This window comes from Rhinoraja longicauda, chromosome 18, assembly GCF_053455715.1.
Source record: "Rhinoraja longicauda isolate Sanriku21f chromosome 18, sRhiLon1.1, whole genome shotgun sequence".
Taxonomy (NCBI): Eukaryota; Metazoa; Chordata; class Chondrichthyes; order Rajiformes; family Arhynchobatidae; genus Rhinoraja; species Rhinoraja longicauda.
This window is the reverse complement of record NC_135970.1, coordinates 8,811,417-9,099,774: the sequence shown is the minus strand read 5'-3', so window position 1 is coordinate 9,099,774 and position 288,358 is coordinate 8,811,417. Positions and strand designations below refer to the sequence as shown.

Here is a 288,358-nt window from a genome sequence, read left to right as displayed (position 1 = left end):
GTCCCGGTCCCCCCCGGCTCGTCCCAGTCCCAGTCCCCCCCTCCTCCACCCCCCGCTCCGGGCGCAGGGACACGGCGAGCAGAGTTCGGAAAGTTTTGGTTCTGTGTGGGGCCGGCGGGGAGCCGGGGTGAGCCGCGGGCTCAGAGTTATAGCTCAGCCTCAGCCAACCCAGCAACGACAGCAGAGCCAGGCCGGGCAGCAGCTGCTTCATCCCTCCCGGCTCTGTGGCTCTCCGGCTCTCTCTCTCTCTCCGTCCCTCGCCTCGCCTCGCCTCGCCTCGCCGGCCGCCTCACGGCTCCAACATCATTGCCGCCCCTCTCTGGTCTCTGGCTCTGGTCTCGTTGCGCCTCCACTCCCGCTCAGAGACGGCTGTCCCACGGCTACACGCTCCACAGGACGGGGCAGTCTCTGCTGCCGCTCCCCATTCCCCAGCCTGGCAGGCAGGCAGGCAGGCAGTCCGTCGTTCACAGCTGCCCTCTCGGCATCCAAACCCCCTGTACTCGGGCTCTCGCCGCTTTAAGCCGCCAGCATGTGATCAAGGAGGTGGGACTTCCCCGGCGCTCCTTCAAAAGAGCAGAGGCGGCGGCGAAAGGAGCCTATGTTCTTGGTCGTCGGAGAGGATGACTGGTAACAACAGGCTCAGCGTCCCCCTCCCCTCTCCCCTCCCCCTCCCCCTTCCCCTTCCCCTCCCCCTCCCCTCTCCCTCCCCCTCCCCCTTCCCCTTCCCCTCCCCTCTCCCTCCCCCTTCCCCTCCCCCTCCAATCTTACAAGTGGTTTGACTGCCTTGATACAGCGCGTTGCCCACTCCCCCTTCCTGAGATTAACCCTCTCCCATCCTCCCTAACTACTTTTTTAAACGTCCGCTCCATTTAATTCTGCACCACTTCATGCAGCGTGCAAACAGGCCCTTCTGCCCACCGCCCATTTTTACTCGAATCCCATCCGAACACATTTTATTCTCCCCAAAACCTCCATCGACTCGCGTCACATGAAGATACACTCACCTCCTTCCCAGCGAAGAAGGGTCTCGACCCGAAAGGTCACCCATTCCTTCTCTCCCGAGATGCTGCCTGACCTGCTGAGTTACTCCAGCATTTTGTGAATAAATACCTTCGATTTGTACCAGCATCTGCAGTTATTTTCTTATATATATCCTTCCCAGCGGCGAACGTCAGCGGCTAATGAACCCACACACGTTGTGGGTGTGGGGAGAAACCTACGTACGAGCTAACAGGAAGAACGTGCAAACTCCACACACACAGATAGCACACAAGTGCACCCCCCCCCCCCCCCCCCACATCATCGTCCGCTGTCTGTGTCAATTGTTACAAGGGACCAACACAACTATTAACATAGAAAAATAGGGGCAGGAGTAGGCCATTCGGCCCTTCGAGCCAGCACCGCCATTCAATATGATCATGGCTGATCATCTAAAATCAGTACTCCGTTCCTGCTTTGTCTCCATATCCCTTGATTCCTTTAGCCTTAAGAGCTAAATCTAACCTCTCTCTTGCACATAAACCCAATGCATGCATTCAAAGGACAGATGGGGGATTCGATGTCAGTATCGCTCAGATCCCACGGGGGGTTGGGAAATCAATCTACAATCAATAGTGAGGCACCGAGGTTGTCCTCGTCCTCTTGCTCCAGTCTGGGACAGAGAAGTTATTGTGTCTAACAGCATGGGAAGAGGCCATTCCAGTGCGTGCCCGTTCGTGAGTAACCCCATCTCCCAACACTTATTTGCCGAGCAAGGCATCCATGGTAACACTCTTCCAGGTGAAAATGCGAAATCCTAAACCCATGCCTTCGAGTTTTATCTACATCTGATATGCAGCATACTTTTCCTGCGACCTTCTCTATCTGTACCCCTTAACATTTTATATGCCTCCGTTATTTCCCCCGTCTTAATCTCCTCCGTTCCCGAAATAAACTCCTTCTCTCCAGTTGCTCAAAGCAGGTGGCGAGACTCCAAGCCGAGGCACAAATACACATGACCTTCAAGTTTAGAACTCGTGCGATATGAACTACCACCGTATATTCAAACTACACGAGAACAAAACCACATATTGAATAGGTTATTGAAAATAAGAGGTGTATTGCGAAAGAAAACAGCTCTACTAGACGTACCACTGTGCCATCTTAACCCTGTTCTATGCTGGCGATGAGAGGTGAAGGGGACGGTGTTGTGTTGGATGTTATGGATTTCAGCAATGCGCTTGACACGTCCCCACACGACTGGTTCGTTGAGAGGCTGGGAAAAAGGCCAACTGGGTGGAAAACTGGCAGAGAGTCATTGAAGGGTGTGGATGGGGCATTGTAACCGGCGGATGCTATCAGGCTCAACACTGTCCCTTGCATCCTGTAGTATGGAATAACGATTTGCAACCAAATGTAGGAGAGGTGATGAGAAGGTTTGTGGATGACAACAAAACCCGGCCATGCAGGAGGGAAAGCCTGGCGCTGCTGCCCGACCCGCTGAGTGGTTCCAACATTCCCTGAAGGTAGAGATGGTCTGGTCCGTCGGGTAGAAAGATGACAAAAAATAATAGAATCCGGAGAAGCGTGAGGGGATGAGTTTGGCGGTTCAGTAAGAGGAGATATATAACAAATGGGAACACGGTGGCAATCTGGGCGAGCAGCAGAACCTTGCAATATACATCCGCAGGTATTTATTCACAAAATGCTGGAGTAACTCAGCAGGTCTGGCAGCATCTCGGGAGAGAAGGAATGGGTGACGTTTCGGGTCGAGACCCTTCTTCAGACCAATTCTTCAGTCTGAAGAAGGGTATCGACCCGAATTGTCACCCCCTCCTCTTCTCCGGAGATGCTGCCTGACCTGCTGAGTTACTCTAGCTTTCTGTGTTTGGCTTGAGTGTAAAATATCCAAATTCTGGAACAGCACAGAGAGAGACAGAGAGAGAGAGAGAGAGAATCGCCAGGTTCTGGCGCAATCTTGCAATTTCCAAGTGTCTGCAAAGTCATGGGTGCCTTTCTGCATCAGCTGAGACAGTAACCAGAGTCGGGAGGCTTTGCTGGAACTGTATACAGCGCTGGGAAGGTCACGGCGGGAGTACCGTGTCTGCTCCTGGCCGCCACACCTTGCAGGGAGGTGTGATTGTACTAGAGAGGGGGGCAGCTCAGAGGAAAGATCGGTCGGAAGGAAGGTCTCGACCCGATAGGTCACCCACTCCTTCTCTCCTGAGATGCTGCCTGACCCGCTGAGTTGCTCCAGCATTTTGTGTCTACCTTCGGCTCGGCTGGAAGGCGGGATCAGACCCGGGGGCTGCTACTCGTATTTGGACGAGGATGGGGGTCATTTTAGACAATAGGTGCAGGAGGAGGCCATTCGACCCTTCGAGCCAGCACCGCCATTCAATGTGATCATGGCTGATCATTCTCAATCAGTACCCCGTTCCTGCCTTCTCCCCATACCCCCTGACTCCACTATCCTTAAGAGCTCTATCGAGCTCTCTCTTGAATGCATTCAGAGAGATTTTATCTTGCTGGTTCTCTGATTCCACCACCTCCCCCAACTCCACAGAGTACCCACAGAGTCGCATTAACCTTCCCGGAGCGGCGTCACCCTCCACCCCATCCATGCTGAAGGAAGTCCTCCCATCTGTAACCTCACCGCTTTCCCTCTCCACCCTGATTCCTGCTCTCTCCCCCCTTCCCTTCCTCCTGACCGCTCCCTCCCTCCCTCTCTCTCTCTCGTGTCCCACGCCGAGCGGACTGGAAGCGCTGCTTTCAGAGATCAGTGCGCGGCCGAACAGGAATTTATCTGGGAATCCGCGCCAGGACTGGAGCCGGGCGGGTTCCCGTCTTTGTCTGAAATCCAGATGTCATCTCCGACGACTTTATTTTGAAATGGAGCCGCGGGCACATTCCACAGCAGAGGCTACACGAGACCACACACACACACACACACACACACGTACCCAACCGCAGCCCGCACCCAGACAGACACACAGACAGACAGACACACACACACACACACACACACACACAGACAGACACAGACACACACACACACAGACAGACACACACACACACACACACAGACACAGACAGACGCACAGACAGACAGACACACACACACAGAGACACACACACACACAGACAGACACAGACAGACGCACAGACAGACACACACACACACAGACACACACACACACACAGACAGACAGACACACACACACAGAGACAAACACACGCACACACATCAGACATGCCCGTTCAAAGCTACAGGATGTCACAGCCTGATACAGATTACTGTATTTATATGGATTGTATCGTTAGCGTTTTTAAATCGCGCAGAGAAACAGCAAACATCACAACCTCTCTTTAATTAACGGAGGATGGAAATAATACCGAGTCCTGCATTGTTCCAATAGACGAAGACTGAAACGAAAAGCTCTAGTAACTCAGCGGGTCGGGCAGCATCTCTGGAGGGAAGGAATGGGTAACGTTTTGGGTTGGGACCCTTCTTCAGACTCTGACGAAGGGTCGAAACGACCCGAAACGCCACCTATTCATTTTCTCAGGAGTTGCTGCCTGTCCCGCTGAGTTGCTCCAGCTTTTCGTGTCTGTCTTCGGTTGAAACCTGCATTTGCAGTTCCATCCTACACATTGTTCCAAGAGACGCCTTGTCTCCCCACTGCAGGAAGAGTGGGGGCTTGTCCTTCTGATGAGAGTGGGTGGTAAGTGCAAGGCGACCCGCTGGGGGTGGGGGGGGTGCAAGCGGAGGGCAGATCTCCCCAGATACCCCCCCTTTAACCCGTTGAGTGCCCGCTTCTGCTGGCCCCGCAGCAGTCTTCAATCGGTGTGGGTGTGGGGGCAGTGAGGGCTTCGTCGCGGCGTCAGGCAGTCTGCTGCTTCTCAACATCCACTGCGCGCTTTAACCCCAATAAGTGCAACTTGTGCCATGCACAAGTCTCAGAGGATTCTTGACAAAAACAGGAACAGTGCCCCCTGCTGTAGGGGGACCCTCCTGCAGACGGAGAGTCAGCGGAGAGGGAAACTAGAGGTATGAAAAGGTATACAAATACAAACCGGAGCCGGCACCGATGGCCAAAGAAGGGTGGGGCCCCACAATGGTCCACTGTTGGCCGTGCAAGAGTTGACTACGAAGGGATGCAAACAATGAAATTAGCAGGACATCGAGGGTGGGGGAGGGATGGAGAGAGAGAGGAATGCAAGGGTTAGATAGTTGGTCTTGGCTCATGCTGGGAGAGATTGAGGGACACAGATCTACACGTCATGAAAACAGGCCCTTCAGCCCAACTTGACCGTCTCAATCCAAAACGTTACCCATTCCTTCCCTCCATAGATGCTGCCTGACCTGTTGAGTTACTAGAGCTTTTTATAAGAAAATAACTGCAGATGCTGGTACAAATCGAAGGTATTTATTCACAAAGTGCTGGAGTAACTCAGCAGGTCGGGCAGCATCTCGGGAGAGAAGGAATGGGTGACGTTTCGGGTCGAGAAGGGTCTCGACCCGAAACGTCACCCATTCCTTCTCTCCCGAGATGCTGCCCAACCTGCTGAGTTACTCCAGCACTCTGTGAATAAATACTAGAGCTTTTTGTTGGGATACCTGGGAGTCCACGACATCCTTTCACCAATGCTTCAGAATCGGGGCTGTTAGAATCCAGGGAACAGCTAGACTCACCAGAGCAGGTCATCTATTTTATGAGGCTGTCGGTGCTACGATAGTGTGAAGGAAGTTAATTTTTGATCTAAAAATAGAATCTACTATCGAGACACACCAGGCCAGGCAGCACCTGCGGAGAGAATAAAGGGAGTTGGTGTAAGCATAAGCAAGTTGCCATGGACACAAGAAGCTGGAGTAACTCAGCGGGACAGGCAGCATCTCTGGAGAGGAGCGGGTGACGTTTCGGGTCAAGACCGGACTGGTTAGGGATAAGGGAAACGAGAGATATAAACGGTGATGTGGAGAGATAAAGAACAATGAATGAAAGTGCACAGGTCACCCCTGCCCCAAAAGAGATTCCAGTGATCTAGAAATCTAAATCCCTGCCCCTGCACCATCTCCTCAGCCACACATTCAGATCCCCTATCTCCCTGTTCCTGCCCTCACTAGCACGAGGTACTGGAAGCAACCCAGAGATAACCACCCTAGGAGTCCTGCTTTTCATCCTCCTGCCTAGTTCTCTACTCACGTTGCAGAACCGCCTTCCTCTTCTTCCCCACGTCATTTGTGCCAACGTGCACAACTACCTCCGGCTGCTCACCTTCCCTCTCGTGGATGTTCTGAAGTCGGTCTGAGACGTCTTGGACCCTGGCAGCAGGGAGGCAACACACCATCCTTGAGTCTCACCTGTCGCCACAGAATCTCCTGTCCGCACCTCGGACAATGGAGTCCCCCATCACTATGGCTCTGCCTGATGTTGGTCGAGCCGGTCGTACCTCAGCGCCAGGATTCGAGTCACAGACCTGTCCGCCGCTCGGGCTGGAAGCGCCGTCTGCCCCGACCGCTCCCGAGAGGGCGTACCTGTTTTCAAAAGGTACTTCCACTGAGGTCTCCCGCACTTGCTTCATCCCCTTCCTTTCCATGATGGCGCAGCGGTAGAGTTGCTGCCTTACAGCGAATGCAGCGCCGGAGACTCGGGTTCGATCCTGACTACGGGCGCCGTCTGTACGGAGTTTGTACGTTCTCCCCGTGACCTGTGTGGGTTTTCTCCGAGATCTTCGGTTTCCTCCCACACTCCAAAGACGTACAGGTTTGTAGGTTAATTGACTGGGTAATATGTAAAAATTGTCCCTAGTGTGTGTAGGATAGTGTTAATGTGTGGGGATCGCTGGGCGGCACGGACTCGGTGGGCCGAAGGGCCTGATTCCGCACTGTATCTCTAAAAATATATATATATTTTTTAACCGTCGCATCTGTACTCTTGGAGGTCCTGTCTTTTGTCTTCCCCTGATGCAGGTCATCCAGCTGCTGCTCCAGTTCTCTATCCCTGTCCCAAAGGAGCTGCATCTGGACACAGTTCCCACAGGTGTAGTGGTCAGTGACACCAGCAGTGCCCCTGACCTCCCACATCCTGCAAGAAACACATCGCAATAACATTCCTGCCATCACAAGTTTAAATATTTAAATTATACACAGCCGATTAAATGTAGCCTCCTAGGTAAAGATAAAAGACGTGGTATCAGCTGCCTATGGTTAAGAGTTCCAGATGGAATAAATCCCAAGTTGCGGTGGAGAGTGGGAACGGAGGGTGCAGAAGGGTTTTCTGCCTCTTCCATTCCAATCAGGTGCAGGGTTGGTGCCAAGGATCTGGAAAACAGCAACAGTAACACCCTTGTTTAAACAGGGGTGAAAGTGTGTGCCAGGCTGTCATTTTCAACACTGGCAGCAAGGAAACCTTTTGAAAAAATTACCAGGGAATAAGCACATAATGGCCACTTGGTGGAAGTTTTAGTTTACAAAGGATGTTTCTATGTTTCTATGTTATGAGATCCAGCACAGATTTGTTAAAGACGTGCCATGTTTTGATGAGGTATCAGCGTAGGCCAATAAAGCCAATGTCATCTACACGGATTTTTAGTAGGCATTTATTGAAAACCCACACAAAAGCTCACAGGTTTGTGAACCAAGTAATTAAAGGATTAGTTGAAGCATGGATAAAAAGAAATTGGCTCAAGGACAGAAGGCAATGTTGTAGTGAACAGCTGGTTTTCGCATGGTAGGCAGTGATTTTATCCACTGGTTAGGACTGGGAAGACTGCATTGGTGTTTATTGGGTAAGGGTGTACAGGGTACAATGTTAAAATCTTCAGCTGACATTGGGCTTGGAGGTGTGCTATACAAAGAGAAAGATGGTAATGGACTATAAGAAAACTGAGAGATGGACACAAAGTGCTGGAGTAACTCAGCGGGACAGGCTGCATCTTCACAGGTACACACGTTATAGGAATAGAATTAGACCATTCGGTCCATCGAGCCTACTCCGCCATTCAATCATGGCTGATCTCTGCCTCCTAAATACATCTTTGGATAGAAGGAATGGGTGACGTTTCGGGTCGAGACCCTTCTTCAGGCTGTCTGGGGAGAGGGAGATACAGAGATAAGAAAGTGTAAGGTGTGACAATGAGACAAAGGGGATGGAGAGCAAGGAAAATGTAGAATAGATCATACTGATTGAGAATGATCAGCCATGATCACATTGAATGGCGGTGCTGGCTCGAAGGGCTGAATGGCCTCCTCCTGCACCTATTGTCTATTGTCTATTGTCTATCATTGTTAGCTAGAAGAAGATAACAACAAAGCAAACAGAGATAGAATGTAAACGAGGACCAATGTCCCTTTTGTCTTGTTTTCACACCTTACACTTCCTTATCTCTGTACCTCCCTCTCCCCAGACACAGTATGAAGAAGGGTCTTGACCGAAAACGTCACCTATTCCTTCTATCCAGAGATGCTGTCTGTTCCGCTGAGTTACTCCAACATTTTGTGTCTATCTTCGTTTTAAACCAGCATCTGCAGTTCAGTTCCTACACAAGAAAACTGAGGTTAGCTGAATGGGTAGATGAGTGGCAGATGAACTTTAATACAGAGAAATGCGAAGTAATACATTTTGGTGGAATGATTAGAAGAGATAATGCAAGCTAAATCAGTTTGAAAAGACATTCAGGAACAGGGAGTTGCATGGTGTCAGGTGTATAAATTCTTGAAATGTGGTTACGAAAACATGAGGGATAATTGACTTCATAAATAAGAGCCAAGAGTTACACAAGAGGAGAGTTATGGTGAATATTTACAAAGCACGGAATCAGCCATTACTGGGGCCATGTGTATAATTCTGACCATCACATGAGGATACAGTAAAAATTTACTGGTCATTCCAGGGATCAGAGGTTACAGCTACAAGGTCAGATTGGAAAAGATGGGGACGTTCTCGTGAAACAAAGCAAGTTGGGGGTAGGGGGATGCAAGGATAGTTTAGTTTAGTTTGGTTTAGAGATACAGCACGGAAGCAGGCCTTTCGGCCCACCGAGTCCATTCTGACCATCGCTGATGATGGCCGACCCGCTCACACTAGTTCTATGTTATCCCACTTACTCATCCACTCCATGCACACTAGGGACCATTTACAGAGGGCCAATTAACCTACAAACCCGCACATCTTTGGGATGTGGGAGGAAACCCGGAGCACCCAGAGGAAACCCATGAGGTCACAGGGAGAACATGGAAACTCCTCGCAGACAGCAACTGAGGTCAGGAGCGAACCTGGGTCTCTGGCGCTGTGAGGCAGTGACTCTCGCAGCTGCGCCACAGTGCCGTCCTTCGTAGAGAGTTAGTAGGGCAGCATGATGACACGTCAGTTACTGCTGCTGTCTTACAGCACCAATGACCCAGATTTGATCCTGACATCCAGGGTGGTGTTTGCCCGTTCTCCCTGTGACTAGTGGGTTTCGATGGGGTGGTCTAAAAGGGATTACAGGCTAAAGCCAAGACTCTGGAGGCATGGCTGTCAAAGGTCGGAAATCAGAGATACACAAAGGGCAAGAATTAGAAGTGCGCCAGAACACGCAATCCTCCATACTTTCCAATCAACTTCCCTGTGAACTGGCAGTGTTAAATGTGGATCTCAGCTCCCTCCACACTGAGCCAACAAAGCATCTGTCCCAAACACTGCTTTGTCGGTGTGAATTTTCTATTTCCCGTATTGGTCCAGCAACTAAAGGGTGTAACCGGACGCATGTTGCTGGAAGCTGGGTTCAGATAACTATTTCAAAGGATGTTTATGATCAAGAGAGTGCGGGGATCGCTGGTCAGTGTGGACCCGGTGGGCCGAAGGGCCTGTTTCCGTGCTGTATCTCTAAACTAAACTAAACAAAAAAGCTATTTTTAGTTTAGCGATCCCTGGGTCACACCACTCATTATAGGTCTTTGTAAAATCAGGTAAAGAGAGACAAGTTAGTTTCAAGTTGCATGGACGGTGGAGTAAATAGATTACTCTTAAAAAACTAAGTACAAGTATTAATGTGTTGAAGGTGTTCAGAAAGGACTGTGTATGATTGTACATAACACACAGATGGTTTGTGTACAGGCATAGGAAACAAATAAGAAGGCACATATTGATTTGGAAGAAGTAATGAATACTTGCACTAGAGTAGTGTGTACAATTTGATCTAGAAAGATACACTTGACTTGGAGGCATTGCAACCTAGTTTTATAAGATTGATTTCCCAGGATGAGATAAGAAATATTGATTAGAATGAGGCCATTTTATCTGAAGACTAAACAGAATCAATCTGATTGAAGATAAATGGCGCACTGGAGTGGTTTGACATCATGGATTCTGGGAGACACAAGAGACAACAGATGCTGGAATCTAGTGCAAAATACAAAGTGCTGGAGGAACTCCAGCGGGTCAGGCAGCATCAATGGAAGAAATGGACAGATGACGTTTTGGGTTGGGACCCTTCTTCAGACGGATCTGTTTGGATTCTGGGAGGTTGTTTCCCTTGGCCAGGGATTCTGGAACTGGATGGCATAATCTCAGTAGATGTGGTTGGATGTTGAGACCGAGGAAGAGAGGCGTTGTTCTTTCTTTCAGAGGACTGGGAATCTTTGGTGGAATATTTTGTCGTGGAAGTCTGTTGGTGCTCATGGTTGAGCACATTTGGGGCTGAGATTGAGAGACGAGAACCAAAACGACTGCAGATGTTGGTGATCTGAAATGTAAACAGAAAATACTGCAAACACTCAGCAGGTCAGGCAGCATCTGGGGAGGGGGAATGTTTTAGGTTGGAGGGTTTGTGAGAATGATAATGGCTTTGCAGCAAGCCATGTGGGGACTGGCCAGGAAGTAGCGTAGAGGCGAGGATTAGACCTGACTGGATGAGGACACTGGGTGATCTCTTTCCATCCCCTATCACATCAGAAAATACCAACAATATTCAGCAGGTCAGGCAGCATCTGTGAAGAGAAAAACAGTTAACATTTCAGGTTTGGGAATCAGAATGAGGAAAGAGAGAAAACATATATTTTAGGTAGCAGAGAATGTGGGGTATGGGGATGGGTAGAACAACGACAATACCTCTGATAGGGTGAGGCTGCACCTACCTTGATTCTACCACCTCCTATCCTGCCTCTTGTAAGGATTCCGTTCTATTTTTTCAGTCCCTCGTTATCTTTACTCTAATGATGCACAGATGCCTGGGGCAGCACGGTGGCGCAGCGAAATAGTTGCTGCCTTACAGCACCAAAGACGCAGGTTCGATTCCGACTCCGGGTGCTGCCTGTACGGAGTTTGTTCCTTCTCTCCGTGACCTGCGTGGGTTTTCTTCGAGACCTTCGGTTTCCTCCCACACTCCAAAGACGTACAGGTTTGTAGGTTAATTGGCTTGGTATAAATTGTCCCTAGTGCGTGTAGGATGATGTTAATGTGCAGGGATCGTTGGTCGTTACGCACTCGGTGGGCCGAAGGGCCTGTTTCCGCACTGTATCTCTAAACTAAACTAAACAAAACTGAATGCCTTCCTTCTTTCTGAGGTGTGGCTTCACCTCCAACACAGTCAACAGCGCCTTTGGCCAGATCTCATCTATTTCCCACACCTCTGTTCTTCTTCTCGTATCTGAAGAAGGGTCTTGAACCGAAACGTCACCCATTCCCTCTCTCCAGATAAACTGCCTTTCCGGTTAATTACTCCAGCATTTTGTGTCTATCTTCAGTGCATAACCAGCATCTGCAGTTCCTTCCTGCACGTTTGTTCCTCTGGCCAAGATCAGAGTTGCCTGGTCCTTACCTTCCATCCATGCCTCCACATTCATTCATCACAACTTCTACCAGCTTCAATGAGGTTCCACCACCAGAGATGGAAGGGGGCCTGGTGGGGTGGGGTGGGGTGGGAGGGGCGCACGTTGCCTCGTGTGGTGGGAGGCCTGGATTGCCGCTGCAAGGAAATATAGACTGTTTGATGAACATTTTGTAACTTTGTCAGCACTAGAAACATGGCGAGTCCTTGTCTGCTTCCCAGGTGAGGTCTGCTGTGTTGAAAGGCTGGAGCGATTGGGCTTGTATACACTGGAATTTAGAAGGATGAGGGGGGATCTTATTGAAACATATAAGATAATTAGGGGATTGGACACATTAGAGGCAGGAAACATGTTCCCAATGTTGGGGGAGTCCAGAACAAGGGGCCACAGTTTAAGAATAAGGGGTAGGCCATTTAGAACGGAGATGAGGAAGAAATTTTTCAGTCAGAGAGTGGTGAAGGTGTGGAATTCTCTGCCTCAGAAGGCAGTGGAGGCCAGTTCGTTGGATGCTTTCAAGAGAGAGCTGGATGGAGCTCTTAAGGATAGCGGAGTGAGGGGGTATGGGGAGAAGGCAGGAACGGGGTACTGATTGAGAGTGATCAGCCATGATCGCATTGAATGGCGGTGCTGGCTCGAAGGGCTGAATGGCCTACTCCTGCACCTATTGTCTATTGTCTATTGTCTATTGTATGATTTTTACCAGATTGTATGCAAAAACAAAAGGTTTCTCTGTGCCTGGGTCCATGTGACAAGTCTCATTGAACCATTGAATGGAATCAGACATGTTCACCACCCGGACCCTTTCAGAATTCCAGATAATCACTCCTTTCATGATACCTGGAGTTGATTTCTGTCCCCACCTAGTGCGCCGCTCTCCGATGTAACCACGGGAGGTGCAAGATCTGACCTTCTAGGTGAAGCAGTGATCCCAATCTCGCCTGCTGTAGTTCAGTGTTCACAATGTGGCCTTCTCTGCACTGGACAAACCAGACGCAAGTTGGTGCAAGTTGGGTGATCGCTCGGTGGAGTGACGGTGCTCAGTTTGCAGGAGTGATCCTGAGCTGACACTTTAATTCATCAACCCTCTCCCACCCCCACCTCCCTGTCTCTGGCCTCCAGCAAGGCCAATGGCAAGCCTGAGGAACAACAAGTCATCTTCTGTCTGGGCACCCTGCTGGACTCAACGTTGAGTTTTTAAAAAGAGGTCCTTCTGCAGTTGTACAGGGCCCTAGTGAGACCGCACCTGGAGTGCAGTTTTGGTCTCCAAATTTGAGGAAGGATATTCTTGCTATTGAGGGCGGGACTGTCATATGTTGAAAGACTGGAGCGACTAGACTTGTAAACACTGGAATTTAGAAGGATGAGAGGGGATCTTATCGAAACATATAAGATTATTAAGGGGTTGGACACGTTAGAGGCAGGAGACAAGTTCCCAATGTTGGGGGAGTCCAGAACCAGGGGCCACAGTTTAAGAATAAGGGGTAGGTCATTTAGAACGGAGATGAGGTGGTAGGCCATTTAGAACGGAGATGAGGAAAAACTTTTTCAGTCAGAGAGTTGTAAATCTGTGGAATTCTCTGCCTCAGAAGACAATGGAGGCCAATTCTCTGAATGCATTCAAGAGAGAGCTAGATAGAGCGCTTAAAGATAATGGAGTCAGGGGGTATGGGGAGAAGGCAGGAACAGGGTACTGATTGAGAATGATCAGCCATGATCGCATTGAATGGCGGTGCTGGCTCGAAGGGCTGAATGGCCTACTCCTGCACCTATTGTCTATTGTCTATTGTCTATTGATCAGCCATTATCACATTGAATGGCGGTGCTGGCTCGAAGGGCCGAATAGCCTACTCCTGCACCTATTGTCTATTGTCTATTGTCTATAACTTACTTTTTCAACTTACTTTTGCTGAGAAAATGTGCAGTCTCGCTCGGCACCATACACTTCTGTTTGGGTCAGTTTTCCCACTTCTTGTATTGTTCGACTTTTGTTCCACTCAATACCCTCCCCCAACTACTCCGCTCCCTAAACTAGTTGTTTTTCTCAATTTCCCAGTCCTGATGACAGGTCTCGAATCGGAAACATCAACTGTTTCTCCCTCCGCATACGCTGCCTGACCTGCTGAGTTTTTCCAACATTTTCTGGATTTAGACAAAAAATGCTGGAGTAACTTAGCAGGACAGGCAGCATCTCTGAAGAGAAGGGTCTCCACCCGGAACGTCACCCATTCCTTCTCTCTAGAGATGCTGCCTGTCCCGCTGAATTACTCCAGCATTTTATGTCTATCTTTAATGTAAACCAGCATCTGCAGTTCCTTCCTATATTTTATGGTTTTACTTCAGATTTTGAGCATCTGCAGTATTTTTTGCTTCTGCTTCTACTTCTTGTGCTCCTTCTCATTGTCTTCATACTTCATTGTGCTCATGCCAGATGTTGAAGGACAACATTCGATTCAATGCACACTGTCCTACTGAGGATCACATTTACTTTAAGAAAATAACTGCGGATGCTGGTACAAATCGAAGGTATTTATTCACAAAATGCTGGAGTAACTCAGCAGGTCAGGCAGCATCTCGGGAGAGAAAGAATGGGTGACGTTTCGGGTCGAGAATCAGTCTGAAGAAGGAAGTTACTCCAGTATTTTGTGAATAATCACATTTACTTTGCTCATTCCATCATTAGTGATGGTGCCCATCTACAGATCTATCACTGATGAAAAGATGCAAACTTTTGCAATGTCACTGGAACCATCTGCAGCAAAACAGATTGCCCAGTGCCATCTTGTGCGCTTCCTATTTATTCTGTTTGATACCACTTCCATTAAGCTTTTCTAAAGTACCTTGAAACTCTCTTTTTATTAGAGTGTAAATCATGGAACTGCTTTTTATTTACACTTGCATTCCAGTATTTATTGCCGCAGGTTGCATAGTAATCATTGCTATGTACGTTGCTAAGCAGCCATTCTGTAAAGGCGACCTGGTTTTTTTCTGGATCTTACCCAATGTTAGCTGTCCTGTATCTGATTCAAGCTTCCCAGAGTGAGAGAGCTAGCTGCATGCACAGTGAGCTAACACCCACAGATAATATCAGAGAATTCTTCGCAGCCACAATAACTATGGGCTGAACGCTTTGTCAGTAAGTTACTCTACAAGGCTGATCTTGTCACGCTTTACGAGGCAGAGATTATTCCTGCAGTCAGATGTTTGCCTAAACACGCATTAAAGATAATGACTGGAATGAATCTGTTATGTGGAATCTTAACTGTAATTAAGTAACCACACTCCATTTGGAAGGAATACATGGCACGGCATTGCCAAAGTTCCCTTAAGGTGTTATGTTTCAGACAATGACTGAGAAGATGTAGAGGAAGCCATATTGCAAGCACTGAATGCCATAGACCAGGTGGAGATGGTGCACATGAATCTCGGCTTCACTTGGAAGAACAATACCTCATATTCTGCTTGGGCAGCCCATAACTTAATGTAATGAACATTGAATTCTCCAATTTCTGGTAACCCACACTCCTTTGCTCCTTTCCCACTCGCATCAGGTTCTCTGCCCCTTTGTTCACTTTTTCCATCCTCCACCGCTTATTACCAAGGCTTGTTCCTCTCTCCGATCTGGCTCCCTCGTGCTGTTTGTCCACCCCCACACACATATCCACCTGGGTTTCTTCTCTCTTTGTTCATCTTTCCTATCCTCGCCCTTTCCACTGCCTGCTTCTATCTGCTCATCATCCCTCCTCCGTCAGGTTCCACCTATCACTGGCCAGCCAGTCTCTGTCTCCCCCACCCTTCTCTGCCACCTTGCTCCATCTACCCACCATCCCCCACCTCACCTGCCAGCCTCTCACCCACCCCTCCCTCTCACCTCACTCTACCAGTTATCTTCCTTCTACTCCCTCAGTCGTGATGCTGGGACTCGACCCAAAACATCAACTATCCTTTTGACCACACTGATGCTGCATGACCAACTTCTAGCAGTTCTTCTAGCAGCTAATGATGGGAAATGGATCCATCATAAGAAGACCAGACAGGACAAGCGACAAGTGAAACATAAAATGTACTATCGAAAGTAACAGGGGGTGAGACAGCTTTCGAAACTGGTAGTTAGCAGATTAACTCAAAGCGATGTGTGTGAAGTATGAGGTTAGAAGGAGAATGTGCACTTACAAAACATAGTGGGGGCAATGGGCCACAACACTCACTCAGTGAGCCTCTGAGCTATCGAGGAACAAATTATAAGTTGGATTGTTTTCTCTGGAACATCGATGCTGAGGGGAGACCTGATGGAAGTGTACAAAATTATGAGGGGAATAGAATAGGGCAGACCCCAGGGTGGAAATGTCAAATACTAGAGGGCATAAATTTAAGAGGAAAAGGGGCAAAGGAAATGTGCAAGGCAGGTTTTTTACACAGAGAGTGGTGGATGTATGGGACACGTTGCCAAGGATGGTGGTGGAGGCATGTACGCATTTAGGAGCCTTTTGGATATGCATGTGGATAAGCAGGGAACGGAGGAATATGGATCATGTGTATGTCGAGAAGTTTAGTTTAACTTGGAAACTTGTTTGGTGTGGACATTGTGGGCCGAAGGGCCTGTTCCTATGCTGTACTGTTCTCTACGTTCTGTTGTCTATTGTTAGGTTTCACTTTTTTTACAGTGGGTGCAATGTAATAAGTCTGCTGTGCTTGGAACCATAAACCAGTATCCACACTGTTCTTTGTGGTCATAAACATTGAAGATAGGTTAAATTAAATAAGAATTGGCAAATCTTACACGAGCAATTGCCTGCAGTTAGTTTTCTATCCACTAGGGTTTCAAGGTTTTAAGGTCAGTTTATTGTCACATGTACCAATTAAAATTTGTGTTACCATACAGCCATACTCGGTGAAAAGCAACAAGACACACAACCACATAAAAGTTAACATAAACATCCATGACAGTGGATTCCACGTTCCTCACTGCGATGGAAGGCAATAAAGTTCAATCTGCTTCCTCTTAGTTCTCCCGCGGTCGGGGCCATCAAAGCCCCCGCAGCCGACGATCAAAGTCCCCGCCGTGGTGATCGAAACTCCCGCGTCGGGGCAGTTGAAACGCTCTCCCCAGCATGGAGCTCCCGAGGTAGCCTCTTCTTACCAGAGACCGCGGGCTTCATGATGTTAAAGTCCACAGGCCCCGCGGTTGGAACTTCGATCCCCGGCAAAGGGATCACAAGTACCGCAGACTCCCACGGCTTGGAGCGCCGGGCCGGTCTCCAGGAAAGGCCGCCAACTCCTCGATGTTAGGCCGCAGTGGGGACGGAGATACGATACGGAAAAAAATCCCATCTCCATTCGACTTCAGTTGCCTGGGGACTGAGTGGTCTGTGACGGGTTGTGCAAAGCAATTGGCCTGCAGCCGGCTGATGAATATTGACCGCAGGCCGCTGCGAGGACGTTTTGTGGCACACAAGTTCTTTGGCCTCGTTTGCCATTGTACAGACCTGGCCCAAGAACGTTCCTGTCTTTGCCTCGGTAAGAAATCAAATCAAGCCCAGCATTGGGTTTCTGCAGGTAAGGAGTCCAAGGGATTTGTAGTTGGGGTTAATCAGTCGCAGGTTAAGCTGATGTGGAATGTAGGTCAGGTAAAGGTCATGAGGTTAGTGGGGCGAGACTCCGGTGCAGTGGGTAAAGCTGCTGCCGCACAGCGCCAGAGACCCGCAATCAATACTGACCTCGGTTGCTGTCTGTGTGGAGTTTGCACGTTCTAAATGTAACTGCATTGGTTTCCTCCGGGTGCTCCGGTTTCCTCCCGCATCCCAAAGATGTGTGGGTTCGTAGGTTAATTGGCTTTTGTAAATTATCCCTGGTGTGCAGGGAGTGGATGGGAAAGTGGGATAACATAGAACTAGTGTGAGCGAGTGACCGATGGTCGACGTGGATTCGGTCGGTCGAAGGGCTTGTTTCCATGCTGTATCTCTAAAATTAAAAACAATAGTTTGGAGGTTTTTTTCATTGCAGTGGGAGAGAGAATTCCAAGAAAGACGTAGGCACGAATATCACTAATGAGATGGAGGAACTGAGGGAAATCCAGGTTAGTCGGGAAGTGGTGTTAGGTAAATTAAATGGATTAAAGGCAGATAAATCCCCAGGGCCAGATAGGCTGCATCCCAGAGTGCTTAAGGAAGTAGCCTCAGAAATAGTGGATGCATTAGCGAGAATTTTTCAAAACTCTTTAGATTCTGGAGTAGTTCCTGAGGACTGGAGGGTAGCTAATGTAACCCCACTTTTTAAAAAGGGAGGGAGAGAGAAAACGGGGAATTATAGACCAGTTAGCCTAACATCGGTAGTGGGGAAAATGCTAGAGTCAGTTATTAAAGATATGATAGCATCACATTTGGAAAGTAGTGAAATCATCGGACAAAGTCAGCATGGATTTACAAAAGGCAAATCATGTCTGACGAATCTTATAGAATTTTTCGAGGATGTAACTAGTAGAGTGGATAAGGGAGAACCAGTCGATGTGTTGTATCTTGACTTTCAGAAGGCCTTCGACAAGGTCCCACATAGGAGATTGGTGTACAAACTTAAAGCACACGGTATTGAGGGTTCAGTGTTGAGGTGGATAGAAAATTGGTTGGCGGACAGGAAGCAAAGAGTAGGAATAAACGGGTCCTTTTCGGAATGGCAGGCAGTGACTAGTGGGGTACCGCAAGGCTCAGTGCTGGGACCCCAGTTATTTACAGTGTATATTAATGATTTGGACGAGCGAATTGAATGCAACATCTCTATGTTTGCGGACGACACGAAGCTGGGTGGCAGTGTTAGCTGCGAGGAGGATGCTAGGAGGCTGCAGAGTGACTTGGATAGATTAGGCGAGTGGGCAAATGCATGGCAGATGCAATATAATGTGGATAAATGTGAGGTTATCCATTTTGGCGGCAAGAACAGGAAAGCAGAGTATTACCTGAATGGTGACCGATTAGGAGAAGGGGAGATGCAACGTGACCTGGGTGTCATGGTGCACCAGTCATAGAAAGCAAGCATACAGGTGCAGTAGGCAGTGAAGAAAGCGAATGGTATGTTGGCATTCATAGCAAGAGGATTTGAGTTTAGGAGCAGGGAGGTTCTACTCCAGTTGTATAGGGCATTGGTGAGACCGCACCTGGAGTATTGTGTGCAGTTTTGGTCTCCTAATCTGAGGAAATACGTTCTTGCCTTAGAGGGAGTACAGAGAAGGTTCACCAGATTGACCCCTGGGATGGCGGGACTTTCATATGAAGAAAGACTGGATAGACTAGGCTTGTACTCGCTGGAATTTAGAAGACTGAGGGGGGATCTTATAGAAACATATAAAATTCTTAAGGGGTTGGAGAGGCTAGATGCGGGAAGATTGTTCCCGATGTTGGGGGAGTCCAGAACCAGGGGTCACAGCTTAAGGATAAGGGGGAAGTCTTTTAGGACCGAGATGAGAAAACATTTCTTCACACAGAGAGTGGTGAGTCTGTGGAATTCTCTGCCACAGAAGGTAGTTGAGGCCAGTTCATTGGCTATATTTAAGAGGGAGTTAGATGTGGCCCTTGTGGCTAAAGGGATCAGGGGGTATGGAGAGAAGGCAGGTACAGGTTACTGAGCTGGATGATCAGCCATGATCATATTGAATGGCGGTGCAGGCTCGAAGGGCCGAATGGCCTACTCCTGCACCTATTTTCTATGTTTCTATGTTTCTATGTTTAAAGAACCGACTGAAATACGTTCTCCACTTTGGAGTGGACTCGACTAGCCAAGTTTCCTTTGAGTAACCAGATCCATAATTACTGTGAAAGCCTGCCTCTGGGTAGATGGCCAATGGACAGAGTAAGTCATGCAGGCAAGTGGTGCCATACGGTGGCGCAGCGGTAGAGCTGCTGCCTTACAGCACCATAGACCCGGGTTTGATCCCGACTGCGGATGCCGCCTGTACGGATTTTGTACGTTCTCCCTGTGACCGTGTGGGATTTCTCCGGGTGCTCTGGGTTCCTCCCACACCCCAAAGAGGCACAGGTTTGTCGGTTCATTGGCTTTGGTAAAGATTGTAAATTGTCCCTGGTGCGTAGGATAGTGCTAGTGTACGGGGATTGCGGGTCGGCGCAGACTCGATGGGCCGAAGGGTCTTTTTCCATGCTGTACCTCTAAAACTAAACTAAACTAAAAAGTGTTGAGTCGGCATCTGGCACGTGACTGGATCTGTGCACCAACAGAGTGCGTGCCTGCACCCCACTGTGTCTTGACGCTCAGATGGACGGTAAGCCCATTGAATGCATTTTTCGTTGGGTTAAATGTTAAAGGTTGTGTCGGCGAAGGTAAGTTTCATTATGCCTGTATTCCTTGAGAAGCCCTCACAAGAAATGTTGCACTGCACTGCGGTGTACGGTATAGAGCCCAGAGCCAAACATATCCTGCTGGGTGCTTTTCTTTGTTAGAGACTTTAAACATATCCATGACCCTGGCTGAGAAATCAATCCATTAACAGGTCCGGACTGAAATTTCATCAGCCGCAAAGCACACCCAGCAACCTGCCATCGTTCCAGTTACAACTTGCAAAATACAATGGGAAAAGAGTGGTGTAGAGTGACAGTGGCGTTGATGTTCAATAACTTTAATTCAAAATATTAATCTAGTTTCAGATCAAGTGTTGGGCTTCACTTCCGACCTCAATTCTTGCTATGGAGGGCGTGCAGCGTAGGTTCACTAGGTTAATTCCCGGAATGGCGGGACTGTCATATGTTGAAAGACTGGAGCGACTAGGCTTGTATACACTGGAATTTAGAAGGATGAGAGGAGATCTTATCGAAACGTATAAGATTATTAAGGGGTTGGACACGTTAGAGGCAGGAAACATGTTCCCAATGTTGGGGGAGTCCAGAACAAGGGGCCACAGTTTAAGAATAAGGGGTAGGCCATTTAGAACTGAGATGAGGAAAAACCTTTTTCAGTCAGAGAGTTGTGAATCTGTGGAATTCTCTGCCTCAGAAGGCAGTGGAGGCCAATTCTCTGAATGCATTCAAGAGAGAGCTAGATAGAGCTCTTAAGGATAGCGGAGTGAGGGGGTATGAGGAGAAGGCAGGAACGGGGTACTGATTGAGAATGATCAGCCATGATCACATTGAATGGCGGTGCTGGGGAGAAGGGCCGAATGGCCTCCTCCTGCACCTATTGTCTATTGTCAGTGCTAATTATTTAAGTGGTATCAGCAGAGCAAAGGTAATACAAAGAAGTGGGAGATTTGCACGACAATTGCGAACAGCGCTTTGGAAATGGACACCTTGTTTTCAACACGATCTCTCATCTCCCGACGCACTTCGTTAGTTGAGGCATACTTCCTGTAAACATTCGTAAGGTATCCCTTTCAGCTCCCCGACTGCCACCAGTTTTATGAGGAAACAACATTTGACACACTGCCAGAAGGATGAATGTTATTTCGAGATTAAAACATAACGCGAATGACAAATCCAAGCCAATGTATTAATCAAACCAGACATGAGGGTGGTGACTGCAATGGAGTGTCTGACTAGCGGCCCCTTTGTTGTAAAGTAAAAATATTTAAGGTCCAAATCTCAAATCATAATTTAGGATTGTTGCCCTGGATGTGGTTTTCATCCCCAGTGCTGGTTCTACTGAGGGACTGACTGAACTCCATGCTTTCTGTAAGTTTATTACTGATGCAAATCCTGCAGGGGGAAGCCATCGAGTCGGTCCCCCATGGCCGATCGCTAGACCCGGTGAACCGCGGCCTGCAGGGGGCGGCTGCCAAGACGGTCCCCTGCTCGTGTGGCCCGGCCTCCTGTAGCCTGGACGGGGGGAGCCTGTCGAGCCGGCCCTTGCTCGTCCCCCGAGGACCAGAGGACAGAGCCGGTGGCAATGGCGACTGCGTCTGGTGAGGGGCGGGGGTGGTAGGAGGGGAGAGGGAACCAGAGTCAGGCCTACTGCACCCTTGAGGTTGGCTGCGGGAGGCTCCACCGGAAACATAGGTGGGCGGGCGAGGAGAGGGACGCCGTGTCCAGGGAAGATGACGGCTGGAGAGCCACCGCAGCCTGGGGCCCGCCTGGATCTGGCACCGCTCAAAACAACCAGAGCGCAAACTGGTCTTTGAAAATGGCGCCACAACATGGCGCCTCTTACATGCGGGATCAGTGGACTACTTCTGTGCACTTTGCTAATTGGGATGTGCTTGGATATGGCGGCACGGTGGCGTAGCGGTAGAGTTGCTGCCTTACAGCGAATGCAACGCCGGAGACTCAGGTTCGATCCTGACTACGGGCACCATCTGTACGGAGTTTGTACGTGCTCCCCGTGACCTGCGTGGGTTTTCTCCGAGATCTTCGGTCTCCTACCACACTCCATGTAGGTTAATTGACTGGATAATATGCAAAAATTGTCCCTAATGTGTGTAGGATAGTGTTAATGTGCGGGGATCGCTGGGTGGAGTGGACTCGGTGGGCCGAAGGGCCTGTTTCCGCGATGTATCTCTAAATCTAAAAAAAAAAAAAATCTACTCTACTGAACTGTTTGTAAGAAATTAATTTCACTGTGCGTTTGCACATGTGACGATATAAGCACCATTGACCTTTGACGTTGCCGGCTGATTGCCAGAGGCTCAGGCAGGGGTTAGAGCTGCTGATGGGGAGATGGCATCCAGATGCCCTGGTGGGTGGTGGGATCGAACCCTTCCCTCGGCACACCGCCTGGAGCTGAAACTTCCCATCCAAAAGGCTCTTAAATGCGTACATGCCTCCACCACCATCCTCACAATGCTGGCACCCTTAGTTTCCCGTGGGGTCTCCCGGAACTTCTGCATTGGCTGACGTCTCAGACTGGGGCCTGTTCGGGCAGCACCATGGCGCAGCAGTAGAGCTGCTGCCGTACTGTGCCAGAGATCCAGGTTCGATCCTGACTGTGGGTGCTATCTGTACGGAGCTTGGACGTTCTCCCCGTGACTGCGTGGGTTTTCTCTGGGTGCTCCAGTTTCCTCTCGCACTCTAAAGAACGCACAGGTTTGTAGGTTATTTGGCTTCGGTGAAAATTGTAAATTGTCCCTAGTGTGTAGGATAGTGCTCGTGTACGGGGATCGCAGGTTGGCATAGACACAGTGGGCCAAAGTGTCTGGTTCCGTGCTGTATCTGTAAAATAAAACTAAACTAAACTAAACTGTATGAGGGCAGAGGGGCTGTTGATAGATGGGAGAGGAACGGTTTGCATGGGGGTAGTAGACACAATTAAATGAGGCAGGTGCCACGTTTTGTAATCATTTTTGATGATTTATTATGCAGTGAATCTACACCCACCAGCGGGCACGTGCTACAACTGCCCGGACTGGCATAAATGTCAATGTTTGTCCCTCCAGTTGTGGAAGTGTTGATACAAACCATCCCACTCACTGCCAACTGATGCAGAACTCTCATTACAAAAATTGCATCAGGTAGCTTTGTTGTAGTTAAATTCCTTCATGTCTTGCAATCCTACTTAATATTGCAATGCCTGTATTTGTCACAATAGCAAATGAACAATGTAAAATAATGTGAGCTGCATCATTTTGCCAATAAAGGTAAGGAGGGTTCGAGCTACGAGGATACATTGCAGAGGCTAGCTTTGTTTTCATAAGATCCTAAAGTCATATCGTAAGTGCTGGGAGCAGAATTAGGCCATTCGACCCATCAAGTCTACTCTGCCATTCAATCATGGCCGATCTATCTCTCCCTCCTAACCCCATTCTCCTGCCTTCTCCCCATAACCTCTGACACCTGTACTAATCAAGAATCTATCTGTCTCTGCCTTAAAAATATCCTCTGACTTGGCCTCCACAGCCTTCTGTGGCAAAGAATTCCGCAGATTCACCACCCTCTGACGAAAGAAATTCCTCCTCATCTCCTTCGTAAAAGAATGTCCTTTCATTCTGAGGATATCATATCATATCATATATCATATATATACAGCCGGAAACAGGCCTTTTCGGCCCTCCAAGTCCGTGCCGCCCAGCGATCCCCGTACATTAACACTATCCTACACCCACTAGGGACAATTTTTTACATTTACCCAGCCAATTAACCCACATACCTGTACGTCTTTGGAGTGTGGGAGGAAACCGAAGATCTCGGAGAAAACCCACGCAGGTCACGAGGAGATCGTACAAACTCCTTACAGTGCAGCACCCGTAGTCAGGATCGAACCTGAGTCTCCGGCGCTGCATTCGCTGTAAAGCAGCAACTCTACCGCTGTGCTACCGTGCCGCCCACTATTCTGTACGTTTCAATGAGGTCCCCCCTCATTCTTCTAAACTCCAGTGAGTACAGGCCCAGTGCCATCAAATGCTCATCATATGTTAACCTACTCATTCCTGGGATCATTCTTGTAAACCTCCTCTCGACCAGAGCCAGCACATCCTTTGTCAGATATGGTGCCCAAAATTGCTCACAATATTCGGCCTGACCAGTGCCTTATAGGTCCTCAGCATTACATCCTTGGCATGTGGGAGGCTGATGGGGACTTTGGGGAGGTGCACAAAATGATGGGGGTTTGGGAATAGCTCCCTTATCATAGGTAGTGTAAGAAAATAACTGCAGATGCTGGTACAAATCAAAGGTATTTATTCACAAAATGCTGGAGTAACTCAGCAGGTCAGGCAGCATCTGAGGAGAGAAGGAATGGGTGACTTTTCGGGTCGAGACCCTTCTTCAGACTAAGAAGGGTCTCGACCTGAAACGTCACCCATTCCTTCTCTCCTGAGAAGAGTGGTTGCTATGTGCACTACCAGAGGAGGTGGTGGGATCGGATCCAATGACTGTTTAGACAGGCACTTCAAATGGCAAGCAGGAAGAGGTGTGGAGCTAATGCTGGGAAATTGGCTTGGTTTAGATGGGCAAATAGGTTGACATGGACAAGTCGGGCTGAAGGAACAATCTCTGTGCTGTACAACTAACTCTACGACACTGAAAGAAAAGAAAAATGAAATTCTAGTTAAATGCATTGTGACAAACGTTTTATTTGTATTTACAATTCTTTTACAAGACACCTTGCTGCTCTGTTCTCCCTGGAGGTCTCTGTGTTGTTCATCTCTGAAGACCTGTTCAGGGAGGGACAAAATATTAGAAGAAAAGCATTTAAAAAAAAATACTGGGATACTGTATTTTGTGCACCACTAGCTTTCATATTCAATCACGGAGAATGGTGCAGATAATATTTCCACAATATGACTCTGCGATCCATTCATTATTTCTTGGCAAGGATTTACAATTATCTTCTTACTGCTACAGATTATTTCAACACTTACATTTTTGGTTGCTTGCCTTTAGTGGCAAATAATTTATAAAGTATATCTGGCACTATGCAGTATGTTCTTCCAAGATGATCAACTAACCTATTAAAATGAGGTCAAATCAGAATGGCCTCCAAAAATTATTCAATTGCTTCTTTCCGTCTCTGCCCACAGGAATGTGCCCACCTCCCCCTGATGCCCTCAACTGTCCAGTAACTCAGCACTTCAGCCTCGACCTTGCCACATGCCCATTTTAGTTTAGTTTAGAGATACAGCATGGAAACAGGCCCTTCGTTCCACCAAGTCCACGCCGACCATTGATCACCCACACACCAGGTCCATGTTATCCCATTCTCTCATCCTACACAATAGGGGCAATTTACAGAAGAAGCCAATTAACCTGCAAACCTGAACGTGGGAGAAAACTGGAGCACCCGGAGAAAACCCACGTGGTCACAGGGAAAATGTGCAGCGTACAAACTACGTACGGAAAACACCCGTAGTCAGGATGGAACCCGGGTCTCTGGTGCTGAACCACCGTGCCACCCACTTTTGTTTTGTGCTGTTTCGAATCATGATCCATCACAATGAATAACATCTGATCTTCCACCGAGGCACTTTGCAACCTCTGGAATGCATGTTGTATTTTCCAGCCCCAGGTAAATTGCGTTCTTCGTAGGGTGTTCCACAAGATAACCCCTGGGTGAACTCTCCACCACATGCCAGTCTCCAGCATGTGGGCTGGGGTATTCGCTCCTTGGGCACGCTGGTAGCGGTGGGGGTGGCGGGGTGGAGCCATGACCCTCTGACCTAAGCCCCGTTTGGCACATCGAAGGGTAGGCCTGATATCTGACTTCCTGTTCAGAGTGGACCATGTAAATAAACATTTCCCAGGATCAATCAACACGCAGGGATTTATTTTAGTAGATTGGTTTCCTGGAAACTAAGCACTAAAATAACGTGAAATAAGCCAAAGCAGCTGGCAAATAAAAACAGATACGCTCACAGCAAAGGAAGTGAATCCAATTTGTGCGTTCAAATAGCACAAGGCTTTTATTCCATTTCACTCACCTTTTAGTTTACTCATCTAGTTATTATGCAGTCTTCCGATATATTCCAAGGGATACTGGGGATTATTTAATTAGATTAGAAAATGTAATGAAAATGCAATGTGGTGTACTGGATGATCTCATGGCTTTACCACTTTAAAACTAGCCAAGCAGTGCAACAAACTTCAAATCCTATTTGTGTTTTTGCATGAATGAGATAAAACCAACCATGTTTAATTAACTACTTTGCCACTTTTCAAACTAACAACAGAGACATTTTTCCCACATGTGATTCCCAAATGCCATCATGACATCATTTGTCATAGATTCATGGAGTCAGAGTCATACAGTGTGGAAGCAGGCCCTTCGGCCCAATTTGTCCACTCCGACCAACATACCCACTCTACACTAGACCCACCTGCCTAGCCTTTGGCCCAGATCCCGCTAAACCTAACCTATCCACGTACCTGTCCAAATGTTTCTTAAACATTGCAGTAGTACCTGTCTCAACTCCACACACCCACCGCCCAATGTGTCAAAACGTTACCCCTCAGGTTCCCATTAAATCTTTTCTCCCTCACCTTAAACCTATGTCCTCTGGTTCTCGATTCTCCTATTCTGGACAAAATACTTTGTGCATTTACCTGTGATCCAAGATGGCGCCCTACCTAGATGACTATTTGTGTGCTAGTCACAGAAGTGGATCTGCAATCACAATTTACATTGCTCCACACTTTTAAATCTCTACTCCAACAGCAGCATTTATCTATAAACTGTGAATGTCTCAATTGGGATCATGTAATGTCTTTCTGCTGACTGGTTAGCATGTAACAAAAGCTTTTGACTGTACCAATAGACAATAGACAATAGACAATAGGTGCAGGAGTAGGCCATTCAGCCCTTCGAGCCAGCACCGCCATTCAATGCGATCATGGCTGATCACTCTCAATCAGTGGTACTCTCAACCTTGGTACACGTGACAATAAACTAAACTACACTAGACTGATCTATCCTCTCATGATTTTATACACCTCTATAAGATCACTCCTCATCATCCTGCGCTCCAAGGAATAAAATTCCTTTATTTATTTGGTTTAGTTTAGAGATACAGCATGGAAACAGGCCCTTTGGCCCACCAAGTCCATGCTGACCAGGATCATCTGTTCACACTATGTTATCCCACTTTCTCCTCCACTCTTTACACATTAGAGGCAATTTACAGAGGCTAACTTAAACCCCTGTTCTATTTAGGCAATTTTTTAAGCGACTACAGGTGACTAGGCTGTCGCCACACGGTCGCCGGGGTATCACGGGCATGGTCGTGAGTCATCTCCAAAGAATCGTAGCGTTTTTCTGGTCGCTGCTGGATTTTGAAATGTTTAAAAAATTTCAGCGACAGTTGGTTTGACGCCAATGATCGTAGCTTGACCTCTCCTGACGTAGGTGCTGTCGTAGGTTGTCACCGGTGCTGACTTTGTTGAATTCCATTGGCGACTACCTACGTCAACCGGCGACAGGTACCGGCGTCAAAGCCGGAGGGCAAAATGACGTGAATTGTCTTGTTGTTGCCGACAGGGTCATAGCTTGTCGTAGCTTGTCGCGGGTGGACATAGGTTGACTTTGGTTGTTGTAGGTTGTCACCTGTGTGGTCGTAGGTTGTCGTAGGTGCGGTCGTAGGTGGACGTCCTATGTCACGTCGATTGGGTTGTCGATAGCTTGCCGTAGCTTGACGTCGACTAGGTGGTAGGTTGTTGTAGCTTGTCGTAGACATTGTCGTAGGGAGGGGTCCAGTCGCCGGTTTTTCGGCGACCTGCTATGACTATGGCAGTCGCCGGCAGTCGCCTAAAAATTCACCTAAGTGGGACAGGCCCTTAACCTACAAACCCGCACATCGTTGAGATGTGGGAGGAAACCAGAGCATCCGGCGGAAAGCCATGAATTCATAGGGAGAATGTGCAAACTCCACACTGACAGCGCACCAGGTCAGGATCGAACCTGGGTCTGTGCACAGCTGCTCCACTGCTCCACTATGCCACTCATGGACACAGGCCCTTCGGCCCACTGAGCCTAGGCTGTTCACCTGTTCACTACTAATTGTGTGTTGTCTCACTTTCGCATCCACTTCCTACATACTAGGGACCATTTAGAGAGGCCTACAAAGCCAGCACGTCTTTGGGATGTGGGAGGAGCACAAGCACCTGGAGGAAGCCCGCGCGCGCGGTCACAGGGAGAATGTGCAAACTCCACGCAGACAGCACCCCAGGTCAGGGCCAAACCTGGATCTGTGGCGCCGTGAGGCATCAGCTCCACCTGCTGCCCACTATTTCTTCAGGATCCCTGCTGCATTGGCAAGGCCAGCATTTTGTGCCCATCCCTAATTGCCTGAGTTTGAGTGTCTTCGTAGACCACGCAGAGGTTATTTAATACTCAGCTGCAGTGGTGGGCCCGGAGTGACACATAAACCAGACCGGGTAAGGATGGCTGACTTCTGCCTGCAGTGTATTCACCTGGTGTGCAAGGACAGTGCTGTGCCAAGGCCACTAAACCACCCCACACCAGGCACAGGAGAGATCGCACCGACAGGCTGGATCAGATGTGGGACAAAGGTACAGGCCGCCCCTTGCAGTGATGAGTTACACTCCTGCAGCCTCAGTCGTTGTCAGAGGAAGACAGTTGAGCCCCTGAGGGCAGGAAGCACAGCTGTGATGGGAGGAACGCTGCAGTGTGGGTGGAATTCACAGGAGCCTGGAGTGTTGGAACTTGTGCTCCTGGATGGGGTGACCTGCAAATCAGAACACGCATTGCACAGCTGTCTAGTTTAGTTTAGTTTAGAGACACAGTGCAGAAACAGGCCCTTCGGCCCACCAAGCCCGTGCCGACCGGCGATCCCCGCACATTAACACTATCCTACACACTCGAGGGATCATTTACAATTTTACCAAAGCCAATTAACCTAAAAGCCTGTACGTCTTTGGAGTGCGGGAGGAAACCGGAGCACCCGGAGAAAACCCACGAAGGTCACAGGGAGAACGTACAAACTCCATACAGAGAGCACCCATGGTCAGGATCGAACTCTGGCACTGTAAGGCAGCAACTCTACCACTGCGCCACCGTGCTGCCCATTTATCCTAGACAGACACAAAGTGTGGGAGTAACTCAGCATCCCTGGAGAACATGTATCGGTGACGTTTCAGCTTGGGATGTTTCTTCAGGAGGGGGGTTTGGTGGAGAAGAAAGCGGAAAGAGGGGAGGGTCAGGACAAAGCCAGGCAAGTGGTAAGTGATTACAGGTGAGGGTGTTTTCTTGATTAGTATATTGCCACAAAGGCTGAAGGCAAGAGATGAAAATAAAAAAAGTGTGAGACAAGGACAAAAGGTGTGATATGTGAAGCCAGAGGGCGGGATGTAGATGGAAGGGAACAAAGGTGGAGGGGAATGGATGAGCATCCATGTGGGATTTATCTTGGTCACGTTACACTGTTGTGCCATTAGAATTGGACATCCCGATGGGAATATGCAACATGGGTTAATCATCGGGTTGCCAACTTTCTCACTCCCAAATAAGGGACAAAATATGACGTCACCGTCTCGCACCCCATGTGACCTCACCCAGCCAGCGGCCACGTGCTCCCGCTCCACCAATGGCGGCCGCCCGGGCCGGGTGGCGGGTTGCTATGCAACCTCCGTTAGGCAGCGCCCGGGCCTCCGGGCCTACACTGTCCGGCCCTACAGTGTCCGGGCTTACAGTGTCCGGGCCTACAGTGTCCGGGCCTACAGTGTCCGGGCCTACAGTGTCCGGGCCTACAGTGTCCGGGCCTACAGTGTCCGGGCCTACAGTGTTCGGGCCTACAGTGTCCGGGCCTACAGCGTCTCCCCAGGCCTAATACGGGACAAGGGCGGTCCCATACAGGACAAACCAATTTAGCCCAATATATGGGATGTCCCGGCTTATACGGGACGGTTGGCAACCCTAGTTAATCACCAAATCCTCCGTGCAAAATAACCCCAGGTGCGGATTAGTTATCAGTAAAGAGTTCGAGCATGTCTTGACTCTCTGTTGACTTTCCTGTTTATTTATTGACTCAGTTATCAGCTCTAGAAGAGTGGGGATACACTGGCCATTGCATTGCACTGAACTACGGTCAGCTGCTGAACTTTGATTTGGCCAGTCTACAAATGTCTACATGATTTCTCGTATTCCAACAACAGGCACAAAGCACCACTCACAGTGTTGCTATCTGTTTAACTGATGGATAACGTTTATAGTGTTTGCATGTAACGGAGTGTTTGCCTGGAGTAAACACACTGTTCTCAGTTCTGTCTGGGAGGAATGGCCAGGCAAAGATTCAAGGAGGTGCTCAAAACCTGCTTCAGGGAGTGTTACATCTGCAACATCCCCACCGACCTCTGGGGATCTTTGATCACACAAAGTGGGGGAGGATTATGTGGGACGGTATTATCCATGCATCAGCAGAGCAGAGCATCTCACAAACTATCCACCATGTCACCCACCTCCTGCCCTGTTTCTTTCTGCCTCTCTCTCTCTCTCCCCTCCTTTGCTCTCTCTCTCTCTCTCTCTCTCTCTCTCTCTCTCTCTCTCTCTCTCTCCTCTCTCTCTCTCTCTCTCTCTCTCTCTCTCTCTCTCTCTCTCTCTCTCTCTCTCTCTCTCTCTCTCTCTCTCTCTCTCTCTCTCTCTCTCTCTCTCTCTCTCTCTCTCTCTCTCTCTCTCTCTCTCTCTCTCTCTCTCTCTCTCTCCTCTCTCTCTCTCTCTCTCTCTCTCTCTCTCTCTCTCTCTCTCTCTCTCTCTCTCCTCTCTCTCTCCCCCTCCCTCTCTCCCCTCTCTCTCTCTCTCTCTCTCTTCTCTCTCTCTCTCTCGCTCTCTCTCTCTCTCTCTCTCTCTTTCTCTCACTCTCTCTCTCTCTCTCTCTCTCTCGCTCTCTCTCTCTCTCTCTCTTTCTCTCACTCTCTCTCTCTCTCCCTCTCTCTGTCCCTCCCTCCCTCTCTCTCCCTCTCCCTCCTCTCTCTCTCCCTCCCTCCCTCCCTCTCTCCCCGTCCCTCCCCCCTTCTCTCTCTCTCCCCTCTCCTCCCTCTCTCTCCCTCTCCCCCTCCCCCTCCCCTCCTCTGTCTCTCTCTCTCCCTCTCCATCCCCCCCTCTGCCTCCCACTCCCCCTCTCCCCCCCCCTCTCTCTCTTTTGGTCTGCAGAGACAATAGTCAAGTCACAGTTATTGTCCCATGTGCAGGCACAATGAAAATATTGATTGTAGCAGCATCGGATGCATTGACTCAGATAACATGGATATAATACATAAACTATGCATTAATTTCACATAAATTGTAAAAGATTGAAAAGCAAAAGACTGCAACCCCACCGCCCCTCCCCCCAAAATAACAACACAGTGTGTGGAAGAACCGCCTTGGATCAGGTACACCTAACTAATTACTAGACTGATTTTCAAGGGCTGGTATCTTGTAAGGAGGGGACATGTTCTCACAATGGTTTCTCTGAATGGCGGGAAGCTCAAAGGAGCTGACGGATCCAGTGTTAACTTGTTCAGAAAGCGATCTGTTGCCCTCTGCTGATGAAACTTAAATGTTTCACAAATAATAGCAAAAGGCGAGGAGCCTTAATTGAGACTTAATATGTACGATATTGCATTTGTTTTAACTTGTGATCAGTGTATTTCTCAGTTGGGAACAATTGCTATGATTTATTTAAAATATCATATGTTTACTTGAGATATCACACACAAAAAACCCCGTTTATGAGCAAAAATGCAAAGGAATGCAGGTGGCTAAATCGTTTAGGAGGTGGTGCATTCCTCCTGTCGTTTGTGCAGAAGCTTCGAGTGCTTCCCACAGGGTGTCTGATCAGGGTGGGATACCACGCCCATACTGACCATGAGGTGCCCCTCTATACTCACCCCATTTACTCACACCTGGTCCATTAACCTTCTTTGCCTTGGTGACTCAAGGAGAAACTTCTTAAAAGTTGTACCTGTCTTCACCATTTTCTCAAGCAATGGGGCAGCACGGTGGCACAGCGGCAGTGTTGCTGCCTTACAGCGAATGCAGCGCCGGGGAGCCGGGTTCGATTCCGACTACGGGTACTGTCTGTATGGAGTTTGTACGTTCTCCCCGTGACCTGTGTGGATTTTCTCTGAGACGTTCGGTTTCCTCCCACACTCCAAAGACGTTCAGGGTTGTAGGTTAATTGGCTTGGTAAATGTAAAAATTGTCCTGAGTGTGTCGTGTGTGTAGGATAGTGTTAATATGTGGGGATCGTTGGACATGGTGGGCCGAAGGGCCTGTTTCAGCGCTGTGTCTCTAAATGAAACTAAACTAAACTAAACAATTGGGTTTCCAGATTCCAGCCACTCTCCGGGAGAGAAATATTCTTCCTCAGATCCCCTTTAAATCTGTACCCCTTATCATAAAACGATGCTGTCTAGTTTTAATACACCTCTGCTTCGGGTAAAGTTTCCTATTATACACCCTATTTATATCCCTCATAATTTTGTGTTCCTCGATCAGTCTCGTCCACTCCAGGAGAAACAAACCCAGCCCATCCAGTCTCTCTTCATCTCCAACCCAAGCTGCACCTTCTCAAACCTTGTCTTTCTGATAATGCCGCGAGCACAAATGCATGCAATACTCCAGCTATGGTGTAAACATAATTCAGTGAAGCCAATCTCAAAATCTTCCTTATCGCAATGCTACACCTCTCTTCCAACAAGCCTGCCATAGGAATGGAACCAATTTACATGAATGGTGGCAAATTGTTCAACCAATTCCACATTCAAGGTCTTTCCAACTTGGTATTGGTTTATTATTGCATTGTGACCCGAGATACAGTGAAAAACCTCTGCCATTGACTTTGGATTCAGTTCTATTTGCTGTTCATTCATAAAAAAGTGGATTGGTTGATCGGGTCAGTCTTTACACTTATCCGTAACTGTCCTCATGAAATTCATCTTCATGAACCCACGGCAGGTGCCAGGTTAGTATGCGAGGAAATTGCCCCAGGTAAGATGAAGGAATGGGGAAACGTTTTTCAAGTCTAGATGATCTGTGACCTACAGGCTAACTTGGACCATGTCCCTGTACTCTGCGTCCTCCAAGACAGCGGTGGTCTGGAAGGTGCTGCTGTCGAGACCTTGATGAGTTGATGCAGGACATTGTGTAAATGCCATCAGTGAGACAGTATTGGCAGGAGTGCGTGCGTCAGGTAGTGTGTGGTGCGTTGATCACATTACGGCCTATAAACTGGAAGATATGGGCAACAGTGTGAGTGGGGTCCCTGTCTCATGTTCTACAGTGGCTGTTTACCGGAGCCACACGGAAAAGATTCTCACTGTTGTTATGGGAGAATGGAGTAGAATCTTGCGTATTAGAGAATGAGCTGGGTGCTTCCGTTTCAGTGAATACCATGAGGTAGAGATTTCAGTTGAGATTAAGGTTGCAAATTAAGAACCTAACTCAGTTTCCTGAGTTTCCTGAGTCATACAAAGAAATGTCACAAAGTCATAGAGAGATCCAGCATGGAAATAGGCCATAAGAAGATAACTGCAGATGCTGGTACAAATCGAAGGTATTTATTCACAAAATGTTGGAGTAACTCAGCAGGTCAGGCAGCATCTCAGGAGAGAAGGAATGGGTGACGTTTCGGGTCGAGACCCTTCTTCAGACTGAATGAAATAGGCCCACTTCAGCCCACAAAGTATGCTCCAACCACCAAGCACCTCTTTACACCATTGCTGCAGTAATCCTACATTTATTTTCCCCTCACACTCATCAATTCCCCCCAGATTCTACCATTCACACACACACACACCGGGGCCATTTTACAGTGACCTGCTAACCCACGTGTCTTTGGGATGTGGGAGATAAAATGAGGCACCCAGCTGAAGCCCACGCCGTCACAAGGAGAACGTACAAACTTCCCACAGACAGCATCCCAAAGTCGGGATCAAACCGGAGTCTCTGGAGGTGAGGGGCAGTGACTCCACCATCTACACCACTGCGCTGCCCATACACCCCAACATACTCCAGCTGTACCCTCTGCCAGGAGGTGATAATGGATGATTATATCACCCACCAATACTTATTGCGAACAATACGCACAGCTCAAGAGCAGAGAATCTTGAATTGACAATGTAAGATGACAACACCCAAAATCCTTTCCTTTATCAACAGAGGCGTGAAACAAAAATCCAAGGAAAGGGTATTAAAAGTTAATAAAACATTGATTACGCATCAGCTTGGATTGCAATCAGTTCTATGAGAGAGTGAATGGGCAATCTTATTGCTGTCGGATAGGCATCAGTCTCCTCAGGGTCTATCGCTGCTGCCCAGCCAATACTGCTGAACTAATTGAAGATTGCTAGGCCAAGTCATATTATTGAGTATTATTCAGTGAGCCATTACTGCACGAACAAACTGTGCCATATCTCTATATAAGGCAGGGCATTCTAGGTCTGCCGGTAAGCCACAGGACCTGTGGGCAAGTGGGCAGAGACCAAGCCACCATCTGAAGGTTGTCAATAGATTCTTACTCCATGCTGCCCTAGTCACTGGGTACTGTCAGCCTGTCTGTGGCGTGGTGGAGTTCCATAGCCAGTGGAGACATCCTACAAGCTTTGTCAACAGTTATCTAAAGTCACATGGCTTTGAACTGTCATTCTGCTGGAGCACCGTGGACAGTGTCAGTTGTAGTTGGAAGAAGGATGGATTTTAATAATTTTAATAATTTTAATGGATTTTAAGTCTGAAGAAGGGTCTCGACCCGAAACGTCACCCAATCCTTCTCTCCCGAGATGCTGCCTGACCTGCTGAGTTACTCCAGTATTTTGTGGATTTTAATAAGAGTTGGTTGATGCTTCCTTGGATGTCAAGTACCTGCAATGTAATTGAATCAATTCCTCTGTTAATCTCTTCCAATGACAAAGCTCAGAGCCGAGTGTCCATCGGTCAGCCGAGAGCTCCTTCATCTCGTGTGCTTCTCAGATGGGCTTTGCACAGCAGTGCCTCCCAAAGCATTGAACGGGGACCACGTCAGATGTCCAATCCTTCAAATTCATTGGAAGGATCAGCAAATCAACATCCTTTATGAAGTCAACATCTCCAATACTGAGACCTTAGTCAGCCACAAACGCCAATGTTGGGCATGCCACAAGCCCAATGTTGTGTAGGAAAATCAGTCAGAAGAAGGGTCTCGACCCGAAACGTCACCCATTCCTTCTCTCCAGAGATGCTGCCTGACCCGCTGAGTTACTCCAGCATTTTGTGATACCTTCGACATGCCCAATGTTACTCTTTTAAAGTACCTGTCACTGGAAAGGTTACCTGGCAGACAGAGGCAAAGATTCAAGGATATCCTTCAAAACTCCTGGATAAAGTGTGCAACATCTTCACTGTATCGTGAGAGTTGCTGGCCCAAGACAACTTGAAGAAGCACCCAGGATGACATTGAGCATCTTGAGTTCAGGTGGCAGATTTACACAGCAGGCTGACGTAAACGGTGGTCTCCCTCAAATATCCATGGATCCAGCATAATCCTGCGTTTTATGGAACTTTGTTGTGTCAAGAAATCATAAGCAGAAAAATGTGAAGATGGACCTGGAGAACAAACTGGCCATGATGTGGTTGAAACCCAGAGCATGCTCCATCTATAATTGCAGAGCTACCCAAGTTGAATATGAGGTGCGGTTCCTCCAGTCTATATGTGGTCTCGCTCTGGCAATGGAGAAGGCCCAGGTCAAAAAGGCCAGTATGGAAATGGGAAGGGGAGTTAAACTAAAACCACTGAGAGATCCAGAAGGCTTTGGTGGACTGATTATGTTGGGCAAAATGGTAGTTGAGTCTATGCTTTGTCTCGCCAACGTAAAGGAGGCCACATTAGGAACATTGAATGCAGCGGATGAGGTTAGAGGAGGTGCATGTGAACCTCTGTCTCGCCTGGAAGACCTGCTGTGGTCCCTGGATGGGTGTGCAGGAGGAGGTATAGCGACCCTACATCCTGCAGATGCAGGAGAAGGTACCTGGGGAGGGGTTGGTTTGGGTGGCAAGGGTTGAGTGAACCAAGGAGTTGCGGAGGGAGCGGAAGGCAGAAAGGGGGGGGGTGGTGGGGGTGGGAAGATACAACTAGTGGTGGGATCACGTGGAAGGTGGCACAAATGTCAGAGAATGATGTGTTGGATGCGGACGCTGTAAGGCAGCAACTCTACTGCTGCGCCACCGTGCCATTCCATGCATCGCAGCCATGCAATGTGATTACATTGGTATCATGGGCAGCACATCCATCATGAGTCTAACATCCTGTGCTATACAGTTCCATGCGGAAGCTGGTGGGGTGAAAGGTGAGGACCAGGGGAACCTTATCCTTGCGCCACCTGGTGGGAGGGGGAGCGAGAGCGGGGCTACGGGACACATAGAAGATGCAGGTGAGGGACCCATCCATGACAGCAGGGGTGGGGGGAAACCAGATTTACTAAAGAAAGAGGACATTTCAGACGTCCTGGAATGAAAAGTCTCATTATTGGAGCAGATGCGACGGAGACGGAGAAATTGGGAGTAAAGGGTAGCGTCTTTGCAAGAGGCAGAATGGGAGAAGGTGTCGTGTCGTAAAGGTGTGCGTGTCAGTGGGGTGAGAGTAGATGTCTGTCTCCAGTGATGAAGAAAGGGGAGGGAGGGATCAGAGATATTCTCGGTGAATTTGGGGCAGGGTGGAAGTTCTGCACGGGCGCAGGAGGCATCCCTGATGCAGTCAGAGAAGTAGCAGAGAAAGAGTTGGCCGGTGATGCCAGTGTACGTCTGGAACAAGGACTGTTTGACGTAACCAACAAAAAGGCAGGCTCAGCTGGGGCTAAAATTTAAACTCACTGGACAGACAAACAAAATTGCTGGACTTCAAAGATGAGTAACGTGTCAAGGACATCAGATTTTGTGGTCGGTAGTCATTGTTACATCTATTGTCAGTTTTCTGGTGGTAGCATTGGATTAAAGTGTCCCCAGTGTCTCACCATTGCAGTTCCACCCCACACCATGGGGCGGCAGTGTGGCAATGCTATTGACTCGGCTCATTATCAATTGGTTCAACTGGGTGATGTGTCCAGTGAAATAAGTACAGGACTTTCCAATGAAGTTTCTGCCACAAGGATTGAGCAATTTCCTATCACGATTATCCAGCTAATGCTCTTTATTTCAATGAACCAAAATGTTTTGCCCACTTTAATCACCGGTATTTGCATTCACTGAAGCATTAACCAGTAAAGCAGTGATCCTGTAACTTATAAGTTAAATAATTACCTGCATGGAGGTACCTTGAATTAACCATTGTGTGTTGTGTCAAGTTAGAGTCATTGGGTCATAGAGTGTGTTGTGTCAAGTTAGAGTCATTGAGTCATAGAGTAACACAGTGTGGAAACAGGCCCAACTTGCTCACAACATGCCCCAGCTACACCCGTCCCACCTGCCTGCGTTTGGTCCATATCCTTCCAAACCTGTCCTATCCATGTATCTGTCTAACTGCTTCTTCTTGACTGTTGGGATAGTCCCACCCTCAACTACCTCCTCTGGCAGTTTGTTCCATACACCCACCACCCTTTGTGTGAAAAAGTTACCCCTCCGATTCCATTAAATCTTTTCCCCTTCACCTTAAACCTATGTCCTCTGGTCCTCGATTCACCTACTCTGGGCAAGAGACTCTGTGCATCTACCCGATCTATTCCTCTCATGCCAGAGGAGGTGGTAACGGTGGATACATTAAAAACATTTTTAAATCATTTGGACAGAAATACCCAGAGGAAAGGTTTCAAGAGATATGGGTCAAACACAAATAAGTGCGTTTAGCTCAGATGGACATCTTGGTTGGGCCGAAGGACCTGTTTCTGTGCAATATGAGCCTATATGGGAGGAGACTGAAGCACCCGGGGAAAATCCACATGGTCACAGGGAGAAGGTGCAAACCCCATCCAGGTCAGGTTTGAACCTGGGTTGCTGGAGTTGTGAGGCAGTGGCAGTCAGTACTGTCCTGATGTGTCATCCTGACCAGTGAGCACTTTGCTTCAGTTGTGAAGGAGATGACAGGCTAAACTGAGGATGCATCATTCAATGCCGTCCGGAGAGGAGCTGGGTTGTTATGGCTTTGCCTAAAAGTGACCAAGCAACTGACTAAATCAATAGACAATAGACAATAGACAATAGGTGCAGGAGGAGGCCATTCGGCCCTTCGAGCCAGCATCGTCATTCAATGTCATCATGGCTGATCATTCTCAATCAGTACCCCGTTCCTGCCTTCTCCCCATACCCCCTGACTCCGCTATCCTTAAGAGCTCTATCCAGCTCTCTCTTGAATGCATTCCGAGAATTGGCCTCCACTGCCTTCTGAGGCAGAGAATTCCACAGATTTACAACTCTCTGACTGAAAACGTTTTTCCTCATCTCAGTTCAAAATGGCCTACCCCTTATTCTTAAACTGTGGCCCCTTGTTCTGGACTCCCCCAACATTGGGAACATGTTTCCTGCCTCTAACGTGTCCAACCCCTTAATAATCTTATACGTTTCGATAAGATCTCCTCTCACCCTTCTAAATTCAAGCTGTCATATATCTATGTGTGGGATCCTGCTGTGTATGATCCAGCTGCTGTGATTCCCACGCTGCCCGGGCCCGCACCCCAAATGTGCTTCAATATCCGCCAGATGTTTTGGGCCACCACATGACGATGGAAGATTGCTCTTTGCTTTTTGACCTGCCTCTGATGGGGGGGGGGGGGGGGGGGAACTAGAGGCATGTCTGATCTCTGCAAACAAGCTGTTGCTGCCCTGCCCTCTGTCCCTGAGGTTCTCCAGAGGAGGAGAATGTTTGAAGGAGCCATTTGAGGAAAGGTGCAGGGAGGATTAAGACGTCAGAGATTAAAGCCGCAGGTTGGTCAACTCTCCTCCTAGTCGAAGAAAGAAATCTTCGACTTAACTCCACTTGGATGGTGCAGTTTATTCCCAGACACAAATTACTTGCTTGGAGAGAGCCACATCGCCTTTTGGCAGCATCTCCACACAGTCCTGTTTTATCAATGGAATGTGTAGTTTCCATCTCTGGGAAAGAGTGCGTAATATATAAACAATGAGGAAAAATAGCAACCAAAACCCTGGCTGCCTGACAAATTGACCCACAGCCATTGAGCAACAGTTGGCTCTGGCTGCTGGGCTTGCACTAAATCTGAACCTAGTTATCCACACTTCAGCATTTGATTTAATAGAAAGCGCTGAAGAATTATTGCTTTCCAACTCTGTTAAATGCCCTCCCCCCGGGTTTTGCGTTGGATCCCTGCCTGGGCCGGTGGAATGGAAGGCATTACCGACCTTCACGTTGTACATGCCAAGCTAGCTGAGCTTGGTCTCAAAGCAGCCACGTGCTGACAGCGCAAAGTGACTAGTAAATTTGGGAATGGAGCAAGGGGAGCTCGTGTGGAGGAAGGAAGCGTCACACAGCAGAAGGTGTATTGTTCGGGTAAGTGCAAGGCCAGGAGACATCGTTAGGAGAACTCTCAATGTCACTTGACTGATGTGGGCACACAGCCAAAGCATCCTGTGTCTAATCCTGTTATCACCCCCAGCCCCCCCCCAGCCCCCCTTGTCAAGAATGGAAGCCTTGCATATCCCAAAGAGACAGGAATGAGATAGCACAAGACTGTGAAGGGTGAGTAATCTTCACCTGCAGAATGAATGTGGCTCCTCACATGGCTGAGTGTTCAGCTTGTGGTGACTGAGCTTCTTCTAGTCTCTGTGCAATGCCAGCAGTGGAGGGAGGGGAGGTGGGGGGTGGGGGGGGGGAGGTGGGGGGGGGGTGAGGAGATGAATTTTGCAGATGAGCAGGAGTTACCTGATGGAAACCATGCCTGTGCCTCTGAGAGGAAAGGTGATCATTGCTTGCGAGGGGTAGTGGAAGTATTTGCACGCACCTTGGTTGCAGCTGAGCACAGTTGAGGGCGGGTGGCCATTGTAGTTTTTGCCCATTGGTCTGGGCAGTGGCAGATGAAGGGGGAAGGGGCATGGGGGGCTCCATCTTGTCAATTCTTCCCTTTCAACTGTGGATGCATCTGCCTTTTGAAAGCTGCCATTGAATCTGCCACCTCCCTTCCCCGGCCTTGGCTGCCAATCCCACAAACTGATCCCTTGCCAAGTCAGATGGTTTTTCCTCGAGTTCCTTTCGGATCTTTTGCCAGTCGCCCTCATCTCTTTGTCCCCTGGTCCTTCATCCGAAAGGAACGTTTTCTTCCCATCTGCTCTGTTTCAACTCTCTTGATTTTTGATCATTCCATTCGGTCCCCTTCCAACCGTGACTCTTCCAAGGAGAAAACCCCAGTTTCCCCAGTACATCCCTGCAAATAAAATCATGTTAATTTCATAAGTGATAGGAGAAAAATTAGGCCATTCGGCCCATCAAGTCTACTCTGCCATTCAGTCATGGCTGATCTATCTCTCCCTCTCAACCCCATTCTCGTGCCTTCTCCCCATAACCCCTGACGCCCGTTACTAATCAAGAATCCCTCTGTCTCTGCCTTAAAAATATCCATTGACTTGGCCTCCACATCCCTCATTGCTCAGATCGCTGGAGCAGATCTTTTCTGCATGTTCTCTATGACCATCTTTCTTTGGCATGCTGCCAGAGCCGGAGGGCTTGAGTTATGAAGAGAGAATGTGTAGACTGGGAATGTTTTGTCTGGAGCGAGGGTGGCTGAGGGGTAACTTTATGAAGGTGTACAAGAGCAAGAGGGTGACAGGTAAGGTGAATGGGTCACCTTCTTTTCCCCAGTGCATGGGAGTCTAAAACTGGAGGGTTGTAAGATGAGAGGGAAAAGATTTAAATGGAACCCGATGGGCTAGTTTTCCCACACAGAGGGTGGTGGGTATGTGGACTGAGCTGGAGGAAGTGGAGCCTGGTACACTTACAACATGTAAAATACATTTGAACAGGTACATGGATAGGAACGGTTCAGAGGAAAATGGGTCAAACGCAGGTACATGCGACAAGCTCAGTTAGGCACTTTGGCCAGTATGGAAGAGGTGGGCCAAAGGGCCTGTTTCTCCATGACTCTGAAGTGTGCTACCCAGACTGGACACAGTACACCAGCTGTGTTTCAACCAGTGTTACATAAACCGTCATGATAACATCATCCTGTGCAATCTATGCCTTTATTTATAATCTGCTTCCTCAGCTCCAATGATTTATGCACCTACATCCCATACAAGGTACTTCCTGACACATTTTAAATTGGGTTCCTTTAATTTATATTGCTTCTCCTTTAACTTACTAACACGAGTACCAGTTTGGATTTCTCTCTGATAAACCTTCTCTAATACCTCATCAATAAACTCTGTCAAATTAGTTAAATGTAATTTGCCATTAAAAAATCTATGCTGTCCTCTCCTAATCAATATACATTTGTCCACTAATGCCTTTTTCTCCACCTTAATTTATTGTAGCTCTTGTTATCATCCATGGAGCTCTGCCTTTGCTTGTGTTATCTTTCTCTCTCCTCACATCTCTATCTGGACTAACAAAACCATTATCCTTTAGACCTTAGACGTTGGAGATACAGCTTGGAAACAGGCCCTTGGGTCCACCAAGTCCGTGCCAACCATCGGTCACCCCATTCAGTAACACCATCCTACACACTAGGGCCAATTTACAATTTCACCGAAACCAATTAACCTGCACATCTGTACGTCTTTGGAATGTGGGCGGAAACTGGAGCACCTGGAGAAAACGCGTATGGTCACAGGGAGAACGTACAAAACACCGCACAGACAGCACTCCTAGTCAGGATCAGACTGGGTCTCTGGTGCTGTAAGGCAGCAGCTCTGCCGCTGCACCACTGTACGGGAAGTGAAGCTTTGGAGAGGACACAGAAGATGGTCAGCAAGATTTTGCCTGGGTTACAGAGTATTGGCTGCAAGGTGAGACTGGATTAACTTGGACAGTTTTTTCAAGCATATCGGATGCTAAGGAGCAGCCTGATAGAAGCATATAAAATCATGAGTGGCATAGAAAGGATAGACTATCAATAGACAATGGGTGCAGGAGGAGGCCATTCGGCCCTTCGAACCTGCACCGCCATTCAATGTGATCATGGCTGATCATTCTCAATCAGTACCCCGTTCCTGCCTTCTCCCCATACCCCCTGACTCCGCTATCCTTAAGAGCTCTATCCAGCTCTCTCTTGAATGCATTCAGAGACTTGGCCTCCACTGCCTTCTGAGGCAGAGAATTCCACAGATTTACAACCCTCTGACTGAAAAAGTTTTTCCTCATCTCCGTTCTAAATGGCCTACCCGTTATTCTTAAACTGCGGCCCCTGGTTCTGGACTCCCCCAACATTGGGAACATGTTTCCTGCCTCTAACGTGTCCAACCCCTTAATAATCTTATACGTTTCGATAAGATCTCCTCTCATCCTTCTAAATTCCAGTGTATACAAGCCTAGTCGCTCCAGTCTTTCAGAAACCTTTTCCCAGGGTAGAAATATCAAATAATAAGGTGGGAGGGGAAAAGTATTAAAGGAGATTTAATACACAGAGAGGGTTGGCTGGCTGGATCTTGCTGTCAGTGGAAGTGGTGGAAGTTTAGTTTAGTTTAGTTAGGTATAGTTTAGATTACTTTAGTTTAGTTTGGAGATACAGCACGGAAATAGGTCCTTTGGCCCACAGAGCCCACGCCGACCGCAATCACCCGTACACTAGTTCTATCCTAGATACTAGGGACAATTTACAGAAGCCAATTAACCTACAAACCTGAAGATAGACACAAAATACTGGAGTAACTGAGCGGGTCAGGCAGCATCTCTGAAGAAAAGGAATAGGTGACGTTTCGGGTCAAGACCCTTCCTCAGACTGAGAGTCAGGGGAGAGGGAAGCTAGACATATGGAAAGGTTTAAAGAACAAATGAATGAAAGGCAGGAAAAGGACAAATCAAAGCCGACAAACCTGCATGTCTTTGGAATGGGGGAGAAGACGGGATCACCCGGAGCAAAACCCACGCGGTCGCAGGTAGATCGTGCCAACTGTGTACCGCCAGCACCCGAGGTCAGGATTGAACCTAGGTCTCTGGTGCTGTGAGGCAGCAACTCTACCACTGTGCCACTGTGCCGTACATGCAATACGAAATATCAGAAGAGGCGTTTAGACACGCGATTAAACCTCCAGGGAATGGAGGGATACCGACCATGTTCGTACAGATGTTTAGTTTAGTTTAATTCATAGAAATGGCGTGGAAACAGGCCCTTCAGCCCACTGAGTCCATGCCGACGCAGTGATCACCCCGTACACCAGCACTATCGCGCACACACACGAAGAACAATTTACAATTTTACCAGGCCAATTAACCTACAAACCTGTATGTCAAACCATGCAGGTCAGGGGAGAAAGTACTAGCTCCGTACAGACAGCACCCGTAGTCGGTATCGAACCCGGGTCTCTGGCGCCGTAAGCCAGCAACTCTACTGCCGCGCCACCGTGCATCGCAACTGTGCGATGTGATTACATTGGTATCATGGGCAGAACATCCATCGTGTTGCGAAGGATGGTGCTTGCGCAGATGCCACGCAATGTGCCAGTCAGCTGGACATTGCCGCACCATCTGTCGCTCGTGGAAAGGTTCTTCCGGACCAACACCTTTGACCACAAGTCCATCGGGCAGTGGTCAGCACGGAACGTCCTGCAGGCACTGCATGGGAATGACCATGGATCCTGTGGCGTGGTTCCCAGAGCAGACTGCCCAGCTTGTCATCGCCAGAACTCACCAACAAGCACCAAGACCTGGCTTGGCTGGCGGTGAGGGGAGCCCTCTCAGTCAGATCCTTCCTGCACCGTCGGAACCTCACTATCGGAGCACGCTGCCCTCGGGACGGCTGCTACGGAGAGGAGACGGTTGCCCACCTCTTCACAGAGTGTGGATTTGCAAAGAGAGTCTGGAGAGGTTTGCAGGGGTCCCTGTCACGATTTATTCTGAGCAGCTCCGTCACAGAGGACTCTGTGTTCTATGGACTGTTCCCAGGGACGCATTCGGAGACTGACATCGAGTGCTGCTGGAAGGTCATCAGCTCGGTGAGAGACACTCTTTGGTCTGCCCGAGCTTTGTTGACCTCCCGGCGGAGCGAGATGTCCATCGGGGAATGTTGCCGACTGGCCTGCTGCAGACTGCAGGAGTACGTGCTGAGCGATGCACTGAAGCTTGGTGCAGCCAACGCCAAGGCTCTGTGGGGGAGGACCACAGTCTAGGGTCCTTCCGCTGCTGGACACGGGGGGCAGGGTGTGGTGGAGAGAGACGCCCCTCCAAATAAGGGATTCTGTGTAAATTTCTGTGTAAATTTGGAAATGAATATCTGCATTGATCGTGTAACCTCCGAAAATGTCGGATGGGGTTGTTGAAAAGAAGATGGCTTGTAAATATTTATTACTTGAATAAAGTATTTTTTGATATAAAAAAAAATCATGAGTCTAACATCCATGTTCCATGTTCTGTGATCTTTTAGAAAGGTACCTGGCATAAACTCTACCCAGAATCAGTCACTAACTGAGATGCTTGCCATTGACGACCCCTTTAAAAACAGTACAGATATGGGAGGTTTCCTCCTATTATTGAGTTCTCGAGTCATGACATCATACAGCTCTGAAACAGGCTCTTTGGTTATCGAGTCTGCACTCAAATCTCCCAGCTGCACTAATTCTACATGCGTCCCAATATATTCTCCTTTCACCTTGCCCACGATGTCACCACTCATCTACACGCCAGGGATGATTTATAGCGACCAATTAACCTACCAACCCTACGGTATCGCAGCAGCAGCAGGGGAAATCCAAAAGGTGACGGGGAGGATGGGCAAACACCGACGCAGAGAGCACTCAAGGTCAGGATTGAACCTGGAGCTGGGAGGCATCGGCTCTACCGGCTGCACTGCTGCTCTGCCCCTGAGAGTATTGGCAGCTCGCCTTCCCTTCCTCGGGCATTGCCACGAAGACTTGCCCCGGGCCACCGAGAGGGTAGACGGGTCCTCGGCTGAATGTGACAAAATCCTCCTGGGATGACTTGCCCTTGTCATTCACCACTGCACTGGGATGCTCTGGAGGGGTGGGCAGTGTTGTGACTCCCAGACTAGAGAGAGGCCGCAACTGAGCCAAGTCTAAGACAGTAAAAATAATGAATGTGCTGCTTGCGGCCGCCTGTCCAGACAGAGAGGCCTAGCTGACAACAGGAGGAAATCGTTTGTAAATCTCATTCTTGCAGCCTTCGTCACTGACAGTCCGCCCATCCCTCCAGGCCAAGGAGCCGGGAGCATTACTGCAGCGGAACCCTCCTCTGTCCCGCAGAGTTTCATTGGGAGCAGAGAAGGGAAGAGTTGACAGAAAACGATTGGAGTTTGAACCTGTACCACATCTGTTCCTGATTGAGTTGATTTAAGGGTGGCCCTGTTGGCCCTTTGATGAATGTGATGGAGACACGTCTCAGGGGAGGCATTGGGAGGGGGGTCAGACTGGCGAGTGCGTCAGCTGATGCAGTGGAAGAGGAGAGTGTGCGTCTGTCGGGAGGAGCTGAAAGACAATCTGGCAACGATTACACTGTCCCAACAGCCAGCCGCCCGCCTGCCCTGTGTGTTGGCCTCCCGTGTCTCCACGGCAACAACAACATTCCTTTTAACCTTGTGGTGGGCTGGGAACGTTAGTGAACTTGAAGTTAGGAACAGGGGATGTACAATGAGATCTGGGTGTCCTAGTGCATCAGTCACTGAAAGGAAGCATGCAGGTACAGCAGGCAGTGAAGAAAGCCAATGGAATGTGGCCTTCATAACAAGAGGAGTTGAGTATAGGAGCAAAGAGGTCCTTTTGCAGTTGTACAGGGCCCTAGTGAGACCGCACCTGGAGTACTGTGTGCAGTTTTGGTCTCCAAATTTGAGGAAGGATATTCTTGCTATTGAGGGCGTGCAGCATAGGTTTACTAGGTTAATTCCCGGAATGGCAGGACTGTCATATGTTGAAAGACTGGAGCGACTAGGCTTGTATACACTGGAATTTAGAAGGATGAGTGGAGATCTTATTGAAACGTATAAGATTATTAAGGGGTTGGACACGTTAGAGGCAGGAAACATGTTCCCAATGTTGGGGGAGTCCAGAACAAGGGGCCACAGTTTAAGTATAAGGGGTAGGCCATTTAGAACTGAGATGAGGAAAAACTTTTTCAGTCAGAGAGTTGTGAATCTGTGGAATTCTGAAGCTGATCTATAATCCTGTTGTATCTTCTGACAGCCTTGCTCACTGCCAGCAACTCCTCCAATTTTTGTGTCGTCAGCAATCTCTCTCACCAAACCATCTACATTTACATCCAGGTCATTTATATATATATCACAAACAGCAGAGGTCCCAGCACCAATCCCTATGGAATTCCACTGGTCACAGAACTCTAGACAAAATATTTTCCTTCCCACCACAACCCTCGTATGGATTAAGGACTGACATTCATAGAAGACTTCCTCCTTCCCTCATCCACCCACCCCCTCCACCACCCTCCTCCTCTCTCCCTCCCTCACCAACCCACCCCCTCCACTACCCCCTCCCACTCTCCACCACCCCCTCCTGCCTCCCTCCCTCCCTCCCTCCCTCCCTCCCTCCCTCCCTCCCTCCCTCCCTCCCTCCCTCCCTCCCTCCCTCCCTCCCTCCCTCCATCACCCACCCACCCCCACCTCTACCCCCTCCATCACCCAACCCCCCTCCACCACCCCCTCCTGCCTCCCTCCCTCGCACACCCACCCCCTCCACTACCCCCTCCCTTTCTCCACCACCCCCTCCTGCCTCCCTCCCTCCCTCACGAATGCACCCCCTCCATCACCCACCCCTTCCTTTCTCCACCATCCCCCTCCTGCCTCCCTCCCTCACTCACACACCCACCCCCTCCTCTACCCTCTCCCTTTCTCCACCACCCCGCTCCTGCCTCCCTCCCTCCCTCACCCACCCACCCCCTCCTCTACCCCCTCCCTCTCTCCACCACCCCCCTCCTGCCTCCCGCCCTCACACAACCACCCCCTCCACTATCCCCTCCCTCTCTCCACCACCCCTTCCTGCCTCCCGCCCTCCCTCACCCACCCACCCCCTCCACTGCCCCCTCCTGCCTCCCTCCCTCCCTCACCCGCCCACCCCCTCCTCTTCCCTCCCTCACCCACCTCACATTGAGGGAGGGAAGAGGTCTTCTATGAATGAATCAGTTCTGAATACATACGACCAAGTCATCATTAATCCCGAACATCTTAATCTTCTGGATCAGCCCACCATGAAGAACCTTATCAAAAGCCTTACTAAAGCCCTTGCACCCAACATCCACCACCTACCTTCATCAATCTCTTTCATCGGGTTTGAAGGGTGAACTCAATGGTTACTAACACACGAACTGCCGCATATAAAACCATGCTCGCTACCCCTCATTAGCTCATTCTCTTCCAAGTGGGAGTAAATCCTATCTTGAAGTATTCTCTCCAATAACTTTCATCCCAGTGACAGGAGGCTCACTGGCCTATAGTTCCCTGGATTCTCTACATCCCATCTTAAACAAAGGATCAACATTGACCATTCTCCAGTCCTCTGCAGTCTAGAGAAGAAACAAAGACCCTTACTAAGGAACAAAGACCCTCACTAAGGAACAAAGACCCTCACTAAGGAACAAAGACCCTCACTAAGGAACAAAGACCCTCACTAAGGAACAAAGACCCTCACTAAGGAACAAAGACCCTCACTAAGGAACAAAGACCCTCACTAAGGAACAAAGACCCTCACTAAGGAACAAAGACCCTCACTAAGGAACAAAGACCCTCACTAAGGAACAAAGACCCTCACTAAGGAACAAAGACCCTCACTAAGGAACAAAGACCCTCACTAAGGAACAAAGACCCTCACTAAGGAACAAAGACCCTCACTAAGGAACAAAGACCCTCACTAAGGAACAAAGACCCTCACTAAGGCCCCCGCAATCTGCTATCTTGTTTCCCTCAGTAACCTGGGATAGATCCCATCAGGCCCTGAGAACATCCACCTTAATGCTCTTCAAGAGCCTCAACACCATCTCCTCCTTGATCTCAAACTGCCTTGGAATATCTGTATTGTCCACACTGATCCTGCTGTACTCCTCCTTCACTATGGTGAATGCAGATGTAAAGCACTCATTTAATGCCTCACCTACATCCCCCGACTCCAAGCAGAGATGCCTTCCTTTATCTTTTAGTGGTGCAGTGTCAGTCCGTGAGGTTTGAGTGATCTGTTTGGTTCCGTGTTCTCTTTCAGCCTCGCTCTCACCAGTGCTGCAGTTAACTCTGTGCTCTTTCATCATGTAAGTAGCCTCTGGATACTCCAGTACAAGATAAGAACCTGGCGGTGGCTAAGATTTATTGTTCCTCCCCTCGTGGTATGTCGGAATGACGGCCGTTGCCGGTGTTCATTGCTTCTCTGAAGACGTGCTAAGAGCTGGCATTCCCACTCGGCGTTTGCCTGCCTGTTTTGGAAGGTAATCAGGAGTGGAATAATTTAGTTGTGATGTTAGAGACTCATGCACACAGACCAGGTTGGCATGGGCCCATGTCTAGAGTGGCACTGTGGCGCAGCAGTAGAGTTGCTGCCTTACAACGCCAAAGACCCGGGTTCAATCCTGACTACGGATCCTGTCTGTACGGAGTTTGTACGTTCTCCCTGTGACCGCGTGGGTTTTCCCAGGGTGCTCCTGTTTCCTCCCACACTCCAAAGACGCATAGATTTGTCGGTTAATTGGCTCCGGTAAAGATTATAATGTACAACTATACTCATCATCTCCCGGATCTATCCCCATACCCTTTATTTTTGTAATTCTCTTTCTTCCTTGCTAATAAAAATAAAAATAAAATATTTTTAAAAAAGATTATAAATTGTCCCTAATGTGTAGGGTAGTGCTATTATACGGGGATTACTGGTCGGCACGGACACAGTGGGCTGAAGGGACTGTTTCTGTGCTGTATCTCCAAACTAAAACGAAACTAAACCGAATGAGATAAGCCTGGTGAGTGATAGGTGGAAACAAAGAACTGCAGATGCTGGTTAATACTCAAAAGGACACAAAGTGCTGGAGTAACTCAGCAGGTCAGGCAGCAACGCTGGAAACCATGGATAGTGGATGTTTCTGGTCCCGAGATGTCACCTATCCATGTTCTCCAAATGTACTCCAGTACTTTATGTCCTTGAGTGATAGGTGAATACAGATGGGGGGGGGGGGTCAATGGCAGATGGTTGGGCAAAGGCCAGAGATTAAAAGACAAGAAATGTGAACTGAGTTACTCCAGCACTTTTGTCTTTTTTTGTAAACCAGCATCTGCAGTTCCTTGTGTTTAACTCTAATCTGGTAGTTTCACGGTGATTTAGGTTTTATGATAAATTCTACTCCAATGCGTAAACTGCCTTTGGGAGACATGCATTCAAATTGACTGGATTAGTGGTCAACACCACTAACGTCACAGAGTAACAGAGTGCGTTGTGCCAATAAGAGGGAACCAGGTTGAAAAGCCATTAAAGCCATTGAAGTGACAGATAAACACAAAATGCTGGAGTAACTCAGTGGGACAGGCATCATCTCTGGAGAGAAGGAATGGATGATGTTTCAGGTCGAGACCCTTCTACAGACTGCCAGTTGTCCAGGCCTTGACACAAAACATCACCCATTTCTTGTGTCCAGAGATGCTGCCTGTCCCGCTGAGTTACTCCAGAATTTTATGTCTATTTTTGACGTAAACCAGCATCTGCAGTTCCTTTCTACACATTAAAGTGACAGTGCACGAAGGTGGCGGTGATGATGTTTGTCCTCAGTGGGTAAGTGGAGACACACGAAACCACAGCTATCCTCTGTGAGTGACTGACTCCACTGGCCAGAAAGTCCCAAGTCCAAGTCTGGTCTTCTCGGCAACCAGCCCGGGCAGCCTAAGGACATGACTCAGTGATAGACACAGAGTGCTGGAGTAACTCAGCCGGTCAGGCAGCATCTCTGGAGAAAAAGAATGGGTGATGTTTTGGATCTGGACCCTTCTTCAGATCCGAAACATCATCCATCTTTTTTTTCTCCAGACTTGCTGCCTGAGTTACTCCAGCACTTTGTGCCTATCTTTGGTATAAACCGGCATCTGCAGTTCCGTGCTTCTACTGACATGACCTGATGGTCTGGTTGAGAGGTGTGGGGAACTTGGCCCTGGGCCCATTCTATACCAGCATTGCTGTGAGGAGTCAATGGGGGTCAGGGTGAGTAATGGCGACGTACATGTCAGACCAAATCACAGCAAACCTTTGGACAGTGGGAGAGCTGGCAATGGAAACGTAAGCACATTTTTTGTGCTTCTGCTACAGACTTTATTACAACGCACAGGGTGCTGTGGTAAATCAGCGTAGCCTTGGGGCAGCACTGAACTCCAGTTGTCTGATCGTAACGTCGGAGGGAGGGGGGGAGCTGTTTAAAAGGGTGAGTGTGAGGGAAGGGATAGAGCAGGGCGACTGTTAAAGGCACACTAAGCCTGAGCAGCACTCTGCGAGCTCTTGGTGTGCTTGCCAAAGGCACGGCGGCTTTAATGGAAAGAACGGAGCTCCCACAGAGGGTGATGTCATGCATTTCTCATCTGAGAGCCGACTGTTTTTTTGGATGGAGACTTTTTTTTCAAATGTTGTGGTAGGAAAGTATCGGAGCATCCACGGCATGAAGTCAGAGGGCGCAGGGGAAGGAAGGGCGTGAGGGGGACTCGCTGGTCACCGGGCGGAGGAGAGGGGAGCTGAGGAAGGGTGCGCAGCAACAGGATGGAGGCTTGGGCAGCGCTGAGCTTGCTTGTCCTCCACATGCCAGCTGTCCTCAGTCTGCCCAAAGGTAAGGCAAGCCCGTCGCATGTTACATCCTCTCCCCACCGCAGTGGGACAGGCACAGAGAACAAGGCAGCAGGTAGCACTGTGGCAATGTACCACCGCGGGCACCGAGGGGCAATGTTCAGAACACAGGGCAGTGGGGTCAGTGATCCTGGGGGGGGGGGGGGAGTGTCAGTGATTCCTGGGGAAGGGGGGTGAGTGTCATTGTGTGAGTATCGGTGATCCTGGGAATGAGGGGTGAGTGTCAGTGATCCCCAGGGGTTGAGACTGACGGCCAGTGATCCCCAGGGTGGGGTGTGTGTGTAAGTGTCAGTGTTCCCGGGAATGGGGTGTGAATGTCAGTGTTCCCCAGGGTGCGGTGTGAGTGAGATTGATCCCGGGGATAGTGTGTGCGTATCAGTCTTCCCCAGGGTGGGGTGTGTGTAAGTGTCAGTGTTCCCGGGAATGGGGTGTGAATGTCAGTGTTCCCCAGGGTGCGGTGTGAGTGAGATTGATCCCGGGGATAGTGTGTGCGTATCTGTCTTCCCCAGGGTGGGGTGTGTGTAAGTGTCAGTGTTCCCGGGGATAGTGTGTGCGTATCAGTCTTCCCCAGGGTGGGGTGTGAGTGTAGCAGTCCCCCTGGGTGGGATGTTTGTGTCAGTGTTGCTGTCTTTGTGCATTCGTGTTCGGTCACTGACGTTTCCAGCCCTGATCCACTCGCATGCATTTCCCCTGTCCTGTCACATCGTCCACTGATCCTTGAAAGCCCATTCCTTGTAACCATTTACTCCTCGACTCATCCCGATGCTCCCTTTCCCATCGCTGGTGATCCATGTTGCTTTCATTGTTCGGATATAACCATTTCCTGCAATCACCTCCAGTCACTCCCTGTTCTGTTATCCAGTCACTCCCTGTTCTGTTATCCAGTCACTCCCTGTTCATTGATCCACTCACTCCTGAACCCCGGCCCTGCCCTTTCTTCCCCCATCCTCTTGTCCATTCCCTGCGCCCCCTGCGCCAGGGTCAGGGCTATGTCACTCACTGCCCTGTCTTGGTCCAGGGAACTCTGCACTAGGTGCCTGGTGACTGCCTGTTCCATGAGCTTTCACCCTCTCCCGTCTTTCACCCTCTCCCGTCTTTGCCTCTCTGCACGCTGTCCTTTCTCCCGGGATCTCTGGTAGTCTTCATCCCTTAGTCAATGATCAAGCCTTTGATCATGCTGGGGTTTTTGCTATCGATCGATAGCCTGTTCAGTTTACCAATGTTGTTTTCCATCTCGAGCTGTCAAAATGGCACCATTGGCAGTGAGGAATGTGGAAAGATCAGTGGTACTAAAATGTTACAGTCACTCTCTTTTAGTTTTTTTTGTTGCTTCTGTTTGTTAAATTCTACAGCTTGTTGATTATAATTTTTATTATTATGTTCTGTGAAATAAAAACCAAATTATTTTGTTCACCGTATTCTGAGTGGTATTCTCCGCATACGCTGAATTATTCCCTACATTTTTAATTCTGTAAGTCATTCACTGTAATCTACACCAAGTGGTGTTCTGCATCTAATATGTATTATATCTGGAGTGCTGGAGTAGTAAATGAGGAGACCAGGCAGGAATGGTTTCCTGCTTTTTCTTTATCTTTCTTCTTCTCCTTTTTCCTCTTTTTTCTAACTGGGGGGTGGGGGGGAGGGGGGTTGTGGGTGGGGAGATAATACAGAACAATACAGGTATAATCGAATTTAAAATGTATAATCAAAATTATAATGTAGGTACCATCGCGTACTATGAGTTCATACATGTATTTGTTTTGTTAAAATTAAAATAAAATTAATTAAAAAAGGAATGGTTTCCTGATTTAAAAAGGGAAGTAAATGTGCTGGAAATAATCTGGAGATGATTTACTAGACTGCTATCTGATGTGGGTGGGTTCTCTTGTGAGATCTAAGGAGGGGTCGTTGGCCTGAAATGTTAACTGGTTCCTCCTTGCACGGAGGCCACTTGTTGGCTGGGTTCTTCCACCATTTCTGTGTTGGTCTTCTGAGGACAGATGGATTGGTTAACCTTTTAATCTGCTGTAGTGTAGAGAAGCGGCGGGGGACTTGATTGAAATGAAACATAACCTGAGGTGTGGACACAAGGAACTGCAGATGCTGGTTTACACAATGCGCTGGAGTATCTCAGTGGGCCAGGCAGCATCTCTGGAGAACACGGATAGGCGGTGTTTCGATCAGCACACTACTTCAGTCTGATCGTGGGGGGGGGGGGGGGAAGAAAGTAGTGAGAGGAGAGGCAGGATAAAGCATGGCAGATTATAAGTAGACACACATTGCGGGGGGGGGGGGGGGGGGGGGGTGGGGGGGGGGGGGGGGTGGGGAGGGGGGGTGATAGGCAGATGGTTGGAACAAAGACCAGGGATTCAAATTGAAGGTGTGAACAAAAGGATTGTAGAGTTGCAAATTGTGAAGCCGGAGGAAGGAATGTGGATGGAGGGGGAGGGGAGAAATAGGTGTGGGCACGTGGGGGAGCAGAAGAAAGGGGAGGTGTGGGGGAACAAGTGGAGAGGGAGGGGAGGAAGTTATGGGGATACCTGTAATTGGAGAATTCAATGTTCACACCATTGGGTTGTAAGCTATCTAAAAATAACGTGAGGTCCTGGTCCTTCAGTTGGCACGTGGCCACACTCTGGCAATGGAGGAATCCCAGGATGGAAAGATCAGTGAGGGAATGGGAAGGGGAGTTAGAATAGTTAGCAACCGGGAGATCCAGCATGCCTTGGAGGACTGAGCGCAAGTATGGACAGAAAGGTCAGTATGGGAAGGGGGGGTAAACCTTCCCTGAGGTAACTTGGCAACAGTGATGTGGAGAAGATATTCCATCTTGCGAGAGAACCTGGAACTGTGTGTCAAACTGCGGGTTTGAAAATCAGAGAGTTCCCATTTGAGGAAACCTTTTTTACTCTCTGAGAGTTGTGGGTATTTGAAACTCACTTTGTCAAATTCTATGGAGCGGGGACCTGACTATGTTTCTGACTATGTTTGAGGCAGAGTTGGTTAGATGCACGATAAGGGTGAAGGTGAAAGCTTGCTGAGAGTTAATGGCAAAATGGACTTGAGGTCAGTCAGATCAGGAATGATCTCGATAAACGGTGACCCGGGTTCCAGAGCTCAAGTCTCCTACTCCTGCTCCTAATTCGTGTGTTCCTATGTTTGTCCTCCTCACAACATTGTTTCCCAGAGGTCCCATGTTATAGGAGAGATGTTGTCAAGTTGGAAAGCGTGCACAGATGATTTACAAGGATGTTGCCAGGACTCTAAGGTCTGAGTTATAGCGCGAGGTGGAGTCGTCTGGAACTATTCCCTGGAGCGCAAGAGGATGAGGGGTGATCTTATAGAGGTGTATGAAATAATAAGACGAATAGATTGGGTAGACGCACAGATTCGGGGAATTGAGAACCAGAGGGCTTAGGTGTAAGGTGAAAGGGGAAAGATTTTATAGGGATCTGAGGGGTAACTTTTTCATACCAAGGGTGGTGGGTTTATTGAGCGCGCTGCCGGAGGAAGTAGTTGAGGCAAGGACTATCACACCATTTAAGAAACATTTGGACATGTACATAGATAAGACAGGTTTAGAGATATAGGCCAAATGCAGGCGTGGGACTAGTGTAGATGGGATATGTTGGATGGTGTGGTTCAGACCCTTACCCATTCATCATCTCAAGCCTATTGTCACTTGCTCCACCAGGGAATTTATTATAAATAACTCTTTTAATTAAGGGTGAATTATATGCTGAAGGTTCTCCAGAAATATCAGCCGCTGTCATGAAGTCCCTGGTGTGAGAGTGAAACAGATCCATTGTAATTAGTAGAAGCTGACAGCCCAGTGACCAGCCAGAATGCAGGGCAGTGCAACAGTAACACCAAATGCCATCCATGCTGGACATCTGGAGGATGTTTCAGAACAACTGGAGAGTGGTACAGAGTTGGGAATATCGAGTAGTCAACATTTATTTCAGCCATGACGCCATATTCTGCTCTGAGGCACAACTATTACATTGATTAAATCAGTAACTGTGCACTATACATTTGAAGGATTGCCATTTCTCCTACTCCAAACATGTTGCTATAACAAGCTGGAGAGAACGCAGAGAAGATGATTGAGGATGGTGCCAGGACTTGAGTGGCTGAGGTAGAGGAAGAGGTTGGGCAGGCTAGGACTTATTCCTTGGAGCACAGGAGGCTGTGGAGCGATTTTATAGAGATGTATAAAATCACGAGGGGAATAGATAGGGTGAATGCACAGAGTCTTTTACCCATGGTAGGGGGATCAAAAATAAGAGGACATATGTTTAAGGTGAGAGGGACAAGATTTAATAGGAACCTGAGGGGCAAGATTTAATAGGAACCTGAGGGGCAAGATTTAATAGGAACCTGAGGCATCTTTTTCACTCAGAAGCTGCTGGGTATATAGAACAAACTTCCAAAGGAGGTAGTTGAGTCAGGGTCTACAACAGCATTTAAACACACTTGTACTCCAAAGACATACAGGTATGTAGGTTAATTGGCTGGGTAAATGTAAAAATTGTCCCTAGTGGGTGTAGGATAGTGTTAATGTACGGGGATCACTGGGCGGCACGGACTTGGAGGGCCGAAAAGGCCTGTTTCCGGCTGTAGATATATGATATGATGATATGATACAGGTACATGTATAGGATAGTCTGGAGGGATATGGGCCAAACATGGACAAAGGGGACTAGCTAAGATGGGGGGTGTAGGAAGGAACAGCATATCCTGGTTTAAATCGAAGATAGACACAAAAAGCTGGAGTAACTCAGCGGGTCAGGCAGCATCTCTGGAGAAAAGGAATAGGTGACTTTTCGGGTCGAGAACCTTCTGCAGCATCTTGGTCGGCATGGTCATGGACAAATTGGGCTGAAGGCCCTGTTTTTGTGCTACATTACTTTATGACTGTATGTGTTTATAAACAGTGAGACTACTGTGACTGTACAGTGACAGAGGTTTATTAGTGGCCACTGGGAGAATGGTCCTATTTTATGACATTAATAAACCTCACATTATCTCCAATTAGCTTATGTAAAGTGGTTGAAACAATCATGGCGGTGATTGTGGCCTCAGGGCTTAACATGCTGCACCTGCTCCAACCATTGCCTCTGCTCCAAGCTGGCTCGATGACCACACACCTTTCCTTCATGTCTCTTAAATTGCCTCTGTTGCTGCTGACGCTCTGGTCCTTTTGCCTTGTTAAAAATAAATTCCAACCCTGACCTCCCACCCATTCAAAAAAACCTGGAAAAGGTATCCAAGTCAGAATGAAAATGGAGAAAGCCCATTGCGATTCATGTAGCAACAACTTGGAACATGTACCCTAGCAGTGACCTTGTAGGGCCATCATGATGTTGCAGTTATGACATCTCCTTCAATTGCGGATCAGATAATTTACTTCTGTGCACAGAAGACAAAAGATTTAGGTGCAAAGTGCCCCCAAATGTAGGGAGCCAAGAGTGCAGGTAACGCTTGCTATCGGAAAAGACTCGGGATGTGGCAACTGTCCACACTCGCAATGCCAGCCCCGACTGCAGGTCCTAGTGGGTGATGCAGGGCCGAGGGGACCAGAAACACACTGGAGGACGCACACTGTGAAGGGGAACCACAGGACTCCTAACAGCAACATCACCTCAAGATGTCATTACTCCAGCATTTTGTGAATACCTCAAGAGCAAAGTTAGCCAAAGCCACCTTTTCCTTGATATCCTCGATGTGGCACAGTTACTTCACTCGTGGACTATATTTTGTGCTGGTGACAGACTTTTGCCATTCTACGTCACCAGCTACTGCTAACTGCACCTTCCTTCATTGCCCCGGTGGAGCATCTGCTGAGTTTACCACAACCCTTCTTCCAAACTCATTGAGTAACAAGAGAGTGAGTCCCTTTCCCCTCGGTACTCTCCCAATCCTCTCTCGTACACAAGGGTGTACTCTTTCAGGCCATGCATTGCTGGTCGCTTGACTGAAGGTTTAAAAGTCAAAGATCTCAAAGATCCCAACAGCTGTCCAGATGGAGAACTAAGTTGCTATGGCAGCTTAGGTCTTGTCTGGACCACCTGTAACTTGCCTTGTACTACTTCAGTAACATTGATGCATTAATATACAAAATAGGATTAGGTATACACGCTTTAAATTAGGGAGGAGGTGGAGAGAAACCTCAAGCTCATTGTGTTATACTATCTCTTCCTTCACTCTAGGTATTCCAGAAAAAAAGGGGCATGGGAAAGCAGGAAGGAGGAGGCGAGGAGGAGGGGGGGGGGGGGGCTGGGTGAGGGGGTGGGGGGGCAACGATAACTTTGGCTGAGTTCTTCCATCATTTCTGTATGAGTCCTATGAGGACAGATGGATTGGTTAGCCTTTTAATCTGCTAGTCGTGCAGAGAAGTGGATGAGGGGCTTGATTGAATCTTTGAACACTGACCCAAGCAGCATGAACATGTTACCCTCCCTACATCATAGTCCAGTGGGTTCCCACAGCTGGGATGGGACAGGCAGGATCTGACACTGGGAGACACACACACACGGTGGAAGCCATTCTCTAATTAAACTATAATGAGGGGTGGGGGTGGGATCAGGGGGAGTGGGGACACTCTTAAATAGAAGTGTCTGCAGTATGTGTGGTGGGCAAAAATCGCCTCAACACTCTCTTGGAGGTCAGCATTGAACCCAACCACTGGTGCTGTGGGGTGGCAGTCTACCAGTTGTGCACAGATTTCACACTGCACAGCTGCTTTGATAATGATGATTATTGATTTTTTTAAACAGATTTAATCTGGTTTGACATTGGGTGAGGTGTAGTGACCGTTGTTCCAATGAGAATCAGATAAGGAGGCAGTGAGTGTAAGTCGAATGGGGATTAGGTGAGGTGCAATAATGACTCCCTTTACGTAATAAAGCAGATGCATTGACTGATAGCATTTACTTACTCCACCCATTTTGGCCTGCATCTATTAAAACGACTCACACATGAGAGCAAATATTTTTTGTCCAACCAATATTGTCCTTCAGAAAATGTGCAGTTCTGGAAGGAAGGACGTGGAGGTTTGAACATAGTACAGAGCTGCTTTGCCAGAATGCTGCTTGGATTAGAGGGTATTGGCGATAAGGAGAACCTGGGCAAACGTGAATTGTTCTCTATGGAGTGCCGGAGGTTGAGAGGAGACCCGATAGAAGTATACAACGTTATGAGAGGCATAGATAGGGTAGACAGTCAGAAAAGCTTTCCTAAAGTTGACATGTCAAAGACGAGAGGGATACATTTTAAAGAAAATGTGTGGAGCACGTTTTCTACACCACTGAGAGTGGTGGGTACCTAGAATGGGGTACTTGGGGTGGCGATGGAGGCGGCTATGATGGAAGCATTTAAGGGGCTTTTAGGTAGGCACATGGATATGCAGGGAATGGAGGGATGTGAATCAAGTGCAGGCAGAGAAAAGTAGCTTAACTTAGTAGATCATGTTCGGCATGAAAACTGTGGGCCGAAGGGCCTGTTCTGTGCTGAACGGTTCTGTTCTGTGTTCTAAAGTGGCGACTGTCTGTCACCTTGATTTACAAACACTGGCAGCTATATAATCGTGGCATGTGTCACCTTTGTAACCGGCCTGCCAAGCTACTTTTAAAAGTGAAAACTAGTGTTTTGTCAGATCGCTTTGGATCTGAGTCATATGTAGGGTGTTAAGTGAACCAGATGTGTTTTTACTGCACATTGTAAGTTTCATGATCACTATTACAAATACTGCCTTTTTTAAATTCCAGAATTTATTTGGATAACTTGTATTAAATTTCCCCGTTGCTGTTCAGGGATTTAACTGGTGTCCAAGTTGGAATAGCTTGAGTACTTCAGTAAATTTATTTCCAATTAGAATCGATGAAGTTTAAAAGGTAATTGAATCTTAATGAGGTGCAAACTACACATGGTGTATATCAGTTACAGGCAGTGCTGAGAGCTGCAAACTAATCAACACTCGTCAGAGCAGAATCGCCACTGGATCATCCAATAATTGGTGGTGTACAAACATTAGTCACATACTTGGTGCCCAGTTGCCAACTTCACAATGTGTTCCGACCACCGACAAAGTAAGGGTGGCATGGTGGCACAGTGGTAGAGTTACTGCCTTACAGTGCCAGCAACCCGGGTTTGATCCTGACTGCAGGTGCTGGCTACATGGAGTTTGTACGTTTTCCTGTGACCACACAGGATTTTAATCTTGGTGCTCTGGTTTCCTCCCACACTCCAAAGACGCGCAGGTTTGTAGGTTGACTGGCAATGGTAAAATTGTTTATTGTCACGAGTGTAGGATACAATTGCTGTATGGGTAATCACTGGTCTGTGTGGACTCAGTGGGCCTTAGGGGCCTGTTTCCATGCCTTATCTCTAAAAAAACTAAAAGTGCACCCTATATAATTGTTCAGAAAGTGAGCGGCAAGCCCGTTTAGGGCATTGTATGTGAATAGGAGGCGTTTGTAGTTGATTCTGTACTGTACTGGGAGCCAGTGGAGAGAGGCCAGAATCGGGGTGATGTGGTCCCTTTCACGGGTACCCGTCAGGAGTCTCGCTGCTGCGTTTTGGACCAATTGCAGGCGGGACAGGGATGATTGGGAGTTGCAGTAGTCTAGGCGGGAGGAAATGAATGCGTGGATGATTTGTTCAATGTCGTCAAATTGGAGGAATGGTTTGATTTTAGCTATGGTACGAAGCTGGAAGAAGCTGGCTTCTACCACAGAGTTGACTTGCTTCTCAAACTTTAAGTCAAATATCACGCCAAGGTTTTTGACATGTGGTTTGACTAGGGAGGATAGGCTTCCAAGGCTGCCTGTTATCGTTTTGATGGAGTCGGGGGCGAATAGGATGACCTCAGACTTGCTCTCGTTTAGTTGAAAGAAGTTCTGTGCCATCCAACATTTTATGTCCTCAAGGCAGTTAAATTTGACCGGTTGTTGGGTTTCAGGGGGAGATAAAGCTGTGTGTCATCCGCAGAGCAGTGGAAAGAAATGCCGTACCTTTGAATGATTTGGCCGAGGGGGAGCATGTACAGAGAGAAGAGAATGGGGCCTAGGATGGAGCCTTGTGGAACCCCGCAGGAGAAGCTAGCAGGGGAAGACCAAGGGTAGCAATGAATTTGAACGTTGGGTGACTCACAGTCTAGTTTATTTTAGTTTAGAGATACAGCGTGGAAACAGGCCCTTCGGCCCACCGAGTCTACGCTGACCAGCGATCACCCATACACTAGTTCTATCCTACACACCTAGGGACATTTACATAAGCTAATTACCTCCAAACCTGCACATCTTTAGGATGTGGGAGGAACCCGGAGCACCCGAAAAAACCCCATGTGTTCACAGGGGGAACTTGCAAACTCCATACAGACGGCACCCGTGGTCAGGATCGAACCTTGATCTCTGGCGCTGTAAGGCCGCTACTCTACTGCTGAGCCACTATGCCGTCATTATTAGATGAATGGGCATTGAGTACTGTCTACGATATACAACCTGTGAGGATACAGAGAGTAATTCATTTGGTTACAGTAAGCTTATTGTGAACTCGCCCCGACTTCAACGACTGATGTCTGGTGCTGTTCAACAGACCATCCTCCTGGTAAACTCATTTGACAGTGTGTGTGTGTGTGTGTGTGTGTGAAGCATCTCCTGGAATACTACCAAGGTGGATCCCAGGGGGATGAGCAAGAAAGAGATTTGCAGAGTCCAGAGTTTTGGATACTGTAATACCTTCACCTCGTAACTCAGCAGACTTTTATTGAGATCTTCTCCGTTCGTGTTTCTGGCAAGTACCTCAGTTACGTCGCTGCATCTGGGGCGAGCGGTGGGATGGGTGGTTTTGAGAAGCAGGGTGCAGGTGTTGGTATCCCCATGGGTCTGTAGTGGGCGCCACCTTCAATTCTGCAATGACCCCTCGGCCTTAGCAAGATGTGTTGTCAGGGGCACTCTCTCTGGGAACAATGGAGGAGCCAGCGGAGGTACTTTGTAACTTTGTCAGCACCGTATGCAGCGACTGTTTGCATATGCATTTGGGTGTGCAAGCAAAGGATTTCACCATGCCTCGTCACATGTGATAATAAAGTCTTCCATTCCATTCCACCATGCGGGAGGAAACCGGAGCACCTGGACGAAAACCACGCGGTCACAGGGAGAATGTGCAAACTCCACACAGGCAGCATGCGAGCTCCGGATCTAACCTGGGTCCATGGTGCTGTGAGGCCTCAGCTCCACCAGCTGCAGTGCTGCGGTAGTGGTGCCAACAGTTAATGGGCAAGTGGGAGGATGTACGTTGCAGGGTTTGAGGGAGATGAGGAGGGGTATGAGGAGGAGTATGGAACTGATGGCATTGATGCTTTGGGTGCTGACATGGAGCCAATCAGTCTGGTAGCCACCTTCATTGTTTTCTTAAGTAAGATACATGGATGGAAGGCAACAGCAACAATGCTGCAATAAAACGTGGTGGTAAGGCTGCATCTTCAGACGCTAACTTGGTCACGATCATTACAAGTGGATTATACTCACAATGGCCATTCTGATGTTGGAAGTTAGATGGCAGAGAAGGAGATAGCATATTCATGTGAAGAGCATTGTTTCTCTGCAGCGAACTGCTCAATGTATGGCATCCACTTTTTACAATATAGTTAAATATCGCCTTATATATCGCCTATAGATATAATTTGCCTTAGAAGTAAAGTTGGATGTAATGCACCTTGGAAGGAGTTGTGATCACGCTTTCCTGATACATTTTGTTTTTCTTCCAAGAATATTTAACTTCCAAGAATAGTTTCTTCCCAACAACCACCAGGATCTTGAACACGACACAACTCTAACTAAACCATAAACGATGGACTGTCTTTGGTTGCACAAAGGATTTTGGGCTTCTTTACACTAGTATTGGGGTTATTAATTTGTAGAATGTTTAGCTTGAGTATTATGTTTATAATCCAATCTTGCTGCTGCAAGTAAGAATTTCTTTGTACCGTTGTTGGTGCATTATGACAAGTAAACACTCTTGGCTCATGACTCTTGACTAATAGACACCTCAGCTTCATATATGCACCTTTACTGCCCATCCAACTAAACCCCCCCCCAATCCCAGCATCAGCGGTTTTAACTCCACTTTAAATCCACTTCTGTGGCTTTCTATCAGTTAAGTTCAAGTTAAAGTGTATTGTCTTATGTACACGTGCAGTGAGGTGCAGGTACAATGACCAACCTTGCTTATGGCAGCATCACAGGGACATAGACAATACTCAAAAACATAAATTATACATCGGTGTGTGAAAAACAACACAATATCTAAATATCACCATTAAACGCCTGGCTTCAATGGTAAGATGATGTTTTTGTAGGAAGGAACTGCAGATGCTAGTTTAAACAGAAGATAGACGCAAAAAGCTGGAGTAACTCAGCGTGTCGGACAGCATCTCTGGAGAGAAGGATGGGGGAGGGATGGAAAGAGGGGGTTGCAAGGTTACCTTCACCCGAATCATTGTACTAGTTTCAAAGTTGTCTTTTTGAGTCTCATTGTATGTAACTCGTTTTCACCTAGGGCACAGCTAGCAATGGCATGCCTCCTTTATCATCATTACTTTTTAGCATATCTTTCATTCATTTGTTCTATATCTCTCTATATATCACGGTCTATAGCTCTTGTTTCCCTTTCCCTTGACTCTCAGTCTGAAGAAGGGTCTCGAGATGCTGTCTGTCTCGCTGAGTTACTCCAGCATTTTGTATCTGTTTGGGATGATGCTTCCTGGGTCTGAATGTCACACCAGTTTCTCTCCTCACACTCCTGTTCATCTCCAGAAGGCACCCATTTACAACAAACCATCTTTCACTTCTCTGTTGCCACAATATAAACGACCTCTCAATTTGCCAGGAGTGTGAACAGCCATTGCCTTTTCCATTTTGCTTGCAGGTTATACTCTCATCAACGAGGACTGTCCAGGAGCGGAGTGGAACATCATGTGTCGGGAATGCTGTGAGACAGATCAGATTGAATGCACCTGCCCTGGAAAACAGGAAGTTGTGGGCTATTCTGTCCCATGCTGCCGGAATGAGGACAATGAATGCGACTCTTGTCTGATCCACCCAGGTAAGGTGAAGCTTCCTGGTGCCTTGAGAGTGCGTGGCCAGCCATTATACCCCTTGTAACCACTGAAGTTTGGCAGGGATAGAAGTTATCTCCCTGATATTGCCAGCAAACAGCCACGACGGGTAAAGAGGCAAGCTGAGAAGGGTCTACTGGAAGCGGGCCCTGCCTGTGGGTTAGGGCCTGTGTCGGTGGCTTGCTTTGCTTGCTTCCTTGAACCACACCGCACAACCCCAATCGCAACCCTACCTCAGCACTGAACTACTATGGACTTTATATGAGATTGCGCTGTGTATTTTGTCTCTCACTATTACAGCCTGGTTACCTAATATAACTGACAATTTATTGTGTTCTTCATTATTGTTTGTTTATTTATTTGTTTGTCATGTTGCTCCATTTAATGAGCCTGTAAAAGCTGCAACAAGTAGAATTCCATTGTTCTGGTCCATGTTGACACCTCCCCTTTGCACAATGCTCAATTGTCGCAGAAGTTGTCAAAGTAGAAAAAGCATGAATGTATCCCACTGTCTGAGTAAATCAAACAATACTATTCACCCCACTGCCCCAGAGTATTAAACCCTCCTCCCTCTGTCCGAGTAAATCAAACAATACTATTCACCCCACTGCCCCAGAGTATTAAACCCTCCTCCCTCTGTCCGATTAAATCAAACAATACTATTCACCCCACTGCCCCAGAGTATTAAACCCTCCGCCCTCTGTCCGAGTAAATCAAACAATACTATTCACCCCACTGCCCCAGAGTATTAAACCCTCCTCCCTCTGTCCGAGTAAATCAAACAATACTATTCACCCCACTGCCCCAGAGTATTAAACCCTCCTCCCTCTGTCCGAGTAAATCAAACAATACTATTCACCCCACTGCCCCAGAGTATTAAACCCTCCTCCCTCTGTCCGAGTAAATCAAACAATACTATTCACCCCACTGCCCCAGAGTATTAAACCCTCCTCCCTCTGTCCGAGTAAATCAAACAATACTATTCACCCCACTGCCCCAGAGTATTAAACCCTCCTCCCTCTGTCCGAGTAAATCAAACAATACTATTCACCCCACTGCCCCAGAGTATTAAACCCTCCTCCCTCTGTCCGAGTAAATCAAACAATACTATTCACCCCACTGCCCCAGAGTATTAAACCCTCCTCCCTCCACCAACCTGCATGTATTCTTTTAAATAAACGTTTTGTCATGAAGTTTCGGGTGATCCACTTGACCTCATTGCCCTCGGATACAGGGCACCAACACTGGGTCAGGGTCACTTTCCCGTTGGCACTTTGTATACTTTTGCCAGAGAGTGCCGGATGGATGTGAGATGGGATTGTGCTTTGGGATGCTTTGTATGGTCATGTAGTTTCAGACACATGGTGTTAGGTTTGCAAGTGTTGAATGGCCAGTTGCAGCAGGTTGTGGAAAGAGCAGTATAAAGAATGGTCACCATAGAAACAGGCCATTCAGCTCAAGTGGTCGTACTGTCCCTTATCTATCACGTGCTCCATAAATTGTTGCCTCCTCTTAATCCCCCCCCACCCTCCCACCCACCCTTACCATCTCTGATTCAAGGACCTTTCCCACCACTGTCATTCCTTCTTACATAGGAACATAGAAAATAGGTGCAGGAGTATGCCATTTGGCCCTTCGAGCTTGCACCGCCATTCAATATGATCATGGCTGATCATCCAACTCAGTATCCCGTACCTGCCTTCTCTCCATACCCTTTAGCCACAAGGGCCACATCTAACTCCCTCTTAAATATAGCCAATGAACTGGCCTCAACTATCTTCTGTGGCAGAGAATTCCACAGATTCACCACTCTCTGTGTGGAATCGCAGTAGCTTCATCAGGGAAAGAGAACTACTTCTGGTCGGTGTGGGTTAGGGTTAGGGTTAGGGTCCTGTCATGCAGAAGGTACAGAAACTTGAATGCACACACCTCCAGACTCAGGAACAGCTTGTTCCACGCTGTTATCAGATTTCTGAATGGTCCTTCCACAAGCTAGGGAACAGCCCCTATTATCCAACCAACCTCATTGTGGACATGGAACTTTTTCTTCTGGAACTTTAGACTTTAGAGATACAGCACAGAAACAGGCCATTCGGCCTACCAAGTCTGTGCTGACATTAACACTATACCACTATACTATGCCAACACTGTACACTAACACCACAAGGGGCAATTTTACAACTTACTGAAGCCAATTAACTGACAAACCTGTACGTCTTTGGAGTGTGGGAGGCAACCAGCGCACCCAGAGAAATCCCATGCAATCAAGGGGAGAACATACAAACTTCATACAGACAGCACTCATTGTCAGGATGGAACATGGGTCTCTGGCGCTGTAAGGCAGCAACTCTACCGCTGTGACACTGCGCTGCCTCCAAGTACTGGTGTGCTACAATGCTGAGAAACGATATTCTGCACTCTGGTAGTTTTCTCGTTGCTCTACCTGTTGTACTTGTGCATGGCTTGATTGTACTCATGTATAGTATTGTTTGATTTACTCGGATAACATGTAAACAAAAGCTTTTCGGTGTATCTCAATACCCCTTGACATAATTAACCAAATCAAACTAACCCAAACCTTCTGAGGCAAACGATTCCTATTTCATACATAACCCTCTCTGTAAACATAAATTTCCCTGTTCCCACTCCTAAAACCCTTCCTTTTAATCTTATATGAATGCTTTTTTCCCCCCCAAGATCTATAATTGTGCTCAGCCACAATTCTTCATAAATGCCTCTGTCAAATCATCATGTGACTTAGGTTCCAATAAGTGTTGCCCACATTTTGTGATCTTTGTGTTAAATTACAATTAAAACACAAAGTACTTGTGCTGTAACACCAGGATAAGTGTTCAATCAAGAAAACCAAGTGCAAAGCCAAAGTAGCATCTAAACTGATTATACTAAATTATACTAAGGGCAATAACTAACTCCATATGCAATAATCAGCTATCTACATAAGCACCAAAAAATTATAATCGTGTAGATGCAAGTATATCATTGTGGTTATCAGTGGGCACCTCCCTTCGCTGGTTGTCAAGTCAAGTCAAGTCAATTTTATTTATATAGCACATTTAAAAACAACCCAGGTTGACCAAAGTGCTGTACATCTGATTAGGTACTAAGGAAAAAATGAAACATACAGTGGCACACAAACATAACAGCACATACAAAACAGTTCACAGCGCCTCCTCAATGGGCCTCAAACGCTAGGGAGTAGAAATAGGTTTTGAGCCTGGACTTAAAGGAGTCGATGGAGGGGGCAGTTCTGATGGGGAGAGGGATGCTGTTCCACAGTCTAGGAGCTGCAACCGCAAAAGCGCGGTCACCCCTGAGCTTAAGCCTAGACCATGGGATAGTGAGTAGCCCCAAGTCGGCCGACCTGAGGGACCTGGAGTTAGAGAGGTGGGTTAGAAGATTTTTGATGTAGGAGGGGGAATGTCCGTTTAGGGCTTTGTGAGGCCCACAACACCTCAAGGAGGCTCAACAGTTAGTTCTGGCAATAGACAATAGGTGCAGGAGGAGGCCATTCGGCCCTTCGAGCCAGCACCGCCATTCAATGTGATCATGGCTGATCATTGTCAATCAGTACCCCGTTCCTGCCTTCTCCCCATACCCCCTGACTCCGCTATCCTTAAGAGCTCTATCTAGCTCTCTCTTGAATGCATTCAGAGAATTGGCCTACACTGCCTTCTGAGGCAGAGAATTCCACAGATTTACAACTCTCTGACTGAAAAAGTTTTTCCTCATCTCAGTTCTAAATGGCCTACCCCTTATTCTTAAACTGTGGCCCCTTGTTCTGGACTCCCCCAACATTGGGAACATGTTTCCTGCCTCTAACGTGTCCAACCCCTTAATAATCTTATACGTTTCGATAAGATCTCCTCTCATCCTTCTAAATTCCAGTGTCCCTTCCCCCACTTCCCCAATACCTGCTTTCACCACCCATGCTACCAGTATCTACTAAATAAAGGAAACTACTATATTTGTTTGTATCAGAAAGCACTTGCACTGTGACCTCTTTATTGGCATAAACACCTCCCCTTCTCCCCACCCCACGCCTTTCATCCAAAGGCCAATATTGTACAATTGCCGATTTTATTCTCTTTAGATTCCTCGCTCAACCTTTAGATGCAGCAGGTATTGAATGTTGGCGTTCTTTGTTCCAGGCTGTGTCATCTTTGACAGCTGCAAGAGATGTAACAATGGCTCGTGGGGGACATTGGATGACTTCTACATCAAAGGGCTTTACTGCTCTGAATGCCACACTGGCTGGTCAGGAGGAGACTGCTTGAGTAAGTAACGGCGAGGACATATCTGTCAACCTTTCCGAGTGAAAAGGGCTGTGTTCATAACTGACTGAAAGGCTGCTGTGGGAGTGAACACAAAAGGCATATCAGACGTTTCATCATTGCTACTAGAAGCTCCACAAGGCCGCGTACAAAGTTCCTTGCAATTCTATCTCTGAGGGAGAGGCATATTTACCTCCAAATACAAGAAATAAAAGCCAATATTAAGAGGGTGAAATTTTAAAAACTCAGAATGCTGGGAATGTTCAGTAGGTCAGGCAGAGAGAGAGAGAGAGAGGGAAATAAGTTAATGTTTCATTTAGTTTAGTTTAGAGATACAGTGTGAAAACAGGCCTTTCGGCCCACTGAGTCCTCGCTGACCAGTGATCACGCGTGCACTCGTTCTATCCTGCATACTAGGGACAATTTACTGAGGCCAATTAACCGACAAACCCGCAGGTTTTTGGAATGTGGGAGGAAACCGGAGCACCCGGAGAAAACCCATGTGGTCACTGGAGAATATACAAGCTCTGTACATACTGCACTCGTAGTCAGGATCGAACCCGGGTCCCTGGCACTGTGAGGCACCAACTCTACCGTTTTGCCACTGTGCCGCCGTTGTGCCACAGTGCTGCCCTCTTCTTTCTGATGTAGCTGTGAAAGGTCAAATATGTAAAGAGCTTTAAACAAGTTCAGAGAATGATCAGCCATGATCACATTGAATGGTGGTGCTGGCTCGAACGGGCCGAATGGCCTACTCCTGCACCTATTGTCTATTGTCAGTCAAAGGGGGAAGATCAGTGATAAGCTGGAGATAGGAAGAATTAAATCATGCAAAGGGTGATGATGCAAGACAGAAGGGTCGATAATGTATGGAAGAGTAAGTTGCTGGGAATCTCAAGCAACTGATCCCTCTATCCCTTTGTCGCAAGGGACCAGGCAGGATTCCTCCTCACTCACATCACTATCAAAAGGACACGAAGTGCTGGAGTAATTCAGCGCGGTAGGCAGCCTCTCTGGAGAATTTGGATAGGTGACGTTTCAGGTCGAGAGCCTTCTTCAGAGTCTGAAGAAGGCTCTTGACCCAAAACGTCACCTATTCATGTTCGCCTGAGATGCTGACTGACCTGCTGAGTTACTCCAGCACTTTGTGTCGCAAAGGATCAGGCAGGTTATTGATTCTGAGGGGCTATGTATTGATCCCATGCAATCTCAAATATCTGAGGTCCCAACACTAACCTTCAATGGGGTTTCGACATCCTGAAGTCTCACCATCTATTTCCATGGTGCAATATCTGTAGAAGTCACTAAGTCGGTGCCTTCTCTTGGGATCCCAGTGCCCAGTCCCTCTTGATGCTGGCGATTGTCCCTGTCTCTGACTCTGCATTGTCTTTGTCTTTACGATCTCTTGACTCTTGAGCTTCAAATGACATATGAGGTGTTCCTCCAGTCCGCCATTCACTACAGAATACATTGTCTTAGACATAGACATAGACATAGCTCTAGTTATGGAGCACATATCAGGTTTCTTAAATCGAGCAAGCTCTGAATCAGACACTTGGGGACGATCATTGATCATCGTTTACATTGATCCATCGTTTTCACACCTTACCCTTCCATTTCTCATTTCCCTCTCTCCTGGCTCTCAGTCTGAGGAAGGGTCTCGACCTGAAATGTCGCCCATTCCTTTTCTCCAACGATGTTGACTGTCCTGCTGAGTTGTTCCAGCATTTTGTGTCTACTTGGGGGACTGACGTTGTGTCCACTTCACAGAGCCGATGCTTAAAGTACTGACCTCAGGATTCCTCCTCACTCACATCACTATCAAAAGGACATGAAGTGCTGGAGTAATTCAGCGCGTAGGCAGTCTCTCTGGAGAATTTGCTTAGGTGACGTTTCAGGTCGAGAGCCTTCTTCAGAGTCTGAAGAAGGGTCTTGACCCGAAACGTCACCTATTCATGTTCGCCTGAGATGCTGACTGACCTGCTGAGTTTCTCCAGTACTTTATGTCCTTTTGTGTAAACCAGCACCTGCAGTTTCTTGTTTTATCATTTTAATATCACTATCTAATAACTTCGTCTTTCTGCCTGATCAGTAAATCTACAGCAAAATATACAGAATTTCCCCCTATACCAAATTAGACAATAACTCTTCTCCCCTTGTACTTATTTCAGTGAAGGTTAATCCGACACTGTATTGTAATTCCCATTGATTCAACTAGACTACAACTTGCTATTCCCATAGTTAAGGTATTTTGGAGCTTCTTCCCACTCTTGTTACTGTGTGACTGAGCAGTTGTTACCCTATAACTAACAAGCTTCTCCCCTTTCTCTACCAACAATGAAACCGTCTTCCCACTTTCATGCTGATCCCACATTCTTTGCTAGTTAAACCACTAACTTTTATCTACTCCCACTAGATATGTTGGTCGTAAGAAACAAGGATGTGCTGATTTAAAGGCAAGCGATAGATATTTCTCTCTGCTGGTCCAGTTAAAATTGGTACATCACACCCACGATCTCAGGTTAAAGTAACCATCCATATCCATTCCCCTTGGTTAACCTGTTGCTCCTATCTCCTTTGATAAAGCTGCACTCTACACACATTGTCACTCGGGACTCTGGCAATCACATACATCTTTTCACACAAAGGGTGGTGGGTGTATGGAATACGCTGCCAGAGGAGGTAGTTGAGGCTGGGACTATCCCAACGTTTCAGAAACAGTTAGACAGGTACATGGATAGGACAAGTTATAGGATATGGTCCAAACGCAGGCAGGTGGGACTAGTGTAGCTGGGACATGTTGGCTGGTGTGGGCAAGATGGGCCGAGGGGCCTGTTTCCACACTGTATCACACTATGACTCTCTGATTCTATGACTATCTGTCTATAGGTGACACTTTGCCTCCACGCCAGGGTTAGTCTGGTATTTTATGTGCCACTCGCTTTGGTTAAGTTGTACCCTAGGAATTCTCTAACCCAGACGGCCACATGCCCTAGAGAAGCTGGTACTCTGTGCCCCTACCATTAGAGATGAGGAGTTAAAACATTAGGAACACAGTTCGGCCGTCTGAAACTACACTCACATCCAGCAAAGCCAGCTCATCCACTTTCCTGCACAGTCCCCATTTCCCTTGAATTCCAGAGAGTCAAAAAACGATCAAACTCAGGGTTAAAATTACTCAGTGACTGCACCTCTGTGGGTTAGAGAATTCCACAGATTTACAACCTTCCGAGTGAGGAAATTTTGCTTCTCCATAATGTTTCCCACTCTAACTTCGACTTATTTATCCTAGCAACAGTTCTTGAGCTTACTTATCCCCAGTAACCATAGGGTTATTTATTTGGTCTCCCTTAGATTTGGCAATTGATTGCTGTTATTCCAGTAATCAATCACTTGTCTCCATTCAGTGGAGCTCTCCAGGATAAATACTGATGAAAAGTAATTGCGCGCAGCAGTGGACTAATGGGGTCTTGACATTGATTTTTTTTTTGGAAAAAGTAGAAACAGCTGGCAAAGTACTCAAGAAAACTAGAAAAGTGTCATAAATATTGAAAGAAGCAAATGGGATTTGGGAAACTTGGAGATACGTGGAGAGAAATGTTTACGGGACTGAAGGACGGGGTGAATGAAAGAAGAGAAGGGCATGACTAGTCAGAGAATGGGATCAAATATCGTGAAGGGCGGAGGGTGAAAGAGTGAGGAGGGAAGGTTAATGGACAATGGACCATGGTCGATGGAGGACCTGATGTGGGGGGACTGCCATGGGGGAGGGGGAAGAATGATGGACAATGGAAGACCTGGTGTGGGGGGACTGCCATGGGGGAGGGGGAAGAACAATGGAGGACCCGGCATGGGGGGACCGCCATGGAGGAGCGGGAAGAACGATGGACAATGGAGGACCCGGCATGGGGGGACCGCCGTGAGAGAGGGGGAAGAACAATGGACAATGGAAGACCTGGCATGGGGGGACTGCCATGGGGGGGGGGGGGGGGGGGAGAGAACAGAGGGGGAACTGGCGCTGGGGGTGGGGGGTGGAATTTGTGACTTTGTAAGCGCCCTGTATGGACGACTATTTGCATATCTTGCCAAGGTATGCGAGCAAAGAATTTCACTGCGACTTCTCACATGTGACGTTAAAGTATTCAATTCAATTCAATGGGTGCAGCGTGTGGTGTGGTAGCAGGATTTGCAGATCCTTGTAGAATCTGACAGGGACCGTGATGAGAACGCTCCTGCTATGCTGGCCAACGACGTGGCACTAAAATCTGCTCGTGATTGGCATACAGTTGTGTGATAACACGAATAAATAAATCAATTCAAATCAATTAAATTCAAAGGCGAGATATGTATGGTGGAAGAGTGAGGCAGTTGCTGGGCAATGTGAATGGCTCGATTGTAATCATGTAGTGTCTTTCCGCTGACTGGTTAGCACGCAACAAAAGCTTTTCACTGTACCTCAGTACACGTGACAATAAACTAAATTGAACTGGAAACTATAAGAAAATAACTGCAGATGCTGGTACAAATCGAAGGTATTTATTCACAAAGTGCTAGAGTAACTCAGCAGGTCGGGCAGCATCTCGGGAGAGAAGGAATGGGTGAAGAAGGGTCTGAAGAAGGGTCTCGACCCGAAACGTCACCCATTCCTTCTCTCCCGAGATGCTGCCCGACCTGCTGAGTTATTCCAGCACTTTGTGAACTGGAAACTAAACTGAACTACAAGTATTTTAGGAGGGATATGTATGGATTAAGCTGTACGTTACACGGAACCACTCAACAGACTTGATGAGCATTTTTTCTGTTTCCAGAGTGTGGGGCTGTTATAAATGCTTCAAGAGGACATATTGTGCTGGAAGGATACCCCAGCAACTCCCACTGTGAGTGGTCCATATCAGTGAATCCAAATTTCACTGTTGAATTAAGGTAGGATGGGTTTATCATGTGTAGGTTTGGACACCTCTTTATATGCTAAGTCATGGTACTGAGGTTGGCCTTGAATAAGCATTTCTATGTCAAGGCCAACATTTATTGTCCAAGCAAAGCTCCCCCGTGAGAAGGTAATGGTGGTGGTGGTGAACCATCTTCTTGGACCACCCCAGTCCCTCTGATAAAGGTGCTCCAACAATGCAGTTGTGGATGTAGCCCCTGTGGTGATGAAGGACTGCTGATATATTTCCAAGTCAGGCTGGCGTGGGATCCGAAGAGAAGCCTGCAGATCATGTTCCCCATGCACCTGGTGCCCTTGGCATTCTTGGAGGTGGAGGTTGGGGATTTAGGAAGTGTTATTGAAATAGCCTCTGTGAATGGCTGCAGTGTATTTTGTAGAAGGAGGGAGTGAATGTTTCGGATGGTAGAAGAGGTATCAGTCAAACAGACTGCTTTGGTTTGGTTTGGTTTGGTTTGGTTTGGTTTGGTTTGGTTTGGTTTGGTTTGGTTTGGTTTGGTTTGGTTTGGTTTGGTTTGGTTTGGTTTGGTTTGGTTTGGTTTGGTTTGGTTTGGTTTGGTTTGGTTTGGTTTGGTTTGGTTTGGTTTGGTTTGGTTTGGTTTGGTTTGGTTTGGTTTGGTTTGGTTTGGTTTGGTTTGGTTTGGTTTGGTTTGGTTTGGTTTGGTTTGGTTTGGTTTGGTTTGGTTTGGTTTGGTTTGGTTTGGTTTGGTTTGGTTTGGTTTGGTTTGGTTTGGTTTGGTTTGGTTTGGTTTGGTTTGGTTTGGTTTGGTTTGGTTTGGTTTGGTTTGGTTTGGTTTGGTTTGGTTTGGTTTGGTTTGGTTTGGTTTGGTTTGGTTTGGTTTGGTTTGGTTTGGTTTGGTTTGGTTTGGTTTGGTTTGGTTTGGTTTGGTTTGGTTTGGTTTGGTTTGGTTTGGTTTGGTTTGGTTTGGTTTGGTTTGGTTTGGTTTGGTTTGGTTTGGTTTGGTTTGGTTTGGTTTGGTTTGGTTTGGTTTGGTTTGGTTTGGTTTGGTTTGGTTTGGTTTGGTTTGGTTTGGTTTGGTTTGGTTTGGTTTGGTTTGGTTTGGTTTGGTTTGGTTTGGTTTGGTTTGGTTTGGTTTGGTTTGGTTTGGTTTGGTTTGGTTTGGTTTGGTTTGGTTTGGTTTGGTTTGGTTTGGTTTGGTTTGGTTTGGTTTGGTTTGGTTTGGTTTGGTTTGGTTTGGTTTGGTTTGGTTTGGTTTGGTTTGGTTTGGTTTGGTTTGGTTTGGTTTGGTTTGGTTTGGTTTGGTTTGGTTTGGTTTGGTTTGGTTTGGTTTGGTTTGGTTTGGTTTGGTTTGGTTTGGTTTGGTTTGGTTTGGTGATAAGGTGTGGTGATAAGGTGTGGAAACAGGGCCCTTCGATCCACTGAGTCTGCTCTGACCAGCAATCACCCACACACTAGTTCTATCCTACACACTAGAGACAATTTACAGAAGCCTATTAACCCACAAATTGTATGTCCTTGGAATGTGGGAGGAAAGCGGAGCACCCAGAGAAAACCCACGCAGTCACAGGGAGAACATACAAACTCCATACAGACTGCACCTGTAGTCAGGATTGAACCCGGGCCTCTGGTGCTGTGAGGCAGCAACTCTGCCGCTGCACTGCTGAGCCACTTTATCGGGCTTCTTGTGTGTTATTATGGCTGCATTGATCTCACCCTCACACTCCTGACATGGGCTTGTAGATGTTAGAAGGGCTTGTAGATGTTAGAAAGGCTTTGAGGTGTCAGTAGGTGAGTCACTTACCACTGGATACCCAGCCATGAAGCTGCTCTGGGAGTTGCAGTGTTTACGTTCCTATTTCACTTTGTTGTTAGATTTTTAGATTTAGAGATACAGCGCAGAAACAGGCCCTTCGGCCCACCGGGTCCGCGCCGCCCAGCGATCCCCGCACACTAACACTATCCTACACCCACCAGGGACAATTTTTACATTTGCCCAGCCAATTAACCTACAAACCTGTATGTCTTTGGAGTGTGGGAGGAAACCGAAGATGTCGGAGAAAACCCACGCAGGTCACGGGGAGAACGTACGCACTCCGTACAGACGGCGCCCGCAGTCAGGATCGAACCTGAGTCTCCGACGCTGCATTCGTTGTAAGGCAGCAACTCTACCGCTGCGCCACCGTGCCGCATGGTCATGGTCAACCCTGGATGTTGATGGTGGGGGACTTCATGATGGCCAGTGCTTCTGAAAGGGAAGGATACATGGTCAAAATCAATCCTGTTAGATATATTTTCTGCCTCCCGCTCTTGTGAATGTTACATCCCACACATAAGCTGTGCATGACCATAGCCTGGGTCTTGCTGCATGCAGACCAGTGTTGAGGAGCCGCAAATGGAATTGACTTGTTTAGTTAGTTTAGTTTAGAGATACGGTGTAGAAACAGGCGCTTCGCCCCACCGAGTCTGCGCCGACCAGCAATCACACATACACTAGTTCTATCATCGAACATGCCCCTTTAATGGAAGGAAGATGGTTGGCACTGGGACACTACCCTGCAGATGCTGCCATGAAGTCTGGGACCATCACAATCCCTCCACCTCTGGAATTCCAGCTTTTGAGACCTGGGCTGTGATGAGGTCTGGAGACGAGTGATTGTGACAGAGACAGTTGAACATAGAACAACAGAGTACAGGGGCAGGTCCTCCGGCTCGCAATGTCCGGGCTGTATATGATGCCGAGATACACTATCTTCATCTGCCTACACATGATCCATATCGCTCCAATCCCAAACAGTGACAAATCCCAAAGAGGGCATCAGGGAGAGCATTACTGGAGAGTACGCGCCCCTTGACTGCACTTTGGTTCCCCTGGAGAGTAGACTGGCTGTGTGGTAAGTAGGCTGGATGTGTCCTCCATTTTGTGCACAGAACATCTACATAACAATGATCTACCTTGTCAGGATGCCAGAATTGTGAATGAGGTCAGAGATACAGCCAGAGTGGGCTGCAGGATTTCAGCACCACAGTCACGATATTGCTTGTTGCCCAGGGGGGTTTTCAAGGTCCTTTTGTGATTCCATCTGGAGAGAATCGGAACAGTGACTGTTAATGCCGACCAAGATGTCCCATCCAAGCCAGTCCCATTTGCCCGTACCTGGCTCCGATCTCCCTAAATGTTGTTATTGCTATGACAACACTCGTTGGAACAGAACTACCCCTACTGTCCCTCCTCGGTCTCCTCCACTCTCGGGATAACAAACACAGTGTATCTAGTCTGTCCTCATAACAGAAGTGTTCCATTGAAGGCAGCATCCGTCCTTCACCCTCTCCAGTGCAACCACATCCTTAATGTGATGATAGAGCGAGAGACATGGTGGTCCATGAGGTTTCGTTTTTAGTTTAATTTAATGTAGAGAAACAGCGCGGAAATAGGCCGTTCGGCCCACCGCACCAACCAGCAATCACCATACACTAACACTACCCTACACACACTAGGGACACACTCTGGGGTGTGGGATGAAACCGGAGCTCCCGGAGAAAACCCACGCAGGTCATGGGGAAAATGTACAAACCCCGTATCGACTATCCTCCGCACACTAGGGCCAATTTACAATTTTACCAAGCCAATTAAACTATAGACCTGTACTTCTTTGGAGTGTGGGTGGAAACCGGAGATCCCAGAGAAAACCCATGCAGGTCACAGGGAGAATGTACAAACTCCGTACAGACACTACCCTTGGTCAGGATTGAATCTGGGTCTCTGGCGCTGTAAGGCAGCAGCTCTACCGTGCCGTTGTATACGGTAGTGTTGCTGAGGCTCCATAGTGCCTCATGGATGCCCAACTTTGTGCTGAAGCTGGCCTCCTGCAATCCCAGGGCTACACCCCAGAGTGGAGGGTGATCTTGGAATAAAGACGTGCACTGTTGCGACTTTCACCCAACACATTTGCATTTTGGAATGACAGTGAAGTTGTGCTTCTGGCACCAATTGCCCTGTTGGCTTTTTAATCTGTCCGCATTGAGTAGACAATATTCTGAATCCACTTGGCAATATAGTGTTGATAAAGAACGTCCCAAGGTTGGAGCTTTGGTGCCACCTCCTGTTTGAAATTAATGTTGTCTGTTTTAAGGAAGTGCCTTAACATCTAAGATTGACATAAAAAGCTGGAGTAACTCAGCGGGTCAGACTGAAGAAGGATCTCGACCTGAAACGTCACCTAGTCCTTTTCTCCAGAGATGCTGCCTGACCCGCTGAGTTACTCCAGCTTTTTGTGTCTATTTTCGGTTTAAACCAGCATCTGCAATTCCTTCCTACAGGTTTTAATATCTGTCTATTTAACTGCTTGGGTCTAATATTCTCACCCCAGTTCTCTACCTCTCCATTCCCTGCTCTCTCTGCCTCTGTAACCTCATCCAACCTTAATCTTGGGCCACTTGATCACCCTCCTCAGTGGCGGCTGATGGCTTCAGTTCTCTGGGTCCGAGTTCTGGAACGACAGTGGAGCTCTGATAATCCAGCGAACAATTGTTCGGAAGTCCTGATGGTCTGGCATGTGGCTCACTCGTTAGTTTGGGCTGTGGAGTGGGAGCAGTATGAAAGGATGAGAACTGAACGTATGTGGCCAGTGTCCAGAACGCCAGGGATTTGCAGGCATAACCAGGGTCTGGAGTGCTTGTATATACCCCCCTCCCATTAAACTGACTCTTTGATTGATTGATTGATTGATATTTTGATCGATTGATGCTTTATTGTGACATGTACTTGGTACAGTGAAATTCTTTGCTTTGCATACGATACTCAAGTATGCAAAGAGTTGCCACGTAGAGGGCGCTGACAAAGTTACAGAAGTATTCAATATGGTCCCGATGGTCCCTCTTCCTCTTGCCCCCCGCCCAACCCCCACCCCCAACCCCCATTCCACCAGGTCCCTCTTTGTTGTCGGTGCTGTGTCCTCGACCGACTGCCAGCACATTGGCCCTCCTCGCTCACCGACAGCGCCCTTCACTCACCGACGGCACCCCTCACTTACCGACTGCTCCCCTCGCTCACCGACTGCGCCCCTCGCTCACCGACGGTGCCCCTCACTCACCGACTGCGCCCCTCGCTCACCGACGGCGCCCCTCGCTCACCGACGGCGCCCCTCGCTCACCGACGGTGCCCCTCACTCACCGACGGTGCCCCTCACTCACCGACGGCGCCCCTCACTCACCGACAGCACCCCTCGCTCACGGACGGCGCCCCTCACTCAACGACGGCGCCCCTCGCTCACCGACGGCGCCCCTCGCTCACCAAAGGCACCCCTCGCTCACCGACGGCGCCCCTCGCTCACCGACGGCGCCCCTCGCTCACCGACGGCGCCCCTCGCTCACCGATGGCGCCCCTCGCTCACCGATGGCGCTCCTCGCTCATCGACTGCGCGCCTTACTCACCGACGGCGCCCCTCGTTCACCGACGGCCCTCCTCACTTGTCCCTGGCGGTCACGTCAGTCGGCGGGGTCGTCCTTGTTTGCGCCGCCGCCAACTGAGTTTGCACCACCAATTATTGGAATTTTTCTGTGGTTCTTCAAATGTTCTTGCCCCCTGCCCTCTCCTCTGATGTTTTCCCCAAGAATCTATCAACATGATCAAGTTATTGTTTCATTTACTCCTAATGCTTCCTTGCGAGCCTTGGAGCTCAATGTCTGCCAATGCTGGTGCTGTTGTTTGTCGTGACCAAACAAGTTGGGAGATTTTGATTCAATCACCGTTACTCTGCAGTCTTGAGGTGGTGTTAATTGAATAAGTGAACTTGCTGGGGGAACAAGTGTCACAGGCAGCACAGTGACATATTCGTCAGAATGACCTCTTGTATTCTCACAGATGACATGTCCATCAGAATCACCCTCCCCCGTCTCAGAAACTGTACCCATTGTCTGTGGATGGGGACTGCATTGAGCAGATGCGGAGAGGATGTTTCCATTAGCAGAGAGTCTAGGACCAGAGGGCACAGCCTCAGAATAAAAAGATGTACCTTTAGAAAGGAGACGAGGAGGAATATCTTTAGTCAGAGGGTGATGAATCTGTGGAATTCATGGCCACATATATGGCTGTGGAGGCCAAGTCTTTGGGTATTTTCAAATGACCAAGTAGAGTGAACGACCAAATTCTATTCCAATGACTTGGAAACGTATGAACTGATGACTTGAGCTGTAGGCCCTAGTGCATGGAGATGGAAGCACTGCAGGGAAGTATTGAGGGAACTGCTGCCTGTGGAGAGAGTCACTGGGACCTCCTGCCCCAGTCGGGGGAGGCAATGAGGGTTCTCCTTCCTGTAGAGGGTGCTACTGAGAGATCTGCCGCTGTGGGGGGAGGCACTGAGCGATCTCTTGGCCATGGTGGGAGGCAGTGAGGGAGATACTGAGGGATCTCTTGGCCATGGTGGGAGGCAGTGAGGGAGATACTGAGGGATCTCGGCCATGGTGGGAGACAGTGAGGGAGATACTGAGGGATCTCTTGGCCATGGTGGGAGGCAGTGAGGAAGATACTGAGGGATCTCGGCCATGGTGGGAGGCAGTGAGGGAGATACTGAGGGATCTCGGCCATGGTGGGAGGCAGTGAGGGAGATACTGAGGGATCTCTTGGCCATGGTGGAAGGAGGCACTGAGGGAGGCACTAAGGGATCTCCTGCCACTGTGGAGGGAAGCACTGTGGGATCTCTTGGCCATGGTGGGAGGTAGTGAGTGAGATGCTGAGGGATTTCTACTGAGGATGGAGCAAGGGTGCCCCTGCAAGTGGACGGAGGGGTGCAATGCGCCGGGTTCAGCCGCTCAGACTGCACCCCCCTCTGTTCCAGGTTCTCCATGCTGAGCCTGGAGTTTGACTACATGTGCCAGTATGACTACATGGAGGTCCGTGACGGCGACAACATCGACACCAGGGTCATCGGCAGGTTCTGCGGAAACGAACGCCCGCCACCAGTCCGCAGCTCCAGCAACCTGTTACACCTTCTGTTCGTGTCCGATGGGTACAAACGCTTTGACGGATTCTATGCCACGTTTGAGGAAGTTGATGGTACGTCACCTGGTCCTGGGTCACAATCCACCGATCCTCACTCATTGCTTCCAGGCTCATTCACTGTTCAGGTGACTTCTTCAACTCTCTGCAACCTCCTCACCTTCTCCAGACCCCTCCTTTCAATGTTTTCTATCTCAGCGACCTTCTTTGCCCCTCTCTGCCTCACCTCCCCTGTCTTTCTCATTGGCTGGCCCTCCTCCCTCACTACACCCACTCTGTCTCTCTCAGTCGCCTCCATCTCCCTTCCATTGACCACCTTACTGCAGTGATGTCTCCCACTTCGTCCTTGGGCCTTCTCTGACCCCTGTTGCTTGCAGACGGGTGGCGAGTGGGCTCCCTCAAGCTCACTGCAGGAGCCAAACATCTCGCCCTCAGGACAGACATTAGGTCTGGTCCTTGGGATCTTCCCTTTGGTTCCAGGCAGAGATATTGGTCAGGACAATATCTTGTTGCATCTGCACAGACCATTGATTAGATTGCTCGTGGAGTATTGGGTGCAATTCTGGTCACCACGCTACAGGAAGGATGTGGTAGCAACAGTGAGAATGCAGAAGACCTTCACCAGGATGTTGTCTACAATGGAGGGCCGTAGTTTTGTACGGAGAGGTTGGATAGTCAGGGTTAATTCTCACTGGATATTAGGAGTGAGATAAGAGATGTATAATCTTGTGAGGGGCGTAGATAGGTTAGTCAATCTGTTTCTCAGGACAGGGGAGTCTGGAACTCGAGGGCATAGGTTTAAGCAGAGAGGAGAGAAATGTAAGGAGGCAAGTCTGAAGCAGGAGGTACAAGTCCAAGTTAAGCGTTAAACCACTGCTGCGTCATGCTGTTTATTTTCAGCTCCTGTTGTCGGCCCGACACTCAATCTTAAAATTCTTGAGTAGGAGCCAGCAAAAAGATTATCCAGAAGAGGCCAATAGCCCAATCCATGTCCCTGCCTCCACTTCCTCCTCTGGCAGCTCATTCCATACACCCACCACCCTTTGTTACCCCTCAGATTCCTATAAAATCTTTCCCCCTTCACCTTCATCCTATGTCCTCCTGTTATCATCCTGTTATCGATTCCCCTCCTCTGGGCAAGAGACTCTGTGCGTCCACCCGATCTATTCCTCCCATGATTTTATATACCTCTATTAGATTCATGAAAGATCAAGGGGATGGTGGAGAAGGCATTTGGCTTTCTTGTCTTCATAGGTTGGGGCATTGGGTATAAGAGATAGGATGTCATGTTGTGGCAGTGTAAGATAGTGGTCAGGTTGCACTTAAAGTATTGTGTACAGTTCGAGTCACCACAGAGCAGGAAAGACATGGTTGAATTAGAAAGCGTGCAGAAGAGGCTATAACCTGGAATGGAGGACTTCACTGACCAAGAGAGATTGTGTAGGTTGGGTTGGCTCTCACTGGAATGCAGGTGGGTGAGTGGTGAGCATGTCTTGCAAAACCTTGCCTCACATTGATCTCAGACCTACCTTTGAAACTGTGACTCCTTGCCATTGTTGAACATGCACTGGCCTTCCTGATTTACTTCTTCCATTCCCTCCGCTGTTTTCGATACCTCAAGATAAGAAGGTGAGAAGACCAAGGCTGCTTTGCCCTTTCATTGTAATTCAAGGCGGTGGTATCATGGGCTAGGATTTTTGTGGGGGTCGTCCAGTGTATGAAAATGTCCCTTGTGCCTGGAGAATGGAGCTGGATGGAGTGTGGGTGCAATCTGATCAGAGCATTGTGCCCCTCAGATATAATGAAGTAAAATGGGATATGATAGAGTAACATATCATAGCATAGAAATGTGGTCACTATTGGAGACAGGAAGCCTGATTGTCAATTTATACACGTCAAAGTCCCTAAATAAGAAACAACAGTTGATATATTTTAAAAATGTTGATTGAGGCTGGGTTGCTTGGGGAAAAAAAGTCCTTTGCTTTCCCCTAAAGTGATGCCAAAGGACCACTTGTTCTTGGCCCAACCCTTCTGTAACTTACTGCAGAGTCAGCTTAGGGTTTGTGCTGGTTTCTGGGCAGGCCTTGAATCCACAGCCTTTCCACTCAGACCTGAGAGAGCTGTCCACTGCACCAGAACCGACCGTTCAGGTCAGGTTGAGAAACAGATTAAAAAACTGCTGATACTGGATGTCTGCGAAAATGGAAGCAGGAAATTCTGGAAACCGTCAGCAGATGAGGCAACATCTGTGGACAGAGAAACATAGTTAATGTTAACTCAAGACGATGGCCTTTCATCAGAACTGGGAAAGTTAGAAATCAAATATGTTTTAAGTTTCACAAAATGGATGTGTGTGTGTGTGTATATGAATGTGTATGTAGGAAATATGTGTGTATATGTATTAGTACATATGTGTGAATGCATGCGTGTGTGCCCATATGTGAGCACACATGTATGCACTGCATGCATGAGTGCGCATGACTGTGAATCTGTGCACATGAGTGTATGTGTCTGTGAGCATGTGCGTTCGTCTGCATGGGTATCAGGTGTCTTTGTATCTGTGTATCTCCATATGTATGTGTGGGCATGTTTGTGCTTGAGCTTGTGCATGCAGATGTGTGTATCTGTATGTGTTCATATGTGCACCTGTATGTGCGTGTGCATGTGTAGATGTGCATGTACATGTGCGTGCATTCATACATGTGTATACCTATGTGTATCTGTATGTTGTGTTTGTGCTTAAGCAGTTGCCTGCAGGTGAGTGTATATGCATGTGTGTATGTGTGCCTGTGTGTGTATCTGTGTATATGTGTGTACACCTATGTATGTATGTGTATCTATGTATGTGTGTGTATCTATGTGTGTATGTGTATCTATGTATCTATGTGTGTATGTGTTTCTGCTTGAGCATATGCGTGCGTGTCTGTTTTTGCATGTATGTGTGTGTATCCGTACATGTGCGTATCTGTGTGTGCATACGTGCATGCATGTGTGTATATGTTGAGTTTAGTTTATTGTCAGGTGTACCGAGGTGCACTGAAATGCTTTTATTAAATGCTAACATGTGTGAACATGCATGTGCGTGTGTGGATGCGTTCATGCATGTGTGTGTACGTGCTTGGATTCGGGTATGTGTGCACGTGTGTGATTAGTGAGGGGGAGATGATAGAAGTTCCAGCGTTCCATTATTTCAGATTTCCAGTATCTGCTGTGTTTTGTATCTCACGGTTCCAATATTGCTTTTTCTGTATCTCTCTCCTCGATTCTCATTAATCTCTTATTTATATCTTGCACAGACAGACTGCTGTGATGTATATATTCATCACAAGCTAGCTTTTCACAGGCTAGCTCCGGGCATTGCAAGCTAGCTGTAAGCACCATTTTTAAGCATTTCATCATCCTCTCTCAGCCAGTGCCAAATCCTCCTGTGTTGTTCAGTCCCTCTTGCATTCACCTTATCACAGGCACTGCCTTTGTTCTCTTTACCCCTCTCCTTTCCCTCCAACCTAATACATATTTGATTTCTGACTTTTGTTGCTTCTGATGAAAGATCATCGACTGAAATGTTAACTCTTCCACAGATGCTGTCTGACCTGCTCTGCATATCCAACGTTTTCTGTTTCATACTTTGTTTGTATTATGTAGTTCAACATCATTTGGTCTTGTTGGTCCCCAATCTGCTCTGGCTGCATCATCCATGGATACAGTGGACAATCAGTGGAGTCTGTGCATTGAACATCTCTCCCTTGTGCTCTGCCATAATTTATTTTGATCCCACATGGGTTTTTTTCCCCATCAGGTTATGCATATTGACAATTTTATAACTCCTGAGGTTTCTCTTCAGAATCGGCAGACTGTGAGTGGAGAAATATGTATCTAATTTTCCATAAGTTTCTGAATTCAAACCACTGATGGAAGCTGAGACAGTCATGATCCACTGTGGGGTGAAGATGGGCAGCCCCTTTGCTCACCATTGATGCATAGCTTCATGTCAGGCTGTTGTACGATGGCAAGAGAGGAAAATGGGGCAATAGAAATGTGGTAGACCCTTCATTATTGCCTTTTTTAAAGAAAGCATGCCTTCTTCACGCGGCCTCTTCCAAATGTTTATATGTAGTGTACAAGACGTAAGTAAGGTTGCACTCGGGGTATTGTGTTCAATTTTGATCGGCTTGCTATAGGAAAGGTGCCATTAAGCTGGAAAGGTATAGAGAAGATTCACGATGTTGCCAGGACTCGTGTGCCTGAGCTGTGGGGAGATGTTGGGCAGGCTGGGACGCAGGGATGTTGAATGATGATCTTACAGAGGTGTATAAAATCATGAAGGGCAGAGAGAGGGTGAATGCACAAAGTCCTTTTCCCAGTATAGGAGAATCAAAAACTAGAGGGCATAGGAAGTAGTTGAGGCAGGTACAATAACAACATTTAAAAGACATTTGGTCAGGTACATGGATAGAGAAAGGTTTAGCAGTTTCAGGACTGAATGCGGCTAAGTAGTTATGATGGTACATCATATGATGGTACATCTTGGTCAGCAAGGCCAAGTTCAGACGAAGGGTCTATTTCTGTGCTGTTTGACTATATGGCTGATGCCACCTGCACACCCTCCCCATCCCAACCCTGCCTTGCTTCACCTCTGTCCTTACACCCTGCTCCCACTTGCCTCACAACCACAGAGGATTGGATGGAAACACTGCTGAATCTGAGCTGACTGGCTGGGCGTGTATCTCCCAGCTTCCATCCACTGCTGCACTGCGGGAGATTGGGGAGTGGAGGCTGCTCTTGCCAGCGGGTGACAGGCAATGCCTGGTTCCGGCAGGCCCTGCCCAGCAGAGCCTCCTAGTTCTACCTTGCACTGAGATTCTTGCATCTACTTTTATCAAATTATAACACAGACGGGGTGCAAAGTCCAGGATTGATCTATGAAACAGGCCTATTTTACAGGGTTAGTTTAACGTTCGGCATTTCCACCCACTGCCGCTGCCACAAGGCCAAAAGTAGAAAATGGGCGCCAAACATAGCTCACTAGAACCACTTCCAATTAGCCTGTGATACTTAAAGCTGGCCAGTGATGCCTGAAGCTAGCCTGCGATACTTAAAGCTAATGAATGAAGTTTACAGTTGGCCTGCAAGACTTACAGCAAGCCCGTGATGTCTAAACTTGGTCTGTAATACTCACAGCTAACCGGTAGTGCTTAAAATTAGCATGTAATACTCACAGCTAGCCTGTAATGCTTAAATATGGCCTATCATGCTTACAGCTAACTGGTAATGCTTCAAGCTAGCATGTAATACTTGCAGCCAGCCTGTAATGCTTAAAGGTAACCTGTAATACTTAAAGCCAGCTTGTAACACTTAAAGCTAGACTGTAACGCCTAAAGTTAGCCTGCAATGCCCAAAGTTAGTTTATAATAAAGTTAGACTGTGAAGCTTAAAGGTAGGCTAAACCACCGTACAGTTGACTGAGGAAGCAGCTCTACTAGCTGAGCCACTGTGGTAAGAATATCAGAGCAGAGGGTTGGAGGTCATGGAAATGAGAGGCAGCTTTGAGGGTGTGCAAGGCTGCAGCACAGCAGATGTGGCATGGGTTTCTAGAGGCAGTCGATATTATGGGGGTAGGAGGAGGTGAAGGGTTTGGAACTTACGACAATGGTTAGAAGGAACGCTGGGGTCCGGAATTCTGACGAAATATAATAGAGCTGAGCAAGATAGACCACTCCGACGAAATCACTAATACTGAAGTGTAGTACGCAAAGGAGCCATTTTAGTAGGCAAAACCCACCGTCCATTATGCCTCTCGCAGTGTAATCAGTGTTTTGGGGGAACAGTTTGTGTGATGATACCATTAAAATGCAGAATACATCTCATCTATCAATTCACAGATTTTTGTTCTTTTTATTTTAAAATGTTTCTGCAAGTGTCTGCCGACTAAAATGGCACCGTGACATACTACGGTTTTTAGTATCGAGTGGTCTATCTTGCTCCTCTAGTCTCTTTGATTCTGACTGAATCGCATCGAGGCCACCTCATCTAAAGCGAGCAGCCTTGTCTGAGAGGGTGTTGGAATGGGAGAGCCATGCCTGTCTGTCTCTTGTTGCCTTTCAGTGTGCTCTCCATCGCCATGCTTACACGACGGGATGTGCCTGCTGCTCGGACCAGTCAGCTATGAATGTGCCTGTCTGGCTGGGTATACAGGCAAACACTGTGAAAACAGTAAGTATTAAAGTTGGTGCCAACTTTAGCCTGTAGGCACATCATGCTCAGAACCTTCATGCATTATTGCAGCTGGAATGTGTGGAAGCATTTGGAGAGAGTGGGCGGGCCATAATCCTTAGTTTGGATTGAATGCACAATTCTCTGCAGTTGTTCTCTTGAGTTTGTTCAGTGACGCACTGGGGCTTAACTGGTGTAAAGGCTCAATACTCTCAGCAGGTCAAGCAACAACCATTGACCGTAAACATAATGTTTCAGTTTAATGACCTTTCAGTTTCTCTCTCTCCACAGATGCTGCCTGGCCGGCTGAGTATTTCCAACATTTGCTGTTTTATTTCGGATTTTTGGCATCTGCGGTATTTTATTTATGGAGCTACCTGCTACATTTTGTTCTGACTCCGATAAAGCTCCCAATAGCTGAAGAAGGGTCTCGACCTGAAACGTCACCCATTCCTTCTCTCCAGAGATGCTGCCTGTCCCGCGTTACTCCAGCATTTTGTGCCTATCTTCGATTTAGTCCAGCGCCTGCAGTTCTTTCCTACACAAGCTCTAATAGCTGTCGGGTTGTCAATCCTTGCTCCCGCCAGACGCCAGAATTTCATCAGCAAAGCTGGGTGGTTTAGGTGGAGAAGGTTGAACTGGTGAAGGAAAGCCCAAGCCTCAGGGAGGATGGTAAACGTTAAACTAGCAAGGACTTCAGGCAACTGAGGATTTGAAACAAAAGGTCAGACTCAGTGTTATTCAATTAAAATGGAAGATAGCAGCTGAGTTGCCTGGTCCCACGCACCATGATGGAATCATTGAGTCAGACTGCATGTACCAGGCCCCTCGGCCCACTGAGTCCGTGACAACCAGCAAGCTCCTATTTACACGAACCTGACATTCATCCAATTTTATTTTCCGCATATTCCCACCAACTCTCCCCAGATTCTATCAATCATCTATAGACTAGGAAGTATTTATAGTGGCCAATTAATCAATACAGTCAGAGGAATGAGGGAGGTAACCGGAGCACCCGGTTGAAACCCAAGTGGTCACAGGAAGAATGTGCAAACCATACAAAGACGGGCAGTCAGAATGGAATCCAGTAAACTAGCGCTGCTCCGTGAGGGGCGAGTTTGGGGCGTGAATTTAGTTTGTTTTAATTCTGAAGAAAGAGTAGGGATTCTTTGTATTTATAGAAATCATAGACTTCTATAGAATCAATGATCCCAGAATTAATGATCCCCACTTCTTAACTTTCTTTGGGCCAAGGATATAATGTAATTCTAAACACTGTCCAATAGACGTCATTTTGTAACTTTCTAAATCCAAATAAACCGCAGCCTAAAACTCAATCTTTGGAAACGTCATTGATAAATGGTTCTATTGGTATGAATGAAGAGACTTCAATAGGTCGTTCCATTTACTTGCCACTCTCTGTGGGAAAAGGTTGCCTCTCAAGTTCACAGTAAATCTTGCACCTCTCACTTTATTCATTGTAAAGCAGAAAAAAGGCCATTCTGTCCTTCGGATCACTGCCAGTCTCCAATTCTTTCACATATTCCCACCAACTACTCTTTGCTACTTTGACACTTACCCACAGAAAGGAGTAATTTACTGTGGTAAATGAACGTAAATGTGATAAATACCTTTGCGATGTGGAAAGAACAGAGAGGTTGTGCAGACTCCACACAGACAGCACCCGAGGTCAGGATCAAACCCAAGTGTTCATAGGTTTATAATTTAATAAGTGATAGGAGCAGAATTAGGCCATTCGGCTCATCAAGTCTACTCTGCCATTCAATCCAGGCTGAGCTATTGTTCCCTCTTAACCCCATTCTACTGCCTTCTCCCCATAACTTTTGCCTTAAAAATATCCATTGACTTGGCCTCCACAACCTTCTGTGGCAATGAATTCCACAGATTCACCACCCAAGTGTAAGTGGATGGAGCTGTGAGGCAGCATCACCTATTGCTGCCACCCCGTGCCACCTCTGTCATATTCATTGGTACTGGGGAAGCTTCTCTACTGCGAGCTGAGAGAAAACATTGATGCTGCCTTTGCTTTGATTCTCTGACTCTCTTTATATATCATTAGAAGGTTTAATAATCAGAAAAAGTCAGGATCCTGATGCAATAACCGAGGTTTGTTTTCATTGTCTCACGGATGACAGATCTGAGAGATAGTTTAGAAAACCGTCAAATAACTCACGATCTTGTCTGAATTTGATGGACGGTTCCTTTTAATTCATGCTGAAATCTAGTAATACTCTTAAATGAAATATCTAAATAATCTCTTCCTGTCTGAAAGATTGGTTGATAGTTGCAAATGTCATGAGTGGGAGAGATTTAAACACCTCAGAAAAAACCCAACAGTTTTAAATTATTGTGCAGGAAGGAATTGTAGATGCTGGTTTAAACCAAAGATAGACACAAAATGCTGGAGTAACTCAGCGGGACAGGCAGCATCTTTGGATAGAAGGAATGGGTGACGTTTCGGGTCTGAGTGCATCGGATCCTAGTGCATCAGTCACTGAAAGGAAGCATGCAGGTACAGTAGGCAGTGAAGAAAGCCAATGGAATGTTGGCCTTCATAACAAGAGGAGTTGAGTATTGGAGCAAAGAGGTCCTTCTGCAGTTATATAGTCAAGTCAAGTCAAGTCAATTTTATTTGTATAGCACATTTAAAAACAACCCACGTTGACCAAAGTGCTGTACATCTGATTAGGTACTAAGGAAAAAAAAAAAGAAGAAATATACAGTAGCACGCAAACAGTTCACAGTGCCTCCTCAATGAGCCTCAAACGCTAGGGAGTAGAAATAGGTTTTGAGCCTGGACTTAAAGGAGTCGATGGAGGGGGCAGTTCTGATGGGGAGAGGGATGCTGTTCCACAGTCTAGGAGCTGCAACCGCAAAAGGACCCTAGTGAGACCGCACCTGGAGTACTGTGTGCAGTTTTGGTCTCCAAATTTGAGGAAGGATATTCTTGCTATTGAGGCTATTCTTGCTGTTTACTAGGTTAATTCCCGGAATGGCGGGACTGTCGTATGTTGAAAGACTGGAGCGGCTAGGCTTGTAGACACTGGAATTTAGAAGGATGAGAGGGGATCTTATCGAAACATATAAGATTATTAAGGGGTTGGACACGTTAGAGGCAGGAAACATGTTCCCAATGTTGGGGGAATCCAGAACCAGGGGCCACAGTTTAAGAATAAGGGTAGGCCATTTAGAACAGAGATGAGGAAAAACTTTTTCAGTCAGAGAGTTGTAAATCTGTGGAATTCACTGCCTCAGAAGGCAGTGGAGGCCAAGTCTCTGAATGCATTCAAGAGAGAGCTAGGTAGAGCTCTTAAGGATAGCGGAGTCAGGGGGTTTGGGGAGAAGGGGTACTGATTGAGAATGATCAGCCATGATCACATTGAATGGTGGTGCTGGCTCGAAGGGCCGAATGGCCTACTTCTGCACCTATTGTCTATTGTCTATTGGAAGGGTCTCAGCCTGAAACGTCATCCATTCCTTCTCTCCAGAGATGTTGCCTGTTCCGCTGTGTTACTCTAGCATTTTGTGTCCATCTACAGTTTTAAATTATTTTTAGGTTGGAATTCCTGGAAGACCAAAATACCATATAGATTAAAAAGTTCGCTACAAAGGTTGCGTTACTAATAAGAATAAGGACATTTTATTATTTTACGGTTGAAGTTACTGTAGTTATTGTCCCCATATTCCCATCGACCTCCTCCAGATTCTACTACTCATTTACACACATTGGGCAAGTTACCGTGAGTCACGGGGAGAACAGGCAAATTCCACATAGAAGGTCAGGATTGAACCCAGGATTAAGAAAATCATTGCGTGCTTGGATGGCAAGAAGATCTCAGTTGTAAAATGGCCGTGCTCTTGCTTTCCGAATGCTAATCTTGAGCTTGACAGGGAGAGCTGAGGTAATTAGTCAAACTCTGTCCCTTGCTGGGGATTTGTGACTGAGTTTTTCCGCAGTCTTTCAGCGCACAGGGGACCTACAATTCACCGCAAACGAGGAGAGTCTGCATTTGCTGGCTGGTCTAACGACACCTGTGTGCATCGTGCGGGAGGAGATTCACCGTGATGTTGCCTGGAAAGGAGAAGGTTAGTTATGGTTGAGATTAGATAGGCTGGGTTTATTTTTCCTGGAATGAAGGAGGCTGAGAGGTAACCTGATAGAGGCGATGAAAATTATAGGAAACATAGAAAGGGTAGATGTGCAAAATTCTTTGTTTTCCACGACAGGGGTATTAAAAATAAAAGAGCATAGCATTAAGGTGATAGCTTAAAGGGGATCTGAGGGCCAGGTTTTCAGCACAGAGAGATAGACACAAAAGGCTGGAGTAACTCAGCGAGTCAGGTAGCACCTCTGGAGAAAAGGAACAGGTGATGTTTCAGGTTGAGACCCTTCCACACAGAGTGGTTAATTTCTGGTGATTGCTGCCAGAGAATGTGGTGGAATCAGATACATTCACTCTCTTAAGAGGATTTAGACAAACACTTAATTAACCAAGGCACAGAGAATATGGTCCAAATGCAGGCAAATTGGATTAATGCAGATGGGGAAAGAAAATGGTGTGTCTTTGATGGGCTGAAGGGCCCGTTTCTGTGCTGTACTTCTCTATGACTCTGTGACTTTATCTTGGCAGCCAGAAGGGCAAGAGAAACTCAGTACCGATATAATGAGGATCAAATGGCATTAATTGTGCACCAAATGTGGAGCAATGTTAAACTCACATTTTATCAAAAGGTTTGTGATTTCACAATGGGAGTAAAATACGGCAGTTGCTGGAAATCTGAAATGAAAACAGAAAATGCTGTAATTATTAGCAGGACATGCAGCATCTGAGGAGATTCCTGTTTCTTCATGTTCCACCCGTTCCCTTTTGGATTTATGACTAGCCATTATGTATTTATATGGTTCCTAAAAATCAAAACGTTCTTTACATGTCTCCCTTGCCCACTTTGTCACACATTTAAAAACCATCAGAAAGTCTCGACACCTTTCTAGGCATAAACAGTCGTGACCTGTTTGATCTTTCCTGACAGATGTTTCAGCACAATCCTTGTGAGCTTTTCTGAGTTTTCTCCAGTACTTCCATGCCCATCTTTCTGGTGTGCCAGCAGACCAGAGTGTTGTAAGGAAGGCTTGACCAAGACCTTCGAGATGATTAACACAACTTCATTGCCTCACTAGACTGATGCTACTTCTAATAATTACAGTATGTCATAATCTTTCTAGATCCCTTTTAGTTTTCTACACTTCTCATTTATGAAGCTGTAGATTGACTCCCAAGCCTCAACAACTAACATTTACAGAGATACTTTCATTTGCCACTTAGTGAATAAGTCTGCCTCTTTCCTAATGCCTTCTGGATGCTGCATTGTAAGATCAAGGACCCCGTTCTGATACCAAGTTCCTTGTTTCTGTCTGAATAGCAGTGGTCCCAGCATTCAGCATTGTCCTTGTCTGTCTGTCTCCAATCTCAATGACTACCCTTTCCTCTTTTATTTGGTTAGTTTGTTCTGCAGTCAGAGACTTCCTCATGGGCTAATTATGGGTCGACAAAGGGGAGCCTTTACAACACAGAATGGAGACTTCATATCTAAATATCATATCCACATCATAAATTTACCACCTGTGTCCCAGTAGCTCACACAGTCAGTGGACCTTAACAACAGGTGTGGGAGACTCCCTCTGTGAGAATTGTTTCCCAGCAACATTCAGGAAATATTCAACCAGTGCGAATTGGGGAAGGCTTTTGTTCTCCTTGCGAAGGCTCCGGAGATCTCGCATCTGGGATCTTCCCACTGTGGTCTCCAGGAATTGTTCGAAGCTTGTTGTGAGGGCGAGGGTCGTCTTTCCGTAAATTGTTAAATGTTCTTGAATTTGCATGCTTGCAGGATTTGTTAAATGTCAGCAGCAAAGTGAGTTGATCAACTATGTGACCTGTCAGTGGTGATATGTAGGAATACGGTGGCCCCGGTCAATGGGACGGTGGAAGGGGACGACTTCAGATTTGGCTCCCGGCTCTACTTCGGCTGCCATGAGGATTTCCACTTGGTGGGAAGTAACATTGCCACTTGCCAACTGGATGGGAAGTGGAGCTCAAGTGCGCCACACTGTGGTAAGGCTCTTCAATACACCAAAGACCACATTTCCATCATGTCAGGCTGGGGTTGGGAGGGGTAACATAGAAACATAGAAATTGGTGCAGGAGGAGGCCATTTGACCCTTCGAACCAGCACCGCCATTCATTGTGATCATGGCTGATCATCCACAATCAGTAACCCGTGCCAGTCTTCTCCCCATACCCCTTAATTCCGCTAGCCCCAAGAGCTCCATCTAACTCTCTTTTAAATTCATCCAGAGAATTGGTCTCCACTGCCTTCTGTGACAGAAAATTCCACAAATTCACAACTCTCTGGGTGAAAAAGTTTTTTCTCTCATCTCAGTCTTAAATGGCCTCCCCTTTATTCTTAGACTGTGGCCCCTGGTTCTGGACTCCCCCAACATTGGGAATATTTTTCCTGCATCTAACTTGTCCAGTCCTTTTATAATTTTAAATGTTTCCGTAAGATCCCCTCTCATCCTTCTAAGCTCCAGTGAATACAAGCCCAGTCTTTCCAATCTTTCCTCATATGACAGTCCCTCCATCCCAGGGATTAACCTCGTGAATCTACGCTGCACTGCCTCAATAGCAAGGATGTCCTTCCACAAATTAGGAGACCAAAACTGCACACAATACTCCAGATGTGGTCTCACCAGGGCCCTATACAACTGCAGAAGGACCTCTTTATTCCTATACTTAAATCCTTTGGTTATGAAGGCCAACATGCCATTAGCTTTCTTCACTGCCTGCTGTACCTGCATGTTTACTTTCAGTGACTGGTGTACAAGGATACCCAGGTCTCGTTACACTTCCCTTTTTCCCAATCTGACACTATTGAGATAATAATCTGCCTCCTTGTTCTTGCTGCCAAAGTGGATAACCTCACATTTATCTACATTATTATACTGCATCTGCCATGCATCTGCCCACTCACTCAACCTGTCCAAGTCACCCTGCAACCTCTCAGCATCCTCTAAACAGTTCACACTGCCACCCAGCTTTGTGTCATCTGCAAATTTGCTAGTGTTACTTTTAATTCCATCATCTAAATCATTAATATATATTGTAAATAGTTGCAGCCCCAGCGCCGAGCCTTGTGGCACTCCACTCGCCACTGCCTGCCATTTTGACAAGGACCCGTTTATTTCTACTCTTTGTTTCCTGTCTGCCAACCAATTATCTATCCATGTCATTATCCTACCCCCAATACCATGTGTTCTAATTTTGCCCACTAATCTCCTGTGTGGGACCTTATCAAAGGCTTTCTGAAAGTCCAGATACACTACATCCACTGGCTCTCCTTCATCCATTTTACTTGTCACATCCTCAAAAGGTTTTAGATGATAAGTCAAGCAGGATTTCCCCTTCATAAATTCATGCTGACTTGGACCATTCCTTTTACTGCTATCCAAATGCACCATTATTACTTTAATAATTGACTCAATAGTAAATGTTTAGTTGCAATGGCATGCAGCCCATTATAAGTCTCAACACTAAACTTGTAGAGAAACCAAAAAAATTCTTAAGACATCGAGCAACAAATATTTAAGTCAACATTTGAAATAGTTCTCAACAGCACTTAAGTTTGAAAATATTGCTAAAATCTAATTTGAATAAAATACAAAAAAAGTTTACAATTACCTGATAATACTGCCAATATTGGGATAAAACTTTGCTACTAGAACCCCACTACACACAATCACGATGTTTAGAACGAACACGTGAACAAAGCTGGAAAAGAAACATTTAGTAAAGTAACTGGAAACACGATTATTAATAAAACAAGTCGATGAAACATTGTGTTGGGGAATACATCTACGATTTAGTCTCCACAAGGAATCGCACGCTCAGATGGTAAGTCCATCCCCCACGGGGGCTCAAAGTCAGTCCCAGGCAAGGCCTCCAGCTCCACGATGTTAGGCCGCAGAGCGACTGGAGATATGATCCGGAAAATAATCGCATCTCCGGCAAGATATGAGATTGAAAAAAAGTTTCCCCCGACCCTCTCCCCACCCCCCACATAAAACAAACCAGAGAACATTAACATGGACTTTAAAAACTCACCAAAAATAACAAAAAAAGAACGAAAAAGAAAGACAGACTGTAGGCGAGGCTGCCATCGCGGCGCCACCCAGTGGAATTTAAGGAAGGATGTAAAGGTATTGGGAGCCGTACTGAAAAGGCTTACTAAAGTAATATTTGGAATGGGCAGGTGGTTTGATAAGGAAAAGTTGGGACAGGTTAGCCTTGTTTCGGCGGTAGTTCAGAAGAATGAGAGAGACTATCTGGGAAACTGAAAGGCCTTCAGAAAGTTGATGAATGGGAAAATCTGGAATTAGGGGTCACTGTTTAACAAAATGACATAGAAGAGCTGTAAATGTATCTCTCAGAGGTTCTTTGATCTATGGAACTCTTGTCCTTAAAGTCGAGTCCTTGAATATTTTTGATGAGTAAAGAGGTTAAAACGTTATTGGGGACAGCTGGAAATGCAGAGATGAGGGTACAGAAGAGACTCGAGAAACTGCAATTGCTGGAACTTTGAGCAATAGGCAAAGTGCTGGAGGAACTCAATGGGTCAGGCAGCATCTGTGGAGGGAATCGACAGGTGATGTTCCAGGTCAGGAGTCGTGCGGGAGAAAGCTGGAAAAAAGAAGTAGGAGAGGGGAAACGGCAGAGCCTGGTGAGTGATAGGTGGATACAGGTGAGGGTGTTTTGATTTTCAGACGGGTACTGTAAGTGACAAAGGCTAGAGGTGAAAAGGAGACAAAAAGGTGTCAGATTAGGAGAGGAGGAGTGAAATACATGGAAGGGGATGGGGCAAGGTAAGAGGGGAGGATAAAAGGGAAATGGGGGACTTGGAGATGGGAGATGAGTGTAGAAAGGAGGGGAAACGATGAGGTTGTCTAGGAGGGATGGAAGATGGTCTGGATCGAACCTGGGTCACAGGAGCTATGAGGCAAACACTCTGCTAGCTGTGCCACTGTGCCGCCCAGAATGACATCACTGATAAATTCTGTCACACAATTTGATTTGAACAAAAGTCTTGAAGTCAACAAAATTCCTTTAATGTCCTGCCACAGCACTGTGGATGGAAGAGAATTTAAAGAGCAGCGTGTTCATATAACAAATCTCAGCCACCCAGTGACAATCCTCGCTGCTGACGTTTCGGGAAGTCTGTCGAAACGTCACCCATTCCTTCTCTCCCGAGATGCTGCCTGTCCTGCTGAGTTACTCCAGCATTTTGTGCCTGTCTTCGGTTTAAACCAGTACCTGAGTTTCTTTCCTGCATGCTTTATTGTCAAATTTTACTAGGCTGTATGCAAAACACAGCATTTCCCTTAAGTGCAGTGAAATGCTGTGCTTTGCATACAACCCAGTAAAATCATATTGCAGGCCTCACCAAGGCAGTACACGTGCGTCGCCACGTTTCTGGCTCTGACAATGTCACAAAATCTTTGCGAACAGTCCTATCTTCTGGCTGCTGCTGCACGTGGCAGTAGGTCCACCCCCCCCGCCTGGCCCCCCCTTCATTCTCGGCGTGCCCCCCCCCCCGACTTTTCGGTAGACATATAAATAAGTAGGGGATGGAGAGACATGGATCATGTTCAGGCAGAAGGGATTAGTTGAATTTGGCATCATGTTTGCACTGTCATTGTGGGGTTAGCGGTTCTGTTCATCAGCGGTTCTGTTCCAAGTTCTAGTACAAGTGTCCGTTCTTTGCTACACAAAGGGGTCCACTAATGTTTAGGATGGAATCTAGGCCCGCCTCTCCCCCGGTCTAGCCTGAGTCTTCCGTGCACTTCTGCCATTGTTTTCACTGCGTTGTTTGACTTGTAGCTCCAGAGATCAAGTCCTGTGCCGACCCTGGTGCACCAGTCAACGGACGTCGGAGAGTTCTGCCCGGAAGCGGGTACCTTCACCTGGGCAATGCCACCTTGGGCACCGTCGTGCAGTTCACCTGCAACTCTTTGTTTGTGCTGAGCGGCAGCTCTCAGGCAAGGTGCCAACAGGACGGGATGTGGTCAGAGAAGCAGCCAACCTGTACGAAAGGTAATGTCACAAAACCCTTCCTTAGCCAAAGGTAATGTCACCGGGTACATAAGTTCATAAGTTCATGTAGCATGGAATCCAGTCCGGAATATTCTTGACACTATGCACTGTATTACGTGACTATTTGGCATGGTGGCGCAGCGGTAGAGCTACTGCTTTACAGCGCCAGAGACCCCGGTTCGATCCTGACCACGGGTGCTGTCTGTACAGAGTTTGTACGTTTTCCCCGTGACCTGCGTGGGTTTTCTCCGAGATCTTCGGTTTTCTCCCATGCTCCAAAGACGTACTGGTTTGTAGGTTAATTGGCTTGTTATAAATGCAAAATTGTCCCGAGTGTGTGTAGGATAGTGTCAATGTGTGGGGATAGCTGGTCGGTGCGGATTTGGTGGTCCCAAGGGCCTGTTTCTGCGTTATACCTCTAAACAAAACTAAACTTAATTATCCAGGTAAACTAGAAATATCTCTAACAATCGGCAAGCCTGGGGCAGCAACTCTGCAGATGTCAGAGTCAGGATGGCCACTAGTTGTCAGAAAGGTTCTGCATTCTAAGCATTAGATTTGAAAGAAGTTGCAGATTACCCCGAGGATTAAGTAATAAATAGTTTAGGGAGGCCGGTTCGTGCTAGGCCTGCCATGAATCCACAATCCCTGCAGCCACACTAACCCTGCGGAGCCTCACAGAGCAAATTGACTTTCAGGCTGAACTACACAACTGTCCTAGGAGGCAGAGGGGCCTACGAGCAGGCCTCAGGCGACAGGACCTGAGGCCCTGCTCTGGGACCACATGATGGATGGCCTTTTCACAGCTCACTCAATGGCCCGTCAATGGCCCTCTCAAGTGCTTCTCAATCTCTATCATATTTTCAAGAATAGTTGAAGTAAATAAATCAATCAAACCACGAACCAGTAATAAAACATAAATTCATAACAATGGCACATTTACTTAAATCTACATTTAATTGACATTGATTGATTGACATCATTAATTGTAATCAAAATTTTAAATTTTACTTGTCCGCACATTTTCCATCAAGTCGGGCATGTTTCTGGGTTCAATCCCTACCTCCGGTGCTGTCTGTGTGGAGTTTGCATGTTCTCCCTTTGACCCTGTGGGTTTTCTCTGGAAGCTCCCGTTTCTTCCCACTGACATACGCAGCATGCTACAGATGTGCGGGCCAGTGCGTTAGTAGGCCGCTGGGAATTGTTCCGAGTGTGGGTGAGTGGTAGAACCTGGCGGACTTTGGAGAATAAAATGGGATCAGAGTAGGATGAGGGTAAATGGGTGCTTGAGGGTTGGCTGAAGGACCTGTTTCTGTGATCAGTGTGACTCTCTGTCTCCAAAAGGCAAAGTTTTGCCCCATTTTCATTGCTTTTATAAGGAGTTATGGTCTTTGGTTGCAGAGAAGAAGCTCTGTGTCATTCTGGACGCACCACTCCATGGGCATCGGAGGATTCTCCCGGGAAGCGGGCACCTACGCCAAGGCAAAGCCACCGTGGGCACCATCGTGCAGTTCACCTGCAATCATTCCTTTGTTCTGAGCGGCAGCCCACAGGCGAGGTGCCAACAGGATGGGACGTGGTCAGAGAAGCAGCCTGCTTGCAAGAAAGGCAATGAAGCCACAACTACATTTAGCCACACTCACAGCTTTAACAGGAGGGCAATGACTTTACATTTATTGTTGTCAGCATTTCTATTGTAGACATGTGGTGGCCTATGTTTTACACCACAAATAAAGACGTGATAGCATTAGATGCAGTTCAAACGAGATCCACTAGGCAATTTTTGGGGGGATGGGGAGAAGGTTGGCCGATTATGGGCAATCAATTTCCATGTGTTTAGTGATATACGGCTGTTCCCTTCAATGGATAGATTGTAGACCACGAGGCACAGATTTACCATTTTGCAGAATGTGAAGAACTTTCTTTTTCATCGAGTAATGCTCTAAAATTCACTACCTGGAGTGGAGTGGAACTAGAATCAAGGTGCATTCAAAAAGTGGTGCACCCAGGAGAAAATAATTTGCAGGGAGACAGGGAAGGAGCAGGGAAAGTGAGAATTACCTGCTTGGAGCCGGCACAGGATTGATGGGCTGAATGGCCACTCTCTGTGCTGCAGTAATTCTCTGAGCCTATATCATGGTTTCGTTATGCTTGAACTCCTCAGTCAGCTGCGGATGCTGAAGGATTTCTGCCGTGTCCAAGGCACAAGGAGTATGGTGGAATATTCTCCACATGCCTGGATGACTGTAACCCCGGAAGCTGCCAAATAGATTGGGACTCCCTCCATCACCAATGCACAGTATCTGCAGTGTGAACCATTTACAAAAAGCACCACACAGGTGCAGTGTGCATCATTTACAAATGCACTGTCAGTTATACCCTAAGCTACTTTAACAGCACCTCCCAAACTTGAAGATCTACCATCAGGAGGGCAAGAGGAGCAGGCACATGGAAGCACAAAAGAACACAAAGTGCTGGAGTAACTCAGCAGGTCAGGCAGCATCTCTGGAAATCGTAGATGACATTTTGGGTCAAGAACCTTCTTCAGACCAACCCTTCTCGACCTGAAACGTTACCTATCCATGTTCTCCAGAGATGCTGCCTGATCTGCTGAGTTTCTCCAGCACTTTGTGTATTAACCAGCATCTGCAGTTCTTTGTTTCACCATCTTCTGCAGGTTCCCCTCAAGGTCACACACTGTGCTAACCTGGAAACATACCAGGTTTGTTTTTTATTGTTACGGGTCTAAATCCCAGAATTCTCTCCAGAACAGCACTGTGGAAACATCTTTACCAGAAAGTGATTTAACAAGATGGTTCACTTTCAAAAATAGACACAAAATGCTGGAGTAACTCAGCGGGACAGGCAGCATCTCTGGAGAGAAGGAATGGGTGACGTTTCGGGTCGAGACCCTTCTTCAGACTAGAGTCGGGGGAAAGGGAAACTATCAGCTTCTCAAGGGCAGTGAGGGATGGGCTATGAATGTTGGCATTGTCAAAGATGACCTAGATACTGTAAGTCAATAAATGAAGGTATTTATTTCACAAAATGCTGGACTGGCTCAGCAGGTCAGGCAGCATCTCAGGAGGGAAGGAATGGGTGATGTTTCGGGTCGAGACCCTTTGTGAAATAAATACCTTCGATTTGTACCAGCATCTGCAGTTATTTTCTTACAAGTCAATAAATGAAATCGCTCAACAACTGGTTTAGTTTAGAAATTCAACATGGAAACAGGCCCTTCGGCCCACCAAGTCTGCACAGTCCCGTGATCCCCGTACACTAACACTATTCTACACACACTAGGGCCAATTTACATGCCAAACCAATGAACATACAAACCTGTACCTCTTTGGAGTGTGGGGGGGAACCTGGAGAAAACCCACGCACGTCGGGGAAAACGTACAAACTCTGTACAGACAAGCACCCATAGTCAGGATCAAACCTCGGTCTCTAGCGCTGCAAGGCAGCAACTCTACTGCTGTGTCATTGTGCCGCAGAGAAGCAACTTCAATCTGGTTGCTGTGCATAGATTTGACAAGAGGAAAATCTTTGTTTTAATCTGTTGAAAAATAGAATTGCTTATTACCATTGAAGCTACCTGATTAATGTGACTGGCGTCTCATCGTTGCTGTGGTTACTTCTATATTCAGCTCCAGAGAGGAAGCTCTGTGGTGACCCTGGAGTACCAATGCATGGGCATCGCAGAATTCTCCCAGGGAGCGGGCAAATAGACCAGGGCTCTGCCACCTTGGGTACCATCGTGCAGTTCACCTGCAATTACTCGTTTGTTCTGAGCGGCAGCCCACAGATAGCCTGCCAACAAGATGGGAAATGGACAGAGGCACGGCCAAGGTGCACCAAAGGTAAGGCAATACCTCCAGCTTTGTGTATGTGGCTGGTGTAATGTGTGGAAGGCTGCAAACCCATTGTTGTGTGAAGTGTCTGAATAATGGGAGCTAAAAGTAAGGTCTGGAAGCCTGGAGCGGGAGTGATATGTGGGCCGTTTAGTTTGATATTAGGTGTCTGTGTCGCGGAGAAAGTTACTGGATCAAGCTTTACTCACTGTTCTAATTGGTCATTGATGGGTCACTGACAGGGTACAATTTGGATGAAATTAACCCAAAACGGGTAAATAGACCTCTTTTCCCATGTGTCTTTGGCTTCTGTCAATGTCAAAATGATGATCACCCCAATTAATTATCCTCCAGGTAAAACAATACCTCATTGGCACAGTTTACTATGAGATAACACTGGTTAGAACAACACTGGGTATTGTGTTCAGCTCTGGTCACCACACTGTAGGAAGGGCGTAACATGCCAGACAGATTGCAGAGGAAATTCATGTGGTCCAGATTGGAGGACTTCAGTAATGGGGAGAAATTGGATGAGCTGGGCTCATTTTTCCTGTAGCAAAATAAGGATGAGGAATATAAAATAATGAGAGGCAAGGCACAGATAGGCTGGATAGCCAGAATCGTTTCACCTTGAGAAGGGTAATCAAAGCAAGAGTGCACTGGGTTTAAGGTGAGAGGAAGGAGATTTGAAAGGGATCTCAGAGGAAAGGTTTTCACACAGAGAGTGATGGATATCTGAAACATACTCTCAGAGGAGATAGATACAAAATGTTGGAGGGCCAGGCAGCATCTCTGGAGAAAAGCAATAGGTAACGATTTGGGTCGGAACCTTTCTGCAGACAATAGGAGATGGTGGAAATCAAATACAAACACAATGTTTAAAGAGACCTTCAGATTGGCCCCTTGAATGGGGAAGGAATGGAAGGATATGGACCTAGATTGGAAAATGTATTAGTGTTGATAAGCAAACAGGTTGGGGCTTGGGCATGGTGGGCCGGAGGGCTCGCTTCAGTATAGCTCGATGAGTCTTTGAGGGGGAAAGTTTACTCTGAGGTTCAGGTCCTCAGAGAGCCGTAGATTCAAACCGAGTCCATGTATTTTCACTGTTGAACTCCTGGCCTCTTGTTCATCCCTTTCTCTTTGGCATTTGTGCCTTTCCCCTGCAAAGGACTGGAGTTTCTTCCCTGAACTTCCCCATCCCAATCTTTCAGTCAACCGAGTCAGTGCAGATTGTCAATCACTCATTTAAATTAATTGGACACCAATCCCATTCCCATCAATTCTCCCCAAATTCCACCCCTCACTCACCCCTACACTTGGTACAATTTACAAGGACTAATTAGCGGACCAGCCGTTTGGGGTGTGGGAGGAAACCGGAGCACCCAGAGAAAGCCCACGAGGTCACAGGGAGAATGTGCAAACTCTACAGAGACGGAAGTCAGGCTTGAACCCAGGCCTCTGGCACAGTGAAGCAGTGGCTCTACTGGCAAGGTGCACCATTTTCTGGCACTGCCACGACATCCTGTGACTCCATTCATGCCCAGCAGTCTATCGGTATTTGCTTAAGTAAACACTCTGGCAGAGCCTCCTCAGCTGTCTGGGGTAGAGCATTCCACATTCCCTGTGTGCAGACATTTCTCAGGACTACATTTGTGGCATTATTTCTGACTTGCAAATTGTTTGGGTTACAGAACATAAAACCCTGGTGTAACTCAGGGACCTTTGGCATTTTATCCTATCAGTTTGGCAAGGATATAGTTGAGGCCTCTAGAGAGAGATTTAAAAGGTATTCTGCTGCTTCGGCTGACCATGTATTTCTTTCTGTTTCAGCTTGCAAGAAACCAAAACTCCCTAACTTGGTGAGACAGAAAGTTCTGTCAACACAGCCTCAGACCAGGTGAGATGCCTGATTCATGCCATCAGGTTGCAATGTAATGCCCTCGGGTCAATTCCCAGATACAGGCCTGTCCTCATCTATTCACAGATACAGGCCTGTCCAGATCACATGCTTCTTCTCCTCAATCACATGTTCAGCCGACCTCAGACATTCTGCAGTCAAAACTTGAAGTTCATCCAAAACCTTAGCTCATGTCCCATTCACCCATCACTCCAGTTCTCGAAGGTTGACACAGGTTGTCACTTATGCAGCAGTCAGTTGTAAATTGACCCTCCTTATTTAGAAATATCACCATCGCCTCACCCTTCCCTGTCTCCACTGGCCCTTGGCACTCCATGTATTTTCACTGTTGAACTCCTGGCCTCTTGTTCATCCCTTTCTCTTTGGCATTTGTGCCTTTCCCTGCAAAGGACTGGAGTTTCTTCCCTGAACTTCCCCATCCCAATCTTTTAAGATGTTCCAAAAGACCGATCTGGTTGACGAAGCCCGTGCCTCTCAAGTTTACCTTCTGTAGCACTGTATAGTATTGTTCAGTAATGCTCCTTCGAAACACTTCAGGGCATTTTTGCACGATGAATGAAAATGTAAGTGCATTTGCTATGGTTTTGTTTAGATGCAGGCATACACACAGACATGGTGACACAGGAGCAAGAGTAGGCCACTCAGCTGCTCAACATTCATGGCTGATCAAGGTTTATGTATATTATTGTCCCATGTACTGAGGTGCAGAGAACAGCTTTGTTCTGCTTGCTATCCCAACAGATCAGTTATACCATACATAAATACTCAAGCCCAATGGCCAAAAATGTTCAGAATGCTCCTGATGTGGTCTAAATTTTGCACTGATCCATCCCTTGGAATTCCATTTCTCTGGATATAACACAGTCCTCTTGCCATTTAGATTGTTTACTGCAGCTGATCGTGGCATTTTAAGTACCTATTTACCAAGTTCTTTTGCAGACAGATCAGTAAGATTATTGCCTTACGTAAGTACAATCCCCGATTAAGTACCAAACCCATAGAAACAGTTCACTGAGTCCATGTGGCCATAAAGGGCCTTGTAGCCCGTGCCTCCATCCGGATTGCCAGTGAACTGTCGGCCTTGCCTCGACTTCAGCCGTTAGCCTCTGTGCACCTGGGGAGGCCCCTCCCACAGCCGACCTTGAGGGGGGGAAAGGTAAGACCCCAGTTCTCCTTACTAGCCCTTTGTCCAGCATCTGTCACTGATGGTGACTCTCTCCACCCTCCAGTTGCTGGTCTTTGGGGGTGAGCTGAAGGCGAGTCCTGTCCCCGCTGAAGGCGGGCTCGCTGGTTCGGCGATAGACGAGCCGGGCCTGCTATCTGCTGGGCTACGGCAGCAGCCCAGGTCCTGCGGAAGCCTCCGCCGCCCAAGGCCCTCGACCATAGTTGATCTCTCACTCGGCACCATTTTCTGGCACTGCCACGACATCCCATGACTCCATTCATGCCCAGTGTCTATCGGTATTTGCTTAAGTAAACACCTCAGCTTCCTCAGCCATCTGGGGTAGAGCATTCCACATTCCCTGTGTGCAGACATGTCTCCTCATGTCAGTGTTAAGTGGCACATCCTTTATTCTGAACCTTTGCCCTCGGTTCTCAACTCCATAGCCAGGGAAACATGCTCCACGCAATTAGCCTGTCAAGTCGTTTCAGAATCTATTAAGATTATGCTCATTGGTCTAACCCATTACTGCCTCATTGTGATTCTACACTCCCATATCAACTGCCCCTAACCTTTGTGTCTTTGCAAGAAGCTGGCTACATTCCTCTGCAGCTTAGGAACACCCAATTTATGGGGAGTCCATAGACAAGAGTAAGTGTTTGGGAGAACGGCCAAATGGATTTGCCGGTGAGACAGTGGGCATTTTCTGCCGTGTGAGAACTACATTTGTGGCATTATTTCTGACTTGCAAACTGTTTGGGTTACAGACATTTCTCAGGAACATAAAACCCTGGTGTAACTCGGGGACCTTTGGCATTTTAACCTATCAGTTTGGCAAGGATATAGTTGAGGCCTCCAGAGAGAGATTTAAAAGGTATTCTGATCACACCCTACCAACAGCCAGCAACACGATATTCTTCTCTCTCGACCTGAAATTATTTCCTTAAAAAAAATCCAAAATTTGTTTTAGTTTCCATGATTTTCAACTTGCCATTTTCTCAAATAGCTTCTGGAAGTTCGGATAAATGGCATATGTTTGGTGTGCAACCACAGTCTGATTAACAACATCCAATTGCGGATTGTGAAGAAGATTGTCAAAAAGGATACAGCAGGATATAGAACAGTTGGAAATCTGGGCAAAGAAATGGCGGATTGAAATGTAATTTGGACAAGTGCGAGGTGTTTTGGGAGGTCAAAAGCAAGAGGGAAGTATAGAATAAATGCCAGGACTCTTCGGAACATTGATGCATAGAGGGATCTTGGCGTTCAAGTCCATAGCTCCCTCACAGTGGCAAAACAAGTGGACGTGCTGGTAAAAGAGGTGTATGACATGCTTGCATTAATCAGTCAGGGCACTGAGTATGAAAGTTAGGAAGACAAGTTGCAGCTGTGTTGAAATCTTAGTTGGGCTGCATTTGGAGTATTGAGTGCATTTCTGGTCACAAAACCACAGGCAGGATGTCGAGGCTTTGGAAACGGCGCAGAAGAGGTCCACCAGGATGTAGCCGGCATTGGAGCATATTAATTATGGGTTAACATGTGATAAGCGTTTGATGGCACTGGGCCTATACTCGCTGGAGTATAGAAGGACAATAGACAATAAACAATAGACAATAGACAATATACAATTGACAGTAGACGATAGACATTAGGTGCAGGAGTAGGCCATTCGGCCCTTCGAGCCAGCACCGCCATTCAATGTGATCATGGCTGATCATTCTCAATCAGTACCCCGTTCCTGCCTTCTCCCCATACCCCCTGACTCCGCTATCCTTAAGAGCTCTATTTAGCTCTCTCTTGAAAGCATTCAGAGAATTGGCCTCCACAGGCAGAGAATTCCACAGATTCACAACTCCCTGACTGAAAAAGTTTTTCCTCATCTCCATTCTAAATGGCCTAGCCCTTATTCTTAAACTGTGGCCCCTGGTTCTGGACTCCCCCAACATTGGGAACATGTATCCTGCCTCTATCGTGTCCAACCCCTTAATAATCTTATACGTTTCGATAAGATCCCCTCTCATCCTTCTAAATTCCAGTGTATACAAGCCTAGTCACTCCAGTCTTTCAACATATGACAGTCCCGCCATTCCGGGAATTAACCTAGTAAACCTATGCTGCACTCCCTCAATAGCAAGAATAGCAAAGATGACGGGGGACCTCATTGAAACGTACCGAATTGTGAAAGGCTTGGATAGAGTGGATGTGGAGAGGATGTTTCCACTAGTGGGAGTCTGGGATCAGAGGTCACAGCCTCAGAATTAAAGGACGTTCTTTTAAGGAGATGACGAGGAATATTTTAGTCAGAGGGTGGTGAATCTGCAATTATTTGCCACAGAAGGCTGTGGAGGCCAAGTCAATGGATATTTTTAAGGCAGAGATGGATAGATTCTTGATTAGTACAATTGTCAAAGGTTATGGGGAGAAGGCAGGAGAATGGGGTTAGGAGGGAGAGATAGATCAGCCATGATTGAATGGCAGAGTAGGCTTGATGGGCTGAATGGCCTAATTCTGCTCCTATCACTTATAAGGCGAGATTGGACAAACCTGGATTGTTTTCTCTGGAATATCAGAAGTTGAGGGACAACCTGATAGAAGTATATAAGATTATGAAATATATAAGATTATGAGACGTGTAGATAGTCAGAGTGGTTTTCCTGGGGTAAAAATGTCAAATACTAGAGGACAAAGGTTGAAGGTGAGAGGGAGGAAGTTTAAAGGAGATTGAGAAGCCAACATTTGTTTACACAGAGAAAACCTTGTGCGTGGAGCGTGCTGCCAAGGGAGATGGAGGCAGCAGATAGGTGTCAACTATTTGGGCGGCACGGTTGCCCAGTGGTAGAATTGCTGCCTTACAGCGCCAGAGACCCGTGTTCAAACCTGACTACGGGTGCTGTCTGTACAGAGAGTTTGTACGTTCTCCGGGAAGATCCGATTTCCTCCCACACTGCCATGATGTACAGGTTTGTAGGTTAATTGACTTGGTATAAATGGAAATTGTTCCTAGTGTGTGTAGAATATTGTCAGTGTGCGGGGATCGCTGGTTGGTACGGACTCGGTGGGCCGAAGGGCCTGTTTCCGCGTTGTATCTCTAAACTAAACTATTAAAGGGCATTTAGTTAGACTAAATGGGAACTACACTCATCCCCCTGCAGGACCTATACATCAGGAGGTGCAGATCCAGAGCAAGTAAGATCATGAGGGACCCCTGCCACCCCAGTAACGGACTGTTCCAGATGCTACGATCAGGCAAACGCCTCCGCTGTCACGCTGCGAAAACGGAGAGGATGAGACGGAGCTTCTTCCCACAGGCCATCAGGACTGTCAATTTTTATAACCCCAGAGACTAAATTTTTGTCGACACTAATAGTAACTTATTAACTTTATTTATATGCTGTAACTGTAATTATTTTTGTGCACAACCCGCAGGCATTGCCACTTTCATTTCACTGCACATCGTGTATGTGTATGTGACAAATAAATTTGACTTGACTTGACATGGACATAGAGGGTATAGAGAGATACAGACTATGTGCAGGCAGATAGGATTAATTGTGATTGGCATCATGGTCAGCACAGACATGGTGAGCTGAAGCAACTGTTTGTGTTGTAATGTTCTAAGTCTCATGTTCTAACAGAGCTGCCTTTCACAACATTTGATTGTTCATCAGGCATGACCTTTACTGCCATTTACTAATGATTTACTAGTGCATCTGGAAGTGTTCTTGTGTTCAGTCACCCTTTCCTTGATTGTAGACTCCAGCGATTTGCTGAAAGCAGATGTTAAGCCACAGTTGTCTTGGTCACTGAATTCCCCCTCTCACCTTTCCTAAATACAGAGTGATATCCATAACTTTTCAACCGATACGAATAGTTCCTGAACTTTGAAACGTTATAGCCAGGAGATCAGCAATATTCCTAACTATTAACTACAAAGTTCCCAGATAAAATTGTCCGGTTTTGGTAAATGTCATTCTGCAGTGCTATTAACACTTTTCGCTTGTATTAACTGTGATGTATTTCCATTACAGATTCCATACTAGTTTCCTTCAATGTTAATATTAAGGCAAAGTAGTTCGCCAATATTAGCCCAATTTACTCATTGCTGTTCATCATGTTATTGTTATCTGATTTTTAGGGTAGCTGGTATTATGCCGGAGAATCCTTTTTATCGTTTACACAATTGTTTTGAGGTTCCTTTTCTGTTGAATCCACTGGACCTTTTGCTTTTCTTTGTATAGCTTCCATCATCAGGACAAGTTCAGGTTTTGAATTATTTTGCATGCTTCCTCCTTTAGTTTTATGATGCTTCACCTTTCTGAGTGGTTCCTTTGTTTAGCTTTTAGGGGTCGAGAATCATAAGAGTCACAGGGTTGTACAGAATGGAAACAGGCCCTTCAGCCCAGCTCATTCATGCCAACCAAGATGCCTATCTTACATTAATCCCACTTGCCTGCATGTGGCCCATACCCCTCTAAACCTTGCCTAACCTCGCCTCTACCACTTCCTCTAGTTTACCCACTGCCTTCAGTGTGAAAAATTTGCCCCTCAGAACCCATTTTAATCTTTCCCTGCATGCTAAACTTTGCCCCTCTCACATTGAAGGTATGTCCTCTAGTATTTGATATTTCCATGCTGGCAAAAAGGTTCTGACTGTCCACCCTATCTATGCCTCTCATCATTTTATATACTTCTGTCAGGCCTCCGTGCAACCTCTGGCATTCCAGATAAAACAATCCACGTCTGTCCAACCTATCCTTGTAGCGAACACCCCCTAATCCAGACATTATTCTGGTCAACCTCTACAGCGCCCTTTCCAAAGCCTCCACACCCTTCCCGTATTGAGGTGGCCAGAACTGCATGCAGTACTCCAAACGTGGCCAACAAAATTCCAGTGAAGCTGCATCATGACTTCCTGACACTTATACTCAAGGAAGTCAAGTATACCATGTTAAAAAATGGACACAAAGTGCTGGAGTAACTCAGCGGGTCAGACAGCATCTCTGGAAAACATGAATAGGCGATGTTTCAGATTGGAATCCTTATCCTTCTTCAGACTGAAGTCTACTCAACGTCTCTTTGTAGCTAATACCACATAACACAGGCATCCAGCACTTCAGTTGTTTTGTGTAAACCATCATCTGTTGTTCTTTATTTCTACAAGCATACTACACTCCTTCCTTACCCCTCCATCCACCTGTGTTTGTTGCCACTTTCAGGGAACGATGGCGTTGTTGTGGATGTTAGAGGGTCGTTGACTATTCTTTGCTTTCTCCAACAGGAGGACACCACTTCACAGGCTACTGACCCCTATTCTAGACAAGGAGCAGTCCCAGATCTCACCCACTAAAGCCCCAGTGCAGCGTGCTGGGAATCTACCAGCGGGATTCTATCACCCTCACACACAGCTGGAGTACGAGTGCATCTCCCCCTTCTACAGGCGTCTTGGGAGCAGGAAAAGAACCTGTCTTAAAACAGGAAAATGGAGTGGCCGATCACCATCGTGTATTCCCAGTAAGTGTCGTGCCTGATAGAAGACATTTGATCTAAGTTCTCATCTCTGTGGTGGTAGAAAATGAGAAGGGTGTTTAAAAAACTTTTGTTTTAACCTCATTTTAAAAGCTGATGGAACGAGACAGATGGATTAAGGAAGGATGTTCCTGATGATGAGAAGGACAAAACTAGGGGTCCCAGCCTCAGGATATCAATTGGGTAATTTAGACTGAGATGAGGAGAAATGGCTTCCCACATCCAGTAGTGGACAGTCAGGCAGTGGAGGCCAAACCATTCAATGTATTCAAAAACGGTGGTGATTTTATGCCATCCCGTGATAAAAATGTCAACTTGCTACAAATGGGTTGCAATTTTCAAGTTTTGTGGTTCTGTAGGTACAACATAACTCACAGGAGCACGACACAATAGAACAATAGAACAATAGACAATAGGTGCAGGAGGAGGCCATTCGGCCCTTCGAGCCAGCACCGCCATTCAATGTGATCATGGCTGATCATTCTCAATCAGTACCCCGTTCCTGCCTTCTCCCCATACCCGCTGACTCCGCTATCCTTAAGAGCTCTATCTAGCTCTCGCTTGAATGCATTCACAGAATTGGCCTCCACTGCCCTCTGAGGCAGAGAATTCCACAGATTCACAACTCTCCGACTGAAAAAGTTTTTCCTCATCTCAGTTCTAAATGGCCTACCCCTTATTCTTAAACTGTGGCCCCCGGTTCTGGACTCCCCCAACATTGGGAACATGTTTCCTGCCTCTAATGTGTCCAACTCCTTAATAATCTTATACGTTTCGATAAGATCCCCTCTCATCCTTCTAAATTCCAGTGTATACAAGCCTAGTCGCTCCAGTCTTTCAACATAAACCTAAACCTTTTGTATGCTGTTATGCACATTACTAAGATATTTGTTCATTCTTGAAGTACGCATTCAGTTTCTTCGGCTGCTTATTGTTGAACACACGGGTGTGTTTTCCCCAAAGTTCAGACATGTCAAAAAAATAAAGTTAAGCACTTTTCAACCGATCAAGTAAAACTTTACCAGTAAAATGTAAAAATTCATCAAGTGGAGATTAATGTTACGAAGAGTGTCATGTTTGCACTCATTATGAATAGAGTTATTGAGTCCCAGCTGTCGGCACGGTGGCGCAGTGGTAGAGTTGCTGTCTTACAGCGCCAGAGACCCGGGTTCAATCCTGACTATGGATGCTGTCTGTACGGTGTTTGTACATTTGTACGTTCTCCCATTGACTGTGTGGGTTTTCTTTGGGTGCTCTGGTTTCCTCCCACACTCGAAAGACGGAGGATAGTGCTCGAGTATGGGGTGATCAATGGTCGGTCCAAACTCAGTGTTCCCATACTGTATTTCCAAACTCGAGAACCTAAATTTTGAAATGTGCAACCAACAATAATTTGCAGTAGGTTAGAACAAAGTCCGAATGTTTCTCTTTCATTAGGTGGCTCCCAAACAATAGAGAATGATTATGCTCTCCATATTTGTTGCAAAGTTGCTTTGCCCAATGGTCGTCCTGTTCGCAGTGATTAGGAGACTTGAACGAGTAACACTGGTCTTCTTGTGTCTCTTGTGCCTCGCAGTCTGTGGGAAGCTGGGCAACTTCAGCCAGCAGAACCTGCCCTCCATGAGGTGGCCCTGGCAAGCCGCGCTCTACCGGAGGGTGTCACCGACCATCAACGAGATTGTCCGAGGGCAGGCCTGGTTCCTGGCGTGCAGCGGGGCCGTGGTGAACGAGCGCAGTGTCCTGGTGGCCGCCCACTGCGTGACAGAGCTGGGCAAGGCCTCGCTGATCAACACGGCGGACCTGATGGTGGTCCTGGGCAAGTACTTCTACGATGATTCGCGGCCGGAGGACAGCCGACAGCACCTGCAGGTGAGTGCCGTTTACTCGCTGGAATTTAGAAGATTGAGGAGGGATCTTATAGAAACTTACAAAATTCTTAAGGGGTTGGACAGGCTAGATGCAGGAAGATTAATCCCGATGTTGGGGAAGTCCAGAACAAGGGGTCACATTTAAGGATAAGGGGGAAGTCTTTTAGGACCGAGATGAGAAAGTTTTTTTTTCACACAGAGAGTGGTGAATCTGTGGAATTCTCTGCCACAGAAGGTAGTTGAGGCCAGTTCATTGGCTATATTTAAGAGGGAGTTAGATGTGGCCCTTGTGGCTAAAGGGATCAGGGGGTATGGAGAGAAGGCAGGTACGGGATACTGAGCTGGATGATCAGCCATGATCATATTGAATGGCGGTGCAGGCTCGAAGGGCTGAATGGCCTACTCCTGCACCTATTTTCTATGTTTCTATCTATGTTTCTACTGTGTGGGACGGGGAGAGGAGGAGGGGAAAAGCCCTGTGGCCTTGTTGCAGTATTCTACATCCAGAGAACAAGACAGTCTGTGTAGGAAGGAACTGCAGATGCTGGTTTAAACCGAAGATAGACACAAAAAGCTGGAGTAACTCAGCGGGACAGGCAGCATCTCTGGAGGGAGGGAATGGGTGACGTTTCGGGTCAAGAGTGTTTTATTGTCATATGTCCCAGACAGAACAATGAAATCCTTATGCAGCAGCACAGCAGAATATGTAAAAAATAATGCACTGTGAACAGTATAATAAACAAGAGAGAAAAGAAAACAGGGTCGAGACCCTTCTTCAGATTAGACAGTCTGCTGGCTCTTTTAACAATAGGTGAAATGAGCCTCAAGTGGGAACAATGGATATTGTGCTTTATTTGTTATTTCTTGGGGAAGCTCTGTCTGGTTGAAGCCCGCGTGTGGTGAAACCTCCCACACGACTCAGTGGAGTGTTCACTGACAAATAAAGCACATTGTTCATTGTTCCCACTTGAGGACCATTTCCCCCCATTGTTAAAAGTACAAGCAGATTGTCACAGGCCACAGAGTCAGAGTCATACAACACGCAACCATGCCCTTCAACCCACTCGCAGTGTCGAGCAGCAAGCACCCGTTAATACCGATCTTACACTGATTTTATTTTATTCTCCCCACATTCCCATCAACTTCCCTCAAATTCTGTCATTCAGACACACACTAGTGGCCATTTTGCAGCGGCCAATTAACTGACCAACCTACGCGTCTTTGCGATGTCGGGGGCTAACTGGAGCACCTAGAGGAAGCCCAGGGACTCAGCAGGAGAATGTGTAAACTACAGGCAATAGCACCCAAGGTCAGGACTGAACCCAGCCCACTGGGACTTGGAGGCAGCGACTTTGCTAGCTGTACAGTATCGCTCCCAATGCTACTACATGAGACTCTGTACAATTAGCACTGAATTATTTCTCAGAGAATTAACTAAACTACTAGCTGATGTATGGGTGTGGATCATCCACAGAAATGTACACAGGTTAGTTCAGGTATATCGTGATAGTTAAGTTCCTGAAGAAATCGTGCATTGTAGAGAATTGTGTTATGAAAACTATTGCTTCAATGGGGAAAAGAAGGTTAGGGGCTAGAAAGTTTCAGACTCACAACAACAGTTATTTTTCCTACAGCGTTTTTAAACATAAAGACATTTTTAATAGGAATAAGTTAATTTTTTATTATTGCAAGCTAAAATACTAAAGACTGTATGTTACATTGTTTAGTATATTATCATTAAACAAGTGTCAAGAGGTGCAAATGTTTGTCAATTTTAATGGCCACTCAATGGTGAAACTAGCAGCTGCAATCTGAGGAGACAATGATATACGATTACTGTGGGGAAGTTCCATGGAAACAGTTTTTTCCCTCGACTGTTTCTCTCCCCCCGAGACAGATTATTTTCTGCTTGTCAATTTTCTAAATAACTTCTAAATAGTTCTGCAGTTCACATTTGAAATCACGTTTAGCTTGTGTAATACAAATACTATTCTCTAATTCGTCAATTGTGTTATATCCAATTAGTGCTATGGAAATTAGTGTTGTAGCAGAACCACAAGGCTCAGAGTGATGGGTGAAAGTAAATGACAATAGACAATAGGTGCAGGAGAAGGCCATTCGGCCCTTCGAGCCAGCACCGCCATTCAATGTGATCATGGCTGTGATCATGTGATCCTGTTCCTGCCCTCTCCCCATACCCCCTGACTCCGCTATCATTAAGAGCTCTATCTAACTCTCTCTTGAAAGCATCCAGAGAATTGGCCTCCACTGCCTTCTGAGGCAGAGAATTCCACAGATTCACAACTCTCTTGAGTGAAAAGGTTTTTCCTCATCTCTGTTCTAAATGGCCTACCCCTTATTCTTAAACTGTGGCCCCTGGTTCTGGACTCCCCCAACATTGGGAACATGTTTCCTGCCTCTAGCATGTCCAATTCCTTAATAATCTTATATGTTTCAATAAGATCCCCTCTCATCCTTCTAAATTCCAGTCTATACAAGCCCAGTCGCTCCAGTCTTTCAACATACTACAGTCCCGCCATGTGAACCTATCTGCACTTCCTCAATAGCAAGAATGTCCTTTTTCAAATTTGCAGTTCACATCTGCAGTTCACATTTGAAATCATTTGAAATGCACACAGTACTCCAGGTGCGGTCTCACTAGGGCCCTGTACAGTTGTAGAAGGACCTCTTTGCTTCTATACTCAACTCCTCTTGTCATGAAGGCCAATGTGCCATTAGCTTTCCTCACTGCCTGCTGTACCTGCATGCTTCCTTTCAGTCTTAAAGAGGGAGATAGAATCAAATCTGGATCCTTGGAGCGGTGGGATAACTGCACTACCTGCAGCATCAATGTGGTTCCCAGTGTCTATGATAATCTGTGCCATATCTGGCCTTTCTTATGTCAGTGTAGGAACACAGACTGGGGGTGGACAATGCAACAACTGCCCTCAGCGTACTCAGTGGTTCAGTGGAGAGCAGAAGCAGGAGCTGTGCTAATGGTGCTGATTCTGACTCCACTAGAACCACAACTTCATCAATTACAGCCCCCTTCTGAAAGCCATTAAGTGACCGACAAAACAAAGCAACAAATGAAATTCTGAAGGAGGGTCTTGACCTGAAACGTCACCCATTCCTTCTCTGCAGCGATGCTGCCAGTCCCACTGAGTTACTCCAGCATTTTGTGTCTAAAGCAGCGGTCTCCAAACTGTGGCCCGCGGGCCACATCCGGCCCGCCATGGGATTTTATCTGGCCCACAGCAAGCTCTTAACTCGTTCTGTGCTGTGGATTCTGTGGTAGGTTGGGAATATTATTTTTTTCGCAGCCCTTTATTGTCACGTGTGCACTGCACAATGGAATTATTTTAGTGCAGATCACACGTGCACAAGTCACCACCATATTTTGGCACCGTTTACAAAAGTCCAAAGTCTGGCCCACGCGCTGAATGTACTGGAGCGGCTCCCGATCCAGGCGAGCCCCAGGCTGCTGCAGGGTCTCCTCTGTCGCCCTCGACTGGCTCAGCCCGTCGATCGACGTCCCTCTCCTCGCCTGACCGACTGCCTGTGTGTCCTGGGGGGAAAAACCTTCTGCAGCCGACTTTGCAGGAGCTGGAGGCATTCCCCCTCTCCTACCGGCCCACTCACCATGTCCGTCATTGCCAGCGACTCCCTGCTCCTTGGTGCTCCGGTCTTCAGGGCCAATCTCGGCGGCAAGTTTCCGAACTGACTAGGTTAATTCCCGGAATGGCGGGACTGTCATATGTTGAAAGACTGGAACGACTAGGCTTGTATACACTGGAATTTAGAGGGATGAGAGGGGATCTTATCGAAACGTATAAGATTATTAAGGGGTTGGACACGTTAGAGGCAGGAAACATGTTCCCAATGTTGGGGGAGTCCAGAACAAGGGGCCACAGTTTAAGAATAAGGGGTAGGCCATTTAGAACTGAGATGAGGAAAAACTTTTTCAGTCAGAGAGTTGTAAATCTGTGGAATTCTCTGCCTCAGAAGGCAGTGGAGGCCAGTTCTCTGAATGCATTCAAGAGAGAGCTAGATAGAGCTCTTAAGGATAGTGGAGTCAGGGGGTATGGGGAGAAGGCAGGAACGGGGTAGTGATTGAGAATGATCAGCCATGATCACATTGAATGGTGGTGCTGGCTCGAAGGGCCGAATTTAAAGCACACGGTATTGAGGGTTCAGTGTTGAGGTGGATAGAAAATTGGTTGGCGGACAGGAAGCAAAGAGTAGGAATAAACGGGTCCTTTTCGGAATGGCAGGCAGTGACTAGTGGGGTACCGCAAGGCTCAGTGCTGGGACCCCAGTTATTTACAGTGTATATTAATGATTTGGACGAGGGAATTGAATGCAACATCTCTAAGTTTGCGGATGACACGAAGCTGGGTGGCAGTGTTAGCTGCGAGGAGGATGCTAGGAGGCTGCAGAGTGACTTGGATAGATTAGGCGAGTGGGCAAATGCCTGGCAGATGCAATATAATGTGGATAAATGTGAGGTTATCCACTTTGGCGGCAAGAACAGGAAAGCAGAGTATTACCTGAATGGTGACCGATTGGGAGAAGGGGAGATGCAACGTGACCTGGGTGTCATGGTGCACCAGTCATTGAAAGCAAGCATGCAGATGCAGCAGGCAGTGAAGAAAGCGAATGGTATGTTGGCATTCATAGCAAGAGGATTTGAGTTTAGGAGCAGGGAGGTTCTGCTGCAGTTGTACAGGGCCTTGGTGAGACCGCACCTGGAGTATTGTGTGCAGTTTTGGTCTCCTAACCTGAGGAAAGACGTTCTTGCCTTAGAGGGAGTACAGAGAAGGTTCACCAGATTGATCCCTGGGATGGCGGGACTTTCATATGAGGAAAGACTGGATAGACTGGGCTTGTACTCGCTGGAATTTAGAAGACTGAGGGGGGATCTTATAGAAACATATAAAATTCTTAAGGGGTTGGAGAGGCTAGATGCGGGAAGATTGTTCCCGATGTTGGAGGAGTCCAGAACCAGGGGTCACAGCTTAAGGATAAGGGGGAAGTCTTTTAGGACCGAGAAGAGAAAACATTTCTTCACACAGAGAGTGGTGAGTCTGTGGAATTCTCTGCCACAGAAGGTAGTTGAGGCCAGTTCATTGGCTATATTTAAGAGGGAGTTAGATGTGGCCCTTTTTGCTAAAAGGATCAGGGGGTATGGAGAGAAGGCAGGTACAGGCTACTGAGCTGGATGATCAGCCATGATCATATTGAATGGCGGTGCGGGCTCAAAGGGCCGAATGGCCTACTCCTGCACCTATTTTCTATGTTTCTATGAATGGCCTCCTCCTGCACCTATTGTCTATTGTCTATTGTCTTACGCGTCAGGTAGGCTATCAAGTTGAGGGCTTGTATGCAGCTGCTGACTTTAATAATAATTTTAAATGTTACTGATTTCTTAGCGGAGTGCCCTCCCTTGGTCGCACCGCCACGATATCATATGACATTTCTATACTGTCCATGCCCATTGGTGGTCACTGTATATTTTCTGTTTTATAAATAATTGTACACCTACTGTATGTATATATATTCCAATATTTCGAGCTCTTTTTAAAAATTGAATATTATTTATTTGTTGCCATATAAACCTCATTAAATTTATAAAATTGACATTTCTTTGTTTTTTCCTACGACCCGTAAAAATGTGCCAAATATATAATGTGGCCCTCATGCTGAAAAGTTTGGAGGCCCCTGGTCTAAGGCAATAAATGAACTACTTTTGCAAGATTCTGATTTAATTCCTCCAGATCTCCGGGGTCATCGTGCATCCCTCCTACGACCCGGTCCTGCTGGACTCTGACATTGCCATCATCAAACTGATAGACAAGGCGAAAATCACCGACCACGTGCTGCCGGTGTGTCTCCCTGCCGTGGAGGACCTGCCCACCCTCAGCACTCAAGGCTACGTTACTGGCTGGACAATGCAGAGCGAGCCCAGTGAGATGGCCCCTGCCAACGAAACCCTCCGGGTTGGCACCATCGAAACTGGCGACGCGGTCCAATGCGAGCAGCAGTACGAGGAGCACGGCATCTCCGTCAGCATCACTGAGAACATGTTCTGTGGCCGCCACGATCAGAGGGGCTTCTCAAACATTTGCCCGCTGGAGACGGGAGGCGTGGCCACATTCCCAGCAGTGGACAAGCTGGGCAAAGCCCTGACCTGGTATCTGGTGGGGCTGGTCAGCTGGGGGTATGAAAAAGGTTGCAGCCAAGAACTTTTCACCGTCTATACCAACGTGACCCCGTTCAAAGACTGGGTCGAGAAGCACCTGAAATAAGCATCCTTCTTCGAGGCAACACAAGGCAATAATGACCAGCAAAGTGGTCGCCATTAACGGCCTGGCTTTCTCCACTGCGCCCTTGGACCGGATGGTGTGGTTTACACCAGGCAATAAAACTGCACGCTAGCTGGTCCATCAGCAGACACCATTCATCAAAACCCAACAGCTGGGTTGGTGATTTTTATCAGCAGTTCATTTTCCTACCCAACTAAAACTCACTTACAGAGCAGCCGTTGAATTCAGCTCCCGGGCCCCATTCCTGACTATGGGATTCACATTCCCTCTTCCCATTGTTCTCAAACCCCCTCCACAAAGCGCTCTTTCCCTACTCCCAAGGACCACATTCCCTCTTCCAAGCAAGAACACTCCCTCTCCCCAGTAATCTCATTCCCTCTTCCCAGGGAATTGCTTTCCCTCTTTCCAGCCAAGAATCTTCTCAGCTCTTGTAGAGTGAATCTACATTATGCTAAGTTAGAGGTGAAAATCTACAGAATACAGGTCCACCGCCCATTTTCCGGTAACTGGTGGTCTGGAACCTCCTTTCATTCGAAGAGCGCACTTGAAATGTCCACTGAAAGTCCCCCCAAAAATGTGGCGGCTGGGCTTGGTGAGGCTGCCGATCGTGACCTCATTGGGGTTTCCACGCCGATCGGTGAATCAAATTTGCCGCTTGCTGCCGGGGCTCTGGAACTCTGGCCCGGCTGGAGCTGGCAGATCTGTTCCCATAGCCGACCTCCAGGGCTGAATTTGGGGGCCAGTATCTCGGCTCCTCGGTGGCCTAGGTGGACTGTTCTGCTGCCGTTGGACTCCCCTCGGAGGCCGTAACCTGGGTAACCCAGGGAGACTCTTGGACCCAGGGTGCCGGAAGATTGATGGTGGACCTGTAACTGTAATTCCCAGGACTTTACCAAGGGATTGATATTGTAAACCCCATGCAAAACATTCAGAAACATTTGTGCTATATAGCATGTGGAGCAAAGGAAGACAGGAAAAAATGATGACTCTTTCCAAAAAATATTTCTTTACATAGAGATTGAACAACACTTGGAGCAATGCTCATTAGGTGTTGATAAGGCCACTGATTTCAATTACAAAACATAATGTAAAGTTATCCCTGCTGCTCTTGAAAATAGGAACTGAGCGAAAGATACCAGAAACACACAGGGCAGTTTAGACATGGGATTCACAGCCAAAACATTAGCCCTCCTTTCTCTCCGAGCCTGAACTGCAGAGTATTTGCAGCATGTTTTGCATCGGTTTTGTTTAAGGATTGAGCATTTGCCATACCGTTGTCACAGGGCAGGACACATTTGTAATGAAATTGTCTGTAGGCTTGCATAAGCAAATGCACACATATAGAGCTACAGTATCCCACCCCTCCAGGCTAAGCAGCAGTCACTGTGACAATAATGTACCAAACTCATGCCTCATGATGCACCCAGTTCTCCAAGGTACATTTTATATTGATATACTGTACACTGCATCTTCTTAAAGAAAAGGAATAAACCCATGCAAACCATCAATTATTTACACACATGAAATTTATGTAATTGGATAATTATTTATGTTGCTATACAGTTGTAAGTTGAATAAATTTACTCAGTCTCTCGGTCTCTTTGTCCACTGAGGGTTTCACTGCAATCTGCACTTGACATCTCTGACTAACCATTCCACCACTGGATCTTCCAATGGGCCACTTCTCCAGAGTAACAGCCAGGGTCACATCCTGCTTGGCAAATGTTTCTTCAACGTCTCGACCCGAAACGTCACCCATTCCTTCTCTCCAGAGATGCAGAGTTACTCCGGCATTTTGTGTCTCCTTTTCATCAACACATTTGCATTCATAGCGTCAAAGACATTGTATTATGCACTCGGATTCATCGTGTTCTTGATGTGACCCGATGCACAAAACTGTCTATGAAATAACTTATCAACAATGACCATAATATGCATTGTATTTTGATAGATTTCTGGATGCAAGGAGCTCAGTTGCATCTGTCTGTCTCCACTCTGGTTACTCCTTACTGCTCTATGTCGTTGTGCCGTGATATTCACTTCATCTTGTATTCTGACTCTAACTCCAACTCATTGTGTTCACCAGACATATGTTTCCTCACGGGGCTAATGCCAGAATTTAGACTGGCAAGAAAAAACAACGAGAGGCAATGTACTGAGCATAGGGCTGTCAGATCTTCTCGTGCCACAGCGGTCGAGTTGCTGCCTTACAATGCCAGAGACCCGGGATTGATCCTGATTACGGGAGCTGTCTATATGGAGTTTGTACGTTCTCCCTGTGATGGCATGGGTTTCTCCAGGTGCTCTGGTTTCCTCCCATACTACAAAAACGTACAGATTTGTGGGTTAATTGGCTTTGGTAAGTTGTAAAATTGTCCCTAGTGTGTGGGATAGTGCTCCTGTACGGGGTGATTGCTGGTCGACATGGAGTCCACACCGCCATTCAACCATAGGTGATACAGGGTGGGATGGAATGCTTCTGTTTTGAAGATAGACTTTATTGTCTGGACATGTTTCCCCTGGAGCAGAGGAGGCTGAGGGGGGGGGGGGGGGGGGCTCCTGAGACACAAAACATTCAGAGGACATGGACAGTGTGAATACTTTTCCTCAGAGCAGAGGTAAATAACATAGAAACAGAAAATAGGTGCAGTAGGCCATTTGGCCTTTGCGCCAGCATCGCCATTCAATATGATCATGGCTGATCATCCAGAATCAGTACCACGTTCCTGCTTTCTCCCCATATCCCTTGATTCCGTTAGCCCTAAGAGCTGTATTTATCTCTCTCTCTTGAAAAACATCCAGTGAATTGGCCACCACTGCCTTCTGTGGCAGAGAATTCCACCGATTCACAACTCTCTGGGCGAAAACGTTTTTCCTCATCTCAGTCCTAAATGGCCTACCCCTTATTCTTAAACTGTGACCCCTGGTTCTGGACTCACCCAACATTACAGAACATAGATTTAGGATAAGGGGTAAGGAAGATTTTTTACCAGAGGCTGGATGGAATCTGGAATTCACTGACTGAGTATTTAATACATTTCTAGACGTGCACTTATATAACTAAGGGCTGCAGACCAAGTGCAGGTGGGATTGGTGTAGATGGATATTTGATGGTTGGCAGAGGCAAGGTTAGCCATATCATATATATACAGCCGGAAACAGGCCTTTTCGGCCCTCCAAGTCCGTGCCGCCCAGTGATCCCAGTACATTAACATTATCCTACACCCACTAGGGACAATTTTTACATTTACCCAACCAATTAACCTACATACCTGTACGTCTTTGGAGTGTGGGAGGAAACCGAAGATCTCGGAGAAAACCCACACAGGTCACGGGGAGAACGTACAAACTCCTTACAGTGCAGCACCCGTAGTCAGGATCGAACCTGAGTCTCCGGCGCTGCATTTGCTGTAAAGCAGCAACTCTACCGCTGCGCTACCGTGCCGCCATAGGACCTGTTTCCGTGCTACATGATTGTATGATTCCTAAAGGTCAGCGTAATGGCGTACAGCTCTCTGGAGCGATAAGGTGTGGCCCCAATCCTGCAGCAGAGGACCCACCCAACCTCCAGTAGAAGGTCAGTGCCGATCTCAGGGCGACCATTGTCCATGCTCGATCCTGGCAGAAAGCCTCCGATGGATGCCAAGGTGCATGGGGACATCCCGCTGGCAGGACTTCCAGCCGAGCTGGAGCCCAGCCTTCCCAGTTGCAAATGGCGGGTATCTCCATGCCAGCGGGTGTACCCAGCAAGGTGACATCGGACCCTGATACAGGTCATCCAACACCATACAGAAGAAGCCTCTGGATCTTGCTATCCAGCCTCAGCTCATTGCTGAAGAAGGGTCTCAACCCAGAACGTCACCTGTTCCTTCTCTCCAGAGATGCTGTCCCACTGAGTTACTCCGGCATTTTGCATCCATCTTCAGCTCATTGTCTGCCGGGTGTAGGCTCAGTTTGACCGCAGTTGGGCAGAGGGTTGATCACCAATTTGACCCCGTCCGCTGTCTTCCCATCTTCCCTCGGGCAATGTCCTCACAGCTACCCACCAGCTGTAAGCTCCAAGCACCACTACCATTCCCCAGTCCATGGTCACGGTTCACGGTCACCCTTCATGGCCAGCTGCTGCCCCTGCCACCGATGGGAGCAGAAGCCCACCGGCTTGGGTGCAGCCAGGGGGAGAGCACTAGGAGGAGAAGCAGATGGCCAGGCAAGGGCTCCGTACGATCAGCCAGCGCCAAGGTACCACCGCCATGAAGGGCGTCTTGGCAACGCTAATGGTTTGGTCTCATGTGAAGACATCTTGCTGAAGATCGACCTCTTTGCACCTGCATTCATGAAGCATGCTGGAGGAGCTGTAATGATGAACACTGATGGGGAAGGTGATATAACAATGGAGTTAGTGTGGAGAAACCTGCTTGTCCGTGTCCATTTAATAATGGTCCTCCTGCCTATCCCAGGGAGCTCGTATTGCAGAGATTATGGCTGCTTTAACACAGGATTGCAGAACCATCCCATGTTTAATGTGCAAAGTCAGTTAATACTATCTGTGTTAATACTAGGCTTGCACAACATAGGTACAAATGGCCCTATCTGCCCTGGGCCCAACACATAGATGCACTCACAAAGAAGGTGTGCCAGCGCCTTTACATTCTTAGACCTTTAAAAAGATTCAGTATGTCAATGAATACTCTCTTAAAAGTCTTTGGAAGTTTGGCATGTCCGCAACAACTCTCACTAACGTTGACAGATGCGCTGTAGAAAACATTTTATCGGGATGCTTCACCGCTTGGTTTGGGAACAGCTCCATCCAAGACCGCAAGAAATTGCAGAGAATTGTGGACGCCGCCCAGACCATCACACAAACCAACCTCCCTTCCATTGACTGCATCTACGCCTCACACAGCCTCAGCAAGGCCACCAGCATAATCAATGGCAAGTCTCACCCCTGACTCTCCCTCATCTCCCCTCTCCCATCCAGCAAGAGGGGCATGAGTGTGTAAACACACACTTCCAGATTCAGGAACAGTTTCTTCCCAGCTCTTATCAGGCAAGTGAACCATCCTATCACCAACTAGAGAGCCATTCAAACCTACCATCTACCTCATTGGAGACCCTCAGACTACCTTTAATCAGACTTTACCGGACTTTATCTTGCATTAAACATTATTCCCTTTATCCTGCATCTGTACACTGTGAATAGCTTGATTGTAATCATGTATAGTTTTTCCGCTGACTGGGCAGCACGCAACAAAAAAGCTTCTCTCTGTACCTCGGTGTACGTGACAATAAACTAAGCTACTCTAAGAAACTTCTCACAGATGCATGTATCCTGACTGACTGCACAATGGCCTGATATGGCAATTCCAATGCTTGGGAATGCAAGAGTGGTGGACGCAGCCCGGTCCATCAATTACACAGCCCTCAGCCCTCTACATAAGCAACTGCTTCAGGTGTCTCCACCATCCTCTTCTCATTGCTACCATTAGGCAGGGTATACAGAAGCCTGGCCCCACTCCAGCAGGGTAGAAACATCAACCCACAGCCCACAACCTGCACTCATCCTGTTCTTGAACCAGCTCACCAACCATAATCCTACCTCTGCAATGGAACACCACACACCACCTCGTGTACTACCAAGTTGTGTTTTGCGTTAACGTCCTGTTTCTTTTCACAGTCTCCTTTCTTTCAGAAATGTTACAAGTAATTTATGCCTAATTCACGTTTATGTGCCAGTGATGCTGCTGTGAGCAAGATTTTCATTGTACCTGTACCTCACCATACTTTTGCATATGTCGATGAACTCAAACTGACTTGACTCGAAGGAACCATCAGGACGGAGTCAATATGTCCAGGTGTGGATGCCAAGTGCCCTTGGGCTTTAGCCCGCAGGATGCTCAGAGTGATGGTCAGTATCCTGTCCAAGTACTGGTATTCAGAGCATTCATCCTGTAAATAATAGACTGTAACAAAATGGCAGGTTGGCTCGATGGTTTGTGGGTGAGGGCTTGCTGAAGGTGGTAGACCATCGTAGTGGTGCAGCTGGCAGATCTGCCTTCTCACAGCTCTGGAAGCTCGGGTTCCTTGGATGTTCTCTGTGTGGAGTTTGCACGTTTTCTCTGAAACCGCATGCATTTCCTCTGGGTGCTCAGGTTTCCTACCACACTCTGAAGACGTGTTGGTTGGTAGGTTAATGGGTTGCTGTAAACTGTCTCTCACGTGTAGGTAAGTGATAGAATCTGGGGGGAACTGATGGGAATGTGGGAAGAATAAAATGGGATTGATGCAGGATTGGGGTAAGTGAGTGGTTGATGGCCAGCATGGGCCTGATGGGCCGAAGGGTCTGTCTCTGTGCTGTATCTCTGTCATGTAAGCATTAAACAGACTTTCAGGCTCAGATGTTGTCTGCAAATTGCTCCGCATGCCAAAAGTAACTAAGTGGATGTGTAAAGAGTTGGGCTCACTTAGAAGAACCAGTAAATCATGAGGTCTTTGATCCACAGATGCAAGGACAGTAGCATGAAGATAAGATTAACTTTCCTTTCTCAGAGTTATTCAAGATGGCTCGGTGTCTGATGTATAAATAATTCTTATTTTCTGTACGAGGAAAAAGAGCCAGTTTCTAAAACAGTCAATTGTTTGTAGATTTGAGAAGCATGGAATTATTGATTATGTAAGTGGCAGCTGCCAGTAAGCTCACCTGAATTTACCACAGGTTGTGATTCCAGAACATCATCAGGACCCACAGACTTTAAGATAATGGGGTTTCCAGTGAGCTTTTGCAATGAGCTTTTCGTTGAGCTATTGCAGTTGAAGGACATGTGAGGCTCAGTGTTTATTTGCTGCTGTGCTGCTGTTCAGTTGTAGTTTTGTTGATGTTTAATGATTTAAAAATATATATTTTTACATTACTTGAGAGTTATTTCTCCATCGTTGATTTGAATTCTCGAAACTGCTCATATTTTGTTACAATCTCTCTATGATTCTATCACTCGGTGTGCTCAGAACCACTCTAGTTCCTAGTTCAGTTCAGTTTAGGTTATTGCCATGTGAATCGAGGTACAGTGAAAAGCTTTTGTCCACCTCCATGGCCAAATATTTCTCCTCATTCCTTGCATGTCCTTCCGGCCTTGTACAGTATGGCACATGTATTCAGCAAGGTCTACATGGTTTTTGATCATTATCCTGATGCTTTATATTGGGATTGTTTCCTAGGCCTCGCTCATTGCTCTGAAACCTTTGGGGTTTTTAAATGGCATGTGATCGGAGTAAGTTTGTATTGGAATTGTTTAAAGTTAAATTTAAATTGTCCAATTATTTTTTTGATAATGGTGCCTGTATAAATTTTATTGTTCAAATGGAATTTGAGATTGAACAAAAATGATTTAACCATTGTCTTAATAAGTTTCCTTTGGGATTGTTCTGGCATTGTTTAATTGGCTTTTTGTTATTATCCTGTGGTTTTGTACTGGAATTATTTCGATATTTCTTGTTCATACAGGCACACAGTTTGGAGCAGGACTACTTCCTTGTCCCTTCAAGCCTTCAGATCTGCTCCACTATTTAATAGAAACATAATCACCCTTCCCTCCACTGCTTGACTGTTACCTGCTAGTCGACCCCTCTGAACCTGTATCATCGAGTCAAGGAGTCAATGAGTCATACAGCACAGAAACTCGTCCATGCCAACCAAAATACCCCTAAGCTAGTCCCATTTGCCAATGTTTGACCCATATCCCACTAAATCTTTCCTATCCATGTATCTGTCCAAATGCCTTTTCAATGCTGTTATGCTACCTGCTTCAACTACCTCTTCTGGCATCTCGTTCTATACACCCATCATCCTCTGATTGTAAAAGTTGCCCCTTATTAAATCTTGCTCTCTCATCTTATGTCCCTGGTTTTTGATTCTCCTCCCCTGGGTGAAAGACTCCGTGCATTGACCCGTCCTATCACATGCCAGCTCTTGCCTTACTCGTCCTCTGTCCATTTCCCTCCACAGATGCTGCCTGATCCATGGAGTTCCTCTGGTATTTCTACTTTTTTAAATTAATCTCAGAAAATGTTGACCCTAATATTTCCTCAGATCAACCGTGACATGGCCGCGCTTCAGACCTATGTGTGGCGGCAGCACGGGCAAGATGGCGTTTTTAAGCGGCCAAACCGGCCAACATCCATTAGCCCCCTGAAGTAAACCGCATCTTGTACATTAAGAAATTTGCCAAAATAACAGTTGAAGAAACGTATGATATATTTGGGAAGTATGGACCAATCAGACAGATCAGAGTTGGAAATACACCTGAGACGAGAGGAACTGCCCATGTGGTTATATGAAGACATGCTTGTCTTCTGTACTAATGGGTGACTTGGTCCATTTCCCAATGACCAGTTATGGCCGTGGTCTTGTTTTCTCCTCCACCACAGCAGAACCCACCTCGTTCCAGAACTAAAGTCATGAACAAATACTTCATCTCCAAGTGTGAAACTCCTTAATTTTGTATTTTTATTGTGGTATTATTTCAGTTTTCATTGTTTGTTCTGTAATTTGATTCGAGAGTGATGAAATCTAAAGTTGACCTCAAGCTCCGTGTAATAAGTAATTGTCCAAGAGACTGTCCAGTTGTCCACTATGATGTAGTGCTGTAAACAAACAGGGATTGGGACATTTTGGTTTCATAACGTCATAAGGTCATAAGTGCTAGGAGCAGAATTAGGCCATTCAGCCCATTAAGTCTACTCTGCCATTCAATCATGGCTGATCTTTCTCTCCCTCCTAACCCCATTCTCCTGCCTTCTCCCCATAACCCCTGATGCCGGTTCTAATCACACTTTCACTACTGTCTCCTTGTATTTTCTTGATTCCTTCTTTGAAAGACAATGCAGCTCTCTCCACTAGCATTTATTCACAAAATGCTGGAGTAACTCAGCAGGTCAGGCAGCATCTCAGGAGAGAAGGAATGGGTGACGTTTTGGGTCGAGACCCTTCTTCAGACTGATGTCACATCAGTCTGAAGAAGGGTCTCGACCCGAAACGTCACCCATCCCTTCTCTCCTGAGATGCTGCCTGACCTGCTGAGTTACTCCAGCATTTTGTGAATAAATACCTTCGATTTGTACCAGCATCTGCAGTTATTTTCTTACACTCTCTCCACTAGCCCATCAGAGGATGGATGAAATTGGACAATTGCATGTCATTTATGCCATTTTGTTTCAAGAAATTCTCAACCTCCGCATGTGTGGAGCAACGTTGTCAGATATTAACACCCGAGGCAAACCATGAACACTGAAACGTTGCCTAACCTGCTCAATTGTCGCACTTGTTGAAGTATTCTTTGGATACAAGCCCATCCACACTGAATGAGCATCAGTTATCAACTGAGTAAACATAATCAGTAGGGAATCTGCACCACAGCTACTCAGGGTCACTCCTGAGGAAATGAGGAAGAGAGGCAGATATATTTCTGTTTTCTGGATGGTTGGTGCAATTCTGTAGACTCTATTCAGGTCAACCCCGTTATCATTGTGATTCCCGGATGCGTCAAATATAGTTGCTCCAGGAGTAGTGCCCGGCCTTGTGGGAGAACAGCTACTTCGCCCACAGTTGGTGCATCGTCCTGCACAGCTCAAAGATGTGGGAGTGATGGTCACCAACTGTGCTTCACTCACTGTAGGCCACCTCTTCAGGACGCACTCCTGGACTGGAGCAGGTACAGGGGCTTTCACTGTCCACATTTCATCCAGATGATCCATAATCAACACCTCGTCCTGAGCAGTCACCCACCTCCAGCACCGGGAGATGGCTGAAAGCATTTGCCTTCCCCGGTGTTTGCCAATGTTGAAAGCAACAGTGTATTCACGTGCTCTCCATATGCTCTCAAGGTCAAAAGTTATCACCGCACACATGGGGAAGCAAAGGGTCAGGAGTTTGTGATCTGTTTAAACAGACATCTATAAATGTACTCATGGAATGGCTGCATTTCAAACATGATGGCTGAACCTTCTTCACCCACCATGTAGTACTTGTTCTCTGCTGCTGTCAATTATCAGGTGATAGGAGCAGAATTAGACCATTCGGCCCATCAAGTCTACTCTGCCATTCAATCATGGCTGATCTATCTCTCCCTCCTAACCCCATTCTCCTGCCTTCTCTCCATAACCCCTGACACCTGTACTAATCAAGAAGCTATCTATCTCCGCCTTAAAAATATCCATCGACGACCTCCACAGCCTTCTGTGGCAACGAATTCCACAGATTCACCACCCTCTGACCAAAGAAATTCTTCCTCATCTCCATTCAAAAGGAACGTCTTTTAATTCTGAGGCTATGACCTCTAGTCCTAGACACTCCCACTAGTGGAAACATCCTCTCCACATCCACTCTATCCAAGCCTTTCACTATTTTCTTGTCATAAGCACCTACATGGGTTCTCAATCGTCTTCCACCCAATGGGCCAATACATCATCAATACTGTATGGTGATGTGTCAGAAGCTAAGATTAACTCTCTGTCTCCACTTTCAAGTAAAGTCCTCCCCCATCCATCCATCTCCCAACCCCCACCTCTACCCCCCTTCCCTCATGCCCCACCCTGGTGCGCATACATTTCTCACACAATCGCCCCCCCCCCACCTCTCCCCTCCCTTCCACATCCCCTCGTTCCCTTCCACCTATATCCCTTCCTCTGGCTTCACATTTCAATCCTCTCTCTCCTTATCTCACATCCCTTTGTCTACTTTTTATCTCTAGCCTTTGTCCACCCATCAAGATCTAGAATCTCCCTCATCTGTATCCCCTATCACTTGTGTAGGAAGAAACTGCAGATGCTGATTAAAAACCGAAAAAGGGTCTTGACCAGAAATGCCACCTATTCCTTTTCTCCATTGATGCTGTCTGACCCGCTAAGTAACGCCAGCTTTTTGTGTCTATCCACCTATCACTTGCCAGGCTTTGTCCCGCCCCCACCTCTTCGCAGCTTTCTCACCACTATTACAGTTAGTCTGAGGAAGGATCTCGACCCGAAACGTCACCCATCCAGATCGCGCAGAGTCGATGCCTGACCCACTGGTTTACTCCAGCAATTATGCATGTTTTTTAATAAAACCCCATCTGCAGTTCCTTGTGTCGACACTTAGCTCTCCGCCTGTTGAAGGGAGGACTGTAACGAGATATGAGCACGTTTCGAGGATTTGGATCCACAATGGAGGAAGAACGCTCAACTGGAATAAAATGTATTTAAAAATATATTTATCAAAACAGTGAAACTGCAACAAGTCTACAACTTAACAATAAAGGAACAGAGACTCACACATCCTTCAACACCAAAAGCTTGTTTGCAAATACTTGTTGGGAACTCTTTCTTACAACAGCTGTAACTTAGAGTCTGTGGGTCCTGCCATTGTTCTGGAAACATGGCCAGAGGTGAATGAAGTCCATTGAGCTCGCTAACACCCTGCATTTACATAATCAATAATCCCGTGTTTCTAGCCGCATCCACAAACGACAGTTGACAATGTTTATGGAACTAGCTGTTCTTCTCAGTGTAGAAAACAAGGGTCATTTGTTACACCAGGCACAGAACTGCTCTCGAATGTCTGCAAAAAAGAAACGTCTATCTTATATCTTTGCTAAATGTCCTTGCCCCATGCTTTACTGGTTCTTCCAAGCACCTCATTATTGTTCTAAATGAGCCCGCTTGCTCGGCATATGGTGCTGTAACAGAAAACTCCATCTTAGCTGAAGTCTATTTAACCCTGTGACACCGCCCCCTTGTTTGGGTGCTGCTCGGATCCCTATCATTGGCTGACAGATCAGGAGAGGCCAATCCTCAGCATCATTGCCAACAGTTGGGTCCAATTAGCTGATATTGGTTTGGCCTCTTGAACCTCGTCAGCCTAGTCCTTATAAAACCCAGGCACGAAGAGCTAGAGGAAGAGGAGAAGGAGAGGAGGAGGAGGAAGAGGAGGAGGAGGAGGAGGAGGAAGAGGAGGAGGAGGAGGAGGAAGAGGAGGAGGAGGAAGAGGAGGAGGAGGAGGAGGAGGAGGAGGAGGAGGAGGAAGAGGAAGAGGAGGAGGAGGAGGAGGAAGAGGAGGAGGAAGAGGAGGAGGAGGAAGAGGAGGAGGAGGAGGAGGAAGTGGAGGAGGAAGAGAAGGCGGAGGAGGAAGAGAAGGAGGAGGAGGAAGAGGAGGAGGAAGAGCTAGAGGAAGAGGAGGGTCTCCCTGCTGGCTGTGTTCCCCAGTTGCAGGTTTGAGGGAGACTGGGACAAACCTGAGAACACCAGTGCCACTGTGTGGTCAAGGCAGGGCTGCCAGGAAGAAGCCCTAGACAGCCAGGTACTGCTAAGACTGAGTGGCTGGGGCAAGCCTGAGATGCTAGTACCTCGTCCTTCCCATGGACAACAAGGGACTGCGCCCACACACAGAGGCAACAACTGAGCTGCCAGGATAAGCCGCACACCACCAGCGCTGCCTGTTCAAGCCACAAAGGTGAGCTGATCATCCCGGCAGCCTCCTCTCGAGGCAAGGGTGAACTGCAGGGACAAGCCAGCGTTCACCAATCCTCCTCCTTCAAAAGCAGGACTGAGCTGCCGGGCCAAGCTTGAGATCGCCACCCCTCCTCCTTCAAAAGCAGGACTGAGCTGCCGGGCCAAGCCTGAGATCGCCACTTCTCCTCCTTCAAAAGCAGGACTGAGCTGCCGGGCCAAGCCTGCGATCGCCACGCCTCGTCCTTCAAAACCAGGACTGAGCTGCCGGGCCAAGCCTGAGATCGCCACCCCTCCTCCTTCAAAACCAGGACTGAGCTGCCGGGCCAAGCCTGAGATCGCCACCCCTCCTCCTTCAAAAGCAGGACTGAGCTGCCGGGCCAAGCCTGAGATCGCCACGCCTCCTCCTTCAAAACCAGGACTGAGCTGCCGGGACAAGCCTGCGATCGCCAGCATCACCACACATTCACCCTGACGATGAGGGGCAGCGATCCCATGTGTTTCTGGACTTTGTCTCTGCAAATAAAACATGTGGTGTGAGTTCACCCCACTGCGAGTGTCGGCATGGTCATCGCCGGTGCCACAACCCTTGCATTACAAGGACCAACACATCCGTGGAGTGCAACAGGGCTCTGCCATGCATAAAGCATGCCCTTGAAAGTCACGACGTCGTCAGCGGGCCGGTCAGCATCCCAGGAGAACATGGATAGGGGACGTTTTTGGTCCGGACCTTTCTTTAGACTGATTGCAGGAGTGGAGGGCAGGACAAAGCATGGCAGGTCATAGGGTGAACCTAATCACCTATGATCCAGGTCATAGGGTGAACCTAATCACCTATGATCCAGGTCATAGGGTGAACCTAAATGCAGCATTTTGCTTTCTTTCACAAATATTGATGTACTGCGTCTTGTTGGATTTGACAAGAGTTAGAATTGAATAATAATTCAGCATTCCCAATTCTACTTCAAATTGGAGCAGGACCATTGTAAATGGCTTTAACAGTCCCTCAAACTTGGTGCAACTCTTTAGCATCCACTCAGTGTCCCAAGTAGTGTACTTCATTCACCAGGCATGTGTACCGTTTTTTCTTTAAACACAGACCAGCCTTTCCCTGAATGCTCTACACTTTTCCCAGATTGTGTGGGTTGGTCTCAGTGTTTTTGTAACCACATCTCACCCATGTTTACAGTGACCCTTGCAAGGCCCTGTAGCAATCACCCCATAGTTCTCTGGAAGGCATTAGGCACAGATGAAACTCTGAAAAGGAAAGGGTTACATACAAACAAGCTCTTGTGTGTGTGTTGACAGTCAAAACTATTTTAGGCCGGCTCTCTTACACTATCTCTTGATATACATGTCCTTCCAGAAGCTAGCGTGCAATCCGATTGTCCAATGTCTCGGTGCAGCTTTGGAATTTGTCTCTGGAACTGTTGCACTGTAAAGCTGAGAATTAAACTCTGCACTCTGTATCTTTCCCTTTGCTCTACCTATTGCACTTGAGTTTGGCTTGATTGTATTTATGTGTCGTAGTATCTGATTTTGATTAAATAGCATGTAAAACAAAGCTTTTCATTGTACCTCGGTACACGTGACAATAATAATAAGCCTTAAATCCGACCAGGAACGGGTAGCAAAACTGGGAATGGGATGCTGCTTCAGGGATGAGACTCCATTAACATTCACCTTCCAGTGGCTACAAATCCTGTTGTATGGCTTTGGTCTCCAGTGCAGACCATTCACCTTACTTACTCTCTCCCTTGTCTATACGAGAAGTGCTCTTACATGGAACAGTCTGCTGTCCTGCCAGGGCCTGCATGTTGTTTTGTACCGAGTCCATTGCACAACCAGTGACTTCATCAACGTCAGACTCACCTCTGTCAACAAAAGGCCTCTGACCCAGCTCACTTCTGAACCCAAGCACTAACTTGTCTCTTGTTGCCATAAATGCAGATCTCGCTTTGGCTGCATTCTTAGCCATTTTATTGTTAGGCTTTCTAGATCATTAATCAAATCAACTGAGTTCCCTTTTGAAAGGATGACAGCCAGATACAATCAAACCAAGTCAAGTCAAGTCAAGTTTATTTGTCACATACACATACACGATGTGCAGTGAAATGTAAGTGGCAATGCCTGTGGATTGTACTTTCAGACACAAGGTGTCTGAATACTCTAATGCTAGACATTGGTTCATAGAAACATAGAAACATAGAAAATTGGTGCAGGAGGAGGCCATTTGGCCCTTCGAGCCAGCACAGCCATTCATTGTGATCATGGCTGATCATCCCCAATCAATAACCCGTGCCTGCCTTCTCCCCATATCCATTGATTCCACTAGCCCCTAGAGCTCTAACTAACTCTCTCTTAAATCCATCCAGTGATTTGGCTTCCACTGCCCTCTGTGGCAGAGAATTCCACAAATTCACAACTCTGGGTGAAAATGTTTTTTCTCACCTCAGTTTTAAATGGCCTCCCCTTTATTCTATGACTGTGGCCCCCGGTTCTGGACTCGCCCAACATTGGGAACATTTTTCCTGCAATTAGCTTGTCCAGTCCTTTTATAATTTTATATGTTTCTATAAGATCCCCTCTCATCCTTCTAAACTCCAGTGAATACAAGCCTAGTCTTTTCAATCTTTCCTCATATGTCAGTCCCGCCATCCCAGGGATCAATCTCGTGAACCAATGCTGCACTGCCTCAATTACAAGGATGTCCTTCCTCAAATTAGGGGACCAAAACTGTACACAATACCCCAGATGTGGTCTTACCAGGGCCCTATACAACTGTAGAAGAACCTCTTTACTCCTATACTGAAATCCTCTTGTTATAAAGGCCAACATTCCACAGCTTTCTTCACTGCCTGCTGTACCTGCACGCCAAGTTTCAGTGACTGGTGTACAAGGACAGCCAGGTCTCGCTGCACCTCCCCCTTACCTAACCTAACTCCATTGAGAAAATAATCTGCCTCCTTGTTTCTGCTGCCAAAGTGGATAACTTCACATTTATCTATATTATACTGCATCTGCCACGCATCTGCCCACTCATTCAACCTGTCCAGGTCACCCTGCAACCTCCTAACATCCTCTTCACAGTTTACACTGCCACCCAGCTTTCTGTCATCCGCAAACTTGCTAGTGTTGCTTCTAATTCCCTCTTCCAAATCATTAATATATATGGTAAACAGTTGCGGCCCCAACACCGAGCCACTCCACTCGCCACTGCCTGCCAATGCAAAGTTACACAACTTTGTTTACCTGGCTTCAGATTAAAGTGATTCATTAATCCACCATCCTTATTTTATTTTAAATTACTGTGTTTCCCCAGGCTCTACAGATTTGTCATTAAATTATATACAGCATTCCCCCAGCAATTACTAGAGCAGGCACCTGCTAGCAATAGTAATGTTATTTCAAGGAAAGAACTGAAAATATTGCAGCCCTACTCCCGTGTCCGTGTTTGAGAGTCAACTGTTGCAACTGACCCGAATGTTCTGGGCATTTTCCTTATTATTTTAAGTCAAACCCAGTCAGGAACTTCACTGAGGAGTGTTATTGAGCAGAGGGCTCTAAGCATACAGGTACATAGTTCCCTGACAGTGGAGTCACCGATAGATAGGGTGGTAAAGATTGTTTTTGGTACATTGACCTTCATCAGTCAGAGCATTGAGTACAGAAGTTGTGACATTGGGTTACAGTTGGATAAGATGTTGGTGAGGCCAGTACTCGACCAAGTGGACCCGTTGGGGCCAAACCTCTCATGCATTGGTACAGCACCCTCTTCTCCCCCACTCTCCCCCTCCCTTCCCCCCCACCCCTCTCCCTCCCTCCTCTCCCTCCCTCCTCCCCCTCCCTCCTCCCCCTCCCTCCTCCACCCTCCCTCCCCCTCCTCCCCTCCCCCTCCCCCCTTCCCCTCCCCTCTACATCCCCTTCAACCCTCCTTATCCTCCCTCTTCTCCCTCCCTCCCTCCCCCCCCCTCCACCTCCCTCACCCGCTCCCTCCCTCTCCCTCCTCCCTAGGAAATAGATTTAAACTTTAAAATGTGAATAACTTAAAAAATATAACACCGATTTCAATTAAACTTCTTCCATGAACACCAAAGGGACAACGGTGTGTAAGGTGGGCCTAAAGTTGTTGCTCAGGAACAAACAAACAAACAAACAAATGAGAGTTTTAGTATATAAATGTTCAGCTTTGGTCACCTGCTATAGGAATGGTGTAACTAAACTGGAAAGTGTGCCAAGAAGATTTACGAAGCTTTTGCCAGAACTCAAGGGCCTGGACAAATTCAGAGTTCATTCCTTGGAGCGTAGAAGGCTGAGTGATGCTCCTATAATGTTGTATAAAATCATGAGGGGAATAGATAGGGTGAAGGTACTGGGTCTTTTGCCAGGATAGGAGAATCCAGAAGTAGAAGACATGGATTTAAAGTGACAGGGGAAAGATTTAATCGTAACCCAAGGTACAATTTCTTCACTCAGTGGGTGGTGGGTATATGGAACAAACTGCCTGAGGAGGTAGTTGAGATAGATACTCCAACAGCATTTAAAATAGACTTGGACAGGTTCATGGGTAGGAAAGATGTAGAGGGATATAGGCCAAAAGCAGGCGATGGGACTAGCATATATGGGGCATCTTGTTGGCATGGATGAGTTGGGCCGTTAGGCCTGTTACAGTGCTGTCTGACTATAATTCAATGCAAAGAGTTTTGCTTTGGTCCCATCAGCCTGAGTAAATTGTTTTGCTCCACCAATATGTGATACCAAGAAAGTTGAAGGCTAAGTTTCGCCCTTTAAGGAGATTATTTATTTATTTACAAACCTCCCGAATGTGCTCGTCTGTACATTCAGCAACCCTTACAGACAGCAACCAAAATGATCTGCCAAATAATAACTCATGATAAGCCCCTAAAAGCACTTTTGACCCCCTGCTGCCTTGGAGAAGAACAGCTAACAACTGTACCCGTGTTACGACATACATTATGTACGCTACTGGAGACTAAAATGGCATTTGATGCTTGTAGAATGGTTACTAGTATATAATGGCCATTGACATGGTGCGCCAATTGCTTGAAAGAGTTTATTTGGACGTGTGGTGTATTTACCATTTTGAGTTTGTAATCTCCACACAGACGAATGGTATGGTCCTTTTTTTCAACCGGAACAACGGGTGCTGCCCATTCACTATGTTTGACTGGAGTAATTATGTTGGCCTTTTCCAGTCGGTCCAATTCAGCCTCCACTCGTGCTTTCATGGCAAATGGCAGTGGGCGGCTTTTGCAAAACTTTGGGCGGGCCCCTGGTTCCACCAGAATTGTTGCTTTGACATCACGCAGAGTGCCAAGTTCATCTTTAAACACTTCAGCGTGTAACTCCAGTACATCCTGTATTGATGTCAGGTGAGGCATCTCCTTAATATGCTTTATGTCTTCCTGATAAGACTTGTCACTGGCAAGTTTAATTTCTTTCCAGTTTAAGGTGAGCTTTTTTAACCAGTTCCTTCCACACAAAGCTGGTCCTGCTCCCTTTACCACAATCATTGGTAGCTGCTCACTCTGACTCTCATATTTGACAGTGGCTTCAAACTGTCCCAACACAGGAATAACCTCCCCTGTGTATGTCTTCAGTGTGACTTCAGCAAGCCCTAGTGGTTGCTTTAAAAAGGTGGTCTGGAACAACTCCTCTGAGATAATGCTCACGGCAGCTCCGGTGTCAATTTCTAGTTTGACTTCTTTGCCATTAACCACAAAACATGCCCGGTATGCTTGTTTACAGTTGTTGCCATTTACTAATGAAAACATTGGCAACACTATTTCCTCTGCCTCCACATACTTTGTGTTTTTATCAGTCTGTCGTTTATATCTGCTCTGTGTCGGTGCTGCCGCCACTTTTCCTCTGCATGCCCTTTTAATATGCCCGGTTTTACCACAGTTGTAACACTTTGCATCTTTAAAGCGACACACCTGTGGGCTGTGATTTTTGCCGTTACATCTATGGCAGTTCCTCCCCGTTTGCTTAACCGTGTGCGCATCCACTTTATGCACTTGGTTCGGACGTACCTCGTGTCCCCGCAGCTGCTGCGTGTCTCTCTCCGCAGTCTCCATGCTGAGGGCGATTTCAAATGCCCGTGCAAAAGTCAGGTTGGACTCCGACAACAGCCGTCGCTGGCTTGCCTCATTACAAATCCCACTGACAAAACGGTCCCGAAGCGTCTCGTTCAACGTCGCTCCAAACTCACAGTTAACTGCACACTGTTTCAGCTCCGCAACGTAACTGGTCACAGATTCATCCGCCCGCTGGTTGCATCGGTTAAAGCGGAATCTCTCCGCAATAAGCAACGGCTTGGGTTCAAAATGAGTCTTTAAAATGTTCACAATGTCATCGTAGGACTTATCTTTTGGCTTCAGCGGCTGCACCAGGTTCCTTAACAGACCATATGTAGATGCTCCCATCACACTTAACAGAGTAGCTACTTGCTTCTCCACTGCAATGTCGTTAGCCTCAAAAAACTGCTCTAAACGTTCCACATACGCCGACCAAGACTCTGTCTTCGGGGCGAACTCCCCTATGGAACCTATGATAGGCATTTTCTGCTTGTTTTATCCTTGTCGCCAACTTTAACTGTGGTGTATTATGATAAGAATCGACGAGTGAGACAGGTTAGCATACAACATATGGCTGCTTTACTTCAACACCACCAGAGAGTGTAATCAGGTATCCCACAATGCTTTATACCCGGAACTACGGCAAGGCTCAGCTGCCAAAACACAAAACTCAAAATGGTAAATACACCACAGGACGGAAGGTGGACCTTTGCGGTGCGGAGTGGCTCTCAGAAATGGGAACTTAATGACCCCTTATTCAGACTGTGGCACAGCTGGAATTGGGTTTGGTATTGGTTTATTATTGCCACGTGCACTGAGTTTAAGTGAAAAACCTTGTTGGCGTGCTATCCAGTAAAATCATTCTACACATGAGTACAGTCAAGTACAACATAATGCAAAGGGAAAAAAACAGACGGTGGAATATATTATTACAGTGTTACAGTGCTGCAGTTACAGATCAAAGTGCAGATTTTAACAAAGTACAAAGGCCGCGATGAGGTGGCTATGGAGCGTGCAGAACTGGGAGGTGGAGAAAGGGGCCATTCCCACAGAAGGAGGACATGTCCTCCAAGGTCCATCCAAAACTAACTCTGCATCCACTCTTGTCTATGCCTCAGTAGGATGTCCTCACTGCTCCAGCCACAGCTATGGGTGGACATTGCCCCTGACAACGTGACAAGGAGCTGGTTGCCTCAAGCTCTCAATAGTCAATAGTCAATAGTCAAGTTTATTTGTCACATACACATAAATGTGCAGTGAAATGAAAGATTACCACCAGTCCAACAATAAGAGCAATAAAAATAAGCAATAACACACACAATCATAAACATCCATCACAGTGAGTCTCCTCCAGTCACCTCCTCACTGTGATGGAAGGCCAGAATGTCTTTTCTCTTCCCTGCCGTCTTCTCCCGCGGTCAGGCTGTTGAAGTTGCCACGTTCCAGGACGCGCCGGATGGTGAAAGGTCCGCGGCGGGCCGACCCAAGCGGGTGAAGACGCTGCCGCTGCCGGAGCTCCCGATGTCGGCCCCCACCCAGGGGGCTGCGAGCTTCCGACGTCCACGCGGCCAGAGCCTCCACTGGCGAGTCCCAGGTGGAGGCCGCCAGCTCCAGGTGTTTGGCCGATGGTAGGCCGCAGCGGGAACGGAGACACGACCCAGAAACAAAAGGTCGCGTCTCCGCTGGAAGAAGAAACAATTTTACATTTACAGTTCCCGTTCCCCCCCCATAGTACACAACCCCCAAAAACTATAGAGACCTTGGTATCAAAATCCCAATTTGCCATGAAAAAAAGTCAGCCAAGATAGATGAATACAATTCCTTGCAAGAGGGAATCAAGGAAATTGGTCTTCTGCAATTGTTTACTTCTAAGTCGTTATCAGATGTTTCCAGCTGTTATCTGGTAACAGAATAATCCTATCACCAAGTAGAGAGGGGTCCTGACCTACCACCTACCTCATTGGAGACCTTCAGACTATCTTTAATCGGACTCTACTGGACTCTATCTTGCACTAAACATCATTCCCTTTATCCTGTATGTGTACACAGTGGACGGCTTGATTGTAATCGTGTATAGCCTTTTCACTGACTGGATAGCACGCAATAAAAAAGCTTTTCACTCTGACAATAATGAACTAAACTAAACTAAATCAATGATAGTTTGATGGTGTCACACACCAGTCTAGAGCATCCTGGATCTGGTTGATGTGTCTCCATGCACCATTCATCATGCTAATTGTTGCCTGTATCTACCATGGAAGATTTGCTCGTTTGTAGTTTGCTTTACTTTCAGGATTTAACATGAAATAAATCACGATAAGTAAAACATGAATAATCCGACATGTTCGGAAAACCTGATGGTTTGGTATCTGGCTCGCTCATTAGTCCGGAATGTGAACTTGATTATCATATCATATATATCTACAGCCGGAAACAGGCCTTTTCGGCCCTCCAAGTCCGTGCCGCCCAGTGATCCCCGTACATTAACACTATCCTACACCCACTAGGGACAATTTTTACATTTACCCAGCCAATTAACCTACATACCTGTACGTCTTTGGAGTGTGGGAGGAAACCGAAGATCTCGGAGAAAACCCACGCAGGTCACGGGGAGAACGTACAAACTCCTTACAGTGCAGCACCCGTAGTCAGGATCGAACCTGAGTCTCCGGCGCTGCATTCGCTGTAAAGCAGCAACTCTACCGCTGCGCTACCGTGCCGCCCTTTGAGCCTGTTTATGTGGTACAGGTACCACAAGATGGTAGTCAGAAGATGTTGGGAATAAAACAAATCCAAATATTGGATGGAGGGACAAATGTGGACCTTTCTTCGAGGATTAGAATGATTTCATGCTTAATGGATGCATACATAATGTAAATCTAGATCATAGATCTGATGCTACGATCAGGCAAATGCCTCCGCTGTCACGCTGTGAAAACGGAGAGGATGAGACGGAGTTTCTTCCCACAGGCCATCAGGACTGTCAACTTTTATAACTCCAGAGACTAAATTTTTGTCTACACTATAGTAACTTATTAACTTTATTTATATGCTGTAACTGTAATTCTTTTTTGTGCACAACCCGCAGGCATTGCCACTTTCATTTCACTGCACATCGTGTATGTGTATGTGACAAATAAACTTGACTTGACTTGACTTGACTTGACTATATAATATGATTCCAAGACAAAATTCCCAGGGATGGAATAAACATGCAAAGTGATGCTCAATCATGTTCCTAAGATAGACACAGAATGCTGGAGTAACTCAGTGGGGCAGGCAGCATCTCAGCAACTTCTTCAGTCTGAAGAATGGTCTCGACTCGAAAAGTCACCCATTCCTTCTCTCCAGAGATGCTGCATATCCCACTGAGTTCCTCCAGCATTTTCTGTCTATCTTTGGTGTAAACCAGAACCTGCAGATCCTTCCTACTCAACCATGTTCCTGATTTTTACAAAGTTCTGCACATCACATACTGATAAATGAAGGTCTCCCCAGTGTATGCATCATATGCTGGAGGATGTTGGGAATAATTAGATAGACCTGAAATATGTTTACGGGATATTCATTGGGAGTAAGGCAGTTTATAGCATTATTAGACAGGAGCTAGGGAGAGTAAATTGGGAGCAACTATTACTGGGTAAGACCAATTCAGACACGTGGGAGATGTTTAAAGATCAACATCCGAATTCACGACTGTCCTGTTCCAGTAAGGAGGAGGGTTAAAGATGGCAAAGTAGTGAAATGTTGGATGACCAAAGAGTTGGTCAATTTTGGTCAAAATAACAAGGAAGAAAATATAATGTTTAGAAAGACAAAATCAGACAGAGCCTTTGAGGAATATTAACCAAGCAAGAAAGAACTCAATGTGTAGGAAGGAACTGCAGATACTGATTTACGTCGAAGATGGGCACAAAATGCAGGAGTAACTCAGTGGAACAGGCAGCATCTCTGGAGGGAAGGAATGTTTCAGGTCAAGACCCCTCTGCATGCCCCATCAGACTCTTCTGAAGAAGGGTCTCGACCTGAAATGTCACACATTCCTTCTCTCCAGAGATACTGCCTGTCACACTGAGTTAAGAAAGAACTCAAGTAGGGTATTGCTAAGACTAAAAGGGGCCATGAAATTAGTTTGACAAGTTGGAGTAAAGAAAATCGGAAGGCTTTTTATAAGTACATCTAAAACAAGGTAACTGGAGAGAAGGTAGGACCACTTAATGATAAATGGGGGAGTTGATGCTTGGAATCAGAGAATGTTGGCGAGGTAAGAAAATTAGTATGAAATTAGTACTTTGAATCTGTATTCACCAAGGAGAAGGACATAGAGGATAATAAAATTAGTGTGGGGTTTCTTAATATGTTACAGCAGTTTGAGATCAAGAAGCAGGAGGGTACAGCTTTAAGAGGAGAGGGGTGAAGTTTAAAAGAGATCCACTGGATGCATTTTTACACAGAGTGGTCGCCATTGCATACAGCACATAATCCTCCGACATTTTCGCCACCTCCAATGGGATCTCACCACTAGTCACATCTTCCCATCTCCACCACTTTCCCCTTTCCACTTTCTGCTGAAACTGCTCCATCTACAACTCCCTGGTTAACTCACCCCTTCCCTCCCAAACCACCCCCTCCCCAGGTACCTTCCCCTGCAACTGCAGGAGATGCAACACCTGTCCCTATACCTCCTCCCTCAAATCTGTCCAAGGACCCCTTCAGTCCTTCTCGGTGAGGCAGATGACCACTTGCACCTTCTCCAATCTCATCTACTGTACCTGCTGTTCCAGGTGCGGTCTCTTATATATTGGCGAGACCAAGTGTAGACTGGTCAATCGATTCGCTGAACACATTCGCTCAGTCCGCCTTGGCCTCCATTATCTCCCGTGTGCCAAACACTTTAACACCCATTCACGTACTGACCTTTCTGTCCCGGGCCTCCTCCACTGTCAGAGTAAGACCAAACGCAAATTGGAGGAACAGCACATCATATTTCACTTGGGCAGCTTACAACCCAACGGTATCAATATTGCAATATTGATTTCTCTAACTTCAAGTAATCTTTGCATTCCCTCTGTCCCTCCCCCTCTGAAAGTGTAGATGTGCAGATCCCCATAGAGTCAAAGAGTCATACCAAGTAGAAACAGGCCCAACCTGCCCACACGGACCAACATGTCCTATCTACAAAAGTCCTACCTGCCTGTGTTTGGCCCATGCCCCTCCAAACCTGCCCTATCCATGGATCTGTTCAAATGTTTCCTAAACGTTGAGAGAGCACCTGGCTCAACTACCTCCTCCGGCAGCTGGTTCCATACACCCACCAACCTTTGTGTGAAAAGATTACCCCTCAGATTCATATTGCTGGGTGTGGGGTGCCAGGTGCCGGGTGCTGGGTGCTGGGTGCCGGGTGCTGGGTGCCGGGTGCTGGGTATGGGGTGCTGGGTGCTGGGTGCCGGGTGCCGGGTGCTGGGTGCTGGGTGCTGGGTGCCGGGTGCCGGGTGCTGGGTGCTGGGTGCCGGGTGCCGGGTGCTGGGTGCTGGGTGCTGGGTGCCGGGTGCCGGGTGCCGGGTGCTGGGTGCTGGGTGCCGGGTGCTGGGTGCCGGGTGTGGGGTGCCGGGTGCCGGGTGCCGGGTGCTGGGTGCTGGGTGCTGGTGCTGGGTGCTGGGTGCCGGGTGCTGGGTGCTGGGTGCCGGGTGCTGGGTGCCGGGTGCTGGGTGTGGGGTGCTGGGTGCTGGGTGCTGGGTGCTGGGTGCCGGGTGCCGGGTGCTGGGTGCTGGGTGCCGAGTGCTAGCTGTGGGGTGCTGGGTGCCGGGTGCTGGGTGTGGGGTGCCGGGTGCCGGGTGCTGGGTGCTGGGTGCCGGGTGCCGGGTGCTGGGTGCCGGGTGCTGGGTGCTGGGTGCCGGGTGCTGGGTGCCGGGTGCTGGGTGCCGGGTGCCGGGTGCTAGCTGTGGGGTGCCGGGTGCTGGGTGCTGGGTGCTGGGTGCTGGGTGCTGGGTGCTGGGTGCTGGGTGCTGGGTGTGGGGTGCTGGGTGCTGGGTGCTGGGTGCTGGGTGTGGGGTGCTGGGTGCTGGGTGTGGGGTGTCGGGTGCCGGGTGCTGGGTGCCGGGTGCCGGGTGCCGGGTGCTGGCAGTGGGGTGTTGCATGAAGTAGCAGTTTGTATTGTGGGATGCTCTACCAGAGGCCACTCACTTGCCCGTGACCGTGTGGCAGTATTTACGCGGTGTACATGCGAGCACGGGTTCAAGGACGTGACCGCAAGAATTATAACCTTCTCACCGACTCCTGGGTGCTGGGTGCTGGGTGCCGGGTGCTGGGTGTGGGGTGCCGTGTGTCGGGTGCTGGGTGCTGGGTGCCGGGTGCTGGGTGCTGGGTGCTGGGTGTGGGGTGCTGGGTGCTGGGTGCCGGGTGCCGGGTGCCGGGTGCCGGGTGTGGGGGTGCCAGGTGCCAGGTGCCGGGTGTGGGTGCTGGGTGCTGGTGCTGGGTGCCGGGTGCTGGTGCTGGGTGCTGGGTGTGGGGTGCCGGGTGCCGGGTGCTGGGTGCTGGGTGCCAGGTGTTGGGTGCCGGGTGTGGGGTGCTGGGTGCTGGGTGCTGGGTGCTGGGTCCTGGGTGCTGGGTGCTGGGTGCTGGGTGCCGGGTGCTGGGTGCTGGGTGCCGGGTGCTAGCTGTGGGGTGCTGGGTGCTGGGTGCTGGGTGTGGGGTGCTGGGTGCTGGGTGCTGGGTGTGGGGTGCCGGGTGCCGGGTGCCGGGTGCAGGGTGCTGGGTGCCGGGTGCCGGGTGCCGGGTGCCGGGTGCCGGGTGCCGGGTGCCGGGTGCCGGGTGCCGGGTGCAGGGTGCTGGGTGCTGGGTGCCGGGTGCTGGGTGCCGGGTGCCGGGTGCTGGGTGCCGGGTGCCGGGTGCTGGGTGCTGGGTGCCGGGTGCCGGGTGCCGGGTGCCGGGTGCAGGGTGCTGGGTGCTGGGTGCCGGGTGCTGGGTGCCGGGTGACGGGTGCTGGGTGCCGGGTGCCGGGTGCTGGTGCTGGGTGCTGGGTGCTGGGTGCTGGGTGCACACACGAGGGGCTAGAGGTCTACGATGGGGGTGTCTGGCTGGGCGGTTCGTGAGATGGCGCGCTCCTTTACCCCCTATTGCAGGACCTCCGGTTGCTCCCAGTCCCATTCTGGATGCTCCCCATCCTCGCTTTGAGCCTTCACCGCCCAGAGGTTTCCAGGAGTCGGTGAGAAGGTTATAATTCTTGCGGTCACGTCCTTGAACCCGTGCTCGCATGTACACCGCGTAAATACTGCCACACGGTCACGGGCAAGTGAGTGGCCTCTGGTAGAGTATCCCACAATACAAACTGCTACTTCATGCACCACCCCACTGCCAGCACCCGGCACCCGGCACACTGCACCCAGCACCCGGCACCCGGCACCCCACACCCAGCACCCAGCACCCCACACCCAGCACCCAGCACCCAGCACCCAGCACCCCACACCCAGCACCCAGCACCCAGCACCCAGCACCCAGCACCCAGCACCCAGCACCCAGCACCCAGCACCCAGCACCCAGCACCCGGCACCCCACAGCTAGCACCCGGCACCCGGCACCCGGCACCCAGCACCCAGCACCCGGCACCCGGCACCCAGCACCCAGCACCCAGCACCCAGCACCCCACACCCAGCACCCGGCACCCAGCACCCGGCACCCAGCACCCAGCACCCGGCACCTGGCACCCCACACCCAGCACTCAGCACCCAGCACCCAGCACCAGCACCCAGCACCCAGCACCCGGCACCCGGCACCCCACACCCGGCACCCAGCACCCGGCACCCAGCACCCAGCACCCGGCACCCGGCACCCGGCACCCAGCACCCAGCACCCGGCACCCGGCACCCAGCACCCAGCACCCGGCACCCGGCACCCGGCACCCAGCACCCGGCACCCAGCACCCAGCACCCAGCACCCGGCACCCAGCACCCAGCACCCAGCACCCAGCACCTGGCACCCCACACCCAGCACCCAGCACCCCACACCCAGCACCCAGCACCCAGCACCCGGCACCCCACACCCAGCACCCGGCACCCGGCACCCGGCACCCAGCACCCGGCACCCCACACCCAGCACCCGGCACCCCACACCCAGCACCCCGCACCCCACACCCAGCACCCGGCACCCCACACCCAGCACCCGGCACCCAGCACCCGGCACCCCACACCCAGCACCCAGCACCCGGCACCCCACACACCCAGCACCCAGCACCCAGCACCAGGCACCCGGCACCCAGCACCCAGCACCCGGCACCCGGCACCCGGCACCCAGCACCCGGCACCCAGCACCCGGCACCAAGCACCCAGCACCCGGCACCCGGCACCCGGCACCCAGCACCCGGCACCCAGCACCCGGCACCCGGCAACCAGCACCCGGCACCCGGCACCCGGCACCCAGCACCCGGCATCCGGCACCCAGCACCCGGCACCCAGCACCAAGCACCCAGCACCCGGCACCCCACACCCAGCACCCAGCACCCCACACCCAGCACCCAGCACCCAGCACCCAGCACCCGGCACCCGGCACCCCACACCCAGCACCCGGCACCCAGCACCCCACAGCTAACACCCGGCACCCAGCACCCAGCACCCGGCACCCGGCACCCAGCACCCAGCACCCAGCACCCCACACCCAGCACCCGGCACCCAGCACCCGGCACCCAGCACCCAGCACCCGGCACCTGGCACCCCACACCCAGCACCCAGCACCCAGCACCCAGCACCAGCACCCAGCACCCAGCACCCGGCACCCGGCACCCGGCACCCCACACCCGGCACCCAGCACCCGGCACCCAGCACCCAGCACCCGGCACCCCACACCCAGCACCCAGCACCCCACACCCAGCACCCAGCACCCAGCACCCGGCACCCCACACCCAGCACCCGGCACCCGGCACCCGGCACCCAGCACCCGGCACCCCACACCCAGCACCCGGCACCCCACACCCAGCACCCCGCACCCCACACCCAGCACCCGGCACCCCACACCCAGCACCCGGCACCCAGCACCCGGCACCCCACACCCAGCACCCAGCACCCGGCACCCCACACCCAGCACCCAGCACCCAGCACCTGGCACCCCACACCCAGCACCCAGCACCCGGCACCCGGCACCCAGCACCCGGCACCCGACACCCGGCACCCAGCACCCGGCACCCGGCACCCAGCACCCAGCACCCGGCACCCGGCACCCAGCACCCAGCACCCAGCACCCAGCACTCAGCACCCAGCACCCGGCACCCGGCTCCCAGCACCCGGCACCCAGCACCCAGCACCGCACACCCAGCACCCAGCATCCCACACCCAGCACCCAGCACCCAGCACCCGGCACCCCACACCCAGCACCCAGCACCCCACACCCAGCACCCCGCACCCAGCACCCCACACCCAGCACCCAGCACCCAGCACCCAGTACCCAGCACCCAGCACCCAGCACCCAGCACCCGGCACCCCACACCCAGCACCCCACACCCAGCACCCAGCACCCAGCACCCAACACCCGGCACCCAGCACCCGGCACCCGGCACCCCACACCCAGCACCCAGCACCCGGCACCCCACACCCAGTACCCAGCACCCAGCACCAGGCACCTGGCACCCAGCACCCGGCACCCGGCACCCGGCACCCGGCACCCGGCACCCGGCACCCAGCACCCAGCACCCAGCACCTGGCACCCCACACCCAGCACCCAGCACACAGCACCCGGCACCCAGCACCCGGCACCCAGCACCCAGCACCCGGCACCCGGCACCCGGCACCCAGCACCCAGCACCCGGCACCCAGCACCCAGCACCCAGCACCCGTCACCCGGCACCCAGCACCCGGCACCCAGCACCCAGCACCCTGCACCCGGCACCCGGCACCCGGCACCCGGCACCCAGCACCCAGCACCCGGCACCCGGCACCCAGCACCCAGCACCCGGCACCCAGCACCCTGCACCCGGCACCCGGCACCCGGCACCCCACACCCAGCACCCAGCACCCAGCACCCCACACCCGGCACCCAGCACCTGGCACCCAGCACCCAGCACCCGGCACCCGGCACCCCACACCCAGCACCCAGCACCAGCACCCGGCACCCAGCACCCAGCACCCAGCACCAGCACCCAGCACCCATCACCCGGCACCCGGCACCTGGCACCCCACACCCGGCACCCGGCACCCGGCACCCGGCACCCAGCACCCAGCACCCAGCACCCCACACCCAGCACCCAGCACCCAGCACCCAGCACCCGGCACCCAGCACCCAGCACCCGGCACACGGCACCCCACACCCAGCACCCGGCACCCAGCACACAGCACCCGGCACCCGGCACCCCACACCCAGCACCCAGCACCCGTCACCCGGCACCCAGCATCAGCACCCAGCACCCGGCACCCGGCACCCGGCACCCGGCACCCGGCACCCAGCACCCGGCACCCGGCACCCAGCATCAGCACCCCGCACCCGGCACCTGGCACCCGTCACCCGGCACCCGGGACCCAGCACCCAGCACCCGGCACCCAGCACCCAGCACCCAGCACCCCACACCCGGCACCCAACACCCGGCACCCAGCACCCAGCACCCAGCACCCAGCACCAGCACCCAGCACCCAGCACCCGGCACCCAGCACCCAGCACCCGGCACCCCACACCCAGCACCCGGCACCCAGCACCCAGCACCCGGCACCCGGCACCCCACACCCAGCACCCGGCACCCAGCACCCAGCACCCGGCACCCGGCACCCCACACCCAGCACCCGGCACCCAGCACCCAGCACCCGGCACCCCACACCCAGCACCCAGCACCCAGCACCCGGCACCCGGCACCCGGCACCCCACACCCAGCACCCGTCACCTGGCACCCAGCATCAGCACCCAACACCCGGCACCCGGCACCCGGCACCCGGCACCCCACACCCAGCACCCAGCACCAGCACCCGGCACCCAGCACCCAGCACCCGGCACCCGGCACCCAGCACCCAGCACCCGCACCCAGCACCCAGCACCCGGCACCCGGCACCTGGCACCCCACACCCGGCACCCGGCACCCAGCACCCAGCACCCAGCACCCCACACCCAGCACCCAGCACCCAGCACCCGGCACCCAACACCCGGCACCCCACACCCAGCACCCAGCACCCAGCACCCAGCACCCAGCACCCGGCACCCAGCACCCAGCACCCAGCACCCCACACCCAGCACCCAGCACCCAGCACCCAGCACCCAGCACCCGGCACCCCACACCTAGCACCCAGCACCCAGCACCCAGCACCCGGCACCCAGCACCCGGCACCCAGCACCCAGCACCTGGCACCCGGCACCCCACACCCAGCACCCGGCACCCAGCACCCAGCACCCGGCACCCGGCACCCCACACCCGGCACCCGGCACCCAGCATCAGCACCCAGCACCCGGCACCCGGCACCCGGCACCCAGCACCCGGCACCCAGCATCAGCACCCAGCACCCGGCACCCGGCACCCGGCACCCGGCACCCGGCACCCGGCACCCGGCACCCGGCACCCGGCACCCAGCACCCAGCACCCGGCACCCGGCACCCGGCACCCAGCATCAGAACCCAGCACCCGGCACCCAGCACCCGGCACCCAGCACCCAGCACCCGGCACCCGGCACCCGGCACCCGGCACCCAGCACCCAGCACACAGCACCCAGCACCCAGCACCCAGCGGTGGAGCTGCTGCTGTACAGCGCCAGAGTCCTGGGTTCAATCCTCACTGCGGGTGCTGTCTGTACGTAGTTTGTACCTTCTCCCCGTGGGGTTTCTCCGGGTGCTCCGGTTTCTTCCCACGCTACAAAGTCGGGTTTGTACGTTATTTGGCTGGGTATCATTGTAAATTGTCCCTAGTGTGCGTAGGATAGTGTTAATGTGCGGGGATCACTGGTCGGCGCGGACTCGGTGGGATGAAGGGTCTGTCTCCAAAATAAACTAAACTAAAATTCCCCTCACCCTCACAGGCAGCACCCAGACGTTACTCCTCACCCCACTGTGGGCACTCGGCAGTTATCTCCTGCACTTGCGCTTTCTCCATCTTTGGATGTACAAATAATAGGACAGATTTTGATTTAGAGATACAGAGATACAGCGCTGAAACAGGCCCTTCGGCCCACCGGGTCCGTGCCGCCCAGCGATCCCCACACATTAACACTATCCTACACACACTGGGGACAATTTTGTTTACATTTGCCCAGCCAATTAACCTACATACCTGTTCGTCTTTGGAGTGTGGGAGGAAACCGAAGATCTCGGAGAAAACCCACACAGGTCACGGGGAGAACGTACAAACTCCGTACAGACGGCGCTCGTAGTCAGGATCGAACCTGAGTCTCCGGCGCTGCATTCGCTGTAAGGCAGCAACTCTACCGCTGCGCCACCGTGCCGCGATGACACGGCTGATGGGGCAATGTCCACACAGTGAAAAACCTCAAAGAGCCTGAAGCTGGGAGAGCCTCGGTCCCACAGGGTTGAACCCGGAGACATGGGTTCAATCTCAACCTCAAGTGCTGTCTGTGTGGAGTTTGCATGTTTCTACCTGTAACCATGTCGGTTCCTTTCAGGTGCCCCTGTTTACTCTCATCTCACTCAGCAGGTCGGTAGGATAATTGGCCGCTATAATTTGCCCCCCTGTGTGTAAGTGCCTGGGGGGGAGTTGATCGGAGCGTGGATGCAGCACGGAAACAGCCCCTTCAACCCAGCGACTCCCCCAGGGAGAAGGGAGGGGTTGTTATCTGAAATGAGAGAATTCAATGTTCATACCATGGGGTTTGTGAGCTACTCAAGCGGAATATGCGTGTGGCCTCACTCTGGCAATGGAGGAGGCCCAGCCAGAAAGGTTGGCGTGGGAGTGGGAGAGAGAGAGTTAAAATGTTTAGCAACCATTGACTGAATGGAACTGAGCTGGCTCATTAACTCAGTGACCTGCCATTGCTTGGACTGCAGCCATCGTACTCCAGACTCCCGCAACCCATCCACCGGGCCCTGGACATGGCAGTGTCCCGCTCCGAAGGAGAGTAGCAGCTCCATGGGGAGATCGTGCCAGCTCTGTCCTGCGCCATGCCAACCCTGGTGGCCCCAACCCCGGGCACTCCACCTGCACCCACAGTGTTGCCCATCGGGCGGGCATCCCAAACTGTTGCCATCCTCGAGCCCAAAAGCCAGGCCAAAGAGACTCCGAACTGTTCGAGGTTGAGGTCATTTCATGTGGCCATCAGCCAAGGAGCTTGAAGTTGAGCCTAAACAAATGCCGAGGCAGGACTGTACTCATGAACGTTTGCAACTAGCATTTTTACTGAGGTGAAGGCTGATGGCCTTCTGTGTTCTTTGGTGGTTTGTGGCTAATAACCAAGAACTTAGAGTTGTAGTTCTTGGGTCTTCCTTTGGGGTATAAAATAAACATCTGCTCATGGAACAATTTGATCAAAGAAGAATTACAGCTTAAAAAAAAGACTCTAAAGTTGCTGTGAACGAGATATAATGCTTCAGATTCATTCTTCATTACTGAAGGAAGTTGGCTACTGTAAATTGGTGGATGGGAGGGAGGAGAATCGATGGGTGTTAATGGATCTGTGTGAATAGGTGGAACTCAATGGGCCAAATGGCTTATCTCATAAGGAGGTGTGAGGGAATAGAAATTATGAAGAAGAATGGTGGTGAAATATGCCTGTACGTGTATTTGTGAGCATTTATTTAATTACTAGACCAAGTGGACCCGTTGGGCCCAAACCTCTCCTGCATTGGTGCAGCATCCTCTTCTCCCCCCCTCCCCCTCCCTTCCCCCTTCCCTCTCCCCCCCTCCCCTCCCCGCCCCCTCCTCCCCTCTCCCTTCTCCCTCCTCACCCACTCCCCCCTTCCCCCCTCCCCCCCTTCCTCCCCTCCCCCTCCCTCCTCCCCTCCTCCCCTCTCCCTCCCCTCTTCACCTCCCCCCTTCCCCTCCCCCTTCCCCCCACTCCATCCCCCTCAACCCCCCTCATCCTCCCTCCTCCCACCTTCCTCCCTCCCTCCCTCGGAGATAGATTTAAACTTTAAAATGTGAATAACTTTAAAAATATTACACCGATTTCAAAGAAACTTCTTCCATTAGCACCAAAGGGACGATGGTGAGTAAGGTGGGCCTAAAGTCGTCGCGTTATCGCGTACCGTTTTGGCTGTAATTCATGAACAAACAATGAGAGTTTTAAGTAATTGTGCATACACATTCATATGCATTATTTATATGCATGTAATGCATATGATGTCTCTTGGCGTGCCTCAGTACCAGCTTTTACATGAAACATCTGTGAAGCATTTTGAGATGTTCTGATGCAGTAGTAATCTGACATAAATGAAAATTGTAGTAGTAAGTCTGTATACAAATACATGTATAAAATTACATAACGTGTAGAATAATACATGTGTCTGCACTTTATTTGTGTATGAAAGTAAGTATGTAAATAATTATGGTACATATCATATCATATATCATATATCATATATATACAGCGCGGAAACAGGCCTTTTCGGCCCACCGGGTCCGTGCCGCCCAGCGATTCCCGCACATTAACACTATCCTACACCCACTAGGCACAATTTTTACATTTACCCAGCCAATTAACCTACAAACCTGTACGTCTTTGGAGTGTGGGAGGAAACCGAAGATCTCGGAGAAAACGGTTATACATATACCAAAACGGAAAATAAATGGACATAGAATGGACTTAGTGGCAACGGTAGAGTTGCTGCCTTACAGCACCAGGGACCTGAATTCCATCCTGACTGCATGTACTGTTTGTATGGAGCTTGTACATTCTCCCTGTGACTGCATGGGTTTTCTCTTGTTTTCTCTTGTTGCCCTCGTTTCCTCCCACAAGATGTGCAGGTTTGTAGGATAGTTGACTTTGGTAAATTGCTCCAAAGGTGTAGGATAGAAGTAGTATGTGGGTGATCGCTGGTCGGCGTGGCGTGTGCACGGAGGGCTGAAGGGCATAGAGCAGAACATAGAGCAATACATCATAGGAACAGTCCCTTTGGCTCACAATTTGCATGTCCATATCCCTCCAATCCTTGGATTTCCGTGTACCTTTACAAAAGCCTCCTAAATGCCATTATTATATCTGCCTCCATCACCACCCCTAGAAGTGCATTCGCTTTGTGTAAAAAAACCCCTGCCCCGAACAACTTCCTGAAACTTTGCCCATCTCACCTTGAAGCTATGCCCTCTAGTCCTTGACATCTCTTGGAAAAAGATTCTGACTGTCTACTCTATCTATGCCTCTCATAACTTTATAAACCTCTATCAGATTTCCCATCAACCTTTAATGTTCCAGAGAAATCAATCCAAGTTTTTCCAACCTCTTCTTATATATTGCTTATGTTTTCCATTTCTTTATTCCTCATCACTACTTATCCAGTGTCATTTTCCAGTACTCTTGAGATATCTGAAACGTTTGGTATCCTCTTTTATATTATTGACTAGCGTACCTTCATATTTCATCGTTTCTTCCTTATTGCCTTTTTAGTTGCCTTCTGTCGGTTTCTAAAAGCTTCCCAATCCTCTAGCTTCCTGATAATCTTTGCAAAATTACATGCCTTTTCTTGTACGTTTATGCTGTCTTTGACTTCCTTTGTCAGCCACAGTTGCCTCATTCTCTGCTTAGAATCTTTCTTCCTCTTCTGGATGAAAAGATCCTGCATCTTCCGAATTACTCCCAGAAACTCCTGACATCGCTGCTCCACCGTCATCCCTGCTGGAGTCCCTTTCCAATCAACTTTAGCCAGCTCCTCCCTCATGCCTCTGTAGTCACCTTGACTCAACAGTAGTAATGACACTTCTGATTTTGTCTTCTCTCTCTCAAACTCCAGATTGAATTTTACCATATTATTAGACCAAGTGGACCCGTTGGACCCAAACCTCTCCTGCATTGGTGCAGCGCCCTCTCCTCACCCACTCCCCCTCCCCTCTCCCACTCCCCCCTTCCCCCTCTCCCCTTCTCCCCCTCTCCCCCCCGCCTTCCTCCCCCCTCCCATCTCCTTCCCCTCTCCCTCCCCTCTCCCTCCCCTCTCCCCCTCTCCCACCCCTCTCAACCCTCTCCCCCACTCCCCCCTTCCCACTCTCCCTCTCCCCCCACCCCCTGTCTCTCCCTCTCCCTCCCTCCCTCCCTCTCCCTCCCTCCCTCTCCCTCCCTCCCTCCCTCCCTCCCTCCCTCCCTCCCTCCCTCCCTCCCTCCCTCCCTCCCTCCCTCCCTCCCTCCCTCCCTCCCTCCCTCCCTCCCTCCCTCCATCCCTCCCCTTCTCTCCCCCCCCCACTCCATCCCCCTCAACCCCCCTTATCCTCCCCCTTCCCCTCCCTAGGAGATAGATTTAAAAATATAACACCAATTTCAATGAAACATCTTCCATTAGCCCTAAAGGGACAACGGTGAGTAAGGTGGGCCTAAAATTGTCGTGCTATCGTGTACCGGTTTGGCTGTAGTTCAGGAACAAACAAACAAACAAACGAGTTTTAGTATATAGATGGTCACTACCTCCTTGGGGTTCCTTTACCCTAAGCTCCCTAATCAAATCCGGTTTGTTACACAACACCAATTCCAGAATTGTCTCTGAAATTGTCTCTGGAACGTTAGACTCGACCACGAGCTGCTCCAAGAAGCCATCTCATAGGCACTCTGCAAATTCCTTCTCTTGGGATCCAGTACTAAGCTGATTTCCCCAGTCTACCTGCATATTGAAAATCCCCATGACCACATTGCCTTTCTTACATATGCCTTTTCTATTTCCTGATATAATTTGTGCCTTACATCCTGACTACTGTTCAGAGAGAGGCCTGTGTATAACTCCCATCAGGGTCTTTTTACCCTTGCAGTCTTACCTCCCTCCATAAGGATTCTACATCTTCTGATCCTAGTGAATTTCATTCCTTACCGGCAGAGCCATCCCACCACCACCTGTGGCGAGTCCAAATCTCCACAGATCGCCGGACAGCACTCGACCTGAAACGTCACCCATCCCTTCTCTCCAGAGATGCTGCCTGTCCCGCTGAGTTACTCCACCTTTCTGATAGGATGTGTATCCTTGGATATTCTGCTCCCAGCTCTGATCCTCTTTCAACTATACCTCTGTGATGTCCACAATGTTGTACTTACCCATTTCTAAATGCACTTTAAGCTCATCCACCTTGTCCTGTATACTTTGTGAATTCAAGTAGAACACCTTTAATTCAGTATTCACCTCCCCTCTACTCAAATTGGTCCTCATTTTGCCTGACCTTAGACTCTTCTCCCTTTTCAAACTTTCCCTCCTCTTACTCCTTCTGGAGACTTCAGTAACCTCTGCTGTGCTCTCCTTCCCTTTATCTTCAATCTGTTGACCCCCCTCCCCCACCCCTGCTCCCCACAGTTGAAAGCCTTACCTGGAGCCTGATTTTTTTTTGCCACGACCTGGTCCCAGCCAGTTTCAAGTGGAATCAGTCCCTTTGGAACTGCTCTCTCCTTCCCCAATACTGACGCCGATGTCCTACAAATTCAAACCCACTTATCCCAAAGCAATCTTTGAGCCATGCGTTCAACTCTTTGATCTTCACGACCCTCTGCCAATTTGCTTGTGGCTCAGGCGGCAATCCAGAGCTAATTACCTTTTTGATTCTGCTTTTTAATTTAGTCCCATAGCTTCTCAAATTCCCTCAGCAGAACCTCTTTCCTTGTTCCACCTATGTCATTGCTCCCCACATGGACAACGACGACTGGATCTTTCCCCTTTCACTCCAAGCTCCTCTGTAGGTCAGACGAGATGTCCCGAACCCGGGCACCAGGCAGGCCTTTGGGACTCTCGCGGCAGAGACTTGTGTGTATTCCCCTGACTGTTCCATCCCCAATGATAACTAGGTGTCTCTTCCATCTCCCCTCTTGAATGATGTCTCGCTGGTCTATGGTGCCATGGTGCCATGGTTAGGTTGGTCGTTTTTCCTACACCCCCACCCCCCACACACACACTCGTCTGCCCAGGAAGCAGGAATCTCATACCTGCTAGACAAGCTCAAGGGCCGAGGCTGGTCTAATATTGCCTCCCTCCTTCTCCTGACCATGGACCAAAATGGAAACAGTGAATCCTAATGGGTGTGACTGCCTCCACCCCTCCTCCCATCCAGTCATCCACCCCTCCAGTCATTCACCCCATAGATCGATGGGTCTGCCGCCCGCTGTCTATTTGTCAATCTGTCTATATTACCTGGGCCAGACGGTGATTGGGGACTATTTTTAAATTAGGTAAGATTATCGGATGTCAATCCTGGACAAGTCAGGGAGGGGGTGGGGGGAGGGGGGTGGGAGGGGGTGGGGTGGGGAGGGGTTCGCGGCGAGCCCAAGTCTCCACAGATCGCCGGACAGCACTCGACCCGAAACGTCACCCATCCCCTCTCGATTTATTCACCAAATGCTGGAGTAACTCAGCAGGTCAGGCGGCATCTCAGGAGAGAAGGAATGGGTGAGGTTTCGGGTCGAGACCCTTGTTCAGACTGTTCCATCCCTTCTCTCCAGAGATGCTGCCTGTCCCGCTGAGTGACTCCAGCATTTTGTGTCCATCGTCCACATCAACAGTCTCGCTCCAATGGGATTTGCCACCAAAGAGATTTGCTGCATTTCCACCGTGAAAGAGAATTAAACGCGGCTCAGGAAGCGCAGGCTGGGAATGAATGGCGTTCAACCCTGTCACCCACGGCTCCAAACACCCCACATCAGATGGGGAAACTCAGGAGTCTCGCTCCCATAAATCATCCACAGGGGGACGCAAATTATGGCGATGAATTGATCTTTTAAGATTTATTTTCCGTTCGTTTCCTTGTTGTTTAAATCTCCCCTCTGCAACCCACCCTTCCATTGAGCGCAATGTGCCTGCAACTCCGGGCTTGGCCATTGACCTGGAATGTCCCTCGCTCTCCCTTCACCGTCTCCCTGTCGCCTCACCCTTCCAGCCCCGGGACACAACCCGACCTCTCTCTCCTGTGTCGCCCTGTGCTTTGCTTCCCCTATTCCCAAATCCCACCCTTCGGTGATCCTGATCAAAGACCCCCCCCCCCCCCCCCCCCCCCGGCGTCTGTAAGCAGCTCCCTACTTCACACCGCAGGCAGGTGGCGAAATCTAACCAACGGAGCCCCAAATACACCCCTCAACTCCCCGCCCTGCAAATTCTGGGGCAAAATGAATTCATTTTATTCCCCAGTTTGAAGCAAAGTGTTTTTTTTTTGGTTTGTTTTACATTCACCAGCTATTTAAACAGCATTTTACTCCACACGATGGTCGCTCGGTCTCTCGCCCTTTCTCAGTTTTCTGTGTGTGTATATTTGTGTCCTTTCTCTCCCCCCCCTCTCTCAATGTTCCTCTTTTATTGTGTCTTCTTCCCTCGCTCTTCTTTCCCCATCAGTGTCTTCTCGCTCTCTCTCTCTCTCTGACTGTGTCCCCCTCCCTCTCTATCTGCGTATGTGTGTGTGTCTGTGTCTCCCTCTCTGTTCTCTCTTTCTTCATCTGTGTGTGTGTGTGTGTGCGCATCCTCTCTCTCTCCCTCTGTCGCTGTTCCCTCTCTCTTTCTGAGTTTGTCTTCCCCCTCTCCCTTTTCTCTCTCCCCATCTGTGTGTCTCCCCCCATCTGTGTATGCGTTTTCTCTCTCTCTTTCTCTATTCTCTCTCTTATCCGTGTGTGTATGCTCTCTCTCCCCTCCTCTCTCGGTTCCCGCTCTCTTTCTGTGTCTTCCCCTCTCTCTTTCCTCTCTCCCTATCTGAGTGTCCTCTCTCTATCGCTCCCTTGTCTCTCTCTCTATGACTCTGTTCTCCCCCCTCCATCTCGGCATGTGTGTCTTATCTCGTGTTCTCTATTTGTTCTCTCTTTCTTCATCTGTGCGAGAGAGAGAGAGAGAGAGAGAGAGAGAGAGAGAGAGAGAGAGAGAGAGGCATATTATGTACAGAGATAATCAGGAAACCCAAAATAGATATGCAATAAAGTATGAATAGAATCGGGTGACTGGTGGGGGTGGGTGGGGGGGTGGATTCACATGGGGGGTCGGGAGGCGTGAGTTGGTGTCAGCGGGGGAGAGAGGGGTTGGTTCGTGTCAATCGCAGGCAGCGCGCACGCTGGTTTAATGGTGTGATCCGTGCGTTCACCAGGCGCAGACACATACCCAGAGCAGGAGGCAAGGCTGCCAGCCCATCTGCCTCGACTCAGGAGCCGGAGAAATCCCGCGGCAGAGCGGGGACGAAAGCTGTCACAGCCGCTGTGGGGAGATTCCGGAGACTTCCCTGGAGATAGGATTATCCTGCACTCGAAGCCCGCAAACAACACACACACCCACACACCCACCCACACACACCCACACACACACACACACCCACACACACACCCACACACACACACACACCCACACCCACACACACACACACACACACACCCACACACACACACACACACACACACACACACACCCACACACACCCACACACACACACACACACACCCACACACACACACACACACACACACACACCCACACACACACACACACACACACACACACCCACACACACACACACACACACACACACACACACACACACACACCCACACACATACCACACACATACCACACACGTACACGCACCACAAACACACACCCACCACAAACACACACCACAAACACACACCACACCACACCACACACACGCACCACAAAGGAGACCCAGCCAGAGGGAGCAAGTCTGGGGATTGAAACCCTGCTCGCAGAAGGAAAAAAAGCAAGTGTGAAAGGTGAGTTTTGGATTTATAAACGCATTGGGGGTATTGTTGATGACTGGCGATGGTGATACAGCGTTACAGCGAGTGAAGGAGGGAGCCTTGGCTGGCGGGCGGGCTGTCCGCTGCCAGAGCCGGGGTTTTGCTGAGATTTCTGACCGCGGGGCTCGGGTTGTGGTGAGCTTCGCCGTGCTCCATCTGTGATGGAGAGAGGCGGTGGGGCATGTGTGGCAATGTAGGATGCTCAGGTCAACTTGGTGCCTGGTGATTTTGGTTTGTTCGGCTTGTTATCTCCCGGTACTGAATATCAGATTGTCAGCAGCAGCTAATGGTGGCGAATGAACGCTGCCTATTTCCAAATCTCCCTCTCCCTCCCCACCACCCCTCCCCCCCCCCCCCCTCTCTCTCTCTCTCTCTCTCTCTCTCTCTCTCTCTCTCTCTCTCTCTCTCTCTCTCTCTCTCTCTCTCTCTCTCTCACACACACACACACACACACTCACTCTCTCACGCACACACAATGTGATTGACTCGATTGGATGCATTTACTTTGAGCAGGCTTTCCAGGTGAAAACCCCCTTTCATTTGTGAGGAGTATTGCCGCGGGCGGAGTGACCCGGGACAAGATAGGGCTGTTGAATTCACCAGCGAGAGGAGGAAGGCGCTGGGATATGGAGAATGAAGGAAGCCCGTGATCAGCAGGGGGGGGGGGGGGGGGGGGGGGGGAGCAGACAGAGAGCTAGCCTGTCACTGTGGGAGAGGGGATTATGCGCTCTCGCCACGCATGGACTGTCTGTGGGGAGCTTGGACTGGACTGGACGCTGGGACCTAGCAGATGTGAGCCGCGCCGTGAACTGATCTGGCGTGAACCCAGAGCCCTCAATACTGCTCACACCGCAGGCAACGAGAGAAGGGAGGACATTCTGCCTCAACTGGGCTCTGATAAGATAAGGAGCTGGGTTTGGGTTTGGCCGCGGGTCTCAGGCTCAGACTCAGGGGATAGGCAGGCCGGCCGGTGAAAGGCAGGCACTGCCCGACATTCCCCAACGCTTCAGAGGGCTTCTCCAGTGAGCCAGTCTGCCTCCTCTGTAGCTCCCAGAGGTCGGTGTTTATAGTCACATGCATGCACATCGCCGAGTGTGTGTTCACTTCGCCCCATGCAGCACGGCAACAATAGATTTACGATTTGAAATGCAATAACCCGTGGTTGCGCTTGACTGCATAGTTAGCTTGAAATTGTTTATTGAAATGCCTGCCTGCCTGAGTGAGATTCGAGATCTCGACCCGAAATGTCACCGATTCCTTTTCTCCAGAGATGCTGCCTGTCCCGCGGAGTTGCTCCAGCATTTTGTGCCTATCTTTGATGTAAACCTGCATCTGCAGTTCCTTCGTACACTGGGAGAGCCGCTGCTAATCTTGCTGCTAATTCTAACGGGACGTTATCCACAGTTTCCAGAAACTGAACGCCCAGTTTTAGAGTGTCATTATTCGCAACCTCATCTTTCATTTCTTTCTCGTTTCTCTCCTCTCGTCCTATCGAAATTGCATTCGCTCATCTACGTTTTGTCTGTATCAAATAATCTTTTTGTGGGGATTAGTTTCCTGATTTGAAACCCATTCCCAATATATATTGCTATATATTGGGGGTGGGAAATGAGAGGTAATTTCTAACATTCCCGGTTTCTTATGAGAATATAAACCAGGCAATTAAAATAACTTTATTCCTGACATAATTTGTACACAATTTTCACTTAGTAGGTCATGTTTACAAATACCATCTTAATTCTTTCACGGGAAAGTGAAAGATTTGTTATTAATTGTGAATCTTTTGTTTGTTTTTATGTCTTGTTCACTTTGTAAAGCGTATTTGAGTATCTTGAAAAGCGCTATATAAAATAAATGTATTAGTATTATTATTATTATTATTATTAATTATGTTCAGATGCGTTAAGATTCTGCGTGAAAATTGAAGTTAATTTGCTTATTTTTTTATTTGGCTGTCAATAGTTTAAGCATACAGATATTGCAATAATCTTCAGGATTTCCAAATTGGGCAACAGGGCAGTGTGAGATGGAAGATTTTGTTTTAATCAATTTCACGTTCTGTACAGAATCCCTCGAGAAACCTTGGTCCTATCGATGTACCGTATCAGTATGTAATGCAAAGACATAACATAACAGATGTTGGGGGATATGCAATAAAACAATACACTCTGGAAATATTTTTCAGTAAAAAGGAAAGGGGAGAGGAGTTATTGTGTTGATTGGTAGGTATATGTTTCTACAGGGAACAGAGGGGGAAACAGTAAACGTGTCAGTTCTGGCCGGCCTCTACCATTTTCTTTGCATAGTCCAGCAGTAGACAGGTGGACAGAAGAATAAGAGACCAATACAAATTGTAAGGGAGCCTCGCTAACTGAACTAAAACAGCGTACTGCGGTAGTGCAGAGTAACCCACCCACTGGTACACTGGCATCTGTCACCCTGCCTGTGCTGGGTGGTCGGTGGCTCCAATCGCGACCCTGACAAATATCCAGTGATCACTGGATCCAGTGATCTGGGTGTAGCCACCGGCTGCTCGTTATGTAACATCGGTACACATCGTGGTCAGTAACAGCACCCCGTTCCCAAAACAGAAAACAGGAAATAAAAAGCGCCCGAACAAGGGTCCCGACCCAAAACGTCACCAATCCATCTTCTCCAGAGATGCTGCCTGTCCCGCTGAGTTACTCCAGCATTTTGTGTCAATCTTTAATAAAAAGAGTCAAATTAGTACAGACGATCATCATCAATCAATGGCAACATCTACAAGTTAATACACCCGTGTGTGAGAGCGCATGGCCATGTGAGTGTATGTTTAGGTTTATCATTGTCACGTGTACCGAGGTACACTGAAAAGCTCTGTTTTGTTTGCTATCCACTCAAGTGATAACACTGTACATAAATACAATCAGGCCAAACTCAAGTACAATAGGTAGAGCACAGGGGAAGAGTCAGAGTGTAGGATATCGTTCTCAGCATTGTAGCACATCAGTTCGAGATACAACGTCCAATATGTAAGTGTGTAATTAATTGTGTGTATGTGTGTGGGCGGGTGCACATCTGTGAACATCTGTCTCTGTGTGTTATACTAGAGTGTCAGGGTGGTATCTTTGTGTGTATGTAGGAGTGAGTGTGTATGTGCGAGTGTGAATCTGTGTGTATTTGCGAGTGTCGGTGTGAGAGTGTACATTAGATAAGTGTGTCACTGAACATGATTAAGTGTGCATTTAGTGTCTATCTGCGAGTGTGTGTGTAATTGTGAATATTTGAGAATGTGTCTAGAGTATTTGTTTGCGTGTGTGTGAGAGAGAGTGACATGAATGCACTTGCCTGGGGAATTCTAATGAAGAGGTGCGGTAATCAATCTTCACTCTGGAGCTGGGAGGTCACACATCTGACTGTAAATGGGGTGGGAATAAGCTGTGGCACTGGCATCATCAGCCTCACATGGAGAAACCCGCAGACAGCTCATCTGCAGAAAAAATTACCTGGTATTTCAAAATCTGTGGGTGAATGAATTAAAATCACACAGATGGCACATTTTATTGAAATTGATTGTGTTCCTTAAGCAATAGTGCCGATAAAGGTAATATAGTTGCCGTCTATTTAGAATTTAAAAGGCTCTTTACAAAATATGAAAATAGGAGCCTTGGTATTAAATAAGCAGTTACAGTGGAGATAAAATGGTTCGATGTTCACATGATCATGATCACATTGAATGGCGGTGCTGGCTCGAAGGGCCGAATGGCCTCCTCCTGCACCTATTGTCTATTGTCTATTGTCTATTGATGTTATTAAACTGGGGGGATTTATACAACAGTGATCCCCAGGGTTCAACGTTAGCACCAGTGGTGTTTTGATATCTTGTAATAGCTTTGGCCAGAGTAAACGGGATCATTTGACACAAATCTTTAAAAATTCACGAGCAGTGCGGATTATAGCAACACATCGCAAGAGCGCGTGTGGATCAGCGAAAGAGGCAGACACGAGGCATAAAGAATTTAACACAGCCAAGTGTGAAGAAACACATTACTATAGGAAGAATGTGAAGGATATCACATTGACTATGTTTCATGGAAAGAGCCAGGGGTGTGTATTTCACATCTTTGGGGATGAATTGAGAATGAAGTGGATGCAGAGATTTACTGGTGTGAGAGACGTCATCTGTGAGGAGTCTGAAAGAATTCTGTGTTTGTTCTTGGAGTAAAGATTTGATAAGTGAGTTCTAAAACCCTCAACAGTTGAGATAGCGGAAGAAGTATTTACGAAGGGCGTGGAGGCATAGACAGAAATGTATGTCAATAAAAGAATCACAAAGAAAAAGAATCTTCCATTCAGTGAGTTGCTATGATTTGGAATGTGCCGTCAGAATGCTGGCAGAGGATAATTTAATATTAACATTCAATAAATACTGGGGAGGCATGGGAGGACACAGGGTCTATGGCAATGGCGTAGGAGGATGGAAAGGGTGGAGTGCCTCTACTAGTTAATAGAGCATTGCAGGGCTGGCATTACTATTGACAACGGCACAGAAACTCAAAGGAATTTCTTTGCCAAGGTAGCAGGAATAGGGTTCACGAAGATGTCAATATTCCACAATGTCGTTGCAAGGCTTCAATAGCCTCTCTTTTGGAACCTCGGTTTGCTGCAATATATCAGAGGTAATTGTCAAAGATCCCACTGGGGATGGGTCTCATCCTTGGCTCCGTACACATAGATATCTGGCTCGTCCACTCAATGAAAGGAGGAACCTCTATTCATTTGAGCTTAGTGCAAACTCAGACGGTCGCAAAATATTTTATGACTAATAAACTGCTTATTGTTTTGTAACGTAGGAAATTAGGCAATGCACAGAAAAATCCCACTGGCAGCAGTGTGACAATGAGCTGAGGATCTAGTCTAATGATGTGGTCGAGGGAAGGGTTTTGTGCGACGCAGCTTTGAGAACTCCCCACTGTTCCTTGAGTAGCGCCTAAGGATCTTTTACATCCAGCCGATGGGGCACAATCACCTCTGACACAGCCTCTCATCCAAACGATTCCACGTGCCTCCTTCATTCTCATGCGCTGTCCCTCTACATTCTCTGCCTGTGTTTGTGAGTTTGAGTGAAACAGAATCTGACCAGCGTTGAGCCGAGCCTGAATGTGTCACAAATCATGCATTCGTTCCCTTTATGCTTTTATGTTGCCGAACCAACGTATGGCTCACCCAGGTCTGTGGTAGCGCAGTGCACAACTTGCATATCAGAGCTCCAGGAACCCAGCTTCCATCCTGATCGCCAGTACTGTCTATGTGGAGTTTGCACCTTCTCCAGGTGAGTGCACGGGTTTCCCATCAGTGCTCCAGTTTTGTCCCACATCCCAGGGACATGCAAATTAATTGACTATCCTAAATTGCCCTTATGCGTAGGTGGAGGTCAAACCTGGGTAGCTGATAGGACCATTGGGAGAATACAATGGGGTCAGCCTAGGATTGGTGTAAATGGTTGTTTGGTGGCTGACAGATGCAGTGGACCAAACCTATTAACAAGAGTTAGTCCAGGCAGTTTGAAAGACCTTTCTCCACACAGGGGACCGGAGGCATGCGTCCTTTCTCCCGTCCAACACTTGAGCTTCTGCTTAAGAAACAAACAGAAGGAGATCATAATCATGGAGATACTGCACTGAAGGTGGCCCTTCAGCCCATCATGTCCATATCCTGGCCCTCTTGTCCATCTATACTAATCCCAATAACATGCATCTGGTCCTTTTCCTTCTGTGCCTTGTCTAATTAAGTGACCATCAAAATAATTCTTAAACATGGTGATTATACTTGATTCACCACCTCCTCTGAATTGCAAACATCAACCACTTTCTGTGTAAGAAACGTACCCTCAGATTCCCTTTACATCTCCTTCCTCTCACCTGAATCTACATCGTCTTGTTTTAGATACCCCAATCATGGGGAAATGATTTTGACTATCCGTCGTACTTGTATCACTCAAAGTATTTTAATATTTCTATCGGGTCACCCCTCCAGCCTCCTTCACTCCAGGGACAACAAGCCCAGCCTATCCAATCTGTCCCTGGAACTAATGTCCTCCAATCCAGGAAACACCCTGGTGAATCTCCACTGCACTCTCTCCAACAGAATCACATCCTCCCAATACTGCAAGTGTGGACTCACAAATATCTTGTAAGGTTCAACATATAGCCCCGACTATGATATATTGTGTCCCAACATATAAAGGCAAGCATGCCTTCTTTACCTCCCCACTGATCAGTTTTTCCATTGTCTACCAGAGTTTGGTTTATCGGTGAAGTCAAAATCTTTCCCTTGGGTTTATTAACATTGGAATAGGTCACTAGATTCCAGGAGCTTTGCATTCCAATAGATTGTGGACACAGTATGCAGTAGCTTGTATACATAACCCTCTACTCGCTGAGCTTTCCATTGTATGTTGACGGAGGTACAAATTCACAAATTAATCAATGTAGCAAGTAACGAACAAGGATTTTAAAAATTGCAAGCCAAACCTTTTGGGCTTCCACAGCCTGCATCTACTAGAAGAATCGATCTGAAGTGCAGAAATAAAGAGAAATAAAATCCGAGGTCTGAAAAGTCTGAAATGCAGAAATAAAAATAGAAATGCTGGAAACTTTCTGCAGGTCAGTCAGCGCCTCTGGTAAGAGAAACAGAGCGGATGTTTCAGGCTGAAGCCTTTCTGCAGAACAGATAAATGGAGTGGTTTTCTTTTGGGTTATTGGCACAATCATTAGCAGGATTCTGATTTCCTCATTGCCAGGCAGGTAAAGAGAGAAAATGACTGAAAAGTTTGATTCTGGAATTGGAAGCACCAGGAAAATCTACACAGGATGGGTCACTTTAAGGAAGGCATGATGTCGGGTGAAGACTTTGAAGGGCAAAGTACTTAGTCAAGTAATTTAATGATAGCGGAGTCAGGGGGTATGGGGAGAGGGCAGGAACGGAGTACTGATTGGGGATATCTGGGAGTTGGTGGGGTGGGAGGGGGGAGGGGGGGGGGGTTTGAGGGGAGGATCAGAGTACTGGGAATCAATAGTCAATAGTGCTTTTTTTCTTGTCACATATGTTAATTGTTAACACAGTGAAATTGTTTCCCTTACAAACAGTCCAGTAGAGTATCAGCATACCCCCGATCTCCGTTTAGCAAGATATCTGTAGTGCAGTCCAAATCAATGGGTGGGAAACAGACAGCTTCCCCGTCAGGTCTGGAGTCAGGCAGGGTTGCCCTCTCTCCCCTGTCTTGTTCGTCTGTTGTATTGAGCCCTTTGCCGAATCCATCAGGAAGGATGTGAGCATAAGAGGAGTGACATTGCCAGGCAGTGGGGGCACACAGGTCAAGGCCTCCCTGTACATGGACGATGTCGCCGTCTTCTGTTCGGTTCCAGGGTCAGTCCGCAGACTGATCAGCATCTGCGACCAGTTTGAGTTGGCCACGGGGGCCAGGGTAAACCGCAGGAAGGGCGAGGCCATGTTCTTTGGCAATTGGCCCAACAGATCTTCCATCCCCTTCACCATCAAGCCTGACTTCTTGAAGGTGCTGGGGATCTGGTTCGGGAAGGCTGAGGCGTGTGACAAGAATTGGCTGGAGCGGATAGCCAGGGTGGGGATGAAGCTGGAGCTGTGGAAGCTGCTTCTCTCCTTCACAGGGAAAAATCTGGTCATCAGGTGTGAGGTGCTCTCGGGGCTGCTGTACTTGGTGCAAGTGTGGCCCGTCCCTCCCTCCTACGCCACGGTGATCACCCGGGCCGTCTTCCACAAGTGTACAGGATTAATCTACTGAGCCACATGCAGGAGTCAACATGTTTTGGCAGCATGTACAAAATCCATGCTCTAGTTCTTACGAGAAGCACCTGTGGGTGAGGGCGGGAATCAGAGACCAGGGGGTGGGTGAGTGGGAGATGATAGTCCTGGGAGTGGGCGAGACAGGGACATAAATAGCCTGTCTTTTGGAAATTCGGTTTGCTGCAATATATCAGAGGTAATTGTCAAAGATCCCACTGGGGATGCTGGGTGGGTCTCTCATCCTTGGCTCTGTACGCATAGATATCTGGCTCATCCACTCAATGAAAGGAGGAACCTCTATTCATTTGAGCTTAGTGCAAACCCAGACGGTCGCAAAATATTTTATGACTAATAAACTGCTTATTGTTTTGTAACGTAGGGAATGAGGCAATGCACAGAAAAATCCCACTGGCAGCAGTGTGACAATGAGCTGAGGATCTGGTCTAATGAAGTGGTCGAGGGAAGGGTTTTGTGCGACGCAGCTTTGAGAACTCCCCACTGTTCCTTGAGTAGCGCCTAAGGATCTTTTACATCCAGCCGATGGGGCACAATCACCTCTGACACAGCCTCTCATCCAAACGATTCCACGTGCCTCCTTCATTCTCATGCGCTGTCCCTCTACATTCTCTGCCTGTGTTTGTGAGTTTGAGTGAAACAGAATCTGACCAGCGTTGAGCCGAGCCTGAATGTGTCACAAACCATGCAGTCAATAGACAATAGACAATAGGTGCAGGAGTAGGCCATTCGGCCCTTCGAGCCAGCACCGCCATTCAATGTGATCATGGCTGATCATTCTCAATCAGTGCTCCGTTCCTGCCTTCTCCCCATACCCCCTGACTCCGCTATCCTTAAGAGCTCTATCTAGTTCTCTCTTGAATGCATTCAGAGAATTGGCCTCCACTGCCTTCTGAGGCAGAGAATTCCCCAGATTCACAACTCTCTGACTGAAAAAGTTTTTCCTCATCTCCGTTCTAAATGGCCTACCCCTTATTCTTAAACTGTGGCCCCTTGTTCTGGACTCCCCCAACATTGGGAACATGTTTCCTGCCTCTAACGTGTCCAACCCCTTAATAATCTTTTACGTTTCGATAAGATCCCCTCTCATCCTTCTAAATTCCAGTGTATACAAGCCTAGTCGCTCCAGTCTTTCAACATATGACAGTCCCGCCGTTCCGGGAATTAACCTAGTAAACCTACGCTGCACGCCCTCAATAGCAAGATTATCCTTCCTCAAATTTGGAGACCAAAACTGCACACAGTACTCCAGGTGCGGTCTCACTAGGGCCCTGTACAACTGCAGAAGGACCTCTTTGCTCCTATACTCAACACCTCTTGTTATGAAGGCCAACATTCCATTGGCTTTCTTCACTGCCTGCTGTACCTGCATGCTTCCTTTCGGTGACTGATACACTAGGACACCCAGATCTCAGGTCTGGAGTCAGGCAAGGTTGCCCTCTCTCCCCTGTCTTGTTCGTCTGTTGTATTGAGCCCTTTGCCGAATCCATCAGGAAGGATGCGAGCATAAGAGGAGTGACATTGCCAGGCAGTGGGGGCACTCAGGTCAAGGCCTCCCTGTACATGGACGATGTCGCCGTCTTCTGCTCGGATCCAGGGTCGGTCCGCAGACTGATCAGCGTCTGCGACCAGTTTGAGTTGGCCACGGGGGCCAGGGTAAACCGCAGGAAGAGCGAGGCCATGTTCTTTGGCAACTGGCCCGATCGATCTTCCATCCCCTTCACCATCAAGCCTGACTTCTTGAAGGCGCTGGGGATCTGGTTCGGGAAGGCTGAGGCATGTGACAAGAATTGGCTGGAGCGGATAGCCAGGGTGGGGAAGAAGCTGGAGCTGTGGAAGCAACGCTCCCTCTCCATCACAGGGAAAATCTGGTCATCAGGTGTGAGGTGCTCTCGGGGCTGCTGTACTTGGTGCAAGTGTGGCCCGTCCCTCCCTCCTACGCCACAGGGATCACCCGGGCCGTCTTCCACAAGTGTACAGGATTAATCTACTGAGCCACATGCAGGAGGCAACATGTTTTGGCGGCATGTACAAAATCCATGCACTAGTTCTTACGAGAGGCATCTGTGGGTGAGGGCGGGAATCGGGTGGGTGAGGGGGTGGGTGAGGGGGAGATGATAGTCCTGGGAGTGGGCGAGACAAGAGGCATAAACTTCACATCTTCTAGAGCTCCCAAGGGGAATGTGACTTGTTTAAAGACATCGTGCAGAAACGGGAAGATCACATTGAACCGTTAGAACTAGCCAAAGCTTGTGTGATTGCTCAAGCAACCAATGTTAGGATGAGAGAATGAGGAAGATATTTCACCTTTACCTTTAAAATGTGGTTCATTCTTGGATCATATCTTACACGGTATTTTTGTTTCCTGGTCAGTGAAAGAGTCCAGTCAACTCCATTGAGCTGCAAAGCGTGATGTCCGAGCCAGCATGTCAGACTCTGGAGATTTTGTTGATAATTATTCCCAGTCTGACCTTTCTGTCATGGGCCTCCTCCAGTGCCATAGTGAGGCCCACCGGAAATTGGAGGAACAGCACCTCATATTTCGCCTGGGCAGTTTGCAGCCCAGTGGTATGAACATCGACTTCTCCAACTTTAGATAGTTCCTCTGTCCCTCCCTTCCCCTCCTCCTTCCCAAATCTCCCTCTATCTTCCTGTCTCCACCTATATCCTTCCTTTGTCCCGCCCCCCTGACATCAGTCTGAAGAAGGGTCTCGACCCGAAACGTCACCCATTCCTTCTCTCCCGAGATGCTGCCTGACCTGCTGAGTTACTCCAGCATTTTGTGAATAAATACCTTCGATTTGTACCAGCATCTGCAGTTATTTTCTTATGATAATGAATGTCAGGTGCTGCTGTGTCCCTCAGTTAAAGACAAGTAGCAAAGCCCAACCTTCTGGAATGGAATCTGAAGTGGACCAGTGAGACGAGTTCAGCTGGTTGCAGTTTCTACAATGGCTTAATTCATCCGTTTAAAGCACCTATTTCTTTTTTTTATTTTTTTTTTATTTTTGAAAAGCATATGTACAAATAGAAATAAGAAAAAACACATTTGTTACAAAGTTCTTACATAGCTTCAATTTTTAAATTTTTGAAGAGAGAAAGTAAAAATAAAAATAAAAAACTATAAACTTGGGGAGAGAGAATAAGAGGGTTAATAAAAATAAAAAAAAAGGATCTAACAATAAAAATTAAAGGGAGTAGATCCGGGAGACAATAACCACAGTTGTACATCCAACCCCTAACTCAAGTTTCAACTTTTAATTTAATTTTTTTTTATTTTAGTCCTGTGCCAAACCCATTTACTTTTCTAAAAATTCAATAAATGGAGACCATATTTTTAAAAATAACTCAGGTTTGTCGATTAAGGCAAACCTTATTTTTTCCAAATGCAGGGTCTCTGTCATTTCCGTAGTCCACATTTTAATTGTGGGGGTTATTGGTTTTTTCCAAAATTTAAGTATTAATTTTTTCGCAGTTATTAGACTGTAATCAAGAAAATGTACCTGACTTACTGTAAAATTTGTAGTATGTTCTGATAATCCTAATATAATTAATTTTGGGTCCATATCTAATTTTTTATTAATAACTTTAGAAACTATTTTAAAAATCTCCAACCAGAAGTTTTGCATTTTTATACAAGTTACGAAAATATGAGTTAAATTAGCTTCTTGAAATTGACATTTATCACAAATAGGAGAGATACTAGGAAAAATCCTATTTAATTTCGTCTTCGAATAATGTAATCTATGTATTATTTTAAATTGTATTAAGGAATATCTAGTATTCAATGAACATTGATGTATATGTTGTAAGCTTTCATCCCATATATCTTGCATTATAAATTGATTCAATTCGTCCTCCCATGCTCGTCTATAAGATTCTGATGACGGAATGTCAGTGTCAAGGAGAGTATTGTAAATAAAGGATATTAATTTATTTGAATTATAATATCGATTCAGGCATACATCAAGTGTTTCTGGACCTCTAAAGCTGGTGCAACGTGGGTGGGGGAGGGATGGAGAGAGAGGGAATGTAGGGTTACTTGAAGTTAGAGAAATCAGTAATCATACCGCTGGGTTGTAAGCTGCTCAAGCGAAAATAAGGGATGGTGTTCCTCTAATTTGCGTTTAGCCTCACTCTGACTATGGAGGAGGCCTAGGACAGAAAGGTCAATGTGGGAATTTCCTTGTGACGCAGGAAAAGAAGAAGGGTGACTGGGAGGGTGGGAGATAGTGGGAGAAATGAGAGCAGGGGTGCACAGGGCAGAGAGATAAATAGGACAGTTCGGTATATGGTTGTAAATCCTGTTACATGAGTCCCATTTTCCTGCATTGTTGCTCCCACCATGTGGGTTGAGACTGCAAGTCAGCCTGGCTTAGGTTCGGATTGTGGGCCAGCTTCCAGAAGAGAGACATGTGGGAACTGCAAGTAAGGCAAAGCCGAAGGAAGTTGGATTGGAGTCCCGATTGCAGGCAGTGGAGACCTCCTACTTGTGAGGTGTGAAGGGATTATTCTCCATCCAACCTGGTCCTCTCTAATCTGAAGGCTAGAAGATCGTCCCCAGCCAGCATTAACCTGGCTCTAACCTGACATCTAAAATCTAATGTCCATCACCTTAGGCCAGTCTTTAATCCAACATCAAAATAATATTTTAGTATTTACAGAGATGCTGCTTTCCCTAGTCTGAAATCCAGTACCCTCTTTCATTGCTCCCCATCTGAGACTCCTACTTATCAGATTCCACCATCTGCACCCTTTTAGCTTCTCAACTTATCACCTCCAATATCGGTGACTATCTCCACCGTTCCCTTCCCCCACCTGACGCATTTGCCGAACAATTCATCCTCACCCGAATCCTCTTATCACTTACTAGTTTGCCCCGCTCCTTCCCCTCATTTCTCTCTGGCAGCTAACTCCCTTCAACTTCATCAGTCAGAGGGAGAGTCCTGACCCGAAACATCACCTGTCCCTTTCCCTCCTCGAAGATGCTGTGTGATGTGTTGATGTGTTGAGTTACTCCGGCTGTTTGATTTTTACTCAAGAAGATTGACTTGCTTCCAGCCAGCATTGGTCTCCATCCAGGGTAGCTCTGTCTCCAATCTGATATCATGACGTTAGTCCCCAGCCAGCACTGAATTTTTGCTCTTAATTCGGGTGAATGGATTTTGGGATTTTAAATCACCTAAGGGGTACACAGATATTGTCTGGAAGCCAGTAGACACCCAATCAATATCTGATGTCAAAAGGTTTATCTCCAACATTTCAAGTTAAGATTTTCATAACCTGAAATTGAGGTTTTTCTCCAGGAAGTGTGGTTCCTTTTTTAAGAAATGGTGTTTGGTTTTTGACAGGCATAACATTAAAACACAATTTTGGTGAACACCTACTGAAGTGGCACAATGACAGAATAATAAGTGAATGACATTACTTACCCCTAGAGCCTTCTGAACAACACAGACAATATTGTCAATAGATCTGGGTAGGAAGGAGCTGCAGATGCTGGTTTAAACCGAAGATAGACACAAAATGCTGGAGTAACTCGGCGGGACAGGCAACATCTCTGGAGAGAGGGAATGGGTGACGTTTCGGGTCGAGACGCTTCTTCAGTCTGGAGAGAAGGAATGGGTGACGTTTCGGGTTGAGACCCTTCTTCAGTCTGAAGAAGGGTCTCGACCTGAAACGTCACCCATTCCTTCTCTCCAGAGATGCTGCCTGTCCCGCTGAGTTACTCCAGCATTTTGTGCCTATCTTGTCAATAGATTTCTTCTCTCTGGTGCTGTTGGGAACTGTTTTCGCTAACAATAGACAGTGACAATTAAATCGCTTCCTTAGCCACAGATTTTCAAGGAGTTGGTATTTTGCACTTTTGTGTATTTCAAACCGCTAGCCCACTCTTTTCTCATCGTTCTACTCACCACTTTTACTTGACCCATATTTTTAAACTTCCAACACTATGATCTGATAATTGTGTCCATTTTCACACATGAGCTGGTGAAAAACAGGGCGCTTCATCATCCCCTCTCTTAGGCTTGTGCTTATATCCTCTAGAGACCATGTGCTTTAATCTCCGTGACTTCCTCCAATCCTGCTTCCTGTCCTGCTGGACATCCCCAGTTTAATTCCAGGGCCATGGTGGAATAAGGAAAGGGAGAATGGGATTGATGCTGGCATGAACTTGATGGAACAAACAGCCTCCTGTGCCATAGGTTAGTGCGCCATACAAAGTTGTCCATTATTTGGACTGCATGTGTACAAGGGAGAGATTAAATGGAAGAAAGGCACAAAATGCTGGAGTAACTCAGCGGGACAGGCAACCTCTCTGGAGAGAAGGAATGGGTGACGTTTCGGGTCAAGACCCTTCTTTAGAATCTGGGTGACGTTTCGGGTCGAGACCCATACGGCTGGTTTGAGTGCTGGGATGGATTATTTAGCAGCCATTTCAAATCACTGCGGTAAAATGAATTCTTGGAGGCTGTGCAGTGCTGCAGATTCTTTGAAAAATGTTGACACTGAGGTGGATTATTTGTCGAGTGCCTGTAAATTGAGGAATTAATGGGCAGGCCTGTGTGTTGGGATGCAGGGTAGATTATGTAGAGAATGTCAGTGATGCAGTGAGCTATTTGAAACATTTCTATACTGGGATGAATAATTTGCAGATTCTCCGATGGCGTTTAGCATCCGAGAGGGAATGTACATTGGAATGTGTGGCCAATCAGTCACCTTTGTAGAACTGAATGCTTTTACCAGCTGTTGAACTGTATGATGGACAATTCATTTAACTGCACCTTGCATTGCTCAAGATTACGTACTTCTTCGACTACCTGTGCATTCAATGCGAAGGCCATGCCGTAAATATAATTGTTTCCCAATTATGTTTTGCACCAATGTCTTGTTTCTGTGCGCAGTCTATTTCTTTTCACTGTTTAGTTTATTTTAGTTTAGAGACACAGCGTGGGAGCAGGCCCTTCAGCCCACCGAGTCTACGCCAACCAGCGATCCCCATACACTAACACTATCCTACACACTAGGGACAATTTACAATTTCACTGAAGCCAATTAATCTACAACCGCACTACTAACCCACTAACTACAATTAAGCTACAACTCTTTGGAGTGTGGGAGGAAACCGGAGCACCCAAAGAAAACCCATGCAGTTTCAGGGGGAGAACATACAAACTCTGTACAGGCAGCCATAGTCAGGATTGAACCCAGGACTCTGGAGCTGTAAGGTGCCAACTCTCCCACAGCACAACCCTGTAGAATTTAGGGGTAATTTGTGTATAATTTATGTTTATGCCTGTTGACTGTCAATGTGCCAGCAGGCACAATTTTCATCGTCGCTGTACCTCACTGTACTAGTGCACCAGGCATAAACTCGATAAATAATAAACTGGCTTCCAGTTTTCAACACAGGTCTCATGAATCTACCGCCATTCAATTGTTACAGTGCCGGCTAAGATCTGATTATGATGAATTGACATTGCAAATAATTTTCCAATCCAAGCTGAATTCATTTAATCAATCTCATTCTAATAAGGTTGATGCAATCAGCTTGTTCTGCTCCTTACAAAGCGCCATGCATCCCATTTGTCTCCACCTTCTTCAAGCTTTGCCAGAATATGCTCTTAAAGTTCTCACCACGACATCTGACTAAACATCGTGTGATAAGTGTCCTATCAAATGACTAAAAAAATCCACAGAGGTGTCGGTGTTCATTTCAATGTTTCAATTACTTAACCATTTTTTAATGTATATTTTTGAAGGATTTCTTGCACAAGCATTGAGGGGCATAAGGCTCAATTACGAGATGTAAAAGCCTTTGTTGAATCAGTGCTAGTAGTGTACCTTGTGTTCCTCAGATTGCTCATCCATCTCGTTGTGCAAGTTGAGCTGACAAAACTGTCTATGGACAAGATGCCCCTGTTCCTTCAAGTGAACCTTGAATGTCTTGGCCGCTGTGACAGCCTTACGGTACTTGAGGAAAAGCTTGACCAGATGTGTGAAGATCTTCAACCTGACTTCCAAGTGCTGGATCGGATTGAAGGGTGGCACAAAGGTGCAGCGGTAGAGTTGCTGCCTTACGGGTGCTGTCTGTATGGAGTTTGTACGTTCTCCCCGTGACCGCGTGGGTTTTCTCCAAGTGCTTCGGTTTCCTCCCATACTCCAAAGAGTGCAGGTTTGTAGGTTAATTGGCTTTGGTAACATTGCGAATTGTCCGTTGTGTGTGTTAGGATAGTGCTAGTGTACGGGGATCGTTGGTCCGTAGGGACTCGGTGGCCAAAGGGCCTGTTTCCACGCTCTAAACTAGTCGTTCTTCTTTGATACTCCATGGCAATGATTTCCTTTCAGCCGGGAGTATGCTCCATCACCATTATTCTGATCCGTTGTGTTTGTTCTAACCTCACATACTTTGTGCCCTTACTTTTGATAATTAGAGAATTTTTGAGTACTAAGCAAAATAGGCTTGAGTTGAATGGTTCCCATGGCGATGGGGGAGAGTTTCCTGTTATTGCTGCTTTTCCCACAATTACACTCACGTGACCCAGAGTTAGTGTCAGAGCTCCCGTTATCCTTCCTGCCAAAAGTCCATATTGAATTTACACTGATGTGCTGTGGTTACCAGAGAATCTTAACACTTTGAGCAGATACATCCATAGATGTGATCATTCTCAAGCAAATATTAGATTTAGTAACTTGGACTTGGTAGATTCTGCCATAAGTTCTCACAGAAACCAATCTCTCAGCATGCAGTCCCGAACTGCAAAGTTTAATTACATTAACAATGTCACAATGGGATTTTAAAAACAATGATGTGGTCATGAGTTACCTCCTGTCTACTGAACTCAGGACCAAAGCCTATTGGGATATGGATCGTCTCATGGGCAATAAGTAAATTCACCACCATCAAGTGTCTGGGTTTATGCCACACTTGCCTTACCTTCATTTACAGTCTCATCCCAAGAACTTTTTGCCCTTGCACTCCACTGCAGCAATTCTCAGTCTGAGAAAGAGGGTTCTGACCCGAAACATCGTCTCCGTCTCCGTCTCTCCCTCTCCCTCTCTCCCTCTCCCTCTCCCTCTCCCTCTCCCTCTCCCTCTCCCTCTCCCTCTCCCTCTCCCTCTCCCTCTCCCTCTCCCTCTCCCTCTCCCTCTCCCTCTCCCTCTCCCTCTCCCTCTCCCTCTCCCTCTCCCTCTCCCTCTCCCTCTCCCTCTCCCTCTCCCTCTCCCTCTCCCTCTCCCTCTCCCTCTCCCTCTCCCTCTCCCTCTCCCTCTCCCTCTCCCTCTCCCTCTCCCTCTCCCTCTCCCTCTCCCTCTCCCTCTCCCTCTCCCTCTCTCTCCCCCTCTCCCTCTCTCTCCCCCTCTCCCACTCTCCCTCTCCCTGGGAGAGATAGATAGGGCAAAGGTGGCACATCTTCCAGTATCATGTTCACAACATGCTTGCCCCATCCTTGGTGGTGACCTCAGCTCCACTAATAACACATTATCATGTATCTATGAATCTATCACGGATCCGCACAGGCATGTACAGTACAGGAACACGCCCTTTTGCACTCAACGTGTATAAATATATATGGAAACAATGGTTTTTTCCTCGTTTTATCATGGCTAAGGTCCAAGTCATAAAGCTTGTCTCAGTAATGTTCAGGAGGTGGTCACAGGGACATTTAGAAATTAATAACAGGGCAAGGCTGAGCCAACAGGGAACTATGAAATGGAAAGCATGTTGAACAAATTTGTTGGTGTTTTTCGAGGTTGTCACCAGAGTAGTCAAGGGGGAAACCGGTAGATGTAAGAATTACATTTTGAGAAGTCCTTTGAAATGGCGCCACACAAGAGTTTGGTGAATTAAATGAGAGCCCATGTATTGGAATAATGCACTGTTGTAAATTGAGTATTGGTTACCAAATGAAAAGAAATTAACAGGCGGAAAAGAGGCACTTGCTAGCGGTGTGAGGGTGCTAAGTGTACTATATCCAAGTGTGCTGATGCTGGATGGCATTGTGGGTTGTGAGGCTGATGCAAAGAAGACATACAGAGAGGCTGTGTGAAAGGGCAACAACATGGTGAATGGAATACGACGTGGAAACATGCAAGTTCATCAACTTTAGTGTATAAAGTAACAAACTGGAGTATGATTTAAATGGTGAGAGACATAAAACGAATATTATTTAGGGGTAAATGAGCTTCCTCACACACCAATCACTGAGAAGTAATGTGTAGAAATAGCTGAATGAACTAGAAAGGCAAATGGTGTGTTTGGTCTTTATTGCAAGAAGATTGGAGAACAAGATTGAAGACACTGTCCTACGAAATTGTTTAGGGGCCTGATAAGACTGCAGCTGGAATAGTGTGTGCAGAACTTGCTTCCTTCCTTCCCAATGTGAGCGGGAGAGTGAATGATAGATGAAGTGCAGCAACGATACACTAGATTGATCCCTGGAAAAGGAAGGTTTGTTGTATGGAGAGAGCTTAAGCAATCTGGGATTTAGAAGAATGAGGGGTGATCACATTGAAACAGACGAAGTTTTTATGAGGCAACAGAGTAGATGCAGGAAGGTAAGTTCCATTTGCTATTAAGAGTCATGGTCCCAAAGTAAAGTGTTCATCATTCTGGACAGAAAAAAACCCAAAACATTTTCACTCAGTTCACTTCTTTACTCAAGGTTGCTGTGGAGATTTAGTTGTTGGCTCCATTCAGGACAATGATCAACGGATTTTGGCACGTTAAGGTCATAACGTCATAGGTCATAAGTGATAGGAGCAGAATTAGGCCATTTGGCCCATCAAGTCTACTCCGCCATTCAATTATGGCTTTTTATTCACAAAAAGCTGGATAACTCAGCAGGTCAGGCAGCATCTCGGGAGAGAAGGAATGGGTGACGTTTCGGGTCGAGACCCTTCTTCAGACTGATGTCAGGGGGGCGGGACAAAGGAAGGATATAGGTGGAGACAGGAAGATAGAGGGAGATCTGGGAAGGAGGAGGGGAAGGGAGGGACAGAGGAGCTATCTAAAGTTGGCTGATTCAATTATGGCTGATCTATCTCTCCCTCCAAACCCCATTCTCCTGCCTTCTTCCCATAACCCCTGACACCCACACTCATCAAGAATCTATCTATCTCTGCTTTAAAAATGTCCATTCACTTGGCCTCCTTCTGTGGCAAAGAAGTCCACAGATTCACACCACTCTCTGACTAAAGAAATTCCTTCTCATCTCCTTCCTAAAGGAACGTGCTTTAATTCTGTGGCTATGACCTCTAGTCTTAAACTCTCCCACTAGTGGAAACATCCTCTCCGCATCCACTCTACCCAAGCCTTTCACTATTCGACACGTTTCAATGAGGTCCCCCTCACTATTCCAGCGAGTACAGGCCCAGTGCCATCAAAAGCTCATCATAAGTTAACCCACTCATTCCTGGGATCAATGTTGTAAATCTCCTCTGGACCCTCTCCAGAGCCAGCACATCCAAGAAGGTAATACATGAAAGTAGAAGATCTGAAGTAGAAGATCAGCCAGGACCCTTATAAAATGGCATGGCAGGCAATGGCCAACCCCTGCTCCTGTTTCTTATGTTTTTAGGTTGTGTCTCCATTGCGAATAGCTCAATCAATGAATATGTCTAGTTCAGCAAAGTCCTGCACCCAATCCTGTCCGGCAAGACAAATGGAAATGGATCAATGAATGTGATGGTTTCGGCTTGAGCCGTATGGGTAACTGGCTTAGTGCACAAGCCATGAGCTATGATCACAAAATCTGCAGCAATGCTAACATGGACAAGCACGGTGGAACGTTGGGGCACTACATGCAAGTCTTGCTTGGTTGATCTCTTTGGTGGACTGTCTTGTGCAGGTTGTGAGCTATGCCCGTGGGGGAAATCAGACCACTTGTGAGATGTCACTTGACTCTTTGCAATGTTCTCCAGGGCTAGTTGTCCCCATTGCTCCTGCATGCAAGTGTGGTCAACAGTGTTGCAGATTGGTATTGGTTTATCACTGTCATGTGTGCCAAGGTACAGTGAATGTATTGTTTGTGTGCTATCCAGTCAAATCATACCATACATGAGTACAAACAAGCCACACACAAGTGCACATGCAATGCAAAGAGAAAAATACCAGACTTTACAATACAATAGACCCTCCTATAATGGACCATGGGGTAGGCAAAGGTGTCCGTTATTGCTGATTGTCCATTATAACCGAGTAAGGTATTATCATTGTACATAGTGGAAACAAAGAGATGCGGATGATAGTTAATACACAAAAGGACACAAAGTGCTGGAGTAACTCAGCGTGTCAGGCAGCATCGCTGGAGGACATGGATAGGTGACGTTGGAACCCTTCTTCAGACCGATTCAGTCTGCTGGGTTATTGCAGCAGGTCCATCTGCTTATCCAAAATCCATTACAAAGGGTCCATTAAAACAAGGGTTTACTACAGTATATGGTGTTGCAACATTATAGCACATTGGCTGCTTGGTGTCGTGCTCAGCCGATGAGCAATGAAATTAGTGCCAGCTGAATCATGGAAATGAACCCTCGACATAGATCGACGGATGTGGGGTGATATAAAGTCTGATTCCTTCAACTGTTTTCAGGTTATTCCTGAGTTTACTTGACGAATGCAACAAAGGTCTCTGTAGATTATGGTCAGGGCAACGCAAGCTGGACCTTGAGGCCAACTCTGGCAGCCACGCTCGCACGAAACATATCATTGCCTCTGGGTGAACTAGCTGAGTTCTGAGTTTCATCAGGACTTGTTCCCTGAGGCAAGGCATTGAGCCAGCGCCTTGCATTTGAACCACTGAAAACCAATGGACCCCCCCCCCCCCTTGATTTGTTATACTAGTTTTGTAAGTTTAATTTAGTTTGGTTTAGTTTAGTGTATTGTCACGTATACTGAGGAACAGTGATTTTTTCTTTGTTGCGAGCTACCAAGTCAGTGGAAAGACAATAAATGATTACACAAGGTGCCACACAAGAGTTTGTTGAATTAAATGAGAGCCCATGTATTGGAATAATTCACCTTTGTGAATTGAGTATTGGTTACCAAATGAAAAGAAAAGAACAGGGGGAAAAGGGACATTTGCTAGCTGGGTAAGGGGTACTAAGTGTAATATATACAAGTGTGCTGATGCTGGATGGCATTGTGGGTTGTGAGGCTGATGCAAAGAGGACATACAGAGAGGCTGTGTGAAAGGGCAACGACATTGTGAATGGAATACGATGTGGAAACATGGAAGTTCATCACCTTTGGGCAGATGCGTGACAGATGCAGTATAATATAGATAAATGTGAGGTTATCCACTTTGGCGGCAAAAACAAAGAGGCAGATTATTATCTCAATGGTGTCAGGTTAGGTAAGGGGGAGGTGCAGCGAGACCTGGGTGTCCTTGTACACCAGTCACTGAAAGTTGGCGTGCAGGTACAGCAGGCAGTGAAGAAAGCTAATGGCACGTTGGCCTTCATAATGAGAGGATTTCAGTATAGGAGTAAAGAGGTTCTACAGTTGTATAGGGCCCTGGTAAGACCACATCTGGAGTATTGTGTACAGTTTTGGTCTCCTAATTTGAGGAAGGACATCTTGTAATTGAGGCAGTGCAGCGTAGGTTCACGAGATTGATCCCTGGGATGGCGGGACTGTCATATCAGGAAAGATTGAAAAGACTAGGCTTGTATTCACTGGAGTTGAGAAGGATGAGAGGGGATCTTATAGAAACATATAAAATTATAAAAGGACTGGACAAGCTAGATGCAGGAAAAATGTTCCCAATGTTGGGCAAGTCCAGAACCAAGGGCCACAGTCTTAGAATAAAGGGGCGGCCATTTAAAACTGAGGTGAGAAGGAACTTTTTCATCCAGAGTTATGAATTTGTGGAATTCTCTGTCACAGAGGGCAGTGGAGGCCAAATCACTGGATGGATTTAAGAGAGAGTTAGATAGAGCTCTACGGGTAGTGGAATCAAGGGACATGGGGAGAAGGCAGGCACGGGTTATTGAATGTGGATGATCAGCCGTGATCACAATGAATGGCGGTGCTGGCTCGAAGGGCCGAATGGCCTCCTCTTGCACCTATTTTCTAAGTTTCTATGCTTCTATTAAAGGCTGCGCTTGCCAACAATACCCATTTCCCTAAAAAACATACACTCTACTTCTTCACACCCACTTTATAAAAGCCTTTTTGAAAGAGATTTGCATTTCTGTTGAGCATTTCATCATACCCCGGACTGTTGCAACATAGCCTGACTCTGAAAGTTCACTCTGTGGCAAACTATGAATGACCAGATGATGAAATAGATATTGATCGAGGGATGTACAGTGCCCTCCATGAGGTTTGGGACAAAGTCCCATCATTTATTTATTTGCCTCTGTGCTCCACAATTTGAGTTTTGTAATAGAAAAAATCACATGTGGTTAAAGTGCACATTGTCAGATTTTATTAAAGGCCATTTTTATACATTTTGGTTTCACCATGTAGAAATTACAGCAGTGTTTATACATAGTCCCCCCATTTCAGGGCACCATAATGTTTGGAACACATGGCTTCACAGGTGTTTGTAATTGCTCAGGTGTGTTTAATTGCCTCCTTAATGCAGGTATAAGAGAGCTCTCAGCACCTAGTCTTTTCTCCATCACCTTTGGAAACTTTTATTGCTGTTTAACAACATGAGGACCAAAGTTGTGCCAATGAAAGTTAAAGAAGCCATTATGGGACTGAGAAACAAGAATAAAACTGTTAGACGCACGGCACGGTAGCGCAGCGGTAGAGTTGCTGCTTTACAGCGAATGCAGCGCCGGAGACTCAGGTTCGATCCTGACGACGGGTGCTGTACTGTAAGGAGTTTGTACGTTCTCCCCGTGACCTGCGTGGGTTTTCTCCGAGATCTTCGGTTTCCTCCCACACTCCAAAGACGTACAGGTATGTAGGTTAATTGGCTGGGTAAATGTGAAAATTGTCCCTAGTGGGTGTAGGATAGTGTTAATGTACGGGGATCGCTGGGCGGCACGGACTTGGTGGGCCGAAAAGGCCTGTTTCCGGCTGTATATATATGATATGATATGATGACATCAGCCAAACCTTAGGCTTACCGAAATCAACTGTTTGGAACATCATTAAGAAGAAAGAGAGCACTGGTGAGTTTACTAATCGCAAAGGGACTGGCAGGCCAAGGAAGACCTCCACAGCTGATGACAGGAATTCTCTCAATAATAAAAAAAAATCCCCAAAACCCTGTCCGATCGATCAGAAACACTCTTCAGGAGTCAGGTGTGGATTTGTCAATGACCACTGTCCGCAGAAGACTTCGTGAACAGAAATCCAGAGGCTACACTGCAAGATGCAAACCACTGGTTAGCCGCAAAAATAGGATGGCCAGGTTACAGTTTGCAAGAAGTACTTAAAAGAGCAACCACAGTTCTGGAAAAAGGTCTGGTGGACAGATGAGACAAAGATTAACTTATATCAGAGTGATGGCAAGAGCAAAGTATGGAGGAGAGAAGGAACTGCCCAAGATCCAAAGCATACCACCTCATCTGTGAAACACAGTGGTGGGGGTGTTATGGCCTGGGCATGTACCAGCTGAAGGTACTGGCTCATTTATCTTCATTGATGATACAACTGCTGATGGTAGTAGCATAATGAATTCTGAAGTGTATAGACACATCCTATCTACTCAAGTTCAAACAAATGCCTCAAAACATTGGCCGGCAGTTCATTCTACAGCAAGACAATGATCCCAAACATACTGCTAAAGCAACAAAGGAGTTTTTCAAAGCTAAAAAATATTCAATTCTTGAGTGGCCAAGTCAATCACCTGTTCTGAACCCAATTGAGCATGCCTTTTATATGCTGAAGAGAAAACTAAAACAAGCATAAGCTTAAGATGGCTGCAATACAGGCCTGGCAGAGCATCACCAGAGAAGACACCCAGCAACTGGTGATGTCCATGAATCGCAGACGTCAAGCAGTCAATGCATGCAAAGGATATGCAACAAAATACTAAACATGACTACAAATTTACATGAAATTGCTGTGTCCCAAACATTATGGTGCCCTGAAATGGGGGGACTATGTATAAACACTGCAGTCATTTCTACATGGTGAAACCAAAATGTATAAAAATGGCCTTTATTAAAATCTGACAATGTGTACTTTAACCACATGTGATTTTTTTTTTCTATTACAAATCTCAAATTGTGGAGTACAGAGGCAAATAAATAAATGATGGGTCTTAGTCCCAAACATTATGGAGGGCACTGTATATTGCAAGGGTTACCAGGGAAAACAACTCTTTGTGGGAATGCCGAACCGAAGAATTTTCATGTTGTGGAGGAGGATCATGATGATGGTCAAATTGCTGGGTGGAATACTTGTCACAAAAGCTATAAATCTGTTTACCTCAGCAGTAAAAGCACAGCTAGCATTAGTCATGTTGGCAGTTAAATCACTAGTCTTATTTCGCAAGATATTACTAAAACATTTCTGTGGCAATCTGCAGATGCTCATTGCAGAACTTGGTTCGACAATTTGCGAGAACGTTTCCGCGCCATGTTAAGAAACTTGCTTACTTCTCTGTATTCCTCGTATGTTGCAAAACATACTTGGCTAATAAAGTATGATTATGATTATTATGATTATGATAAATACCCACGCATTATGATCCAATGATCAATGGAGTTGTGACCTCGGCCCTTGATTTAGATTTTAGATTTTAGATTTAGAGATACATAGCGGAAACAGGCCCTTCGGCCCATCGCGTCCACGCCGCCCAGCGATCCCCGCATATTAACACTATCCTACACACACTAGGGACAATTTTTACATTTACATTTACCCAGTCAATTAACCTATATACCTCTCACCCCTTGCGGCAAGTAAAATAAAGCATACTGCTGTTGGGGGTTTATGTAACGGGTCTTTCAGCCTTAATTCGGGTCGAGATTTCTACAATATGTCATAGCACCTTGCGATGTCTGATCCAGAAAACATTCTCTCTCAGGCTACATTACCTCCCTTTGCTACTTCCTGTTTCCTAGACCTTAAGATTTTTTTACTCACATGTTTTTTTTTACAGCTGCATATTATTTTTTTATCTTTTTGATACAGAGCTTGGCAGTCTCGAAATCATTGTAAACCAGACCAGCTCAGCCCACGGTCCATTTGTGATTATCCTAATCTTAACATTAATGGCTTTGCTGTGTATATATATGGCACACCATTAATCTGTGGTGCCCAGAGGTCAACTGTATGCCAAGAGTGGTGATCAGGCTAATTCATTCCAGCATGATCAGCCTATTTGTTTCATACTTTGAAGAGTTTTTCTGCTGTCTTTCCTGCTGGGGGATTGTGCAACATCATGGACACTACACTGAGAGTCTGGCTTGGGACTCTTGCTTGGAGGCAAGGAGATCATAGCAACAACTTCCTTAAAGACAGACATAAGTGAGACGGTGCACAGTTGGTAGAGGTGATGCCTCACAGTGCCAGAGACCCAGGTTCAATCCCTAACTTGGGCGTTGTCTGTGTGGAGTTTGTACACCCCCCCCCTCCCTCCCTCCCTCGTGATTGCATGTTTCCTCTGAATGCTCTGATATCCTCCCACATCCCAGAAAATGTGGGTAGGTTAATTAGCCACTATAAGTTGTTCTTAATGTGTAAATGAGTGGTGGAATCTGAGGTGGGTTAATGGGAATGTGGGATTGTTGTAGGATTAGTGGACATGGTGATTGATGGTCAGTGTGGGCCATGAACTGGGTCGACCTTCAGCTCGATGGACTGAAGGGCCTGTTTCCATGCTGTATCTCTCTATGGCTCTATGAGAGAGCACAGCTTGCTGCAGAGACCGGGATGTAGGGGATCATTGTGAAGTTACTGCACATACTGTCTCACTAGGAAGGCAGGAGAGTGATGAATCAAGAGCAAGCTGTTAGATGTCCACAGGGATCAGTGCTGCCTGCCACACTGGTCTGTGTGTGGCAGGTGAAGCTTGTCCGTGGACCCTTTTAAAAGATATTCTTGAATGTCCTTCCAGTGACTGAGAACATATTGTATTAAAAATAATCTTCTTTCCACCTCTGGGTATTTAGCCAATTGCCTCAGTATTATCATATCCCCAGATGTCCAACACAACTGCCACTAGATAACGTTTCTCATTCACTCCATCAGATTTGTTCAACCTTCTCCGCTTTGAGATTTGCATCTCCTGTCCCTCTGAGGAGCTGTGGTTCTGGAAACTCGGAGCGATTTTAAGCAATGTCTTTTGCACGCGTTCCATGGCCTTTCATATGGTGTGGTTCCCAGAAAAGGATGCACTGGGCCAGATGGTGCTCGATCCAGCTCAAGCCTTGCTGCCAACCACAAGGCCTCACTCGCAAAACCATTGAGGACCTGCTGAGCTGGAGGCTTGTCCACCATGGCTGATCCACAGGCCATGAGAGTTGCCTCGGTCATGTGATGGATCCTGAGACTCTCTGGTCATTTGATAGCTCATCGGCCTTTCCGACTGTCAGTGATTATCAGGGATATATGTAACAACATTGAAAACAAATTTTCAGAATTAAAACAGAATAACAAAATTAAAAAGATAACTGTACAGGAGTTCCCTTGTTACAGATGACCTGGCTTATGGAAATCCAACATTACCCAATTCTTCCATAGAATTTTCAGGATAACAATAATAACCTGATTTATTGTGTTCATTAATAACTGGATACAGTGCATATTACATTGGTTTAATTACTGTATGTATTATGCTAGATTGAATATGTGATGAAATGAAAGGATTATAATAAATATATGTAGAGTGATATGGGTAATATGGGTTACTATAGAAATTCACTTACAGACAGTAAGTCAGGAACAGAAGATGGACACAAAATGCTGGAGTAACTCAACAGGTCAGTGCAGCATCTCTGGAGAAAAGTAACAGGTAACGTTTCAGGTCAAGACTTTTCTTCAGACTGAGATACAGGGGAGAGGGAAACTAGAGGTATGAAAAGGTACAGAATAAACCAGAGCCGGCATTGATGCCTCAGGAAAGGTGGAGCCCACAGTGGTCCATTGTTGGCAGTGGAAGAGGGATACGGACAGTGAAACTAGCAGGACGACTCGGGTGGGCGAGCGATGGAGAGAGAGGGAATGCAAGGGTTACTTGAAAATAGAGAAATCAATATTCATGCCTCTGGGTGGTGACTTATGACTCAAATACTTAAATGAGAGGATCACCTTAGAAGACAATAGACATTAGGTGCAGGAGTAGGCCATTCGGCCCTTCGAGCCAGCACCGACTATGTCCAGTGTGAGACTGAGCAGCCGTAACCAGCGCCTCAGCTTAGCTCACATTGCATTTTGAACACATTTCCTCATGACGCAGAAGACTATTCAGCCCATAGAGCCCACGCCAGCTCTCAGAGTGAAGCCATTGATCCTATTCCCCCACTTATCTCCCTGTGCTATTTTCTCTGTTGCATGCCTATCAATTCCATCTGATTCTCACACCCATCCACCTAAGCCAGAGGCAAGGCTCATTGGTCAAGTTAAGGACCCTCACATCTTTGGAATGGCACACGGAGGAAAGCCAGGCGGCCACAGGGAGAGCATGCAAACTCCACACAGACAGTGTCCGATGTTAGGACTGAACCCGGCTGGTTGGACCTGTGAGTCAGCAGTACTAACTGCTGTGCCTACTGTACTATTGAGCTCCACCCCTCCATTGCGCTGCTGACGTGGGCAATGTAAAATGCAGGTGCAGAACTCTTGAACGAGTCTGCTCTCTCTCTCCCTCCCCAATAACCACCTCCAGTTGGAATCCAGTCAGGGAATTTTAAAAGACACAAAATGCTGGAGTAGCAGTGAGCCAGGCAAAAACTCTGGAAAAAAGGAATAGGTGACGGGTCTCAACCCGAAACGTCACCTATTTCTTTTCTCCAGAGATGCTGTCTGACCTGCTGAGTTACTCCAGCATTTTGTGTCCATCTTCAGTGTAAATCAGCATCTGCAGTTCCTACACAGTGAATTTTAAACGTTCCTTGCTTTTGTAGTTTGTGACTGCTTATAAGGCCAAGGATCCCTGATCTCATTTTCTTTCAGCAACGTTATCTATTCCTGTTCTTTCAGGTACTCGTCACTGTGGTTTCACACTGTTTAAATTCTGCTCAACTTCTTTGCCACTTTCTGATTTACTGTGCGAATAATGTTACAAATGCCCAGAGTGCTGCTGTGAGATTTCCACCTGTGCTCCTAGGTTTGAGGCCACAGGTCACTCATCCAATATCATGGCCATGACACATTTCTAAATGTGGGAACCTGCATTCATAGCGAGGGGATTTGAGTATAGGAGCAGGGAGGTTGTGCTGCAGTTGTACAGGGCATTGGTGAGACCACACCTGGAGTATTGCGTACAGTTTTGGTCTCCTAATCTGAGGAAAGACATTCTTGCCATAGAGGGAGTACAGAGAAGGTTCACCAGATTGATTCCTGGGATGGCAGGACTTTCATATGAAGAAAGACTGGATAGACTCGGTTTGTACTCGCTGGAATTTAGAAGATTGAGGGGGGATCTTATAGAAACTTACAAAATTCTTAAGGGGTTGGACAGGGTAGATGCAGGAAGATTGTTCCCGATGTTGGGGAAGTCCAGAACAAGGGGTCACAGTTTAAGGATAAGGGGGAGGTCTTTTAGGACCGAGATGAGAACGTTTTTCTTCACACAGAGAGTGGTGAATCTGTGGAATTCTCTGCCACAGAAGGTAGATGAGGCCAGTTCATTGGCTATATTTAAGAGGGAGTTAGATGTGGCCCTTGTGGCTAAAGGGATCAGGGGGTATGGAGAGAAGGCAGGTACGGGATACTGTTGGATGATCAGCCATGATCATGTTGAATGGCGGTGCAGGCTCGAAGGGCTGAATGGCCTACTCCTGCACCTATTTTCTATGTTTCTATGTTTCTATGACATGTTGCAGTGAGTCTCCACTGCTTTCTCAGCTGAACAAGAAAGCCCATGTACTATCTCCAGGAACATGTGGAGGTTTCGTGGTGCCCTTGCCTAATACTTACCTTTCAAGGAGCATCACTAAAATAATGACCTGATCATTTTTTTCTGTGATGTTTGTGGCAGTTTGCTGAGCGAGTAATGGACAATGAAGTCATAGAGTCATACAGTGTGGAAACAGGCCCTTCAATATAACTTGCCCACACCGACCCACACGTGCCATCTACATCAGACTGAAGAAGGGCCTCGACCCGAAACGTCACCTATTCCCTCTCTCCAGACATGCTGCCTGCCCCACTGAGTTACTCCGGCATTTTCTGTCTATCTTTGTGACATCTACACGAGTAATAAGATTTCAACATAGTGTCAACATTTCAAAGGTAATTGGCTGTAAAGTGCACTGCAAAGCTTTGCGTTTGTGAGTGGTACCATGCAAATGAAGCCCTTTCCTTAACTTCACAAGGTATCCCTCTGATATTAGCCCCAACAAAGCAGAGGGCTTTTAACTCCAGCAACGGTAGATGTTTCTCTGATACATCACCTACAAGGCTCGAAGGCACAGATTAATTAAGCCAACCGGCACGGACTTGGTGGGCCGAAAAGGCCTGTTTCCGGCTGTATATATATGATATGATATGATAACTGCATCCTTTCTCTACAAGTTCACGACGTCGTGCATTTATATAGCCTCTCAAGTAATAAAAGTCATCCCACATCCTCATCGTGTCACCAAAACTTGGAATTATTATAAATCAGTCTATCCCAGGAATTGGCGGAAGGATCAGGGCTTGTTACATTAAGAGGACGGAAGTCTCACGCTCTCCCCCCCTCCCCAAAAGAAATAACCTGAATCCAGTCAAAGAGAGCCTTGATGCCATGGCAACAGATCCGAGGAGCTCTTCATCAGGGTAACCAGGGTTCCTTCACCACCGTTTATAAGATTTTCTCTGACCTCTAAGTGCTGTCACGTGCAAAGCCTGTTACATGAGGTTGGTAGCTCAGTCAGAACATGGATCCTTTCAGCTCCTGGGAAAGTTGGGGCTCCTACTTCCCCAGCCGATCTGCCGTTACCATAATTCATTCAGAAGAGCGAGTCCATTAATTGCCAGCCCCAGTGCCCATCCAAGGCAGTGCCAAGACACAGCAACAATGCCCTGCTTTGAGTCTCATTCAAGCGGCCGAACAGAGGATGAGGCAACGTTTCCACACAGCCTGGCTAAACTCCATCTGCCATTTAGTTCCTGCTGGGGAGCGAACAATAACGGCTGTGTTTTCCTCTCCTCTCATGTTTGCTGTTTGTGGCCGCAGTTTAGTTAAGAAAGGCGGCTCTCCTGCCCCCCTTCAGGATCCCGAGAAATTTGTTTTTCTTTCCCTTTTCATTCTGTTTTTTCCCCCTGTGCTCTGTCACACAACCTTTAACTCCGTGATGGACTGGGCTCCCATGGGCACAAGGTAGCCTCCCTTCTCCCTCAGTCCCTTGGATTGTCCAGAGGAACTGTGAGAATATTGGTAATCTCCTTCCCTATGGTTCAAAGGGTTGACAGGAAAGATTGAGCGGGGGGGGGGGGGGGGGGGGGGGGGGGTTGTGTTGTTGCCCTCTTCAATGGCACAATGCTGAGAACTATATTCTGTTCACTCTATCTTTCTCTTTGCTCCACCTATTGTACTTGGGTTTGGCTTGATTGTATTCATCTGTGTGCTATCTGATGGGATTGGACAAAGCTTTTCACTGTACCTCGGCACACGTGACAATAATAAATCTAAACCTTCCCTCCCCACTGCATCAAAGTCCCCCGGTTAACGCAAAGGAACGTCTGACTGGGTCCCACCAAACCCCAGAACAAAATCTGCTGCAGCTCCAACTCATTTTTCTTTGATCCCAACTTTCTGAAAAGCTGCCCATCCAAGAGCTGTGCTGCTTCCTAAGTGGGTTTTGTGGATCTGGGCGAAGTGAGGTCAGTATTATAAGCTGAACCTCCAGGCTGGAGAGCTCGACTAGAAGACAGACTCTCGTTGGCTGGGGTTAAGTTGTGAAGCATCGGGTCCCTCGGTGTGAAGAAGGCTTCCTACAGAGAAATAAGACGCGGTTGCCATAGCAACAGAGCCATCAAGAAGGACATCGATCGCCTGCCCGTATCATGGGGTGTGAACTGTTGTAACAAGGTGAGTTGTTTCAGCACCACCTTGGCTGGTGTAAACTGCAGGGAGCGAGATAGCGGGTGCAGCACAGAGATTGTATACAGTGCAAGAAAATAACTGCAGACGCTGGTACAAATCGAAGGTATTTATTCACAAAACGCTGGAGTAACTCAGCGGGTCAGGCAGCATCTCAGGAGAGAAGGAATGGGCGACGTTTCGGGTCCAGACCCTTCTTCAGTCTGAAGAAGTTAGAGGGAGTTAGGAGGAGTTACTCCAGCAGGACAGAGATTTGATCATCGGTCCCCGCAGTGGGAGAGGGGCCGTCAGATGCAGGGGGAATCTCCACCGGAGAAAGGGAACAGTGGTGAGGAGATTCAATCGCGGATTGTTAACATTACCGACCATTTTCACAGATTAAACGAACGGAGATGAGGAAGAATTTTTTTTTTCAGTCAGAGAGTTGTGAATCTGTGGAATTCTCTGCCTCAGATGGCAGTGGAGGCCAATTCTCTGAATGCATTCAAGAGAGAGCTGGATAGAGCTCTTAAGGATAGCGGAGTCAGGGGGTATGGGGAGAAGGCAGGGACGGGGTACTGATTGAGAATGATCAGCCATGATCACATTGAATGGCGGTGCTGGCTCGAAGGGCCGAATGGCCTCCTCCTGCGCCTATTGTCTATAATGGAAAGATTTATAGATATTCTGCCTGACCTGCTGAGTTACTCCAGCATTTTGTGAATAAATACCTTCGATTTGGACCAGCGCCTGCAGTTATTTTCTTATATATTGTCTAAAAAGGAAAGATTTTATTCACCATTTGGGAAGTTGTGAAAAGGCACCAGTGGTTCAGTGGTCTCTCTCTCTCTCTCTCTCTCTCTCTCTCTCTCTCTCTCTCTCTCTCTCTCTCTCTCTCTCTCTCTCTCTCTCTCTCTCTCTCTCTCTCTCTCTCTCTCTCTCTCTCTCTCTGTGTCTGTCTGTCTGTCTCTCTCTCTGTCTCTCTCTCTCTTTCTCTCTCTCGTCTCCTCTCCAATTGATCCGCCCTGATCTAAAGAACTGTGCTTATCAGATGGTGAAATATTGGAAGTGTTGACTTTAAAACTGAGGTCCTAAGAAGGGTCTCGATCCGAAACGCCACCTATTCCTTTTCTCTAGAGATGATGTCTGACCCGCTGAGTTACTCCTGCTTTTTGTGTCTGTCTGCACGTTAAACTGAGATAATTTACGATTCATATCGTAGCCAATTAACCTACAAACCTGTACGTCTTTGGGATGGTGGGTGGAGACCGGTGAGAACGTACAAACGCCCATCCAGACAAGCTCCCATAGCCAGGATCGAACCGGGTCTCTAGCGCTGTAAGGCAGCACATCTACCGCTGAGCCACCGTGCAGAACCTAAGACCAGGTGTCTTTCCAACCTGATTATTCTCCCCCAGGTAACTTCACGGCTATTCAGCTTCGTGAGTCACACCTGTGCAGACCCTGATGACCGAACTCGATGGTCCGGTAATGCTGCGGCGTCTTGAACTTGCGGTATCATGAACTCTTTGGAAGTTGTCGCACTAAAATCGCCCATCTTCTCAGAAAGTTATGGAAGAGATAGAGGACGGTGGTTAGTACAAAACGTCTTGCTTGGAATGTGGAAACTATTGTCCAGAGGAACACTTCCACCCGAGAGCAACAAAATAACAAGTAACCAGGAGAGGAATATGCAGGGATTCACAAGGGGCGGTCCAGGACAACTAGTTTTGAGTTGCAGTAGATCGTGCAGAATGGCAAGGATGTCTTCTTGTGCGGTTTCAACCTCCGTGTATTTTATTCTGTTCAGATGAGCTGTGCCTAAACAAAGAGGAAGGAAAGATGCATGTCCTCAAAGTGCACTTCTTTCCTTGTGTTATGTAGCAAAACTTTTTCAGTCAGAGAGTTGTGAATCTGTGGAATTCTCTGCCTCAGAAGGCAGTGGAGGCCAATTCTCTGAAAGCATTCAAGCGAGAGCTGGATAGAGCTCTTAAGGATAGCGGAGTCAGGGGATATGGGGAGAAGGCAGGAACGAGGTACTGATTGAGAATGATCAGCCATGATCACATTGAATGGCGGTGCTGGCTCGAAGGGCCGAATGGCCTCCTCCTGCACCTATTGTCTATTGTCTATTAGATGGGTGCTTGGTGTCTTCAAATCATGGCCTCAATACCTTAGATCAGACTAAGATTAATAATGTAAAAATTGAATGCAAAATTGATATGCATCTAAAAGTAAAAGGCACACGTTGGCACCTGCCTTCTGTGTTCCTCTGAGACATTCAACCTGGCCTTTATTCTTATTGTAGGCTCAGCAACAGTAATCAAACTCTTCTCAATGTTATTGCTAAAACCCCAGTTCCACAGTGTCCTTCCCTGTCCCCCTCCTTCTGTGTCATTGGTTTTCGGTAGAAATTCCTTCCATTCGAGGGTGTTGAATCTGAGGTCTCCTCCACTATAAGAGCTTAGTCACTGAATGGAAGGAAGAAGGACATGGATAGATTTCAACGTCCGAAAGGCATCAGGGGTTATGGGGATAGAATGGGAGTTTTGTGTTGAAATGGAATGTGGAATGTGGAACAGTACCTCACTGGAACAGGCCCTTCGGCCCATGATTTATGTGCCAAATATGCTGCTCAGTTAAACTAATCACATCTGCCTGCACCATCCATATCCCTCAACTCCTTGCATATCCATGTGCCTAGCCAAAAGTCTTTTAAATGCCATTATTGTACCTGCCTCAACTACCTCCTCTGGCAGCCCATTCTTAATACCCACCAACCTCTGAGTGAAATAGTTTCCTTCTCAGGGAAATCTTTATGAAATCTTGGCCTCTCGCCTTGTCTCCCAGTCCTTCTCGAGGGAGTTGTTCCCACCAGCTGCAGCTTCCAACCTTGCAGCGCCCCTGTCCGCTTCTACCCCCTGCCAGGGCCCACGGGCAGGGCCCACGGGCAGGGCCCACGGCTAGGGCCCACGGGCAGGGCCCACGGGCAGGGCCCCTGCCAGGGCCCACGGGCAGGGCCCACGGGCAGCGCCCCTGCCAGGGCCCACGGGCAGGGCAGGGATGTTCTTTCATCCTGCCCTTCCCTCTTTCACAATTCTGTAAAAAAAAGCCCTGGAGCTGAAAGGTTAAGCGTTTCAGTCAGAGAGTTGTGAATCTGTGGAATTCTCTGCCTCAGAAGGCAGTGGAGGCCAGTTCTCTGAATGCATTCAAGAGAGAGCTGGATAGAGCTCTTAAGGATAGTGGAGTCAGGGGGTATGTGGAGAAAGCAGGATCGGGGTACTGATTGGGAATGATCAGCCATGATCACATTGAATGGCAGTGCTGGCTCGAAGGGCCGAATGGCCTCCTCCTGCACCTATTGTCTATTGTCTATCTCCACACACGCCGGCTGACACGCTGAGTGTTTCCAGCCTTTTCTGCTTTTACTTCAGTTCAGTTTTCTCGGTTTTCACCGGGTGCAAGCACTGCCGGGATCATGTCCAGCCGCACAGTCGGACGTGTATTGTGTCCCTCGGCTGTGTCTGGGCATCACCTGGATGGAACGGATTTGCTTGCGGGGTCTTCTGCGGCGATGTTTTGTCAGGAGTAAGCCAAGGTGGATCATGGGCTGGGCACGGGGGGAGTGCGCTGCAGCCCCGTCCTCCCTTGATCAACGGAGGGGATGGTCCTGCCGCCAGTTTAGGTGCTCCTGCCATTTAGGACTGGAGCTGGGAGGGCTGAGAGAGCTTCCATCTGACCTCACCAGTAGTGTAGCTGCTGAACACAGAGCTCCACTGTTCAGCATGTGAATCATCAACTGTGTGTACGACCTGCTGGCACCTTGTACTGGGGCTACCTGATACCCCTCCCACTGTGTCCTTCTGCTCCCCCCACATCCCCAATATCGATCCCTTGGTTTGAGAGTAGCAGTTGGGTGAGGGGCACGCCTGGCCTTGAGGTGACAGATCTGGCACTGCTTACCGATCTGTTCCAAGTCTATCCTATTTAACATGCCTGGCACTTTCCAATAGGATTTGAGTTTGAGTCCAGCTTTGTTTGTTGTACAGTGAAAAGCCTTTGTTGCATGCTAACCAGTCAGCGGAAAGACAATGCGCGGTTACAATTGAGCCATCCACAGTATACAGATACATGATAAAGGGAATAACGTGAATAACGTTTAGTGCAAGATAAAGTCCAGTAAATTCTGATCAAAGATAGTCCGAGGTTCTCCAATGAGGTAGAAAGTGGTTCAGGATTGCTCTCTGGTTGTTGGTAGGATGGTTCAGTTGAATGATAACTGCTGGGAAGAAACTGTCCCTGAATATGGAGGTGTGCATTTTCATACCTTTATACCTTTTGCCCGATGGGAAAGGGGAGAAGAGGGAGTGGCCGGGGTGAGACTCGTCCTTGATGATGCTGCTGGCCTTGCCAGGGCAGCGTGCGGTATAAATGGAGTCAATGGAAGGGAGGTTGGTTTGTGTGATGGTCTGGAGGACAGAGGATGTCCTCTGTACAAAGCTGGGACCTTGTCTCCTACGGGACGGTGCTGTGGTCACTTCTACTGCACTGTCCCGGGGCAGGTCCACCTTCAGCAAGCAGATCGGTGATGACGAGATAAGTAGGTTTTCCTCTGTCATTCCGTACTTATCGTAGGATTAGTCTGGCAGCGACACTCTTCACCGTTCGGATGACCCGGACAATGGCGATGCTACCAAGCCACTCTTGGAGCCGGGCATTCAAGTGCTCCACCCAACACTGTGACAGGGGGAGCTGTGCGCAATGTCTCTTCCCAATAACGTTCAGCCTGCTGGAGTCATCAGCTGAGGGAGGCGCTGGTTATCAGCAGGCCTGTATCTGACCTGGTGCAATGAGATATTTTATAGTTATACAGACAGCGCTAAGGACACTGAGAACCATTTGTTCCAGCCTGTGTACAACTACCCCACAGGCTGTCCTACCAGGGGGAAAGGACGTAAGTATTGCTTAAGAAGAAGACGTTTAAGATATTGGCCTAGATCCATAATTACACGAGTCAGGAGGTGTCAGGCTATTTCTTGACCAATGTGTGGGTTCATTTTGCCCTATTTGGACATGGTTAGATTTTCATGAAGAGGACTTGAGCAGTGCAGAGACGCAGCTGGTAAGGGACTTACCAGACATCTCCAACAATGTAGGGTCAATCCTCACCTCCGGAGCTGGCTTCAACAAGTTCCGTGTGCCTTGCTCTCCAGATGGTTGATCTCACCTTATTCTGATTGTAGACAGACACAAAATGCTGGGGTAACTCAGATGGACAGGCAGCATCTCTGGGTAGAAGGATTGGGTGATGTTTCGGGTTGAGGCACTTCTTCAGAAGCGAAACGTCACCCATTCCTTCTCCCCAGGGATGCTGCCTGTCCCACTGAGTTAGCCCAGCATTTTGTGCCTATCTTCGGTGTAAGCCGGCATCTGCAGTTCCTTCCTACACATTATTCTTATTGAACTTTTTTTAGCTGTGGCTTTGTCGAGGCCATTTTGGAAGATAGACCACACACATCTAAATTAAATAGGAGAAGGGCAGTAGATTCTTCTCTCTACCAGACATTAGTGAACAGGATGCCCCAACACAGAATCACAGTATCCTTATCATAACATGCCCTTCAGAATATTTTCGTATTAAAGGTGAATTTGGAAACCATTCACACTGTTCCTTAATGTAAACAGTGAACAATGGCGGGCCAAGGACTGGTATCTCCAGTACTGCACGTGACACCTCCTTTCAGTCTGAAAAAGGACCAATTTAATCCAACTCTGTTTTCTATGAGACAGCCAGTTTTCAATTCGGTCTAACAGGCTTCCTCTGAGATCACGGGCTCTTAAATTATGCATCAGTTTCTTCTGTGCTGTTTGTTAGCTATGGGTTCCACAAGCTGTAATTCATGCTGTTAACACATCCTGTTGCAGAGAAAGCTGTAATCCATGCTGTTATACCAAAATGTGTCACAGAGAGAATGTAATCCATGCAGTTACATCAGAGAGTGTTACAGAGGTGGCTGTAATTCATTAAATCATTTTAGCGAGAGCGCGGTAATTCATGAAACCACATCAGTGCTAGAGCAGGAGCTACAATCCATACCATTGTGCCATTGAGATTTGCCGGCTTGCCAGCATTTATTGCCTACCCCTGATTGCCATTGAACTGAAGGGTTGGTTGGCTCTGGAGTCACACACTCAGCCAGCTTCATCGCTCCTTTCAGTCCAACCGTTGGTGTAAATTGTGAACAAAGATTTCCTCGTCACTCAGTATCAGTTGTCATCTTGGAAGGAAGGCAAAAAGTGAGGATGCTGGAAATATGAAATAAAATCAGAAAATGCTGGAGATGCCTAGCAGGTCGGGCAGCAACCGTAGAGACGGAGTTAATGTGTCACATCTATGACCTTAAAACAAGCTTGCTTCAAAATTCCAGGGAAGCAAGGATGGGGAGGGGTGGGGAGGTGTTGCATTTCATGTGGTTGCTGGGGAAAGTACCTGGGGAGGGGGTGGTTTGGATGGGCAGGGACTAGTTGACCAGGGAGTTTCGGAGGGAATATTCACTGCGGAAAGCAGAAAGGGGAGGAGAGGGCAAGATGTGGCCAGCAGTGGGATCCCGTTGGAGGTGGCGAAAATGTTGGAGGATTATATGCTGTATGCGACGGCTGATTGGGTGGAAGGTGAGGACAAGGGGGACTTTGTCCTTGTTACAACCACAACCGCCGCTGCCGCCAACCCTCACTGCAACACCAGGACCACTGATCTTTACCGTCTCACCAATGACGCCAACCCTGGCTGCCTCCACGGCCATCCACAGACCTGGACTCCAGTCCCCTGCGGGCCTAAAATAAAGCAACATCTGTGGAGAGACAACTAGAAGAAATAATGTTACAGATTGCTGACTCTTCATAATAACTGGCCAATCCTGACACAAACTGGACCAGCTGTAGTTGTTTCATTGGTAAAGAAGGGTCTTGACCTAAAATGTCACCTATCCGTGTTCTCCAGGGATACTGCCTGCCAGGTTAAGTTACTTAAGCAATTTGTGTCGGTTTTTCTTTAATTCAATGTTAACGTCAAGGCTGCTGACTTATCAGAAGGTGAGCTGCTCTTTGAGGTTACCCAGGCGAAATATGAGGTGTGTTCCTCCAATTTCCGGTGGGCCTCACTATGGCACTGGAGGACGCCCATGACAAAAAGGTCAGACTGGGAATGGGAGGGGGAGTTGAAGTGCTCAGCCACCGGGAGATCAGATTGGTTAAGGCTACCAGTTCTCTATTCCACTGTCATGACGATGAGCCATGATGTTGATATGCAAATATTGTGAGGTGTGTATCAGCTGACTGGAAGGTGTGCTTGCTGTGTGTGCTGAATGCTGCAAGGCCTGGAAGGTCGCAGTCAGGAGAAACAGTAAACATAGAAATTAAGTAATGTAACTCCCACAGATTGTGTCTGCTTCATTATTACCCATCTGAGACGGAGATGTGACGTTGGCGACGAGGATATTCTGGATATTTTGGATTTGGATATTTTGGATTCTGAACCTGTGGCTGCCTGCTGGGAAATAGGTTAGAAAAAGGTCATATTGGCGGTTGCTGGAGCTGATTTATCATATCATATCATATCATATCATATATATACAGCGCGGTTTCTCAGCACTTCACGGAGTACCACACTTCGATCCGGCGGGTGATGCGAGTACTGTTAGCGTGAAGTGGAAAGCGTGGCTGGAGGAATTCGAGGCCTACGTCGACGCTCTTTCTTGATGAGAGTACGCCGGCGCAGAAGGCGCAGCGGAGAGCGTAGCTTCTCTTCACCGCGGGGCCTGCAGCTCGAGAAATGTTCAAAACACTCCCTGAGTGTTTGAATGAAGGAAGACTATAAGAAAGCCGTTGATGCATTGAACGGCCATTGTGTGGTGGTACCGAATGTTACATTTCAACGCCATTTATTCCGCAAAACAAAACAGAAGAGGGTGAAACTGTTGCTCAATTTGTGACACGTCTCAGACAGGTGTCTGTAGGATGCAAATAAGTGGCCGCTGGTGTGGAATACCAGATATTGGATCAGGTTGTCCAGCATTGCAGGCCAGACATTGATTATCTTGTTACAATTCACTGGTGTTTAGAAGGATGAGAGGGGATCGTATAGAGAAGTATAAAATTATAAAAGGGCTGGACAAGCTAGATGCAGGAAAAATGTTCCCAATGTTGGGGGAGTCCAGATCCAGGGGCTCACAGTCTAAGAATAAAGGGGAGGCCAATTAAAACGGAGGTGAGAAGAAACTTTTTCACCCAGAGAGTTGTGAATTTATGGAATTCTCTGCCACAGAAGGCAGTGGAGGCCAAATCACTGGATGAATGTAAAAGAGAGTTAGATAGAGCTCTAGGGGCTAAAGGAATCAATGGATATGGGGAGAAGGCAGGCACGGGTTACTGATTGTGGATGATCAGCCATGATCACAATGAATGGCGGTGCTGGCTCGAAGGGCCAAATGGCCTCCTCCTGCACCTATTTTCTATGTTTCTATGTTTCAGACGAGCTTAGGAGAAGGCTGCTAGAAAAAGGTGGTGAGTTAAACCTTAATGATGCATTGTCAATTGCAGCAACACTGGAAGCTGTTGAGGGACAATTTCACAGCATGAAATTGAAGGATTCCAAGACTGGGCAAGTTAACTGGCTGTCCCAAGAGAGGCCAAGAAGTAAGCCTGAACATGAGATTGAGTGTTACAGGTGTGGCAACATGGGTCACATAGGGAAAGATGCATGTTGTCCAGCAAAAGGTAGAACGTGTAGGAAGTGTGGAGGCAAAGATCATTTTGCAAAGAAATGTAAAAGTAAAGCCAGGGACAATACAAGTGATTACAACAAGAATGAACCTTCCAAGGCAAGGGAGAAAGTGAAGTCCAGTGACAAGATAGACAGACTGTGGCAGGGAAAGAAGAGTCACGTCCGTCACGTAGAAGATGTTTTCAGAAGTGATGAGGACGGTGAGCATGCTGTTAAAAGGAATTATCAGTTCGCATTGAATGATAGCCATCTGGAGAAAGTTGCAGTGACCATCGGAGGTGTTACAGTGCTAGTGATTGTAGATTCTGACAGCGACTGCAACGTAATTGACAGATCACTGTGGGAATGCTTGAAACAGCAGAAAATCAAGTGCACGTCAAGGAGGTGTAGTAGGAAGTTATATCCATACACTGCAACTGAACTGTCTCGGAAACGAACTGGTTTCCGAGAAACGAACTGGCTGACCATTGGGTGTTTCTCGGAAACGAACTGGCTGACAATTGGATGTTTCACGGCTAAAGTAGAAGTTGGAGATAGAAAAACTGATGCAGAATTTGTGGTGATAGACGAAGGTGAATCAATTATGGTAGTGGTAGACTACTACAGCAGATACTATATGCGCTGATGAAATCAACTACGGCAGAAAAGACTGTACAGGCACTAGCAGAGATTCTTGCCAGACACGGGTTGCCTGTTACATTGTACTCCGACAATGGACCACAGTTCGTCTCCGAGACGTTTGCTGAGTACATGAGAACCACAGGTATTCATCATCATAAGGTGACTCCTAAATGGCCACAAGCTAATGCTGTAGTAGAGAGACAAATCCAGGCCATAGAGAAGAGGATACGAATCGCCCATGCCGAAGGGAAAAACTGGAAGGAGGCGCTGCTAGCATACGTAGCTGTATATCGGGCGATCACTCGCTCAACGACAGGGAAAGGCCCTGCAGAAGCCTTGTTTGGAAGGAAAATTCGCACTAAAATGCCAGAAGTACGAGAGATCACAGAAGACCAGGAGTTGAGAGACTGTGATGCCGAAAACAAAGGTGCGGCAAAATGCTATGCCGACTTGAAACGAGGAGCCAGGTTCTCAGAAATAATGCCAGGGACATTCATTTATAGTATCTCAATTGAAATGGATGCCACATGCACCAGTCCATATTATGTAGCTTCTAATTTGTGTTTTTACCCACACACTCCTTCTCCCCTCCTCTGTTTTCCTTAGAAGTACATTGTATCTGCAAGATGTAATTGCCATTCTGTTCACAATATGGGCACGTTTCACTTAATCTTGCAAAGCTTGGTTATTTTACTAATTGTTCACTTTACATCCAAACTTATGAATGATCTCTAACTGTACCCGCTCCCCTATTCTTGTTCCTTACTGAGTGTGATATTCCCTTTCTCCTTCAACATATTTACATTCATTGCTATTATTTTTGCTCGAGCACTGGCCCCTGGCCCACTTCCATCGTGTTTGTTCAGAGTTCAACCCGCAAAGCTATTTATCCTGTTGACTAGAGCACTGCAGTTAAATTCAGGTGAAGCCTGCCCCAACCATTACAGTTCCTTTCACACTGAAGGAGTGTCCAATGCCCTGTACTGGCGGAGTGTCTCTTCTCTCTGAACTGGTAGAATATCCCATCTACTATACCAGTGGAGTGCCCGATGGCCCTATAGTGGTAGAGTGTCTGATGTCCCTGTAACGGTGGAGTGTCTAACAACTCTGTACTGGTGTATTATTCAATTTTCTGTACCAGTGAAGTGTTCTATCTCCCTGTACTGTTAGAGTAACTGATGTCCGTGGTACCGGTGGAAAGTCCCGTGTTCCTGGATGGGTGGTACGCCCCGGTATGTGTGGGATAGTGAGCCAGCGGCTCTATCAGCTGCACCAATGTGCTGCGGCAAATAAATATTTCATAATTATTCTTATTAATGAAGATTATATGTTTCAATATGTGCTTCATTTGATTCAAATATGTGCTTCATTTGACTGCAATTCACTGCTCCTGCCTTTGCCTCTGCGTTTGGCTGTGGAGTCAGTAGGTGACTCTTATTTCTGGTTTTGGTTGAACTGCTTCAGTTTAACATTGCTGGCATCTGCAACGTGTTATTTCACCGCTGCCGGCAAAAGAGGGAGCTGGAGGACTGACTGTCAAGCAAGAGTTGTTGACGGACCTGTAGTCCATGTGGTTCTGTGAGAAAGACAGGCGCAGGGGTTGTAATGTAAACGGTTGCAATCCAACCCCCACTATGATATCAGGGAGTTTTACAGAAGGAACATTAATCAATAACTTATTATTCAAGCGCACGACAGACAATAGACAATAGACAATAGGTGCAGGAGTAGGCCATTCAGCCCTTCGAGCCAGCACCGCCATTCAATGCGATCATGGCTGATCACTCTCAATCAGTACCCCGTTCCTGCCTTCTCCCCATACCCCCTCACTCCGCTATCCTTAAGAGCTCTATCCAGCTCTCTCTTGAAAGCATCCAACGAACTGGCCTCCACTGCCTTCTGAGGCAGAGAATTCCACACCTTCACCACTCTCTGACTGAAAAAGTTCTTCCTCATCTCCGTTCTAAATGGCCTACCCCTTATTCTTAAACGGTGGCCCCTTGTTCTGGACTCCCCCAACATTGGGAACATGTTTCCTGCCTCTAATGTGTCCAATCCCCTAATTATCTTATATGTTTCAATAAGATCCCCCCTCGTCCTTCTAAATTCCAGTGTATACAAGCCCAATCGCTCCAGCCTTTCAACATAGGAAATAGACAATAGACAACAGGTGCAGGAGTAGGCCACTCGGCCCCTCGAGCCAGCACCGCCATTTAATGTGATCATGGCTGATCATTCTCAATCAGTACCCCGTTCCTGCCTTCTCCCCATACCCCCTGACTCCGCTATCCTTAAGAGCTCTATCTAGCTCTCTCTTGAATGCATTCAGATAATTGGCCTCCACTGCCTTCTGAGGCAGAGAATTCCACAGATTTACAACTCTCTGACTGAAAAAGTTTTTCCTCATCTCCGTTCTAAATGGCCTACCCCTTATTCTTAAACTGTGGCCCCTGGTTCTGGACTCCCCCAACATTGGGAACATGTTTCCTGCCTCTAACGTGTCCAACCCCTAAATGTGTTCTAAACTATCATATGAAGTGAATTCACAAACTAATTCACGCTGTTGTTTGAAGACGTTAAGACAGACAGAGCTCTAATGCAAGGAGGTAATTGAGGCAGGGGCTATCGGAACATTTAAGAAACATTTAGACATGTACATGGATAGGATAGGTTTTGAAGGAGATGGGCCAAATGCAGGCAGGTGGGACTAGTGTAGACTGGACATGTTGGTCGGTGTGAGCAAGTTGAGCTGAAGGGCCTGCTTCCATGCTCAATTACTCTGTGACTGTGACTCTATCCGTGAATTACTACATTTGGAGCTAAACTCATTGATATTTTCGGGGGTCATTGGAGATATAGTTACAATGGAAGCTCATACATCCTATAATAGCCGAAATTGGTACAGAAGGAGTTGTCAACATTGCTGCTGCTACAAAGATCACCGCAGTGGAACCTTAATCAATGCTTTGCAATGGAGATATTTCAATAGATGTACCAAAATGTACTGTTGTATTAATCAGAGTAACATTAGGAACTACAGTCCCTGATTTTGTATCGGAGTGTATTATAAGGGGTGGTAGAGAAACGGGGAACTGCAGATGCAAGTTTGCAAAAAAAGATACAAAGTGCTGAGCAACTCAGGCAGCATCTCTGGAGGACATGGAATAGGGATGTTTCGCGTCGGTGCTGTTTGTGCTCTATTGTGCCAGGGAGGTTTACGATGGAAGCATGATCGACACGACAGTGTAACACGCAGGATGTCTGGAGCATGCTCGAAAGAAATGGATTTAATTATGTTTCATAAGAACGTGCTATTATAGGACCTATAAAAATATTGCAGATAATATACATGCCTCTAAATCATGTAGACAATAGACAATAGATAATAGACAATAGGTGCAGGAGTAGGTCATTCGGCCCTTCGAGCCAGCACCACCATTCACCGTAATCATGGCTGATCATTCACAATCAGTACCCCGTTCCTGCCTTCTCCCCATATCCCTTGACTCCACTATCATTAAGAGCTCTATCTAACTCTCTCTTGAAAGCATTCAGGGAATTGGCCTCCACTGCCTTCTGATGCAGATAGTTCTACAGCTTCTCAACTCTCTGAGTGAAAAGGTTTTTCCTCATCTCCGTTCTAAATGGCCCACCCCTTATTCTTAAAGTGGCCCCTGGTTCGGGACTGTGGCCCCTGTATTGTCACTATGTGATCTGCAATCCATACTAACATATCAGAGAATGTTACACATGACCTGTATTCCAAGCCTTTGTTTACGGTGTTCATGAAAGAACTGCAGATACTGGTTTAAACACAAAATGCTGGAGTAACTCAGCGGAACAGACAGCATCTCTGGAGAGAAGGAATGGGTAACCTTTCGGGTCAAGAACCTTCTTCAGAACTTATTCAGAACCTTTTAGAACCTCTACTTTTCCTCCACCTGACTCTCAGTCTGAAGAAGGGCCTCGACGTGAAACGTCACCCATTCCTTCTCTCCAGAGACGCTGCCTGACCCGCTGAGTTATTCCAGCATTTTGAGTCTACCCCTTTGTTCAGTGATCGCTACAGAGATATATGTAATCCATACTGTTCCAAATGAGAGGGCTGAAGATGGGGAAGTAATTATTCCATTCTATCAGAATGTGTAACAATACACCAGTATATTAAAGAGAATATTGCATTGAGAACTGTAACCAAAGTTGTTATATTAGAGAGTCTAACATTGGGACTATAATATCAATTGGAAGTTTAATTTAAAAAGGACTCAGTAGCAAATATAATTAACATTGTAATATTATGGAATATTATAATGAGCTTTATGACACATTTTTGGATTATGTTACAGTCTGCTCGAACACACACACACACACACACACACACACACACACACACACACACACACACACACAGTGCATTAAAATAGCTAGGAAATCCATTATATAATATCAGAGATCTTTAGAGGAAGCTATATTTGAGTGGATAGACACAAAATGCTGGAGTAACTCAGCGGGACAGGCAGCATTTCTGGAGAGAAGGAATAGGTGACGTTTCGGGTCGAGACCTTTCTTCAGAGTGATGTCAGGGGAGGGGACAAACATAGAATGTTGCTGGAGACAGTAAGACTAGTGGGAGAACTGGGAAGGGGGAGTGGGGATAGAGAGAGAAAGCAGGGACTATCTGAAGTTAGAGGTCAATGTTCATACCGGTGGGGTGTAAACTACCCAAGCGAAACATGAGGTGCTGTTCCTCCAATTTGCACTGGGCCTCACTATGACAATGGAGGAGGCCCAGGACAGAAAGGTCAGATTGGGAATGGGAGGGGGAGTTGAAGTGCTGAGCCACCGGGAGATCAGATAGGTTAAGATGGACTGAGCGGAGGTGTTCAGCGAAACAATCGCCGAGCTTACGCTTGGTCTTGCCGATCTAGAGAAGTTGACACCTGGAACAGAGGATACAGTGGATGAGTTTGGAGGAAGTGCAGGTGAACCTCTGCCTCACCTTGGATGGAGCGAGGGGGAGGTAAAGGGACAGGTGTTGCATCTCCTCGGTTGCAGGGGAAAGTACCTGGGGAGGGGTTTGTGTGGGAAGGGATGTGTTGACCAGGGCGTTTCGGAGGGAATGTTCTCTGCGGAAAGCAGAAAGGGGTGGAGATGGGAAGATGTGGCCAGTAGTGGGATCCCGTTGGAGGTGGCGAAAATGTTGGAGGATTATATGCTGTATGCGACGGATGATGGGGTGGAAGGTGAGGACAAGGGGACTCTGTCTTTGTTACAACCACAACCACAACCTCTGCTGCCACCAACCCTCACCGCCTCCCCGGGACCACCGACCTTTACCATCGCACCGATGACACCGACCCTCACTGCCTCCGCGGCCATCCGCTGACCGGGACTACCAATGCTTCGTCCGCTGACCCAGACTCCAGTCCCCCATGGGCTTTCCGCAGAGACCGTTCCCTCCGAAACTCCCTGGTCAACTCATCCCTTCCCACCCAAACCACCCGCTCCCCAGGCACTTTCCCCTGCAACCGCAGGAGATGCAAAACCTGTCCCTATACCTCCCCCCTCGACTCCGTCCCAGGACCCAAACAGTCTTTCCAGGTGAGGCAGAGGTTCACTTGCACCTCCTCCAAACTCATCTACTGTATCCGGTGTCAACCTCTCTACATCAGTTGAGACCAAGCGCAGGCTCGGCGATCGTTTCACTGAACACCTCCGCTCAGTCCTCCTCAACCAACCTGATCTCCCGGTTGCTCAGCACTTCAACTCCCCCTCCCATTCCCAATCTGACCTTTCTGTCCTGGGCCTCCTCCATTGTCAGAGTGAGGCCCAGCACAAATTGGAGGAACAGCACCTCATATTTCGCTTGGGAAGTTTATACCCCAGCGGTATGAACATTGACTTCTCTAACTTCAAATAGCCCTTGCTTTCCCTCTCTCTCCATCCCCTCCCCTTCCCAGTTCTCCCGCCAGTCTTACTGTCTCCGACTACATTCTATCTTTGTCCTGCCCCCTCCCATGACATCAGTCTGAAGAAGGATCTCGACCTGAGAGGTCACCCATTCCTTCTCTCCAGAGATGCTGCATGTCCCGCTGAGTTACTCCAGCATCTTGTGCCTATCTTCGGGTTAAACCAGCATCTGCAGTTCTTTCCGACACACTATATTTGAGTGGTTTTGACACTGTGTTTTTGTGTGGTACTTGTCCATGCTGTTCTATTAGAGAGTGCAAAAAGCTAATGAAATGGGCAAGGTTTTATCTGGAAATAATACAGTCTGTGGGCCAGGACCTGCTGAAATGGTGGAGAGAAAACTGAAAATCCACAATGCTACGCCAGGAAGAGTTACAGTGGAAGCTGCAATCCATGTTGTCATAACAGAATGTCTTATATATTATATTCTCAGTGGAGTGCAGTGGGACTTGTAATCCATACTATTTAAAGGGACAGTGTTATAAGTATAAGCTAAAATGTGTTACAAAGGGAGCTGGAGCCCATGATGTTGTGTGAGAGAGTCTTAGAGCTGAGATTGATGCTGGTGGATAATGGATCATTACTGTGACATTTGTAATGCTGCACTATCGGAGAATCAGACCATGTTGGGGTGAGAGTTATAACACGAGCTGTCATCTCAGAGCATGTGATAGTGGAAGCTATAAACCACATTGTCATATCAGAGGGTGTCACAGAGATGCAGTGCATGCAGTTACTCCACAGGGAACTGCAGAGGGAGCTGTAATCCAGGCACTGTGACAGAATGTAACAGTGAGAGATGTAATCCAGGCAGGCTGTTTTATCAGTGAGTATTACAGTGGGAGATACAATCCATGCTGCTACATCAGTGAGTATTACAGTGAGAGATGCAATCCATGCTGCTTCATCAGTGAGTATTACAGTGCCAAAACGTCACCTATTCTTTTTCTCCAGAGATGCTGCCTGACCCACTGAGTTACTCAAGCATTTTGTGTCTATCTTTAGTGTAAACCAGCATCTGCAGTTCCTACCCACACAGTATTACAATTGGAGATGTAATCCATGCTCTTTTACATCAGTGAATATTACAGAGGGATTTGATCTCCACGCTGTCGCATCCAATGCGCAGGAGATGGGGGGTCGATGCCCATCCAGAAATGGTCAGGCCTCGTATTCATTATCATATGCACAAGTACAGTGAGGTACAGGCACAATGTACACCTGGCCAGCAGCAGCATCTCAGGCACAATGTACACCTGGCCAGCAGCAGCATCTCAGGCACAATGTACACCTGGCCAGCAGCAGCATCTCAGGCATATGGACTCAGCCAACAAACAAAAGCACCAATTAGCCATTACAGCAAAAAGGAAAATAATGGGCAAACAAAACCAAGACATTAATGCAAAAACACAATTCGAAAACAAGTCCATGGGAGTGCAAGAGGCAGTCTGTAGTGTTCTGTTGCTGAAATAGGATAAAGGTTGTGCAGGTCAGTTCGAGAACCTGATGGTTGTAGGAAAGCAGCTGCTCCTGAACCTACTGGTGTGGGTCTTCAGGCTTTTGCACCTCCTGCCCGATGGTAGGCAGTGTGAAAAGAGCGTGGCCTTATGGTGGGGATCCCTGATGATAGATGCCGCCTTCTTGAGGGAGCACCTCATGTAGATGCTTTTGATGGTGGGGACGTCTACCGATGGGTGAACCGGGCTGAGTGCACCACAGCATTTTGCGTTCCTGTGCATTGTAATTGCCATATCAGGCCGTGATGCAAACAGTCAGGATTCTTTCTACAGTATATCTGTGGAAGTTTTGTTTGAGTATTTGGCAGCTTTAAACTTATAAGAGAGTAGAGGCTTGGTGTGCTTTCTTCGTGATTACATCTATGTGCTACACAGAGGCCAAATCATCCGAGATGTTAATGTCGTGGAATTTGAAGCTGCTAACTCTCTCCACCTCCAACCCACTAATGAAAGCTGGAACGTGGCCTCCTGACTTCCCCTTTCTGAAGTCAATGTTTAGTTTAGTTTAGTTTAGTTTAGAGATACAGCACGGAAACAGGCCCTTTGGCCCACCGAGTCCGCACCGAGGTGCCTGTGGAGAGAATAACTCCAGTCATTCCAGGTTCTCCCTATAACTGCCACCGCTTCTAATAAGTCACTGCCTCTTTACGTACTTGATGTTTCTGCTCAACTTCCACATCCAGACCAGACGCAAGCATCTGCTGAGCCTCACTAATGTTCTTTGTGAAGGTCTCGTGGAAGGAACATCAGCCAGGTGTGGGCGCCACAAGAGAAGGATCAAAGGCAGGAAGTTGCACTACCTCAGGAGGCCTCTTCCACTCTTCAATAAGATCATGTCTGAACCCGACACTTTGCCAACTTAATAAACGTTGATTGCTTTTGTCCCCCAAAGCCTGTCAATCCATATTATTTTCAATACATTTAGCACTTGGGCAGACAATTCCAAGCTTACAACAAGGATCGCTTTCTCCTTGTGGTTGACCCCTTAACCCATTATGAGTAGTTTGTGAATCGAGAGCCAAGGGAAACAATCTCTCAGCTTGCACCCCGTCATCAATCATTTTCCTCAGCTCCAGGGAATATCAACTGAATTTACTCTGTTTCTCACAATAATGGACAAATCTCAACCCAGGAACAGTCTGGTAAATACCCATGGAATCTCAGTTTCAATGTCCTCAGGCAGGGAGATAAAAAACAGACTAAGAAACTGAACACAAACTGGACAAATGTGTCGACAGGAAGGCCTTTTGTAATTGCAGTAAGACTTCCCCACTCAAACAGCAATATACTTTGTAATGAAGGTCTCAAACATTTGCCTTCCACGTTGCTTTCTGGATCATTTGTTAAATGTATGTTGTTTCAAGTATAGCAGCCCCAATTGCCCTGACTGTTCAATAGACAATAGACAATAGGTGCAGGAGGAGGCCATTCGGCCCTTCGAGCCAGCACCGCCATTCAATGTGATCATGGCTGGTATTCATTTGTAAAGTGTTTTTTTTAATTCATTAAATACTTCCCCATTCACTTTCCTATTCAAACAATCTATTGTATGCTACTTTATGAAATAGCTTCTGAAAAATCCATAACATTTCCAACATCATTATCAAGGATAGCGTGGTAGTGCAATAGTTTGCACTGTTTCTTTGGCGCCAGGAACAGGGGTTGGATGCTGACCTTGGGTAACGTTTGTGTAGCGATTGTGTGCATGAGGTTCCTCTGGGTGCTCTGGATTCGCACTGAATCCTAAAGACCCGCTGGTAGATTAATTGGCTACTGTGAACTATCCCGCGGTCCAGGTAATTAGAAAAACAAATGAAGGAAGAGCTGTTGGGGATTTGCAAGGGAGAATTAGTTGCATGGCTACAGGGAAGTAAGGAGAGTGGGACTGGGACTGATGGGGGATTCACTCCTGGCCTCCTTCTGTGCTATAAGTAGGTAAGTATAACAGATGCTGAACATAAACCTGACATCAGACTGCTCTTAACTAAATAGTTCATGGAGTTTTAATTCAGATTCCAGCCACGTAGTGGGCAGTGGTGTGAGGGCCTTAAACTGTGTCTTTAACATGTCCCTTTATCACAAAGTGCTCGTCCTGAGATTGTGCCAGTTTGCAACAGTCCACCGCGGACAACACTTTGCACTGGAAGAACATTGAGCTTCAGCTATTTACGATATACATTAATGACTTAGACGAAGGGATTAAAAGTACCATTAGCAAATTTGCAGATGATACTAAGTTGGGGGGTAGTGTGAATTGTGAGGAAGATGCAATAAGGCTGCAGGGTGACTTGGACAGGTTGTGTGAGTGGGCGGATACATGGCAGATGCAGTTTAATGTAGATAAGTGTGAGGTTATTCACTTTGGAAGTAAGAATAGAAAGGCAGATTATTATCTGAATGGTGTCAAGTTAGGAGGAGGGGGAGTTCAACGAGATCTGGGTGTCCTAGTGCATCAGTCAATGAAAGGAAGCATGCAGGTACAGCAGGCAGTGAAGAAAGCCAATGGAATGTTGGCCTTCGTAACAAGAGGAGTTGAGTATAGGAGCAAAGAGGTCCTTCTACAGTTGTACCGGGCCCTGGTGAGACCGCACCTGGAGTACTGTGTGCAGTTTTGGTCTCCAAATTTGAGGAAGGATATTCTTGCTATGGAGGGCGTGCAGCGTAGGTTCACTAGGTTAATTCCCGGAATGGCGGGACTGTCGTATGTTGAAAGGCTGGAGCGATTGGGCTTGTATACACTGGAATTTAGAAGGATGAGGGGGGATCTTATTGAAACATATAAGATAATTAGGGGATTGGACACATTAGAGGCAGATAACATGTTCCCAATGTTTGGGGAGTCCAGAACAAGGGGCCACAGTTTGAGAATAAGGGGTAGGCCATTTAGAACGGAGATGAGGAAGAACTTTTTCAGTCAGAGGGTGGTGAAGGTGTGGAATTCTCTGCCTCAGAAGGCAGTGAAGGCCAGTTCGTTGGATGCTTTCAAGAGAGAGCTGGATAGAGCTCTTAAGGATAGCGGAGTGAGGGGGTATGGGGAGAAGGCAGGAACGGGGTACTGATTGAGAGTGATCAGCCATGATCGCATTGAATGGCGGTGCTGGCTCGAAGGGCTGAATGGCCTACTCCTGCACCTATTGTCTATTGTCTATTGTCTATAAGCTGAATGGTTTCAAGTAACAGTACACACTTGTTCCAATGTGAATGGCTGGGAACGGATCTTACAGGGCAGACACCCAGACCACGATCTCCATGATACACTGCAAAAGGAGCAAGTGCACAGAACAACATCTCCCTTTCACTTGTTTTATAGGAGGAAAACGTGGGCTTGAATGATATGAGGCGGACATTTCTAGCACTGGTCTTTAACAAGAAGGCATATAGACAATAGACAATATGGCATGCTTGGCTTCATCAGTCGGGTATTTAGTCTAAGAGTCAGGAAGTCATCGTGCAGCATCATAGGGCTTTGGTTAGGCTGCATTTGGAATTTTCTGCACAGTTCTGGTCACCACATTACAGGAATATGTGAAGGCTTTGGAGAAGGTGCAGAGGTTTACCAGAATGCTGCCTGGATTAGATGGTATTAGCTGTTAGGAGAGGTTGGACGAATTTGGGATGTTTTTTACGAAGCATCGGAGGCTGAAGGGAGACCCAATAGAAGTTTTTTTTCCCCAGGGTGGAATGTCAAAAAATCACAGGCATGGCTCTAAGGTGAGAGAAGTAAACTTTAAAGGAGATGTTTTTTATAGAGAGCGCGGTGGGTGCCTGGAAGCCACTGCCAGGGATGGTGATGGAGGCAGAAACAATCGTGACGTTGTTTCTGGGTCTTCCGTTCACTAACGGAATCAAAGGGATGTGGGGAGAAAGCAGGAACGGAGTACTGATTTTGGATGATCAGCCATGATCATATTGAATAGCGGTGCTGGCTTGAAGGGCCGAATGGCCTACTCCTGCACCTATTTTCTATGTTTCCATGTTTCTTACGAGGCTTTTGGATAAGCACATGAATACGCAAGGAATGGAGGGATATGAATCATGTGGAGGTAGAGGAGAGTAATTTAACTTGGCATCATGTTCGGCACAACACATTGTGGGCCTAAAGGCCTGTTCCTGTGCTGCACTGTTTTATGGTCTACATTATAAATCCAGGGTGACTTTCATATATGACATTGCTTGGACATAGTTGGACATGCAAAATGGAAAGAATGGAGCTTAAAACTTGTGGAAAACGCTAATGATAGCAAATTAGATTAAAATAATTTGGCGATAACAGACGGATGGGTAGTGATACTTTGACTGTATGGACTAGAGGTCAGAGTGCACTCTGCTGCCACCCCGAGCTTTACAAAGTTGCACAACCCTTTCACTGGTTTGTAGGTTTCTTGGTGTAATGGTGACTTTGCAATATGACACAAACCTCCTTTATTCACGGGGATCCACCTAACCTGAGAGTATTTCACAAACATTACAGGCAACACACAAATCACAACAAAATAGACAAAGACAAATATCAACAAATGACATAAATTACAACAAATAGATTGATTGGTTCCTTTTTTTTTCTGTCCATCCAGTGTTTACAAAATGTGTGAAAAAGAAATAAAATAGCAGCAAATGCTGGAAATTTGAAACAAAAAGAAAAAGTTGGAAAAAACAGGTCATGGAGCATATGTGGGAAGAGAAACAGAGTTAACGTTTCAGGTCAATGATCCTTTGTCAGAGCTACGATGAGAGAAAACAAGTTTGCTTTAGGTTGCAGAGAAGGGGGAGTGAGGGATGGAAAGGACATGTGGAATATCTGTGATAGGGGGAGACATGGATAACTGGGGCTGGTAATGAATGATTCGTGGTTTATGTTACATGTTGCTAATAGCGGGACAATGGGACATGTCGAGCAGGTTTAGGCTGTGCTAATGGTGAGAGAATTGAGCCAACATCATAGATTTATGACTCAGACTATGACCAATTCTGATACAGATAGAGAAAGCAAATCATGCACATTTTAGCTGTACTCCTGGTGAAGCCCTAAATTACATCAGAGTATTAGTCTGTGCGAGATTATTTAGGCTCAGATCCTTTTCATACCTCTAGTTTTCCTCCCCCCTGACTCTCAGTTTGAAGAAGGGTTTCGAGAAGGAATAGAAATGCCATCTATTCCTTCTCTCCAGAGATGCCACCTGACCCGCTGAATTACTCCAGCATTTTGTGTCTATCTTTGATGTAGACTAGATAGAGCTCTTAAGGATAGCGGAGTCAGCGGGTATGGGGAGAAGGCAGGAATGGGGTACTGATTGAGAATAATCAGCCATGATCACATTGAATGGCGGTGCTGGCTCGAAGGGCCGAATGGCCTACTCCTGCACCTATTGCCTATTGTCTATTGTCTATAGACCAGCATCTGCAATTCCTTCCTACACAAGTTTATTTAGCATTGCTCACAACTCAATGTAAATTACCAAATGAAGAAAAAGTAGTAACTAATATGCCTAATTTTTAAATGTTTGCATATTAAGTGAGAGGACATAGTGAGTTAATAGGAATAGTTTGGATTAGTTAATGGGAAGATGGAGGTGGGTGGACAAAAAGAGTGGTTAAAGCTGCTGAGGTCTGTGCGATTTCCTTTGCTCATTTGCAGCAATGTGTGGGTGAAATAAAGCCTTCCAATTAAACATTGCCCCTGAGCTTCCCTGTGCAGTTGATCTGGCTGCATTAACAATACCTTGTTACCTTATGTTCAGTGCCTCACCTTCTTCAGGAGCACCAGATGGTATCTGTACCACATTGTTCACCAATAGAAATGGAAGCCTTCAATCCCTCCGATAGCACAGCAAGGGGATAGAGGAAAATAACAAGATGCCCAGCAGTGCACCCCATGGCTTCAGCCTCCCAGCACTGAGCAACCATACTGACACGTCTCCCACGATAGACCAGCCTGCTTAGTCTCAGTCTCCCAGTTCAAACAGTTTCCCTGATCTTAGCTTGCTATTGTAAGTAGGTACAGACCATCCCTGGGAATTAATAGGTTCTGTTTTTACACATGTTCATAAGTCGATTTTGTTCGGAAATTGCAAATATCACAAATGTCACCCGTGTGGTACTTGCACCTCTACAGCATTGGAGTGAACGGCATCAAAATGATATCAGACCAGGAAGAAAGAAAGACTAAAAATGAAGGACAAGAGGAAACTTATTCTGCTGTTTGCAGGAACAAACATATATATGTATGTCAGGCTCTTGAATTCAATCTTTTGGGAGCTCATTTGTACGTGGCAGTGTTCGTAATCCACCTATTCCTTTTCTCCAGAGATGCTGCCTAACCCGTTGAGTTATCCAGCATTTTGTTTCTATCTGTATGGAAACTATGGTTGTTACTTTCCTGTGATTTTCAGAGTCTTTTGAAAACTAAAACCACAGGGAGATTCAGAATGATAGAGTCAGGGAGTCATGAAGCTACAAGGAAACAAGGCAAGAGCCCTTTTTCAGCACACTTTGTCCATGCCCACCAAGTTCAAAGTTGGTGTGCATCACATCAATTGGTTGGCCTTATGTATTTAGCTGGGTTACAGCTCAAAAATTATTATCTTTTCATTTATCCATGTTGACTTTGCCTGACTCTGTCTGACCCGCTGAGTTACTCCAGCTTTTTGTGCCTATCTTCGCTTTAAACCAGCATCTGCAGTTCCTTCCTGCACATTGACTCTGCCCAGTCATATTATTATCTTCTCAGTCTTTTGCAACCACTTTCTTAGCAAAGGTTTCAAACATTCACCCCAGGACTGACATCAGTTAGCTAATTGGCCTTTTCCCTCTCCCATCTTCCTTAAAAAGTGGGATTACGTTTGTTCCCTTCTAATCTATGGGGACTGTTTTAAATTCTATGGAATTCTGGATCCACTATAGCATCCACTATCACAGCCACCACTTTTTCCATGATTCAAATGTGCAATAGACAATAGGTGCAGAAGTAGGCCATCCGGCCCTTCGAGCCAGCACCTCCATTCAATGTGATCATGGCTGATCATTCTCAATCAGTACCCCGTTCCTGCCTTCTCCCCATAACCCCCGACTCCGCTATCCTTAAGAGCTCTATCTAGCTCTCTCTTGAATGAGCTAGATAGGGTGACCCTCATATACCACTGAAGGTCCTGGGGATTTGTTGACTTTCAGTCTTTTATTTCACTAATAGAGTTTGTACCTGCTCCCTGTGCCAATGTGGGTATTCTCCAATATCTTTTACTTCACAAATGCTGATCTCCTTGAGCTCTTCGTGCCTGGTGTTTGTTCCCCATTATTCCCACAAGGGCTTCTATGTCTCCTTCCCTGAAGACAGACAACATACTCCTTTATACTTTCTCCTCCCTCAATCTGTAAGGGGCCCACGTTAATTTTTTTGCTGATCCCTTATAAAATATTCTTACATTTTTACAGCCTGGCGTTCTGATGGGTGACCCTCATATACCACGTCCTCATTCCTTGGCCTAGTGCTGGCGTTATTATCCTCACGACACGGGCTAAATGGCCGCCAGTCATTGGAAGCAATTAGTTTCCACTGTCGTCAATTCACTCTCTCTGCTCTGTGCAAATCATCGAGAGGGACGGAACAATCCAATATAATCGCATATAAAATAATAGCTGTGGGAAAGGTGCAAGTCTCCCTGATATAATGTTAACCCAAAGGCCATGTCTGGAGGGATAATTTAAGCTTCTTTTATTAACATATTAATAATACAACAGCGGTGATATTAAAATAATAATGGGTTGGAAATGAGACCTCCCAAAGCAGTTTGCTGGATTCACGACACCCAGCCTCACAGTGCACACACAGCAGAAGCCCGATGAACCGTAGAGGTAGTTGAAAGAAGGAACCGATGACTTTAGACGTTAGATTTTAGAGATACAGCACGGAAAAAAAGTCCGTTTGACCCACCGAGTCCGCGCCGGCAGCAAACTCCCCATTTTCTAGCACTATCCTGCACACGAGGGATAATTCACAGAAGCCACTCGATCCACAAACCTTTATACCTTTGGGAGGAAACCGGAGACAACCCACGAGGTCACGGGGACAATGTACAAACTCCATACAGGCAGCGCCCGCAGTCAGGATCGAACCCGGCTGTCTGGCGCTGTAAGGCAGCAACTCTACTGCTGCGCCACCGTGCTGTGGCGGTTTTGTGGAGCTGGGTCTCAGGCTTGATCTGCAGGCCTGTGGCTGTCCACCAGGTGGGTAGTCAATGTGTGCTCAAGGAGTTTCTCAGAAATGTGGTTAAGTTTGGTTGCATCTGATCGCACAGTTCTGCAACTCACTACTTGAAAGGATGGAGGCTGGCAGAGGGAGGAACGTTCATCACAGTTACAAAGAACCTTGATGTGCATTTGGAGAACTGTGATCAATTGGTTGGGAGCTGGAATGAACTTGGCCAATTCTTTCTCAATTGGCTCAGATACAATGGGCCAAACACTTCTGTGTCATTAATTATCTTGATAATTTGGTTTGGTTGCCTCGTATAACTGATAATTTATTGCGTTGTTGTTTATTACACATAGATTTATTGTGTTGTTGCAAATAATGTGCATGTAAAGTTGCAGCAAGCGGGAATTTCATTGTTCTAATCTCGATGCATGTGACAAATAAATACTCTAGACTCTGACTTGACCGTCCACGATTCTCAGATAACACTCACACCCAAGCTAGGAGCAGTGGGAGGCCACTCAGCCACTTGAGCCTATTCCACCTTGGCTGAGCTTGCGATTGTGACCAAGTTGCTGTTTTGTTTCCCAAGCAGCACTGCCAGGATGTCCAAGCTAGTGGAGGTGAGGATGGAAGAGTGCAACCTGACGACTGAGAAGCCTCCGATCAGGCTGCCCGTCTGGAAACGGCTGGCAAAGAACCTGAGGAAGAACCTGCTGCTGTCTCTCACGGTGTTTGGTGAGTCTACTCCTACCATCCGACCAGGGGCGGGCACGGAGAGAATAAAACCTCAAACAAGTGCTGGCAGAGATACAGCAAGAATATGGTGTGTCCGCTGCTGTACATTTCCAATGGTTTTCTATATTTAGATTCCCTGCACCTAACGTTTCTTTGGAGCAGGAGTTCATGGCAGATGAGGAGAAGGGGTGGGTTCGTCGTGGTGTACTGTGGCTGATTCTACAATTAAGGAGGCAGCCGGCATCCTTTGCAAAGGAAAGGATGAGTCCCATGTAACAATGTACACACTAGCGTGGAGAAGATCTTGGGTCACTGTGGAAAGATATAGGCGAGGTGGTGGGAGAATCCAGTCTATCTTGGGTCACTTAGGAAAGATATTGGCGAGGTGGTGGGAGAATCCGGTCTATATTGGGTCACTGTGGAAAGATATTGGAGAGGTAGTAGGAGTATCCAGTCTATATTGGGTCACTGTGGAAAGATATTGGAGAGGTTTATATTGGGCATAATAACATTGGGAAGAGTAGCAGGATAAGCCTCCAGGAGTTAAACCAAAAATAGGTCCTCACTAGTTATAATATCTGGGTTTTTAACGTCATGTACATGCGTTAGAATATTGGAAGATGGGATGTGGAACGATTTTAAGAATCCTGTTCTATTATGTATGCCAAACACTCAGCCACCCTCACGCCCAATTAAAAAGCACTCTTTGACTCCAAGTCATAATGTTTTGGCTGATCGGTGTATTAATCCCATTTTTAAATTCTCAGGTCCAGCCTCCCAACCTAATAGAGGGTGTGTGTGTGGCTTAGGTTCTGGCTCTGGAAGGTATATTCTCTGAGGAGAGATTAAGCAGGTTGGGACTGTGCTCACTGACGTTTAGAAGAATGAGAAGAGCTCTCATTGAAGCAGACAAACTCATTATTAGGTTGACTGGGCAGATGCAAGAATGACCATTCCGCCTGGATGCAGCGTCTAGAATTGGTGGGTGGTCGTAGTCTTAAAGTGAGTGTTCAACCATTCAGGATGGACAGGAGAAGAAGGTGCTTCACCCAGCAGGAGGTGAATATTTGGAATTCCCCATCCAAAAGGCTATGGAGTCACCAGGTACAGTATGGCAATTGATAAGTTTGGGATGTGAACAGATGTCAGGGGTTATATGGAGAAGGCAGGAGAATGGAGTTAGGAGGGAGAGATAGATCAGCCATGATTGAGTGACGGAGTAGACTTGATGGGCTGAATGGCCTAATTCTGGTTCTATCACTTGTGACTTTATGACCGTATGAAGGAGTCCTGGGATGTGAAGTTAGAGCAAGGTAATGACACTGAGGTAAAAGGCATGATCTTATTGAATGAGAGGCAGGTGTGAGGGGCTATATGGCCTGCTCCTGGTTCTATTTCTTCTCATTTCCTTGTCCTTAACACATGTGGGTTTCGTTACAATGAGAATCCATGGTCCAAAGTCACAGGGCAGGATCTCCCTGCCTTCGCCCCCCAAGGCCAGGGCTCACCGACTCTTTTGGAAGTCCGGTCTTTCTGAGATTCCCCGACAATACTCCGGGAATCCACTGGGAATAATCTGGGAAATCCCTTTTGGGAAGACTTTGGGAATGCGCCTTGCAGAACACTCCCTCCAATACACAGTAAGGAAAAGAACATTTAGTTTTGTTTAGGTTTAGTTGAGTTGAAAGACACTGCATGGAACCAGGCCGTTCGGCCCTCCGGGTCCATGCTGACCAACGATCAGTCATTCACACTAGTTCTCTGTTATCCCACATCTGTTCCCTACACATTAGACGCAATTTACAGAGGTCAATTAATCTACAAACCCGCATGTCTTTGCGATGTGGGAAGAAACTGGAACATCCGGAGAAAACTCACGCGGTCACATGGAGAATGTGTAAACTCCACACTGGCAGCACCCGAGGTCAGGATTGAACCTGAGTCTCTGGCGCTGTGAGGCAGCAGCTTCACCAGTATCACTGTGCCACCCATAAAGCAACCTTGTGCCAATTCAGAACTAGCCTTTGACAGCAGTTGTAAGCCCCCTTTGATTTTCATGAGGCTTGTAGGATTTAGGTACGTGAAACAAAGAGGAAGATACGTTACTTCTATAAATTATTTTACCTTACTTAATATTTTTAGTGTATTTCCTTTATTTGAAGTTTAAAAATGTAAATAAATGTAATCGTTTTTAAATGTCTCTGAATGCTTGCTGAAGGATTTCTTCACTCCATAGCTGAATGAGAACAAGACTAGTCCTTTCAATTCCAAGTCCATCCTTACACTAAATTAGAACAAATTTGATGTGTATTTTAACTAATTTCTTGTATTGGAACGTAAGCCAATTTGAAAGCCGCCTTAACTATACAGACATGAATGGCATCGATAACATGTACCAAGTACACGTCCAAATGCCTTGCAAATGTTGTACTTTCATCTGCCTCCACTACCTCCTCTGGCAGCTTGTCTGAAGAAGGGTCTCGACCCAAAATGTCACCCATTCCTTGCCTCCAGAGATGCTGCCTGTCCCGCTGAGTTACTCCAGCTTTTTGTGTTCATCCTCGTTTAAACCAGCATCCGCAGTTCCTTCCTACCCACTATGTGTGTGCAGATTTTGCCCTTCTCTCTCAAATTTCTCTCACCTGAAACCCTTGTCCTCTAGTTTCAGATAACCCTGCCCTGGGAAAAAAAAGACTATCAATACTATCTAAGCCCCTCATAATGTTATAAACCTCTTTTATTTTTTCGGTCATCCATCAGCAAAGATACTAGAGGAACAAGATGGACCACTCCGTTGAAATCGCCAATACTGAAGTGTAGTACGCAAAGGAGCGTAACGACCACCATTTTAGTAGGCAAAACCCGCCGTTCACTCTGCCTCTCACAGTGCAATCAGTGTTTTGGGGGAACAGTATGTGTGATGATACCGTTAAAATGCAGAATATATCTCATCTATCAATTCACAGATATATATATTTTTTCTTTTAAAATGTTTCTGCTGATTAAAATGGCGCCGTGACATACTACGGCTTTTAGGGTCGAGTGGTCTATATTGCTTCTCTAGTATCTTTGCCCATCAGCCTCTTGCATCATACTTACAACAATCTCCGCCTGACTAATGTCTCCTTCTAACGGAAGCCCTCCACTTCAGGCAACATCTTGGCGAATCCCTTCTGCGCTTTGTCTAATACTACCACATCCTCCCTGTGACTTAGTTTGACCTGCGGGCAGTAATAGTCTTCTGGACTCGTCTTTTGAAATGTGTTAACACTTATGGAAACACAGCTCACATTTAATTCCCCTGTCATTTGCATTTGAAGTATCAGTTCAGCTGATTTCAATTTACATCAATAAAATGAGCACTGATGCGTGGAAATTTTACCCCTGTAATTATTCTTTGGATGGGAAAAATCAGGAAGGGAAAGGTCAGAATGCAGCTGCAAATTGTGTTTCTTGTATATTAAAAAAAAAAGAAACATGGGTTTAATTGAACAGCTACTGATGGACCTATGTAAGCCTATACTTTCTTAAAATTAATTCATGGGATCATTGAGCTTCTCTGGCAAGACCAACATTTATATCTTGGCTCTATATACCTTTGAGAAAGGGATGTTGAGCTGTTAGACTTTAGACTTTCGAGACACAGCATGGAAACAGGCCCTTTGCCCACTGGGTCTGTGCCCACCAGTGATCACCCCATACACTAGCCCTATCCTACACACGAGGGGCAATTAATTAATTTTTATCAAAGCCAATTGCCCTATAAACCTGTACGTCTTTGGAGTGTGGGAGGAAACTGGAGCACCCGGAGAAAACTGGAGAAAAAAGTCAGGATCGAACCCGGGTCTCAGCACTGTAAAGCAGCAACTGTACCGCTGCGCCACCGTGCCACTTGAACAACACATTGAACTGTTGCAGTCATTCTGGTGAAAGTGCTGTTGGGGAGAGAGTTCCAAGACTGGGACCCAGTGATGAAGAAGGACCAGCATCATATTTCCAAGTCGGGGCGGCGTGTGATTTGCAGGTGGTGACGTTTCCATACTCCTACCCATGTTAGTTAAGGCCCTCCTCGGTCATGGCTGACCATGGGGTGATGCATCCTGGTTGTTGGCTGCTACCTGGTTGTTGGCTCCTACCCATGTACTTCCTGGTGGTAGAAGTCACGGAGTTTGCGGAGGATGGAGGGGGAGAGTGCTGTCAGAGGCTCACTGAGTTGCTGCAGTACATCCCATCGATAGGACACTTTGCAGTCATAGATGTGGCGGAGGGAATAAATGGGCGATGTGTTGGGTGCTGGTCAAAAAGCCCTTCTATATTCCGGATTGTGAAAAGCTGCTTGAGGAGCTGCATTGATCCTGGCATGTGGAGATAACTCTGTCATTTCTTTGAACGGTGCCTTGTTGGTGGTGACAAAGATCTGGATGTCTTGCGGTCAGTCTCTCAACGCAAGGGGCCTGGAGCAGTGACACTCAATGCAGGGTACAAAGCCTCTGGCCTGCTCTTGTAGCCCAGTTAACAAGCAGAATCAACAAATGTCATGGTGATTTAACGAACATGTCGGGATCCATCTCAGTGTTTGGGGTTATGGCTGTTTATTTGAGCTTTCTTCCACATTGTGATCCCTTAGATGCAGAGCATTTCCATTACAATGATGAAACGGAATCAAATCGCCCCCCCCCAAATGCCCATTGCCAGTCCAGGTCTCCAGTGTCTCCCAACAGCCGTCATCCTCAGGGGCACACAGTCTTGTGGGGCCCCTTGGCCATTGAGCCTTCTGTGACTCAGCCCTCTCCTCACCATAACCTGAGGCCCAGCACGTTGGCTTTCTCTTCCAAACTCCTCCTCCACTGTGCTTCTCCTCATCGACAGGTTGCCTTGGGTGGCTTTTGCGTGAAGTAATTGTGGGCTGACATAGAAACATAGAAACATAGAAAATACGTGCCGCAGTAGGTCAATCGGCCCTCCGATCATTCAATATCATCATGGCTGATTATCCAAAATCAGTACCCCGTTCCTGCTTTCTCCCCATATCACTTGATTCCGTTAGCCCTAAGAACTATATCTAACTGTCTCTTGAAAACATCGAGTGAATAGGCCTCCACTGCCTTCTGTGGCAGAGAATTCCACAGATTTACAACTCTGGGTGAAAAAGATTTCCCTCATCTCAGTCCGAAATGGCCTACCCCTTATTTTTAAACTGTGACTCCTGGTTCTGGATTCCCCCAACATTGGGAACATCTAGCCTGTCCAATCCCCTAAGAATGTTATATGTTTCTCTGCGATCCCGTCTCATCCTTCTAAATTCCAGGCAGTGCTCCCATACTTTCACCATATGTCATAACCTCTCGTTCTCCCCCCCCCCCCCACAGGTGTGATATTCGGTGCGTTCGCTGGAGGACTGCTGCGATATGCTGGCCGCATCCACCCCGACATCGTCATGATCATAGCCTTCCCGGGAGACATCCTCATGCGGATGCTAAAGATGCTCATTCTCCCGTTAATCGTCTCCAGTTTAATCACAGGTGAGAAATTGACCGCGGCTTCCCTGGGCAAGCGCGCACCCAGCAAACCATGGAGAGCACACACGTGAAACATGGCTCCCATGAAGCCCAACCAAATATATGTCAGGACAGGTGCAAAAGCCTTTCCCAATGGGGCCGCAGAGGGCCAAAGCAAGGAAGTCTTGCTGAAACTTATAGATCACGTAGATAGATTCCTGCGGGAATCCCACCAGTGTTGGGCGTCATACTTTGTGGGGGGTGGGGGGGGGGGGTGGGGTGGGGGGTGGAGGGACAAGGCCTTAGAGAGGAGGCAGTTGCTTGCAGAGTGCAGAGAAGGTTAAGGGAATTGAGCAGTTATTTTAACAAACTGAGGGATTTTAATAGGCTGGGTAAGGAGATGTTTCCACTGGGATTATGTTGGTAACCAGAGGGTGCATATTAAAACCAACTGGCATGTGCTGTGGATGGCTATTGCCATATTATTGGAACAGAAGCAGGCCATTCGGCTCACAATTTCCATGCCAACCATGTGGCACCCATCTACATTAATCCCATTTACCACCCTTTGGTCTATATCTTCTCAGTCTCACTTAGTGATTCAAGTGTCCTTCTAGATGCTTCCTAAATGTTGTAAGATTTTCTCCCCCATCATCAGCAAGTAAAGCGTTCTGGCAGAGAAAAAAATAATAAGATGAGCCACTGTAAAGTAGCCCAGAGGCGTGGGGACTGAGTGACTTTGAGATGTCTGTTTACATACGGCAGGATGAATGAGAAAAGCCTTTGGGTTCTTTTACCTTTGAGTGCAGAAGAATGGAGCATTAAGGCAGATAAGGTGAGTCTCAGCGACTGGTTAGACCCCAGCTGAAATATGTGTCCAGTGCTGGATGCAACACTTGAGTCAAAGCCATGGATGGGAGCCAGGGGAGCTTGACTTGAACGGTGGCAGGACCGAGTGATCATCACAAGTGGGGCCTTTCCTCCCTCGTGTGTCAAATGTTATGTGTCAAACATTAACGGGGCTGCACCCGGTGGTGAAGAGTAGAGAAAACGCAGCGTGAGAAGATCAATGAACATGTTTGCTCATTGTGTAAGGAAATATACGTGAGGGGGAACACCTTGGGCTCACAATCTGGAAAGCATTACCTGTGAGTGGTCTCAGCGAGATTGTTCAAAGTCTACAACATCCAAAAGTAGAAATCCCACGGGGTTGTAATGAAAGGCAGGAATTGGGACAAATTATAAAGAGAAGGCACAGACTTGATTGGCCAAATGGCCCCGTCATGCTTCAGTCTACGATTATACACTTTAGACTTTGGCGTTAGAGATACAGTGCGGAAACAGGCCCTTCGGATTACCGAGTTCACACCAATCAGTGATCCTCGTACACCAGCTCTATCCAACACACGAGAGGCAACTTACAATTGTACCAAAACCAATCAATCTACAAACCTGCACGTCTTTGGAGTGTGGGGGGAAACTGGAGAACCTGAAGAAAACCCATGAGGTCACAAGGGGAACGTACAAACTCTGTAATGACAGCACCCAAAGTCAGGGCAAACCAAGGTCTCTGGCATTGTAAGGCAGCAACCCTACCAGTGTGCCACTGTGCCACCCCAGAAACGTCCCAACTTACCCCCTACCCACACAATGTGCTCCTTTAGCTGAGTGACACAAGAGTAATTCAGCATGCAAGCATCAACCCCTCAGTTTCACTAATCCTTCACTATTCTACTTTATTCTCCCTGCTTTCTTAAGAACTTACCCCAGATTCTACCACTCCACCAACACACTTAGGGCAAGTTAAAGTGCCACTTAACCTGGATGCACGCGCTTGGGATGTGAGAGGAGGTGAGAGCATCCTGCAGGAAACTCTGTGGTCACAGGCAGGAAGTGCAAAGTCCACACAGGTAGCGACCGAGGTCAGGATTGAACCTGGGTTGCTGGAGTTACGAGGCAGCCGCTCTTCAAGCTGCGTCACTGTGCCACCCTGCCCTTGTGCTCTCTGCAGTTGTATCCTTACAAATAAGGCGTGACGGACAATTGGAACGCGCCGTCTCAGACGATATATATATATATATATATATATCAGTGGTCCTCCAGTATTAATGTGTTCTTTCAAAGATGTGTTTTTCACCATTCACGAGGTCTGTCTGGTCTCGATGCGAAGGCCAGTGGGCGTCTGGGCACCAGAGCCATGGTCTACTACATGACCACCACCATCATTGCCGCTGTGCTGGGTGTGATCCTCGTCCTGGCGATTCACCCCGGAGATCCTGCACTGAAGATTCAGATGGGGGAAGGCAAGAAGAACGACGAGGTCTCCAGCTTGGATGCCTTCCTGGATCTCATCCGGAACCTCTTTCCCGAAAACCTGGTCCAGGCCTGTTTTCAACAGGTAAGAAACTGGTGACTTGTTTTCAAAAAGAAAGAAAAAAATGCAGGGGCTGTTGGAAAGCCTCTGGTTGATGACAGGGAAAATAAGAGGTGAAGATGTAGGAGGGTGTCAATGACAGGGTTGGAACTGTGAGGAGATGAATAACACCAGTGGTGGAATGCAGGTTGGGAGAGATGGTGAAAGCTTGCTATTCACCACTCATTTAGAAAGCTCTTTAAGGAAGGAGGTGAGGAGGAACTTCTTTAGTCAGAGGGTAGTTAATCTGTGGAATTAATTGCCACAGAGGGCTGTGGAGGCCAAGTCAGTGGATATTTCTAAGACAGAGATAGACAAATTTTTGATTAGAACGGGTGTCAAGGGTTATGGGGAGAAGGCGGGAGATTGGGTTAGGAGGCAGAGATCAGCCGTGATTCAACGGCGGAGTAGACTCGATGGGCCGAGTGGCCTGATTCTACTACACTTGTGAACTTGTGAACGTGACCTGTTTGGAGGAGATGTAAGTGATTCTTAGATAATTCCTTTTGTTAGATTATAGGTTTAGTACATTCCTTACAATGGAAGAGTATGTTGTCTCCAGGAGGAATGCAGAGAGTAGAATGGAGAAATCTCCAAGTCAGAAGACGTCTAGTGAGGAAAGAGGCAGCTTGTAACAATAGACAATAGGTGCAGGAGTAGGCCATTCGGCCCTTCGAGCCAGCACCGTCATTCAATGTGATCATGGCTGATCATTCTCAATCAGTACCCCGTTCCTGCCTTCTCCCCATACCCCCTGACTCCGCTATCCTTAAGAGCTCTATCTAGCTCTCTCTTGAATGCATTCAGAGAATTGGCCTCCACTGCCTTCTGAGGCAGAGAATTCCACAGATTCACAACTCTCTGACTGAAAAAGTTTTTCCTCATCTCAGTTCTAAATGGCCTACCCCTTATTCTTAAACTGTGGCCCCTTGTTCTGGACTCCCCCAACATTGGTAACATTCTGGTGGCTGCAGGGAAAAATGGAGACATCTAGAGTTGGAAGAGGGCGTTGTTGGATCTTGTGTAGGAAGGAACTGCAGATGCTATGCCAAACATTTGAACTCTCCTTCTCATTCCCATACTGACCTTTCAGTCCTGGTCCTTCCCCACTGTCAGAGTGGGGCCACACACAAAATGGAGGAAGATCACCTCATAGTTGCTTGGGCAGCAGTATTAGTTTTGATTTCTCCAATTTCAAGTAACTCCTGCATTCCCTTCCCTCCCCTCTCCCCACCCCTTCCCCACCCTAGTCATCCCATTAGTTCCACCGTTCACATCCTTGTATCCCTCTTGTTAGCACACCTGCCCCAGCCAACAAAGGGCCATTATGGACTCCACCCTTCCTGAGGTCACCTGTTGCCAGCCCTGATTTATTGTGGCCTTTTCCCGCCTCCAGTTCCCCTCCCCCTGCCCCCACCTCACCCCCCACCCCCCACCCTCCCCCCCGACCCAAAACATCATCTATTCCTTGATGCTGCAGAAATGCTGCCTGACCTGCCGAGTTACTCCAGTATTTTGTGTCTATCTTTGTGGCTAGATTTTGCTTTGATTCTCATATGGCGCTGTTACGGTGTAGATGGGAGGTTACCTAATTAGGGGTGGTACAGTAGTGCAGGTGGTAGAGCTGCTACCTCAGAGCTCCAGTGACCCTGGTTCAATCCTGACCTCTGTGTGGGGTTTGCACGTTCTCCCTGTGACCACATGGGTTTCCCATGGGTGCTCCAGTTTCCTCCCACATCCCAAGGACCTGCAGGTCGGGACGACAATTGGCCTCTGCAAATTGTCCCTAGTGTGTGTGTGAGTGAGTGGTGGAATGGGGAGAGCGTTGATTGGAATATGGGGAGAATAACAAAGGGGTTAGTGTTGGATTAGTGTAGGCAGGAGTCCGATAACATTAGAAGACATTAAAGGACAGGTACCTGGATAGGAAAGGTTTAGAAGGATATGGGTCAAACACAGGCAGGTGGGTCTAGTGTAGATGGGACATCTTGGGCAGTGTGAAGAGCCTGTTTCCAAGCTGTACGACTCAATGTCTCTATGACTCTATGACATAAGCCCATCAGGTCAAAGGGTCTGTTTCCATGCTGCACAAATCTATGGGGAAAACTCTGTATAGTCGTGGCCATCCCTCGAGGTCGTGGATGACGGTCTACATTCCGAAGAACGAAGACGCCTGTGCGTGTGTTTGTTTAACGTGTATTTGAGGTTGTACTTGAGGTCTACTATAAACCCACTGACTCGCACAGCTATCTGGACTACACTTCTTCCCACCCGGTCCCCTGCAAAAAGTCTATCCCCTACTCCCAATTCCTCCATCTACGCCGCATCTGCGCCCGGGATGAGGTGTTTCACACTAGGGCGTCAGAGATGTCCTCATTCTTCAGGAAACGGGGCTTCCCCTCTTCCATTATTAATGAGGCTCTCACTAGGGTCTCTTCAACATCCCGCAGCTCCGCTCTTGCTCCCCCTCCCCCCACTCGTAACAAGGACAGAATCCCCCTCGTTCTCACCTTCTACCCCACCAGCCAGCGGATCCAACAAATCATCCGCCAACATTTCCGTCACCTACAACGGGACCCCACTACTGGCCATATCTTTCCATCCCCTCCCCTTTCTGCGTTCCGCAGAGACCGTTCCTTCCGTAACTCCCTGGTCCACTCGTCCCTTCCTACCCAAACCACCCCAACCCCGGGCACTTTCCCCTGCAACCGCAGGAGATGCAACACCTGTCCCTTTACCTCCCCCCTCAACTCCATCCAAGGACCCAAATAGTCTTTCTAGGTGAGACAGAGGTTCACCTGCACCTCTTCCAACCTCATCTATTGCATCCGCTGCTCCAGATGTCAACTTATTTACATCGGCGAAACCAAACGCAGGCTCGGCGATCGCTTCGCTCAACACCTGCGCTCAGTCCGTATTAACCAATCTGATCTCCTGGTGGCTGAGCACTTCAACTCCCCCTCCCATTCCCAGTCTGACCTTTCTGTCATGGGCCTCCTCCAGTGCCATAGTGAGTCCCACCGGAAATTGGAGGAACAGCACCTCATATTTCGCCTGGGCAGCTTGCAGCCCAGCGGTATGAACATTGACTTCTCCAACTTTAATTGTTCCTCTGTCCCTCTCTTCCCCCACCCCCTTCCCAGTTCTCCCTCTGTCTTCCTGTCTCCACCTATATCCTTCCTTTGTCCCGCCCCCCTGACATCAGTCTGAAGAAAGGTCTCGACCCGAAACGTCGCCCATTCCTTCTCTCCTGAGATGCTGCCTGTCCTGCTGAGTTACTCCAGCTTTTTGTGAATAAATACCTTCGATTTGTACCAGCATCTGCAGTTATTTTCTTACACTATGTGCTTCACAAATCAATCAACTAATTCCAATGGCAAGGGAACCAAGACGATTGGAGCTGATAGATCTGTTGCAGCCTTCATCCGCCTTCACAGCCGTTGAGTTCAAGATAACTTCGTCCACCTAGTCCACCGTTGAGGTCATACGTTGGATCATTCTTAGTCTGGACCCTCATCCTTGACCTTACCGCCATGGGTGGCCCTACCAGAAGCTAGTGCTTCCGACGGCATCGCTCTCGGAATCATGGGGGCACACAAGCCTCGTCACCACAACAAGGTGAACGATCTGAAGAGGTCTGTATAGTATACAAGCAGGCCATGCAGATCCTGAAACAAATGCTGGAGACCCTGGTAATGGGTTGCTGAACTTCCCACTGCAACACCTAGATCTGGTGAGAGCAGTTCTGTACCGAGCAGCCGATTGAAACAAATTGCCAGGCCTTCTTTTCTCAGGCCGAGGATCTTCTTCCCTCCACTCGCCCAGACTGCAAACTACTACTAAGGAAGATACAAACAATCTCCCAGATGTTCTAGTGGCCAGAGATCCTAGGGTGACGGAGGAACTGAAGGAAATCCACATTAGGCAGGAAATGGTGTTGGGTAGACTGATGGGACTGAAGGCTGATAAATCCCCAGGGCCTGGCGGTCTGCAATCCCAGGGTACTTAAAGAGGTAGCTCGAGAAATTGTGGATGCATTGGTAATCATTTTCCAATGTTCTATAGATTCAGGATCGGTTCCTGTGGATTGGAGGGTAGCTCACTTATCCACTTTTTAAGAAAGGAGGGAGAGAGAAAACGGGAAATTATAGACCAGCTAGTCTGACATCAGTGGTGGGGAAGATGCTGGAGTCAATTATAAAAGACGAAATTGCGGAGCATTTGGTTAGCAGTAACAGGATCGTTCCGAGTCAGCATGGATTTACGAAGGGGAAATCATGCTTGACTAATCTTCTGGAATGTTTTGAGGATGTAACTAGGAAAATTGACAGTGGATGTGGTGTAACTCGACTTTCAGAAAGCCTTCGACAAGGTCCCACATAGGAGATTAGTGGGCAAAATTAGTTGAAAGACTGGAGCGACTAGGCTTGTACACACTGGAATCTAGAAGAATGAGAGGGGATCTTATCGAAACATATAAGATTATTAAGGAGTTGGACACGTTAGAGGCAGGAAACATGTTCCCAATGTTGGGGGAGTCCAAAACCAGGGGCCACAGTTTAAGAATAAGGGGTAGGTCATTTAGAACAGAGATGAGGAAAAACCTTTTCAGTCAGAGAGTTGTAAATCTGTGGAATTCTCTGCCTCAGAAGGCAGTGGAGGCCAATTCTCTGAATGCATTCAAGAGAGAGCTAGATAGGGCTCTTAATGATAGCGGAGTCAGGGGTTATGGGGAGAAGGCAGGAACGGGGTACTGATTGAGAATGATCAGCCCTGATCACATTGAACGGTGGTGTTGGCTCGAAGGGCCGAATGGCCTCCTCCTGCACCTATTGTCTATTGTCTATTGTCTATTGTCTACCGTCCTCTTTTCTAAAGTAGCATTGGAAGCTTGACCTTGGTTCACAGTGCCTTGGCAATAAGTTAATTCATACAAACCCCACCGACAGATTGGTATTGGGGCAAAAGTGGGTAAAATAGGTATCCAGGTTGCAAGACTGTTGAAGATGCAAGGATGATTTAATGTGATATTTAAAATGATAAAGGAATGCTTGCCTTCATCAATCTGGGCATTGAATACATGTTGCCAGGAAGTCATGTTGCCATTTTCTAGGACTTGGTTAGGCTGCACTTGAGTATTGTGTGCAGTTCTGGTCGTCCCATAACAGGAAGAATGTGGAGGCTTTGTAGGCTTTTTCCACACGTTATCTCTAAAACGCAGACTAAAGGTGAAGTGCCAAAACGTGGCTGGGGCTCAGCTTATTACTATTAATGATAAGCTGTAAGGATTTGATCTCTAAATTTGCAGATGACACAAAGATAGACAGGGAAGTGAGCTGTGATGAGGACAAGGGGGGGGGGGGGAGGAGGGGTGACATAGGGATCTAAATCAGCTGAGTGCAGGGGCAACACTCTGTCAGATGGGCGAGAGTGCGGGGCAATTTGAAATAGTCCATTCAGCAGCAGAAATATAGGAAGAACATATCCAAATAGTGAGAGATTGCAGAGCTCCTGAGCTCTGAGACGTAGGGGGAACTAAATGTGTCAGACACAGTCATTAATCAGAAAGCCAGTGTGCAGGTTCAGCGATTAATCAGGAAAGCTCACAGATTAGTTAGGGCAAGGAAAATTAAAGAACAGTGTAGTGGGGGTCTGCAGGACATTAATGAGACTGTATCTGGAGATGCCCACATGGTATTGATCTTCTTATTTAAGGAAGGATGCCTGGATGCAGACTAATACCTGGAATGAGGAGGTTGTTTTAGTGAGCAAACAAATACAAGCTGTAGGAGAAACTCAATGGGTCGAGCAGCATCTGTGGAGAGAGAAGGATTGTTGGCATTTTGGGTGGAGATGGTAGATCAGGTCTGAGTGTGGAGTTGGGAGATAGCCAGTAGAAAGAAGAGAACGGGACGGGTGGGATAAGGGCTAGTATGTGATAGATGGACCAAGGAGGAATGAAGAATGATGGGCAGTAAGGTCCGATAGGTGATGGACAGGGTGTGCTTGAGGTTTATTATTGAACCGAGGTACGGTGAAAAGCTTTGTGTTGCCTGCTGAACAAACAGAACAGATGCTGTATACCCTGTACAGATACTTATTCACAAAATGCTGGAGTAACTCAGCAGGTTAGGCAGCATCTCAGGAGAGAAGGAATGGGTGACGTTTCGGGTCGAGACCCTTCTTCAGACTGATGTCAGGGGGGCAGGACAAAGGAAGGATATAGGTGGAGACAGGAAGATAGAGGGAGATCTGGGAAGGAGGAGGGGAAGAGAGGGACAGAGGAACTATCTAAAGTTGGAGAAGTCAATGTTCATACCGCTGGGCTGCAAGCTGCCCAAGCGAAATATGAGGTGACCTCCCTGTACAGATACAATCAGTTCAAGCTCAAATGCAACAGATAGAGCAATGGAGAAGATACAGAGTGCAGAATATAGTTTTATATGGTAGCGCATCAGTTCCATAAACTAAGTCCAAAAGTCCTCAATTGGGTGGTGGTGAATCGTACACTACCCGAGCTTATGGAAGGAACATTCAGAAGCCCGATAACACAGAGGAGGAAGCTGTGTGGGAGTCTGGTGCCGTGTGCTTTCAAGCTACTGTTGCTTCTGCCAGATGGGAAGATGAATGTCGAAAGTCAACACTCTCCCTCAACGGCCAGTGACGGCAGAATCTTTGAAGGTTTTTAAGGCAGACGTAAATAGATTCTTGATAAACAGGAGGGGTTAAGAGTTATTGGGGACAGGTGGAGATGCAGAGTTGAGTCATATCTTAGTGAATGGTGGAATAAGCAAATCATATATTTGTGAGTTTGTACGTTGATAGCCTGAAACCCTCTATTTCTGCACAAATCCCCTGAACCTGGAGCAATGAGATGGAGTCTCCCTGAATCTTAGAACCTCTTAGCTCCGCGATGTTTATGATCTGGTGCATGGTTAATTAATTGTCCTCCAAATGTGCCCCTGCCAATAGACACAAACAGTCACCAAGAAAGTGGAGAATCCTTCTGAGGATCAGAGCATTGCCAACGTCTCGGCCATCATGCTGGAAGTTGTGAACGAAACCCTGAGAGAACCGGATGGACCTAGCTACACGGTCACAAAGAGCCTGCAGTTCAAGGATGGGATGAATGTGTTGGGTAAGGTCATGTCAACATTCTTGCATCCGTATCTCATGACGGGCCAGTTACTCTAGATGGGAGGATATTCATCTTATTCTGCAGCTGCCTGGGCCCTGCCCATGGGCCCTCATAGCATTGGCCAGTCTCTGTCGTCCCACACGCAGAGCAACAGGGACACGTCAGCATTGTTACATTGCTGTTCATACAGGCACACGTGGAGATCGGGATGCTCATTTATTCCTGAGGTAGCAACAGCGAGAGGCAGACAGACATAAATACGCCTATTTGAGTGTGGAGGGAGAATATTAGGGGCATGAGAACATTATAAACCTTTGTGTGGGGAAGGAATCGGACTCATTCACCTGAAGGGGATATTCGAGGCGATCCTTTTGCTTTTGCGACCTGTTTCCATGTTGTCTTGTTGTCCACCCTCTGAATCTTTCCCTGTAAGTCTTGGCAATTTTGTTTCCACCAAAGCTAGGCTCCATTGTTCTGTAGGGGAAAGCAGTGTAAGCACGAGCAGTTGTCCAGGGCCCTAGTGAGACCACACCTGGAGTACTGTGTGCAGTTTTAGTCTCCAAATTTGAGGAAGGATATTCTTGCTATTGAGGGCGTGCAGCGTAGGTTTACTAGGTTAATTCCCGGAATGGTGGGACACTAAGAAATCCTCATGGGAAAGGAACTTCCCTTTAGAAATAAGTATAGCTTCCCTTAAAGAACTTCCCATTAGAAATAAGTACAGCTGCCTGTTGGAGAAAACTCCATTGATCAGTTCTGTTGATTACAAGGGGCAAATGGATACAAGGAACACAAGGAACAGGTTCAATGAGGAGTGGCCAAAATGCTAAGCTGGTTAAGTGCTCGTACAATGGTTTTAAAATCAGCCTCAACCTTTCTCGTGGTGGTCCTGTGTATTGTGGATTTTAATTCTTTAGCAAGGACTGTCTCTCCTCTTCCTTCCTAAACTCTCTATTTCTGTTTTCACTGTAGTCGTTGGTGACGTTCTGTGAAACCTTCTCCTTGATCCACCTTTCGTTCATATTCCTGCACCTCTCCTGTGCGATTCACGTTTGTGTTTGGTCTCGCTCCTGTGAAGCGTTGTGGCATGTTTCCTGACACTGAAGGTGCTGTGTGAATGGTGTTATTGAGATTGGCTATGTGTGCAGGGAACGAGATTGGGAACATCTCTCGGTGACCACTGATGGCTTGCTCGTCTGCTCTCACATTATTGCAGGTGTGATTGGCTTCTTCATTGCGTTTGGTATCGCCATGGGGAAGATGGGGGAGAGGGCGCAGCTAATGGTGGAATTCTTCAACATCCTCAACGAGATCGTCATGAAGCTGGTGATCATGATCATGTGGTAAGAGCTGTGAGATCATTCACTGTTTGTACACCCGTTCAGTCCACAATCCCCCATGTGGACCTGCTCTGCTCCCCTCTGAGATCAAGGTGCGTTACTGGCTGGGTGCATTTAAAGAGAAGATAAGCACCACATGCTGGAGTAACTCAGCGGGTCAGGCAGCATGTCTGGAGAGAAGGAATAGGCGATGCTTCGCGTCCTCCACAGATGCCTCCCGACCCACTGAGTTACTCCAGCGTTTTGTATCTATCTTCGGTGTTACCAGCAACTGCAGTTCCTTCTGGTGCATTTAAAGAGATATTCACTTTCCTTTCCTCATGAACAACCAAGCTCTACCAGTGGGTTCAGTGATTTATGGCATTCGTCGTCCACCAAAGAGGGAATCCACAGCCCAAACCCATGGCATCCATGTAGTTTAACACCTGACCTTGCACTCATTAATCCATCAAGGAGATCAGCAAAATGTTCTCTGATTGGATAAACCATGACAACAACATGGAGTAGATGAGGCGAGCAACACAAGGACTTCTAAAGGGAGGATAAGTGAGTAAATCAGGGTTTTAAGGTGGCAGATGACCATCAGCACAAGGCAGTGAAGTGGAGTCATCACTTATGACACAGCAGAAGGGCATTTGGCCCATCGGTTTTGTGCCGGCTCACAGACCAATACCATTCCCCCATTAATAATCATAATCATAATCATAATAATCATAATAGTACTTTACTAGCCAAGTATGTTTTGCAACATATGAGGAATTTGATTTGCCATACAGTCATACCAACAAAGAGCAACAAGACACCCAAACACATTTTAACATGAACATCCACCGCAGCGACTCCCCCACATTCCTCACTGTGATGAAAGGCAATCTCTTCCCTTTGTTCTCCCGTGGTCGGGGGCCTTGAACGTACCGTTGACGGGACGATCTTGGCTCCCGCAGCCGGTGGTCGGGCCCTCTGCGTCGGGGCGATCAAGCTCCTGCATCGGGGGGAATCTCATCTCCCCTGCGCCGGCCGATCGGACCCCGAGTCGGGGCTGGTCGAACGTCCTGCGACTTTGGAGCTCCCCGACATCGGTCTCTACCCGAGACTGCGAGCTCCCCGATGTTGAAATCCGCAGGCCGCAGTTGGAGCGTCGATCCCAGGAAAGGGATTGCAGGCTCCAATGGTAAGTCCACGGTCCTGCGGTGGGACTCAAAGTCAGTTTCCAGCAAGGCTGCCAGCTCCATGATGTTAGGCCGCAGGGCGACCGGAGATACGATCCGGAAAACAGTTGTATCTGCGGCAAGGTAAGAGATTGACCCCCTCTCCCAACCCCCACATAAAACAACCCAGAGAACATTAACACAACCTTTCAAAACACACTAAAACTAACAAAAAAGATGAAAAGACAGACTGTTGGCGAGGCTGCCATCGCTGATGGCGCCACCCGGTCACGTTAATTTACTTTGTAATCTATTCTCCCCACGTTCGGTCCTGTTGTGTAAATTAATCTTAAATGTTAGCCATATGATCAAAATCGCAGCTAGAAACCAGCAGCATTTATTCACAAATAGTATTGTGAGCATCATAAACTTTTTACCCCAAACAATGAAGAGTCCTATCACCCAAAAGTACGTAGCAAAACTGAAATTGGTAGATGCTTATGGTAAGGGTACATGGAGCAAGGTGGATGAAGGGAAGCAAATCCCCATTAGACATTAACCTCACTGAATGGCTAAAGAAATCTATGATCCTCTTCACGTTACTCAGCTGTTAACCATTCCAAATCAGTGCATTGTGTGCAAATAAACCCTTGGTCATTGGTCAACCTTTGGCATCGAGGTTGACTCTGTTTCTCATAGAACTTCACAATGTCCTTTACAAATCCTAACTCATACCATCTACAGACTGACCTTCGTGACTGTTGCAAGCCCACCCTTGCTCAGTATGAACCAGGGTCTGTGTGCTGACAAAAAAGCTGTTCCAGCCCCTGGGTGACTGAAATAATTGCCATCATGTCACCTCTCTTTGGATGCCAGGAGAATGTTCCAACTGCGAAATCAGGCATTAGAAGTACCGTGGGTGGCACAACTTAGAGGAAAATCAACATAGCAGATTTGACTTGATATAGACAATAGACAATAGACAATAGGTGCAGGAGTAGGCCATTCAGCCCTTCGAGCCAGCACCGCCATTCAATGCGATCATGGCTGATCACTCTCAATCAGTACCCCGTTCCTGCCTTCTCCCCATACCCCCTCACTCCGCTATCCTTAAGAGCTCTATCCAGCTCTCTCTTGAAAGCATCCAACGAACTGGCCTCCACTGCCTTCTGAGGCAGAGAATTCCACACCTTCACCACTCTCTGACTGAAAAAGTTCTTCCTCATCTCCGTTCTAAATGGCCTACCCCTTACTCTTAAACTGTGGCCCCTTGTTCTGGACTCCCCCAACATTGGGAACATGTTTCCTGCCTCTAATGTGTCCAATCCCCTAATTATCTTATATGTTTCAATAAGATCCCCCCTCATCCTTCTAAATTCCAGTGTATACAAGCCCAATCGCTCCAGCCCTTTCAACATACGACAGTCCCGCCATTCCGGGAATTAACCTAGTGAACCTACGCTGCACGCCCTCAATAGCAAGAATATCCTTCCTCAAATTTGGAGACCAAAACTGCACACAGTACTCCAGGTGCAGTCTCACCAGGGCCCGGTACAACTGTAGAAGGACCTCTTTGCTCCTATACTCAACTCCTCTTGTTATGAAGGCCAACATTCCATTGGCTTTCTTCACTGCCTGCTGTACCTGCATGCTTCCTTTCATTGACTGATGCACTAGGACACCCAGATCTCGTTGAACTCCCCCTCCTCCTAACTTGACACCATTCAGATAATAATCTGCCCTTCTATTCTTACTTCCAAAGTGAATAACCTCACACTTATCTACATTAAACTGCATCTGCCATGTATCCGCCCACTCACACAACCTGTCCAAGTCACCCTGCAGCCTTATTGCATCTTCCTCACAATTCACACTACCCCCCAGCTTAGTATCATCTGCAAATTTGCTAATGGTACTTTTAATCCCTTCGTCTAAGTCATTAATTTATATCGTAAATAGCTGGGGTCCCAGCACCGAACCTTGCGGTACCCCACTGGTCACTGCCTGCCATTCCGAAAGGGACCCATTTATCCCCACTCTTTGCTTTCTGTCTGTCAACCAATTTTCTATCCATGTCAGTACCCTACCCCCAATACCATGTGCCCTAATTTTGCCCACTAATCTCCTATGTGGGACCTTGTCGAAGGCTTTCTGAAAGTCGAGGTACACCACATCCACTGACTCTCCCCTGTCAATTTTCCTAGTTACATCCTCAAAAAATTCCAGTAGATTTGTCAAGCATGATTTCCCCTTCGTAAATCCATGATGAAACATGAATCATCCTGCCACAACCAGAGAACAGTGCTGAACTACCATCTACCACTTTGGTGACCCTCGGACTATCCTTGATTGGGCTTTGCTGGCTTTACCTTGCACTAAACGTTATCCCCTTAACTTGTATCTATACTGTAAATGGATCGATTGTAATCATGTATTGTCTTTCTGCTGACTGGTTAGCATGCGACAAAAGCTTTTCACTGTACCTCGCTCGGTACACGTGACAATAAACTAAACTGATTTAATTTTCATCAGAGAAGAAAGGAGATTTACTTTAGAATTTAGTGATACATTGCGGAAACAGGCCCTTTGGCCCACCGAGTCCTTGTGTAACCACCGATCACCCTGTACACTAACACTCTCCTACACACAAGGGACAATTTACAATTCTTTTACTGAAGCCAATTAACCTACATCAGCACCCTAGGTCAGATCAAACCTGAGTCTCTGGCGTTGTAAAGCAACAACTCTGCCGCCCCAAAGATGGTTTGACTAGCAAAGCATGTGTCTCTTTCTCCCTCTCCCTCTCCCTCTCCCTCTCCCTCTCCCTCTCCCTCTCCCTCTCCCTCTCCCTCTCCCTCTCCCTCTCCCTCTCCCTCTCCCTCTCCCTCTCCCTCTCCCTCTCCCTCTCCCTCTCCCTCTCCCTCTCCCTCTCCCTCTCCCTCTCCCTCTCCCTCTCCCTCTCCCTCTCCCTCTCCCTCTCCCTCTCCCTCTCCCTCTCCCCTCCTCATCCCTCTCTCTCTCTCTCTCTCTCTCTCTTTCTCCCCCTCTCTCTTTCTCTCTCTCTCACTCTCTGGAATACAACTTCACGGCCTGTACATTTCACAGATACCTGGTACCTTCACAGCTTCGTGGCTTATTGGCCATAGACCATTCCCTCTACAGCTGACCAGCCCTATCATTATAGATAAAGGTAGCCCCTGTTCCTGCACCTCCGCCATATGTTGACAAGGTGAGGACACAAGCAATGATGCCAATACGTCAGGTAAGCTCCACACACACACACACACACACACACACACACACACACACACACGACACCCATGTCAGGATTGAACCTGGGTCACTGGAGCTATGAAGCAGCCGCTCTACTTCCTGCAGCTCTAAACCACTCTCAGCTCTTGCCTCTGAGTTTCAACAGCTTTTTGAAATAATATCTGGCTGATTTCAACTTCAAGATAAGTTCTGGACTAGAAATTGCTGAGGCCTGTTTGTAAAGGGTATCCACCAGCACAATGTGTGCACAGCGAAACTCCAGAAGCACTATTTAATGCTGACCAGCTGGCCTGTGTTAAACGTGGGCTGACTGAAGGGTGACTACTGGGTCAAACAGGAATAAGAATTTCATTTAGTACTGAGATGAGGAAAAACATCTTCACCCAGAGAGTTGTGAATCTGTGGAATTCTCTGCCGCAGAAGGCAGTGGAGGCCAATTCACAGGATGTTTCCAAGAGAGGGTTAGTTTTAGCTCTTAGGGCTAAAGGAATCAAGGGATATGGGGAAAAAGCAGGAACGGGGTACTGATTGTAGATGACCAGCCATGATCATATTGAATGGCGGTGCTGGGCTGAATGGCCTCCTCCTGCACTTATGTTTCTATATTTCTATGTTCCTCTCTAACTCTTGATCTGTGCTTTGTGTTATTAAGGTATTCGCCCCTGGGTATCGCCTGTCTGATTTGTGGAAAGATTGTGGACATAGAAGACTTGGAGGTGGTTGCCAGGCAACTGGGCATGTACATGGTGACAGTAATCACTGGCCTTATCATCCACGGAGGCATCATTTTACCGCTGATGTACTTTGCGATAACCAGGAAAAACCCTTTCTCCTTCCTAGCAGGCATCTTCCAGGCCTGGATCACCGCTCTCGGGACTGCATCCAGGTACAAATCCATTTGAGTGGTGTCCTCAACGAGGTTTATAAAATCGTCATGGTCATAGGTAGATCAGATAGTCATAGTTTAGTTTAGTATTAGTTTAGTTTAGAGATACAGCATGGAAACAGGCCCTTCGGCCCACCGAGCCCGTGCCGACTCGTGCACGATCCCCTCTCAGCGATCCACTATCCTCGGGACAATTTACAATTTTTACCGAAGTCAATTAACCTACAAACCTTTATTTCACAAAATGCTGGAGTAACTCAGCAGGTCAGGCAGCATCTCAGGAGAGAAGGAATGGGTGACGTTTCGGGTCGAGACCCTTCTTCAGAGTCTGAAGAAGGGTCTCGACCCGAAACGTCACCCATTCCTTTCTCTCCTGAGATGCTGCCTGACCTGCTGAGTTACTCCAGCATTTTGTGAAATAAATACCTTCGATTTGTACCAGCATCTGCAGTTATTTTCTTACATTATTTAACCTACAAACCTTTACGCCTTTGGAGTGTGGGTGGAAACTGGAGCACCCTGGGTAAACCCATGCAGTCATGGGGAGTACGTACAAACTCCACACAGACAGCACCCATAGTCAGGGTCGCACCTGGGACTCTGGCGCTGTAAGGCAGCAACTCTACTGCTGCGCCACCGTGCCACCCATGGTTTTTTTGTCAGGGTAGGAGAGTCTAAAACTAGAGGGCATACGCTTAAGGTGAGAGGTGAAAGACTTAATGGGGATCTGACCGAAAGGTTTTCCACACAGAGGGTGGTGGGTTTATGGTGGTAGAGGGAGTAATAATGACCTGTCTCCATTTGGGCAGCTAGAAGGGCAGGAATGATTGGACGGATGTGGGCAAATGAGACCATTTGGGTCGGCACGGAGGACCTGGCTTGTGCTCGATAGCTCTGTGAATCTCCGTTCAGCTTCATTGTTATTTTAGGGAGAGGGTACACGCTTGTGTGAATCCATGCTCCAAGGGACACTCTCACACCTACCTACCTGTTGACAGTTTTGGTGCCTTCAGAGAGAGGAGGGAAGGATCTCAAGATGCACAGCTCCAATGCTTCCTGAATCAGCAGCGATTGATGAATATTCTCGCTGACATGGCATATAATCGGAGCGAGAAATGCCACAGGGGTTTATAAGTAAAAGATGAACACTGCAAATAGTGTCAACTTGCCTAAAAATTAATAGGACATTTCTTATCAGGATTAAGAAAATGAAAATCAATTTCTTCCTCAGTCAAAGTTGATAGTCAGCACTGTCGTATGTTGAAAGACTGGAGTGATTGGGCTTGTGTACATTTTGAATTTAGAAGGATGAGAGGGGATCTTATTGAAACATACAAAATCATTAGGGGATTGGACACGCATGTTCCTGATTTTGGGGGGGTCCAGAACCAGGATCCACAGTTTAAGAGTAGGGGGTTGGCCATTTAGAACGGAGATGAGGAAAAACTTTTTCTCTCAGAGAGTTGTAAACCTGTGGAATTCTCTGCCTCAGAAGGCAATGGAGGCCAATTCTTTGGATGCTTTCAAGAGAAAGTTAGATAGAGCTCTTAATGATAGCGGAGTCAGGGGGTATGGGGAGAGGGCAGGAACGGGGTACTGATTGTGAATGATCAGCCATGATCACAGTGAATGGCGGTGCTGGCTCGAAGGGCCGAATGGCCTACTCCTGCACCTAGTGTCTATTGTCTATTCAGCATCCTTTTCGAAGTTGCTCCTTGCACCCTAAAGGAGGGGGGGGGGGGGGGAGGGATGCATGTGATTGGAGCAGAGCAAGGGAGCGGAGCGTGGGAGGGAAGATGTGTCTGTGGAGGTGAGACAAGATGTCGGAATAGGAAGGAGTGGGTTGGCAGTGGCATTTGGTGCAACACATCAAGAACTGGAACACTGCAGCAGAGAGGGCGGCTGCAGAACCCGCTGTGCCCCAGAGGCATGATGGCCGACACAGGGGAGAGCTAAAGTGGTCATCGTTAAGCAGTGCAGAGGGCCGTGAGCACGCGGGTGTGGGGGTGAGGAAGTTGATGGCGTGCGTTGTGTTTTCCAGCGCTGGGACCCTGCCTGTCACCTTCCGCTGCCTGGAGGACAACCTGGGCATTGACAAGCGGGTGACCCGATTTGTTCTCCCAGTCGGGGCCACTATCAACATGGACGGCACTGCCCTGTACGAGGCTGTGGCTGCCATATTTATCGCCCAGATGAACAATATCCATTTGGATGCGGGACAGATAGTGACTGTGAGGTATGTTCAAAGCCATCGCTGACTGGTGCCCTCCCTCAAAAGGACAAGATTAAGGACAACACTGTTTTCTAGTTGTATTGAATTAATGTCTTGTTCTTTGCACAACCTTTTTTGTTTCTCCGTCTTGCAGGATTTACGTGTACACTATGTGTAATGTGTGTTTTACACGTTGTCTAAGTCCATGTGTCTATGATGCTGCTGCGAATAAGATTTTCATTGTACCTGTACCTCATCCTACTTTGTCCATATGGCAATAAACTCGACTTGACTTACAGGGAGAGATTGAGCAGGCTAGGGCTTTATTCCTTGGCGCGTAGGAGACTGAGGAGTGATCTTACAGAGGTGTGTAAAATCATGAGCGGGCTAGATAGGGTGAATGCACAGTCGTTATCCCGGGCTAAAGCTGCAAAAACATTTAAGGCAACATTTAACGTAACAAAATTCATTCTGAAAATATCTAAAACTTGTCTCCCTTTCCCAGTGCCATTTCTCTCCATTGGAGCTCTTTAGTTTGTGCTAAGTTCTGTCTGACGATATTATCACCAATTTAAGTGCTGGCTGGTGCTGGCCCTTCACTCCGCGAGATCATGCAGCATGAAATGGTTGAGTTGGGTCGGAGTGATTGTCACCTTAGAGATGGGCAGTGGGAGCAGTGGGAAAGATACAGAGTGTAGAATATAGCCCTCAGCTTTGCACCCTGATCTCCCGGTGGCTCAGCACTTTAACTCCCTCTCTCATCCCAGTTTGACCTTTCTGTCATGGGCCCCCCATTGTCATAGTGAGGCCCAGCGCAAATTGGAGGAACAGCATCTCATATTTCACTTGGGCAGTTTACATCCCAGCGGTATGAACATTGACTTCTCTAACTTCAGATAGTTCCTCTGACCCTCTCTTTCCCCTCCCCCTTCCCAATTCTCTCACTGTCTTCCTGTCTCCAACTACATCCTACCTTTGTCCCGCCCCCTCCCCTGACATCAGTCTGGGATGCTGCCTGACCTGCTGAGTTACTCCAGCGTTTTGTGTCTACCTTAAATTCCATAGACAAAGTGCAATGTCCACAATGAGGTAGAGGTGAATCGGGCAGCACCCTAGCTGAGGGGAGGACCATTTAGAAGCCTGATAATAGAGGGGAAGAAGCTGTCCCTGAGTGAGCACTTTCAAGCTTCTGTAGATTCGGCTTTTCCGATGCAGCGTGAGATATAGATGATGGCGGGAAGTCTTTTCAATGTTTCTCAGTGCACGTAGCAATAATAAGCCAAAGCCAATACGAAGAAATGTGATGTCATTCATTTTGACAAGAAAAATTAAGAGATATAAGGTGAACTAAATGGTGCAGTTGTAAGGGAATGATGCAAGGTGGCGTTTCCATCTAGCCATGCTTCAAATGGGTGCTGAGGTGCCCACTCCGATCTCTACCTGACTGGGATCTACCACTTATGCTACCAGCAGTGAGCCTGCCACAGGGCGTAACCACTCTACCCAGCAAGCCCTGCCCCCCTTGAATGCTTGACATTGCATTAAGTCACAGTTCCTGGCTGTCAAATGTGTCAAAAATTGTGTATTTCTGACAACTACAAGCTATTTCTTATTTTAATTGATTAAAAAAATGCAATAGTTAAACTTTAAAGAAATCAACTTCCTCAAAATCATTAATAAGTTAAAACATGTTAAAGTATTAATGATAATTGGGGCGTCACAGTGGTGCAGCAGTAGAGTTGCTGCCTTACAACGCCAGAGACCTGTGTTCGATCCTGACTACGGTTGCTGTCCGTACTGAGTTCTCCTTGCGATTGTGTGGGTTTTCCCTGGGTGCTCCGGTTTCCTCCCACATTCCAAAGATGTACTGGTTTGTAGGTTAATTGGCATCGGTAAAATTGTCCCAGTGTTAGTGTTGGTTGGTGAGCCAATGGGTGTATTTCCGCACTGTTTGTCTAAAGTCTATAATTGCAAAATCATTTAAGGCAGTATTTAAAGTAACAAAATTAATTCTGAAAATATCTAAAACTTGTCTCCCTTTCTCAAAGTCAATTCTCTCCATTGGAGCTCTTTAACTTGTGTTAAGTTCAGTCTGATGCCATTATCACCAGTTTAATGAACATTGAATCTCTAACTTCAGATAGTTCCTCCGTCCCTCTCTTTCCCCTCCCCCTTCCCAGTTCTCCCACTGTCTTCCTGCCTGGAGCTGGAGCTGGCCCTTCACTTTGTGAGATCCTGCAGCATGACATGGTTTAGTTGGGCAGGAGTGATTGTCATATTGAAGATGGTCACGGTTAATTGGGCTGTGGGCACAGCCTTTTAGCTCCTAGTTTCCTGGTTTCCAGGGTGTGGGGAATGGATTATTTCTTTGAGAGTATCCTGCAGGATCACTCTTTAAAGGCCACACCGGAAGAACGTGGGTTAGGCTGGGAATGATCAAATGGTCACCAAGTGAATGGGAGGTACTTTTTTTTTTAAACGTCCAGGGGATGTGGGCTTCACAGGCTGAGCCAACATTTCGCTCCTCGTCCGTAAGGTAGTGGCGAACTGTGAAGTGTGGGTGTACCTGCAATGCTGTGAGGGAGGGAGGCCCTGGCTTTGAGCCGGCTACCGGTGAAGGAACAGTGAGGATGTCCAAGTCAGGATGGCGTGTATTATTTATTTTCTTAGTTTAGAGGCTCAGCACGGAAACAGGCCCATTGGCAGCAACTCTACCTCTGCGCCAATCAAAAATATTTATTCAAATATTAAAATAATATATACAACACAATAAAACCAAAACAGAACCCACCACCAGAATACTATACAAACAAATATACCAATTGAAACTATTATACAATTATATTACAATCCCCATCCAGGATACATCCAATCCCCCGCGGTGCCCAGCGGTCCTGGAAATCCCCCAGGGTGCCCGTGGACAGCGCGCGGTCCCTCTCCAACACCACCCGGGCGCAGATGTAACCCCGGAAAAGGGGTAGGCAGCCGGCTTGGGCAGAGCCCTCTTCTGCCTGGCGCCGTGAGTTACGGATGGCCAGCTTGGCCAGGCCCAGGAGCAACCCAACCAGGACATCTTCGGCCCTACCCTCTCCCCTACGCACAGGGTGTCCAAAGATGAGGACGGTGGGTGAAAAGTGCAGCCAAAAAGCAAGGAGCAGCCCCTTTAGATATTGGAACAGGGGCTGCAACCTCACACACTCCATGTACACGTGGTACACAGACTCTTCCAACCCGCAAAAGTGGCAGGCGGCTGGCGAGTCTGTGAACCGCGCGAGGAACAGGTTGTAGGGGACTCCTCGGTGCAATACCTTCCACCCCAGGTTCCCGATGGAGAGAGGCAGAATCCCTGCGTAGAGGGACCCCCACCACGGGGCCCCCTCGCGACCGGAAGGCTACACCGACCGCCACTTAGTGTCCGGACGGTGGACCAGGGCGAGGAAGTGCAGGGTGTGGAGGAGCAGCCCGTACAGGAGCCACCGTGTATCTTGGAAGGTAACCCCCAAGTGCTGTTTTTTCAATGCTTTTGCTGCCCTGGTCCTGCCAGCTGCCAGAGGCGGTAACGGGTGGAAGGTGCTGTCTAAAGAGTAGTCACTGCATCCTGTAGATGGTACAAACTGCTGTTACTGTGCTGTGGACACTGGGGAGAAGATGAGGGCAGTGCTGAGGCACTGTGCTGCCGCAAGGACTGTAGTTCTATCTGGAACGTGTGACAGTAAAACAACTCTTGACCTAATGAACAGAAGTGGCGACTGCCTGCAATAAAAAGGCTGGTGTTCTTGTTTTGCTTTGCAGTCTGACAGCAACCCTTGCCAGTATTGGAGCGGCCAGCATCCCCAGTGCCGGGCTGGTCACCATGCTGCTGATTCTCACTGCCGTCGGCCTCCCCACACAGGACATCAGCCTCCTTGTTGCCGTGGACTGGCTGCTGTAAGTAAAATCATCCCTGCTGTAAATCCCTTGGGTGAAGCTTCTGCTGTTGTGATTTTAGTCCCAAAGCTTGGGATACCTGAGTTGCAAAGTAAAAAATAAATTGCTGGAATTGATGGGGACCTGAAGTTAAAACAGATAATGCTGGAAAAGAACTCAACGGGTCAGGCAGCAATTGTGGAAAGAGTCAATATTTTGGGTTTTCAGAACTAGGAAAGAGAGAAATGGAAGTTAGTTTTAAGGGGGAGAGAAGGTGCAGGAGGTAGTGGGAGGGGGGTGGCAGTTATAATACAAATGTCTATGATAAGATGTTCAAATACCCGAAAGGGGGCATTGACCAGCACATTATGCTCTTGGTCTCTGAAAAGTGCTGTAAGATGGCATGACCTGTTCGACAAGCTGGACTGGATGAGTGGAGTAAGGCAAACTGAGCCAACATGTATGCAGAGAAGATTTACAAGGATGTTGCCAGGACTCGAGGACCTGAGCTCTAGGGAGAGATTGGGCAAGCTAGGACGTTATTCCTTGGAGCGCAGGAGGCTGAGGGGTGATCTTATAGAGGTGCATATGATCATGAGGGGAATAGATAGGGGAAATGCACACAGTCTTTTACGCAAAGTGGGAGAATCAAGGACCAGAGGACATCGGTTTAAGATGAGAAGCAAAAGATTTAATAGGAACCTGAGGAGGATCTTTTTCACACAGAGGTTAGTGGGTATATGTAGTGAGCTGCCATAGGAGGTAGTTGAGGCAGGTACTGCAACAGCATTTAAAAGACACTTAAAAGGTACATGGATAGGAAAGGTTTAGAGGTTATATGGGCCCAACACGGGGAAATGGGATTATCTTAAATGGGGCATTTGGTCGGCGTGGAAGAAATGGGCCAAAGGCCTTGTTTCATGCAATATAACTATGACTATAATTCAGCAGGACATTAGCTGGATTGGGACTTCAGTTATGGGGGAGAGATTGAACACCCTTGTTTTTTTTCTGGAGTATTTTCTGTTTTAATTTCAGGATTCCATCATTTTCAGCTATTTGTTATTTTCTGTAGGACGCTGCGTGGTGCCCTGATAAAGCACAAAAAGGTTCAGAGAGGCCAGTTAGGTTAGATAGTCAGGATTTTTCCAGGGCACTGGTTTAAGGTGAGAGGAAAAGAGGATCTGAGAAATAAGTAAGAGAGTGGTCTTCACTGGAATGCGCTGCCAGAGAAAGTGATGGAGTCAGATACAAAGAATATGTTTAAGAAGATCGACACAAAATGCTGGAGTAACTCAGCATGGCAGACAGCATCTCTGGATAGAAGGGATGGGTGACATTTTGGGTCGAGACCCTTCTTCAGACTGAATATTTAAGAGACATTTAGACAAATACTTAACTGTCAGGGCACAGAAGGGATACTGTCCTAATGTGGACAGTACAAGAAAGGAGGGAGAGAGAAAACGGGAAATTATAGACCAGTTAGTCTGACATCAGTGGTGGGGAAGATGCTGGAGTCAATTATAAAAGACGAAATTGCGGAGCATTTGGATCGCAGTAACAGGATCGTTCCGAGTCAGCATGGATTTATGAAGGGGAAATCGTGCTTGACTAATCTACTGAAATTTTTTGAGGATGTAACTAGGAAAATTGACAGGGGAGTGCCGGTGGATGTGGTGTACCTCGACTTTCAGAAAGCGTTCGACAAGGTCCCACATAGGAGATTGGTGGGCAAAATTAGAGCACATGGTATTGGAGGTAGGGTACTGACATGGATAGAAAGTTGGTTGACAGACAGAAAGCAAAGAGTGGGGATAAATGGGTCCCTTTCAGAATGGCAGGCAGTGACTAGTGGGGTACCGCAAGGCTCGGTGTTGGGACCGCAGCTATTTACAATATACATCAATGACTTGGATGAAGGGATTAAAAGTACCATTAGCAAATATGCCGATGATACAAAGCTAGGTGGCAGTGTGAACTGTGAGGAAGATGCTATGAGGTTGCAGGGTGACTTGGACAGGTTGTGTGTGTGGGCGGATGCATGGCAGATGCAGTTTAATGTGGATAAGTGTGAGGTTATCCACTTTGGTGGTAAGAATAGGAAGGCAGATTATTATTTGAATGGTGTCAAGTTAGGAAAAGGGGACGTACAACGTGATCTGGGTGTCCTAGTGCATCAGTCACTGAAGCATGCAGGTACAGCAGGCAGTGAAGAAAGCCAATGGAATGTTGGCCTTCATAACAAGAGGAGTTGAGTATAGGAGCAAAGAGGTCCTTCTGCAGTTGTACAGGGCCCTAGTGAGACCGCACCTGGAGTGCTGTGTGCAGTTTTGGTCTCCAAATTTGAGGAAGGATATTCTTGCTATTGAGGGCGTGCAGCGTAGGTTTACTAGGTTAATTCCCGGAATGGCGGGACTGTCATATGTTGAAAGACTGGAGCGACTAGGTTTGTATACACTGGAATTTAGAAGGATGAGAGGGGATCTTATCGAAACGTATAAGATTATTAAGGGGTTGGACATGTTAAAGGCAGGAAACATGTTCCCAATGTTGGGGGAGTCCTGAACCAAGGGCCACAGTTTAAGAATAAGGGGTAGGCCATTTAGAACAGAGATGAGGAAAAACTTTTTTAGTCAGAGAGTTGTGAATCTGTGGAATTCTCTGCCTCAGGGGGCAGTGGAGGCCAATTCTCTGAATACATTCAAGAGAGAGCTGGATAGAGCTCTTAAGGATAGCGGAGTCAGGGGGTATGGGGAGAAAGCAGGAACGGGGTACTGATTGAGAATGATCAGCCATGATTACATTGAATGGCGGTGCTGGCTCGAAGGGCCGAATGGCCTACTCCTGCACCTATTGTCTATTGTCTATTGTCTAAATGTGATTAGTGTAGATGGGCAAAATGGTCGACATGGACACCGAGTGCTGAAGTTGTGTTCTAATCCCAACTCAAACACCAATGCCCATAAAACCTACATCCAAAACTGTTAATCTCCTCAACTACTTCCCCTCCTCAACAACAAATTGGCTAGACACTAATACAATTCAGACACACAGGGACACTCGATGTCCATGGCGAACATTTCAAAGTACATTAGAATCATTAATCCAAGCCTAACTGAGCCCAATCTCCCACGACAGATTGGGCTCAGTTAGATGAGACGTGGCTGCAATGCGACTGGCCCTACCTGTTTCTGACCGTGCTCGGGCCTGGTAGCCATGGTAACCAGAGAGAAAGGCTGACCTTGCCTTTTGCCCGTCGTGTCGCAGGGACAGGATGAGGACCTCGGTGAATGTTGTGGGCGACTCGTTCGGGGCCGGCATCGTCTACCACCTGTCGAGGGAGGAGCTGGCGAACATCGACGCCCAGCATGCCCTGCTCGAGGACGGGAGAATGGCCAAGACATCCTTCATGCACGAAGGCATCAAGACCCACTACGAGAACACCGCGAGCCAGGCCAATTACTCAGACAACTCTGCCCAGCCAGGGGAGGCCAAGGTATATTTGACATACACAGATATCGAGACCTGCATTTAACAGTGCCTGTTTGTGTCCAGCTGTCTTCATTTCCTGCTGTACTGGTCACTGCATACCCCAACAGTCACTGTGGCTAGACATTGGCAGAAGTGGCAAAGGGATGGATACACCATCCCATATTGAACCTTCCCAGAGCTTGGATGCCTGGGTTTGAGGCCACATGACTAAAAGCCTTTTGATAAAGGCCTGTGAATATTTATAGGTGAAATATATTTCGATTGAAGTATTTTTGTGCTGATTTATGTAAATTATGGCACTTAAGTTATGGAGATGTTTTACATTTTTTTTAATGCTGGGGACGTTCCCACAGCAAAGGAAGGAGAGGTCAATTGCAAGAGTGGACGGTAGCTTGGGATTTGGGCCAATTCAACGTTCCCTGTCCCTCGCCTTTGTTCCACAAGGTGTGGGCGGAAGGAGGTGGCCACTCTCCTGCTGAGTCTGAGTGCAGGAGCAATGAGGAGAGGGAGTGGTGTTGGCCACTGGTGGTCCCAAAACACCCAAGGCACAGAGAGACGCCAAACCCATGAGATCGCGGACTGCAGCCGCACCATAGGAAATGGAGGGCACAGTCTAATTGGAGGGTGATGAGGGGGTAGGTGGTAGCGGAGGTGAGGGATGAGGGTGATCAAGGGGGTGGGAGGTGATGGAAGTGTTGACTGACCAGGAGTGGGACATTCAGTGACGGGGTTGGGATGATGAGTAAGAATGGTGATTGTGTTTGGGTTATTGAGGTTGTTGGGTGCTGGGAGTTGGCAGGTAATAGAGGGCGTTGGGTGAGTGGGGATGGGGCACTCTTGTGTTGGAAGTGGAAGATGATCAGAGTGAAGGATGGTGCTGTAGGGTGTTTGGGGACATTCGATGATGAGGTGGGTGAATAGGGGGCATTGGGAGTAGGTGGGGTTGTTGGGGACTGGGGGTGGGGGGGTGGGGGTGATCAGGTGTGGACGTTGATCAGGAAGAAGGGTGATAGGGGTAGACACAAAATGCTGGAGTAACTCAGTAGGACAGGCAGCATCTCTGGATAGAAGGAATGGGTGACGTTTTGGGTCGAGACCCTTCTTCAGATAAGGGGTGTTGGGTGGTAGGGTGTTGGATTCAAAAGGGAACCGATCAGAGGTTGATGGTGGTGGTGGGGGGGGGGGGGGGGGGTGAGCAGATGTGGGTGTGCATCAGGATGCTGGGTGAATGGGGATATTGGGTGATAGAGGATGGTCCATTGAGCGATAGGGTAGAAGGTTGATTGGATATTGAGGGGTTGATCAGGCTGTGGGGCGATTGAGCAAGTTGGGTAATGGGGGAGCGATTGAGGGCAGAGCATTCGGCCGTATAATGTACTGGCGATGAGGCTGCAAAGAATGAGTAGTTGGCGAGGCCTGCAATTGTTGGCCATGTTTTAAGGTGAAGGGGAAAAGATTGAAATGGAATTTGAGGGGTAACTTTTCCACATAAAGGGTGGTGGATGTATGGAACGAGCTGCTCGTGGAGGTAGTTATGGCAGGGAATATCACAACATTTTAGAAACAATTAGACAATTACATGGATAGGACAGGTTTGGAGGGATATGGGCCAAAAGCAGGCAGGTGGAACTAGTATAGATGGGACATGTTGGTCAATGTGGACACATCTGTCTGACTCTATGACTCTGTGTGGTGTGTGGTGCAAGGCTTGTTGTGTGGGTGCTGGACTGCCCGGTGATTTGGATGGGTCGGGCTAGCTTGTCGATCTATTGGGGGCAAGGGACGTGGGAGTTGGTTTGACGCATGGGGTCTGGATGGGAGCTGTAGGACCTGTTGCAAGGGAAGGGTTTGAGCCATGCCTAGCGAAGTGATAACTCTCAGGCCAATCCCAGGCTTTGTGGTGAGGCTCAGAGATAGGAACTGTGTTCTGCAACCCTGGATAATTGGACATGAAGACTCCTTTATCCTGTAAGAAGAGTCCTCTGAAACGATTTGAGACAAGTACAGGCACTGACAAGGGCCCAGTGATTGAGTGGCCTGTCTGTATGAAGCCCTGGTAGCATGCCTGGTCTTTTGGGGTATAGAGACTCTGTACAAATCATGCACATCACATTTGTTCAGCCATTTTGCCTGCAATGTAAGTGGTGTATCCCCACCATATTTTATGTCCATTCATTTCATCCACTGCCTGTCTGTGCGGTATTGATGCATGCACTCTGCTGTAAAGTCTCCTGTCTCTCTGTTCCAGTGGTCCTGGGATAGGGTGTGTGTTTTGGCACCTGAGGAGTGTGTTGATGCTGTACAAGCTGCAGGAGGAGCAGGCTAGAGGAATTCAAAGCCTTTTATTTTGTACATAATTGAACTCAAACCCACCAGCTCACTTTTCCCTTGCAGGGTAGTGCACTCCGTAATGACTGAGGGAGTTTCTGATAGAAGCCCTTACACTTCCCCGACACATCCTCAGAAGAGACGCATGACTTCAGTCAGTAGAACCCACGCTAGTTTAGTTTAGTTTAGTTTAGAGATACAATGCAGAAACAGGCACTTCGGCCCACCGGGTCCACGCCGACCAATGATTCCCCCTCCCCCCCGCACTTACACTATCCTACACACACTAAGGACAATTTACAATTATACCAAGCTAATTAACCTACAAACCTGTACGTCTTTGGAGTGTGGGAGGAAACCGAAGCACCTGGAGAAAACGCAGGCGGTCACAGGGAGAACATACAAACTCCGTACAGGCAGCACCCGCAGTAAGGATTGAACCGGGGTCTCTGGCGCTGTAAGGCGGCAACTCTACCGCTGTTTAGCTTTGCCGCCCAATTTATACATCCCTCCATTCCTAACCAACCATTGGGAGAACGTAAATCTATGAAGATCGGTTGATCCATTATTGGCCATGTTGCACTGTCTGTCCCCCAGGGTCACATTCCCCTCCATAGTCTTCATGTGGAAAGTGCTGTGATAAAGAATAGAAGAAATTGGAGCAGGTGTCCATTTGAACCCTCTAGTCTCCTCCTGCTCCACAATATTCCCCGTTTAGAAGAGGACACAGGTGGCTGAACAGAGTGAATCGTATCGATAGGATGCGGGATTTTATTAAATACTTTGATTTGCCCTTTTTACGGAAAGCTTGGGGCAGTTCTGGTTGTCCCAATGCCAGAAGGATGTGGAGGTTTTGGAGAGGGTGCAGAAGAGGTTGATCCAGAATGGTGCCTAGATTTGGGGGTATTAGCCGCAAGGAGAGGTTGGACAAACTTAAATTATTTTCTCTGGGACGCCAGAGATTGAGGAGAGACCTGAAAGGGGTGTATGAAATTGAGAGCCACAGGTAGGGAAGACATACAGAACATTTTTCCCAGAGTAGAAATGTCAAAGACGAGATTGCATAACCTTCGGGCGAGAGTGTCAAAGTTTAAAGGAGAAGTGCAGGGCAGTTTTTTTTTACTCAGAGGGTGATGGTACCTGTAATATGCTGCCTGGGATGGTGGTGGAGGCAGATACTGGATAGAGCTGGATAGAGCTGGATAGAGCTCTTAAGGATAGCGGAGTGAGGGGGTATGGGGAGAAGGCAGGAACGGGGTACTGATTGAGAGTGATCAGCCATGATCGCATTGAATGGCGGTGCTGGCTCGAAGGGCTGAATGGCCTACTCCTGCACCTATTGTCTATTGTCTATTGTCTATTGTCTATTGATACAATATACAGCATTCAAGAGGCTTTTAATAGGCATACCTAGATCTGACGAGTATGGTGGGACATGGGTCATGTGCAGACAGAGGTGGTTAGTATATCTGGCATCAGATTTGGCTCAGACATTGTAGGCCAAAGAGCTGTTTGTCTCTGTGTTGTATGTTGCATCTCATTCTAACCACCATGTTTCTCGCTGTTTCCCCTTGAGTTAGACTTCCCTCATAATTGCTTCCAGGTGACCAAGGCCACCAATGGCACAGCTGCCGACTACACAATTGTTGAGGAGGAACCTTGGAACCGGGAGAGCTGAGGAGATCGGGGGCACCCTGATCCCGTCACCCGTGAGGTCCAGCCTCTCTCTGTCTGCTCCCCCCCACCCCGGTCTCCCCCATCTCCCCCTGCAACCCCCCCCCCCCCCACCCCACCCCCGAAGCTCGCTTCTACTGAAACCGTCCGCCCGACAGGAAACAAGCAAATAATAACACGTCAAACAAAACAAACAAATCTCTTTCGTACTTTGATGTAAACTGTTGTTAGTGCAAGGTCCGAGTGGAGAGCTAGTGAAGGGAGGGGGGGGGGGGGGGGGGGGGGGGGACGCCTGGGGTTTTACCAGTTACTGCATAGTTCTTTACAGGTTTCCATACGGGAGGAAAGAACCCGGTTCGAAGAAGCAAGTTTGTAAGCACAAGACTGCAAGCACAAGACTGCGGGCACCGTGTTAATGTCTCACTCACCACGACCCTTTGCCCTTCCTGAGAGTAATGTGAGTTGTTTATGTTGTAAGGGAAGACAATGATATTGTTGCACACCCGGGGATTAACCCTCTCCTCTTTGCTCTACTGGTTTTGCCGACTTGTATTGTAATGAAGCACATCGTTTAGACCTAACTGGTTGGCACAGGCCATTCTCAGGGAAGTGATCTGGTTTAATGCGTGACACTACCAATAGTGAGAGCCGTAATGCATTAGTCCAGCGATGTACTCCCCCAGTTCTGTTTCCCCCCTCCCTCCCTCTCTCCCTCTCTCCCTCCCTCCTATCCCTCCCTCTCTCCCTCCCTCTCTCCCTCCCTCTCTCCCTCCATCTCTCCCTCCATCCCTCCCTCTCTCCCTCCCTCTCTCCCTCCCTCCCTCCCTCCCTCTCTCCCTCCCTCTCTCCCTCCCTCCCTCCCTCCATCCCTCCCTCTCTCCCTCCCTCCATCCCTCCCTCTCTCCCTCTCTCCCTCCCTCCCTCTCTCCATCCCTCTCTCCCTCTCTCCCTCCCTCCATCCCTCCCTCTCTCCCTCCCTCTCTCTCTCCCTCCCTCCATCCCTCCCTCTCTCCCTCCCTCTCTCCCTCCCCTCCGGGGACATCCCTCCTCGCACTGTGCTCTGATCGAAGCAGCTAACAGGCAAAGCTGAGCACTTCCTCGTAGATCAAGCTTCAGTGACCCAGGGCAGGGGCCTGTCGTTGGGGGAGAGGGTAGTTGGGCAACCTGCAGTGCCAGCTCCACACTAGCCTGGTTCTTCACTGCCTCGGGACAGTGCAGATCCCCTCCCTGTCCCGAATCCCTCAACCTCACTGGCCCTGGGGGAAGAAGATCCTGAAAGATTCGCACCAGCTTCCTTCATTTTGGGTCCCCTGAGGGGGCCGGGGGGATAACGTTCAATATCCCAGCGGCCAAGATGTTCAGCCGCCCTCTGGCCCAGCCTCGCCTTTACTCCCAACGTTTCCGCATACTCTTCCCACGTCTCCTCGCCTCTCGGGAGACCCTCAAGCACAGGACAGAGTTGGGGCCGACCACGCGAGGAATAGCTGAGGCTCACTCGCCTTTGCCTCAAGCCAAGCAGCTTCTGCGAGGGCCATTGCCGAGGCGGGGAGCTTCAGAGATACTTCTCAGTGGCGCGCCCCATCCTTTGTAAGTCCACATCACCAGCAAGATGGAGTTCTCAGCTGACCCCGTTATCGAGCTCTTCAAACAGCGATCCCGGGCCATGGTGCCAGATCCATGCTGACCCAATATCTTGCATATATCCCCTTCAACCAGGTGCCTAATTCTAATCATCACTTACTTCAACTAAAAGCAGCTTAGGCATCTGACTAATCCACCCCCAGCTACCCAGTTCAAACTAACAACTTTACTAGCTTGAGTTGCCTTGCTAGGTTGGGAGGGTAGGGGTGAGTAGGTGAATTGTTTTGTTACTCGTGAACCCATCCCACTTGACCCCCCCCCCCCCCCCCCATCCCTTGTAAAGACAGCAGCCAACGTGGGTAAATCTGGGGTCTTGACCCAAACGAGGGCAAAGCAGCCATTCTCAGCCGTGTGACTGTTTTGCCTTTGATGGTGTCTGTCAGCGAGTCCACCCGCCACCGGGTAGAATGGTTACTGGGTAAATATTCCCCGTGCACAAGCCGTTGCCCAGACCCTGCCTGAGACGTCAGCAGCATGGACAAGCACAAGTCTTATGTCGAACTTTTCTCACTGCCAGTTCAAATGTCTCAAAGTTCACGAGAGTGCCAAATGATGCCCAATGTCCTGGGGCTCGCTTCGGCCACAGAGGATATTTGGCTCAGGAATGTCTTCCTCTGCCATCCTTGGCAAGTGTAGACACGAGAATCGCAGGCGTAGACACTACCTGGGCATCCTAACCCTCGTGTTCAGGGGATGGGTGAATGTTTATTTAAAAACACCGTTCGCCTTGTATAACAGGCATGCTCCATCGCACTGTGCAATTACATTTCAAAAGCTCTTTGCTGAGAGATTCCACAGATGGAAGAACCTCCCGGATAGCAATCTTTGAAGCAAATTTGAATTGGCTTCAAGGATGCACTTGGTTCATGCTGTTCAGTGTTAACTGGTTTTCTACTTCCTCAGAGTGTCTCCTCGAGCTGTAGTAATACTGTGGACTATTATTAAATTTTGTACTCGTGTCTAATGTAAAACTTGCATGATATTTAGTGCACATACTACTTTGAAGCAATCGGGCGACATTGGATGTTAATTGTTCTTAGTTTTTACGCCATAATTTTTATATGTTCACGTAACTTCTTAACCTCAGCTTTCCAAACTCCCTAAAAGAACTTGGTTTGCCTTTTGATAATTAAAGTTTTGCAGGTGTAGGAATGTGTTTGTGCGTGTGTGTGTGTGTGTGACAGAGAGAGAGAGAGAGAGAGAGAGAGAGAGAGAGAGATTACGCACCGCTAACAGATTGGGAAATGCAGTGCGTTGAAAAGAGAAGAAGTGTGGAGGCTGTGAAATGGTGCCTGGGAAGACCGCCAGGAACCGAGAGGGTTGGAAGATGAGAAGATCGTGTCGGGAGTCATTCCCACAGCCACCGGTAATCCAACAAGTGAGAGGTCCCTTCCCCTGTGGGTCCTTTGATGGAAACCGGGCGGTGGACTGGGGAGGGACCGTATGTTAGCTGAGATTGACCAGTGAAGGTGTTGGTTGCTTAAGTGAGTTGCCAAGAATGAACGGGGCAGCCCAGCCAAGAATAAAATGGAATATTAATACTTTTGGAGCAGGAGGGAGAATGTAATGGAATTAGTAGCAAACTGTCAGATGGGATGAAAAAGTCCGGTAAAGTGTGAAACAGTTGGGAAAAATCTTGCAAACTGCTCTTACACAAGCCAATACTTCCACACAAAGCACACAATTTCCTGATCCCCTCCTCCCCCACTACTCCCAGCGCCCTGTCCCATCACTCCCTTTCCCCAACAAACCCCCCCCCCCCCCATATTTAAGTGGTTAAAAGTAATTTTTAAAATCCCAGATGCTGGAAGTTTTGAAATGGAAGCAACACTCGACAGGCCAGGCAGCATCTATGGAGGGAGAAACTGCTCAAAGATCATTGACCTGAAGTATTAACTCAGCTTCTTTCTCCACAGATGCTGTCTGATCTGCCAACCATGTCCTGCAATAAATTAAAGAGTAAAAACAAATTTGCATGAGATTTCTGTAAGTGATTGAGGTGGGGTTTTGTTTTTTTGTCAGCCCAGAGTTCCAAGACCACTGCAGGCCACAGCTAAAGATGCTTTTCAGAGTTTAAGCTGTGGGCTTGTATTTTCCCCGTTAAGGCGCATAAGGTCCAGGAGTTAAGGTGGACAAGCTCCTGGTGTCAGATGTGCGGCAGAATAACTATAGGAGCAGTTTCCCTGGCCACCACCCGTATCCTTCAGGTGCTGATGTACAGTGAGTGAAGAGTTTGCAGATATATATCTGCTTCAAAGACAAATGATGTGATGCTTCCAGCCTTTCATGCAATCTGCATTCTTACAATTCTGAGTGAGCGCCAGAGGTTGGCGGCTCTGCTTTTATTCCACTGTGTCCTTGTGTTGTGGTGGTCCCAGGACCCCTGCAGAGCAGCGCGGCCCTGTGTCCAAGCTCCAACCCACCTCACTTCAACCCCTCTCTGAACCCAATTATTTATTGGCTGGTCACCCGTCTACTCCACAGCCAGTTAGCCAGTCCCGACGTGATAGCTGGAGGCAAAGTGAGGGCAATCTCCATCTGAGGAACTGTGTAGGAAGATGGGGGTGGGGCTCCCATCCTGGATCAGCTTCTCCCAGCAGTGTGTGTGTACAATGGAGGGGCGGAGGAGTCAAATGGTGAACTGCACCAGCTGCCCTGCTGTATCTACTTTCTGTTCTGTGTATGGAGGAACTGCAGATGCTGCTTCAAACCGAAGATGAACACAAAAGGCTGGAGTAACTCAGTGGGACAGACAGGCAGCATCTCTGGAGATGCTGCATGCCCCTCTGAGTTACACCAGTTGTGTCCTTCTTCTTTCTGTTTTTCCGCGATTAGGGCATTTATTTTCAGGGCAAGTTAGGTTGGGTTCCCTCTATCACACCGAAGCTGTAAGAGGTTTCTGTCCGTTTGCCAGCGTGTATCCATCCGTGAGTTAAAGCCGCACTAGGGGACAGGACGAGCAGCCCATCGACCACAGGGTTCAGGTTAGGGTTAAAGTGAGATTGGTGTTGTGTGTGCGAGTGATGTGGTGATCTGAGCCTGGTGCCAGCAGAGGAAGTCACCCCACTGTTTGAACTGAGCACGGGCAGAATTATTTCTTGGCACACTAAGGTGGGACATAACGGGTCAAAGCATCAGGCGGCTCCTTCAGTGACTGGCCGGTCAGTGCACAATCAGTGCTGGGCTTTGGGGACACTCTGTTGGTTTGTACCAAGGTGGGGACCAGTCCCGCAAATGCCTTTTCCACCTCTGCAATGACTGCAATGATGTTAGATATCCGACCAAATGGGCCCAACTCTGCTCTATAAGATCAGGGGTTGGGTTGATGTCTAAGTGATCTGTAGCAGGCGTGGTTGGAACTAACTTGTGTGGGAAGGAACTGCAGATGCAGGTTTAAACCGAAGACAGGCACAAAATGCTGGAGCGACTCGGCGGGACAGGCAGCCTCCCTGGAGAGAAGGAAAGGGTAACATTTCGGGTCGAGACCCTTCTTCAGACTGAAGTCAGGGGAGAGGGGGATACAGAGATAAGGAAGTGTAAGGTGTGAAAACGAGACAAAGGGGATGAGGCTCAATGAAAATGTGGAATGGATCATTGTTAGCAGGGAGAAGTTAACAAAGCAAACAGGGGGTAAAATGTACTCGGAGATCACAGTTGGAATTGACTTCCTCTGCTCAGATCTGCATGCAGATAAGCATCTCTATCTTTCATTGTTTTATATGGAAGGTTTTCTGATCTTTTCTACTCTGTTGACCTTTGTGGAAATGCTGTTGAGATTCTTATGTATAAACCTGCATTCTTTATATATCGAAGGGCAGAGACACAATTGGTTTATTTCACCCTGTGATGTATTTTTGGTGTTATATAATTTTACAGAAAGTCTAATAAATGTTTATTGGTACCTCGGTTTCAAACATGTGATTGGGTATTTTTTTTCTTCCTTTGACCTGTTCTCGCGACGCATTGCTTAGATCCATTGCTCAATCCATCTGAGGATAGAATCAAAACCAAAATAAGCTGCAGATGCTGGAAATCTGAAATAAAAACAGGGAAAACCAGAACCATTCAGCAGGCCAGGCAGCATCTGTGGAGAGGGAGAAATGGTACTAATGTTTCAAGTTGGAGACACTTCATAGGACAGGGAAAGGTTTGGTGCATTGCCATTTTCAATTTCTCTAAAGAACACATTAGGGTCATAGAGTCATACAACATGGAAATCAAGACTTACATTCTTCCTAAAACTTCTCATAAACCTTTTATTGCATTTAATCAAACTTCTTCCATTCAGGACAGCAGTCCTTCAATTTAGTAGTCTTGGAAAACATGTTTATCAGCAAAATTTCTCCAATCAAGAATACATTGTGGGTTTTGTGGAACAGGGGTGAGTTTGGTGTGCTACCCGTTACAGTGAAAAGTAGGTTTGTAAATCAAAGACTTGCCCCCCAACAAAGTCAGTGGCTTTATGGTCTTGTGGAATGAGCTGCCGGAGGAAGTGGTACACGAATAACATGTAAAAGACATCTGAACAAATACATGGATAGGACAGGGATACGAGTCCCACACAGGTAAATGGGTCGGGCTTAGACGGGCACCTTGGTCGGCATTGATGAGTTGGGTCTCAGGTCCCGTTTCCGCGCTGTATTACTCTTTGGCTCCATGACGCGACAATGTAAAGTGCCAAATTAAAGGCATGTGATGGGTGATGAAGGTCTTCAGATTGAGTGGATCTGTCTGGAGTTGGTGCAAACAGAGGGAGAGGTGAATGAGGACGAAGGAATAAGAAAAAGCATTCACCTTGGAACAATGGGATATAAAATGATGCAGTTGCTGAAATCCTGAAATAAACGAGAATGCTGGAAGCACTGAGCAAGATGCACAACTTCTGCGGAGACCGGGAAATGCAATTAAGGTCACAGGATGATGAACTTTCGTCAGGTTTGCCAGCTTGTTTGCAATCCAAGTGTAAGATCCAAGGAATGGTCAGGGCCAACTCGTTTACTCACTTTACTTTTGGTAAGAAGGAAAATCACATATTAAGCCAGCCTTTCACCGGGGCCATGGTGCCTTCACGTACCCACAATAATCCTCTCCCACATGCCAGTACATGGAGTCAATGCTTCCAAATTTGAGTCAGTGTATAACGGGCAATGAGAGGTCTGGTTTTACATCTTCCTCCTCCGTTATATCTATCTCTTTGAAGGAGGCTAACTGAAACTCTTGTGTCCTTCGGGATGCTAACCGTAGGTTTCCTCAATGGGCAGCTGCTCTCCAGGTGCAGAGTGTTGTCTCAGCTTAGCCCTGGCTGGCCTCAGTCAGGGAACCTTTACCACTTGGCCTGCTTCCCTCTGCCTAGCCCACTCTGGTGGCCCTGTGATTGAACGCGAGATGGGCCCACCCTCGCAACTCTCCATCTCCCAGGTCAGTAGGAGCGAACGGATACTTCAAACACAACTCTCCCTCTCAGCAAACAAGCTTAATATTCCCCTTTTCATGTTGTTGCAAATACAAGTATCACAGGAACATCTGGGCAGATTTCCTTTTTCAATATTTCAATCATATTTCTCCTGTGTTACTAACAGCCACCTCATTGAGTTTTGTCCTTAGTAAATGCAGAGTAGACGATATTCCCAGGAGGTACACAGTTTTTGTTCTAGTTTGCAAATATGCAAACACTTGAATAGATTGCAAAATGAATAGACTGGAGGATTCAAGCCATCATTTCCTCTCTCCCTCTCCCTCTCCCTCTCCCTCTCCCTCTCCCTCTCCCTCTCTCCCCCTCCCTCTCTCCCCCTCCCTCTCTCCCCCTCCCTCTCTCCCCCTCCCTCTCTCCCCCTCCCTCTCTCCCTCACCCTCTCTCCCACACACACTCTCATACACTCTTATTCACACACACACACACACACTCATACTCTCCATACACTCACATTCAGACTCATTCACACACACACACACACACACACACACACACACACACAAAAACACAAACACATATGTGTGTGAATTGTTTTTCTTTATCCAACCGGTTCCATGAATCAAATACTGTACAGGTTATGAATTGTCTTGAATAAATATGTCATTGAAACAATGGTAACCTGTGACTAGGATGAGTGTAGTAATATATACAATGCAGTGACTGGGTGACCACCTTCCTCTGGATAGTCACTCTCCTTCCAATCACTCAGCGTTAAACATGGACACCGTTTCACCATAAAAGCGTTTGTAATTCACCCCTCTGGTCAAACACCATTGAGCAGTGGAAGAAGGGGGAGGATGGTGAGCAGTGGATGAAGTCGGGGTGTCTAGTGGAAGTGCAGCAGGGTTACAGAGTGTGAGACCGGTGAGATGCTCCCAGTGTGGGTATGAAATGGGGTGAGTGTGATGGCCTGAGAGGGGGTTTGTGTGTGTGTGTGTGTGTGGGGGGGGGGGGGGGGGTGGACCGGCTGTGCGTGTGATGAGGGTAGGGGGGTGCAGTGGCAGTGTGGGATGGGGACAGTGCTGGCAGAGTGTGCAGGGAGTGGGGAATGTGGGAGCTGGGGGTGTGGGATGGCCAGGGGGTGCGGGAGGGTAGTGAAGAGAGGTGGGGGTGGGGTGGGGTGGGGGTGGGGGTGGGGGGGCTGTGATGGCTGGAGGGCCGGGGGTGGAGGGGAGAAGAGCAATACCCACACTGGAAGAAAGGGATTGTGGAGAGAAGGTCAGAAGGGAGAAGAGGGAGGCAGGAACCCAGGGGAGGTGGGAAAGGAGAGTGTGGGGTTGCAGGATAGGGAAGGACATGGGATGTGCAGGAGATGGGGAGGGGAGAAGGGTAAGCTCTGCAGGGGGGAAGGTGTTGTGGGGATGGGAGAGGGAACATTGATTACAACAAAGAGGGACCCAGCATGGGGAGGCCAATGAGACGGTTAAAGGACTCAACGTGGGGGGGTGGGGGAGGGGGACTTGACAGGGGGTGAGTGGCGAGGACCATTGGGACTATGCTGAATACTTTTGTAATTTTGTGGGTGCCCTGTACGTGGGGACTCTTTGCATACTTGTGTATTGTTTGCAAAACTAAGAATCTCACTGTACCAAGTACATGTGACAATAAAGGCCAATCACCCTGCCTGGGGCATCTCCCTCGTGGTAGAGTTAAGGCCTTCTTGTGTAGCTGCAGGCACATTAACACACCACTTGCACCTTGCAGTACGTTGCAATGGTTCGAACGGGTCCTTCCATTCAAGCTTCCAGCAGTGTAGGGCACGGCTGCCAGACACACTGTGGTCTTGGCTGGCAGGGTGCACAATTGTCCCACTGTCAACAATTCCTCAACACAAATGAATCGCGATTATTCACAAAAAGCGAGTAACTCAGCAGGTCAGGCAGCATCTCGGGAGAGAAGGAATGGGTGACGTTTCGGGTCGAGACCCTTCTTCATTGTTCTGGAACTTGGGGCGGATTTTGACCTCTTCAGAAAACAGAACTGATCAACTGAGGGAATTGGGGCACTTCATAACCAATAATAATAGGTTAAAGGAACAAATACATTATTGATGGGCTATGAGAGTGAGAATGATATTGCTGAGGGAGTGGCTTGCCTTGCTCATCAGCTGCAGAATGGTACACCCTACTGAGCAATGCAAGGAATTGAACTCCCTGTAAATCTGTTTGTTATAAAAAGGGATGCTTTGTTGATTAGATTCGGGAACAAATTCTTCACTGTCCAGTTGTTGGAATGGACTGTGAAATGGGATCTCTGAACAACCAGCTGTGGGAATAGGAAGCCCTGCTGACGGGGAATGTGGTGTAGGGAAACAAAGTGGGTGACCACATGGTCAGGCAGATAGGGCAGGTTGGAACTGACCCCAGCCACAAGTTGCTGCCTCTTGTGGCCTACAGTAACCCACACCTGGAGACTGCATCCCCCACACCTCGAGGATGGGCTGCCGACCATTGTACATGCAAGGAAACAGTGGAAATGCATCCAAAATATTTGGTGTGCTGGGCAATGGGGCCTGATGCAGTAAAACTATTATCTTGCTCTCTATACATACTGAGCATGTGTAGTACTGATAACAGAGGACATATAAAGATGATTTAGAATGCTAGACATTTTGGATCAAGTTCTAGGACAAATGAATGTTCTGTTGAAATCACCTTTCAATAAAGGAATATGGACACAAACTGCTGGAGTAACACAGTGGGTCAGGCAGCGTCTCTGGAGAAAAAAGGATGGGTGGCTTTTCAGCTCAGGACCCTTCTTCAGAATAAAGGAAGTTTGTTCTGAAGGTGAACCCTGGACTCTGTGTGAAATGTCCCATCGATGTACACATACACACAACCAACCCGGTGTCAGATTGGGGCACCTTTCGGATGGACTGTGTTCAAGGAACATCTACACATCAGTGTGAGAACGGACTACCGTTACTATTGAATGCATAACCATCCTCGCTGTGGGAACGTGCTGGCATTAGCATTATGCTCTCCTACATTGCAATGGCCTTTAACATAATGTCACATCGTTATCCACAAAGTGATTTGGGATGTTCTACATGGAACATGCTAATTAAATGCTAGCCTTTCTTTTCATATTATTGACTAGTTGTGCAGTTTGAATTTTCTCTGAATCCAATTTTGGACGGAAGTATTTCACGACTTGGTGCGGAAGTGGAAGATTGAACTAATAGGATTTAGAACGGGAATATGTTATCATACCATATCATATCATATATATACAGCCGGAAACAGGCCTTTTCGGCCCTCCAAGTCCGTGCCGCCCAGTGATCCCCGTACATTAACACTATCCTACACCCACTAGGGACAATTTTTACATTTACCCAGCCAATTAACCTACATACCTGTACGTCTTTGGAGTGTGGGAGGAAACCGAAGATCTCGGAGAAAACCCACGCAGGTCACGGGGAGAACGTACAAACTCCTTACAGTGCAGCACCCGTAGTCAGGATCGAACCTGAGTCTCCGGCGCTGCATTCGCTGTAAAGCAGCAACTCTACCGCTGCGCTACCGTGCCGCCCACAATCAGTTACAGGAATTAGACACATTACCGGTTGTTAGCGAGAACTGGGAATTCCACTCATTGATTATGGAATGTTCTCCATCTCCAGAACTGCTCTGGGAAGGAGAATTGTTGCTGATAGCCGTGGAATAGAACATGTTCCTTATCAACTACTGGAATGGTAAACATTCCCGAGGTTGTAGGAATGGGAGAATGAGCTTTTGGGAATAAAGCAAAGCATCAGACAGCTAACGTCATCTGCACCTCAGCTACGCTCTATCCTGGCCAATAAGTTCCCTCATTTCAGGTGGTGAGTAAACCATAGTCGATCGCAACCTTCCTCTACACTATCCCAGCAATATTCTGCAAGGCTTTCGACAGACCACAGCTCCATGCACTATTTAGTTCCTGTCATTTTCACAGAATTACCGAGCAGATCACTAATAAACTGCTGTGAATTAACAGATGAAATTGGCAAAGAGTTGCTGGGTTTATCCCACTGCATTCTTGCAGAGAAAATAGGTTGAAACACCAAGGTGGATGGTAAGCATTGCATCTTCCAGAACGACTCCACTAAAGTTATTTTCTTTAACCTCTGGAACCTGACTTACTGGATAACTGTGGAAGTGAAGTCAAATTTCAGGATTGGAAAACTACGGCATACGCAAGGAACATTGTACGATGTTGGAAACCAGCTTTGGATCCAATATTGTTTGTGTTGACTACCCAAGCAAGGCCCTAACATTGTAATTCCTGATTTCCTTCCCAAGGAAGGAAAGGTAGCTGTGCTGACGGCATCCTCCCCTCCATTCACTCACTCCAACACTGGAGCACAAACCACTCCCAGAGTTGAGCCTTCCGATCCTGCTAACTGAAGGGGAAAGGAAAGAGTTGAAGATGGAGCGAAAGACTTCCTTCTGCAGCTCCCCCACCGAAGGATGAATGGGCCACCATAGCAAGGACTTACTCGTCCCCTTGCCCCTCGGGCTCAGAGTGACAACCATGTTTAAGTGGGAATCCAATGGTGGGGGAAGATGGCCGGTGAATAAGTCAATGTCTTGGCAATAAAACACTGCATGAGCACAAAAGCAACAGGTTCCAACAGCAGAATAAAGCAACCCAGCGCAAAGACAATCAGGTGGAACAGTCTGACGGCAGTCAGATGGAAGGGCAGCACAGTCCAACACAAGAGTGGTCCGACACGAGAAGAGCTCGACCTGACTGGAGAGCATTGCAATTCAATGCAACAGTTCAATGGTCCAATACAATGGAAAGGCCTCTCCTTATAAAGGTGTGATGGTCCTTTGAGCAAACATCGTGAATACTGGCATTAGATGGCATTTCACAGGGCTGATCCAAAGGCTGACAGACATATTTAGTAGGTTGGCACCAGGTCAGTGCCATACAAAGAGTGTGGGGACGAGAGGAATGGTTCCCAGTGTCAGCTCCTTCACCGCCTAACTCTTGTGGCTTAGCTCCTGTGTGGTTGCCGTCACCTCAACGTCAGACAGTTCTCCAGATTCATCCCTTCTCATTAACTTGGTGGCTTCTGCGGCTTCGGGAACAACCTCCATGTTGTCTTTATCGATCAGTTGGATCCATTCATCTGATGGCTTGGCGCCAGCGTTGAGTTCACCCTGTGTGGACGCATCTCCCCCTCTCCCATTGGCAGTTCCCTTCTCCATGACTGCGGCCCCATCCTCTCCTTGCCTGGTTATCGTCAAGCTCTTCTTCTTTCCACACAACCTGCCGGAGAGAATGTAGGGTTACCAACGCCTTACTTCAAATTTATCATTCGAGCATACAGCATAGATCTGTGGCATGGTGGGTCAAACTCATAGAGTCATCGAGTCATGGTGTCGTGCTTCATGAAACATGCCCTTCGGCCCAACGTGCCCACGCCGACCAGCATGCCCCATCTGCACTAGGCCCTCCTGCCTGCTTTGGCCCATATCCCTCCAAACCATGTACCTGTCCAAATGTTTCATTTTAATTTAGTTTCGAGATACAGTGCGGAAACCGAATCCACGCCGACCAGCCATCCCCATACGCTAACGCTAACGCTATCCCACAGACACCAGGGGCAACTTACAATTTTACCAAGGCCAATTAGCCTACAAACCAGCACACCTTTGGAGTGTGGGAGGAAACCGGAGCACCTGAAGAAAACCCGTGCAAGTCACGAGGAGAATGTCCAAACACTGTGTAGACAGCACCATAGTCAAGCTCAAACACGGGTCTCTGGTGATGTAATGCAGCAACTCTACTGCTGCGCCACTATGCCACCCCTTTCTTAAACATTGTGATTGTCACTGCCTTCTCCAGCAGTCTATTGCGTATACCTAACACCCTTTGGGTAAAAAAGTCGCCCCTCAGGTTCCTATTAAATCTTTCCCTCCTCACCTTAAACCTATCTTCTCGGGTCCTTGATTCCCCTACTCCAGGTATAAGATGATCTTAGACAGTTCTATGAGATCACCTTAGGATAATGGTCAAGATTACAATGTAGATGGATTTGTTTCTCAGACAAGCAGGGCTGAGTAACTGGTTACCAGAGGATACTGAAACACCAGGGGGTAAGGAGGCAATCTGGAGAGTCCCAGACTATACAAGGGACCCAGGGAACCAATGAGTTAGGGAACACAGAGAGCTCAGGGAAGATCAGTAAAATACAGAGAGATCAGGGAAAAAGAGAGGGTTCAGGAATACAGAGAGATCGGGAATACAGAGAGTTCAGGGAATGAGGAGCTGAGATGCCTCCTGCTGCTTCCACTCCTTATATCTTACTATCCCTGTTTTCCGTGAAGATCCAAGCGGCTCCTTGCCCTCGCTGTGACCCTCTCACCTTGCATGTCCATGGAGTTTAGGACCGTGGGGACTGGTGTTTTCTGAGGCTAAGAGACCATCCCGGCTGCTGCTGCTGCCTTATGTCGTAGCTCGCAGCTCGGGGCTGAGTTCAAGGGGGGGGGGGCTTTGTCCCCCAATCCCTCCGGCCCACGGGAGATTCCCAGAATTGTGGACTCTCCCAAGTACCGATAGGGACAAGGTTCCCGAGGGAGGCTCAGCCATTAATGGGCCGAATGGCCTAATTCTGTTCTTATCACTTATGTCCTTTTGGCCCCACATCACCCGCCCCCCCCGCCCCCGCCCCCCAGCTCACCTTTTGCTATAAATGATCATCACTCCACCGATCAGGATGATGAGCAGTGACGCGATTATGGCCGTCACAATCAGCCAGTCTGAGCGAGAGAGAGAGAGAGAGAGAGAGAGAAGGTCAGTCACTGTGACCCACAGCACACCCACCCTCCTCCAACAATGCAGTTACATTCCCCTAATCCAGCACCATCCCCACTTTGTACTGACCGACGGTTTTCTGGATTGTTGGATGTTACTCCAGTTGATTCTCGAACGTATATTTTTATTAAATGAATCTATTTTACATGTTTTATTAAGAGTCTGACGAAGGGTCTCGACCCAAAATGTCACCTATTCCTTTTCTCCAGAGATGCTGCCTGACCAGTGAGAGTTAATTTCTGTGTCTGTCTTTAGTGTAAACCTGCATCTGCAGTTCTTTCCCACACATTTTTATTTCAATTTTACGCATGTTGCACAGTAGTCAATAAATTCTCCAGTGGATACGGTGAGTTTGAAGGGAGCAGGAACCGTACAGGCCCCTGGCCTTGCCCACATTTGCCCCTTAACCCACACACACCCCTTGTCCCACACCTACACCCACCCCAAACCCACACCCACCACAAACCCACACCCACCACAAACCCGCACCCACCCCTTGCCCCACACCCACCACAAACCCGCACCCACCCCTTGCCCCACACCCCCCCAAACACACACCCACCACAAACCCACACCCACCCCAAACCCACACCCACCCCTTGCCCCACACCCCCCCAAACACACACCCACCACAAACCCACACCCACCACAAACCCACACCCACCCCAAACCCACACCCACCCCTTGCCCCACACCCACCCCAAACCCACACCCACCCCAAACCCACACCCACCCCAAACCCACACCCACCACAAACCCACACCCACAATCCCATACCCACCACAAACCCACACCCACCACAAACCCACACCCACAATCCCACACCCACCACAAACCCATACCCACCCCTTGCCCCACACCCACCCCAATCCCACACCCACCACAAACCCACACCCACCCCAATTCCACACCCACCACAAACCCACACCCACCACAAACCCACACCCACCACAAACCCACACCCACCACAAACCCGCACCCACCACAAACCCACACCCACCCCTTGCCCCACACCCACCACAAACCCGCACCCACCCCTTGCCCCACACCCCCCCAAACACACACCCACCACAAACCCACACCCACCCCAAACCCACACCCACCCCTTGCCCCACACCCCCCCAAACACACACCCACCACAAACCCACACCCACCACAAACCCACACCCACCCCAAACCCACACCCACCCCTTGCCCCACACCCCCCCAAACACACACCCACCCCAAACCCACACCCACCCCAAACCCACACCCACCCCAAACCCACACCCACCACAAACCCACACCCACAATCCCATACCCACCACAAACCCACACCCACAATCCCACACCCACCACAAACCCATACCCACCCCTTGCCCCACACCCACCCCAATCCCACACCCACCACAAACCCACACCCACCCCAATCCCACACCCACCACAAACCCACACCCACCACAAACCCACACCCACCACAAACCCACACCCACCACAAGCCCGCACCCACCCCACACCCACACCCACCCCTTGCCCCACACCCACCCCAAACCCACACCCACCCCAAACCCACACCCACCCCAAACCCACACCCACCACAAACCCACACCCACAATCCCACACCCACCACAATCCCACACCCACCCCAAACCCATACCCACCCCTTGCCCCACACACATCCCAAACCCACACCCACCCCAAACCCACACCCACTGACCAACACCCACTTACCCACACCCACCCCTTACCCACACACCCCTTGCCCCACATCCATCCCTTGCCCCACCCCCACCCCTCAGCCCCACACCCACCCAGCCCCACCCCCACACCCACACCCACCCCTCAGCCCACCAATCCCTTGACCAACACACCCTTTACCGAATACTCACCCCTTGACCCACACCCACCCCTCACCCACACACCCCTTGTCCCACACCCACTCCCTTACCCCAGCACCATGAATATAATGGGTGACCAGGTGCTCCAGGACACGACCTGGCTCCTGGCTCTTTCAGCCCTGAGTTCAGCTGTTCCCTCACTCCAGGAAGGTTCACCCAGTGCCCGTCAATTTGGCCAGGCTTTACCGGGATGTGTGGAAGAGAGGGTTTAAGGAAGGCGGGTGTCTTACCCAGAGTGACTGCGGGAGACTTCTCTCCCACAGCTGTTGTTGCCGGCTCGTTCCATACTTTCTCCAGGAGATTGGGTTCTGGGGCTTTGGTGAAATTAGGCTGAGCTTGAGATAACAGGGGGAAGAAAGAGCAGTCAATTCCAGCCTTAAAGGGGGAGTGCGATTTGAAGAAAAATTCATATTCAACAGAAAAATATCTACAGTCCAATGGGAAAGATTAGATTGCACATGCTGGGACCCCAGGACTCAAATCCTTCCTCAGGGTTTTGGTGATTTAATAATTCAGCAGTGCATGTTCCCCGAGACATGACGACATTTTCCTTTACAATCCACTAATATAATTGATCCATCTTTGTCTATCAACGAGGGGAAAACAGAGAGAATAGAGGTCATTGGGTGGAGTGAGTTTGTTTTAGACAAGAGTGAAAAAGAGAGGTTCAGGTGTCAAGGTAGGGAGGTGTGGGTCGTTGTACAGGAAGGAAGGAAGGTCCTAGCATTATCCAGGAGAATATATTAACCAGGAAGGAATACTAAAGATTGATTAAGGTTGAGAGGGTTGAGAAAGCCAATATTAATCAGGAGTGAAAGGATGGAGAGGAGAGGCGTTGTAAACCAGGGGTAATATTGGGGGGATGGGGTTGAAAAGAGACCCTGTGGTAAGTGGGAGTGTGGGAAGGGAGGAGAACATCAGTTAATTAGATGAAGAGAGAGTCAGGGGCAAGGTGGTAGAACCCCAGTGTGAAAGTGAATGGGGAGGTGATGTACTATTAAAGTGAGAGTGGTGAAGGAGGTGAGAGCCAGTGTGAACTAGGAGTGATGGTTTAGAAAGCGCATCAACACCTCTACTTCCTTAGAAGCCGTAAGAAGTTGAGGATGTCCTCAACAATCCTCACCAAGTTCTACAGAAGTGCCGTAGAAAGCATTGTATTGGGATGCGCCACAGTCTGGATGGGGGAACAGCTCCATCCAAGGCCTCAAGAAATTGTAGAGTTGTGCATAGCCCAGACCATCGCGTAAACCAACCTCCCCTCCATTGACTTCAGCTGCACTCATGCTGCCTCGGCAAGGCCACCAGCAGATTCAAAGGTCCAGTCTCACCCCCAGTCACTCCCTCTTCTCCCCTCTCCCATCAGGCAAGAGGTACAGAGGTTTGAAAACGCATACCTCCAGATTCAGAGACAGTTTTTTCCTAGCTGTTATCAGGCAACTGAACCATCCTCTCGTCCACTCGAGTGCGGCCCTGACCTCTCATCTACCTCATTGGAGACCTTCAAACTATCTTTAATCGGACTTTATCGAACTTTAGCTTGTGCTAAATGTTGTACCCTTTGTCCTTTATCTATGAACTGAGGATGGCTTGATTGTAATCATGTATAGTCTTTTCTTTGACTGGATAGCACACAAACAAAAGCTTTTCACTGTATCTCGGTACACGTGACAATAATAAAGTGAACAAAACTGAAACTAAACTGATGTGGGTTCAGATAACCATGTTAACACGTGAGACCGGGGGAGAATGTCAGTATCAATTAGGAGGGAAGGGTGAGAGAAGAGAGCCAGTATTAACCTTGAGACAACAGAGCAAGTAAAAGGTCGGTGCTATTGAGGCAGGAAAGGATGCAAGGGAGAGTTAATATAATAAAATAACTGCAGATGCTGGTACAAGTCGAAGGTATTTATTCACAAAATGCTGGAGTAACTCAGCAGGTCAGGCAGCATCTCAGGAGAGCAGGGATGGGTGACGTTTCGGGTCGAGACCCTTCTTCAGACTGATGTCAGGGGGGGGCGGGACGAAGGAAGGATATAGGTGGAGACAGGAAGATAGAGGGAGATCTGGAAAGGAGGAGGGGAAGAGAGGGACAGAGGAACTATCTAAAGTTGGAGAAGTCGATGTTCATACCACTGGGCTGCAAACTGCCCAGGCGAAATATGAGGTGCTGTTCCTCCAATTTCCGGTGGGCCTCACTATGGCACTGGAGGAGGCCCATGACAGAAAGGTCAGACTGGGAATGGGGGGGGGAGTTGAAGTGCTCGGCCACCGGGAGATCAGTTTGGTCAATGCGGACCGAGCGCAGGTGTTGAGCGAAGCGATCGCCGAGCCTGCGTTTGGTTTCGCCGATGTAAATAAGTTGACATCTAGAGCAGCGGATGCAATAGATGAGGTTGGAGGAGGTGCAGGTGAACCTTTGCCTCACCTGGAAAGACTGTTTGGGTCCTTGGATGGAGTTGAGGGGGGAGGTAAAGGGACAGGTGTTGCATCTCGTGCGGTTGCAGGGGAAAGTGCCGGGGGATGGGGTGGTTTGTGTAGGAAGGGACGAGTGGACCAGGGAGTTACGGAGGGAACGGTCTCTGTGGATATAGCTCAATGGTCATCTAATATGAACTGGAGCTATGAAAGGGAAGGAAGCTTCAGTTTTATCCAGCAGTGAATGAAGGGAGTGTAATATCTGTATTATCCTGTCTGTCTGATGGTCTCCCTGATTAAATGTTATCTCTGTATGCTTCGTTGTCACCTTCTCCCAGCTAACACTGATCTATTCTACATTTTCTTGACCCTCATCCCTTTTGATGTCTAATTTTCACACCTTACACTTCCATATCTCTCTGTCTCCCTCTCCCCTGACTTTCAGTCTGAAGAAGGGTCTCGACCTGAAACGTCACCCATTCCTTCTATCCAGACATGCTGTCTGTCCCGCTGATCTACTCCAGTATTTCGTGTCGGTCTTCGGTGTAAACCAGCATCTGCAGTCCCTTCCTGCACGTAATACCTGTATTACTCAGAGGTCAGGGAGTAAGGAGAAAGCTAGTATCAACGTGGAGAGAAGGGAGGGAGGAGAGAACCAGCATTAACTGTGAGTGGAGTGAGGATGGAGAGAATGGTTGGTAGCTGTCAGAGATGAGGTGAGACAAGAGACAGTTGGTAACCAGAAGTGAAAGCCATTATAAAACAGGAGTGAAATGAGAGAGCAGAGAGCTAGGAGTTACAGCAGAAATGGGAAGGTTAGTGTTCATCACATGGGCCCTCTGGATGGATGCAATAGCTTTGAATGGAATAAGGCAATATTACTTTCCATAGTAATGTAACTGGAGGTTTAATTTCAAATGATTATGGGTTGAAAGTTATCACCACTAGGCCTGTATATATATATTACATACAGTGTATATAATATATGTGTATATGTGTATATTTAAGAACACAAGTCTTCAGGGAGAGAACGAGGCAATGGCTTACAAGTGCCAAGAAACCAAGCAGCTCACTAGTGGGAGTGAAAGGACTGAACAGGCCGTATTGAGTTACATTCAAGCCTATTGTGACCTGGGGCTATAATTATCAGGCAAACTCACCTTTTTGCTGCTTGCCGACTGTGAAAGGTGACATTTGGTGGACGCGACCGGTTGTCGATGGAGGTGAAACAGTCGACCCAAGGTCAGGAGCGGTGTGGCTTCGCGTGGCGTCTCTCAGCCCAGGGGTGGTGAGCTTCGATTGTACCGTAGTGGTTGAAGGAGTTGCCTCTGGATGTGTCACATTGTGCTCCCTATGGGCAGTGGGTGAAAGGCCAACAGAGGGCGCTGCTGAAGAGAGAGGCGGAGCGGAGGTGACGGGGTCTGGGGTGGGGACAAAGGGCATGGCAACAGTGGGTGAGTGCCCTGGGCTTGTCTCAGGAAGTGTCCAGTCAGGGTCTCCAGTCTGCAGAGTAGAATGGACCAGAGGCCCCAACTCCCTCTTTGAATCTGTGGAAGAAGGATAACCGGTGTGTGCCGCCATCAATTCGGTTCTTATGGTGAATTCTGAGGAAAAGCCCATAATGGTGTCCTGTGACTCTGAACTCAATCCATCAGGTGTGCTCCCACTTTCTACAAACAGGACAGTGGGCTCCGGGGAAACCGAGATGGCCAATTCATTGCCTAGTTCCGCGCTGAAATCCAAGAGGACTTCAGTGGACTCCACATCGAAGGCTTCAGGAGTGCTGCCACTGTCCTCAGGTGAGCCTCTGGGCTCAGGAGAGGGTGATTTGGAAGGCAGCCACGTTGCGGGCAATACAGGGACGGTTGCAAGGTCCAAGGGAAGGCCGACTGGTGCTGAACCTTCGAAGGTGCTCCCACTGTCCATGGTCAGGTCGGTTGGAGTTGGAGAGCTGGAAAACTTTCCCGTTCCACTTGGGATATCAGCTTCCCGCTGATCCAATTGGATTTCCAAATCAAATATCTCAGTGCTCCTGATCATTTCCTCCAGCATTTCAGCTGGATTTGGAGTCATTGGGTTGGAGTGCAGCCCATCTACATGCATTCCAAATGTCATTGGATTTTCTGGGGCTTCAGGGACCTGTGAGGTGGCGACACCAGACAAAGTCTCAGGTTCACCTTGGGTATTTTCCTGAGACTGTTCCAATATTGGATAGAAGTCCAAACTGTTCGATTTATCCTTGGGATTGTTTACCTTTTTGTCCTGTTCGTGGCTGCTGTCCATAAACACAGTCGTAAGGAAAGGGGGGGCAGTGCTGCCAATGGTAATCAGGGCAGTACTCGATCCTGGTTCAGTAAACGCCAACGTTGATGGCCCTCCTTCAAGCGGCTCAATGTCTTTCTCCCTTCCTTTCACTACATTAAATGTTCGGCTGCCATCTGAAGTGAGAGGGAAAGGGGAAGGAGTGCTCCCGATGGCTGTAATGTCCACGTCTGCTTTGGATTTTGTACCTCGGAAGTCTGTAGTCCATGGGACTTCTCCCACAGGGTGGACTTGTACTTCTTCCTCTGATGCGCTATTCACTTGCATGTCGTTGTACAGAAACAGAGTTGAGGGGAAAGAAAGTAAGTTGCTGCCGCTGCTGGGAAACTCTGTGGAATGTTCTGTGGGATGGTCGGGATCGTGGTCTTCCCACTTGAATGCAGTTGGGCTCGGTGTCTCGGTGTGCAATTCTCTGCCACCTGAAGATCCCGAGCTCTCCACGGCTTCAGTGGTACTCCACTGCTGACCTGGTGATCTGGTAAAGTCAGGGTAGTTGGTCGATACATGGCCTGTGCTTGTGGGAGGTGCGTTCACCGTCGTGGTGGAGGCCGCGGTTACTGTGGGTGCCGCTCTGAAGGGCTGTTCGACAGAGAGGAACAATTCTGTTAGTACCGCAATTGGCGAGAGCTCTCGGGTTGATTGGGGCTCCGCCCGTGCTGAACTCCCAGATTGGCGCTCCACAGGTCCAGGTGCAAGCGACAATGGCCGTCTCCCTGTTTCTGTTGAGGTGTCAGTAATGAATCCAGGGTCCCCACTTGACGAATCCACTGTTGATTCTAAATGGATTTCGAATGAAAGGAAAGCAAGAGTTAGCTTCTGTCTCTCACACTGTAGCTCACAAAGACCGCACTGTAAACAGGGGCAGACCAGACATCTCCTCAAGCCTCCCAGCAACCTCAGCTCCTTTATCCCCTTTGTGTTTCAGCACCTCACTCCCACACATCTCCATTCACAACATCAATTGATGCAACTGAGATTGCAGCTCACCACCCAAATGGATGTCCCAGTCAAGTGAGCGCAAACTCACAGTGTCACAGAGTCACACAGCTGGGAAATAGTCCCTTCAGCCCAACATGTTTATGTTGACCAAAATGGCCCATCTAAGCTAGTCCCACTTGCCCGCCTTTGGCCTAAACCTTTCCTTTCCATGTGTCTCTCCAAGAGAGAAGGAAAAGGCAAAGAAAACAATTCCCGGAGCCTTACAATGATCAGCCATGATCACATTGAATGGCGGTGCTGGCTCGAAGGGCCGAATGGCCTACTCCTGCACCTATTGTCTATTGTCTATTGTCTATTGGATGGAAGGAGGCAGTTTGGAATGTTCCCAGAATGGGGAAAAAGCAGGAACAGGGCACTGATTTTAGATGATCAGCCATAATCATATTGAATGTCGTTGCTGGCTGAAAGGGCCAAGTGGCCTCGTCTTTGCTATGTTTCTATATTTAAATGGAGCCATAAGGAACAGCAGATGCTGGAATCTTGTGCAAAACACAAAGTGTCGAAGAACTCAGCGGATCAGGCAGGTCATGGATAGAAAAATGTCCACAGGACCCATCAAACACAAACGCAAGCTCTGTGTTCCTAATGTGTATTTGACACAAAAGCTAATTTACTTAGAGTCCGTGTTGCAAATGACTAACAAGCAACAATCACTGTGAGTCGATGTTTATTATTCACAAATCAGCACCAAATGCCTGCTGTGCCGCGAAACACAAAGCACAGCCATTGAGTCTGCAGAGTGCATAACATCACTGTGTGGTTCATGATTCTCCAACCACCATCACTGAGGACCTGTGCAACTCCTTGCACTCGAACGCTGTGCCCTTTCCACTTGTTACAAACTATCCACATCCACTTTGTGTCTGCAGGTCCCCGCACACACAAACAACAATCACCCTGAGTCCACAGTTTAACTTGGCATCGATCAATAATAACAGTACAACGAAATTAGAAGTGCTACATCTGAAACAGTGCGAGAGTGCAAATCTTTCAAAGACAATCGCACAAACATAGGAACCAACACAACAGGTACCAATATCAATAAAAACCAATAAAAACGAATAAATAATAAATGAGTTTTGCACCTAAGATGCTGAATATATTTTTAAAAAGTGCGACGAAAGTGAGAGTCACATCGAGTCAAGTATTTCCATTCACTGTTCTTGTGGCCCAGGGAAATAAACTGTTTTTAAGTGGGTTTGTTCTGGCCCTTAGGCTCCTGTAGCGCCTCCCAGAGGGCAGGAGAGCAAACAGTTCATATCCAGGGTGAGTGCTGTCCTTGGTTATATTTCTGGCCCTGTTTAGACAACGCGAGCTGGAGATGTCCTTCAGAGAAGGCAGTGGACAGCCGATAATTTTCTCTGCTGTCTTAATAACCTTCTGGAGGGCCTTCTGGTCTGCAGCTGAGCAGCCAGCGTACCACACTATGGTGCAGTATGCCAGCACGCTCTCGATGGTGGAGCGGTAGAAGGTCACCAGCAGATTCTCCTTCAGTTTGTTTTTCCGGAGCAGCCTTAAAAAGTGCAGTTTCTGCTGTGACTTTTTAACTACCGCTGTAGTATTTGCAGTCCAGGAGAGGTCCTGGGAGATGGTGGTCCCCAGCAACTTGAAGGTGGAGACCCTCTCCACTTCCTCCCCATTTATAAGAAGTGGGGTAGGAACTACTCTGTGTCTCCTAAAGTCCAGTACCATTTATTTTGTCTTACTGGTATTCAGTGCTATAGGTTGTTTGCCTCGCACCACCAGCTCCCTTTAGTCAAACCAAACCACTGGGTCTGTAGTGGCCTCTGAACACCAAACCTTCTGCTTCTACCCCTGAAACAAAAGCACAGTTACAGTGAGTCTGCAGTGTCCGTTGTCCGAAGAAGGGTCTCGGCCTGAAACCTCACCCATTCCTTCTCTCCAGAGATGCTGCTGCCTGTCCCGCTGAGTTACTCTAGCTTTTTGGGTCTACCACAGAATACCACAGTCATTTTGCGTCTGTAATTTTCATTACACACGAATCACAACGTCTCGAGTGCCCATTACATGTAAAGCACAATCACTATGAGTCTGTGGTCTGCTTTACACAATAAAGTGTATTCATTGTAAGTCTGCAGTGCCTCTTACTGCAGGTAAGTAATCAATTGTGGTGTTCACAGTGCCCATGATACACAAGCTACAATCACAGTGCTTAGTATTCACAACCACGATCAGTGAATCCATGGTGTTCAGCATCCTCAACCACAATCATTGTGAGTTGCTGTGTTCATTATTCACAATTAAAATCACTGTGAGATTGTCGTCCCTTTACACAACACCACAACCACTGTGAATCTATAGGGTCAGTTGAACACAAACAATAGCACTGCATGTGTAGGAAGGAACTGCAGATGCTGGTTTACACTGAAGATAGACACAAAATGCAGGAGTAACTCATCGGGGCTGGCAGCATCTCTGGAGAAAAGGAATGGGTGAAGTTCCAGGTCAAGGCCCTTCTTCAGACTGAGCGCCAGGGGAGAAGGTGACTAGAGATATGGAGGGGTGAGGTGTGAAAACAGCACATCAAAGCAGAAAATGGTAAAAAGGAAATGTAGAATAGTTCATTGTTGGCTGAGGTGAAGGTGACAAGAAGGCATATAATCAGTAAAATTAATCGGAAGGACAATGAAACTAGTCGGAGTACTAGGGTGGGGGAGGGACAGAGAGGGAGGGAAAGCAAGGGTCTCTGGAGCACATTTCACATAATCACCATCAATCTCTGGAGCTCATTTCATTAAAAAAAAGCACTTGCTGTGTGTCTGCCGTGATTACTCAGACACACTCACTAGGTGTCCACAGTGGCAATTTCACACTAACTAACTGTGTCTATCCTGCCGATTACATAGAAAGAACACCCTCTGTGAGTCTGTAATGCCCATGACACTAAGACCACAATCACGGTGTGCCAATAGTGCTGATCGCACGCAAGCAGCATTCGTTGTGAATTTGTGGGTCCACAGATTGGAAACATCATTATCATGTCCTTAGTGCCCACCGCATGCAGCCATGGTCATGATGTAAGGCTTGTTTCACACAGACACCAGCATTGTGTCCTTGCTGCAAATGTCCACATTGAGTGGGAGCCTACAATGCCCAAAGCCAGTGTCCGTGTCAGTCTGAAATATCCCTTGCACACAAAACACAATCAGAGTCTATATTACTCATTACTCACAAAACACAATCACTTGGAGGATGTTGACCATCGCAAGTCTGTAGCACCCGCAAACATAACCGTTGTCAGTCAGCAGTGCATGCGCCACAATCCCCAATCACAGTGTCTGTTGCGCCCTTCGAGACAAGTCCCAATCACTGTAAATCTGTGGGGGCCCATTCTGCACAAACAACAGCACGTGTCATGAGTGAAGATGTTACACCCAGTGTGACCATGGCACAGAACCAGAATCATTGTTCTCCACTCGTGCCCATTACCTGAGAACCACAAACATTTTGACACTATTACTTCTTACGCACAGCCACAATCACTACACCTGGCACATCCAGACCTGAATCACTGGAGTCCAATTACCCACATTCCACAATTGCAGTAGGCCGATCAGGCCCATTACATGCAAACAGCAATCAAAGTCCATCTGAACATTGACACAAAGTGCTGGAGTAACTCAGCGGGTCAGGCAGCATCTCTGGAGAAAAGGAATAGGTGACCCTTCTTCAGAAGTTACCTTTGCACGAAAGTCACGATCTATTGTGTCCATTACACACAATCCACAAGTATAATGAAACTATAGTACACATCACACACAAACAACCTTTTCTTATGCATCAGTAGCAGCCAATGCACACTCACTCACCGTGAATCTGTGCCCTGTTATACACAGAACACAATCGCTGTGAGTCTCTGGTGCCCATGGCCAGTAAACTACAACAGACAGTTGCTGTGAGTCTGTAAAGTTTGTTATAAAAACCCACACTCACTGGGAGTTCGTTTTATCCATCAGTCGCAAACACATCACTGCCACCCTGCAGTCCCCTTTACACCCACGCCATTGCTGTGAGCCTTTTCTACAAATTAACCACTATCATTGTGAACCTGCTGTGCACATCATACACAAACACAATAAATTTGAGTCAGTCATGCCCATTAAATGCACCAAAACCACAATCACTGTATGTCTGTCGTGTCAAAACAGACAAACCAGTCACACAGTGTGTCTATACTGTTCATTACACACATACACAATCACTGTGAATCTATAGGCCTACGGCATACCGGCAATGGCTATTACACACAACCCATGGTCATTGTAAGTCTGCATATCCATGTGTCCACACTAACACTACAGATCAGGCTTAGAGTATTTAGTTTAGAGATACAGCACGGAAACAGTGTACGGACCAATAATCCATTATACATACCACAAGCCAACCTGAGTCCATGTTGATCAACAATGTTATTTATACACACAGGGGAACAGTGAGCATTTTCTGAGCAGGTTGATATATTTAAACATTGTGCCATTATACTCATTACAGGTATACTGCATATTAATGTGATCTGCTACATGGTTAATGGACATTGTTGATCAATATAGACACACATTGAAATGTTCTATCCACGATGGACTGTATTGATCGATAATCCATATTGATGCACATGCACTCATGTACATATACGCACACGAATACACACACACAAAGACACAGATGTACAGACACACACTCAACGCACAAACTCAGAGCACACACACAGGCATGCAATCTACCCATAATCCACACAGCAGATGGATATGCACCTACAAAGACTAACGAACAATGTCCATTATCCACAGCTGTTCAACCCGAGACTATTTTGTTCGCGGCTGTACATTTGTACATTTCAATTAGCGTCAAACTGGGAAGACGTAACGAGTGATACTTTAGACATGCCACATACATAGTTGTGGAATGAATATCAACCCCAGTTCTCTGCAAAACCGGTCTCGGTTACAGGCGCTGGGATCAGGAATAGCTGAGGGAGAAGCTGCAAGCTCCAATGGTACCTTTAGTTTTTAATTTAGTTTAGAGATACAGCACGGAAACAGGTCCTTTGGCCCACTGAATTTGCACCAACCAATGATCCCCGCACACTAATACTATCCCACTCCCACGAGGGACAATCTACAATTTTACTGAAGCCAATTAACCTATAAACTGTACACCAGCCGTGATTGAATGACGGAATAGACTTGATGGGCCGAATGGCCTAATTCGGCTCCTATCTCTGATGATCTTATGATCTTTGGAGGGTGGGAGGAAACTGCAGATCCCAGAGAAAATCCACCCAGGTCAGGGGGAGAACGTACAAACTGCATATGGACAGCACCAGTCGCCAGGATTGAACCCGGGTCTCTGGCACTGTAAGGCGTAAATCAACCGCTGTGCCTTTGAGCCACCCTACCTATGGAGTCGTGTTCATCATGTATACCAATGGCCATATCTGTCCATGAGGAGGTTGGAAGGTCGTAGTTGCTGTTCAGCCTGGGGTGGGGTGGAATCGTGGACGTGGCACAGCTTCTGCCATCTGAATGAGAAAAAAATCATTGTTCAATGCTGATGGTATCCCCACATATCACACAACGACAGCAACAACCTCGTCAACATACACACTCAGACAAAACTGCACACACCAGCATGCACGGCATACACATTACACTACAAATACAACATACAGCATACACACACACACACACACACACACACACACACACACACACACACACACACACACACACACACACACACACACACACACACACACACACACACACACACACACACACACACACACACACACACACACACACACACACACACACACACACACACACACACACACACACACACACACACACAGACATACACCTACACGTACATATACACACGCATACATTCATGTGCTCATGCAGATACACGCACCGTACTCTCACATACAAGCACATACAAGCACATACATGCACATGCACACAGCCACACCACTTAAATACAAATACCTGCATGCACATGCTTACACACATACTCAAAACATACACACATGTGCACAGCACACACCCCTCCCAACCCCCTACACACACACACACGATGGATTTTTGATGTCCTACAAGGTGAACAGACTTATCATCTATCTGAGAACAGATCTTTAGTCAATCTCATTACAGTGAGAACGTTCTCTGCCTTGTCCCTTTATGACCTGCCTACCAATCAAACTCTGTTACAACGAGCCTCAACATCACCACTCTATATTGACAGTCACCTCATCGCCCGTCATAGTGAGGGAGTCGCCACATCACATCCCTATTTTCTCCTCAGGTGCTTTTAACATGAGGAAACAGACTCCTATCTAACAAGTCAGTCTACAATGGATCGTCTCGAAACAAAGATGTTTTCTCATCAGGTCCCTTTAAAACGTGAGAGTGTCCCCAGTCAAAACCTTTGGCAGCAAGTGAACCCTTTAAAATTAATCTTCCCCCTCAATCCCTTCATAATAAGAATGTCACCCCATCAAATCCCTTTGTAAATAGAGCCCTCTCAGTCTCTATAGTCAGAAAATCTCCCCATCTGACCCCTTCATAATGAATCTCTCTTTGATCTGCTCAGAAGGAAGATTATCCCATTTGATCTCTTTATAATGAGGGAGTTTCCCCCTCAGATCTCTTTATACCACAGTTCTCCATCATATCCCTTCATAACAAGGCCCCCTCATGGGAGCTCTGTACAATAAGGGACCTTTCAATAGTGGTCGCTGGAGAAGAGCCACTCACCTGTTCCTCTAAAGCAGAACACATCGTACTTCGTCCCATTCGGCCTTTCAACTGTGTAGATGCCAGTGAGATTTTTGCCACAAGAGGGGTGCGCGTGAATGCGAGGGAGGGCAATCACACCGCCTTCGATCCAGCCATACCTGTATGACAAGGCAAAGCAGTGCTGAGACCAACCTCAATACGGGCAACTCACATGTCCCCGACCTCAGACCAGCGAACCCTCTGTCCAGCTGGTCAAACTCAGGACGGGGCTACAAGGGAGATCAACTGAGATCGGCCTCGCTAAAGGAGTCTTTTTACAGGTTTGGACTAGCGAGGGAATCTTACCCTAACTTTACTCCCACAGTAGGGGTGTCGGAGAGCACAGGTTTAGGGTGAGCACGGGGGAGGTTTAAGGGAGATCTGAGAGGTAAATTTTCACACAAAGTGTCGTTGGTACCTGAAATGAGCTGCCAGAGGTGGTGGTGGAGGCAGGAACAATAGCAACATTTAAGAGGCATCTGGACAGGTACTGAGTGAGCAAGGCTCGGATATGGAATCATTGAGGGCAGTGTTATTAGTACAGATAGGCATGAAGGTTGGCACAAACGGCAAAAAGGACGTATGGTATGCTTGCCTTCATTGGATAAAATGGGATCTATGGGAGTCGGGAGTCATGATTCAGCTATAGATGAGTTTGGTTAGGTCACATTTGGAGTATTGCATGCAGTTCTGGGTGCCCCAATGCAGGAAGGAAGTGGAGGCTTTGGAAAGGATGCAGTGGAGGTTGACCAGAATTATGCCCGGACTATGGGGGGGGAATGGCTGTAGGGAGAGGTTGGACAGACTTAGATTTTCTTCGCTGGAACGGAGGAGGTTGAGGAGAGACCTGAGAGAAGTGTGCGAAATTGTGAAAGGGCACAATGGAAAGGGCACAAAGGGCACTATTTCTCACAATGGAAACATCAAATTCTAAAAGCATAGCTTTAAGGTGAGAGGGACAAATATAAAGGCGATGTGAGGAGTAAGTATTTTATACAGAGGGTGGCGGATGCCTGGAACGCACTGCCAGGGATGGTGGTGGGTGCAGATACGATAGTGGCATTTAAGAAACTCTTGGATAGACGTGTGGATATGTAGGGAATGCAGTGATATGAATTATGCACAAGGAGTTCAGTTGGGCTTGCCATCATGTTCAGCACAGATGGTGTGCGTCGATGGGCCTGGGCCTGGGCCTGTTCTATTTGCTATGTTCTATGTTCTAGGCCCAGTGGGCCAAAGGGACCATTTCTATGTTGTACAAGTCTCTGACTCTAATGAAACCCGCATGATATCAGATGATAACCTTCTCTTGCAAGTCCTTTGCTCAGTCTAATATCCTGTTGCTTTTCATCAGCCGTCACTGGCAATTCCCCTGTCTACCAGCAGGGGTCAGAGTCCCTCTGCTGTCCTAAACGGACGACGGTCCCTCTTCCACCCCACGGACTGCTGACCTGCAGGTTTCGTAGCCTTCTGCGTGCGCGCTCTTCAATTGGTCGAGTGTGGCCAAGGTGGTCCCGAGGGACTGGCACAAGTCTGTCGCAGCCTGAAAGTCCAGCTGGTAGCGACCACCAACCTCCTTCTGAAAGATTCCTTGGGGCCCGCAATCTGTGTCCACATCTGGAATCGCAGAATGAAGCATTCTCAACCTCATTGCTTCTGATCATGCCCACCACACATCTGCACCAACTCATAGCACCCGCGCCATACCCAACCTGAAGTGGGTGGGTATCCAAGCTCCAAGTCCACAGACTTGTCCCCAAGGTACACATTGTCCACAGAAAGACAATATTGATGGATATTATACAATATATTATATTGTGCAATATTATCCCTTTTATATTATAGATATTAAAGTGTTGTTGGATTATGGATGTACAGTATTGATGCATCTCAGTCATTCAGAGTGAATAATCTCTCCCTTCCTCTAACTGCATTGGGGTTTCTGTCATGCCTTGAATATATACACTGACTGAGCTTCTGATCTCTGTCCAGCATTGTCCTCATTGTGTGAGCTAATGATCCCAATTTACATTGTACTCAACAACTAAACTATCGATCCCTGTCTACAATATACTCATCACTGGCCTATGGCCCCCACCTATAATAAATCCAGTGACTGAGCCTCCACAACTCTTGGGAAAAGAATTCCAAAGATCCACTCCCATCAAGGAGAAGAAAATACTTCTCATCTCTGTCCTGAATGGCTGAACCATTATTCTGGGTTCGTGACGCCTTGTTAAAGATGCCTAATGGAAATATCATCCCCATATTCACACTGCAAAAGCCTTCAAAATGAAATGTTTCATGTTGTTCATTGCTTGTTATTCTACAGTCAAAAGGAATACAGGATTAATCTCTCGTCCTGCAACAAACCTGCTATCTCAGCTTTCAAGAGAGAGCTGGATAGAGCTCTTAAGGATAGCGGAGTGAGGGGGTATGGGGAGAAGGCAGGAACGGGGTACTGATTGAGAATGATCAGCCATGATCACATTGAATGGCGGTGCTGGCTCGAAGGGCTGAATGGCCTACTCCTGCACCTATTGTCTATTGTCTATTGTCTATTGTCTAACCCGGTGAACCTTTATTACATGCCCACAAGAACATCCTTCTCGATAAAGGGAGGTCAGGCCTGTGTACAGTATTCCAGGGGCAGTCTCACCATTGTCTTATCAGCTGATATCATCTGATATCAAGATGTCTCTATTCTTGAACTCAAGTGGTTTCACAATAGAGAACAATATACCATTTGGTAGACAAAATGCTAAAGTAACTCAGTGGGACAGGCAGCATCTCTGGATAGAAGGAATAGGTGACGTTTCGGGTCAAGACTCTTCCTCAGACTCTGGTGTCAGGTGTAAACCAACATCTGCAATTCTTTCCTACACAATATATCATTTGCATTCTTTATTCTTTGCTCTACCTGTACGCGATCTTTCATCAGTTCATGTACAATAACCAGTCGGTCCCTTTGAATGATGGCTTAGTTTCTCAGCACAGTCCACAGCTGTTGAAACTCTCCAGGTAAGCTCATATGCGGGATCCTGTGTGGTTAAAAACTTTAACTGAACTCACTCATTGAGTAAACAATACGTGAGCTGGTCGGTCAGTGCACAGCCCATAAGAGCATCAATATTGCTTCCCTCAGACAACAGCTTTCTTCAACGACAAGATGTGTTCACAGATAGTCACACCTGTCTAAACACCTCCATTTCCAACCATGTAGCTCAGTGCAATTTCTGACGGTCTAAGCTTGAAATTTTCCATGACACCATTAAGTGGAGCGTACTTGGTTTTCTGTGGGCTTGACGGATTTGCTGACACAATGCTCATTTCAGAGCCTGTTTCATTTTGAGGCCTGGCTTCCTTGCATTCCTGAACAGCGTTGATTTGCCCAGATATATTCTCACCATCCATTTCGATTATTTTACTTGTCCTAAAACCATTTCCCTGTGATCTATTTTCAGATAGGAAATTCTCACATACCCAGTTACATATATCGAGTCTTCAGTGCACTCAAGTATTTTATCCTGTTCCTTCTCTCACAGCTTGCAGTATCTGTTTGAGGACCATTTCTCACTGTGTCACTATTTTTTTCAGCCTTTGGTTGCACATAATAATATGAACTCTGTTTTTCTCTCAACATCGTATCTTTGACTATGCAAAGAATTCCCTCGTTTTCCAACTTTGTGCTGCTGTCTTATGGTGTCAGAGATCTGGGTCCCATCCTAAACTCCAGTGGCATCCGTGTGATGCTTGCACGTTCTCAACACGCTTGCATGTTGGATTCCTCCCCCCAGGTGCTCTGTTTTCATCCCATATCCCAAAGACGTGCTGGTCGGTAAATTAGTTGGGCGCTATCGTGTGAGGGTGAGTGGTGGAATATGGAGGGAATCGCTGTGAATGAGGGGGAATAGCAAATGGCATTAATACAGGATTAGCACAAATGCGTGGCTGCGTTCATTGTCGATTCAATGGACTGAAGGGTCTGTTTCCATGCTGTCTGTGTCTCTCTCTAAACCGATGACTCATGGGTGGCATAGTGGTGCAGCGGTAAAGTTGCAGCCTTACAGCGCCAGAGACTCTGTTCAATCCTGACCATGGATTTAGTACGTTCTCCCCATGACCGCGTGGGTTTTCTCCGGATGCTCCGGTTTCCTCCCCACTCCAAAGACGTGCAAGTTTGTAGGTTAATTGGCTTCGGTAAAATTGTAATTTGTCCCAAGTGTGTAGGATAGTGCTAATGTACGCTGTAGTGTACGGGGTGATCGCTGATTGGCACAGACTCGGTGTGCTGAAGGGCCTGTTTCCACACTGCATCCCTAAAGTCTAAAAGGTAAAGTCTAAAGAATTTAGTCCAAGCTGGATGACTTCACACCATTGTTCTGTCTGCCATGTCCTTGTCCATTCTTTTAGCCTGTCCATATCCGCTGAAACCTCCCTGAGTCATTTTCACAACTCACATGGCCACCCAGCTTTGTACTTCAGCAAAGTTAGATGTACAAAATTGACCCCATTACCCAAACCCTTGGTGTGAATGATGAGTGGCCAGGGTCCCAGCATCGACCCATGCAACCCCACAACTCCCAAACCCACAAAAACCCATTTATTCCTACTTTTCTCGTTGGCCTTATCCGTAGTTTCCAAGGATGGGCCATATACTAAAGACCTTAGCACAGATGGTTCTGTGCTAGAGAGAGCCATGTGAAGTCATGGCTGCCCATTAATGGCATTGTTGAGCAGGTCCCATGTTGGCTCAGAACCCACGAATCTACAGTGGAAGCCAACCATCCTCAAGCCAAGAATCTACCTCAGATGAAAAGCAAATGAATAAACTCCAGCATTTCCCCTCCTTCTGATGTCAGGCTAACTGGTCTGAGGATCTCTGCTCCTCCTCTCCCTCCTTAAGAGTCATTCAGCATGGAAACAGGCCCTTTGGCCTTGGGTACCTACCTGATCTAGATGTCCCATCTAAGCTGGTCCCACTTGCCTGCGTTTGACCCATATCCCTTAAAACCTTTCCTATCCTTGTACCTGCCCAACTGTCTCTTAAATGTTATTATTTTGCCTGCCTCAGCTACATCCTCTCGTTCAACCCTCTGTGTGAAATAGTTGCACCTCAGGTTCTCATTAAATCTGGCCCCTCTTACCTTAAACCTAAACCTTTAGTTCTTGCTTCCCTTACACTGGGATAAAGACATTTGCCCTATCTATTGTCTTCATGATTCTATACACTTCTATAAGATCACCCCTCAGTCCCCTGTGCTCCAGGGAATAATGTCCCAGACTGCTCAAGCTCTCCCCAGAGCTGAGGCACATGAGTCCTGGCAACATCCTCATAAATCTCTGCACACATTCCAGCTTAATGTCTATATCTTCCTATAGCAGGGTGACCGAAACTGAACACACTCCAAATGCGGACTTACCGACATCCTGTACAACTATAGTATAATTCTTCTATAGCCAGTTCCCTGATGATGAAGTCCAGTGTGCCAAAAGCCTTCTTCACCACCCTATCTACCTGTGATGCCACTTTCAAGGAATTATGTATTGGTACTCCTGGATTCCTCTGCTCTACAACACTCCCCAGGGCCCTATGATTCAACATGAAGGTCCTGCCATGGTTCAATTTTCCAAAATGCTATACCTTGCACTTATCTGAAGTAAACTCCAATAGCCATTCCTTGGCCCACTTGCCCAGTTGACCAAGATCACGCTGTAATTCTTGATAACCATTTTCACTGTCTACAATACCACCTATTTTAATGTCAACTGCAAACTTACTAATCATGCTTTGTATATTCTCATCCAAAGTGTTGATAAAGCTAATAATCAGCAATGGGCCCAGTACCAAACCCTGAGGCACACCACTCTCACACTAACCAACCTACCAACACTACCCTCTGCTTCCTACCAGAAAAACGATCTCCTACACACAAAACTATGCTGACTATCCCTAATCAACCTCTGTCTATCCAAATGCATGTATATCTTATCCATCAGAATTCTCTCCAGTAATTTTCGGACCACAGATGTTAAGCTCTCTGGTCTACAGTTCCCAAGTTTTTCTTTGCAGGCCTTCTTAGGAATAACTTTGGCCACCCTCTAATCTTCCGTCTCCTCAGCTGTGTTTAACGATGATTCATACTGTACATCTTAGCCAGGTTCTCGTGCAATGTCTTCTGGCTTCCCACAATGGATATAGCTGATCAGGCCCAGGAGATTTATCAAACTTTGTACATCTTTGATTGTCCAACAACTCCTCCACTGTGATACGGATTGTCCTCAAGATATTTCCATTCACTTTTCCAATTCCCCGCATCTTCATGTCTTTCTCCTTGGCCAAATAGGAGGAGCAATATTCATTGACCTAATATTCATGATTTTGTTCAGAAATATTCATTGATGAAGTCTTCATTCAAGACTTTCTTACATATCTGTAATTCCCATTACTGTTTCACTGATGTTATTTTCTTTCAGCTCCTCGTTCACTCCACACCTACAGTTCCCCACTATTTCCCACAGGGTTCCTATGTCTTTTTCCATGAAGACTGATACAGAGGACATGTTTCATTTCTCTGCTGATTTTTCATCCCTTAATATTTGCTCCTGCATCAGTCCATAAGAGACCCACATTAGCATGGTCCCATTATTTTTAATTTTACACATCACGAGAAGCTTTTGCAGCCTGTTTCTATATTTCTTGCCTAATCATTCTGCTTTGCCTCTCCTTGTCAATGTGTTCGCCCATCTTTGCAATAAGACTCATCCTCGTCTCAATACAATTATGCGATCAAATGAAAAGGTTGAAATAATGTTCGCTGATAATGGTTGGTGAAGAATGCATTGCAGACAAAAGTCTGGTGAACATAAAAGATAAAGTTAGAAATACACATGTCGACCAGTGATGGATGTGAACAAGATTTCTGTGTTTTAGTTTGAGCTTGAGAGATACAGCACGGAAACAAGCCCTTCGGCCCATCAGATCCGCACCGACCAGCGACCCCCACACACATTAACACTATCTCACACACCCTAAGGTTCTAGTATACCAAACCAATTAACCTACAAACCTGTACGTCTTTGGAGTGTGCAAGACCTATTCAACTCTGTCTCCTGCCCCGATGGAATTTACAATTTCTCTTTGTGACCATGTGGGTTTCCTCTGCGTTCTGCAGTTTCCACCAACACTGCATAGACGGGCGAGTTGGCAGGTTAATTGCCCGTTGTAAATTGTCCCTAGACTCCAGGCGACCGGTAATGGGGGAGCCGATAGGAATATAGAAGGGTAATAACAATTTGGGGTAGGATCAATGTCAAAATGAATGCTTAATCGCTGGCATTGAGCTGATGGACCAAAGGGCCTGCTTGCCCACCATTGTAGTCTATGACTCTATGGCACCTCCTCTACCATGCTCAGAACTCAATCTGCCCTCTAAGAACAGTTTGTCAGTCGATGACATTTCACAGCTCACTTAATACTGTGCTCCGTGATATTTCCTCCTCATTTTGCAGTGCTGCTACCATTGAAGATGTATTCAATGGCATTGAACATAGCTCAACCTCTTGGACAACCACACAGTCAACGCTTCATTGCTATAATACAATGACTCACACCACATCCTCACCACCCAGAGCAACACCATTCCCTGTGTGTTGTCTAATTCCACCTCGGCCCCAGCACCTCACTACAGTTGCTGTGCGATTATCTCCACTACAGCTCTTGGCTCCTTATCATTGATTGCAATCTCTCGTGTGTCCTGCCTTTGCTCCGGTCCAGAGCACCTTACATTTGTTTGTTTAGTTTGGAGATACAGCGTGAAAGCATGCCCTTCGGCCCACCGAGCGATCACCCATACACTGGTTCTATCCTGCACACGAGGGACGAGATTCACAGAAACAAAATTAACCTACAAACCTGCACGTCTTTAGGATGTGGGAGGAAACCGGAGCACCTGGAGGTCACGGGGAGTACGTACAAAATTCCATACAGACAGCACCCATACTCAGGATCAAACCCGGATCTCTGGCCCTGTAAGGCAACAATACTGCAGCTCCACCGTGCCACCCCGCACGCACTATCACCTACACATTCCTCTTCAGGCGGTTGTCCTGGGATTCCAGCTGTGATGGGGCATGTGCCACCTGTATGGCGAACACTGGTCTCCTGACCACGGAGCGAATCCATCTGGTCTCCTCGCCAAACCTTTTGCTCCCACCATCTCGGACAATGGAAAGTGGTATCCAGTTTTCCATTCTCCACCATTACCCTCTCACACCCACAGCTGGTCACCTCTGGACTGTCTCCCATTGGTCTCCTTCCACCTGCCCAATGTACCTTGGTCCTTGAGTGACTTCAGGATCTCATTGCCATCACCCTTCCCAGCCCCCAAACCCCCCCCCAACCCTCCCCCGCCCCGCCAATGCAGCCCCAATAGATTAGAGGACTCGGGCCTGTCGAGTAATACACAGTAATCACTACGGTAACCCATTAGTAACCCATCACTACCGCTCAGTAAGGACCTATCTGACTCCACTGGCAACACAACAGTTCCTCTCCCCACAGGACCTGCAGATCGTCCCCTGCATTGGCCCCAAACACCCGTCTACTCTGCCATCACGAAAGGTGCCAAAGTATTTCGAGTGCACAACTTGCCCTGTAACTGGCCCGTCCGTTCAATAACCATGCCAATCGTGATGCCTTCAGTTCTCTCTGCAAGTGTACAGTACATACAATTTAACAGGTGCAAGTCCTCTCTCATCTTCAATTCCAACCCGTCAGCACAGTGGTGCAGCTGGTAGAGCTGCTGCCTCACAGCTCTAATCCTGACCTTGGGTGCTATCTGTGTGGAGTTTGCACATTCTGCCTGAGTTTGAGGAAGTTTGATCCCCAACTGAAACGTCACCTATCCATGTTCTCCAGAGATGCTGCCTGACCCGCTGAGTTACTCCAGCACTTTGTGTCCTTTTGTGTAGAGCAGCACCTGCAGTTCCTTGTTTCTACTGCCTGGGACTGCGTGGGTTCCCAACAGAAGTTCCAGTTTCCTCCCACATCTCAATGACATGCGGGTTAATTTACCTAATTAAATTGCCCCTAGTGGTAGGGAGTGGATGAGAAAGTAGCATAAGATAGAATCAGTGTGTGCACAGGTGCAGACTCGATGGGCCGAAGGGCCTATTTCTGCACTGTATGTCTAAAGTCTAAAGACTGCTCTCTTATCTCCTCAGAAGCAATGCTTAATCCTCGTCGCCAATGAAGCGTCTTCCATTTTACTGCTGAACAAGGCATGTAACCGTTGCAAGCTGCTAATCAATCATCCTTCATTGAAGGTATTTATTCACAAAATGCTGGAGTAACTCAGCAGGCCAGGCAGCATCTCGGGAGAGAAGGAATGGGCAACGTTTCGGGTCGAGACCCTTCTTCAGACCCTTCTGCAGCCTGGAGATTCAGTCTGAAGAAGGGTCTCGACCCAAAACGTTACCCATTCCTTCTCTCCTGAGATGCTGCCTGACCCGCTGAGTTACTCCAGCATTTTGTGAATAAATACCTTCAATTTGTACCAGCATCTGCAGTTACATTCTTACACTATCCTTCATTGAAGGTGAAACACGGCCACTCACAGCAATGGCTGGCGCAACAATGTACCAGCGGTCTGGCCACACGGTACGCATTGTTCTTAAAGGCATGTACACACACAATGTATTACATGCAGCTGCCTCCCAACACACACAGTCCAGCGTTACTCTGAGTCAAGTGTCGTGGGCTGTGTTACACAGTGTTCTCACACAAAGCCACCCTGAGTTTATTCTAAGAGTGGGGAAGGAGATGGTCTCAGTGTATCAACCACTGCCAAATGGTGCTGGGCACATGACACAAGGATGGCTGAGCTCCGATTTTTCATTTCCAACAACCGCTGACTGGCAACAGTGAGCCCCCGTAATTGCGACCTTGCAGCTGCCAGCACGGTGGCAGGCTGCAGAATCCCATCCGCCGCACCCTCCCCTCCCTTTAGACTTGAGAGATACAACGTGGAAACAGGCCCTTCAGCCCACCGAGGCCGTGCCAACCAGCAATCACCCAGTACATTACCAGCACTACCCTGCACACTCATGTTCACCGAAGCCAATTAACCTACAAGCCTGTGTATCTTTGGAGTGTGGGACGAAACCGGAGTACCCCGTTGAAAACCCACGCGGTCACAGGGAGAACGTACAACACACAGACACCTCCTCTAGTCACGATTGAACCTGGGACTGGTGCTGTAACAGCAGCAGCTCTACCCACTGTGCCGCTGTCTCGTCCTGTAGGACCCTCAGTGTAGGGTGACACCGGAGCCTTTGAACAGGGCAAATTCTCTTGACCAGGCATTCGGAGGCAGGGGTCTTCCAGAATAGCCACAGAAAGGTTGCTGATCTCCCCCTCCCCCCCCCCCCCCCCCCCCCCCCCCCCCATCCCATCACCCCCACTGGTGATTCACAACCCTCCGGTCTCTGGCAAACATGTGGGCCCAGAGAGGTGGGAGCGGGATGAAGGGAGGGAAAGGGTCGGAGGAACACCAGCAGAGGAATAGCTTCCATCGGGATCACAGGGTTAAACAGATTTACTTCCACCAGCAGTCAACAGGTTAGCAACTGCGCCCGGAAACTAGGGGGCAGTAATCTCTTGCTCGTCTCCCTTCAGTCTGTGAGGAGTTCAATCACGGGTTTAACTCTCTGTCGGAACCTGCAGCGTATTTCAATGGTAAACTTTCATCAATAGGTCCCACTTTGCCTGAGCTTGGTTTCCTGTGACTGAATGGGCATTCACTAGACTGTGTCTGTCATTGTCCCTCACCCCCTGCTCCTGGCCTCCCTTCTCCTGGGGGGTTGAGGAATCACAGACCAACCCCCCCCCCTCCCCCTCCCCCGTCTTGTGGGGGGAAGGGGCAGTCCATTGCCCCCTGGAAGCAGTGCTGAGGTAGGGGAGTGGACTGAAGAGGTAGGCTTGGCACTCCTGTGCTGGAGCAAGGATCAGTTCCAGTCCAACGCTCCCTGGAATATTAGGGGACCTCAGATGGACTGCGGTCCCCTGGAGATACTGAAAGACTGCAGATACTGAAATATGGAGCAAAAAAAAAGGCTACTGGAGGAATTCAGCGGGTCAGGCAGTATCTGTGGAGGGAAATGGACAGACGGCTTTGGGCGTTGGGACCCTACTTGGTGGGCATGTTCAGAGCTGCCACTACTTGGTGCATTGTGCAATGGGAAGAGTGTGAGGGACTGATTGTCCTTTTCCCCTTTCAATCTGCCCGGGATCGCTTCCTGGAGTTTAATCGGGCGTTTGCCAAATTCTCTGCGGGTTCTATGGTAACATTTTTTCAGGCATTAATCGTACCACAGTCAAAGAGCTTCCAGCACAGAGAACATCCTCTAATTCACCACAGTTTCCTTTGATACTTCCCAGTCTATTCATCTTCACACCAGAGTACTGATCAAACATTCAGCTGGATTGGCCCTGTCAGTGTTAGATTAATCACCCCACTATTCTCGGAACTACTCGTGGGGATCTCAAAAAGATCCACAGAAATCAAATTTTGAAAACGTGCAGAACTTTTACAAAACAAGCAAAGAAATGACCATGTCAAGCAAAACGAGTTACTAACAACGGAGGCACTCCTGAGAAGTGCTCTCTCTCCATCAGCCACCCGCCCTCCTCAATGCTTACTTTTTCTATTCATCGCACTTTTCACAAGAAAGTTAAAGGCTTCAGTGATAAATCAGCAGCCAGGACACCTACCTTGATCACAGGAGGAATTTGCCACCAGCAATGAACCCAAAGCTCCAATAAACAGCCAGTGCAACATGCTTGAAACTGTCAGCAGCTTCCACCTCTCTCCAGGCTCAGCAAATGAAGTGTGAATGATTTCTCAGTCCCTGCTCCTCTACACTGTCCTCTAGTGAGTTGAGTTTGTTTTAAACTTGGTTTTATTCTGATTGAAGAGAGCCAGGAGGGGTGGGAGGGAGGGAGGGAGGGACGTAAGGATTACAGTCACCAAAATAAGAATTCTCTCTCTCTCTCTCTCTCTCTCTCTCTCTCTCTCTCTCTCTCTCTCTCTCTCTCTCTCTCTCTCTCTCTCTCTCTCTCTCTCTCTCTCTCTCTCTCTCTCTCTCTCTCTCTCTCTCTCTCTCTCTCTCTCTCTCTCTCTCTCTCTCTCTC

The 288,358-nt window shown here is 47.8% G+C and overlaps 4 protein-coding genes across 14 annotated transcripts in view; 2 read left to right on the top strand and 2 right to left on the bottom strand.

The window, feature by feature from the left end:
• fjx1 (four-jointed box kinase 1) overlaps positions 1-643 on the bottom strand; it is a 7,555-nt gene extending 6,912 nt beyond the window's left edge. Inside the window, exon 1 of the mRNA XM_078415072.1 lies at positions 16-643. Within this exon, the coding sequence (XP_078271198.1) occupies positions 16-211 (196 nt within the window). The 5' untranslated portion in view covers positions 212-643. The remainder of the gene's footprint in view (positions 1-15) is intronic.
• A 1,773-nt stretch (positions 644-2,416) lies between these two features.
• pamr1b (peptidase domain containing associated with muscle regeneration 1b) lies at positions 2,417-117,965 on the top strand. 5 transcript variants are annotated; one of them, XM_078415076.1, is made up of 13 exons: positions 2,417-2,504; positions 62,960-63,136; positions 67,319-67,444; positions 72,250-72,364; positions 79,182-79,399; positions 85,448-85,555; positions 91,516-91,686; positions 95,509-95,721; positions 99,372-99,584; positions 101,406-101,472; positions 107,934-108,166; positions 109,758-110,050; positions 115,827-117,965. In XM_078415076.1, the coding sequence occupies exons 2-13, from the start codon at positions 63,007-63,009 to the stop codon at positions 116,355-116,357; spliced, it is 2,418 nt and encodes an 805-aa protein (XP_078271202.1). In that variant the 5' UTR covers positions 2,417-2,504; positions 62,960-63,006; the 3' UTR covers positions 116,358-117,965. The 5 variants fall into 5 exon arrangements, with proteins under 5 accessions (XP_078271202.1, XP_078271199.1, XP_078271201.1 ...); XM_078415073.1 differs by lacking the exon at positions 2,417-2,504 and adding an exon at positions 6,289-6,530; XM_078415075.1 differs by lacking the exon at positions 2,417-2,504 and adding an exon at positions 25,471-25,720.
• A 37,121-nt stretch (positions 117,966-155,086) lies between these two features.
• LOC144602230 (excitatory amino acid transporter 2-like) lies at positions 155,087-253,389 on the top strand. Of its 7 annotated transcripts, none has more exons than XM_078415067.1 (11): positions 155,087-155,727; positions 212,384-212,526; positions 217,896-218,048; positions 220,172-220,422; positions 227,410-227,575; positions 228,792-228,918; positions 233,989-234,222; positions 236,264-236,458; positions 240,227-240,361; positions 243,608-243,836; positions 247,764-248,128. In XM_078415067.1, the coding sequence occupies exons 2-11, from the start codon at positions 212,394-212,396 to the stop codon at positions 247,836-247,838; spliced, it is 1,698 nt and encodes a 565-aa protein (XP_078271193.1). In that variant the 5' UTR covers positions 155,087-155,727; positions 212,384-212,393; the 3' UTR covers positions 247,839-248,128. The 7 variants fall into 7 exon arrangements, with proteins under 7 accessions (XP_078271193.1, XP_078271195.1, XP_078271197.1 ...); XM_078415069.1 differs by having other exon boundaries at positions 212,381-212,526; XM_078415071.1 differs by lacking the exon at positions 155,087-155,727 and adding an exon at positions 156,526-156,546.
• A 1,956-nt stretch (positions 253,390-255,345) lies between these two features.
• Positions 255,346-288,092, bottom strand: cd44b (CD44 molecule (IN blood group) b). Its single transcript, XM_078415063.1, has 8 exons — positions 287,939-288,092; positions 277,617-277,782; positions 276,145-276,284; positions 274,785-274,907; positions 267,208-269,145; positions 263,863-263,967; positions 261,622-261,700; positions 255,346-260,207 (listed from the first exon to the last, which is right to left on the bottom strand). Exons 1-8 carry the CDS (start codon positions 288,003-288,005, stop codon positions 259,919-259,921), a joined length of 2,907 nt encoding a protein of 968 aa, XP_078271189.1. The 5' UTR covers positions 288,006-288,092; the 3' UTR covers positions 255,346-259,918.
• Between the last annotated feature and the right edge of the window lie 266 nt (positions 288,093-288,358).

Excerpts from the sequence above, each read along its gene's own strand:
- cd44b (XM_078415063.1), bottom strand. The coding sequence starts at position 288,005 with ATGTTGCACTGGCTGTTTATTGGAGCTTTGGGTTCATTGCTGGTGGCA. Across the intron at positions 276,285-277,616 it reads GAAGGCTACGAAACCTGCAG|GTATGGCTGGATCGAAGGCG; the intron begins GTCAGCAGTCCG and ends CTTGTCATACAG. Across the intron at positions 261,701-263,862 it reads GTCTCCCGCAGTCACTCTGG|ACTGGCTGATTGTGACGGCC; the intron begins GTAAGACACCCG and ends TCTCTCGCTCAG.
- LOC144602230 (XM_078415067.1), top strand. The coding sequence starts at position 212,394 with ATGTCCAAGCTAGTGGAGGTGAGGATGGAAGAGTGCAACCTGACGACT. Across the intron at positions 218,049-220,171 it reads CGTCTCCAGTTTAATCACAG|GTCTGTCTGGTCTCGATGCG; the intron begins GTGAGAAATTGA and ends ACCATTCACGAG. Across the intron at positions 243,837-247,763 it reads CCCAGCCAGGGGAGGCCAAG|GTGACCAAGGCCACCAATGG; the intron begins GTATATTTGACA and ends AATTGCTTCCAG.
- pamr1b (XM_078415073.1), top strand. The coding sequence starts at position 6,380 with ATGGAGTCCCCCATCACTATGGCTCTGCCTGATGTTGGTCGAGCCGGT. Across the intron at positions 6,531-62,959 it reads GGCGTACCTGTTTTCAAAAG|GTTATACTCTCATCAACGAG; the intron begins GTACTTCCACTG and ends TTTTGCTTGCAG. Across the intron at positions 79,400-85,447 it reads CACGTTTGAGGAAGTTGATG|TGTGCTCTCCATCGCCATGC; the intron begins GTACGTCACCTG and ends GTTGCCTTTCAG.